General features: G+C 47.2%; 2 protein-coding genes and 1 long non-coding RNA gene across 8 annotated transcripts; all 3 read right to left on the minus strand.

The window, feature by feature from the left end:
• Positions 1-24,416: 24,416 nt before the first annotated feature.
• LOC119456455 (uncharacterized protein ZK1073.1-like) lies at positions 24,417-211,695 on the minus strand. 6 transcript variants are annotated; one of them, XM_037718253.2, is made up of 16 exons: positions 211,537-211,694; positions 159,657-159,692; positions 135,567-135,608; positions 133,867-133,896; positions 125,974-126,024; positions 116,222-116,285; positions 91,625-91,742; positions 85,311-85,373; positions 77,041-77,101; positions 74,096-74,182; positions 72,937-73,014; positions 60,665-60,774; positions 56,177-56,215; positions 39,493-39,628; positions 33,588-33,639; positions 24,417-25,411 (listed from the first exon to the last, which is right to left on the minus strand). In XM_037718253.2, exons 1-16 carry the CDS (start codon positions 211,585-211,587, stop codon positions 25,254-25,256), a joined length of 1,176 nt encoding a protein of 391 aa, XP_037574181.1. In that variant the 5' UTR covers positions 211,588-211,694; the 3' UTR covers positions 24,417-25,253. The 6 variants fall into 6 exon arrangements, with proteins under 6 accessions (XP_037574181.1, XP_037574189.1, XP_037574198.1 ...); XM_037718261.2 differs by lacking the exon at positions 159,657-159,692 and having other exon boundaries at positions 60,665-60,776; positions 72,936-73,014; positions 211,537-211,695; XM_037718270.2 differs by lacking the exon at positions 135,567-135,608 and having other exon boundaries at positions 60,665-60,776; positions 72,936-73,014; positions 211,537-211,695.
• Positions 211,696-229,100: 17,405 nt separating this feature from the next.
• LOC125944352 (uncharacterized) lies at positions 229,101-236,550 on the minus strand. The gene is made up of 2 exons (XR_007466201.1): positions 232,715-236,550; positions 229,101-232,658 (listed from the first exon to the last, which is right to left on the minus strand). It is a non-coding gene; the product is annotated as an uncharacterized LOC125944352 (long non-coding RNA).
• Positions 236,551-239,275: 2,725 nt separating this feature from the next.
• LOC125942680 (centrosomal protein of 83 kDa-like) lies at positions 239,276-280,790 on the minus strand. The gene is made up of 6 exons (XM_049660940.1): positions 280,634-280,790; positions 279,133-279,290; positions 276,104-276,343; positions 274,325-274,434; positions 255,330-255,417; positions 239,276-240,603 (listed from the first exon to the last, which is right to left on the minus strand). Exons 1-6 carry the CDS (start codon positions 280,788-280,790, stop codon positions 240,466-240,468), a joined length of 891 nt encoding a protein of 296 aa, XP_049516897.1. The 3' UTR covers positions 239,276-240,465.
• Positions 280,791-285,366: the final 4,576 nt, after the last annotated feature.

Consider the following 285,366-nt stretch of genomic DNA (forward strand, 5'->3'; position numbering starts at 1 on the left):
TCGTTTGAGTGTCCGTTTAGTGGCACAGACCGTAAACATTCCAAAAAGTATCGTTCACAAGATTTTGACGAATAATTCTCAGATGCGAAAAGTGTGCGCGAAGATCTCGCGCAAAATGTTAATAGACGACCAACAATCGAACCGAGTTGAGACGTGCCAGGAGGTTTGGAATTTGTGCGAAAGTGACCCCCACGTATTGCACAATGTCATCACAGGTGACAAGACTTGGGTGTTTGAATACGACCCCGAAACCAAAAGGCTAAGTGCCAAGTGGCACAGCTCGGCGTCCCCTCACCCCAAGAAGGCCAGAATTAGCAAGTCAAAGGTCAAAAGTGCTCAAACGAGTCAAACGAAGGATTCATCGCACCCGGCCTGATATCGGGGTCGATTGGAAACTTCACCATGACAATGCACCATGCAGCGGCCGTATTCTGAAACGTTCGCCTAGGCGAAATTTCTTTTTTCGCTTTCAGTCGTGCGCGCTGATTGGCTGGTTGAGCGAAATTGAATGACGTCGGGCTCAACCACCCAATCAGCTCACAATTTTGCTAAAACAGCCAATCAGCGCTGAAAGCGAAAAAAGAAATTTCGCCTAGGCGAACGTTTCAGAATACGGCCCCAGCCTGCACCGCCTTCCTCGTGACCCGATTCCTGGCCGATTGAAAGATGCCAATGGTTCCCCAGCCGCCCTACAGTCCTGACGTGGCTCTCCCATGCTTCTTCTTTCTGCGCTTGAAAATTCCCATGAAAGGACAACATTTCACGACAGTTGGCAAAGTCGAAGAGGCTTGCACCAAGGCTATAAAGGACATTCCTAAGGAGGCCTACCGTCAGTGACGCCTTCGATGGTTGGAAATCTCGCTAGAAGCAATGTAACGACGCAGGAGGAGCCTATTTTGAAACATTTTATTGTGTTGTACCGATCTGATCAATAGTTTTTTTTTAATTGACATTACTGACATTACTTTTCGGACAAACCCTGTATAAATAATAACAACTAACAGCTAAACTAAGAACTACGCATGGGAAACTTTTTTTTAACGGTAGCACTCATTGTGATCACAGTTACACGTTGACAATATCCAGTACGAGCGCAGTACGCTACAAGTTTTTCATTGTAACTTCGCAGTTTTATTGTCGTACATTAAGCATAGGAGACTCAAAGCAGTCGGATCCGTTTATCTGAGTGGGCGTTCTTGCGGAGCGGGGCGAAGCCTCGAGCAGCGGCTGCGAAGTGGGGGAGCGTGACGGCCAACGCCAGCGCGCGGGCCTAGGATGGCGTCGCGTGGTTAGAGAAACGGGAGCAGATGCGCGCCTTGTGTAAAAGGATGTCGTCGCGTGGGAAACAAAACATGAAGACGCTGGCTTGCGCTCTCGGCTACTACGCCGCATCTTTCTTCTTGTAGGTGGCGTCGTGAGTCTTCATACGCGGTGATTCGCCTATCGTAAACAACCAGCGTAGTGGTTGCCGCGTTGGAGCTCCAAAGCAAACGAAGGTGTCTCAGCCGAAAACATAGAATCTCCTTAACGAAAACAAGGTGTCCCAACAGAACTACAAAGACGGACCCGTGCTTACGCATTTATAACGAACCTGCAACAGATCATCCCAAATTTTATTTTAAGAAACATTACAGGCTAGATATACCAGGTGTTCAAAATTAAGCTTTATGGTTTTCTTAAAATTAGGCACTGGGAGGCACGTGAAGACCACCTGCGCAAATAAGTCATGTGGCCAGGGGGGCACAAAGTGAGATCATAATTATCGCTGTCAGCAGCCGAACTGACTAAAATTGAATAATTAGCTTTTTATTGACTGCAGTAATAAACACGACTGCCTCTAAGTTTTCAATACAAACATAGCCACTTACTGCAGTCGACAAAAAATAATTGTTCAATTTTAGTTAATTGGGCTGCTCACAGCGATAATTATCATCTCACTTTGTGCCCCCCTGGCCACATAACTTATTTGCACAGGTGGTCTTCGTGTGCCTCCCAGTGCCTAATTTTAAGAAAAGCATAAAGCTTAGTTTTGAACACCCGGTATTATCAGGCGCAGCCGCCAAGCACATGGTTGTATTGGGTAACGTCCTTTTCCTATAAGCTCGGAGAAACCGATACCTGGCTTCGCTACAGGTCTTCTTCCTCTTTCTGGGGTTTTACGTGCCAAAACCAGGTCTGATTATGAGGCACGCCGTAGTGGAGGGCTCCGGATTAATTTTGACCACCTGGGGTTCTTTAACGTGCACTACAACGCAAGCACACGGGTGTTTTTGCATATCGCCTCCATCGAAATGCGGCCGCCGCGAATACCGCGATCTCGTGCTCAGCAGCGCAACGCTGTCTGAGCCACCACAGTGGGCTACAGGTGTTGCTCTAGCCGTATAAAACGCGGGTTTATCGTGAGCAGAAACGGTGAATTTCAGTAAATAAGAAAGGATACTATCATCATCATCATCATTGACAGAAGCTGACCCCCCCCCTCAGAAAAAACCTGGATCCGCCCCTGCACGGGCTCGGGCACTGCGTGTGCTTTTTGACGCGGGTCCGGGCCGGGCTCGGGCTTTCTGGTGGTGTGCATGTAACGTGCAGCGAGTTATTCTCGGGCGTCTCAACTCTGAAAAACATTATTTTTCGGTCTCGGGCCGGGTTCGGGCCGGTTTCGAGTCGGGCTCAGGCCGGGCTCAGGCCTAAGGTAAAGGGGTGGCGGGCCGGGCCGGGCGGGTAACGTAGATTATTTCCGGGTCCGGGCCGGGCCCGGGTCTCGCCATAAAAGTTTTGATCGGGCTCGGGCGGGCCGCCCAACGTAAAAACGGGCCCGGGCCGGGCCCGGGCTGAAAAAAATCGGCCCGTGCAGTGCTCTACTAGTGATGCAGGAATGAACTCCGGTCTTGTTCAGTGCATAGTGCACATAATCAATTTCTCAGGACGCGTGAACTTCGACGAGAACTGTCAGCGCCTGCAACAAGAGTGTACTTACGCTGTACTGCGCACAGCAGTAATCCATGCTTGTCGGCTGCCTGTTTCGTTCATTCTGTTGCGAGTCGGTGGAATTTCACTGCTGGCATCAACCCCTTCGTGTGTACATTGCTGGTTTGGGATTCCACAACACAACAGCAACTACCAGCCTTGCGCAATTGCTGGTTTGGGATTCAACAACACAACAGTAACAACCAGCCTTCCGTAGGGGCGCAATCGCATACAAGAGACGTTTCGCGCGCAGACTGGCTACGTTCACACTTGGGAAGCGGCAAGCGGGCGGAAAGGCCAAAGCGGCCGGAAAATCTTTTCCGCGCATGTCCAAGTTGTTCACATTTGTTTTGCTACTGCCGCTTTCGTCCACATCCATCTAGTCTGCGTACGTTTGTCGGCGTGGTGGCGCTCATTATCGCATTATTTCGAGCGGTATGTTCATTCATTGACCCACCCGTCATCAAAAGTGATCATTTTGTGCAACTTCGCGTGTCATTTGCGACCTTAGGTAAATTCCTCGTTGGCGTTCCGTGATTCTCCTCACACGGGCGCGGTAGCGCTGAGTCACAGGTTGGTGCCTAGGCGTGATTATATTTCTTTAATAGCTTTTATTTACAAGTTGTAATAACATTTCATAATTTCGTATTATTGTCGGCGCCTCCAGGACACCAAAGCGGCAACGGGAACACCAAAGCTAAAACCCGGGCTGGCCCTTGTGTTGGGGCTCGCCAAAGCCTGCGCGTCCTACGTGAGACCTACGCTCCCAATCTATCGTCGCGACGAGAAAAGCACCCCGCGACTTCTGCAACATATACCGTGCACGTGCACGAATTATGGAGCGCCAACGAGGAATCTGCCCAACTATTGTCTGCCATGGAAGTGGAAGAAGAAATGGCTTTTATACTTCTACCTACTTGTTTTCTAGAAATGGACAATGAATAAACGGAAGACGCGGACACCTTGGAAACGGTGGTGGTGGGTTCGCCTGGCTTTGCAAAAGCGTGAGAAGTTGGGTCACGCCAAGGCTTCGTTGCCGCACCTCCGGTCGCGCGACATACTATCGCGAGTATTGCTGACAGTACGTTTTAGTACCACTCTTGTCGTAGAGCAAGGGGTGGTTCTTGACCGCGTCGATCAGCATTGCAGCCTACACTTTTGGTGCCATGTTCAATTTTACGACCGGTTGTTTACATGCTAGTGTAGCTTCCGGTCGAGCAGGACTTTCCGCCGCGTTTGGCTCACCGCTTGTTTTTCTGCCTGTTTTGCCGCCTATAGCGGGTGGATTTTTGCAAGATTTTGCCGCTTCCGACAGCTCCGAGACCAAGTGTGAACGTAGCCTAAGATCCTGCGCGAGCGCGGCCTAACCGGCACCTGAAGGGAAGCGGCGGGAATGTATACAGAAATTTCGACCACCTGGGGTCTTTAACGTGCACCTAAATTTAAGTAAACGGGCCTCGAGCATTTTCGCCTTCATCTAAAATGTGGCTGCCGCATTTGTTGCTTCAGAATGCGGCCGCCACATTCTCGCCCAAATCCTCAGAGAGCATCAAAGCATTGACAAACACCGCAACAGTTTTTTTTCCATATGCAGAAATGATTCGCTGTAAATTACCAATCCAAACGGAAGCGCCCAGGAATGAAATTGTGATATAGTAGCACCGGTTCCTTGAATTATGTCAGCGCGAAGCGACGTGAACAAAGGGTGGGTAAGTGGGGCGGGGGGGGGGGGGGGGTTGAACCCCCCCCCCCTGGCTACGCCCCTGTCGACTACCGTTTTCTGAATGCGAAAACTGTGAAACGGGCTTACCCAATGCCAAGAATCGACACACTACTCCGCAAAGTGTCAGGATCGCGACTTTTCTCGAAACTTGACGTGAAGAAAGCATATCTCAATGTCCCAATACGCGAAAGCGACATCGAGAAAGCAGCATTTGTGACCGAAGACGGACACTATGAGCCGACACGCATGATTTTCGGCTTGTGCACAGCGCCGTCAACCATGCAGAGCATCATGAACGAAGGCCTGCAACCGCTCATCGACAGTGGACACATTGTGTATATGGACGATATATGCATCTTTACCAACGACACTGAGCAACACATCTGAACTGTGAGCGATGTTCTGAAGACTCTGACAGACCTTAACCTACGAGTGGACTTTAGGAAGTGCACTTTCGCTGCTGACTCTATCAGCTGCCTTGGGTACATTATTTCAAGAGATGGAGTTGCCACAGACCCACGACGTACGAGTGCCATAAAGAACTACGAACAACCACGTCGAAAGAAACCGCCGCGATGCCTGGAAGACTACGTCACAGAGTATTGCGAGGACGCAATAAATTGAAGACCCGGCCGTGTTAGTTCAGGCTGAACGTCGCCCCCGAGAGTATACTAGACAATGGTCGAGTGGGCTGAGGCGCCCGGTGTGGAAAAATAGTGCGAGGGCGCTGCGAGCGAATTGGATTGGGGCGGAGACGCGCTCCGCGGCATATTCAACGTACGTTCGCTGCGGGCGCCGAGGCCGATTGCGCATAGTACTCTCTTAAAATAGTGCTTTATTTCAACTGAAAACTTATGTTTGCACCATTTTGCCAAACATATATATTTGAGGCATGAATTATACAACGCGACGTCTTCAATTTTGCTGTCGTTGTCAAGCGCGTCGTCTGCTAGCGAGCGCGGGGACGCCCAGTTTTTCTCGCAGAACCTCTGTGCAGTACATTTTCTTTAATGTTTAGTTGCTTCGGTGTGCCCATGACTCTTGACGGCCGGTATCAAATGTAGCTTTAGCCAGGTGAACTGCTGTTTTTTACCACTGTCCTTTAAAAGTAACTGGTATCTCCGTACCATGAATTAAGGCTACGTTGAAAATTTTATTACTGATACCGTGTCATTTTACGCGGGTTTCTTGTTGCTGGATATTGATCAGGGACAATGATCCAAGAAAACAATATTACAGTGAAATAAACCAGGTTTATTAACTGCGTGGCGCGAAGAATGACCAATGTGTTTCTAGGTAATTAAATGAAAGGTTATATAGACAGATATATTCACGATAGATATGTAAGGGAAAAAATAACAAATCTTCTAAATGCAATAATTGAAAAAGTGAGGACTCCCGACCGGGAATAAGCGCACGTGTTTGCAGTAACAAAAAAACACACTTACTAGTGAATACTGCAAATAAAACTCGCATTCGCAGAAATAATATTTATAGCAGGCAAAACCATCTTATATATATATATATATATATATATATATATATATGTGTGTGTGTGTGTGTGTGTGTGTGTGTGTGTCTGTGTGTGTGTGTCTGTGTGTGTGTGTGTGCGACAATAGGGAGGCGCCGTCGGCAGAGTTGCACACTGCCGCCGCTCATTTCGCTGAGGGCGCCACCGACGTAGAGTGAATAAGTTCAATTTTTGTTTATTTTTGTTTGGTTGATAGAAGTGTTAGGGTACCCGAGCTATCTATATATATTGTTTTTCATGCTTTTTTAGTTTCTTGGTTAGTTTGGTAGGACGTTAGTAGGTAACGAATAGTTCTTTTTTTTTTTTTTTTTTTGGAAGCGGGTTGTGGCGCACATGTTGCATGGTGAAAGCAGTGTAAAGCGGCAGTTTTAAACCGCATTAGGGAAGCTAGCGGAGGTAGCCGGATAGCGAGTTTGCCGTACGGCTTACCGTGGGGCTTTGTTCAGGTATTTTGGTGGGCTTTCTCGTTAGGTGGACGGGTGGACAATGGTGCGGCAGGCTAGGAAGGACAGGGGTGATGACGAGCTGGTGCAGTGCGAGGAGTGCAAACGTGGGTGTTATTTGGACGAGACGCACTTCGCCAGTTTAGCCGACGCCGAGGAGGCTAGCTTCGCGTGCAGGTCGTGTGAAGGATTTAAGGGGGCTGTGCGGTGGATGGAAGGAGAATGGGCATCCAGTGTGGAAGAGCTCAAAGGGGAGCTGAAGGTGGAGCGAGAGCGGCGAATTGAGCTCGAAACTCGGATTGGCGAGTTGCTTCACAGGGAGGGGGCCGAGGCCGTCCTGGTAAAGCGCTGGCGAGCTACAAGAAGAACGGGAAAAGCGGGCCGTGCTGGAAGAGCGGGTGGAGGCGCTAATGGCACAGGCCGACGGCGGGGACAGCGCGGAGTCTCAGGCAGAGGCATGCTATGAGAGCAGCGAGGGACACCTAGGGGCCGTAGAACAGCGGGCGAGAGCCGGCGCCAACACGGGGCCTTCACAACGCCACAGCGATGTAGCGCGGCGGCTTCGGGTGGGACGGGACGAGCAGCAGGGAGCCCGTCGCCGCGTGTCAGTGGTGCACGGCGGGTAGAGAAGCAGCTACCGCGAACTGGAGGACAGCAATCGCAGGCGGGAAGCGAACGTGTAGAGCGAAGGTGGTGGGGGACTCCAACGTAGCGAGGGTTGAGCACGGCGTCCTTACAACAGTGAAGGCAGACGGGCGGGTGAGGGTGGAGGCCCAGTCAGGGAAGTGCATGGTTGACGCAATGGCAAAAGCTCAGAAGGTGGTATGGGACAACATGGAGCACGAAAATCTGGTCGTTATCCATGCTGGTCTCAACGATGTGCTGAAGGGAAGGAGCCAGAACCTAAACAGACAGTTAGAGGTTGGGTTGCGTAAACTCAGAGAAACCTCTGCGAAGGTGCATGTGACCATATGCACAATCCCACAGGTCCGGGGCCAGACTAGCGGGATGGAACGGAGTGTGCTTGAGGCTAACCGGGTCATTAGGGGTCTGAGCCAACCACTTGGGTACGGCATAATGGGGGTAAACCGGGAAGTGTACGAGTCTGGCTCCCACCCTTTTGCACAGGATGGCATTCACTACAGTGGTGCCGCGGGCGGGAGGGTAGTTAGTAGGATAGGGCGCCAAGCTACGGCTTTTTTGGGGGGGGACCCAGAGCCCTAAGACCACCAGTGTAGACGAAGACGGACCCAGAGAGGCCCCAAGATTCAAGAAACGTAGAATCGGTAGGAGAAGAAGTAGACGTAAGCACCAGGGGCAAGGTCATTCTGACATAGGGTACATTAACATGCAAGGTGGCAGGAATAGGCTGAAGTGGGAGGAGATAGACGAGCAACTAAGGCAGGAAAAGCTGATGGTATACGGGTTTGTGGCGACACATCTTAGGGACATGGAGCAACCTCCCTGTAATCCTGACTATGCATGGGAATATTGCAATAGAACAGAGGGCAGCAGAAAAGGGGGTGGAATTGATGCATTCATTCATAAAATTATGAATTGGCAAAGGGTCAAACAGGAATGCAAGGAGCATTTATGTCTAAAAGGGAAAGTTGCAGGAGAGCAGACACTCCTTGGCTTTGTATACCTGTGGACAGGAGCAAATGCCAAAGCGAAAAAAAAATGCTGGAATGCATATCAAGTGACATTAATGAGCTAGGAGAAGGGTGCGAGATTATTATACTAGGAGATATGAACGCACACATAGAAGACATGGACGGGTACACAGACTCAACAGGCAACATGATGCTGGATATGTGTGAGATGCATGACTTAGTTGTATGCAACAGTACTGAGAAGTGTGAAGGGCACATAACATGGGAGGTAGGGAGCCTGCAGTCGACGATAGATTATGCACTAATGTCACATAGGATGCACGATAGGCTAAATGTAATGAGCATAGATGAATATGGCTCCAGAAGTCTAGGTAGTGATCACAAACGTATTAAGGTGAGTTTTAGAAGGGAAATGAAAGTAGGATAGGAGGCAAGATGAACAACCAGGTGGGTGGGATATTTTACTCGGAAAAGCAGCTTGAAATAGCAACCCAGCAAATTGAGGAAGTAATTTCAGAGGATACAAAAACAGAATGGACATATGCAAATTTAACAGGGCTATTTGAGCTAGAGCTTACTAAGGTACGAGTCAGGACAAAAGGGAACAGAAGACGTAAACCCAAGAGCTGGTGGGATGAGGAGGTTAAGAACGCCATAGAGAAACGTCAGGAAGCATCCAGGGAACACAGATACTCAAAGCAGAGGGGTGAACCAGAAGCTGATGTAGGCAGAAAATGGAATAACTTTTTAAACTGTAGAAGGGAAGCATCCCATTTGATCAATGAGAAGATCAGAAGAAAGGGGAGCCAAACAAAAAGGATAGAAAAGCAGCGAAGAAATTTTGGAAACATCTCAACTCCTCGAGTAATAAGACTAGCCTAGAGCAGAGGTTTATAGTTACAGCTCAAGGTGTTTGACTAGAGGGAGATGAGGCAATGGAGCATATAAGAACAATGATGACAGAAAAATTTAAAGAGCGAAACATAGCATGTGCTCAATCAGGTGAGGATGGACTAGTCAGTGCAGTGGCTCCACTGGCACAAAGCGAGTGGGAAAGGGCAGAGAAGAGGGTTCCTAGTAGCACGTCGACAGGTCCTGATATCATCCCAATTATGTTGATAAAGACATTGGGCCCAAAATCTAAGAAAGCATTAAGAGAGGCAGTGAGCAAAATGATAATGGACGGTAAAGCCCCCGACGGGTGGAGACTGAGCAGGATGAGCATGATATATAAGGGAAAGGGGGACAAAGCCGACATAAACAACTACCGTCCTATAACAGTGACGTCAGTGGTTTACAGGGTGGTGATGCAGATTATAAAGGACAGACTACAGGCATGGGTGGAGAGCGAGGAGGTGCTGGGGGAACTACAAGATGGGTTGCGGAAACAAAGAAGGTTAGAAGATAATCTGTTCTCATTGACACAGTGTATTGAAATAGCAGAAAAGGAACACAGGCCCCTATGGCTTGCATTTCTGGATATCAAGGGAGCCTATGACAGTGTAATCCAAAAGGATTTGTGGGACATACTGGGCACTCTAGATGTGGAAGATGGAGTAATAAATCTTTTAAAAGATATCTATAAAAGTAACAAGGTGCTTATAAAATGGGAAAACAAGGTATCTGGGCCTATAGAGATACAGCAGGGGCTTAGGCAGGGGTGCCCTCTGTCACCTCTGTTGTTCATGCTGTATTTACAAGGATTAGAGAAAAAATTAGAGAGGAGCGGACTTGGCTTCAACCTTTCCTATTTCAAGCAAGGAGAATGGATTAAAGAAATTAAATTATGGGGTTTTACGTGCCAAAACCAGTTCTGATTATGAGGCACGCCGTAGTGGGGGACTCCGGAAATTTGGACCACCTGGGGTTCTTTAACGTGCACCTAAATCTAAGTACACGGGTGTTTTCGCATTTTCGCCCCCATCGAAATGCGGCCGCCGTGGCCGGGATTCGATCCCGCGACCTCGTGCTCAGCAGCCCAACACCATAGCCACTGAGCAACCGCGGCGGATGGAGAATGGATTAAACAGTCATTACCAGGACTGATGTATGCGGATGACATTGTACTTATGGCTGACAGCAAGGAAGACTTGCAGAGATTAATGGGCATTTGTGGTAAAGAGGGAGATAGCTTAGGTTTGAAGTTTAGTAAAGAAAAATCGGCAGTCATGACTTTTAATGATAATCAGGGCAACGAGCATAGGATACAGGAGGTTACGCTGGAGGTGGTGGATAAGTACAAATATCTTGGAGTGTGGATAAACAATGGGGCTGAGTACCTAACGGAACATGAAAAATATGTGACGGCTAAAGGTAGCAGAAATGCAGCTGTGATGAAAAATAGGGCACTGTGGAATTACAATAGGTACGAAGTGGTGAGAGGGATTTGGAAAGAAGTTATGGTCCCTAGTTTGACTTTCGGCAATGCGGTCCTGTGCATGAGATCAGAGGTTCGAGCAAGGTTGGAAGTTAAGCAGCGAGGGGTAGGTAGACTGGCTCTGGGAGCACACGGAAATACACCAAATCAGGGGGTACAGGGTGACATGGGATGGACGTCATTCGAGGGCAGGGAAGCCAGCAGCAAGATAGAATTTGAGGAGCGATTGAGAGAAATGGCAGAAAAGCGGTGGGCAAGGAGAGTTTTCAGTTATTTGTACATGAGGAATGTTGATACAAAATGGAGGAAGCTGACCAGAAAACTGTCAATCAAATATTTGGACTGCAGGAGGGGTGCAAACCAGGAAACAGCGGTTAAGAAAAAGGTTAAGGAAACAGAGAGGGGTCTGTGGAAAACAGGGATGCAGACGAAATCAGCACTGGGAACATACCGAACTTTCAAGCAAGAAATTGCCAAAGAAAATATCTACGCTAATTCTAGGGGAAGCTCTTTGTTGTTTGAAGCCAGGACGGGAGTATTGCGGACTAAGATGTACCGAGTCAAGTACCAAGGTATAGACACGTTGTGCTGTGCGTGTGGAGAAGAAGAGGAAACGGCTGAACACCTCATACTTTTCTGTAAAGGGCTTAACCCTACAGTGCAAAGCAACGGGGCTGATTTTTTCAAAGCATTGGGGTTTATCGACAGTGAAGGCAAAATAGACTTTAAGCGGGTAGAAATAACCAAACAGAGGTTATCTGATTGGTGGATAAAATCAAGGCAGGGGTGAAATTTCACCCACCACAAAGTACAAAATATGTTAATAGTCATGGCTAGATGGTGTATGCCACCGCCCGATTTAAAGGGTTCAGCCTCATCCATCCATCCTCCATCCATCGAGGAGACCGTGCCGGCTGGAGCCCGCGTTGCCAGCGTAACTGCAACCGCTTTACCGCGTCGTTCTTGGCGCTACGAGCCAGCGTGCTTTTCGTGTTTTGTTAGTGAAGCTACTGAAAATGCCGAGCGTCACCATTTCTCTGTTCGATGCACCCTGTTGTCGCTTTTTGAATAACGTAAGAGAAGCAGAAAAAAAAAAAGCGATAGGCATTGCTATGCGCCCGGATGTAAGAGCGGGTATGCAGGTTTTCGATAAGTAAATGGCCGCACGTTGTCTCTTTTTGGAGTGCCTAAAGACAATGACCGGCGGAAACAATGGAAGAGGAATCTTCACTGCAAAGATAAGCCACTCTCCGAGACTTCAACTGTGCGGGAGAGGCACCTTGAAGCGCATTTTATTTTGCTCGACTATGTTCACTTCATCAATGGTGAGGAAGTAAGGATTCCTCGAGGTAAACCGGCGCTGACCGACGACGCGGTGCCCACGCTCCTGCCCGATTTGCCATCCTACCTCTCACAGGAAATGTGTCAGAGAAGAACAGAGAGAAAGCGCGTTGCAGTGTGCCCAGCTGCACGCACGAAGAAGGTGCGTTTGTCTCGTGGCGACGTTCATGATTCATCATCCCAAGATGATGGCGTGCACGGTAACGACAGCCTGGATGTGACAGTGCCCCAGCATAATCTTCAAACGACCGTAAACAGTGTGTATATTAGAAAATAAATTCTTGGTGCGTTTTTTGTTGCAGGACGATCCGAGACATCATTGAAATAATGACATCCAGAGCCAAGCTCTGCGGTCAGAATATGCTTGTGTGCTTGTTTCGTTTTTGACATGCCTGACCGAATGGGAGCTGCATGCGGGTGGTGGCTTCCTGTCCGCATCTACTGCTGTTGGCCTGACAGTGCAGCGTTCTGTCGTTGCTGACCTACCTCACAAAGAATGTTAGCTACAAGTACTTGATGACCTCAAAGCTGCGTCAGGACCCAGTTGAAAATCACTTCCGTATAGCCCGGCCGTCAAGCGGTTGCAATATCCATCCAATACTCCAACAGTTTCTCATTACTGTGTGTTGCCTAAGTATTTGTGGGCTTTCCAGATCTGTTGCTAATGGAAATGCTGAGCCTGGTGTTCTTACGGCCCTCCCTGAGCCAGACATGACGGAAGGCCCAAAGCCTGATAAAACTGACATAATCCAAAGCCTTCTTGATGATGATGACATGACCACTGCAGGGTATCAAAAGCAGGACCCTGTACGAGACCATGTCTCATTTGTTGAAGCAAAAGTGATGACCGGCTCATTTTTTTATATTTGTGATTACGTTGCTGGGAAGTTTTTGTTGAAATTGGAGTGTGATGAATACCACAAATTGCTTCTCCCAGAGAAGGAGGATGTTGATAGTCTTGCTGCCGCTCAGTACACTAGGCTGCGAGACAATGGTGGCCTACTGTATGCAACCGGATGGCTTTTCTGGTTTATTCGAAGATTAGAAAACCTTTTCACAGCGACATTCAGTACACAGGAGCTGTATCATGAGAGTGTTAAGGATGTTATTACTCTTGTTAAGGGAAACCGACAAGACCGGAAAGGGTCTTGTCGGTTTCTACCATGCAGCATCTTTGATGGTGAAGGTTGTAGCTTTTTATGTTACCACACACAGCTGCCCTTTTTTCGTGAAGTCTTTAAACTGTTCCAAAGAGTCGGGAGACCTCAAGATATCTAAAGTTGAGCCACTGTACAGTCTGTTTCACACTTAGGGGAAAACTCGGAGCGCCTTGCAAGGCGCTCCGAGTTTTCCGCTAATTGTGAAACAGACTGTACATAAGTATGTGAAATGGTATTGTGTACTCTCTACCGTGCAACTCTTCTGTCGCAGTATGTTTCTTGAAAATGCCTCCCCGCTACCTACTGATACTGTGACTGAAATAAACTATCTGCAGGAGGCTCATGCTTCTGAAATGCACATGTTCATCGCTTGCTTAAATCACGATAGAAGAATGCAGCAGCATGCATGCATTCAGTACAAATCTGAAGCTAAACATTTCAACAGAATGACCTCTCTGGTTGGGAAAATTGATTAGGACTTAGTGACTCCAACCAAGTAAGGATATTTATTAGCCCGATGTAATATAAACCGCGTGAAGGGTATCCTACCCTCTGTGTATGTTCATGGCCTTGGAGACACGGCGAAAAGAAGAAAAGACCCCCGCTCTAGGTCACCAACACCAAAAAATCTCGCTCCCCCCCCCCCCCCCCCCCCCCCTTCAACGGCTTTCCCGCGGGTAAAGCGTCCCCCATCATCGGGTCGTCCCAGTCGACCAGCAACGCCGCAGCCACCCCACCCTTTCGCCATTTCCGTGTGTCAACAGGTGCCCTGTCAAGTGTCTCCCCACTTTACGCTCTCTCCCGCTTCCTCTCCTTTCTTACGATGGACCTTTTAAAAGCGGCACACCGCCACCTCCGAAGAATACCCCCTGAAGAAGGAGCCGAATTGGCTCCGAAACGTCGGAGCCAATTGGTTGGAGTCACTGTCCAAGTCCTATTCAGTACAAATGTATTTTCTGTTTCGAACGGGACTTGTGACTGGCGCAACTGGGTAAAAAAAAAAAAAAAAAAAGTGAAATTTTCGACGCTAAAAGTGCACTCTGCCGCTGCAGCACGAATTGCGTGCATCGCGATAAGAGACATTGCAGGTACATACCGCGCCCTGCCATCCCATGCTACAGATCTTAGGGTTGCTTATATAAAATCATATTGACATATTTTGCATGAGGAAAAATGAACACAGCATTCTGAAGCTCTGTGCCGCCGCACTCGCCTGCTGCGTTCTGCCTCGGACTCCCTCAACCGGTACTCGGGAAGTGAGCGCGCGCGCCGAAGCCGCCGCTTCTTCCACTACCCAATATTTTCTAGTGCACTGTAGAGAGGAGGAAAGGCTCGTCTCGCTCCTTTTCCTCCTCGCCCGATGTTAAAGGTCTCAAAGCGCCGGCTCCGGCGAGGGCCTTTTTCTGGGAACTGCCGCGCCGCGCCGCTGCTGCTCCTAACCCGTGTGCTTTTCGCGCTTGCGAAGCGCGCGGAAAGCGAGGGTCGTCTGCTACACGCTGTAGTTTCTTGCGTTCAGTTTCCACGCAAAGCACTTAAAGTCTATTTAACTTCAACAATGTGGTGCTGCATGGAGCTTACCTATCATTGAGTGTTGTCTTTGTGCTTGGGCAGCAAGATAATGCAAAAACTAACGTGTCAAAACTCACCAGCGTGGCCTAGCTCCGGTGCTAGAGTTCGGGAACGGTAATGCGGTAACTGTGCTTGCGTAGAAACGTGCTAAATGAGCCCGCGCAGGGAAAGAACGTAAAAAACGGTATTCGCATGGGTACTCGGCCAATAGCACCATGCTTGCAAGAATAAGAGTAACGACAAAAGTAAATTACTCGCACTTACGTACGTGCGATGACCGCTTCGCTCACCACTACGCGCCTTTCACTCCCGGTCAGTAGTGGCTTACAGCCATATGCATATGTATTTATTCGACAATTTTTTAGCCTCGACAATACTTTATTATGAACAGAGCGCAGTGAGAAGGTGTAAGGGAAACAATAGAAGGAGCAGAGACGGCCCTAACGCCGCAATTTTGTTGGCCTATAGACCTTTTCATCGGGCGAGGAGGAAAGGGCGCGCGACGAGCCTTTCCTCCTCTCTGGCTTGTGCGAGCCGGCGCGGCGCGGCTTGAATATGTTGCCGGTGGCGCGCTGCGGAAAGATTCGGAGGTTGTTTTAGCATAGTTCCGAGTGCAATTTACGGGATCTCAGTTCCTACGAGGTCGTCGAACAACCACCGTGTAGCCTTTAGGTGCAGCAGTAGCTACAGTATCTGGAAATTTCTCTTGGATGTGCAAAAATGCAACGCGCATCATCAGCCGCGGTGTGTGTATGTGTTGTGAACTATGTTGGATGTATCGGTTTTCACTCGACGAAGAGTTGTTATAAAACATTTGCATCAACCACCGGCATCGCTTTAACGCATTTTAAGTCTAGTAAACTTCAAATCACTATGTCTACGTTAGCCTCCTGCAAGAGGCCGAAGGCTTTGCTCAACCAATGCCGTTGGCTCAACACAGCGAGCACTGCGTTTGGCAAACCAACATGATACAGACAATTGCTTCGTGCTTAGATCGGCGTTGCCTTTTTGCCCTGTAAGGCACAATGTACAAAATGGATCGCATAAATAGAATCCAACAGAATCCAACAGGACCCAATTTCCGTAAGATGGGTGAGTGCGTCGTAAATGACTGAACTTAGGAGACTGAAAAAAAAAAAAAAAGGTCATGCGTCCTCCTTTTGCGGCAAAATAAATCAGAACACGGGATAACCACTCCATAAGACTCCGCATGGTCGTGCTGCATGCTTGGACCACTTGGACCAAACGCTATATAGAACAAACAGCTGGTCGTTCGACCACTCGAAAAGTGTGCTTCACACTGTATGGTATGCGGTTATTATTAACCAAACTATTTTATTTTTGGGCGGACACCTTGCCTATCAAACAAGGCAGTCGCCCAATGTATCTACACATAACAACTTGAACGCTTGTCAAAGTAAACAGCACGACTTATTCTCCCGCAGAACGGTACCCTCGCTGTTAGGATCGTCAAATGGTTCGCAACTACTCGTTGCAGCTAAAGTAGAGCTTAGCATAACAGTGCTGAGAATGCTGCAGTAAGGTAATATTCGTGAAACGAATTTTCAGAAATACCTAACGGATATCTGAGGCTGCTCAAACAAACGCGCCCACCTTGCGCTGGGTGCTTCGTCCGCCCCTAACACAGCAGTTACTCCAGCCGCTTAATTTTCAGGCTTAAATTCCTTCACTATGCCTCACAGAGCCATTATACCCACGTAGAATACGCCATTTCATGCTGAATAGACCGAGCGAGTGCGAAAAAATCCACCAGAAACTGCCGCCGAACGTATACCACAGCAAACAACACGGGCGTTCGCCCAAGCCAGCATGCCAACTGCCCATAGATGGCGCCACTGCCTACGAAATGGCGGCGCCCATGAAAAAACGGTTAGCAATCTGGAACACTCAGAGCGATTTTCTGAGGAAGTGATGGACCGTGTGACCCAGGTAATACCCGGGTAGTTAAAATCACCGCCTAAAATTATGGTGCATTTTGGATATGTTTTAAGTATATCGTCAAGTGACTGCTGTAAATGATCAATAAAATCGGAAGAGCTTCTCGGAGGGCGGTACAATGCGCCCAAGAAGTAGGTGAGGGAAGCAAGAGAAAGACCAAAGACGGCCCTAACGCCGCAATATTGTTGGCTTATTTCGCTTCAAAGATAGCGTACACGAACAATTCTTGCTGTACGCTATCTCTTCAATACAAACTTCGCGCGCGATGTGCCTTAAGGTTCACCGTGAAATTCAGACATTCCAAAGAAAAACCATTCCACCCAATAGGTAAACAAACATAAAAAAGGTGAACAAATATATATTTTTCTACATAGAAATGAATAGATAGCTACTACTGGCCTAGCCATTTACTCATTTGTTATGCGATAGTTATTGCTGCAATATCCTTGTTTTAATAATCCGTGAATCATCGCTGAAATTACCAACATGTAACTTCTCATGATGTCATAGTTATTGCTTAACGTGTGATTTTTTACGTAAATTAACAAGCATTCAAGGCGCGTGACGATGTTTGTGCTTGCATTATTTGAGTGGAAAATGGAAAGTGAGTGGAAAATGGAGAGTGAGTGGAAGGGAGGCGGCCCGTAACATTATTCCCCCCTTTTGTTGCCGCTCTTCGCAATAACTGTACACAAAGAAGTACGCTGATATTCAGCGGCGCCGTCGGCTGCGATGCAAGCACAGCCGAGCCGGTCGTCTGACGCCGGTAGCCGTGCACTCCAGCTGAGCTCGACAAGTATCGGAGCTCGCGTTCGTGTTTAACGTTTGACAGTGGATATCGTTTTTCATAAGATGTACAATTTACGCATCACTTTATCTAACGGAAATTATTTTGCTTGGAGCAGAAGCAGCAGCCGATGTTTTCATCGCCGGTGGCGGAGGCGCGCAGCTTCGCGGTCGTCGATTGGTCCGTCGATCGTGCTGCGGGCGGTGCGCCGGCCGAACTGCCCTCTGCTTTGGAGACCTCTCGCGCGGCAGACGTTCTACGGCACTGGAGGCCGGTTCGCCATCCGTGTATTTGCCGCTAGCCTGGACGTGCCTTAACCGGAAGTGAACAGTGTTTTGAGAAGCGCGTTGGCGATGACGTATGTCACGTGACATTTGGAGGAGCAATCGGCGAGGACGAGAGACCAGCGGACGAACGGACCGTAGCGAAGGAAAGAGCGAAACGAGCGTCGTGTTTCGATCATCAAACGCGTGTAACCCCGCTGCGTGTTTCTATTTGCGCCCAAGCCCAGCGCTCGACCGCTGGCGCCGCCATGCACCGCTCGTGCGTACTATGTTTCTAGGTACTTTCTTTCGCCGAGGGCGCTCGAACGCAATCATATGGTTCGCATGAATGCATGCTCTGGAAGTGTGGCTGTATGGCCTAATGTAAGTTAAAGAAAAAAGTTTTGATCCCTGGAGGAATGATCACTTACATTCGGCAACCCTTCCTGTCAAAACCAGGTTAGAAAAAAGGGGCTGTTTCGTGCCGTGGTCTACAAACTGCCGTTTGTGTCCACATGCTGAAACGATTGATCACTGTTTTGTCAATTGTAGGGATGTCGTGTTCTTCTGGGACATTCTGCAAAGAACACTTAAAAAAGATTTAGACATCACACCATACACAATTCGTTTTTTACATTTTAAAGATCCCTGTGATCCACAATATGACATGTTGATAGTACTTGGTCTACATAGTCTTTGGCGCAGTAGAATGTGTGACAGGCACACTGAACCACCGCCAAGCACTCGGTCGTTTTTTCGGGAATCTACTGCCTACGTTCGTAGTGTGTACGCTGCTCAAGAAACAGCGCCGGACTGGATGCCTTTATTGGACGCTTGCACATGCTTGCCTGACTTTTGAATATGTACCTGTAGCGCCTTGTTTTTTGTGTTGCTGAAGATTCTGCTCCCATGTAATAAAGAAACCCTCGCTTTGAGACTGGGGGGTTAGAATCCCGCCTTGGCTAGAAACTTTTTTTCTTGGTATCACCCTTTTCTTTTTTCCTCTCTGTTTGGCGACGCGGTCGGTTGAGCCCCGGTGCCGCGGCGGAAGCCGCGGTGCCGGTCGCCGAAGCGAAGCGGCGGTCGTTGGAGTGTTGCGAAGCGCAGCAGTGTAGCAATACCCCAGATAAAAAATACTGCTCTAGTCAGGTAGACTGCTGCCTCCCTGATAGTGAGGTTATATTTGGATCATCAAAACAGTGATGCGTTTATTTAGGAATACCATCGATCCCTTAACAGCAGCCACAGTTGTGCCTAGTCACCACCAGCCAAGCGTGTTCTCCGTTCCAACGGCGGCGGCTAGAAACATGGTACGCGCGAGCGGCGCATGGCGGTGCCAGCAGTCGAGCAGTGGGCTTGGGCGCAAATAGAAACACGCAACCCCGCTATTACGGCACCATTTCAAAAAATTCTCGCGGCTACGTGCTCGTTGCAGACTCGTGCATAACTGCAACACCACAAGTAAATTTCTACCTCTGGTGGTTTAGGGGCCCTTTAAGGCACGTTCACACCGAAAGGGGAGTGTCTAAGCGGCCAAGCGGATTTTCAACGCAGCGAGGCGGCGAGCGCGTGGGCCTGTACAGACCGGACGGCTTGCCTGGTTGCCCGCGCGGCTTGGAGGCGGTGAATCTAGCGCTTTCGGGGCGCACATAGAATAAAGAACCGGCGCACGTGTCGCAAACTCGTCGCACCGGTCGTCTCCCCTCACCGCCTGCGCGCAGATCTCGCGCCGAGATACACCAGCGCCACAGTCCTCTGGCGTTCTGATTGGCTGCGGCAAAGCGGAGAGCTCCGGCGGGCGGAAAAAAATCGGTCCGATAGCGATCGGGCTCGCCGACTCGTTTTCCGCCAGAAGCGAGGAGGTTTTTTCCCCGCTTTCCGCTTGACCGCTCGATCGCTTTGCCCGCTCCGCCTTCGGTGTGAACGTGCCTTAAAGGGACACTAATGGGAAAAATGGTTTCTTCTGTATCAGTAGATTACCCTTCAACAATAACGAAGACACCACTCTTACCGTGAGAAGCCGCTTGGTAAGCCAGAAAGAAACGAAAAACACAGAGGAGAGTGGCTTTGAGCTTCATTTTCTCTTATACTTATACTTATAAGTACTTATACTGACTTATACTTTACCAGTATAAGTTGATTTATTGTTGTGCTTTAGTGTCCCTTTAAAACACACTTCACCCCCCCCCCCCTCCCTCCGGAGCGTTGCGCATGACTGGAAGACTTAGCGCTTCCTTACCGCTTCGCTCTCTTGCGTGCGCGAGATAGAGCCGCGATCGCCGGCTACCCTCGCACGCTTTCACTCGCACATGCAGTATACGGCGCGCGGCGATTTTCTCGCCCTTGGACTTTATACTGAATCTCACGGCGACGGCGACAACAGAAATGCGCTTGGAGTATCCATATAATTGCTCTCGTAATAAAGATACTGTGTACCTATTTTAGCCGGCTGATGCCTTAATTCACGACGTAAATGGTTGTTGGCATGTGCGCATATACTCTGTATTGCACTTGCAGAACTAAAATTTGCGCAATGCCAATAGTGCTCACATATATACCTGAAATGGGACAAGAGCTCAACTGGTAAAGTAAGTTTCACTATGTGCAGTAAATGCTCTGGAAATACTGAAGATAACTGCTGCCAAATAGGAAAATTTTATTTCTTTTTGAAATACAAATAATGTATAGACCACAGGAGCAGCAGTATACAGAATAGTGCGTGGGAGCGTCAATATCGGTTACCACGGCCAATCTATTCTTCTTCTTTCTGGGGTTTTACGTGCCAAAACCAGTTCTGATTATGAGGCACGTCGTAGTGGAGGACTCCGGAGTAATCTATTAATGGAAGCTTTGGAAGAAATGGAACTGGCCACATTCAACCCGGCACCTAAAGTTTTTTATCGCTTCCTGCATAACTAATTTTGTATTTTGAAGAAGCAAGACATCCCACGCTTCCTGGTCTGCCTGAACGCCCAAAATGCGCACATATAGTTCACCGTTGAACACGAGAGGGACAACGTGTCCACCCGCCGCGGTGGGTCAGTCAGCTAAGGCGCTGCTGAGCACGATATCACGCGATCGAATCCCGGCCGCGGCGGCCGCATTTCGATGGAGGCGAAATGCGGAGCACGTTAAAGAACCCCAGGTGGTCAAAATAATCCGGAGACCTCCACTACGGCGTGCCTCATAATCAGAACTGCTTTTGGCACGTAAAACCACAGAAAGAAGAAGCGACAACTTGTTGCCTTTGTTGGATGTACTGGCTCGTCGGGATGAGGGCGCTCTCGCCTTCTCAGTATTGACCCTTTTCGCGGCGATCCCGTGGGCGCTGCCATGTTTGATCACGTGGTGACGCGTCCATTGCTTGCCTCAACTGCCTCCGTTGCCTCCTTGTTTACAATGGAAGTGTATGACGCCGGCGCGGCTTAGAAAACCTCTGTTTTGGGAGATATCGTAAACGGTGACTGGGTGAACGACACGAAGCTTTGATCACAGCTTCAGAGGACATGCAAAAGCGCTTTCGGAACTGATTAACCTATGTTCAAACGGCGCAAGCAGCGTATATTGTGCTTGTTCTAAAAGCGGGGCTAAATATGTATTTCAAGCTATCCAAACATTCCGCTCATGAATTGAATCAGGATTAGTGTGTCTTGCTCTTTGTACTTTATTTGGCAAATATTTTGAAGCAGCGGCTTGTCAGTTTCTGACACAGTGAAGTGTCACTCGCTCGCGGGTATGCTCCAGTTCCGATAGATTTGCTCTTGCTGCGCACAAGGCTTGAAACGTAGCTGTTCTGCACATTGCAATGCCTTTTAGCAAATGCGTATTATCGCGAGTAACTCGCTTACTCTTGTGGACCTTCACCAAACATTCAGCTTCGGCTATTCGTGCGCTATCGATGTAGTATCGTCACTTATTGCGCGTATATAGTGCGCATATATTCAAGTGTGCGCCAATTCACTAATTCTTGACATGTTGGCGAAAGAGTGGACGTAAGTTTCCGTGCTGGCTGGGGTATATGTGCGTAAATACTGTGCGCGAAACCTACTATGACAGGAGGCGGCGCTACTCCCGTTATCATTGTTTGAAGAGCAGTACTCACTCTTGCCGACGGAACGGGGCTGAAGCCCTTTCTTTGAAGGTTAGCAATACAACGCAGGCGGATGAGCAAATTTCTGTATCCTCGAGGAAAGTGGTGCATCTTGAAGTGCCGGAAAAACGTACGGACAATTGCAGCAGTGGTCCGCGAACTTGGCCCCACATATTCATTACATTCCTTAATATGCCAGTCACTATTTTTGCAGCCAAGTACTGCATACGTCTTCAATCCACAGGATTCAAACCAGAGTGAATAGAGCACAGTGCGTTAGCGAAAACTCAGTAGCATTTCCGACAGCTGATCGCACAGAAGCAAGGTAGAAGCGGTGATGGTTTCGTATTCGTGCGCGGTCGCTGAGGAGAGGTATGGCGCGCCGCCGTAAGCGCCATCTCGTTTCTCTCAAACAAACTGCTCCGCGAAAAGGGTCAATACAGGAAGCCTACGCACACAGGTCGTTGTCTCAGGTTTAATTCTTGCCATCCTGTCGGCCACAAGACGTCCGTAGTGTCGTCCTGATAACACGCGCCGTACGCGTGTGTTCAGGTGACGATGCACTGAAAAAAAAAAGAAATGTCGCAGTTTCGCCCGAAAGGCGAAGCGTCGATTGCGATAGCAAATTAGTAGAGGGCAATTCGGAGTAGGGATAGTAGTTTTATCGGCTGCATAAACTTATACACATTGGCTTACAAACTGAATTAACAATTGTGGTGTCAGCGCGCACAAGCAAACATGAATAGATCACACTGAATGACCGCAGCCAACGACTGTCATAACGCTGGCAGCAAGCGCAGGTTCGCGCGGTCTATCGCTTCAACGGAAACTGAGCGGCGAATGCACAGAGCATACAGAGGTCAGAGCCGTGTGGAGATAAGAGACGGTGCGGGCGACCGGCACCGCCGGGCAAAGGAGAAGATGTTGGCAGAGGAGAAGAAACACGGGATAGAACAGCCTCTGACTGAGCCTAGAGCCTGTACAGTGACATATAAAGAGAAAGATGTGGTGTTCTAGTAGAAAAATTTTCATGGAAATTAAAAAAGAAACAGTGACCACTATTTAGATTAATACTAATCTCCTGGTGTGTGCATATTTGTATTTAAGAAAGCTAATTTCCCAGTTGGTAGCCTTCCTGTCCATTCGTTTCCGATCAACCGGGTGTTCTTTTTAGTCTACATACTTTTTAATAAAACAGCTCTGAGCGCAGCGAACGTGGCATTTCTGTAAAAGAGTTTTCTAGGTGATGCAGATATAATTTGCCGCTAATAGCGCGAGTTTCAGAAGAAGCGTTAAGAAATTCGTTCTAATTAACTATTTTATTAGTGCCTTGAGGGTAGTTTATATGCCTAACTTTGAGCCAGCCAAATTTGAATGCACCCCCATTGATGAAAAACAAGAATATCACGAATCAGAAACAGTTTTCAAGATTAAAAAAAAAAGGAAGCGCATTAACATTTGGCTGTTCCCGAGTTTGCTATATAAACGACCTCCCAGGCACTAATAAAATAATTATTAACGAATTTCTGTTAATTGTTTTGGAATTCATGTTATTAGCGGCAAAGTATGTCCGCCTCGCCTAGAACTCCGTTACAAATGCCCGCGGAAGATCCGCTGCTTTGATGTCCTAAGGATGTCCAAGGACCACAGAAAGTCCCGTCCCTAGCTGGCAAGCCCTGGATATTCAAATATCCCGCAGACGTCGGCTGTACGTAGGCTGGACATATGAATGCGTGTGTCCGAACATCGGTTTTTGACGTCCGTCGGACCAGCGCAGGGCGTACAATTTCTTTGCGCCTTGTGGTCCTGGACGTCCATTAGTACGTCCCGTGAATTTGTTCCTACGGCCTGTGGACGTTCTTAATATCCGGCAACGTGATCCAGAGGAGGGCTTAGGGTTGTCTTGTCCATTGGGACAAGAGCGCCGTGTGCGTATGTTCAGCGTCACTCTTGTACCCTGTGGCGGGTACGCTATGCCTAAGGCCTTTAATCTGACTCTAGCTTGTTGGTAAAACTTCATGGCGGAAAAACAATGAGGAAATCAGGACAAGAAAAAAGAGGACGGCGCCTATAGTGCTGTCCTCTCTCTCTCTCTTTTTTTTTTTTGTCCCGTTTATATTGCGCTCCATTTTCCGCCACGAGGCAGAGTGTCTGATAGACATGTTGAAAACCTGAAATCTACTAGATCGTTTTTCCGGGAGTCTGCAGCATATGTACGGAGTGTGTATGCTGCTCAGGAGGGCAGGCGCCAGAGTTTATGAGGATGCAGAATGCATGCTACCTGAATTTTAGGCATCTTCTGTTCAATATACAATGTTTATGTAATTCTGTTTGTACTGTGTAGTACTTTGATGTTTCATGTGTATTAAAGAAAAAGAAAAAAAAGTGATTGTGACGTAATGTTTAGAGAATCGGGCTGGGCGATTCCGTCCGACACTGGAATCCTTTTTTTTTAGAGGCCCCCCGAAACTATGCTAGACTTGTGTAGATGCATTAATAAGTAAAAACCAGGAGTGGTGGACGGTGATAAAAGGAAGAAGCAGAAGAGCGACAAGGCTGTCGCGCCCCTGCGTGAAGAAAACACCGAGTCCAATTTATTCCAACTTGTATACTTTTTATTGTTTGACTGCAGCTTGCACTAATAATACAGATAATACCTTGTACTGCAGCAATAACTACAGGGTCTGTTCATAAAAGTGCTCGAGGAGATGTTGCCAGTCGTAGTAGGCTTAACTATATAACTAAAAGAAAATTGTAGCCACTTGTTTCTACCACGTCTTATCTCTGAAGCATGAATGCAGCCAAACACTGATTACAAAGGACAGAGCGCGCACAGAAAGAATGCCGGCAATGCATAGTGCGCATGCGCGGGAGAAGCTACCTTGCGACAGCCGCCGTACGGGCGGAAGTCAGTTCCTAGACTGGTGTTATATCATACAGCATGCGTCTCATAGATTACGGCTACAGAGTGGGGAAGGGATATCGGTAAGCGTCTACACACAGATAGGAGCCATTCTTTCTTCCCCTCTCGTGTAAGACGACAGCTTGCCTCCACGAAGTGGCCGCTTTGGCTGAGCTCGAGACAGCCTTGGCACTGAGTGCTGCACACACGAAGAAAGGACAGCGGGCGGGGAACACCGATGGACACACACGATGCATGCAGGCCTACAAAGGGTGTCGTCCCGTCCATTTACCGCAGGGCTGCTCAACTGTCTCCGATTGCCCACCGCTACCTGACGGGACAGGACTCGTAAACTGTTGTAGGGCTTTCCACGTTGTTTGATGGCGTACTTTGGCACGCTTGCTTAGCACGTCTGCCGCCCACAGAGAATGGAGTTAAGCACTGCCGAGGGAAGCATCCGAAAGAAAGGTCAAATGAATGTCCTTCGCGCTCTCGGTACAGCGGGAAAGCAGTGCTTCGGCGGCGGCCTTATTTCTGTACAGCAGTGAGCGAGGTCCTTCTCGTCCGAGGTATGTCGTAGTCCTCCATCGAGAGGGTGTGTCGCCGGCCCACGGCGCCCAGCATTTTGTGGTCGCCTCCGGAAAAGGTTCTCTGTCTTTCCACACCAGGCAAGGTGATAGAGGTCACTGCAAAGTCAGTAAGGCGCACTAAAACACGTGTTCTTTATTCTCTCTCTATATAGTAGGTCTGACGTAAGCACTTTTTCAAGAGCATTTCACAAACAGAATTATATGTGTCGGTGCCCACCGGTCACCCTGCACTGACCAAGCTTGGGCTCGTCGGTGTTCGTTGCAGGCAGGTCGGTCAGCACGTGGCTCATGCTGCGCGCCATGTACGGTAAGCGGGGAGGCGCATGCGTCTACCATAGTATGCCTGATTAAATCAAGCAGGCTAGGTTGATGCCATTAAATCATCATCGTCTGTTGCATCATGCACCGCTTCCGGTGCGCTACGGCACTTTGCATCCATCGCGCTTAAGAATCTGCATTTTAATCGCTAACATATCAATGCTAACACGCCGCTGCTTCGACCCCAGGATCCGTTAGAGAGATTCTGGGAAATGCACAGAGAACTGTGCATAATAATTAGCAAGTTCTGCCAACTTAAACCGTCGAGTCAGCGTAAAAAAACAACATGCACATCCCACAAACTCAGAGTCTTATGCTAAGCATTCTGCAGGGCTGTCTAGCACCGTTTGGGGTTTGCAATGTGTTACCAAATGGCGCAACATGTGCGAGTAGAGCGGGCAATTGTGTGCATGACGCGAACGTGTGTGTGACGACAGCGGCATGGCGACGGATTTTTCGCAATCCAGCAATGAAGCGATACAAACTGGGTCGTTACGACCTGGGCAGAACGCGGTGGCAGTGCAATTGGGCTCATCCACACGGCGATATGTCGCGTAGCGTATCAAAGCGCTGGCTGCAACGAAGCAAGGCCGCAGGGTGCGCTGTCGCACGAGAGTGCTCACTTGAACGTAGAAGGAGTGTGGTAAGGTTGCGATTGCCATGCGTGCGTCTAACTGCTAGAGCACTGAGCTGTTGTAGAGCATAGAGCAAGATGATAGTGCCCATGTCAAGCGCCCAGGAGCCGTGTGCTGCGGCTTTGTATTGGCATCCCCTTTGGGACAGGCTGGCGACAAATGGCCACAAGGTCTCCTTGAGCTAATCAGCTATTGCAGCCAAGCATTTTACCTATCTTTCATCTTTTCTCTCTTCATTACTATCTGTATATTCCGACCTACGCCTGTAACAATCCCGACTCAATCGATCTCTTCCCTGCTTTTGTTCCACCAATACTCTAAAAGTGCCTCGCTTATCTCGACCAAGAAGGTTCAAAGAAATTCTAGAGTGGAGATGATGTTCTAAAAGTGAAGCCAGCCACCGCCATCTTACCGAGGAATCGATTTTAACGTTAGCATGTGGCGGAGAACTGCAAATGTTTTCTTCTCACTTCTATTGGCTTTCAAATGGCCAATTTTGCCATATACATGCTTCTGGATGCGTCTGTGTGTGTCACTGGTTTTAGGATGAAATTTGAATGTCTTGTCAACTTGTACGAGAGATCATGATATCACTACTCAGATATAGCTATTTATATAGATATAGAGATATTTCAGCCGAAACTACAAGCTTTTATTTCTCAATTAGTCTACAGTTTATACTACCAGAGCAAGAACAGTTGAACCGCGACTCGTCTCCATCTAATTTAGCTTGATTTCAAAGGTAAAGTAGGCTCAGGCGCTGGATTTACCTCTGCTGGTAAGAAGCAGCGGGGGCTGCAACTCCAGAATTTTTTATGCTTTAGCATTAGGAGTGTCAAATAGCGGGAAGCCGCTCACATGGTCACACACACACACATATAGATGGAGGCGAAATGCAAAAACACCCGTGTGCTTGCGTTGTAGTACACGTTAAAGAACCCCAGGTGGTCAAAATTAATCCGGAGCCCTCCACTACGGCGTGCCTCATAATCACAACTGGTTTTGGCACATAAAACCCCAGAAAGAACACACACACACACACACACACACACACACACACACACACACACACACACACACACACACACACACACACACACACACACACACACACACACACACACACACACACACACACGCATATATATATATATATATATATATATATATATATATATATATATATATATATATATATATATATGTGTGTGTGTGTGTGTGATGTAATGTTAAGATATTTTTCTCGCATTTACCACTAAATCGCCACAGAATTTTTTAAGGATCTCCTTGATTCCGACCGCAGGCCAGTTAATGATTCCATCCGCTTTTTGAATACAAACACTTCTGGAAGGTGGACGTCCTCTACGGTTCTTGCTGGGTGAATATCTTGGCAATCCATAGTGCTTGACTATGGGTATAACTTCTGTTCAATTGATACCACGCCGTTACTCGTGTCTACAGTATAGATCATAATTCCCTCTTTCTCTGTGCTAAAATAAAAGTCCAGATATGTCGCTTCCTTGCCACACATATTCGAAATTCTGTAAATCCCATGTGATGTCTGCTAGTAGCACTATGTCGTCCGCATACATCAGCCTTGAAACCGTCTTCCTGCTACGGATGTGATAAATCAAAGCCTAATTCACTGTTTTGAAGTCGTTTGCCAATATCATAAGGTGTGAACAACAATGGAGACAGAGGGAAACCTTGCTTTAGTCCTCGATAAATTTCCACTAGTTAGTGGAATTTCGGGCCTCCCCACACAATTTGAACTCGGTTGTTCCTATATATCTCCCTGCGCAGCTTGACGGAATGCTGATTGAGAATACCTCAGCAATTGCCTGAATACTGTCTCGTAAGCTTCCTTAATATTTAGATATAGTTTCCATATAGGTCTATTCTGACCTATTGAAATCTCTATACACTGAGTTAGTATTTAGATATTATCCTCTAAGCGTCTGAACCCATTCTGCCGTTTCCCCAATACGTCCTTTTTTCTCCACCAACTTGGTCAGCTGTAATTTATGACTTGTATTGCCGTTTTATATGGGTGTTTCTTGTAGACTACCCTTAATTAAAAAAAAGTTGCAGTGGCTTAGCTCGGCTATGCCAGGATATACGTAGCGTTAGCAAAGGTTCAGCTGATTATTCTTAGCTTTCCTGGTTGTCTCCTACGCTCAACCGCTAATTGCCAGGCAACTACTTCGGGATCCGATGAGTCAAGCTTCTCCGTTCTTCTGCGCTGTTGAGCAGCATTTGCGCTCTCCTTCTCCATGGCTATACCACACTGGCAAACGCCAGTCAGAAGCGCAGCGGCTCCAGCGCAGTGTCAGACGGCGACTGCACAGCGAGCGCGCGCCGGCGCCAGTGCGTCTACCACGCCTACGACGTCACTCCTCTGGAATGCGCAGACCAGCGGCGGTGAGTCGCGCGCGGCGGCGGCGGAGTGCGCGAGAGATGCCGGCTCCGGTGCGCAAGCCGTGTGACATCACTGATCTTTGCGCATGCGCAGCACGGCTCTTGATGTGCCGCGCGAAACGGGCTTGGCTAGGCCAGTGTAGCTAACGCTACAAAAAAATCACCTATGGCAGATAGCACAATTATAATCCATGAACTGGATTACTTATAGAGGCGGAAATTACTTCCACAAGAAATCAAAATGCGTGATCAAGTAATTAACAAAATCTCACTATTTAAGCGTTTTACAAATGACATACTGCAATTTACGAATTGTAGCCGGCGAGCTTGCAATCCTGGTTTCGAGATAGGCGCCGTCAAACTTGCGGCAAAAATGCGCTGTTGTCTCGCCACGTTTTTCCCAGAACGCAATTTTATGCATTGAAAGAGAAAATTTAATGGAACGCCCATGTATTTCGTCACGCACTTTAAAAATTACCATCTGGAAATTGGTGTCAAGCTGAGAATTGGTTCCAAATGGATACGCCTTGCGAACTCAGCGGCTACGATTCGTAAATTGCAATATGTGCCGTAAAGTAATTCGTTAAAAACCGAATTAGTGTAATTTTGTTAATTAATCGATAACGCATCTACAATTCGTAAATTGCACTATGTGCCGTAAAGTAATTCGTTAAAAAAGTTGTCGCAGTTTCACCTGAAAGGCGAAGCATCAATTGCGATAGCAAATTTGAAGAGAGCTATACGGAGTAATGATAGCAGCTTTATCAGCTGTATAAACTTGGACATGCAGCAGCACCGGCAACACGCAGAACTGTTGTCGACACCGTCGGCGTTTTGCCCGCGTTCGCTCAAAATGCGTGCGGCGTTGGTGACTGTTGCCGGAGCCTCTGATATAAATAGGCACTTGGTGCCGCTAAAGGGACTTTAGGTGCCGCAGCTAAACGTCGCCTCCCTTCCCTCCCCCCCCCTCCCCCACGGCCTGTCGCGCGTCGGAAGAAGACACGTTTGCTCTACATATATGGTGATTGTAGAGGAGGAAAGAGACGCCTAGTTCTGCAGCCCTTAAGGGAGCACAGCGCAGAACGCGCGTTTGTTCTCCGCCGTGCGTTCACTCCCCGTGAAAGCGCGCGTCCCTCGCGCCCTTTCACTTGCACATACAGCGTTTGGCGCGCGGCGACGATTTCATCTCCATTGACGTCATACGGAACCTCACGGCGACGGCGACGGCGACGGCAGAAATCTGCTTTTGAGTGTCCATATAATTGCTATCGCAATAAAACCGAATTAGTGCAAGTAATGTCCCGCTCTTCGAGTGATCCAGTTCAAAGAGTAGAATAGTGTTACCTACCACTGGCGGTTTTTAAAAATCCTGTATAGTCTAAACAAACGAACAAACACCCGGTATATTACCTAACGTTACTATACTGACGTGCACCAGCGCATCTGGTCTTTATCACCTTTGCCTTTATAGATAAAGCTCATGCTGCTTTCACGCCAGCAAATCGGAAATTTTCTTCTAAATCACTTGCTTAGTGGCACTACTCTGCTGTACCTTGCTTTTTGGACCCAGCAGTTTGATCAGATATATTGGTATTTTATCAGGCATTGCTGCCGTGCTATTAGTGATTGTCTTGTGCATTTTTCAAGCCAAGCTTGTACTGGAATCGAACCACCCACCTGCGACACCACCACACTAACCGATTCAGCCACTGCCATACACAACCTTTAAAGCGGGTTATTATATGCATAAAAAAGTTGCAGTGGCTTAGCTCGGCTATGCCAGGATATACGTAGCGTTAGCAAAGGTTCAGCTGATTATTCTTAGCTTTCCTGGTTGTCTCCTACGCTCAACCGCTAATTGCCAGGCAACTACTTCGGGATCCGATGAGTCAAGCTTCTCCGTTCTTCTGCGCTGTTGAGCAGCATTTGCGCTCTCCTTCTCCATGGCTATACCACACTGGCAAACGCCAGTCAGAAGCGCAGCGGCTCCAGCGCAGTGTCAGACGGCGACTGCGCAGCGAGCGCGCGCCGGCGCCAGTGCGTCTACCACGCCTACGACGTCACTCCTCTGGAATGCGCAGACCGGCGGCGGTGAGTCGCGCGCGGCGGCGGCGGAGTGCGCGAGAGGTGCCGGCTCCGGTGGCTCCGGTGCGCAAGCCGTGTGACATCACTGATCCTTGCGCATGCGCAGCACGGCTCTTGATGTGCCGCGCGAAACGGGCTTGGCTAGGCCAGTGTAGCTAACGCTACAAAAGTAGACGCGGCGCCCGCAGATGGCGCGCGCGATCACGCCCAGTCGCGCCCCCTCCCTCGGAAAGGGTTCGCTCGCCTAGCGTCTGCCGGCAGATGGGGAGGCCGCGTTTGGTTCATATGCCGAAGAGCAGGCTGCGTTGAAGGAACGGCAGCGGGCCCGTGAAACTAACCAACCCCTTCCCTAGGGTTGGACCCCTGTTCCCGGTAGGGGAAGGGTTTAAATTTTTTTCAGCTAAAGCTTGAAATGTTAAACTTTTTTGCCCTGAGGCTTGTTTGTTGCTGGATATGGTAGAGTGCGGACTACGCTTTCTTTCTTGCAAAAGCTATCACTAATCACGTATCTTATGTACCACAGCGCGTCGTCTCCTTCGAAGATGTTACCGTCTTCATCTCTTATAAGCGTTTGCGAATTCTTATTTGGTGCTCCTAGTGCAGTTACATGGTTCCAGAGTAATTTTTTTGCGCCTTTCTCTTTTTTGAGAATGTCATGCACCCAACGTTCACTCGTACATTAAATTTTTTCTTGCACTAGTTGACTCGCAGCCTTCCCCCCCCCCCCCCCCCCCCCCCCCCCGATAGCTTCTCCATCTAAGCAGTACCTCTTCTTCGTGTAATCCCAACTTTTCGGCTTCTCTGTGATCCATAGACGCCTGCTGACGTTCTTCTATAGATTGCGTTATTTCCTTGTTCCACCACTTGCGTGGTTTCCTCTTTACACTCCAACAATTTTTTTTAGCCGTGTTTGTCTGATCTCCTTCTGCACGACGTCTACCAGTTCCTTATATTCCCACAATGCTGTAGGATGCGCCTCCATTTTCTTTCCATGCTTTTTGTTATCTCTGCTATTTGTTTTGCATTCATTTTTAAGCATTTTGCAGCTTTAGCTTCCTGTCTTTAGTCTTCTCACAAAAAACAGCATCCTCGCATCGCTTAAACCTGATTTTTCTAAAAACGTGTTCCCATTAAAAAAATTTGGTGGTATAAAACACCACGTGCTTGTGTGAAGACCACATCAGATCAAAAATGCGGACTCAAAAATATGATAACTTTTACAGACAAAGCTTCATATAGTTAGCAGCAGAAATTAGATTTCTAATAAAAATTAACTAATTAGTTTGTAATCAATGACTTCTGGGGGCATGTTATATTTGTAAACTTGAATTAAGGCAATACACAAAGCACAACCACAGCCGAAAGTACTGCGCCTTGCAAAACGTATTGTTGGGCTAGCTGGTACATTATGACAGCAAACGGCCGCCAGAGGGCGTGAGGGACAAGAACTTACAAGAATGGCAAGAAAGAAATTAGAAAGGGAAATCTATACAATAACACAAAGCCTTGCTATTTGAGGCTCGAGCTGATTGACTAAGGACAAAAACACACCGGAGCAAATATTCGCAACTAGATGAGGCATGTGTATGCTGCAGCGAAAATCCGGAGACAGCTCGGCACATCCTAATGAATTGCGAAGTGATTCACCCAGCGAGACCCGTAGCTAATGTACACCTTCCAGAAGCGCTTGGGTTTAAGGTGGACGGAAGCATCAACCGGTCAGCAGTCGAGATAAGCAAGAGACTTGGCGAAAAAAAAAAAAAAAAAGCAGGAATCGATGAAAAAGATGCGACTGGATCCGTTACAGGCATAGGTAACAAGGTACAAGGTACATAAGTTTTGAGGAATAGAAAAAAAAGATTAAGAAGAGAAAGAAGATTAATGAGATGTATACAAGATGCTAGAATGAAAGGCATGTATAGCATAGCTGATTAACTCAAGCAGGCTCGGTGACTATTAGTCACACTTCAAAGGGGATGCCAATAAATCATCATCTTTAGACGATTTGCAAGGTCTTGCAAAGAAAGTACATCTGCAGCGAAATGCATTGCTGTTCCAGATGCTTCTGCTCTGGGGAAAAAGGATTGCGGAAAACTGTTAACTAGAACACCAACGCATTTCACGGCACACTAGCTTCTCGAAGCTGGTGCTGGGCGCGAAGTGAACGGTAGCGGTTTACTTCAATTGTGCAGTTAAACGATAGCTTCTAAACTCATTATTTAGAAGTTATAAAATTTTGTTAATTAATTATCGTACTGACATTATCGCGCAAATGCTTATATCCGCCATTGCTGTGCAGCTTGGTGAGCAGAAGTTTCTGTCACATTATCAGCGATAAACGTGGTACGGAGACAGTGAGTTGGGTTTCATATAAAGGCCAAGAGAAGTGATAAAGACGATGCCCGTGTATGGCATTTGATCTGCGGCTGTTGCTGCGTATTGTGTCTTACGTGTAACCCGGCAGCCCATATGGCGGCGGATGTGGAATCCTTAGCGGCCGCACCTGAAGGGGCCACCCCCGCTTTGGCGCCACGTTCCTTGGGGCCGACTTCTGCGCCACCATAATTCCGTGGCGGAGTTGAGCGTCTGGCACCTCAGAAAGACCGAACGTTACATACCGGTTTCATCGGGGTTTGAACGGTGTGACTGACTATAATCCTTGACTGTAATCGCGTAAAAAAGTTGGCTGCTCGAACCTCAAATTTGATCATTGCCGTAACCACGTGTATAGCGAGGTGGCCATGCGTCAACAACTCTGTGGCGGAGTGCAAGCCACGTGACATAATTATGAAAGAGCACAAGAAGAAGGCACTTACGGAATCCTAATCCTTTGACAAACAACAAAAGGCTTTGGGCGAGCTTCTCAGGCTGAAATTGAAAGTGTCAACACAATGAGGGGTGGCTGGGTTAAATGCGACATACCATAAACACTACACATGTGTAAACGTCAACTTCTATCCCAAATGAAAATACTGGTTCGTGAATATCGTTACAAAAGTTTGTTACATTTTCTTTGGTTAAATCCGATAATTATTTTAATCCCATTTTCAGCGACGTTGTCTCTAGACTGATGGCATTAAATATGGAAAACGACAGAACAGATGGAATCCAACGAATCGGTGTTGTTGTAACAGCATCGTTTCTTGGGCGACCGATGACTCCGCACTTCTCCTCGCCTCCATGAAAAAGCGCAGCGGATGTTTACGAGTGCTTTCGCTTCACACCTCCTGCACCGCTTTTCACCCTCGCGTGTAATCGAAAGGAACGGGGATTTAAGTGTCGCTGCATATGAACAAAGAAAACAATTCTTGTGAATGTGAAAATTACACCTGTAATCTCTCTTGCGCAATGTTTGAAAATTAGGCAATTTTGATAAAACCTTCGCGGCGCTTGCGTCTCCATTTATTATAAATGGATGACGACGATATAAAGTTCCTAAAGCTAAACACTTTGACGTGCTTACTCATGTTTGTAATAAAGTTACATGGCCGGAAGCAAGGCTCTGGTGCAATGAAATGAACTGCTTGCCATAACGTCGCGCAAAAGCACTTCCCGGCGAATCCGATGGCAGAGCTCGCCGTCTTAATCGCGGGTATCAATCCTCCCGTTGATGTATAGAGCCTCTCGTGTAGCAGTTTGGTATAACGGGCAAAAAACCCGTCAGCTTCTGTCGTCGTGCGTTTTGCTAAACAATACCAAGAGTTTTTAATCGCCAAAAATAGCCCTCATTTCCATGCATCAAGTTAGTTCTGCTGTAGCTTAAGAGGAAGTTTGAGCTCGGGCCCAACTCCGACGCAGCCTATTCAAATACATGTAAAACGCGGAAATGATTTTCTGACATGAACCCAGGGCCAATTTTAATGAAATTTGTTGCATTGCAGAAATAAAGTAAACTTTTAATTAGCGCAGGAAGCGGAATATTGATCTAGGGCCTTAATTTTTTACAAATATTGCCGGAAATCGCTAAGTTTGAAAAAAAAAATAGTATGTTTACCAATCCGTAACTCTGCGCCAAGAACAGATATCGCAGTTTTCCAAGCTGCACCCGTTAGAACATCCAAAGCGGACAAATTTGATATATTAATTTGTATTTTACGTGAACTTGGTATAAGGGTTTTGCAAATGTTGTACTCACGTGATAGCGGTGTACTTAAAAGCCATGTATAATACACGAATTTTGTCTGCGTTAGATGTACTATTAGATGCCAATGACAAAATTGTGATATCTGTTTTCATTGCTGAAATACAGAGTTGCAAACTCAACAGCTGCGTTCTTGGAAAATTTGCAATTTTTAGGCATTTTTATGAAAAAGTTGGCGGCGTAAGTAAAAAATCCACTTTTAACAGTCACTAGACTACCTTTTATTTTAAATGCAACAAACCTCATCAATTTTGATGCAGTCGTCGCCGAGAAGAACGAATTATACTTTTCCATGTGGTCGGTCCCCGAGCTAAAGTTTCCTCTTAACTAATTGCCGTAAGGTACGCATATGCATTTCTCTACATGGCTTTATTTTACTGCTTCCCAAATATTGCTGGCGACCAGTAAATGTACAGGTACACTAAATATACTTGTCACGCTGTACGAGACTGCGCACTTTACTTCGGAAATGCTTCAAGAGCGATATCGACAAAGAAGTAAAACACGAAAAATAATAAGACTCGTAATATGGCTGCGAAAGAAAGCATCAAATATTGCAATACTGTACCAATATATCCCTTGTACTTTACCATATGGGTATGCATGCAAGTATGACTATGAACTAAGCATTTCCAACAGAAGGATAATCCACCTTCAGGTGGCAACACTGCTTTGCATTTGTCATTTATTTCATTTACACGGCACGACAGCGCCATGCGATCATCTTTCGACAACATATTGGGTTATTTAATACACTTTGTATAATTTTGCGAATGAGATAAATGCACAGAAAACTCTCAATTGTCAACCGTGTTCGGCACAATTCTGAACGATATCTTATGGTGGGTTTGAACACCGTGTCGAACCGACAGCGTCTGTTCAACTCAGGATTCAGGTTGGTTGAAAGCAAATAGGAAGGTACACCAAAGCTCGACTACCTCCACATTCTATGGGCTTTTGTGCCTTGCGCGCCGCCATTGTGTTCGCAGTTCCGTATTCGCTGTTATGACGGCCGCCGCCTTTTTGATGAAGTCACGAGCCTCCACTGCTTAGGGGCGCTAAGCCACTGCGTTTTACTGCTTTCACTCAAGTTTCTTTTACTGGATGGTGGCGCGACTTGTGTTGGTCCTTACCAGCAAACACAAATGGACAATGCTCAAGTAAATTTTTATTCGTGATTCATGCGAGAGAAAAATACACCACAATAACTTTTTGTCGACCAACCTTTTGTTTTAGTTGAACACCGAATTTGTTCATTAACATATGCAAGCTGATTCACCTAAAGTATCTTATTTGATTGGAGCGCAAAAGATATTAGTGGAACTTCCTGGCACGGGGGAAAATGTAAAGGTCATCTTTAAAGCTAGGACGTATTCGAAATTATATACCATATTTGACAAGCTATAACTAGACAAGCCCTGTGATCCTCTTGTAGTTAGCGCTGCTGCTTGTCAAATATGAACTTCCACCAACTCGCCCAAGTTTCCCTGCTGTCATCACCATCACCATCATCAGCCTATATTTATGTCTACTGCAGGACGAAGTCATCTCCCTGTGATCTCCAACTACCCCTGTCTTGCGCTAGCTGATTCCAACTTGCGCCTGCAAATTTCTTCAATTCATCGCCCCACCTAGTTTTCTGCCGTCCTCGACTGCGCTTCCCTTCTCTTGGTATCCATTCTGTAACTCTAATGGTCCACCGGTTATCCATCCTACGCATTGCATGGCCTGCCCAGCTCCATTTCCCCCGCTTAATGTCAACTAGAGTATCCGCTATCCCCGTTTGCTCTCTGATTCACACCGCTCTCTTCCTGTCTCTTATGGATGATTATAATGTTGGCGTTCTTCCAGCTTTCTGGTACACGAAGTCGTGAGGCATTGCGTATAAAGGGCCGTAAGCGTTTCAAGTATGATATATCCTCCATCTTTGATTAAATCGACTGTTATTCCATCTTCTCCAGCAGCTTTTCCCCTGGTCATGTCTTTCAAGGCGCTTCTAACTTCATCACCAGTTATAGAAGGAGCCTCTGTATCTTGTTCATCACTACTTCGAGTGAAAGTAGCTTGGCTGCTCTGGGAATTGTAAAGGTCAGTATAGTATTTTCTCCGCTGCTCTTACTATGTTATCGAAATTGCTGGTATTACCCTGCTTATTTTTCAGTGCATACATTTTGCCTTGTTCTATGCCAAGTTTTCTTCTCACTGATTTCATGCTGCGTCCATATCTTACCGCTTCCTCAATCTTTTCCACTTTATAATTTCGCATATCTCTTACTTTCTTCTTGTTGATCAGTTTCGACAGTTCAGTGAATTCTATCCGATCTCTCGAGTTCGACACTTTCATGTTTTGCCGTTTCTTTATTAAGTCCTTTGTTACTTGGGAGAGCTTACCTACTGGTTGCTTTGGTGCCTTACCTCCTACTTCAATTGCTGCTTCTGAGATCAGCCTAGTTACGGTTTCATTCATTACCTCTATGTTGTCTTCATCTTCCTGTTCTAAAGCTGCATATTTGTTTGCGAACACCAGCCTGAATTGGTCTGCTTTTACCCTTACTGCGTATAGGTTGGCCTGTTTCTTCTTGACTAATTTTATTCTTTTTCTCTTCAAATTGAGAGACATCCTAGACCTCACTAACCTATGGTCACTGCACTTTACCCTACCTAACACTTCTACATCCTGCACTATGCTGGTATCGGCAGAGAGTATGAAATCTATTTTATTCCTTGTTTCTCCATTAGGGCTTTTCCAGGTCCACTTCCTGTTGCTGCGCTTCCTGAAGAAGGTATTCATTATCCGGAGCCTATTTCTTTCCGCGAATTCTATCAACATCTCTCCTTTAGTGTTCCTAGAATCGATGCCGTAGTTGCCAATTGCTTGCTCACCAGCCTGCTTTTTCCCCACTTTTGCATTTAAATCGCCCATGACTACAGTATACTGAGTTTGCACTTTTCTCATTGCTAATTCAACATCTTCATAAAACTGATATATTTCTTCATCATCGTGACTGGAGGTTGGGGCGTAGGCTTGTACTACCTACATGTATTCTATACCTCCTATTCAGTTTTATTACGACGACTGCTACCCTCTCATTGATGCTGTAGAATTGATAAATGTTGCCGGCTATGACATTTGGACTAGAAATCCTACTCCGCATTCTTTATTACCTGGAAGCAGAGGACATGGCCGTTAGTCAGCACTGTATAAGCCTCACCAGTTCTTCTAACCTCACTAAGGCCAATAATATCCCAGGCAATGCCTGATAATTCTTCAAATAGCCCTGCTAAGCTAGCCTCACTCGATAGGGTGCGTGTGTTGAACGTTGCCAGGTTCAGTTTCCACTGGCGGCTTGTCCGGACCCAGAGATTGTTAGCACCCTCTGCCGCGTCGCAGGTCTGACCGCCGCCTTGGTCAGGTGCTCCGCAGCCGCTGGGGACTGAGGGCCATGGGTTAATTGTAGGAGTCATGAGGGAGGTAGTGGCCGAATACTGCACCAGGGAAGCCAATTCCTGTTCTGGTGAGCGAGTGACTTTGTTGAAGCTTAGTCAGCCTTCCTAATTTGGTTGCACCTGGACTAGTATAGCCCCACTAGCTCTCGGTGATATTTTTTTGCCGGTGTCAGGTGCCACTCCATGCCTGAAAATGTAGTGGACTGGAGGATGATTCGAACTTACGACCTTAAGATTAGAAGCCGGGTGTTCTACCTCTGCTCCACGTCACCACTCTCTGCTCTACTATACTACTATACTATAGACCATGCTAAAGCGCTGTCTACAACGCAGCGATGCTGTTGGCAGTGCTTACCACTGCTAACAACTTACTGCCGGAGGGAGACGAACCCAAAACCTTTGTCCACTTTTGTCTACGTCCCTTTCCCTTTAGCTTATAATTTTTCAACTTTAAATAAAAATACAAATAACTTCCCCTATGCTTTCCTTGGCTTCATTATCTAATGACTTCATATGGTTGCGCTTGCGAAAAAAACACCAATACTGGCCAACATCATAATTCTGAAGTTGGTACTACCATTAATGTGTTTACTGCATTTGCATCACGAGCAAGTGGAACGGTCAAGTTTAAGCGTCTTCACAAAGTGCATTTAACTTTGTCTGTTGGTTTTCGACGGGTTTGTACAAGAGGGTGCGCGAATGGCACAACCGGTGATAATGGGTTATAGCGGAGAAATATGCACCCAGCAGCTCTCACTCTGCGTCATACCGCACATTGAGTCAATTCGTCCGACGCAGTATAAGCGCCGTGCTGAAATCTGTGACACTCACATTTACTTCTGCTTCTTTTTGAACCCTTTAGATAACGTTGCAGCGGGACGGCGCCGGTCCTGTAGTCGAATAGTTAGTCCACTGACGCCAGGCCCTACTGTGGACACACACACAGTAGTTGAGCAAGGAAGACAAATGCCCCCTCGCCCATTGACGGTTTCACCTAGCCTATTAAGTACACTGCATGCGGTATATGTAGCACGCCCACATCAAATGAATTATGCTAGATATTGAATAATTCTTTTTACTTGAAACGCAAAGTGCGCCGAGATAGCAGGCATGGCCGCAACAGACGAACTTACAGACTCCTGGAGGACATCGCCGACGGCGTCCACCTTGAGCAGTGACGTCTTCTGTTTGTCCATGCGAGCATACATGTTCTGCACGGCTTGTGCGTGGGCAGCCTTGCTGCCCGTCACCAGCAGCACGTCCATGCTCCTGCACAATCGGCGAAGAGGGCAAAACTATACTGACAACCTTCATCGGATGGGGAAAACCCCTTTAGCAACTCCCTTCGAGGTTCACAATAACGCTAAACAAGTAATGGTGATTTTAGATAAAAATGTCGAGTTTCACCCGAAAGGCGAAGCATCAATTAGAACTAGAACTAACCCTGGGAGTGTTAGCCAGCGCCACCACTCACATCCTGTGAGTGGTGGCGCTGGCTAACACTCCCAGGGTTAGTTCTAGTTGTAAAACATAAATACCCCAGAAAGTGGATGGGAAAACGGCTCCGCGGTAGCTCAATGGTGAGAGCATCGCACGCGTAATGCGAAGACGTGGGTTCGTTCCCGACCTGCGGACAGTTGTTTTTTCATCCGTTTTCATTTCCATTAATTTATTATTTCTTTAATTCAATTAGTAAGTACAAGTAATTTCCCCTATGTTGTCCTTGGTGTCATTGTTTGTTGGTTTCTTATGTTTCGACAAATTTGTAGCTCGTCCTTCCAAGAAATCAATCAGCGAACTGAGCAACCGGTAATTTTGTTGCCGAGAGATGGTGGCCGCATCAAAACCCCCTAAAAAGCCTGCGTATTCATCGTATTCACTACTGTCATGTCATACTTTTTGAAGCCGTAGGCTTCAAGGCGCCAAATGTCCAGATGGGCCTTTCGTGCTAGTCAACCAACAAAGGTGGTCACTTGCTACTTGACCGTATAAGTACGGGCGGAACTTAGGGAAGGAACAGCCAGGCATTCCTTTTTTGTGATGGACTCTGCAAGCAACATCGTTCTGCTCGCGTAGGCAGAAAACAACTTGCTCGGCACTGTCTTGCCACTGAACGATAATGACGTTGCTGGTACCTGTGTGGATTATTCTTGGTACATCCTCGTTAACTGCCGCTTCCTGCTCCTCTCTCCATAAAAACGCGACATCTTTCCTTCCAAGGCAGGTGAGTGGAGAGGCGATGCGTGCAAAACCCGCAATAAATCACCGGTAGAGGAAGCGTCTGACTGCCTTGTTATCTGTAGGACTTGCAAATTTTGCGACGGTTGCACTTTTATTGGGATCAGGTCTAACTTCATGGGTCATGTGGTGACTGACCACATGACCCATGAAGTGAAGTTCTTCAAAGCGAAAGTGGTTTGAAGAACAGTGAGTAGATGCCTTAAATTTTCCTAAAATGTGGTAAAAAACAAACAATTACGTCGTGTAGGTACACAAAGCAAGTCTTCCATTATAAGCCGGAGAGAACAGCCCTTGAGACGTGTCAGGGGCTGAGCACGAACCCCCAAGGGGAGAATCTGGAATTCATAAAACCCATTAGGCGTCACGAAAGCAGTCCTCTCTCGATCACGCTCATCGACCTCTACTTTCCATTATCCACTTTTTAGGTCCATCGACGAGAAGTAAGGCACATTCCGTAGCCTGTCGAGAGAATCATCTATGCGTGGCAACGGATAAACTTCTTTATTTGTAACACGCTTGTGCATGCTTGCGATAATCATTACCGAACCGCAAGCTACCAACCTTTTACAGCGTAAGCTGTTATGGGCTCATTCCAATAGCCGTTTCTGGTCGCGATGATGCCGCCGCCGCCACCCCGTAGCCGCTATCACGGGAAATGCGAAAAAAAAGTGCCCGCTCTCCGCCGCGATTGAACCCAGGCCTGCTACGTGGGAGTCGGATACTTCACCACTGAGCCACGCAAGCGCTTGCTATCAAGCAGAAGAAATATTCCTTTTATACGCACCCTGCGCCTGCGCGCCTAGGCAGGCGCGCAGGCGCAGACGACCCGAGCCTCCGACAGTGTGGTGGCGCCATCTAGTTAACGTGCCTGCAACCGCCGAGTGCGACGAGATGCGATTCAGACGCGATGCGATTCAGACGAGGCGTGCAATCAACGCTATCCCGATGTTAGATGTGCGCCACGTATTCTGGGTACCTCTTCGGTACACGTTATGGCGTCTGCTCGTATGGTACGAACCGCTGCTCAAGAAGCGAATCGTACAGCTACGTGCGCGGCTACAACCAGGCATCATCGGGCTCAGCAGACTGCTGTGCAGAGAGCATTACAACCGCAGCTCGCCGTCGCAGGGCGGACAGTTCAGATCGCTCTCGTCAAAATCGAGGCGAAAACACTTTGCCGCGAAGACCTTGTTGTGCGTGGTGCCGAAATTGGAGCTACTCTTGCGCCGCTCAACCAGCTTACGCTGTGACTGTGCTGCGTGTGCCGCGCAGGCCTGTAACTTTTTTTTGTTACGAGCACAAAAGGAGATGCCCAAGGGCTTTTAATACGTTAGCATTAGGAGTGTCAAATTGAACCACCGTCAGTTGCACTTCGCTTCTTGAAGAGGCAGTGTCGAGTGAGCTCCGGAACAACACTTTGCAATGTGGTGAACGCGGTTTAAATCATGGATCCCTGAAGAGGTGCGACGAAATGCTCACGCATTTCTTTCGTTTTCGTATTTAGCGTTCAATCACCACTGAATTTTTTGAGCCAGCCGTAACGTGTGCTACCTGCCACTGCGTTGCCTAGCAACCATCCCGCGGAGCGTCGCGCTTTGCTCGGGAGAGAGAAAGAGAAAATGAGAGAGAGAGAGAGAGAGAGTGCGCGCGTCGCGCGCTATGCTCGGAAGAGAGAAAGAGAAAAGGAGAGCGAGAAAGAGGGCGCGCGTCGCGCGCTACGCTTAAAGCCCCTCAATAAAACAAAGGTAGCGCCATGTTTTGAAGATCGCCGCTTTCCTCCTCTCCTGCCCGTTCTCTCGGCGCTCGGCCCTCCAATTGGCCGAATACCGACACACGAAACAGACGGCAGGCGACTCTTCCGGATTCCATGTGCGAAGCGAGACGCGGCGCAGAGGAAGGTCTGGCTTTAAAGAATCAGCCGGGCTGATTTCAACCCAACACAATGGTCCCAGCTATGTGAGGTAAACGAGCGATTCTTCAATGACCCCTAATCTCACATGCTGCCACTTGCTGTGTGAGGCTTCGTTAGTTTTTCTCCCTTCTAAGTGCCGCATTGTTCGCGCTGCATGTTCGCGCTGCATTTGCAAGTTTCGTGGCCGGATTTCATCATGTCTTCAAACGCACGTGGTTTTTGTTGACTCGGTTATAGAATCCATGGCGTTGTGTTTGTGTGGCCTGAATGTATGCGAACGGCACGGCACGTTTTGAGTGTATCGCAGTATGTTACGAAGCGGTGACGGTACGTAGGGAAAAATGGGCGCTTACCTGCGGAAAGACGAACCTTTTAGGGCTATTTAGTTCGGGCGACTTTGCGCCTTCAGCAAAAACTCAACTCGGTGGTCGGCTATCTTGCCGCTATCAGCTCTCTGCGATGTCGCATTAGCCGGTGCGAGGAGATTAAACGCGACGTCATGACATGTCAACAAAGGAACCCATTGGCCTCCTTTGAGGGGCATTGCTGCGTTTTTGAGTTGTATGCGACAGTAAATGTGGAAACAGCGTAAAGTGTGCATGACGCAAAGGCACCTGAATGCTGTCATGTCCTCTACCAAACGCTCATACGCATGGATAAAAAAATATTCGCTCCACATTTGATATAACCGGGGATCATTATTGTGACAGCTTGCTCCTTCGCTTTATATGACAGATTCCGTGTTGCGGGTGCATTAATTCAGTTATTGAATATTGGAAAACGAACAATCCCCCGGAAGAACTGCTAGCAACGCTATCCACATTGCAACGCCCTTGATTATAGAGTTAACTCATTCCTGCGTGGCGTTGTCAGTGGCCAGGACAAACCTGGATGTTAACTCATCGTTTCTGCTCTACATTTGATAAGATGGTAGATACAATACGCAGGGCAGAATTTCTCGAACACGCGCGCAGCAGATGCAAGCGGCAATATGATCTGCAAAAGCAGCCTTGCATACACCTGTAAGATGACCGCTGCCGCGCTACTCAAATCCGCAAAAAAAGAAAGAAAAAATGTGTGGAGTAGTGTAAGGCTTCCTACAAGCGAGCGAAGCTACTAACCTCATAATCGACGGACCGCTTCCGCCGAATGATCGGTCAGTGAAACCTGTAAGACAACTGCATATATACAGCTGGTGGAACATTCAATCCCGCAGCGTAGTCATTGTTAGAGGCCCGCTGTGCACGTTAGCCGCTGTCCAACGAGGGACTGGAGCTACTGAAACGCGGAGATGAATCAACGCCGAGGTCGCGCGTGGCATGGCTCAGTTAAAGCCCGACTTAGAGGCTTTAGGCTCACTGTATCACCGCTAATAGTACAGCCATCTAAGCGCAACGGTATTTATGCGTCCTCTCGTTGTTGCGGCAGCCAGTCATAATATAACGCGAAAAATTCCGAACAAAATACGAGTTCAAGAGCGCGAGCGACACGTAGCCACAGCGTTTCATTCGGAGAGTGTCTGCTAGTTCAGCCCCGCGTAGGGGGAGCCACGGTCGACAGAAGAGAGAGTGAACGCCGGCGCAGCAGGAGGAGGGAGGAGATGGCGCTACTTTTGTTTTATTGAGGGGTTTTAGCTAAGCTCGGGAGAAAGAGAAAATGAGACTGAGAGTGAGAGAAACAAATTGTAGTAGCCCCAACGAAGCAACGCGTAGAGGTGCTGCTGACGCCATCCGCGCTTCTCCGTTTCCCCTAATTAGCGCCGAACACTCGCGGTGTCCGTGACTGCAGCACGCGCCTCTGGCGGCGGCTCGGCCGAGCTCCCACCAGCTGCGCGCTACTGCGCATGCGCCGTAACGTCATCCCGGCGTGTCGTCTGCTGCGCGTCGCCCGTACACTGTGCATAGCTTTCGCCCTACTTCCTCTACGTGTGCTCAGACTGCAAGTGCTTCGCGAGGCGTTTCCCGATGCCACGGACCACGAGGAAATACTCATACACTTCGTATACCTTAGCATCACTCAGCATTACTTCGTATAACTTAGCATGACTTTGTATAGCCAGGAACCGATTAGCTCCGCTGTGTCTTTAGCCTTGCACCACTAGTGCAAGCTGCCCCGATTTTTTGACAGCTAGATTACATTATCCTTTAGCATTGTTGGGACTCGGAGTAGCGTTTGGGCCGGTGAGCCTTCCAGCCACAGGGATGAGTACGTCCGGGAGTAGGAGCGAGACAAAGAGGGTTTATTCCACATATTGTGGGCGTTTATTACGCACGTCTTATTCATCTGTATATTATCATCATCATCCTACGTTGCTCGATCCTCATCTTCAGTTCTGTGTGATCATCATCATCGGGTGTGTGCTTTTGCTGGTTCACTGCCGAGTACTCGGGCCGAATAAACGTTGTGCCAAGAGAGACGTCATAAGTGGTGGACATAGCTCTTCAATCCTCAGTCCTCTGCCCGCTCAGTCTATACCCCCTGGAACTACGTTCAGGCCGCCGCTTGCGCCCACTGTCCGCTAGCATGTCTCAGGACGAACCACTCTTCACTTCTACCGCTACCGTTCTGACACCACCAGCCACCCCTTACATCCTAAGCAGCCACCAGCGTGACCGCCATCTCTTCGCTGGTCTTCGTGGGGAAGATGTGAAGGACTGGCTGGACGACTATGAGCGAGTAAGTTCCGCTAATCGTTGGGACGACCCCCATAAGCTCCACCACGTCTCCTTCTACCTGATGGGTGTGGCGAAGACATGGTTCTTCAACCACGAGATAGAGTTTACTGACTGGGCTGCCTTCAAGCAGCAGCTCCGCCATGTATTTGGTGCACTGGCGGTTCGTTCTACCATAGCAAAGAAAACCCTCGATACCCGCCAACAGCAGCCAGACGTGTCTTACACATCGTATATCGAGGATGTTCTTGCACTTTGCCGCCGTGTTAGTTCATCTATGCCAGAGTCCGACAAAGTGCGCCACATTTTGAAAGGCATTAGATCAGTCGCCTTCAATGCTCTCCATCAAGAACCGCGCTAAAATCGCTGACATCGTCACCACGTGTCAGCGCCTGGACGAACTTGAGTTTGTTCGCCTTCAGCCGGACGTAGGCAACTATTCTTCTACGGCGGACCCACATCGCGTGTCATGATACGAGCTATGATATGCGAAGAATTACAATCTATGGGCTTGTCGTCACCGTCGGTGTGCCCCAGTGCGCCTTCTAGCGCGCCCTTGCGTGACATCATTAGGGATGAACTGGCGTCCTTGACCTGCTCTGCGCGCGTGCAACCCTCTGTCTCTCGTCCTCTACCAACGTACGCGGAAGTTGCTGCCACGCGTCCAGGCAACGGCAACTCCATGGTGCCGCTATCAACGTACGCTTCGGTTGCTGCCGCGCCTCCAGTAGACATCTCGTCAATGCCGCCCGAGCTTTCATCGGCTCATTTGGCTGCACTGACTCCCGGAGCACCTAGCACCCTGTACTACCCGCCATGGCGTCCGTCACGTCCCACGTGCTATTACTGCGGCTATCGCGGCCATATTTCACGTTCCTGCCGCAAGCGCCAGTAAGACGAGCGTCGGGGCTCGTCTTACTGGCGAACGCAACTTTTCCAGTGGAGCCTCTTCCCAAAGCCGGTGTTTCTCTTCACTTCCGCTCCGCTCTACATCTCCACCCACATCGACTGAAGACCGAAGCACTTACCGTTCAGCCAGACGCCGCTCCCCTTCGCCGTTCCGCCGCTCTACGTCACCACTACGGCCCGTCTCACTCAACTGAAACGTTCGTCCGGAAAACTAAGCGATGCAGTTTTTGGAGGACAAACTGCATACGACAACAGGACTGAAATTCCTCCAGCGCGCCCGTCCAATATGCTTTCGGTGTTTGTCAAAGGAGTGCCCGTCGATGCTTTGGCGGACACAGGTACGACAATTTCCGTTATTCACGCTGATTTATGTTACCGTCTCAGGAAAGTCACGACGCCATACGATGGACCGACGGTAGTTGCAGCCCAAGGGGACACTGTTCGACCTTCCGCTCTTTGTATTGCCCGTGTCGTGATCGATGATATCCTGCACCATATACAATTAGCTGTGCTGTCCCCGTGCGCTCATTAATTTATTTTAGGGGGGGATTTTCTCTTTTTTTTCCGCGGCTATTTGTTGTGGTCAACGCTTCGTGCATCTTACGGACACCGACCACTTACTTGGGGAAGACACACGCCGTTGCGCATGATCGCTGCGGAAGATACCGAACTGCCTCCCGACCGACAGCGAATTATTACCATTATGTCGAACGATATCGACCATGGTGACGTCTTGGTCTTGCCCTCTTCCCGTTCCTTCATAATGGCATCGCTTTTGCACCAGGTGCGGTTCGATTTTGCAATGGCTCTGCACTTGTCAGCGCCACGAACGCGACATCGGAGAAAATTCTCCCTCTGCAAAGCACCACAGTGGCTTGCACGGCTGACCCAGGGCCTGTATGCGTCGTGCCCCTTACAACTATGTCTTCCAAAGACCCTTCTACTTCTGACACTGCTTCTCCCTCCGCCCTTACTGCAGCCATCAGCAGCGACTTGCACATTCACAGATGCAGCAGCTGCTTGCTTTGTTGAACAAACACGCAAATTCTTTTGATGTCCATTCGTCCACTCTGGGCCAAAACACAGCTGCAGCACATCGCATTCAGACAGACGAAGCGTCTATAGTGCGCCGATGCCCGTACCACGTGTCCCTAGCCCAGCGGAAAATCATAGAAGAAAATGTCGCGGACATACAACAGAAGGTCATCCGGCCCTCAGGTAGCCCTTGGTCATCTGCGGTTGTTTTGGTCCGAAAAAAAGACGGTTCCGTGCGCTTTTACGTCGATTACCGGGCCCTCTATAAAATCACTCGAAAGGACGTATACCCTATGCCTCGCATTGACGACGCCCTTGGTTCACTACAAGGTGCAGAATACCTTTCAAGCCTCGATCTGCGTTCCGGCTATTGGTAAACTCCCATGCACGAAGACGATAAAGAAAAAAAAACAGCGTTTGCCACCCCTGATGGATTTTACGAATTCAACGTCATGCCTTTCGGGCTATGCAATGCACCTGCGACTTTTGAACGCATGATCGACACCGTGCTGCGTAGCCTGAAATGGAAAACTTGCCTCTGCTACCTGGATGACATTGTCGTATTTTCATCTACATTTCCTCAGCACCTGCAACGCTTGGATGAAGTTCTGACGTACCTTGCCGACGTTGGTCTTCAGCACAACACGAAGGAATGCGGTTTCGCCAGCAGATCTATTAAGGTCCTGGGGCATGTCGTGAGCAAGGAGGGCATACGTCCTGACCCTGGCAAGATTGCTGCGGTCCTTCGCTTCCCTCGCCCAGAAAGGTCTAGAGACTTGCGAAGCTTTCTTGGCTTCGCTTATTTCCGTCGCTTTATACGGAACTTTGCTTCCATCGCTGCGACACTACACAAGCTACTTGCTTCCAGTGTACCCTTTATCTGGTCTCAAGAATGTGAAGCAGCCTTTGAGATGTTGAAGGGCGCCCTCACGTCTGAACTTGTGCTTTGGCATTTTGACGAGACTGCACCGACTCTCTTGCACACAGACGCTAGCGGCCGCAGCATCAGTGCCAATCTTCTGCAACGCGACAACTCTTCGCGCGAGAGAGTCGTTGCATACGGCAGCCGCGTACTCACCGATGCCGAGAAGAACTATACGATAACTGAGCAGGAGTGCCTGGCTGTAGTTTGGTGCGTACAGAAGTTTCGTTCCTATTTGCACAGGCGTCATTTTACAATTGTTACGGACCACCACGAATTATGCTGGCTCTCCACTCTTAAGAACTTGCCTGGACGCCTGAGTCCCTGGATTCTCCGCCTGCAAGAATATGACTTTGACATTATTCATAAGTCAGGCAAAAAACACCAAGACGCAGACGCTCTTTCTCGTTGCCTGCTTCCTACGCATCCACTCGACACCTCGGCAATTGCGTCGCAAAGCAGCTCTTGGGATGTTACTTCTACGCCGGTTTCCTCTCTAGCCTCAATAGACCGCCTTTCTCCGGACGATGATCAAACATTCGCATCTCGCCAACGGGCTGACCCATATTGTCGACGTATGCTAAACCTGCTCTCTGGCGCTTCTCACCCACCTAACGCGCGGCTTCGACGCCAACTCGCACAATTGAATCTGGACAATCGCGTGCTGTATCGGCGCATTTACCACCCTGACGGTCAACGCTGGGTGCCCGTTCTACCGCGCTCTCTTCGAGCCCATGTCCTCGAAGCATTACACGATGACATGACTGCTAGCCATCTTGGTTTCCACAAAACCTACGATCACATTCGAAGCCGTTACTATTGGCCTGGCTTTTCTACTAGTGTGGCGAGATGCGTTGGTTCCTGTTCTCCGTGTCCGCGTCACAAACTCCCAACCTATGCTCCTTCCGGCGAATTACTGCATATTCCGTGTCCCACCGCACCATTTGATGTTGTTGGTATCGACCTTTATGGGCCCCTTCCTGTTACTGCAGCTGGCAATTTGTGGATAGTGACCCCTGACGCGCTACGCTGAGACAAAATCAGTGATCAGACAACAGTGGCTCCAAATATGGAAGCCCACTCCATGTAGAAGGACTTTGACTGTCTGACTCACTACATGTCTCAGCGCACATCAGATCCCGTCAGGACCCCCCCACTGAACCAAATGTGCCCGCTTATAAAGCAGTCGTCTTCCCTAGTTCCCTACACAAGGGAATTCGATGGCCTTAATGCGGCCAATCAGAGGGGTCGTATTGTCCACAGAACTCCGCCTCTGATATCCGACCTTCGAAGCAAGGACGAGGAAATCTGGAAACAGGGGGCTCACACTCCTCCTACGAAAGTCGTCGACTTGGTTTCTTGCTCTCCGTGACGGTCATCTTGCCAGGGTCGGGAGAGTGACTTTCGCGCTGGACCGTGCTTCCGCGAAGGGCGGCGGTTGTGGTCCCTTCTAAGTGAGCTTCTTTGTCATCACATCACAGCCGCTGTCGGGCCGCGTCGCCAGGTAGGCGGCCGCTGATGAAGGGGGTGGCATCGGGGAAACACCCAAAGGATGCGAACTGCCGATTTGGGGTGCTTATTTGCCCGTCACCATCAGTGTCGGTCACTGTCGCCGCCTGGGCGACGCTGATGAAAGGGGCTGCCTCGATGGAAATAACCAAAGAAAGCACCCTGCCGATTCCGGACGCAACAGCATCAACATGACTTGCTGTTGCAGTTCATCTCGTTCACTTCGTGCTCATCAATTGTTACAGTGAGGGCGGCACCCAAAATTTTGTCGGCGTTCTGAGGTTGTGGGTCGATGTAATCTTTTCTCAGCAATGATGGGGGTCTTTCGGCAATTCGAGGACGTGCAACTCCAGAGGTCGCTGCTTTCAGTTTTATCGCCATGGGCTGTGAAACCCTCCTCGGACGATGTCACCGAAACTTTTTCGGCGAGGAAAAACGTGTAGGAGACGGCGAGCGCGACTGGAGAGTAGATGAGCTCACTTGCCCAACAGCAAGGCTGCCGTCAAAGGGCTGCATCAAACTGACGGCACGTAGCGGCAGATGTAGCCAACCAGCCTTGCAGGTAGCCAGTCTGAAGGGCTGGCTACCTGCTGGCTTTTGCTGGCTGGCTTTTGTCTGGCTGGCTGGCTGGCTGGCTGGCTGGTTTTTGTCTTTACATTTCTGGGTGAAGTCTAGGTGGGTCTTGAAGGTGGAGATTCCGTTCAAGGCTTTGATATATCTCTTTGCAAGTTGCACTGCCCCTTGTCCGAAGTCTGCACCAATAGACTTGAAGCTAAACATTTCGACAGAATTACGTGTCTGGTTGGGAAAATTGATTAAGACTTAGAGAGCGACTCCAACAAATAAGGAAATTTATTAGCCCGGTGTTTCGGAGCTAATTCGGCTCCTTCTTCCGGGGCTATTCTTCGGAGGTGGTGGTGTGCAGCTTTTAAAAGGTCCATCGTAAGAAAGGAGGAGGGGGGAGACACCAGAAGGTGGTAATATCCTGATGAAAGACAGCCTTGATGAACGGCGATAACTTCTGCAAATGCAGTTTGACGCCTTTGTGCGGGCGAGAAAGCCAGGCAGCAATGCGGCAAAGATGACGAATGCGTGCAATGAGACAACGATGTATGTTGAGATATGTTAGGACAGCGAGGTAAGTTGGAATGATTTTTTGCAAGCACGATTGTTGCACAAGTTGAAGCACTTCGAGAAAGTCCCAGACATGTGCGCAATGCCTGGAAATCTCCACAGCGCGAAGACTGGAATTGCGCGTATTGGACATCACTGGCAGGCTGTAGCGTAAAAATCCCGAAATAACGCTCTCTCTGTGACTGCAGCACGGAGTATGCCCCACCCTGATTTCCCACACATGAATCTCTGCGCAAGCCCAATAGTCTCTTTTTCAGGTATACGCAATGGGCGAGAATACGAGTATTCCTCTTTTCACAGGTTAATGGAGACTGGGTGTGGCGTCATGCGTTTGTGTGTGAAGGCAATTAACGCGCACTTCAAGCTGATGTTAGGGTTGCTGGTATACATTGATCAATGGGCGAGATTACGAGTACTCCTGTCGATTATTGTACCCAAGAATTGATGTCTTTTCACAGGTTAATGGAGACTGGGTGTGACATCATGCGTTTTGTGTGTGAAGGCAAATAACGCGCACTTCAAGTTGACGTTAAAGTTGCTGGTATACGCAATGAGCGAGAATACGAGTACGCTTATCGATTACTGTACCCAAGAATTGATGTCTTTTCCCAGGTTAATGGAGACTGGGTGTGGCGTCATGCGTTTGTTTGTAAAGGCAATTAACGCGCACTTCAAGCTGATGTTAGGGTTGCTGGTATACTCAATGGGCGAGAATAGGAGTACTTCTATCGATTATTGTACCCAAGAATTGATGTCTTTTCACAAGTTAATGGAGACTGGGTGTGGCGTCATGCGTTTTTGTAAAGGCAATTAACGCGCACTTCAAGCTGATGTTAGGGTTGCTGATATACTCAATGGGCGAGAATAGGAGTACTTCTATCGATTATTGTACCCAAGAATTGATGTCTTTTCACAGGTTAATGGAGACTGGGTGCGGCGTCATGAGTTTGTAAAGGCAATTAACGCGCATTTCAAGCTGATGTTAGGGTTGCTGGTATACTCAATGGGCGAGAATACGAGTACTCCTATCGATTATTGTACCCAAGAATTGATGTCTTTTCACTGGTTAATGGAGACTGGGTGCGGCGTCATGCGTTTGTTTGTAAAGGCAATTAACGCGCACTTCAAGCTGATGTTAGGGTTGCTGGTATACTCAATGGGCGAGAATACGAGTACTCCTATCGATTATTGTACCCAAGAATTGATGTCTTTTCCCAGGTTAATGGAGACTGGGTGTGGCGTCATGCGTTTGTTGTAAAGGCAATTAACGCGCACTTCAAGCTGATGTTAGGGTTGCTGGTATACTCAATGGGCGAGAATACGAGTACGCTTATCGATTATTGTACCCAAGAATTGATCTCTTTTCACAAGTTAATGGTGACTGGGTGTGGCGTCATGCGTTTGTTTGTAAAGGCAATTAACGCGCACTTCAAGCTGATGTTAGGGTTGCTGGTATACTCAATGGGCGAGAATAGGAGTACTTCTATCGATTATTGTACCCAAGAACTGATGTCTTTTCACAAGTTAATGGAGACTGGGTGTGGCGTCATGCGTTTGTGTGTGAAGGCAATTAACGCGCACTTCAAGCTGATGTTAGGGTTGCTGGTATACTCAATGGGCGAGAATAGTACTTCTATCGATTATTGTACCCAAGAATTGATGTCTTTTCACAAGTTAATGGAGACTGGGTGTGGCGTCATGCGTTTGTTTGTAAAGGCAATTAACGCGCACTTCAAGCTGATGTTAGGGTTGCTGGTATACTCAATGGGCGATAATAGGAGTACTTCTATCGATTATTGTACCCAAGAATTGATGTCTTTTCACAGGTTAATGGAGACTGGGTGCGGCGTCATGCGTTTGTTTGTAAAGGCAATTAACGCGCACTTTAAGCTGATGTTAGGGTTGCTGGTATACTCAATGGGCGAGAATACGAGTACTCCTATCGATTATTGTACCCAAGAATTGATGTCTTTTCCCAGGTTAATGGAGACTGGGTGTGGCGTCATGCGTTTGTGTGTGAAGGCAATTAACGCGCACTTCAATCTGATGTTAGGGTTGCTGGTATACGCAATCGGCGAGAATACGAGTACTCCTATCGATTATTGTACCCAAGAATTGATGTCCTTTCACAGGTTAATGGAGACTGGGTGTGGTGTCTTGCGTCTGTGTGTGAAGGCAATTAACGCGCACTTCAAGCTGATGTTAGGGTTGCTGCCGATTGCAGCCCTGCACGCACCTGAAGGCGAGCGACTGCAACAGCCCTAAGGCAAGTGCCATCTGCATATATCGAAAGCCTTTGGTAAGAATTCAGTGGCACTTTGCGACAATTAAGTTCACACTGAATAAAGTGGTGATTAATACTCATCTTTGGAGCAGCCGCATTAAGTGTAATGTTCAGCTGTTGAGCACTCATCGGGTTGTACAAAAAAGTCCGCATTCCAATGGGGGCGCAGTACAAACATGCTCATGTCCGTGCTCATGGGATGCACATTAAAAAACAACCAGGTGGTCAAAATTATCCGGTATTTGATCTTGCCGTTGAGTGCGGGAGTTGGCCGACGTTGAGGACTTAGAGTAATTAAGGTTTATTTACATTATGTACAGGAGTTGAACAAAGCAAAATGACAGTAAATGAGTCATCGTTACGGCCGGCCGCAACTTGAACCCTGCGGTGGGCGGCAAGAATGTCTCTCTGTTATCGATTTTTCTCTGGCTTATAACCCCTTCAGTCTGTCGGTGTTACGTCATTTTCAGCTAATCCGTCCGTCCAGGTGTCGTCATTTTCCTCCAATCGTCGGGCCCATGCAAGTGGCGTCATGTTCGGCCAATGGGGACAATCCAAGGGCGCGATTCTCCGATGGCTGCCTTCATGCGGCGTTTCCTCCTCGCCTGGTAGGCGCTCAGCTGGAGGAGGTTCTCGAAACACATTCCAGAGTAGCAAGGCAGCTTTTCCTGTGACGGAGGTCAACGACTTAGAACCGCGCCGGCTTCCAGAGGTATTTCGGGAAGCGTCACGCAGAGAGAGAGAGAGAAATAACTTTATTGCGCGGCACACGAGGGTGCCAACTTGTTTGACGGGTCCAATAGCAAGGTCGACGCGCACCCGCGTACCATAATTGAAATCCGACGTTGAGTGGTTGCGGTCGAAGAACTTGACCGATGCTATTTAACGGTCCGTATAGAACACCGGTTCAGTTCAGTTTTGTTTCCTTAAAGACCCCTTTGCTAGGGGTATTACATAAGGGGTCGGTACAGTTGATAATGCAACAGTAACACAGGTATTCAGAAAACTACAAGAAAGCTACATTTCGCAAGTGCATAAAAACAGAAATAAGGGGGAAAAATGACGCGTGAAATCGGAGCCCTCACTACGCAGTGCCTCCTAATCAGATCGTGGATTTGGCACTTGAAATTCCTACAATTTAATTTTAACTGTTTAACAAATTTACTGCTGCGATGCAACATTGTAATCGCACCTCTGGATCGGGGTGGCATTTCCAAAAGCTTACTCATTGCACATTGGAATTTGTGATGCACCTATGTGCTCCTCTTGCAGAATACGTCCTGTGCTTTTTTCCCCGTCGTGACATCTAGTGCCGCCCTCTCCCGACAGCATTGGACTAAAGATAGCTCACAGAAGCTAATATCCTTGGCCCATGGCATCGCTGGCGCAGAAAGCAACGAAGGCGTTGCCAGAGTGCTTCAAGTCGCTTTGACCATTTATAGACTTTGTCTCTCTCTTGCCTTCTTTCTCTCCCCAGAGCCGGGTAGCAAACCGAAAGTGCTTGTGGATAATATTGTGACAGGAATAAGCATAGGCAAAACAAAAGGGTATTGATGGAATATATACACAGAGCGAAGCCGAGATGGCGGAACAACAACCACACGAGCGCTTCTTCTAACGTCGTCTTCCTCCAATATGGCCTCTAACAACATTCCTCGTTTCTCGCTCTCTTCGTTGTTTCCTTGTTGCCCGTCAATTTATCCTCAAGCAGATCGCGCTCACACTCTGGACGCTTGTCGCACAGCAATTCTTCGGGCCTCCTGAAAATGTTTTGTGACATTCACTGAGCTCTAAGCGTTGCTTCCTGGTGATGCATGGTTCGGGCCTGATTATTTTCATCCCTGGCCTTGCTTCTGCACTTACTCGAAGGAACAGAGTCCGACTCCTCCGTTCCTCGCGAGCAAGTGGTGTGAGAGGAATGCATTGAACGCGGCGAAAAGGAGCGGGCACCAGCCAGCACATTTTATGCCTGCATCGTTATATCAGTCAATTGCACCACTTTCGCTCAATCAATATGATAGTATATGCATTCAGTACTAAGGTCCTGCGTGACTATGAATTAAATTCTGGGGTTGAAGGGAACACTAATGAGAAACACTAAAGCAGCATAGATTGATAAAGAATTCTTCAGGAGCTTTACTTCCGTTGATTTCGCTTTAATTGGTTGATTATTGGAAGAGAAAACGGCGGTCAAAGTTTCACTTTTGAATTTCACGCCAGAAATCCAGGACTGGTACGTCAGTGTGACGACACGGACTGCAAAATATTTCTTAGCATTTCGGCTTTTGCGGCTCAGTGAAAGTCGTTGAAACTTGCCAAGTTCGGCCTCTGTGAGAACACAATGTAGTCCCATTTTTTACTGACAAAAATTAACCAAATCCAAGCAGACGGCCACAAAATCCATCACGTCACGATGAATTTCGAGGAGGCGTCGCCATCTGCATTTCGTTATTGCATCTTTTCTGGCATGCCTTTCGCGGTGACTTTTTACCTAACCTAACACAATTGTTTCTATTTAGTCCCTTGAAGCCACATTGTGCGAAGCTCCGATGAGCGGAGTCGCGCTGCCCTTGCGAGAGGTTTGTTCTTACGGCGTCTGCTCCCAGCAGCGAGCGCTGGCAAGCCACACCTTGCTGCTGCCATCCGTCAGACGCTGGTACAATTTTCATGCCACGCAAGAGCGGTTTCTGCTAGCGCTGCGGCCGGAATCGCAGAATATGTGAAACGCGGGCTTCAGCAGCGCGAAAAAAGACCCATATGGCGGTGCGGGCCAAGCTTTTTGAGGCCACAGTCCATCTGGGCACTCGCTAAATGACAACAGATGCGCAAGATTTAAAATGATTTCCAGTACGAATCTTTTGAATAAACGCAAAAATGAAGCACCAGCAGAACGCTACCATTGAAGCCCCAACAGAAAGGCCACCGAGGCACATTTGATCGCTCGGAGCACCTTCTTAGGCCATGGTTACGTGATTTAGGCCCGATATTATTCAGCACAAGTCCGCAGGGGCTTAAGCTGAAGCAGGAAATAAATGCACACATGAAATAAGTGAATCATCCTGTCTCTCCTCTTTCTTTAAATCATACGTCTGCGGAAAGGCCTTCAAGGGAAACGTTTTCTGGGTGATAATGGACGAAAGCAGCATCTTTTCAGCTTCCGATATTCGCATTAACTTATGAGGACGTAACCGAAACTTACTTGAGGTTTGCTTCAATCAGACCGCTGATGTCTTTGCGACTGGAAGAGAAAAGAGAAGAACTCGTTTACGTTCTGCAGGTGTGCCTCGTTTGCCACATTTATGGCTGCTCGCTAAGCTCTACTCCTTTTACTTTCGGTCATCCGATTCGGCATCCTCGTTGCCTTCTCGTGTGTAATTGACGAGGCAGGGGCTGATTTTATTTTTGCGCTCTAGCACTGGGCTATCAGATACGCAGTGTGATACAGTGCTAGCATGAACTACCGCCAATCAGTGGTTTTCTTTTTCTAGTTTCAACAAACTGCCTCCATCCCGGCTGAGAATCGGCTCCGCAAACGCCGAGAGGCTGCAAACTTTCAATTACGCAGTTCCCCATAGAAGCTCATTCGCCAAACTGTGTACGCAGTACTACCAAGAGTGACAGCCAGCAACAAAATGAGGAATGGCATGCAATCCTCTTTATTGTCACCTTTTTAGCTAAGAAACTGTACTTCTCTTCAAGGATAGAAATGTTTGTTGCCTCTAGCATGCACCAGGTGTACAAGACAGCCGCCAGCAAGAGGCACTTAATACGCGAACAGAGGGGTGCGTTCAGAGAACAACACTCAGAAGGAGGGCCCGACTTATTTTTGATTTCAATCTTTTTTCATGTGATACAGCACAACCATTCCACACATCGAAACCGAGCTGGCTTTTTCATCGCAGGCCTCTATTTCAGCACGAAAAAAATCTTACAGGGGCCCTGAACCACCCCTCGGGCTTGGTGAAAAAAAAACACAGTCCGCGGATAGCATACGCTGCTGTGAACATCTCAGCCAAATTTCGCAGTCGTGCGCCGCGCGTGGAGCTCGCAAGCGGAGCGCGAAATCACCTTTCTCTTAAACGCTCTCTGTTCAATAGAAGCCTGCTCCTCACTCTTTTCTGGACGGTTTATTTCGTAATATAGCTGATTCCCATAGGCAGCTGCTATTGGCCAATAGCTGACAACAATCAAGAAAGATGTTTGATCAGTGCGCTTCTTCCTACTGTTACTGTGCATATTTATTGACGCAGTTTAATAAACAGGCTCAAGTAAGCGAAAATATGCTTTCGACAATTAGGTACTTCCGGAAGAAGCCGACTATCGTCTGCTTACGCTCGGCCGCATTAAACTGTGGCCACCCTGTTGTCGCAGGCATCGGGTATCGCTAATTTCGACTACTTTTGAACGCTCAACTATAGCCTCGAACCACGCGAAGGTCAGACCACACGCACGCTTGGCAGCGCACGCTCACTCCTGATTGGAAGGCCTTCGCTAATGAGCTATTGATAGCGCTTCAAAATGCGCAAGTTTGATGTGCTGGTGCAGGACAAAGCCGGTCCGCGTAGCACAGCCAGATAGCAGCACACGAGCGCGAGCGTGCACTCTAGTGTCGTGCACACGCTGCAGTTGCATGTAGCTGCGGTCTGCTACACGTAGCATAGATGCCGCGACGAGTCTGAGCGCCCTGTGGCTCACTGAAGACAGCCGCGTTTGGTTTACGTTTGGCGCGTCGTAAGGTATGTTCAGACTGCGGTCGTAACGTTAGCAAAGCGCGCATCTGTCATAAAGACCGTATCGCGCGTTAAGGTATGTTCAGACTGCGGTCGTAACGTTAGCAAAGCGCGCATCTGCCATAAAGACCGTATCGCGCGTTACAAGCGTTAAGATAGTTAACAACACCGATCAGTCACAACGTGGGCTGGCCAGTCACGTCTCATGGATTTCAACACGGCACCTGTAAACAGACTACGCACACAACTACGCACACTACTCGAACTACGCACACAAGCTACTACGCACACACGCAGCCATGTCCGTTGGGCCGTTGCTCTAACTGGGGATCCCGATAGTCGCGTCACCGGAAATTTAAAACCGAAACTGCGGCGCTTATTGGCCACGCCGTAATTGTCGTATCTGTATGAAACGTAAAAGTAGCGGGCCTTCCAACAATTACGCTCGCGTGCGTGACGACTGTTGCGCTCTTAACGCTTCATACGATTGTAGTCTGAACAATTTAGTTACGCTTTTTGCGTTTGCGCTTCCGTTTCTTGCGAAATATCTGCACATTACGTACGTAGTCTGAACGTACCTGTAGGCGCCAAAATCGGAAATAGTGGCGTCTACGTGGACACCCGAAATCAAATTTCACCTGCGCGCAACGGTGACGTTCAGTAGGCGGAGCGTTGTGGTCGTAGTGCAAGGCAGTGTAGAAGGAGCGGAAGCACCGCGAACGGTATGTTTGATTGCTAATAACTTTGCTTTCGCTGAACGCATTGAAGAACTCGTATGCGTGAAATAGTCTAATTTAACTTCAAATGCACTTTTCGACTTCGATAAAAAGTGGTTGAGGGTTCAGGGCCCCTTTAACTGAGAGAAGATGGGAAATGCGCTTTAACCAATTGATCGATGTCCCGACTTGGGAACTTCCGAAATCGGAAGGTTTCCTTCTATGATGTCCTTTGATGTTTACTGTAACCAAGCTAGCGCGTGCTGAGTCGTGACACACACATCCATAAGAGCCTAGCTCACGTCGGTTTTCTATATCGTCAAAGTGAGCTTATAGTGTCTGCCCTTTGGTGTTGAAACTAGAGAGGAACACGACAGAAATGAAAAAGCAAATATACTTTGATACATTTTTTTCATCTGGTATCAGCTCGGGTCGTGTGATGACAAACACAGGTTCCATGTGTCTCAAGTCAGCGGGTGTTCTTAAATGTTTGATGTGAAGTTTTGCGACAATTAGCCAAATCCATATCGTCAAAGAAGTTTAAATTTATTTCCTCTTTTTATGCGCCACTGCAAGCTGCTTCTTAGCGAATCCATTGAGCAGCAGCAGCCGCATCAAAACACGGGCACAACGTTCGTCGGGGAACGCCAGCTACTCTCTTTTCATGCTTCATTTGATTTGTATCATGCTAAGGCATACGCGATGCATGTATATAGTACACGATTTCACAAGAAGAATGGATTGAGTAGCTTAACATTGATGCTCGACTCCTTGGCTAAGGTAACGTTTACATCGCCTCAAAGCAACAGCAGGGCTTGGAGAAACGCTGCAGCTACGGATTATATATCATACCACCTGTTCTAAATACGTTTACCTAAATACAAGTAATGGGGTGTCTCCGTTCGAATGCAGCCATCGGGGCAGGGAGTTGAAGCTGCGACGTCGTGTTCAACAGGCGAATGACATATATAGATCCACCGAACTTCGAGCCAGTCACCGCTTTGTATTTTTTATTTAAAAAACCCTGCGTTCTCTCTGCAGAACTTGAGGTTCCTTAGTGCTTCGCGACACAGACGGAAGCCACTAATAAACCTGACGCTTGCGCGGCGCGACATTCTAGAAGACAGGCCACGGGGCGACGAACACCGCAGCTTATACACCTTCTCTACTGAGAACAAAACAATGCAACATGGTTTTTTTCGCATATAACAGATAACCGATGACAGGAGATAATCCTGAGGACAGTTCAACGAAATCGGAGATGATCGTTTTAATGTTAGTAGCCATGTTTGGACACTTTCCGCTGTCTATGCCGGTATCTAGTCGCTTTCCTTTGACGCCAACAGCCGCTTATCAATGAAGCTCTTTGACTTCGGTCGCTGGGCCATTGGCTACGTGCCGCACTTCATTGACAAGAAAAAGTCTTTAAAATTTAGCCGGTGCTGGTGCGAATCGAACTCTTGTCTGAATTCACACACGTGCGGACTTCGCTGGATGGCGCAGCGTGTCCCGAGGAGTAACCCGGCTTCAGTACATGTTTCATACAGGACGTGTTTCTGCTGTTGCAATGCGGTCCGTTGCTGCATTGCTTCAATGCTAATCGCATCCACTTCGACAGTCATTCTGAGACAGTTTCGGCCCATTTTTCTTTTATTTCGCGCGCGGGAACTGTCTAATGTCTCAAGTTTGGCAATTTTAAATATTTTCCTGCCAATATTAAAAATAACGGCACGTAAGACATTTTAAATATACCCTGCAGCGCATTTAGCACGTAGCACAGTATGCCAAAAAAATCTTGAAGCTCGCGGTAACAAGATACAAAACAATATCGCCAGAAAAGGGTAATTTTTGAGGCGTTTGGAGTCAAGTTTGCTACTTCTTGTGTCGTAGGCTTGTGCAGATATTTAATTTCTTTCATTTCCATTAATAACGTTTTGAAAGGTAGGTATAAAAAGCACAAAAGCATAGAAAATGATATTAATATTTTTAGACCGTCACAAAGTCGGAACATACAGCGATTGCGTAAGTCGCATTTTCCACCTTTTCTCAGTTAACATATTTTTTTTGTGCTGAAACGAAGGCGTGTGCTGAAAAAATAACATATGTTCCGATGCGTGCTGAAATTTCGCTATGCTATATAAAAATTTTGTTGAAATCAAAGGTCGTCGGGACCTCCCTCGTTTTCTAAGCACAACCAGTCTAGCGGTTTGCAACAACACACACGTAAAACGTATTGCGTACTTCATGTAAGACTCGACGTAGCGTTTCAGGTTCCTTGGGTTGATCTGCTTCTTCAATTTCTCGGTGTAGTCAGAGATGAGGCGCTCCTTGTTGTCGACCATCTCCAGTTGCTGCGTGCGCAAGGGAGCACATGCTTTAAATTTGGCCCAGATTTTGCAAGTCGAGACATGAGGGCGCTCATCATAAGTGTCGTGGGAATATGAAAAAATCGTTGAGCAGACACACACAACAAGCGCCCGTGTATATCGTTTTTACGTTGCCCAATACTAAAAAGAAAGAAAAATACCAGCTCTGCACCAGATTTTTATTTCATCTGCCCACTTATATCAACTACACAGCTAACTTTTTCTACTTGGCTCCATGACCTTGACGCAAGTGAAATACTCACAGTGCTGAGAAACACCAAAGTGAAACGTTTCTCGCACGCTGGGTTTTTACTTGGTTGCCTTTCTTTGGCGAAAAACATAAATGGGCCTACGTAGCTACCATGAGATGAACTTTTTTTCCACGCGCGCCGCAAAAACCACTTGGTGGTTTATGAACGCTCGCTGCAAGACTAGTTCAGTTAATGCATGTTAATCAGAAAGAAAGAAAATTGCAAAGCAGCACAAACGGAAGAACAAAATAGCACAAAAATTCCCAGGTTTTTCACAATTAGGAAGGGCAGAAACATCCCAGTGAAAACACCTCGTCCATAAGACATCCGAATCATGTCCCATTGTACATGTACCATGTCGGATACAAATAGGACATCTGTTGGACGTCCAGTTTCGGGTATCCTACCCCAGACGGCCCAAAAATATCGCACGTGGACCTGTTTTGACATACACGTGAATATTTGCCTTCCAAATGTGGCTTTCTCTTTGAGTTTCATTGTAATAGAATTATCTTTTCTGGCATGCTCGAATTACAATCCGAAACAATCATGTGTGCGGCTCGTGTGTACGCCGTACTTAACAAATTTTCTGACGGAATTCACTCTGAGAACTTCAATTAGTTCAATGAGGCACTTGCGCTTGGCGGAAGGCGTTGAAGATTGAGGAGTGCACACTTGCGTGTGCGCGTAACGTGAATACAATAGAGTTTTAGGTTAGGGAGCGCAAGCCGCACCCAAACGTTAGGAGATGCAAACTCCATTGTGGGCCTTTTGCGCTTTTTTGTGCTCGCTTTGGGTTCTTTTGTACGCCCAGCGGTTTGCATCCCCCAATGCTCGGGTACGCCTAGCGTCCCCTAATCTAAAGCTCTCGAATGTATCTGTTCTTGATGCGTGGGCGCTGTGCCCGTGGCATGTCACACAGCGTGTACTGGGACCGTAATGAACACTACGGCAAACACTGTGCAAAAAGGCCTGGGATATATCTGTAAGCGGTACGCAGCATCTCCCTATAATGTACCTCGTGGACATGCAAGGGATGCCAAAGAAAGTGTCCTGGACATCCATGTCCTGGCAGTGGATGTCCATAGCATATCCATAGGACATCAGTGTTGTCACTGGGACATCAGCCGTTGTTCTTCATTCTCGAGAGAATACAAACATACCAAATGTCCCAGATCCCTGAGTAAATTTAGAGAAGCTCCCGAAATAGCGATGCACCACTTTCCGACATTCGTGTTTATTTTCAAAAAACTAACTAACTTTCAGAGTGCATCTGGGCTCATGTCGGCAATAACCGATGCCTGAAATCATACGTAGCTCAGGACATATTTTAAGCAAGTGAAATTAAAAAGATTAACGGAGCCGAGACCATGATCAGACAGGGATTCAGTTTGAAAAGTTCTATATCGCCCTATTGTTCACTTAAAATTTTGCAAACTTGGGCTACCGATGTAACCAAACTCAAAATTTAAGAGTTTTTCGTAAGCTTCTGAGACTGAAAATTTCAATTATGCGTCCACTAGGGCCGGAGATCCACGGCATAGAAAAAGAAAATGTGCAGAGACCGTCGAGAGAGATTGCCTGGAAAGCTATTCGCTTTATTAAAGGAATGATGCGCTCGACGCCGCGCATATTGTTTCAGTGAGGATACTTAGGTAGCGTTTGCTTTTCAATTGCGCAATTCGGTAGAGAACGGAGCCGCTTTGAGCACATCTGTAGCCGTATAGTATAGGTGGCTATACATAAATGTTGAGACATTATGCTTAAAAATCTTGAAGCCCTCTTTACGCAATGCCTCACGGCGTTAAGTTTCCCAGAGAACTGGAAGAATGCCAAGATTATGCTAATCCATAAGAATGGCGACGTTAAAGAATTGAACAATTATAAGCCCATTAGCTTGCTTTCAGTATTGTACAAAATATTCCCCAAGATCATCTACAATAGAATTAGGGCAACACTTGAATCAATCAAGAGAACAGGCTGGCTTCAGGATATTCTACAATAGATCACGTCCACGTCATCGATTAGTTAATTGGGAAACCTGCGGAATACAATCAACCTCTCTATATGGCTTTCATAAATCATGAAAAGACATTTGATTCAGTAGAGATACCAGCAGTCATGGAGGCATTGTGTAATCAAGGAATAAAGAAGGCATACGTGAATAGCTTGGGTAATATCTACAAGAATTCCACACCTGCCTTACTTCTCCACAAGTAGAAAATTTCCTATCAAGAGAGGGGTCAGGAAAAGAGACACAATCTCTCAAATGCTATTCACTGCATGTTTAAAAGAAGTATTCAAACTATAAGACTGGAAAGGCGAAGAAGTAAGGATAAACGGCAAATATCTCAACAACCTTCGGTTTGCAGATGACATTGCCCTGTTCATCAGCACTGGGGATGAATTGCAACAAATGATTGAGGACCTTAACCGAGAAAGTGTAAGAGTGGGGTTGAAGATTAATATGTGGAAGACAAAGTTAATGTTCAATAGCCTGGCAAGGGAACTCAGGATCGCCAGTCAGCCTCTAGAGTGTGTGCAGGGGTACGCTTGTCTAAGTTAATTACTCACAGGGGTCCCTGGTCATAAGAAAGAATTTTAGAGAAGAATAAAATTGATTTGGAGTGCATACGGCAGGCATTGCCAAATCCTGACTGGGAGCTTACCACTGTCGTTGAAAAGAAAAGCGTACAATCCCTGCATTCTACTGGTGCTAAAATACGGGACAGAAACTTGGAGGTTAGCAAAGAAGCTAGGGAACAAGTTAAGGACCGCACAAAGAGCGATGGAACGAAAAATCTTAGGACTAACGTTAAGAGACAGGAAGAGAGCGGTGTGGATCAGAGAACAAACGGGGAAAGCCGATATTCTAGTTGACATTAGGAGAAAACAAAATGGAGCTGGGCAGGCCATGTATTGCTAGGGTAGATAACCTGTGGAGCATTAGAGCTACAGAATGGGTGCCAAGAGAAGGGAAGCGCAGTCGAGGACGACCGAAAATTAGGTGGGGTGATGAAATGAGAAAATTTGCAGGGGCAAGTTGAAATCAGCTAGCGCAAGACGGGAAATTTGAGATTGCTGGGAGAGGCTTCGTCCTGCAGTGGATATAACAGACAGGCTGACGATTCGTCATACGTGTGTTCTCTTCAACGGCAGGCGACTGCCACCACCTTCCTCCCTCGCGACAGCGCACGCCTTTCAAAGAGCTATATTAGTTGGCGTTCGGCGACGAACGCGCCTAGGGAGCCTTCGTACAAACACTTTCAAGCACTCAACAAGGCTTTCGTATCGAGGATTTCGAAACGCGCCCGGAAACTTGGCTGTGCGAAAGCACGTGCCTTTGCCCCGGCGCTTTTGTATCGAAGGCCCAACCACCGACCACGAAAACGGACGAAATAGCAAAATAAGACTGTTTGCTTTAAAACACTCAACACAGAACGTTTAATTCAAAGCATTAGGTGTTTGTGATTGAGACGGCGTGATTTATGCCCTGCTGAGAGTACAAACACGCTAGAGAGTTGACCGACTGGAGGGCCGGTGCTGCGGCCATGTCGCATGGACGCTTTTTTTGGTGACATCGCTTACAAGTATAGATTTCACAGCATTATGTCACTGGTTTACAGTTGCTAAGCTAAAAAAGTGAGAGCGACCGTTGGTATTGAGACTTCCGGTGAAATCACTATGCAACTTCAGTACGTCGAAGGGTAAGTGCAAAATTTTAAGCGTGGCTTATGTATTCATGCTAATTCTCCGGAATTTTTTGTAAATTTATTGCAGCGAGTTGATATCGCATGCAAACATTACACAGGCAAAAAGCAATACATGTCACCTTTGAAATAACAAAAAAGCAAGATTTGTATGAGCAGTATACATGCCAATTATTGCTAATTTTTCGTAAACTTTACAAATTGGGGCCCGTTCTACGATTTTACGAATGCTACGCCATGTTTCACACACAAAAAAGGATTCTGTACGCGAAAGCGCCCTAAAGGTGGTGAAAGATGAATGGGTGGCGCCAGATTGGGGAAAAAATGCATGCATGCATGCATGCAAAAAAAAAAATTACTTCTGATGGTACTTTAGCCCCCTTCTTTCGCAGCGTGATACATCATGTACCAGCAGGCTACTTGGTTCAAGAAAGCGTTTGCTGTATATTTTATAAAGAACGCAAAATTTGTTTCTTATTTTGTTGGTAATTTGGCGGTCATCAGAAACAGCGACAGAAAAGTCGCTGAAAAGGTCACTGTGATCTACAAACAACGTGTTACTTGTTTTCTGCTGTGCCAGGTTTGCTGCTGCTTGTATGCTGCGTCTAAATCGTCGTTAATAAAGTGTGTATGTATGGCACATAAGGTGTGTGCCCAGGGCAAATATTTTAACAATGCATGCCAACACCGTCTCCCTTCCCATCGACCACGGTGTTATAACGAATTTTAAAGTTCACAGGTTGGCAGGAATGGCTTATGTGACTAGCAGTGGACGCCTCCACGGGGACAAATGGCTGTGCAGCGAGCGGCGTTCGCACGACGTCGGTAAAGGATTCACGCGGGTAAATGACACTGTAGTTGGCATTAAGAAGCGTTTAAGTTTGCCAGGTCATGTATTGTGCAGAACAGATGGCGGTTGGCCTGTTTTGAATGACAAGAGAAATGAAACGACGGTGGCCGAAGATTTGCTTAGATTAAGAGACAAGGTCTCCTAATGGCAATAGAAATTGGCCTATGATGGTTTCAGAAACCCCAAACATGTCCAGCCAAGCCTTGACGAAGCATGCCTGGCATCGGAGACCCTCGTATAACGTCACCAGAGATGGGGTGCCAGAAATGAAAGACCCGTTTAGTTTAACTAAATTCATGCCCCGAAGTGCTGACCTGGAATCCACAACACTTCTCGATTTTCAGACTGCCCCGTGCACTGAGTGACCACTGCTGCGGCGACAATAGTTAGACATCGTCGTAAGCACTGCGACTTTTTCGTCTTATCGAAACGGAAAGGCCCGGCTGCTGCGTGTCAAATGCGCCGACAGTTACATCAGCTGACGGCCATGTGGAGCGCCCGCAATCACTCTTGCCTGCGGACTGATTCCAAGAGTGCCAGCATGATGAAATGTGCAAGATGCTGTCACAGAGACACAAGCAACACATGTAACACAACAGCACACGACGCCACAGGAGAATCAAGATGCAACGAAACAACATCTTCATGCGACAAGGGTCCGCTGGTTAAGAAAAGTATGTCAATTTTGACCGGCTTGCAGCAATTCGGACAATGCAAGCACACAGAGTGCGTCACGAGAAACGCATCGTAAAGATGAAGCATGGCATGACATAAAGTTGTTTGAGTCACTTTTGGCGAAAAAAAAAAAAGACACGTTTTACCCCCCGTCAGACGAGCAAATTTAGTAAAACTTCGAGCGAGTGCGCTTCTCTGCGCTGAGAGTCACTTCGGCGGCGTGGTGCTAGATGGCAAAACGAAGAGCCATTCGGGATTGATGACAATGACGATCTATGAAGCCATAAGAGTTGATGTGATTGTCAGCATTTTGAGCATTAGAAACGGTTGCTGTTTTATTTTAAAAATGCTTATGTACAAGAACCTCCGCCGTCAAAAATACAAGTACGCTCATCTAATTAACACATATACTTGTTTTGAGCGACTACAAGCACGGAAGATACCCAGAAACCACAGGGGCTACGTTTACACAAACCCGACGCTAGCGGGTCAAGTCAGAAATACGGCTAACCGAGCCCGACGTGAGCGCGTTCACGTGAATAAGCTTCTGTCTGAACAACGACGGCACACAGCGTCGAGTCGGGACATCGACTCGACGAGATAGGCGTTTGAACTGGGCTTCCGGTTCCCGCTGCCTTCTGCAACAGCTCTATTGATAAGTTTTATCGCTACGATGAGGTTGCGCTGCCCAGCACTTGTCTTTGCTTTGTCCTAATACTGTTTGCGCTGCCGCGGCGTACAAATCGCGACGTCACATACATATTTCAGCCCGACAAGCCGACGTGACCCGCTTCTGTCGGGTTCATGTAAACGCCCTGAGGGTCAAAATGGCGAAATCCGCCGAAAATGAACGTTTCAAGCGTTTTGTTGGCTTCACTGATGTCACAAAGACGCTCATAATATTCGAAGGGACGAGAAAGTGGTCTTATAATTAGTGCCGACTCAGCTGTGAGCATTTATTTATTTATTCTTACATCATTGCTATCTAGCACTCGAACGCAGCGACCTCTAACACACGCGCTGGCAAGTGCCACAGCAGGCGTCCTTTCCGTCTGAGACTAACGGCGAAGTGCACTCGCTCCAAGTGTCACTGACTGGGGTATCAGCTGAATGAAGGCAATACACACGGCGCGAAGCCTCAGCGCAAACACAGGCCCGAGCCAAATACATGCACTTGATAGCGCCTCATTCTCGTGCCACTCTTACAGGCCCAATGGCGGAATGCCGGGCCGCCTGCTCAGTGCCTCGCCAGCATGAAGCCGAGTTTAGGGTGGTTAGCGTCCCTAACCAGCCGCCCTGTCGTTGAAGCAGCAACGTTTGTGCTCTTGGTATGAATCAGACTGCATACGTCAACTATGCAGTTGAAAGCAAAAAGCGCATGAATATGTACTGCTTTCTACTTGTTGATACGTAAAAGTGCGGTAACGCCATACAAGGCGACTTCGTGGCAAGAAAAGTGTGCAAGAGTTGCAGCCATATAACATATCAAACAAAGACCTAACTGCTTTGAGTTCATAAAGAAAGATAGTGCGTCGAAAAGTGCAACTCTGATCAATATTACAGTCCAAGACACTTTCGCAAAGAACTCTGGCAGAATTTTGAGCCTGGCGACTGAGCAACTGTTTTGTGTCTTACGAGCCCGTGTCACGAGCCCTCCGCGCCTGGGGCTGAGCAATGCGGCGCTTTAATTCTACTCTCCGGTACTCCGGTAGCCAGGCGGTGTGCGAACCAATGACGAAACACTGTGAATGGACTCAATATGCAAGCAGCACTCGAACAGACACGCCACCGAGTTTTCTTGCGCACGGTCTGATTGCACGCTTATTCTGCACCTAATCAATAGCGGGCGGCGAGTGTAATTGACAATCATTGTTTTCTAGTGGCTTTTTATTTCTGAAGATGAGATAACCAGCAGTAGTTAGATTTCTCATAAAAATTTGCTGACAAATGTTTTTGTGAGAATAAGGGTGGTATAAGTGAATTTGAAATTCCGGGTGAGACGCACCGTTTCAAGAAAGTGCAGCTATCTAAGGTTACTCGCGACCTCGAGTGCGAAATTGTGATATCGTGCCTGGTCTATATACGTGGTGACCTTACTGCATTCTGGTTAAATCTGGCAGTCCCAGAAAACGTTTTTTTTTAGTAACTGAGGAACGCCAAAGGCAAGTTATTTCTATGTAATGGATGGGCGTTTGATGCACCAATTCGCAGTGTCCGGCGTGTGCGCAGTGTCCGTCCGGCGCGAATTGCCATCACAAGGCAACTGCCATGGGCACTTGCGAGCACGGTTCGAAACCTATTATAAGGTCGCAATACGGCTTGAGATTGGGCTCTTGTTCAAGCCGCTGATCGAGATTAAGACAGTAAGTTTCAATGGCTGTTTAAAGATTCTTCCTCACAACAATGCGCCTCACCACGTGGTTGATGAGGGGATACTTTGACGTAGGGCTTTTGGACGCTGGGCTGTTTGACACGGATAGGCCACTCGCGACCAACACACTAAATCTGTGCAAACATTACGTCGCCAGGTTTGACCGACGACGGCACTGAGCGGCTACATTCGCAGCGGGTGGTAAAGAGCAGGGTGAACAAGATTTACCTCCTGCAGATCCAGTTGCACAGGGCCACAAGATGAGCAAGGTTAAAAAAAGAGGAGCACAAAAAGCGAAAAGGGAGAAAACAAAAAGCAGACAACAGTTAGACACTCGGCAGCAGAGAACTCAGGGTGACGAGAAAGTAGAGACAACAGCACGCTAGCGACACACACAATACCACACATCTTTTTTTTTGCTCAGTGAGTGCCTCAGTGCGTTCGCAGCGCGCACCAATAAACGGACTTTTTTCTTTCTGGCAGGCAATAAAGGCCAACATGTGCAGAACGAGCACAAAGTGCGAACACAGGTGTCAGCTCAACACATCTTCAGTTTGCTTCTTATCCCATCTCTGAAGACAAATACCACACTTAGCCCAGGAAATATAAAACAACCGTACTTATTGCTTTTGAGGCCGAGGTCCAGCAGCACATCTTGCGCCTTCGCCATGGCACTTGAGGCGCTGCAGGCAGTGTCCGCAGCGGGCGTGACGGGTGCTACTGACACATGACAGCTTCGCAGTCGCATTTGATCGCTATGTGCAACTGGGGTTCAGTTGGGTGGCGTTTTTTATGCGCTGTAGTTGCAAAAGCGTGCTTTGAAAACCCTTATTTGCGCTCACGAAGCATTAGGAAGGTTAGCACTGGCGGCTTTATTTCTGTCGCGAAGTAAATCTACTTTAATGATCGCAAGCTGCGGTGCTTTTGTAACATTTATTTAGGAAAATGTTGAGATTCTAAGTTGCGAGAGTGAGCTTCAGGTTGCTTTGAACCCTGTCTCGGCACACGACAAAAGCGCAGAGGCGTTTTTGCAAAGCTCACGTCACAGAGTGGCGGGCATGCGGGCTCTCCCAGGGAGAGCCGCTAGGGCCTTAGGCGCCGCTTCTCCATATTCACGCAAGGTGACGTTACTCCCGCTGCGCCGAGAGAAAAGCTTTATTCGCGATTGTTGCTAAAGCTGACATGGTGAAAAGGGCCTCGCTCCGGGTAGCGGCCGGGCGCTCTAAGGACGTTGTTGCGTTGGTTTAGAAGAACAGCAGCGCTTAATTCGCGAATAAGTACCTGGAAAAGCAATAAATTATGGGGTCACGTTACAGCACCGCGGCTATGAGAGACACCGTGATGAGAGAGCGCTCAGGACTAGATTCGAGCCCCTGGGATTCCTTGACGTGCAACTATATCAAGTGCGGCCTGGACTCCAACCCGCGGCAACAGAACGCCACAGCCGGTCTGGAGAAGTGAAATACCGACAGCACGAATCGCTGTATAAAGCAGCGTCTGTCGCAGCCACAGTGTTGCATTTCGTCATCCGAGCCACCGATGATTTGGACAAAACAGGTGTCATGCCGTTGATTTGGTCGACTTGCAGAGGTTAAAAATAAGGGACTCAATCCCCACAGAATTAGTTACATTAAGCGATACCCTACTGAAACATATTTTAGACATTGTAGGAACTCTGCCATATGGGGCGTACGAGCACGACACTCTGCGACTAACGAGTTAAGAAGCCGCTATATTTTAATTAGGTATCAGAGACGGTCGATAATTGCCAGACATGCTGATATCCCCAACACGATGTTATGACATCACAGTTTGATGAGAACGTTATCACCTCACCCGCAATGACAACAGTTTCATTGGAATCGAGCCCGCGAACTCAGCAGCAGCCACTGAGTCACCGCAGCGGGCTTGCGTCATCAAAGGCTGTCTTGTCTGGAATCATTGTGGCCACGCTCGCTACAGCAGCTCATCCACTGTTAGTGTGCTTCCATAAGATGCCAGGAGCAATTTTGATTCTGTAATCATTCGTTCGGTCGTGTGACTGGGTTGAAGGGGTGCAGGCCATCGGAGCTGCTTAGCCCATTCATTGGCTGCGAAATCGGTGTGATTTTTCTATTGAGCTGTATATAAATAAAGGGTTAAAATTGAAATACTTGATCATTTCCAGATAATACTGACGCGTGTACATTTTTTTCCAGCAAGAAAAGTGTTGTCATTGCTTCAGCGTCACTACTTTGCTGGCAGCCCAAGTGATAGGCGGCCATCTGGACAGAGCACGCGTCATGCTTCACCGGTGGGAACGTTGTCTTCGGTGCCATACGTGAATAAAAAACAGTTCACATATGCATTCTTCAGATGTTTGTTTCTAGAAATCGAGTTCGCCCATTGCAGAGTACCACAATAAGTCTGTAACAAGATAACCTTGATTTGCAGGCGACTTTGTTCAAGCCACGTCGTGCACTAGCGAATCATGCAAATGTTTCTGTGGAGATGATATGTGCTGCACTTAGCAGGTCTCTCATGAGAATAGCATCTATCAATTGCCACATTTTGCGCGTAGCTCCTGCCCTACAAATGGCACAAGTGACGAAAAAGGTAAACGGAAAAGCTTTGTCAGCAGGCAATTGCAGTTATCCTAGGGACTTGTAAGCGTCGCTGTCACATTCGTATAAATTAGACGTCCGCTCCAAAAGTTGCGGGAGCTGTCGACTGCATTCCACAATTGGCGTGGCACTTGTACGTATTGCATAGACAAGGCAGCATTTGACAGCCATGCTATACCTGTTCGTGATACGCATACATGGACGAGTACATTAGATTTAGTTTTGCAGCTGATATTGAAGATAAAGTTGAAAATGACAAAAAAACATCAATTAGAACAGAAGAGCATGCCGTGGCTCACTGAGCCATACCACATCTTGGGTAGCGGTAAACAGCCAGACAAGACTTCCAGCCAGGGGAACAAAGCACTTTTCTCGAGCACACATAGTGCACAGAGAATAACGCGAAAAATACTGCCTCAATTTTCAGACAAACAGCATGGGTGCACTGGCAGACGATAAATAATGATGCATTCTATCTGGCGCGGCAGACACAGGAGACACAAGCAAGTTCATCGCTCTAGCTTCAAACCACGTCATTCGAAGACCTCTCTGTGCTACAGGTGCCAATGTAGCGATCTTTCTGTCGGAAATAAATTGGGAAGTAAACAAATAAATATATCACTCATAGACGTTTATTTCTGTCCCAATAAATCAGCTCTAGAGCACAAGCCTATGGATAGTTTTATTTGCGAACAGCGCTTCGGCTTGGAAAGCAGCTCGCAGCAGTGACGCGTGGCCGACAGAGGTTAAAGCGGAGGCCTTGAAAGCATGTCGGAGATGCCCCTAAGCCTCTGACGCGCAGGTTCATCGCGTGCACCAGCGATTGCTGTGTTTGCACTTTGTGGCTTGTCGGACCCCAGAAGCCTGATGCTGGTTACCGGACGTGACGACGTCACTGGGACAATCACTGGCAATGAAGCTGACCGACGACGAACAGTGGATTGTTGCAGCAGTGCAGACATTTAAGAAAACATTTTATGCGCATCATGGTTAAACTGTCCCGAAACAAATATGGCTCACAGCGTACAGCCAGTAGAGCTCGTGAAATCTGGTATAACCGATTAAGATGCACGACACGCATAACTAGCCATGGCTGGCTCAAGGCTCGACACAAGATCACAAACATTGCAGAGATGACAGCGCCGAACTTGAGGCATTGATTTTTTGTTATATACAGGTCGGAAAAACCTAGTCAGGGACACAAGGGACGGGTGGAAAGAAACGGCTGCGAGCAGGATAACACCGGCTGCTTTATACCAGTTGGGCGAAGACACTTTGCGTGGGCACTTTTTTAGCCTGGCATGACAGGCTGTGAGACCACTTGTTTTCATGTCTCTGTGTTTCATATTCTCCCGACACAATTAAGCTTAATTTTTGTGGTCATCAACCCAAAACAAGCACTTGCCAGGCTTAGCCCCCACCCCGGGAAGTGGCTGCATTTGTGCCAATATCTGCGGGACTAATTCCGTTACAATTGAAACGTGGCAAAAAAGAGAGAGAGAGAGAAAAAAAACTGCGACCACATTTCACAATTCAATGGCAGGCCGTCAGTAGGCCATAATACATTTCTCGTTAAAATTTCCCATTCACTTTTTCATCTATCTGACGCAGCTTATTATTTGGATTGAGACTTAAGCAGCGGAAGGGGTGAAAGAACGGCGGCTCAGGTGCGGGCTGGGGTCCTTACCGCTCCGAACTTGTGAAGAACGAGGTACTGCTCAGCAGAGGGGTTCATGCCAACATTCTGGAGTTTCCAGTTCATAATCTGAAATGTACCAACAGAACTATGATTCAGGCTTTCTGAACCAGGACTGTCAATGCGCGAGGCACTTTCGTTCATTGAAATACCTTCACAAAGTCGTAACGCCGTTACGCTACACTGCCGCCAACAACTAAACTTGTTGACTTTGAGAAGGCGTTTTGTTGGGTGAGAAAACGTTTTCTCTTCCAGTGGGCTTAACACGGACACTGAAAAACAGTAACAACGAGAGCTAGCGCACTCGGAATTCTGCTGCTTCATACAGTATCAATACCAGTAAAAATTCGCATGCAGATGCTATGTGAATACGTGTGCTTGTTGCGGAGGTCTTATGGTTCTCTGATCACCAAAGCTAGGTTAAGAGATGTAAGCGGCAGTGAAAGTAAATTGACAGCTTTGCAGAGCCTTCGTATTGCGCACATATAGTTATAGTTATCCCGAAGTATATAGTTATTCTGAAAGAAAGTTGCCCACCAACCTGAACATGTAGGTTGAGGTAAGGCATGTAGGAAGAGGTACGCGACAGCTCGATGCACGCCTGCTGTAAAGGCGCCGACATAAGTGCGACGTAACGTGGTGACGCTACCCTCTGCTGTCACGGCGCAGCCACTCGGCCGGCGTGCTAGCTTGGACATTGCAAATACAGTGCCGGAGCAGTGCCCAAATGGTGAATTCTGGCTCCAACAACGTCATCCAACAACGTCTTCCCGAAGCTACACAGTGAGGTATCGTCATCGTCCTAGGGGGGGGGGGGGGGGGGATGCTCCGTATTATTTTGACCACCCGGGGTTCGTTGACGTCCACCCAAATCATGGTGCACGACGAGTGTTCTTGCATTCCGTCTCCATCAGAATGCGTCGGGGATCGACCCCGCGACCTCAACCTAGCTGCTGAGCCACCGAGCATCATCATGTGCGCACGACGCATGATCAAGTGGCGTCACTTGAAGGTGTCATTCATCTGCGACTGCCATCACTTGTTTAAATTGCCAGTTTCAGCGGCGTGTGTTGCAAACTTGAACGCGTCGTGAGCGGACAGTATCTGGTGTACTGCTGTCGTATGTGAGTAGCACGGTGATGATGCGTACCTTATCCTTGAAATACTCCATCATGCCGACTCCAGTTGATACCAGATGCATCAGAATCAGTCCAAGCACTCTGGACGGGTGGGCTAGCTGAGGACAAAAAAAAAAAAAAAAAAAAAATGAGCCATCATATTCTGCTCATCATGGTGAAACAGGGCAGTGCACCATGACGTACACGGCGCTGGAGCGGAGCGTGGCAAATAATTCCTTCGTGACTATGCCTGTACCGCGACACACTTTCTGACCACGGGTTCAAGATAGCGCGGGCGCAATGGTGGTATGTTGGTATATCTGCAAAAAAGGTTTATTTTTCCAGTTCTTCAAATTAGCCTCTGTTCTATTCATATTATAAAACAACGGTTAGGCTACAGGTCTTCCTTTTGTTTTAGCGAGCGAGCCACCTGCTACTGCGGCCCCGAGTGGTATTATGTACTACAGATGAGGAAAATGAAATGCACACGCAGCGCTCACTGTATGAACAGCAAATACTATTTGTTCCCATACTGGCGATGTGCGCGTTTACTAATGTAGTATTTGTGCAGCTGTTTGATTCTTCTTATTATTATTATCGTTGTTGTTGTTGTGGAGCGAATATTAGTCAATAGGTATTTTCTGCCGCCTTCGGCCGCTGAACTGACGCCACACGGTATGTGTCCTTTAGGGCATAATCGATCGTATCACGGGTTCTTTCATGTTAGAGAAAGTTTGAGCGGAGAGCACGACAAGAATGTTCCTCAAGGACCTCCATTTTTTATTTGTCCATACAGCCATCTCATTGGGAGACATAGCATGGGCCAGTAAACATGAAGTGGCTACTGCATAGTTATTCCTCACCCAATGAGTAAGGAAACGTTACTACAGAGACAATAAATGATAACCCAACGAATAACAAACTAAATGCAAAAAAATACATTCTATGAGCGCACGACTAACAAGGACAGCGCAGAAGCGCACGCCGTTGGGCTGCATTATTAATGACTTGAAACAGCACTACGGACACAGCGGCCTGTCCCTTCCTTACGTCCGGTCCATTGTAGTTACTCAAATGAAAGAACTATGAGATGTCATTTTCAAAATTCTCCAGGTTGTAATACCTGAAGAATTTGAATAACCTTGAATTTGAATATTGAAGAATAACCTAATAGATTATAGATCTAATACCTGATGGTTTTACTCTGAAATAATCATGATGGCAAACATCATGATTATTTCAGAGTAAAACCATCGATGAAAAAAAATTAAACCTATTTGATTTCTGAACCAAAGTTACCGCAAAGTACTCTCGTATAAAGACAGTGAAAGTAGTCACACATGGGTTAGCAAGTGTACGGCATTTAAGTGGTGTGTTAGCACGTTGTCGCCGATCTGCGTAGTTTGAAGCCCGGTCCAAGCGTTTCTTGCTCGCTTAGACGATCCTACTGGATGGTCAACCATACGCTTTCTCTGGCGGTACAACTTAGAGCGCTCCGTTGAATAGTTTGCTGTCGATGCAGCCATCGGTCTTGACGGAGGCATGCAGGGTTGTCACACACGTAACTGAAGCACGAACTTTAGCCGCGAGAAGCCCACGGATGTTAAGGATTTCCAAAATATGTACAAAACCGATCTGACGCGTCCGAGCATTGATACACGAGCGAGAGGAACATATATGCTGCCGTATGCTGCATAAAGCAATTCAAGAAAATGTGTCGGCTTAAAAGATCTTTCTGCAACGAAAGGGTCGACCCAACTGTCACTGCGCGTCATGTTTTACCGTATCTCTTTTTTTTTTTTTGCCGTAGCGGTTATAGATGACGCCATCATTCCGTTGCAGCAAAATCACGAGCTGCTTGTGTGCGCCATAACCGAGGTGAGATAAAGCGTAGCGGAAGCCTACAACACCATTCACTTCCCGCGAAAGGGGCGAACGGGCAAGAAACGACTATCCGTTTGGTCTGAAGGGGGCTAAATGTGGCCATGTCAGGTGATGGCGAATTTCCGTTGTACCCAGACGTCTGCGGAAACCGCGTCACTGTTAAAGAAATTAAAAAAAGAAGGAAAACCGAGAAGAGTCTGAGTGTGATTTAGAATGGGCGATCAGGCAGCGGGCGATCAACTACGCACGTGCAGGTATAAACCATGGGCAGTGTACTGAAGAAAAACACTATCGGCCATACTTCTAACAGCTTTATTTGGCGACGATTCAAACTTGTTGGCGTCACAGTAAGTGTGGGGAGGCAAGACAATGCAGACGTATATCGGCTTGCTTCTCTCGCAGAAAGGTTTAAGTGCGTTATACGTAAAGAGGCGACTTTGCGAAATACTTTTCAATAAATGCAATCTCGGCCACTTTAAATTAGATGAAATTGTTACCCAAGGTATTCTACTCAAATTGAAGTTGTCCTGTGGTAATTGTAACTGATTGATTGCTAGATGCTATGAATTGCTCGATGCCCAAAACTTTCAAAAGAAAAAAAAAAAACAAGATTCTTTGGAAACTGTTGTTTGAATTGTTTGTTTGAAAACTGTTCGTCGTGTACAATTCATATATATACGATAGAGCAGAACACACCATAATCCTACTTTTACTCGTATGCTTTAAGTGGCCTTTGCAACGTCGTTAATGTAGATTCAAAATGCAGTGAACCAAAGGCACACACGAAACAACATACAGGAAGCACACAGAAAGCGCCTGTCCTGTTGCGCTGCTAGTAACAAGAATGACCTTGCCACTTGGAAAAACTTGGCCACTTCATAAAACAAACGCACTGACATGAGATCAGCGCAAGCACTGAGTGATCTAAATGATTAGATTCTTGTTTTTAACTTCACGAAGCTTGATAATAAGTGACAGAGGAGGAGGGGTGTCGTTAGCTACGGGTCTTCAAAAGTTGCGTGCTCTAACTACTCCGCCCTTTTCCGTAGTCGATATCCTCTGCATGCACATGCAGAACAAAGATGGCACCTACCGCAAACCGGACCAGAATGTTGGCTCCTGCTCCCTCTCCGAATCCGACTACCAGGTTGATCCTGAAAGGAAAATGCTCGGTCTGAAAATTAGGCCTCTGTCTGTCCTAAACATGTTCATTCATATAAAGAGAGTTTTTGAATTGTTTGATCTTTTTTTTTTTTACTTTCTTTAACGCACATGTTTTCATGCACTCAACTTGTTCCGTTTGAAAGTACTAACCAGTGTAGAAGACTGCACCTTAACATTTCTCAGTATAATAGTTACATCTCCGCACGTGCTGTGAACGATTAACAGCTTCTGCGGAAGAGAAGCGTGGTCAGTGTTTTGCAAACTCTTTCGCATTTCCATTTAGAGGCAGAAATCCTCTCCATTCTGAAGCAGGATTCAGGTGCCGAATGTCTTGCTTACGGAAGACACGTTCTTTGAGCAAGGTACGGCAGAAAATCGGAATGCCTGATCTGCCATAACTACAAAACATCTCGCGTAATCGAAAAGACTGGCGCAGTATGCCAACGCAAAAGTAGTTCGTTTATCGGCTCCGTGCATGGCGGTAACAATTTGAAATATCAGCAGTGCGCTACCTGACAGAAGTTGAGAGAAACGACACAGTACATGAATTGCACGAAATATATTTATCACGGGGTGTGTCGATGCGCCTTTTCCAGTGCGAGATAGCATCACGTCGTGCTTTGCCCATGCAGGGAGGGGGTTTACTTTTATACCCTTGAAGGGTCGCTGCGAATGTCACGTGGGATAGCGTAGCTGGCACTGAAGTTGTCCCGCAATTTGTATCTACGAATAATTTTCATTTCTGTGGATGCCTATGCTCGAGGCTATTCAAAATCGCGCAACCCGTTTAATCATGTCTCGTTGCCATCGCGCATGCAGCGTAACGAGAACGAAGGCATCACTACTGTCACTTTTATTGCGATAGCAATTATATGGACACTCCAAAGCAGATTTCTGCCGTCGGCGTCGCCGTCGCCGTTGCCGTTGCCGTCGCCGTCGCCGTGAGGTTCCGTATGACGTCAATGGAGATGAAATCGTCGCCGCGCGCCGCCGAACGCTGTATGTGCGAGTGAAAGGGCGCGAGGGACGCGCGCTTTCACGGGGAGTGAACGCACGGCGGCGAACAAACGCGCGTTCTGTGCCGTGCTCCCTTAAGGGCTGCAGAAGTAGGCGTCTCTTTCCTCCTTTACAATCACCATATATGTAGAGCAAACGCGCCTGCTTCTGACGCACGAAAGACCGTGGGGGTGGGGGGGGGGGGGGGCAGGGAAGGGAGGCGACGTTTAGCTGCGGCACCAAGTGCCTATTTATATCAGAGGCTCCGGCAACAGTCACCAACGCCGCACGCATTTTGTGCGAACGCGGGCAAAACGCCGACGGCGTCGATAACAGTGCTGTGTGTTGCCGGTGCTGCTGCATGTCCAAGTTTGTACAACGGATAAAACTACTATCCTTACTCCGTATAGCTCTCTACTAAGTTGCTATCGCAATTGATGCTTCGCCTTTCGGGTGAAACTGCGACAATTTTTTTGGTCACAGAAAACTCATCAGGATTTTTTCGTGTTGTCGCAGTCACCGTGATCATTTCCAGAAAGTCCCTGTAACCCCCAAAGTAATACAGTCACACCGCACTTTCCACAAGACTGGCTAAGATCGGATCTTCCTGCCAGATTCAATTAGAAGCAGGAGGGACGATCTGCGTTTGGAGAATGCGGAAACGTTACACCAAGTTACACCGTCATGCAATTTTTCTTACAACTTGCAATTGTAGTCTTGCATTATTTCATTTTCTGGATGTTTTTATTGACAGGGGCGGTTGTGATTTGTGACATCTTGACGATTTGGTGGTCGGTACTTGGATGACGACGGTATGGCTATCTCTCGGGTATGCGCGCACTTGCTTGTATTTATTCCTCTAATAATATTTCCCCTAAGTTTGCCTTTATCTGTGTTTAGGGGCAACCTAACAGAAATAGTATATTTGAGCAATAATCTAAAATATACGAACCGAAAAGCTCACTAGTCAAAGGCATCATCCTACAGCGGGCTCCCCAGCGTACTTAATAACAGCGTCTTGAAGACAGCGCCATCCCGTTGGACAAGGAAATAACCTTGTAAAACCTTGCGACCAACTGAACTGCGTCTCCCCGCATAAGCGCAATACTTTGGACTACTGCGTGACTGACATTTTCAGTACGGTTTGAAAAAATACTGCGTGAGTGACATCATCAGTACGGACAACCCGACATCACCAGTGCCTTGTCTGTCCAGTGTTTTGAGCTGATTTAATTTTTTAAGCATAATATACCAACGTGTTCAGCAACGTCCTGACATGATGGTGGCTACGTGGAGCATTAAAGTTTGACTTTTTGCACCGCGGAACCAATTCACCCCGCACACCTCTTGTAGAGTGAATGATGGTTATCAACAATTTTCTGCGCAACAACCCAACTAACACACCCTATTAAGAACTTTGCTTCTTCTGTGAGATACAACCAGCTGGGCAGCTTGCATTAAATGGTTCATTCACACCGTGAGCAAGATGGGGCGGCATTCACTGAAGCTGGCCGCTAAATTCCACGCCCTGATTTGTGATTTTGGTGCTGATCCATTCATTTTGGTATTGCAGTTTGAACGAAAAGGGGTGAATTATAATGAGTTACAGACGAATGCATGAAAGTAATACGCTTCGTTCTGAGTGGCGGCGAGAAGAAACATAAAAGGAGCGCCTTTCTTTGTTTCTCCCGACCAAATTACAGTGCCTGTATGCACCACCACAGGATAGTGTCTGTGATGCCTTTTTCATCTGTCTTTTGTTTTAATACGATTAGCATTCTTTGCTTACTTCAGGAGTGTCTGTCTGTCTGTCTGTCTGTCTGTCTGTCTGTCTGTCTGTCTGTCTGTCTGTCTGTCTGTCTGTCTGTCTGTCTGTGTCTGTCTGTCTGTCTGTCGATCTATCTATCTATCTATCTATCTATCTATCTATCTATCTATCTATCTATCTATCTATCTATCTATCTATCTATCTATCTATCTATCTATCTATCTATCTATCTATCTATCTATCTATCTATCTATCTATCTATCTATCTATCTATCTATCTATCTATCTATCTATCTATCTATCTATCTATCTATCTATCTATCCTACGGCGGCCCACTGGTCCAAGTTGTCTACCAGCTTGGGCCACTAATTATGTGCTCGTGATCGGCATGCCACTATTGTCGTTGCATTGTCGCCATTCCAGCTTTGTCATCCAACACTCGTCGTGCCGTCGTCATCATACGTTCATTATCATACATTCGTCGTGATGCCATCATGGCAGATTCATCGTCGTCATCCCAGCTTACTGATGCGACTTTCGTCATACAGCCAGGTTCACTCCATCATCGTCAAGTCATTGTTCCCCTGTAATATTCCTGATACCATCACCATCAAGCAATTGTCGTTGTACCTTCGTCAGCATTCTATTGTCCTCATGACGTTGTCATGCCGTCGTCGCCATACAGTGGCCTTCCAGCATTTGTCAACATACAATTGTGGTGATGTGGTCTTTGTCGTTTATTCGTCGTCATTCTAAGTTCTACTTGAAGCAGCGCGAAGAAAACGAGGACAGGAACCGAAAACAAACACGACAGGACGAAAGGATCTACATCTACAACAGGAATAGCGCTGTCCAAATCTGTAGTAGCGACAAATTGATTAGGGCGAGTTGGTCTATCTTGAGTACAACTTGAAGCGGCGCGAAGAAGAGGCCAGGAACCGAAAACAAACACAACAGGACGAGCGCTGCGCAAATCTGTAGTAGCGACAACTTGATTCGGGTGAGTTGGTTTATCTTGAGTACAACTTGAAGCAGCGCGAAGAAAACGAGGACAGGAACCGAAAACAAACACACTAGGACGAAAGGATCTACATCTACATCTACAACAGGACAAGCGCTGTCCAAATCTGTAGTAGCGATAACTTCATTTGGGTGAGTTGGTCTACCTTGAGTACAACTTGAAGCAGCGCGAAGAAGACGAGGACAGGAACCGAAAACAAACACAACAGGACGAAAGGATCTACATCTACAACAGGACTAGCACTGACGAAATTTGTAGTAGCGACAACTTGATTTAGGTGAGTTGGTCTAATTTTAGTACAACTGGAAGCTGCGCGAAGAAGACGAGGACACGAACCGAAAACAAACACAACAGGACGAAAGGATCTACATATAGAACAGGACTAGCGCTGTCCAAATCTGTAGTAGCGACAACTTGATTCGGGTGAGTTGGTTTATCTTGAGTACAACTTGAAGCAGCGCGAAGAAAACGAGGACAGGAACCGAAAACAAACACACCAGGACGAAAGGATCTACATCTACATCTACAACAGGACAAGCGCTGTCCAAATCTGTAGTAGCGATAACTTCATTTGGGTGAGTTGGTCTACCTTGAGTACAACTTGAAGCAGCGCGAAGAAGACGAGGACAGGAACCGAAAACAAACACAACAGGACGAAAGGATCTGCATCTACAACAGGACTAGCGCTGACGAAATGTGTAGTAGCGACAACTTGATTTAGGTGAGTTGGTCTAATTTTAGTACAACTTGAAGCTGCGCGAAGAAGACGAGGACACGAACCGAAAACAAACACAACAGGACGAAAGGATCTACATCTAGAACAGGCCTAGCGCTGTCCAAATCTGTAGTAGCGACAACTTGATTTGAGCGAGGTGGTTTATCTTGAGTACAACTTGAAGCAGCGCGAAGAAGAAGAGGCCAGGAACCAAAAACAAACACAACAGGACGAAAGGATCTACATCTACATCTACAACAGGACTAGCGCTGTGCAAATATGCAGTAGCAACAACTTGATGTGGGCGAGTTGGTTCATTCTTAAGCACACCTTGAAGCAGCGCGAAGACGAGGACAGCATCGGAAAACAAACACAACAGTAGTAGTAGTAGTGAAGACGAGTACAGGAACCGAAAACGAACACAACAGGACGAAAGTATCTACATCTACAACAGGACTAGCGCTGTCCAAATCTGTAGTAGCGACAACTTGATTTGGGCGAGTTGGTCTATCTTGAGTGCAACTTGAAGCAGCGCGAAGAAGACGAGGAGATGAACCGAAAACAAACACAACAGGACGAAAGGATCTACATCTACAACAGGACTAGCGCTGTCGAAATGTGTAGTAGCGACAATTTGATTTGGGCGAGTTGGTCTATCTTGAGTACAACTTGAAGCATCGCGAGGAAGACGAGGACAGGAACCGAAAACAAACACACCAGGAGGAGCGCTGTGCAAATATGCAGTAGCAACAACTTGATTGGGCGAGTTGGTTCATTCTTAAGCACAACTTGAAGCAGCGCGAAGACGAGGACAGCATCTGAAAACAAACACAACAGGACGAAAGGATCTATATCTACATCTACAACAGGACTAGCGCTGTCCAAATCTGTAGTAGTGACAACTTGATTTGGGCGAGTTGGTCTATGAGTACAACTTGAAGCAGCGCGAAAAAGACGAGGACGGGAACCAAAAACAAACATAACAGGACGAAAGGGTCTACATCTACATCTACAACAGGACTAGCGCGGTCCAAATTTGTAGTAGCGACAACTTGATTTGGGCGAGTTGGTCTATCTTGAGTAAAACTCGAAACAGCACGAAGAAGACGAGGACAGGAACCGAAAACAAACACAACAGGACGAGCGCTGTCGAAATCTGTAGTAGGGGCAACTTGATTTGGGCGAGTTGGTCTATCTTGAGTGCAACTTGAAGCAGCGCGAAGAAGACGAGTACAGGAACGGAAAACAAACACACCAGGAAGAGCGCTGTGCAAATATGCAGTAGCAACAACTTGATTTGCGCGAGTTGGTTGATTCTTGAGCACAACTTGAAGCAGCGCGAAGAAGACGAGGACAGCATCCGAAAACAAACACAACAGGACGAGCGCTGTGCAAATCTGTAGTAGCGACAACTTGATTTGTGAGAGTTGATTTATCTTGAGTACAACTTGGAGCAGCGCGAAGAAGACGAGGAAAGTAACCGAAAACAAACACAACAGGAGGAAAAGATCTACATCCACATCTACAGCAGGACTAGCGCGGTCCAAATTTGTAGTAGCGACAACTTGATTTGGGCCAGTTGGTCTATCTTGAGTACAACTTGAAGCAGCGCGAGGAAGACGAGGACAGGAACCGAAAACAAACACACCAGGAGGAGTGCTGTGCAAATATGCAGTAGCAACAACTTGATGTGGGCAAGTTGGTTCATTCTTAAGCACAACTTAAAGCAGCGCGAAGACGAGGACAGCATCGGAAAACAAACACAACAGGACGAGCGCTGTGAAAATCTGTAGGAGCGACAATTTGATTTGGGAGAGTTGAGTTGGAGTTGGTCTATCTTTAGTACAACTCGAAGCAGCACGGAGAAGAGGAGGACAGGAACCGAAAACAAACACAACAGGACGAGCGCTGTCGAAATCTGTAGTACGGTCAACTTGATTTGGGCGAGTTGGTCTATCTTGAGTACAACTTGGAGCAGCGCGAAGAAGACGAGGACAGAAACCGAAAACAAGGACAACAGGACGAGCGCTGTGCAAATATGCAGTAGCTACAACTTGATTTAGGCGAGTTGGTTCATTCTTGAGCACAACTTGAAGCAGCGCGAAGACAAGGACAGCATCCGAAAACAGGACACACAACAGGACGAGCGCTGTGCAAATCTATAGTAGGGACAACATGATTTGGGTAAGTTGGTTTATCTTGAGTAGAACTCAAAGCAGCGCGAAGAAGACGAGGACAGGAACCAAAAACAAACACAACAAGAGCGCGAAACTGCCAACTGATTTTTTTGGGTCCCTGTCGTCGTCTTCTTCGCGCTGCTTCAAGTTATACTCAAGACGGACCAACTCACCCAAATCAAGTTGTTGCTACTACAGCTTCATTGCCATCATACATTTGTTGTCATCTTATTGTCCCAATGCCGTTGTCGTCATACCATCGTCATCATTCTCGAACCGTCATCTCATTGCCGTCATGCTGTCGTCGTCCTTTCTCATTCCGTGGACATCATTGCTGCTTTGTTATTCCATCGTCCTTTCTGCATCGCACTAATGACGTCGTTTGCATAGCCGGCCTTGTCAAGCGAGGTCATCACAAAATGGGCCGATAACATGAGACAGTGGATGTCGTATGCAGCCGAGGCAACGGAAGTGTCAGAATGGCCACTACAGATTTTAAATAAACGTGAATTGAGCAACACGGTGTGTGATTGCTATTCGCGTTACTGTCAACAGTCATCGCGAGATGAGTTCTGCGTAATTTTTTTCTTATTTCTTCTTTTTTACACAAGAGCGAACCTGTTTAAAAGCTTTATTGAGAACTCAGAAAAGTCGTTCTAACGGTTCGGACACTACAGGCCCCACACCAAAAATTGTAGTCACTGCAAAGACATCGTTGTAAGCTTGAAAAAGAGAACATATGTAATCAAGTAAGCCAAAATGAAGATGCTATATGACTGGAAAACTCAACAAAAGCCGCGTAAGTACGACTTATTGTCATGTTTTTCTGATTTTTACAGCTTTGAAGGCTGACAAAAACGATTTCATAAAACAACCACAGAAAAAAATGTCGCAGTTTCGGCCAAAAGGCGTACATGTATTTAGTTTTATTGGCGATACAGAATTACAGCAAGCATTCGCTTGCTAATTAAATTAGTACACTCGCTCAGCCAAACATGAACCGACCTCACTCGGTGACCGCGAACACTCGCTGGCACAACGCTGGCATGATGAAGAGCACCGGCCTCGGACAGCGAACGCTGCCCTATCGCTTCAACATGCGTCAGACACTGAGATTCCAACACTGGCGCGCGGGAAAACAGCACAGGTGAAACGACCAGCCATCACGGCTCTTTTGCAGCCGCGCTGACAGCCGTGCGCAGCAGCGGCCGGGGTAGAAGAATAGACAAGCATTAACCGCCCCAGCCCGCGTCAAGCGACCGCCAACATTGGGCAAGCGGGATGACAGCGCGCATCATCCTTGTCGGCTCCCCAGCCTCGCACGCTTTCTCTCGCATCCACAGCAAATGTTATCCCACTTAGAATTTATACTGAACCTCACTGCGATGAGGTAGTTTCACCTGGAATGTCCGTACAATTGCTAACGCAATAGAAGTATTAGTTGGCGAGGAGCAACAATTAAACGTTGATGCGTAGACCAGAATTTAGGAAGCCAAATTGCAAACTCAATGAAGTACTTACTTCAAGTGATCCAGCACCGATATCAGGTCCTCACCCATCATTTGGATAGTGGGAAAGTTGAACCTGAAAATAAAGAAAAAATGGGGGCGTTAACTAGGCTCGCCAGCCTATTTAAATCCATGCTCTTGCGGCTTTTAATGCCGTGATTACATTCACTTTTCTAGGATTAATAAGCAAACGGGTCACCATGTTTCATAATGAATTGAATTAGTTTTCGTTACTTCTCAAGCAGAATGACTTTTATACAATTTCAACGTAGTGCGAAACACTATATTGGACGTCAAGTAGTATAGTAATTGAAGTGACGCGAAAGTTGTTTAAGAACGTCGCGGTTTCGCACGGAAGGCAAACTATTGATAGCGAATATGTAAGTATATTAGACGATCCCTCGATGCAAGGTTCAAAGTTTCCTCAGCGGTATAAATTGCATGGAACATTGGCTTACTAATTAAATCAAGAAGCAGGGTGTCGTGCTCGCGCAGGCAAATATAAACAGATCTCACTCGATGAACCCGAACACTCGCTGTCACAACACTGGAGTGATAAAGAGCGCCGGCCTAAGCGAGCGAACGTTTTGGGCTGCCTCTCGCTTCAACGCTTGACCGACACTTCGGATTACGTGATTACGTAATTCCGTGACAATTCGCGTGCCGGAAGACAGCGCAGGTGAAGCGACCAGCCACATCGGCTCGCCTGACGTTTGCACCCGCGGCAGAATATTACATCCAAGATACAGCACGTGGCGCACGTAAGCGCTCAGCCATGCGCAGCCCCGGCCGTGGTGAAGAAAACTCGACCTAATCTTCCCCTTCCCCAGCACGCGTTTTAGCTCCAACAATGGGCACGTGGGTGGACGATGGGCATCAAACCTAAAGCTAACCTCACGCGCTTTCCTTCGCACCAACAACAAATGGCTCGCAGGACGCAATCTTATCGCACCTGGACTATACAAAATCTCACGGCGACGATGGCAATAGGAGTTGCTAGTTGTACGAATACGTTGTTCATGCTTTAGCTGGCTGTTGCCGACACGAGACTCGACGAGACCTGGACTATACAAAATCTCACGGCGACGATGGCAATAGGGGTTGCTAGTTGTACGAATACGTTGTTCATGCTTTAGCTGGCTGTTGCCGACACGAGACTCGACGAGACCTGGACTATACAAAATCTCACGGCGACGATGGCAATAGGGGTTGCTAGTTGTACGAATACGTTCATGCTTTAGCTGGCTGTTGCCGACACGAGACTCGACGAGACCTGGACTATACAAAATCTCACGGCGACGATGGCAATAGGGGTTGCTAGTTGTACGAATACGTGGTTCATGCTTTAGCTGGCTGTTGCCGACACGAGACTCGACGAGACCTGGACTATACAAAATCTCACGGCGACGATGGCAATAGGGGTTGCTAGTTGTACGAATACGTGGTTCATGCTTTAGCTGGCTGTTGCCGACACGAGACTCGACGAGACCTGGACTATACAAAATCTCACGGCGACGATGGCAATAGGGGTTGCTAGTTGTACGAATACGTTGTTCATGCTTTAGCTGGCTGTTGCCGACACGAGACTCGACGAGACCTGGACTATACAAAATCTCACGGCGACGATGGCAATAGGGGTTGCTAGTTGTACGAATACGTTGTTCATGCTTTAGCTGGCTGTTGCCGACACGAGACTCGACGAGACATGGACTATACAAAATCTCACGGTGACGATGGCAATAGGAGTTGCTAGTTGTACGAATACGTTGTTCATGCTTTAGCTGGCTGTTGCCGACACGAAACTCGACGAGACCTGGACTATACAAAATCTCACGGCGACGATGGCAATAGGGGTTGCTAGTTGTACGAATACGTTGTTCATGCTTTAGCTGGCTGTTGTCGACACGAGACTCGAAGAGACATGGACTATACAAAATCTCACGGTGACGATGGCAATAGGGGTTGCTAGTTGTACGAATACGTTGTTCATGCTTTAGCTGGCTGTTGTCGACACGAGACTCGACGAGACATGGACTATACAAAATCTCACGGTGACGATGGCAATAGGAGTTGCTAGTTGTACGAATACGTTGTTCATGCTTTAGCTGGCTGTTGCCGACACGAGACTCGACGAGACCTGGACTATACAAAATCTCACGGCGACGATGGCAATAGGGGTTGCTAGTTGTACGAATACGTTGTTCATGCTTTAGCTGGCTGTTGCCGACACGAGACTCGACGAGGAAAAGTTTGCATGATTTTATTTCAGAACTGATTTATTTAAGAAAAGTCACGCATTTACAGATACTCGTAGTCAAAATACAAAAACAAACGGAGTTAAAGACACATGCATCAGAACAATATGCACACTCGAAAGCATTACGAGCGTACGCATGTTCTTAATTGCACTCCAACGTTACAGGAAACTACTGCTGTCAAACACGTTAAATGACAGGACAGAACAAGTTATCTTTTGGGGTTTCAAAATGGCTTCTGCACGTGAAAGCGAATGCCTAGGTTCACTTTCCATTCTAATGTCACCAAATGATATTGTCAGCAGTGCGGGGAACGCCCAGGTGACACAAGTACCGTCAGCCATAGAGTTTCCTGCAATAATTACTAGAGAGAACGCTGGCGATGCAATCGTTCATGGGAGTGATAGGTAGTCGATGGATTTGCCTCGTGTAATGGGGCTTCAGACCTTCTTATGGCTTCGGTTATTGCGCTTTATCTGGGTATAAACTGGCCTCAATTTTAAAGCAATTTAGACTTCTTTTTTTTCATGCAGAAGGTAATGAAATTCGGCAAGCATGCGTAATCGCTGCTAATTGCAGTGGTTCTGCTTGTCCATGCGTTCGTGGCGTAATGGTTTCAATATCGGGCGTCCTTGCTGGAGGTCCTGTGTTCAAATTCTGCCATCGTACAATTTTAACAATGTTTATTTAATTATATATAACGCATCACTTTCTTAAATATAATCACTTTGCAAAGTCACAAAGCCATTTAGAGCCATAAGGACGAAGTTTAGGCAAACCCATTTACCGTGTTTACTCGAAAATAGGTCGAGTACGAATATAGATGAAATCCTATATATTGTGCTCCCTGAGAAATAATAAAATATTCGAATATAGGTCGAACCATATCTTTGGAGAAACAGAAAAATTGGAACATAACACACCTTTATTTACATTAAGCTCGGCTCGGCCACTCACTAGGCCTTGCCGAAAGCCACATCCTCGTCAGAACTGCCAGGAAAGTTGTCCTCGCCGGAAGGGAGAGTCCATTGCGACGCATGAACCCAGCCCCGACTCGATTTAAACGTTGACCGTCCGATCCCATCTCGTTGCGCCAACTGGCGGCCTGAATGTACACCTGAAGTTGCACGCTCCTCTTCCACACGAAGCCTCCCGGTTGCTCTGGCGACGTGACATCGTCGCACAGCCGCGCAACATTGAATGCCAACCGTCACGTAGAAATGATCGCAAAATGGCAGCGCAGAGGAAAACAATCAATAAACAAGCGTTTCTTTAACTAGAGACACACTTGTGTGTTTCCGCAGGAACACACCGCTTCGGCCCTGCCTGCACGCGGCGGCTTATGCCCCAAAGTTGCGTCGAACACGGCGAGCGCGTGCCGCCCCGGCTGACGTGGTTTTGGACTTGGTCCGAGTGAGCGCTTCGCGTACTCGGAAATACGGAGCCGGCGGCTCCGGCGGCGTCCCTGTTCCACACTGGAACTCCATTAGCTCGGCGCTTTTCCTAGCTTTCGTCACGGTTATAGGTCGATAGCTAATTATGGGTAACATCACAATGCGTTGGCGGGCTAGTTGGTGCCAATCCATAATTACTTGTTTAGTGCAAAAACAACGGACACGTGAAAGACGACAAGACTATAGGCGCTACTCTCAACTGACATCATTTTATTGCATCCCTCCTTTATATAGAGCAGAAACAAGAAGAACATGCGCAGTGAGCACCATGCGCGGCAACCACCACAACATCTGATCGCCAGAGCGCACTCGTGACACATAATCCAAAAAACCATATTCAGCGCTGTACAAGCTTAAGGAAGGCACACTAATGCACTGCGTAGTGTGCCTTCCTTAAGCTTGTAGAGCGCTGAATATGTTTTTTTTTTTAATTATGTGTCATGAGTGCACTCTGGCGATCAGATGTTGTGGTGGTTGCCGCGCATGGTGCTCACTGCGCATGTTCTTCTTTTTTCTGCTCTATATAAAGGAGGGATGCAATAAAATGATGTCAGTTGAGAGTAGCGCCTATAGTCTTGTCGTCTTTCACGTGTCCGTTGTTTTTGCACTAAACAAGCAATTATGGGTAACATTTCCGGGAAAAAAAAAAGGTTGACCTATATTCGAATAAGCAGGGTACCATCCGTCATGCTGGCTGAACTGCCTGCCATGCTTGACAGCTCCCGCAGACACTAGCGCTACGGTTCCCTCGAGTAAATATTGCGGGAAACTTTACCGCTATCAGCCATGCGGGGAACGTCTGGAAATAAAAGAGGTAATACGGGTGTGACATTTTCATGGCTGAGCGTGCGTATTGAACTCCCTTTGCGTGATTATCAGTCTTCTAATTATTTCTGATCACGTGTACTGGCAAATGTACCATTGTTCGTTCTTGTGCATATTCCTCGTGCCTCAAAGCAGCGCGTCCAGAAAAATGCTTCATGAGAAGTTTACACATTTCAAGAGCGCCGTCTCAGGCAAACACTTCTTTCGGTATGTGGCGGGGGCCGTGTATGAAATGTCGATAAAGGAAGAGCTCGCAGAGCAACTTGCGTGCCCCGAGTTTGTTTTGAAAGGTAATTATCGGGAGTTATAGAACTAAACGACACCTTACGTGTACCTCACTCGAATAGACAAGTTCCATGCGTGTTTATCTTATAGCTGGTAGTTAGTACTTTCGTTCGTATGCCGCGTGTTACCGGCACCAAATTGGAGGACAGCTAGGACGGAGCAAAATTGACAAACGTTTTGCGTGTGCCGCATCTCGGCCTTTTAAACGAGATCAAATTTAGTGCGGGTGGCATATCAAGTACCTCAACGTTTATGTAGCTTCTCGTCAGCGTCTCATATCAGCGGCGCCCCAGATATACAGCCTGCTGCTAGTCTAGGCCGCCTCCGCCAATAATCGACGGCCCTCCCGGGTTGGTGTCGCGACGTCTACATCGGACGCCCCCGGAAGAGGACGGTTTTACATTCAACGTGTCCAATGACACCACGTCTTTTGATCATAGACAACATAGAAGATAAAATTGACGACGAAAAGGATTGTTTTTCATCGGTTTAAAAGGAAAACACACACCTCTATAAAAGCTCAGATATACTTAAGCATATGAAAAGGGTCGGGTATAGCAAATTAATTGTACCGGGTACAGTGTAGGCGTTTTACTTTTTCAACAGCGGCAAAACAAACGCCTTCCAAAGGAAGTCTTTTATAAAACTTTGCTGCCCTTGACGTACGATTTGCTCAGACTAAGTCTCGAATGAGCCCCGCTGAGTATAATTTTGGTGAGCCTGATGTGCGCTGCTGAGTATAATTCTGGTGAGTCTGTGTGCGAATGAGTTCGGCTGAGCAGTATTTTGTTGAGTCTGAGTGCGAGTGAGGACGCTGCTGAGTGTCATTTAGGTGAGTGTGTCCGAGTGAACCCAGCTAAGCATAATTTTCGAGTCTGAGTGCGAGTGAGCGCGGCTGAGCAGGATTTGGTTGAGTGTATTTTGTTCAGGGGTAAAGAAATACGAGACACAAATTTAGTGCCAATCGAAAAAAGTTATTCTGCGCGATTGGCAGCAATGAAGAAGTCTGGCGTTGGCCAAGATGTGACAAGTAGGCAACTTACACGGCAAGTGTTTGACAGCGAGACAGCGCACAACCTATACCAAGGCACCCCTGTCGTCGTAAACGTGCGCACCTGTGTCTATATCATATTCTTTGCCACCAGGGAATGCATTCATCAGACCAGCGCATTGGACATCTCGCCACTGCCATCCAAACACCGAATATCCCGAGCGTGCCCGTACAAAGAGCGTCCAGACCACTTTTTTTCTACACACGGCACAAGCCGGAACGACCTTCCCGGCCACATCTAACAGACGACATAGAGAGTCATTACGAGTACTTAACTGAAAAGCGCTCCCTTCACTGCGCACTCCTCATGCCTCTCTGGGACGGCTCAGGTCAGACAGCATCCGCTGCGCCCGGTCTGGCGAGCTTAGTCACGTCTGGCGACATTAATGGTAATTCTGACCACTATTGTATGGGCTTTGCTACTCTGATTGTGATGAAGCACAAACGTGTCACCCACTCGCTGGGGAGTTCGGTGGCGTTGTCCTCCTGGCCCGGTACGTCTACGTGAATGAAGACGGACCGCTGCTTGATCTCCGCCATGCACGGGTGATCCACGAAGTCCTGGAAGGACGAGTCTGCAAAGGATAGCGTGGGATGAGATGCATAATTTGGTTCGAAGGTGCCGTTGATAGACACTAACATCTGTTTCTTGTGTTTTCAGTAGTACGCAACAATAACGCTCGTCGAAATCTTGAGTGGACGTCAGCCGTGTTTGTACTCACGTGACGACCGACTTTTAATTTTATTTTTGCTTAGATAAAATACTACTACAAAGTGTTGGGTTACGGTGTTGGAAATATTTAACAGTAACACTCTTCATTCAACAGATTGTGGGAAAGAGGGCCTATATTCACAAAAAGCCTTGACGCTAAAATTGTAAGAGCAAATTGCAGGCAATGATGATGCTGAACATGTAGCGAGGCGGCCGGCCAATGGGAAAGGGCACTTATATATATATATATATATATATATATATATACAGATTAAAGCTTTGTAAAGTCCCTATAGCTCCGTACGCTTGAAATTAGTTTTGAGTGATTGATGCTGGATGACAATGAATTATGATTTAAGCCGACTGTTATGATACTGTAAGGAAAGAAAGCTGGACGTAGCTGCCGCTCCAGTCACTGCGATGTATTGGTCAGCGATGACATCGTCCTGTAGTCCTATTAAATGAAACGCGAGTATTCCCTTTCTCTCTCTCTCTCTCTCTCTCTATATATATATATATATATATATATATATATATATATGAGAGAGAGAGAAAGGGAATACTCGCGTTTCATCTGGCTAACACTCCCAGGTTTAGTTCTAGTTGTAAGACATAAATACACCAGAAAGTGGATGGAAAAACGGCGCCGTGGTAGCTCAATGGTGAGAGCATCGCACGCGTAATGCGAAGACGTGGGTTCGTTCCCCACCTGCGGCCAGTTGTTTTTTCATCCATTTTCAATTTCATTAATTTATCATTTCTTTAATTCAATTAGTAAGTACAAGTAATTTCTCCTATGCTGTCCTAGGTGTCATTGTTTGTTGGCTTCTTATGATATCATTTTATATATATATATATATATATATATATATATATATATATATATATATATGTTGTGGGAAAACGCCTCGGTCCCGCTGTCCACGGCCAAAGCTCCAGTCCCGGCCGGCCGCGCCCCAGGGCGCCTAGCCGCAGCTCGCGCGTTCCTCGCACCACTGCTCGCGAGTCCGTCCTCCTCTTTGTCCACGGTTGGCTCCTATCCACTATTCACGTCAGCGTTCCCACACTGCCCCTCCCTCTGCGAGGGAGTTGACGGCACTGGCTGGGAACACGGCGTTCGAACCCAGCGGCACGGACGACGAGAGATGCCGATTCGCCATGGGCGACGACGCTACGCGCTCGCTGAGCACGGCCACGATCAAAACAAAAGAAACACAACAACGAAAGACACACACCGCTACTCCGCGTTGCAAAATCACTCGCTCACTCCGCCACGTCCTCACAGCAAGCATCCCGGTGCAAGGCGCAAAACGAGGAGAAGCGACCAGTCGCCGTCACAACGGGTACAAGCATTCGCTAGCGCCATTCTTTCCTCCATGCCCAGCTGCGCTGCGAAGGCGTTGACGGCACTGGCCCACGGTGGCGGGCAGCGACGGCATGACACCGGCGGGCGAACCTTGGAGACTGCACCGAATGAGGATCGGCGGAGCAGGCACGTCCGAGCTACCAAGGTCTTCCGGGAACCCGCAGGCCCCAAACCTGGCTGGCTTCCAGGACGGACTCTTCGCGAAGATTGGGCAGACCAGGTGGTGCAGCCCCGGAGTTGAGGTCTTGCAGGAACCGAAAGGCGCTAAACCGTCCCTTGGCGCACACCTGGTCTGGTTTTACTCTCCGGCCTCGTTCTGACGAGTGCACGCAGCAGGTCGCCGGAAGGAGCCGATGCATGCTCAATGCCTTGCCACCACAGAGACTGCACCGCACCGCAGCACGCAGGTCACAGGAAGGGAAGATCGCAGATGATCCCGATCATCACTCTAACGGTGCCGCCGCCGCCACCGTGGGAGGGGCCGTGTGGGAACGCCGACATCAGTAGCGGTACTATGGACGAAGAAGACGAGGGAGGTTCCAGCAGTGGCGCGAGGGACGCGCGAGCTGCGGCTGAGCGCCCTTGGGCGCGGCCGTCCGAGACTGGATCCTGCTGGCATTGGACTGCGGGATCGAACCGTTTCCCACAATATATATACAGGGTCCACGCGTCCACAGAAGAAGCAGATAGGCCTATCATCAGAAGTGCGCCATTCCTCCGGGTTTCGATAACGAGGACGAGCGTACGAACTTCGTGGTAGATCGGGTACGCCGGCTGAGCGGTAGTCGGGTCTGTGGGCTGGGCTCAGTGAATGGAGTCCGGCATTGGCCAACTCTTACCGTACAACGGTCTGGATGAGGGATATTGTTGCGTGAGAATCGTCTGGGGCGCCAACCTGGGGCGCTATAACGTGAAATGATTCCAAACTGTTTTGATTCCAATTTCTGCAATCAGCCTCCACGATTTGTCAAAACATTTTCGGGCCACTCCCAACTTCGCCTGTCTGTCACGCGACGTCACGAAAACCGCGATAGCTCCCCATCTGATATAACGTGTACACACTGATTAGGCATGATTAAACCGCACAAAAGAAAAATAATCATTTCTGATTCGACGCCTTTCCACCATTAGCCCTCTGCTATTGGTCCAATGTTTTCTGGCTACGCCCACTTCGCCTGTCTGTCACGCGACCTCACAAAACCACGAAAACTCACCACGTCAAAGTGACGTGTACACGAAAAAATGCATTAATATGCCGAACAAAAGTGAAAAATTTTCTTAATCGCCACAGACTGCCCCGTTCCGAAAGGAATAGAAGATGGCTGCCCGCCGATCGCTCAGGCCCTTGCTACTCGCACCTGCCGGTGAGCATGTATTTATTTGCGCATCATAAACCTTTTTGCGTGGCAGTAAAACGTTATCGAGCCATTTCGGCATGCATACGACATCGCTTTGCCAACTCTTTCTTGCTTAGGATCCGTTTTAGCGGCATTCTTCGCCTTCCGTCGCACGCCGCTGCGATTTTCGACCAGCCACCGCAAGCTAATTGTAAGGCGAAGCGGACCAATCGGACAAGCCGGCACCACCCTCTTCATGCGGTTATCTATTTCCACTGTGCTGGCTCGGCCCCATCGAAACCCTCTCCACTAGAGCGTGCGCCTAGCCTCTTGTCATCCAATTAGATAAGAAAAACAGCTTGAGTGTAGACAATGTTATTGGTTTTGAAAGCGAACCAAGGTGACCTCCTATAAACGAGGAGAATGTTTGATTGGGTTGTTCAGACAACGCTGCGGGTCACCGCCCGATGCTTGCGTCGGTGGTTACGTAAATTTGACGTCAGGAGTTTGGAGAATCAAAACAGTTCGGAATAGCTTTACGTTATAGTGCCACTGGGTAGGAAGAGAAGATGCAGCTTCGATCTCCCGGCGGATGATGGCCACAATACTGTCGGATGCAGGCGGCACAGGTGGGGAACGGAGGTCCCCGCAGGTAAATGTTGCAGCCGTATTAGGAAGGCGAGAAAAGTTGTGAGTAATATGACGGCTTTTGGCTTCTTCGAATCGGCGGCACTCAGTAATGATGTCCTGCACTGTCGATGAGTTCTTGAAAACGAGGAGCGTGAACGCGTCATCCGCGATTCCTTTGAGGACGTGCGCGACCTTTTCCGCTTCCGGCATCTTCTCGTCAATCTTGCGACAAAGAGAAAGCACGTCCTGAATATATGTCACATAGGACTCAGTGCACGTCTGAGCTCGGCACACAAGGTCTTTCTGCGCGGCACGCCGGCGGCCAACAGGCTTGCCAAACAAATCAGTGAGCTTTTGTTTGCACAGGTCCCAGCTGGTGAGTTTCTCTTCGTGGTTCTCGAACCAGACGCTTGACGTTCTTACAAGGTAAAATAGCAGGTTAGCGAGCATGACAATCTGGTCCCAGTGATTGCTCGCGCTCATCCGTTCGTATAGTTGAAGCCAGTCTTCAACGTCGGTGTGGTCTGTTCTGGAAAAGGTGCCAGGGTCGCGCGGTTGTGCCAGGATGACGGTGGGCGCGGTTTGCGACGTGCCCGAAGCATTCTCGCCTTGAGCTGGCATTGTCAATGCGGCTAAGGAGCGCCCGCTGCGTAAATCCCTTGTGCTACTTGGAGAACCCGCACCTTCCACGAAAATATTACCGGGAAAGAGGTTTAAAATATATTTAGAGAGATATTTACAGTGCGGCCACTGGCATGCAAAACATACAAGATGGCAGCACCAATCCGCCCGAAATCAGAGAGCGTCGTCGTCTTCCGTACTGTCCTCAGCTTCGTCTCGAGCAGCGCTTGGTAACAACATCTATAATGAAACCCATGAGTTTTGTACTATACTATCTTTTTTTCTATTTTTTTCTGAATTTCATCCCCGGTCGTCTCGGAAGGTGTACCGGAAGTGCTGCGCAAGAAACAAGAGTGTCACTCGATGCTCGTGCCACTAAAAAACAAACAGCGCAACTTACGCGTAAATGTAGTGCGAGGTAGTACTTACAATACAAAGCAACGAAATAGTGATCATGCAGTTATCTAAAACCAAAAAAAAAACCCGTCCATTTTTTTGTGTGCTCAGAACCAGCAATAACATTCGAAGCTCAAAAAAAGAAAAAAAGGAAAGAAAGAAAGAACAAATGATGGGAAAGTACATATAATAGCAGGGTACAGGACGCCAAAATAAAACCAAAACAAACAATTGCAGTATTCACAGTCTATTCTTACACGTCAGCACCTGTATAATGAAGTGGCCATAACAATATGTCGTCATCTTAAGGCTCTCATACCAGACAGTTATGTATGATTGGAATGAACCTGGAAGGAAAGGCCGAGGGCTAGAGTATTAAATAATGATGCGACGAAGAACTTGCTTTAGTTAATATTTTGTTTTCACGCGAAAGGCACTTGCTGGTAGTTGATTAAGACAGGATCGTATGAAGTAATTATGAGTGCGCTGATCGTATCTGGTAGGGCAGCGAATCACCCGAAAACGATCTTTAAGTCGAAAACAACGCGCAGGCACATATTCGACCTTATACTTGTTTGGCCGAAAATGCCTCAGTTTCTAGAGAAGGGCGTTGAGCACCTTAAGGCTTTGAAAAGGTCAGTGCCGGAAGGTAATCCTAAATCGTGGCTAATTATTTTCAGAATAGCTCGAAGGATAGAATTGATCTATTTTTCCATCGAATCGCGCAGTGACCGAACACCGTAACCCCATAACGAAGTATACTATAACCCAGCGCTTGAATAATCATTTTACGAACGAATAATGACATATTGTCACGTTTGATAGACTGACGACTCCGAGTCGTCAAAGGGGCAGCGCAGCACTGAAAAAGGACCAAGGTGCTAGCTCGTGAACTAGACCATCCTCGTCTTCTGCTGTGAGCAAGTGGTACAAGCGCGTGGCAATATAATATCTAATGTTATATAATGCACCTGACACTGCACGAAGCCTTAGGTAAGCCAGGTGGGAATTATAGGCGAAGTCACTGTCAAGTATAACACACCTAGGTATTTAACAGATGAAACAAATGGAACGGGAGTACAGGTAGAAAGGTAACAAGATGAAGGGTGCGCTAGTAGTAGAAGGTTTAAGCTAACTTTCTTTAAAGGATTGTAGAAACAAACAAGCCGTGTTTTGGGATATTCACTTTAATCACATTTTTATTGAACCGATTCATAACGCTATTCGTTGCATCTTGCAAAAGGGAGATTGCATCGGAAAAACGAGAATGTTGAGACATAAACTGTGTCATCTGCGCACTGAAATGTATAGGTAGGAATAGCAGCGGCGAGGTCATTGACATATAAATTAAAGAGAAGTGGACTTAATATAGATCCCTGAGGTACTATGGCTTTATCAAGGTTATATTACTCCGGTACTGTCCTATGGAGACTAATTGCATTTTATCGTCTAAAAAGTTAGTGAGCAGTTTTAGAAAAGGCCCGCGAAATCCAACCAATGAGAGTTTAGTTAATAAAAGACTATGGCATACAGTGTCGAAAGCTTTGCTAACATCTAGAAAGCAAGCGCATACAACCTGGTTAGCTTCGAAAGGTGCATTTATGATGTCTGAAATATCCTCCAAGAGAGCCTGCGTGCCTTTACCGTAATGCGTACTTGAAATAATGAGAGTAACACGGTAGAACTGAGATTGACCGGCAATTTCCGTACTTATTTCGTGCACCTTCCTTGAAAAGGGGAACTACTATGGCATTTTTCATTTCTGTAGGGATAATACTCCTAGCTATAATGCGATTCAGCAATGTTAATAGCATATACTTAACACAGGGATGAAAGCGGCCCAGCAAGTTTTGGAGGAGCTCTGGGAGCAGCAAATTTGGCACATCGGAGCAGGAATTGTTCGTTTTGAAGCAGAAGACACGGCATTTTGGAGCATGCTAGGTAAGGTTCAACATTTCCTAAATGCATACAAATCAAGAAAATATGTTCTTTATTTGACTTTGCAGAACACTATTAGGCTACGGCGAATCAATTCTGCAGAAGCCAGCAAGGTGGAGGATGGTTCACTAAATGAAAAAAAAAATGTCATAAACCCGACAAAGGAAACCTGTGTGTGTTCCTCGGAAACCACTATTAAGTTACATACCGGACGTGCCAACTAAATGTGGCCAAGAAAAAAAATAGCCAAGGGATTTACACGAACAGCACCCAATGTATGTTGATAGGCTTTTGTTAATGCTAGTCAAGAGTTTGCTTTTTCGTTTTGCAGAAGCAACTAATATTTCAGTTTAATTAGCTAGCATTAATTACCTCACATACTGGATAAGGATATTGGATAACGGAAATCCTATGTTGCTTTAAATCCAGTTATCGCTCATGTTTAAACAACCTCCACAAATTTTCATTGGCATCTCGTCGATTAGGTAAGTTCATAAGGTTAGCTAATTAGACGTATTCATGCACAATGAAAAAAAAAAAAAATACTGACTGTAACAACCATGAACAATACCCATCAACATACCGTGAACGCCAGTCGCGTAATGCCCTCAGTTATTTTTAAAATTCTTGGTGACATTCAGTTGGCATATAGCAGAGTACCACAGAATAAATGTGAAGTTACTTTGTTGGTCATTGGATGTTTGCCAGTATTCCACATAACTTGGCGGAAAGAAATAGAATAAGAAAGAACTCTGACATTTATGAAACGAATAAAGGGGAAAAAGAGTGTTCAGTGGCTTTCCTAACAGTATCGCCGATGAATATATTGCACAAGCTCGGTTATTAGGGCTGACTCGTAAAGTCAATGGAAAACGGCGACCGATATGTTTCATGCCAAACAATGATTTCATAAAATTTTTGGACTCGATCTGCGCAAGTTGTGTTGTGAACATCATTGCCGCGAACGATATTTCTGTCATTCACGTATTCTCCGACCCTTTACGACAGCGATTCGGCCACTACGCTAGACTAAAAGGCAGACATTATATTCTCGGTTTGCGTTTTGCGGCTCCAAAAGTCTGACTTTGTATGGTATGGTTGTGACAGAATATAGAGCACCCGGAATGAAAATTTGAGTGACGATTACGGTTGCCATTGGATATTTGTGACCGAGAAGTTTCATGTAAGCAAGCAGCTTGTTTGTCAGCGTGCTGCACTACCATCCCAGTAACCAGACATGGTGCACGTGCGAAATATATTTTAACGTTACACGCATGGTGTTCGCCATTAATTACCTACAGGGCATACAAGCGAGCCCTAAAATGTATAACGACAGACCATACGACTTATTCATTCAGCTGAGACCACGGCTTTCTTTACCGACTGCCCCATAAAAAGAGTGCCAGTTCGGATCATCTTTAGCTTCTCCGCGTAATGTGGAAACGCTTAAGACTTATATAAAACATTCGTAATGCATTGTGTAGCACAAAGGATTTTCGTTTTCCTGCGGCCAAGTTACAATGCGCCACCAAACATACCCGCCCTTCAAAGACGCCGACGCTGAAACGGATTGCTTGAGCTTGGTTTCTAGGCCTAAATGCTAGCCAAAGCATGGCTATGTAGTTGCCACTGAACACTAACATCCCACAAAGTTTAGCGACTTCACTAGAAATTAGCGTTTCGGCGCAAGTTGGCGCAGCTGTGTGGTTTGGCGCTGCATGGTGCTATTGGTGCAGCACTTCCATCCCTGTTAACAGTGCTACGGGCTCTATTAACGGTTAGCGTTAGCCGTACGCGCAGGCACGTCGGGCCGAGCGCAGAGTAGCCTAGCAGACCTAGCCAAATGCAAGCGCGAGCTACAGCGCCGACACGTTTGTCCTCTTCCTCTTCAGCGGACAAGCGGCAGGAGCGATGCTCGAACTCTTCTTCATTACAACAGCCCCGGGAGAAAAAAAGAGCCATCCTGGCGACTTATGGTGAATACACCATAATGGGATCGTAGTAGGGTTTGAGACGGCTGACGTGTACGGTGCCGCGACCGCGACGGCGCATGTCGTCAGATGGCGTGAGAGGCTCGATCACGTAGTTGACTGGAGATAAAAGGTCGACAATGCGGTAGGGCTCACGATATTGAGCCAGAAGCTTCGACGAAAAACCCGGGGCGTGGGGCGGATCCACAGCCAAACGAGGGAGCCAGTACCTAATGTTGTCGTTGTTAAGCCGTTGTCGTGTCTATTCTGTTGTGCTTGTTCTTCCGTTGTCAAAATGCGAGCAAGTTGCCTGCACTCTTCTGCCTACTTGCGAGTTCCGAAATGGGCCGGCCTTCGGAGGCGTCGGGTTGGTATGGTAGTACAGTGTCCAAGAGGCACGATGGTTCTCTTCCATACAACAGAAAGGATGGCGAGAAGCCAGTAGTCACTTGCCTTGCGGTGTTATAAGCGTACGTTACAAATGGGAGAACCACGTCCCAGTTGGAATGGTCGGACGCGACGTACGTAGTGAGCATTTCGCCAAGAGTGCGGTTGAAGCGCTCAGTTAACCCGTTAGTTTGTGGGAGGTATGCCGTCGTCGTGCGGTGCATTACGTGACACTCGGTCAAGAGGGTTTCGACGACTTCGGACAGAAACACACGCCCTCTGTCACTGAGAAGTTCACGCGGCGCACCGTGTCGAAGCATGAAATTGCGTAGAACGAAGAAACCATCCTCACGTGCTGTAGGGGCAGGAAGGGCTGCTGTCTCAGCACAGCGGGTGAGGTGGTCGACGCCAACGATGATCCATCGGTTCCAAGGGGTGGTGGATGGGAGCGGGTCGTAACGATCGATGCTGACGCGGTCGCTAGGACGCTCTGGGCAAGGTAGAGGTTGGAGTGTGCCGGTCGAACGTTGAGGAGGCGCCTTGCGTCGCTGGCAAGCGGTGCAACCACGAATGTACTTGTGGACAAAGGTGTACATTCCGCGCCAGTAAAAGCCCTGGCGCAACCTCGTATATGTTTTCAACGTGCCGGCATGAGCACTCTGTGGGTCGTCGTAGAAAGCATCAGAGATGTCGGAACGCATGTGACGCAGTACGACCAGGAGCCACTTTCGGCCGTCAGGCACATAGTTACGGCAGCAGAGCAGATTTTCGCGCACAGCAAAATGAGCCCATGACGGCGGAGCGCGCGGGAAGACGAGGCGGCAGATGGCGTGGACAGGATGTTAATGATGCAAACAATCCATGAATCATTGCGCTGCTCCGACGGCATAGAATCGAAGTCGAACGCCGAGACCGACGAAGCATCAAGTGGTAGCGGACACCGAGAAAGGGCATCCGCGTCAGTGTGCTTCCGGCCAGATCTATATACCACTTGTAGGTCGTACTCTTGTAGGCGAAGTGCCCAGCGGCCAAGGCGGCCAGAGGGATCTTTTAGGGACGACAACCAGCACAGAGCGTGATGGTCCGTGATGACGTTGAAAGGACGGCCATAGAGTTAGGGTCGTAACTGTGTGAGAGCCCACATGATGGCCAGACACACTTTTATTGCGATAGCAATTATATGGACACTTCAACCGGATTTCTGCCGTCGGCGTCGCCGTCGCCGTCGCCGTGAGGTTCCGTATAGATTCCAAGGGCGATAAAATCGTCGCCGCGCGCCGTATGCGCGAGCGAAAGCGCGCGGGGGGCGCGCGCTATCACGGAGGGCGAACGCACGGCGGAAAGCAAACGCGACCGTCCCGCGAAAGGCCGTTGGGGTATGGAAGGGAGGGAGGCGGGGCGGCGCTGTGCTCCGGCGCCAAAGGCGTATCTTACCATACAATCTCCCACGCGAAAGCAAGAAACGGGAAGAGGGAGGGAGGGGGGGGGGGGCAGCTTCTCCTCTGCCAACAACTTCTCTGCCCGGCGGTCGCCCGCACCGTCTCTTATCTCCACACGGCTCTGACCTTTGCATGGGCTGTGCATTTGCCGCTCAGTTTCCGTTGAAGCGATAGACCGCCCGAACTTGCGCTTGCTGCCAGCGTTGTGACAGTCGTTGGCTGCGGTCATTCAGTGTGATCTATTCATGTTTGCTTGTGCGCGCTGACACCACGATTGTTAATTCAGTTAGTAAGCCAATGTGTCCAAGTTAATGCAGCCGATAAAACTACTATCCCTACTTTGAATAGCGCTCTACTAATTTGCTATCGCAATCGATGCTTCGCCTTTCGGGAGAAACTGCGACATTTTTTCAGTGACAAAATACTTGGTCTCGGCCTTTGTGAGTGTGCGACTCGCGTAGGCGGCAACATATTCTGCATGGCCGGGTTTGCGTTGCGCAAGTACTGCACCAAGGCTGACAGCACTGGCATATGTACGTACTTCCGTAGGAGCCTGGGCATCGTAGTGACGGAGATGTCAACAGGCGGCGTAGAGTCTGGAAGTCTGCACTGGCATATGTACGTACTTCCGTAGGAGCCTGGGCATCGTAGTGACGGAGATGTCAACAGGCGGCGTAGAGTCTGGAAGGCGACATCACATTCAGGAGACCAACTGGAGATGTCTGTGCCGGCGCTTAGAAGCTCTGCACCAACGCTGACAGCACTGGCATATGTACGTACTTCCGTAGGAGCCTGGACATCGTAGTGACGGAGATGTCAACAGGCGGCGTAGAGTCTGGAAGTCTGCACTGGCATATGTACGTACTTCCGTAGGAGCCTGGGCATCGTAGTGACGGAGATGTCAACAGGCTGCGTAGAGTCTGGAAGGCGACATCACATTCAGGAGACCAACTGGAGATGTCTGTGCCGGCGCTTAGAAGCTTCGTCAAAGGAGCAATGATGGTGGCAAAATTGCACACAAAGCGACGGAAGTAGCAACAGAGCCCGATAAAACTCCAAAGGGTCTTCAGTGATGTCGGTTTCGAGACGTCGGCGACAGCACGGAGTTTCGAGGGACCGGGGAGGACACCGTCTCCGGATACAGCGTGGCCCAAGATAGTCAATTTACGGGCAGAAAAGCGACACTTCTTGATGTTCAACTGGAGGCCAGATGTCTTGAGGCACGTCAGGACCAGGTAGAGACGGGTGAGATGAGTCGAAAAATTAAAAAAAAATAAGGCGATGTCATCCAGATAGCATAGGCCGACGTTCCACATTAAGCCACGAAGGATACTATCCATCATGTGCTCAAAAGTTGCAGGCGCGTTGCAGAGACCAAGCCTCATGGCGGTAAATTCATGTAACCCATCAGGCGTCACGAATGCAGTCTTAGGGCGATCACGTGCGGCCATAGGAGCCTGGCAGTAGCGAGTGCGCAGGTCTAACAACGAAAAGTATTCACAACCTTGTAAGCAATCGAGGGCATCGTCAATAGGTGGTAGGGGAAAGACGTCCTTCCGTGTAATTTTGCTGAGACAACGGTAATCAACACGGAAGCGAAAGGAACCGTCTTTCTTTCGCACGAGCACAAGTGGGGACGACTACGGACTATGGGACGACTGAATGACGCCACGTTCAAGCATGTCCTACACTTGGTCGTTGATAAGCCGCCGTTCTGATGTCGACACGCGATACGGGCGGTGCCGTAGAGGAGGTTGTGATCCAGTGTCGATACTGTGTATGACAGTGTCAGTGCGGCCCAAGATCTGCGTGGTACAATCGAAGGAAGTGCGGAACTGGTCAAGTAGAGAAAAAAGCTGCTCGCGGTGCTCCGTGGAAAGGTCGGCGTCAACGCAAGTATTAGGGTTGGGCAGCAACTGGTGGGCAGTCGGAAGGTGACATAATGGCGGCGAGCGGGACGGCAGACGAGGAACCAGGTACTTCCAGTGACCGAAGAAGGTCAATCACATCGACACAACCCAGGGTCTCGCCACGAAGAAGAATGAGTGGGTAGGCAGACGGATTGTAGACTAGCATCGTTGTGGCACTAGAGGTGACGTCGAGAACGGCAAATGGAAGTGGCAGAAGTGTTCGCTGAATAAAGAGTGATGGCGGGGTGAACAGGACGGGAGCTTTGGGCACAGGTGGACACGACAAAGCGACGAGCACTTTCTGGGGGACGTCTGTATCGGCGGTGACGATCATCTTTTGTGGAGCGGCAACAGTATCCGGCACTATGTTGGAGAGGCAGGCCACACAACGCGACTTCAGCACGGGCGCAGTCAATAACAGCACTATGACGTGACAGGAAGTCCCACTCTAGAATTAGGTTGTGAGAGCAAGAAGGCAGCACAACAAACTCGACGGCATAGAGAAGGTTCTGAATAATGACCCTGCAGTGCACGCAGCAGACGTTTGGACGGGCTGAGTGCTGGCGGTGCGAAGTTCAAATCCAATAAGAGCCGCGGTGACCTTCCCGAGTCGTCGGCAGCGCGTCTCACGTTTAACAGAAACTGCTGCCCCCATATCAACTAGCGCAAATGTACATTGGACATTTTGGTCTGGGTATTTCGACAAGCTTGCAGCTTTTGCCTCTGAAACTGCAGCACTTAGTTTCCCTCATTTGAAGGAGGGCGACGACGCAACGGCGATATCGAGCGGCGACGCGGTGAGGGAGAACGACGGGTGCTGAAGTTCTGACGAGCACGCAAAAAGTTCGGCGGCGGTTTCGTATCGGCATCGCGGTGGGCTGCAGTCACGTGCGGTTCAGTGATGACATCTGAACGCGCTAGACGGCGGCGACAAGAGCGTGCCACATGTCCCGCGAGACCGCAGGCGAAGCATATCGGCCTGTTATCGCGCCTGCGCCAGGCATTTTGCGGCCGGAAGTCATGAGGGGGCATTTGAGGCGCGGTGAGCTGTGACGTTGAATGGGGCAGCTGTGGCGTCGAATAGGACAGCTGTGTGGCGTATGGGAGCGTCGGCAGTCTAGGAAGCGATGCGACTTCCGCGTATGTCAGCGGTGCAGTAACGTCGGATTGCTGGTGGACTGGCGGGATAACCTCCGCAACCTGCTCACGGATGGTCTGCTACAGGGCCGAGGACAAACGTTGACCTAGGATTCTAGGTGAGAGGGAGCAGGGAGAGCCGGCGCGCCACCTCTTCACGAATGAAAGCTTTGATGTGGAGCAACAGAGAGCCATCATCAGTATGTCCGGCAGCATCCGCCAAGCTCAAAAGGGATGCCACTTGAGGAACAGTTTGGCGGGCGAGCACTCGTTGCCCCCGTAATTCATCAAAGATCTGGCAGTAGGTGACTACAGCTGCGACGGACGTGGTATTCTTGGCCAGGAGCATCTGGAAAGCGTGATCGTCAATGCCCTTGAGGATCTGCTTCATCTTATCGTTCTCAGTCATAATACTGATTACATGGCTGCAAAGATCGACGACGTCTTCAATATAGCTCATGAAATTTCACAAGTTGCGCGCGTTGGCGGAGGCGTTGTTCGGCGCGAAGCTTTCTGTCTGCAGGTCGGCCAAATAACTCGACAAAGGCAGTCTTAAATTCAGGCCATGTCGCGAAGGTTGCCTCGTGGTTACTGAACAATAGGTTAGCGGCATCCGCTAGGTAAAAAATAACATAAGTGAGCTTGGTCGCATCGTCCCATTTGTTGTGATTGCTCACCCGTTCGTACGATGAAAGCCAGTCAGTGTCGGCAGTGCCACTGAACACAGCTGGGTCACGTTGACGAACGGCACCGCAGGTGGCTGGACCAGTTGAAGTGGGTCGCTCACCGGCGTCGTCTGGCATGGTGGTTGCGGTAGCGGCGGGAAGAGTGCGGCTCCGGAGTTCCAGGGCGAGACGGTAGGTACGCAGTACCTACTCCAAATGCTACTGGCTTTATTAACGGTTAGCGCTAGCATTACTCGCAGTCACGTCAGGTCGAGTGCCGAGCAGCCGAGCAGACCCAGCCGAACGAAAGCGCGAGCTACAGCGCCGAGACGTTCGTCCTCTTCCTCTTCAGTGGACCAGCGGCAGGAGCGATGCTAGAGTTCTTCTTCATTACAACAACACCAAAAGTTCTACGTAACTCATCTAAAGAAATGCCGTCAACAACAGGTGATTTATTAGATTTGAAGTTAAAAAGGATTGATCTGAGATCACATTCTGAAAGAGGAGGAAGGTGCGCAGATTTGCATACGCTCTTAGAGTGCAGAAATCGGGGTGCGATTTGGAAGTACCCGAGATGCGGGAAAAGATTATCTCAATTAATTTGAAACAGTTACCCCTAATGCAGAAAAATGTGAAACAAGTGATGGCTGATGTTTAGGTACCACGTTTAGATACCCTTCTTAATTCATTTTGCGAGTCCACGTCTTCTTCTTGTCTGAACGAGCCTCAGGGAATTTGCCGTACATTTGATTTCGCTTTCCCAACCGAATCATGGAATTCACTCAATTTATACACATATATTTCAGGAGCAGCTCAGGATGGTTAGGAGCCCGTTTTCCTTGGGCCCACAGAAGGTATCTTTCCTTAATTGCCGCTAATATTTGTGGCGACAGCCATTTGTTCTCTTCTCGACGTAATCTGACTTTTAAAGAGCGGGTACATGTGTTCCTATAATTATGGAATATCTGAATTAGCTGGAGAGCCTGTACATAATAGGGGCTGTCAGTCATGATTTTTGATGCATTCGTCAAAGAGCCTTGGATCTAGAATGGGAATTTTCTTTTTTTGTTGACATTCAAATATTTAGAATATTCTACGAGACGACAGCAGACGATTAATGATCAGCGACCTTGGTTTCAACAACAGCTGCATGTGTCGTAAGATTGGAGCACCGGACATTAATATGGTCAATGCAGGATTTGACCAACTATCCAGATAAAAATTACTCGCGCGTTGCTTGATGTATTGCGCCTTCTAATCCCCATTTCGATAGAAGGTCGAGATAGTCTGGTGACCGGTGGCAGAGTAGGGCAGAGGGTATCAATGTGAATGTCTCCTAGCAAACACACGTTCTCCTGACGAGAAAGGGATGTTAATGCTGTATCAAGTTGTGATAAGAATAAGCGTACGTTGCAACGACATTTCAATGTTGTCGCAGCACCGCCATTGGCGGCGGCGTGCTTTTACAATTACCATCACTCTAAAGCAATAAAGAACTGCATACCCCCCTCAGCAGCATACTTACGCAGGGCCGGGATGGCGAGTCAATTTTTCCTTTCAACTGCAGCTAGCAGTGACCTAGTGGTGAAGCATCCAGCACGCATGCGGGGGGTGCTGGGTTCGAATCCCGGCGCTACCAGAAACGCACCGACTTTTTTTTTTACTGGTTAGAGATATCACCCGACATAAGTACTCGACTAATTGTGGAGGTCCGCATCTCGAAAGATGGACCTATAGATATTGATACGGAACACCTGCCACAGTGTGGCTGCACTGAGGAGAAGGAAGACGACGTGTTCCCGCTTGATATAGCGCCGCCATTTTGGCCTCCGTTAGCTTCCCTGTAAATAAATTGTAAATAGTCTTGGGCATCAGCTACACGTAACATTATTTGGTGGAGGCGGACGTTCCCCGTACGACAACGGCGTATATGGAGCTTCGCAGCGGTCGCTACGGCGCCACTGCAACTTCGGCTGGCGGCACTTCATCTACTCCAGCATCTCCGCCTGCAGCCCCGACCTACGTCACCGGTACCCCCCCCTCGGGATCCTGGTGTTTTCACCGGAGTCGGCAGTCCTGATGTTGACGACTGGCTCCGCTTATACGAACGTGTCAGCCCCAGTCACAAGTGGGATCCGACTATTATGCTTGCCAACGTTCTTTTCTACTTCGATGTCGTACGTTCTTCTTTCTGGGGTTTTACGTGCCAAAACCAGTTCTGATTATGAGGCACGCCGTAGTGGAGGGCTCCGGATTAATTTTGACCACCTGGGGTTCTTTAACGTGCACTACAACGCAAGCACACGGGCGTTTTTGCATTTCGCCTCCATCGAAATGCCGCCGCCGCGGCCGGGATACGATCCCGCGATCTCGTGCTCAGCAGCGCAGCGCCTTAAGCTGACTAAGCCACCGCGGCGGGTCTACATGTCGTACATTCTCGAGGTCATGGCCCTTTGTGCCAAGGCTGACCCGAACATGTCAGAGGACGATAAGGTTAATCACGTCCTCAAAGGCATTGCTGACGACGCCTTCAATTTACTGTTGTTTAAAAACGTCACCAGCATCAATATGATCCTCAAGGAGTGCCGCCGTCTCGAGCATGCTAAAAGCCTCTGGGTATCCCAGCACATCACGCAACTTCCCAACACAGCTGCTTGCGTCATCCTGTGACGACCTCTTCCACCAGCCTTCGCGATGTGACAACTTAACCCGCATCATTAGTCGTGAGGTCGAAGCAGCACAACCGGCGACCCCTTCATTCCCGTCACCAGATCATTCTCCGGCGACGTTCTCCTTGATCGAGACCGTCGTCCGTCAAGAGTTGTCAAACGTCGGCCTGCACTTCGTTCGTTCCGTGCGCTCGGAACCTCTTTCTCTACATACGTTCCAACCCGGCTCTCCTTACTCCTCTTATGGACAGCGCAACCCGTCCGAATGGCGAACTGTGGACGACAAGCCAATCTGTTTAACCCGCTGACGCATTGGACATATCGTTCGCCACCACCGCTGGACTTCTCCGACGCGCTATTCTGCTGATTACCACCCTCGTCCCTCTAGCGCGTCCTTTTCCTTCGCTCCGTCTATGCCCGACCCATAATCTGACCTTGCGACACCTCTTACACGACCCCGCTACTCCCGCTCGCCTTCTCCCTCCCGCCGTCAATCTCGTTCGCCCCCGTCACGCCGTGCTCCTTCTGCGACATATTCGCAGCACCCCCAGCCTGAAAACTACACAGTGCAGCTTCTGGAGGTGAAGCTGCATCGACGACATTGGTACGAAATACTCGCTTCACCTTACCCACGAACAAGAATCTTTTGGATGTTCTCGTCGACAATGTTCCTGTGTGCGCGTTGATTGACACCGGGGCGCATGTGTCCATTATGAGTGCTGCTCTTCGCCGTCGGCTCAAGAAAGTTCTGACGCCTGCCCCGAACCGAGCTGTACGAGTCGCCGACGGAGGGACTGTCGCTATTGTTGGCATGTGCTCTGCCCGACTCACCATTGCCGTGAGACACACCGTCGTTCGCTTGGGTCACGTCGTCGTGCTCTTCACCGTCATCGAGCATTGCCCTCACGAACTCATTCTCGGTCTGGATTTCCTCGCCAGTCATTCTTCCCTCATTGACTGTTCGGCAGGCTCACTTCGCCTTGACTTGCCTCTTCTTGCCGACCCTGCGAACCCGCCTCCAAAACATTTGAGCTGCATGGATTTTATTCGCCTACCGCCTCACTCTGTGACACACGTCGACTTGTATTCCTCACCAGCTGTACCTGACAGCAATTACGTGGTCGCACCAATTCCGGCCGTTATACTTACACATGGTGTTACCGTGCCGCACACTGTGCTGACAATTACTGGCAACCAGACCTGCCTTCCCCTTGTCAATTTCGCGCTCACCGCGCAAGTCCTGCCTCAGGGGATCGCATTGGCTACAGTTAGCGCTCTGCAAGATGATGAGGTCGAGCCATACACAGTCGAAGATTGTTACAGCTCAGCCCATACCGTGACGTCATCCCACGGCAGTGACGTCGACATTGAGAACATGGTTTCCTCTGACCTTACACCTGCTCAAACTGAAGCCCTCTGCCGCGTTCTTGAAGGCTATCGCGACATTTCTGACTTTGACAATCGACCCTAGGTCAAGCGTCCGTCATGACCCATCGCACAAATGCTGGCGATGCGAGCCCTATTCACCGACGTACATATCGTGTATCTGCGTCGGAAAGAGCTGTTATCCAACAGGAAGTGAAAAAAGATGCTTGAAAAGGACATTATCGAGCCTTCCTGTAGTCCCTGGGCTTCTCCCGTCGTACTTGTCAAAAGAAGGATGGAACGTGGCGCTTTTGTGGAAATTATCACCACCTGAACAAAATAACAAAAAAATAATGCTTACCCTTTGCCACGTATTGATGACGCTCTAGACTGCCTCTACGGTGCCACCTATTTTTCTTCTATCGACTTACGGTCCGGCTACTGGCAGATATCCGTCGATGACATGGACCGAGAGAAGACTGCATTTGTTACCCCTGACGGTCTTTATCAGTTCAAGGTGATGCCTTTCGGTCTCTGTAACGCGCCCGCCTCCTTCGAACGGATGATGGACTCTTTGCTTCAGGGGCTCAAGTGGTCCACCTGTTTGTGCTATCTGGACGACGTCCTCATTTATTCGCCCACATTCGACACGCATCTAGACCGTCTCTCAGCTATTCTTGACGTGTTGTGCCGGGGCCGGTCTCCAGTTGAACTCGTCAAAATGACACTTCCCTCGCCTCCAAATCACCGTCCTTGGACACCTCGTGGATGCCAGAGGCATGCGACCTGATCCGGACGAAATTCGTGCCGTTACGAACTTTCCTGTTCCGAAGTCTACCAAGGACGTTCGTAGTTTCGTAGGGCTGTGCTCTTATTTCAGACACTTTCTACAGGATTTTGCGACCATTGCACGTCCCCTTACCAACCTCTTGAAGACAGACGTCCCGTTTTCTTGGGTCCTGACCATGCCGCATGTTTTTCGCAGCTCACTACTCTCCTTACCACGCCTCCAATCCTGGCCCACTTTGAGCGTCTGCCTCAACGGAAGTTCTAACTGATGCCAGTGGTCACGGCATAGGAGCAGTGTTGGTACAACGCCAGCGTTGACACTGTCGCGCTATAGCCTATGCCAGCCGACTTCTATCACCAGCCGAGGGCAATTATTCAATCACAGAGCGCGAGTGCCTCGCGCTTGTGTGGGCTGTTGCGAAGTTTCGTCCATACTTGTACGGACACCCATTCTGTGTCATCACTGATCACCACGCTCTCTGCCGGCTATCCTCGCTCAAAGACCCCACGGGAGGACTCGCTCGCTGGGCTTTACACCTGCAGGAATATACCTTCTCAGTGGTATATAAAACGGGACGCTTGCACAAGGATGCAAATTGTTTGCTTCCGTTTTCTCTGTGTCCCAGTTGCTTCAAATCGGCAACGAGCAACGCCGCGATCCTTCGTTACGAGTCCTCATCGACTGCCTGGAGTCAGCGCCTGGTAACGCCTCTCTCCGGATGTTTCTCATCAAGGAGGGGACATTATACCGCCGCAATTTCGAACCCCACGGCCCTGACCTTCTGCTCGTCATTCCATCACACCTGCGTTCGACTGTCCTCCGCCAACTTCACGACGCTCCCTTGGCTAGGCACTTGGGCATCTCGCGCACATACGACCGTGTACGCCGTCGCTTCTTTTGACTGGGTCTCGCCCGCGCCGTGCGGGCGAGACGGGCGAGACCTTTCCGCTTGTGAGCCCTGTCAACGTCCGAAGAAGCCCTCCACACTTCCAGCTCGATGTCACCAGCCAATCGACATCCCGCCCGAACTCTTTTTCCGTGTTGGTCTAGACCTTCTTGGACCATTTCCTCTCTCAGGCTCTGGAAATAAATGGCTGCCGTCGCTACTGATTACGCTACTCGGTACGCAATCACAAGAGCCCCCCCCCCCCGATAAGTTGTGCTACTGACGCGGCTGACTTTCTTCTCTACGACATCATTTTAGTGCACGGTGCTCCGCGCCAATTACTCACTGACCGTGGCCGTAGCTTCCTCTCGGCAGTCGTAAAGGACATCCTCCGCTCCTGCTCGACAAAGCATAAGTTCAGCACGTCCTACCAGCCACAGACCAACGGCCTCACGGAGCGCCTCAACTGGACCCTCACCGACATGCTATCGAAGTACGTTGCGGCCGACCACCACGATCTTCATTCACCATATGTGACGTTCGCGTATAATTCATCGCGTCACGACACCGCCGGCTATTCACTATTCTATCTCCTATATGGCCGAGAACCCGCGTTGCCCTTGGACACTTTTTTGCCTTCGCCCGCACGTTCAGCCACTGAATAAGCCCGCGACGCGATCGCACACGCCGACAACGCGCGCCAGCTCGCCCGCACCCGTCTCGAGGCCTCACAGGAGCATCAGAGTCGCCTCTATGATTGCCACCATCGCGACTTGCACTTTTCTCCGGGTTCTCTGGTGCTTCTCTGGTCACCCATCCGCCGTGTGGGCCTTTCCGAAAAGCTGCTGTCGCGCTACACTGGCCGATACCGTGTGGTGTGAGAAGTGACCGATGTGACGTATGAAATCATCCCCGCCGACCTCTCAGCGTCATCGTCTGCTGCAAGTGACATCGTTCACGTGGCGAGACTAAAGCCATACCACTCACATTTCACCGCGGACGTGTAGCTTAAGCACCGGGACGATGCTTCTACAGCCGGAGGTGATGATACGGAACGGCCACCACAGTGTAGCTGCACTGCGGAGAAGGAAGACGACGTGTTCCCGCTTGATATAGCGTCGCCATTTTGGCCTCCGTTAGCTTCCCTGTAAATCAATTGTAAATAGCCTTGTGCATCAGCTACACATTATTAATGCGATTAGCATTCTTTGCCTACTTGAGTAGTTTTCAGCCCATCTATCTATCTAGCCTCTTACACCGACCCATTGGCTCAAGTTGTCTAATAGCTTGGGCTACTAGGTATGGGCTCGTGGTCGAGATGCCGTCGTGGCCGTCGCATTGCCGTCATTCCAGCTTTGTCATCCGACACTCGTCACGCCATTGCCGTCATGCATTCGCTGTCCACACCACCATAGTGATGCTGTCGTGGTAGTTCAATCGTCGTCATTCCAGCTTCGTTATCCGACTCTTGCCATGCTGTCGTCGTCGCGCCTTCTAATTCCACCCAGTGGTCCAAGTTGTCTAATAGCATGGGCCACTAGGTATGTGTTCGGGGTCGTGATGCCGCGGTCGTAGTCGTTGCATCGTCGTCATTACAGCTTTGTAATCCGACTCTCTCCATGCCATTGCCATCACGCTGTCGGTTTACTATTGCGATAGCAATTATATGGACACTCCAGGCGCATTTCTACCGTCGGCGTCGCCGTGATGTTCCGTAAAAGTCCACGGGCGATAAAATCGTCACCGCGCGCCGTATGATCTATGTGCGAGTGAAAGCGTGCGAGGGTGAGCCGGCGATCATGACTCCATTTCCCGCACGCAAGCGAACGAAGCGGGAAGGAAACGCGCTCTCTTCCAGTCGCGTGCATCACTCCGGAGAGAGGGTAGGGAGGGGGTGGCATGACGACGTTGTCAAACCATCGTAATCATGCCGTCTTGGTCATTCTCGCGTCTTGATCCGATTGTCGTCTTGCCGTCGTGATCACGCTATCGTCGTCATACAGTGGTCATCTCGTTGTCCTGATGTCGTCGTCGTCACTTGTCGTCGTTATAGCCTTGTCATAATTTAAGAATCGACATTTCACTGTCGTCATGCCGTCGTCGCTATGCGCCGTTGTCGTTCCATCAATATCATTCCTTCTTCGTCATTCGATGGTCACTGCGTCGACGTCATACAGTGGTCGTCGTGCCTCCATGCTCATGGGCCACCTTGGCAAGCATAGCAAAGTCGGACGATATCGGAGTATGTGGCATATAGCCGAAGCTACGAAAGTCTCAGAGTTACCACTACACCGTGCCCCTTGTCCAACCACAGACGGCCTTGATACGGAGCATCCGCCGCGGCTGTTGGAGGCAGATCTAGAGCCTCCACTGGGTACGTATACGGATAAAACAGTTAGAAGCGCGCTCCCAGATTGGTGCCCGGTCTTTAGGAGAGCTCAACGCTGGGAAATGAGTATTTAATAGGTGCTTTGGGATGTCACATGTTAAACGCCATGTCAGGATCAAAATGAATTCAGAGCCCCGGAAATTACCACGTCCCTTGGTTCACTGTGCAATTGGAGAACGCAAAACACGACATTTAAAAAAAAAACATGTAGTAAATATTCTGCACACGTATAGAATTGAGTAGGGCTGCTTCCTGCTTATTGGGCTGACAACTGTGGTATTTCCACATGGATCTTTGCACTAAAGCTGATCAGCTCGCAGTGTTTTGCGTTCACAATGGAAGAAAAGATGTTCCGATCGTGAATACCGTTCTGTGAACTGCTGTTCTCCCAGGTTTTCTTAGTATTTGTTTCTTTGCTCCAGAACCCTAAAATAGAATGTCGAGCCGTCATCTAACTCAAACCAAGGTTTTGCTGAGGTAAAATTATTTTGCCAATATTTTTATCAATAGAAAAGTTCACAGAAGTATATATGTCGGTTAGATAGCACTTAAATGTATACAGTCACTCGCACTTCGAAATAATTCTTTTCTGGTCTCCCCTGACATCCGGCACCATTTACTCAAACTCACTGAGATCGGAGTCCAGTATCAGAGATGAGTGCACTCGTTAGAAAGTATGCCCCCCAACGAATGACTTAACGTAAAAATATTCCATGCTGAACGTTTCATCATGAGCCACAACGCAAACGAGTGACGATCGATACGACGTATTTTCTGCAAGGTACGACATTTAATACATGGAGCGCAGAATAAATAAAGAAGTCTAGCACAATTGACACATCGACGCGTGCTTCAGTAGAAAATAAATAAAAATAAATAACACATGAAAACCTGCTGCTTCCAAGCCATTGACTATAAATAAAGAAAAAAAAAAGATGAGCGGCGCATGATAGTAATGGTGATTTAATACAGCGGCTGAACGTACCAACCAACGCAGCACCATTTCTAGCCCCGCACCGTATAGCAGTGTTCGCACCATTTGGATAAGAACTCGGAAAGATGGACATGCGACATGTCATCTGAAGCTATGGTCAAAGTTTCTTGCTGTTCACGCAGTCATTGTCGGCGACAAACGCCGATACAGCGACTTGCACTGGCGTCGGGCTCTGCCCTTGGAAGCAAAGGAGGCGGAGGCCGGCTGAGGTAAACAATGAGCGCGTCATCGCGTGATCAAACATCGCGGCGCCTACGGGAGCGCCGTGATAAGGATCTATAAAACTGTGGATGCCAGGGGCACTTTTTCCGAGCTGCTTACAACACAGCACCACCGTCGTTGCAACCGCATCCGACAATGCCTTGGGATGACGCGTATTGAGAGTGGGCACATAGAAGAAGTCGCAGTTTCGCCCGAAAGGCGAAGCATCAATTGCGATAACAAATTAGTAGAGAGCTATATGGAGTAAGGATAGCAGTTTTATCGGCTACATAACTTGGACACATTCGCTTACTAACTGAATTAACAAGCATGGTGTCAGCGCGCACAAGCAAACATGAATAGATCCCACTCGATGACCGCAGACAACCACTGTCAAAACGCTGGCGCGAGCAAGCGCGACTGAAACAGCATGCCAAGGTTCGTGCAGGGGTGAGATCGCACAAACAGCTCGCGTTTCCGTTCCTTCGCTTGCCCTCTCTGGATTGATCAGAATTGTGATTGCGTCAGCGGCCGTCAGAGACAGCGGGGCGGTACCGCAGATTTCCCCCTTTGTGACGTGGCAGTCAAACCGAACACGCGGAAAGCGAGCTGTTTGCGCGATCGCAGCCCTGTCTGTCGCTTAAACGGAAACTGAGCGTCGAAAGCACAGCACATACAAAGGTAAGAGCCGTGTGGAGATCGCTTTCAAGATACGTTGCGCGCGACAGATGCAGCAGCGCAAAGTACAAGTACGCAGTTGCTGGCAGAGTAGAAGCCGCACCCCCTCCCTCCCGCACTGCCTTCCCGCTTCCCTCCTTTCCCGTGGGAGATTTAGTCGCCAGTTCCCCTTGCGCCCGGTCGCAAGATATGCATTCGGTGCCGCAGATAAACGTCGCCTCCCCTCAATCCCTCCCATCCCCCCCAAGGCATTTCGCACGACGGAAGACGTCGCGTTTGCTCTCCACCGTGCGTTCGCTTTCCGTGAAAGTACCATCGCGCGCTTTCACCCGCACATGCAGCGTACGGTACGCGGCGACGATTTTATCACCCTTGGACTTTATACGGAACCTCACGGCGACGACAGCGGCGACAGCAGAAATCCGCTTGGAGTGTCCATATAATTTCTATCGCAACAAAACTGCTCAAAATGCGTGCCGCATGCTTTCGTCCGCTCAGTACATGTGCCACCACTTCTTCAGCTACACTAATAAAAAGAATAAAAGGCAGTGGGAATTTAAACGAAGCCGCTTACGGTTATTTCCTATGTCATGGACTGTCAGGAACACTGCTTTCTTCTCGAGGTTGTCCATGTCTCCCTGCAAAGAGAAAGCAGACTGTGACACAAACGTCTGTCGATAATTATTTGAAAAGCTAGGACTTTACAGGAAGGTGCGAGCACGAATGGGCTGATATGGCCCATATGCTTTGGGAATGTCAACGCCATGAGCAAGAAGCACCAAGTGGAAGGGAGAAGACAACAGCAGGACCCTCTGAAGTGGGGCGCCTCGCTCACAGATGGCAAGCCGCCCTCCTCAGCGAGGCACCCGAGGACCAGGAGTGGGCCGTCCAGCGGCCCAGGGTCATTGCCGAGGATCTCGGAAGATTTTTCTCCGGCGATGGACCCCTGGCAGCCTAGCCCCGGGCACCAACAGCCATAACCGTTGGACAAATAAAGTTGATTCCTATCCTATCCTACAGGAAGGCGCAGAGAACGTGCTGCCTACGGTGACCGGCAGCACGGCAGCAGCAACATCGTCACGCGCTTCCCGGAGATGATGATGATTTGTATTGGAAAATGGGGTGGCGTCACCTGGCCTGCTTGATGTAATCAAGTTTTCGTAAATCAATTGCATTGCTATCAGTCCTTGGTATTTTCTTTCTTCCTTAAAACATCTATATTGTAAATTTGCCTGTAACGACTCCCGATCTACCAATGTCTTCCCTGCTTTTTTTTTCTGATCGCCATTATTCTAAACATTTCTTGCTAGCCTCGACCGTTGACCAGTTAATGCTTCCATCCGCTCTGAATCCCAGTGCTTCTGGAAAGTGGACATTTAATACGGGACTCGCTCGGAGAATATCAAGCCTTCCATTACAATATGCTAAGTAACTTTCAAGACTTGCTCCAGCAGATCCATGCCTATAGCTCATCCTCTGGCGACTATTTGATCTGGTATCTTTGTCTTCAGGCAACCAGCTCGGGCCTCAAAAAGCAAAGCACTGTCTTTGGTACCATGCACTCAATTTACTGTGTCTGTTTTTCTCACCTTCTAGTTGATGATTCCTGGTTAACGCTTTCAATTACCCTGTACTCGGTTGACAACTTTCTTGACCTCTTCCTCCATTTTGTGTCCACATATTTCAGGCACAGATATATGCACACTTGAGCCGATAATTTCTTTTCATCCATGCTCCCGAGTCTTTCTTGAACTCAAATTTTACTCAAACGAGCCCCAACCAATGTCACCCTGCACTGTCTCATTAGGGGTTTTGCCGTGGACCTCCAAAGCCAATCGGTCCTCCGACTATTGGTTAACTTCAAACATCGACAAGATCTCTGATTTTAAGCACAGAATTGCATTTCGCAACATTAGCGCTGGTACCATTACACCTTTCGAAATTCCCCCCGCCACATCAAATTTATTTTCCCCCAAGTGCTGTATGTTTCATCATTGCTGCATTCCGCTTTACCTTCATACTGAGATTACGTTGGTCGATATCTGAGTAGCTATTACTTTCGTTTATGCATACACCCAGGTATGGCTATGGGTGCGATTTACTGATACCACGTTGTTTTTGTCTCTTCACCAGCCGCGCTGGCTTAACGGATATATGGTGTTGCGCTGCTTAAGGCGAGGTCGCGGGGTCAAATTCCGACCGCGGTGGCCGCATTTCGACGTGGGAGAAATGCAAAAACACCCCTGTGCTGTGCATTGGGCGCACGTTAAAGGGTTGCTGAAGTGGACAAATACATTTGAAGTGAAAATAGGCAATTTAAGAATCACTTTGCCGCAAAAAATACATCAATGCGTTCAGCAGAAGCGGAGTTATTGGCCATCAAACACGGCCTCCGTTGTGCTCCCCTTCCGCCTTCAATATCTTGCACTGCGAAGGCTACGGCGGAGTGGAGCGGGGCCGCAACGGTCCGCCTCATAAACGTGACCGTAGCGCGCAGTTCAAATTTCATTTTGGACTTCCGATTTTGGTGCCTACGAAGCGCTAAACGTAAGCCACACGCGATTGTCCTCAACGAGGCGCAGTGCGCTTGCCACTGGACTCGTGGCGGCACCTCGCGGCGGCCGCGGTGCAGCCGCCCCAGCGACCAATAGCAGCCGTGTATTGGAGTGTGCTTTATTATGAAATAAAGCACACAGAAAAGAGCGAGGATCATAGGGTCTTTTGAAGCGAGAGCATTTGAGAGAAAGGTGACTTCGCGTTCCGCTTGCGAGCTCCACGGACCGCGTACGACAGCAGAACTTGGCTGAGATGTTCACAACAGCGTATGCTACCCGCGGACTATGTTATTTCACCAAGCCCGAGGGGTGGTTCAGGGCCCCTTTAAAGATCCCCTGGTAGTGAAAATGAATCCGGTGTCCCCCAATACGGCGTGCCTCATAATCAAGTTGTTGTTTTAGCGCGTAAGACCCTACAATTCATTTCAATTCAATTTTTGTGTCTTAATTCACTAAAGATAAGAATTCCTGACTTTGTTGTGCTAAAATTAAGGCCTAGATTGCTTCATTGCCACATGTATTCGCGAGTATCCGCTAACAAATCTATGTCGTCCGCATACAACCGCCCCGGGACCCTCTGTTTCACCCCATTACGGATGTAAGGAAAATTAAAACCGAATTCTCTGCTTTCGAATCGTCTTTCTACGCCCTTAAGATCAAGCGTGAATGAGACACAGGAAATCCTTGCTTCAGTCCTCAGTGAATTTCCACTGTAGTTCTTTGCATTTCTGGCATCTTATACTATTTTATTTGGTTCTTCCTCTATATCAACCGAGCAGCTCCGCGAAGTCGTCGTGTATGCCCTCGTGCTCAAGAATACTGTATGACCAATGTTCATGCGGCGCTCTGTCAGCCCGTGCGGCGCCCAGCGACGAAACCGACGAGAAGGGATGATGATGTGTAAGTGCAGATATGAGGAAGATGAAGTGCACTAGGTGATCACGCTACTGTTCCACGTGGACGCAAGCGGCCAGCCTGGACAGAAGTTAAGCTGTCACCCGCTGTGGTTGCTCAGTGGCTGACTGCTGAGCACGGGGTCGCGGGATCGAATCCCGGCCATGGCGGCCGCATTTCGATGGGGGCGAAATGCGAAAATACCCGTGTACTTAGATTTAGGTGCACGTTAGAGAACCCCAGGTGGTCGAAATTATTCCGGAACCCCCACTACGGCGTGCCTCATAATCAGATCGTGGTTCTGGCACGTAAAACCCCATAATCTAATCCTTTTTTAAGTTAAGCTGTCGCGTGGCGCCGGTGTTAAGGCGGCAAGCGTGACGCCACAGTTCAGTTTGTGTCATTACTGTATACGGGCCAATATGGCGAACCTGTAGGTTGTCTGCTAAGCGAGAAATACCAAATACTAAAATCCCTATATAAGAAAAGTACCGCCATCTACTCTTTCCTCCGCCGCCTCCTCTCCTAAAGCGCTTGCTTTTTTCTTTACTTTTTGCTTGCGAAAGCCAAGTCGACGGTGGCGCACCTAGAAAGTCCACGTTGAAGCTTTCAGGCCGGGCGCGCGTCGCCGCCGCCGCCGGCGACTGCGGCTGTGCAGAGGACTTTCAACATGGCTCTGAGGCGGAAAAAAAGAAAATATAAAGAAGTGAAAAGCGCGCGCTATCATCGTCCAATCGGAGATAAGGGAGAGAGCGAAGTGGCGTTTATCAAAGGATGGCGGTACTTTTCTTATATAGGGACTTTACCAAATACGGGTGCATAGTCACACTGCATCGCCAGGATAGAATGAAACGGTGCGGCGAGTCCCGTCATGGCGGCTCTTGTTGGCTGGCTTTCGGTGTTGGCGCGAGTGAGCGGCAGGATATACGGAACTGTTCGCAAATGGACGACGAGGCCCGAGAATAAAGTACCGTCAAGGGCAGGGGTAGTGTGACGGCCGTAGACGAGAAAAAAAAATGGAAAGTAGCCGGTTGTACGCCGTATACCAATATTATAAGAAAAATTGACGAATGGCAGGATTGCTTCCCAAGTGCTGTGGTAAGGTTGGATGTACATAGAGATCATGTCACAGAGAGTGCGGCGGAAGCGTACGATCAGTAACTACGGTCAGTCAGTTACTCTGGAGAAGTGGTGGATGTATTATGAATAGTTTTAGAGACACGAATGAGCGGTGTGGTGGCTGTCCGCACACCTCGTTGAGCCAGCATTCTCCAATGTCTCCGCCACAGTGTTTTCTGCATTTCCGTTCCAGCATGACGCTTATTTTCAGCAGTTTCTCGCACTCTCAATTCTACCCCCATTAAAGGATTACTTGGAGTGGCATCATGCACAAAAAAAAAAAAGATTAAAATAAAATAATACTTTTCAGCATTTGTCAGCATTTATCCGGAGAACTCTGTTTGAGACAGTAAATTCCATTAAGAATTGTTCCTTCATTATATTGCATGTGCTATCTGTATAAGCGTGAATAAGATGGTCCCAAAAAGCAGGATAAACAGTTGTCTCAAGATAACCAAAACAACAAGACAAGTGAATGATAAGCGAAGACACTCCGCAGCAGGCAGTGAAGGCGTGCAATGAATCGGAACCCGAGGACCGCATCATAAACTGAGTCACTCAGAAATGCTTGTAACGAAAGACAAAAAGGTGCGGAATGACATTTTTGTTTCTTTTTTCCAATGTAGAAAGACTCCGAGAAACGGAGCCTTTCTAATAAACTAACACTCGCCGTTACAGTCATGCGTAGACAAATTATACCAGCTGTTCACAGTCAGACAACAAAAATGTTACACTAAGAATGGTACCTATATGCTCTGGATGCTAGAAAACAGTAAAAAAAGGCGAGCTTTGAAGGATTATTCACAAAAAATGGCTTCGAACTCTGGAAAAAGCGCAAGCTTGCCACCGAAGAAACGCACAATGCAGCCGAGAGCGTCGCGTAGGGACGAACTACAGACACAAAATAATAAAGGACACAATCGAGGAGGCGAGGAAATAAGCTGTCGCAGTTTCACCCGAAAGGCGGCGCATCGATTGCGATGACAAATTATTAGACAGCCAATTGTAAAGATAGTATAGTGTTATCGGCGGCCGTATAAACTTGTAAACATTCGCTTACTAACTAAATTAACAAGCACGGTGTCAAGCGCGAACAGGCAAACGTGAAAACATCTCACCCGATGACACTCGCTGTGAAAACGTTGGCGCGAGCGCCCGCAGCAGCGAGCGAATTGCCTCTCGCTTCAACGCCAGGCTGAGCGGCGAAAACAGGGCGCACACGAAGCCATAATACCTAAAGCAGATCGCTTGCACGCGTGGCCGCGCCATACGCCGCAGCCGCCTTCCCGCACCCCTGCTGCCTTGGAAGATGGCGCTCTTCCTCTTCGCCTTGCGCGCGAGATCGAGCCACCATCCTTCTCGCCTTGCCTGCTTTCACTCGCGCCCACTGAATTCCGCACGAGGCCGCAATTTTATCAAATTTGGACTTCATACCAAACATCATGACGATGGCGACGGCGGAAATGCACCTGGAGTGTCCATATAATAGCTATCGCAGTAAAGTGCCGGAGTGGAACTGAGGCACTAAGCTCGATGTCCCAAATTCATGTGTATGGAAGAAGGCCGGAATGTTGGCCACAGGTATGGCAATTAGTTACGGGGTTGATGGATCTGCTGGGTAGCCCAAGATGACTAAAAACAGCACTGCATAACCCATATGCGTGTACTCATATTGCATTAGTATACTTTATATATATATATATACAGCGTGTCCCAGCTAAAAGTAGCCAATGTTTTAAAAACGACAGAGTTTGCTAGGAGGCTCAAACCAACTCAGTGGTGTTGAGGATCGCGTGTCCTAGTCTGCGATATTTTTTTCGTTCTGCAGAGTTAATTAATTAGTATAAACTAATTGCCTAACGTTTTAAATATTGACTTCACCAAGAAAGTGCCAGTACGAAAATTGTAGATTACATTTAAAAATGGCCGACTGAAGTGTTTGCAACTAAGTACCATTCATGGAGCTTCTTGTAATTGCCTTTATAGAAAGCCCGCGAAATACAAAAACAACCGCGCCACTATTTCAGCGCCCCCAGACAACCATCAGTAAAGGACATAGTTTGCATGCTTTTTTCGAAACTCACTCGCATGCCCTGTCGCGATCGGGCGCGCAGTGCGAGCGGCGGTGATAAAGGTGTGTCGCGCTTCGACGTGACATATATCACTCCACTTGTGGAATGAAGCCCGAATGCACAAGGCCAGAAAAAAAAAAAGAAGAATGGAAGCTCGGGCTTGAGTAAATGTTGACCGCCGAATTGTTTAATCGGGAAGGAAAATGCAATTGTCATGTTCTTCTATACGTTCGCGATCATATCTTACTAGCGAGAGTTGTTGGCGTGTTCTTTGCATCCACCGGTAACGCAAAGCCCGTCTCGGAACCGCTATTGACCCTTTTCGGGGAGCAGTTTGTTTTAGAGAAACGAGATGGCGCTCACGGCGGCGCGCCATACCTCTCCTCAGCGACCGCGCACGAATACGAAACCATTACCGCTTCTACCTTGCTTCTGTGCGATCAGCTGTCGGTAATACGACTGAGTTATCGCTAACGCTCTGTTCTCCATTCACTCTGGTTTGAATCATGTGGATTGAAGACGTGTGAAATAGTTGGCTGCAAAAATAGTGACTGACATGTTAAGGAATAGAATGAATCTGTGTGGCCAAGTTCGCAGACCGCTGCTGCAACTGTCCGAACGTGTTACCGGCACTTAGTGATGTATGGCTTTCCTCGAGGATACAGAAATTTGCTCATCCGCCAGCCTTGTATCGCTAACCTTCAAAGAAAGGGCTTCATCCCCAGAACGTCGGCAAGAGTGAGTACCACTCGTTAAACAATGACAAAGGGAGTAGCGCTGCTTCCTGTCATAGTAAGTTTCGCGCACGTTATCTATACACATCTGTCCCAAATGGCAAGAAAACTTACGCCCACTCTATCGCCGACGTATCAAGAATAAGTGAATGGGCGCACACTTGAATTTATGCGCACTGTATACGCACAATAAATGACGGACTACACCTATGGCGCACGAATGGTCGAAGCTGAATGTTTCGTGACGGTTCACAAGAGTAAGCGAGTTACTAGCTGTAATATATATTTGCTACAAGGTATTACGATGTACAAAACAGCTACGTTTCAAGCCTTGTGCGTAGCAAGAACAAATCTATCGGAACTGAGCACACCCGCGAGCAATTAGGCAGAAAATAATCAGATAGTGGCCGCACCGAGGAACTTCACTGAGTCAGAAACTGACAAGCCACTGCTTCAAAATATTTGCCGAATAAAGAACAAAGAGCAAAACACACTAATCCTGACTGAATTCATAATCGGAAAGCTTGGATAGCTTGGAATACATATTTAACCCCGCTTTTAGAACAAGCACCATATACGCTGCTTGCGCCGTTTGGACATAGCTTAATCAGCTCTGAAATCGCTTTTACATGTTCTCTGAAGCTGTGATCAAAGCTTCGTGTCGTCCACCTAGTCACCTCACCGTCTACGATATCTCCGAAAACAGAGGTTTTGTAAGCCGCACCGGCGTCATTCACTTCCATTGTAAACAAGGAGGCAACGGAGGCAGTTGAGGCAAGCAATGGACGCGTCACCACGTGATCAAACATGGCAGCGCCCACGGGATCGCCGCGAAAAGGGTCAATACAGATATGCGAATTTCGTTCCTTGATCGCTCGATGGGGAGCGCTGAAATAGTGGCGCTATCACGCGCTTGTTTTTTTTTTTTTTTTTTTCGCGGGCTTTCTATAAAGGCAATTACAAGAAGCTCCATCAATGGTACTTAGTTGCAAACACTTCAATCGGCCGTTTTTAAATGTGATCTACAACTTTCGTATTGGCACTTTCTTGGTGAAGCCAACATTTAAAAAGTTAGGAACAACTGACTTTGCAAAACTAAAAAAATGCCGCAGACTAGGACACGCGATCCTCAACACCACTGAGTTGGTTTGAGCCTCCTAGCACACTCCGTCATTTTTATAACATTGGCTACTTTTAGCTGAGACACCCTGTATGTCTATATATATAATGAACGAGAAGAAAGGGAACGAACCGAGGGGCCCAATTTTTCTTAATCATAAGAAGCCAGCTAGCACTGACACCAAAGACAACATAGGGGAAATTACTTCTACTTACTAATTGAATTAAAGAAATGATAAATTAATGGCAATGAAAGTGGATGAAAAAATAACTTGGCGCTGGTGGGGAACGACCCCATGCCTTCGCATGTTGTCCTTGGTGTCATTGTTTGTTGCCTTCTTATAACATGATTAATAAAAATCGGGCTCCTCGGTTCCTTTTTCTCGTTCATTAGATAACGAGGGCTCGAATCCGGCAACATTGATGCCTTCAGGGAGCTTATGTGGGTCTACTGACCAGTCACCTTCACTCTAAAGAGATCACGTACTCGTGACGTCTGCGGCAGAAAGAATGTTCCACATCCGCCGTCTAGGTATGTGAGTGCTGGCGCTGGCTAACACTCCCAGGGTTAGTTCTAGTCGTAAAACATAAAAACCCCGGAAAGTGGATGGGAAAACGGCGCCGCCGTGGCTCAATGGTGAGAGCATCGCACGCGGAATGCGAAGACGTAGGATCGTTCCCCACCTGCGGCAAGTTTATTTTTCACTGACCTTCATTTCCACTAATTTATCATTTCCTTAATTCAGTTAGTAAGAACAAGTAATTTACCCTAGGTTGTCCTTGGTGTCATTGTTTGATGGATTCATATATGTATATCTCTCTCCATATATATATATATATATATATATTATATATGCACGCGTGTGCGTGTACATAACTATATAACCAGCTATACAAAATTTAAATACCTGTATCAGGTTATCACAACGGTACATTAAGCTGCTATGGTGGCTTTGCGTGTGCGAGTGGGACATCGCATACTTCAATATTGGCAGGTGGGTGATTTATAATCAGATGTCAGCGGCTGATGGTCTAACACGGTACAGGGGGAGTGCTACGTCTCTAAAAACAATATTACGAAAAAGAAAAAGAAAGTCACTTAAAAAAGTAATGCTTACAATTTAAAGGCGTGCGAAGGAACACCTTTTCATAGCATCCGGAGTTACCACGGTCTTGGTGGCTACTGCTGTCCATGCACACGACCAAGTCAATGCGTACTTGATGGACCGTGAATTTAACTTGAAACGTTACGCGAATGCGATTTCTACAGATAATTTTGGCTGCTTGGCAAAAAAAAAAATAGACTAAAATTCATTAGCTGTACTTACGGTGCAAACATTGTAATGTCGAAAACAATCGCACGCAACGACAACCTGATTTCGTTTCATTTTTATACAAGGCTTGTCACTAAGCACTGCTCATTCTTAGGTGCAAACTTGGCGCAAAGATCCAGGGCGCCAGCCCAAAAGCAAGACGGAGAAGTTACGCCTGGCGAAAAGGTGAAGCCTCAGAGGTGGTCACACTTTTTTCTTTAAGGAATATGGTGGAATGCTTAAAAAAACTCCAACAAAACACCTTAGGCTACGAGTGGTTTGGCCTTTACAATATAAATGTAAAGCCTAGGCGGAAAAGGCGAACTTTTATATTTCATAGTACTTTTACTGGCGCATAATTTTTTATGCGCAATGCGTCCGCCAAGAACAACGAATCTATGCATACCACATTTGCGTAGTTAGCCTAGCGTTTTAATAAAATCAGTGATAGTTAAGCTTCGAAGGCGCGGTATGGTGGCCCAGAGCACACATTGTTCGATGATAAAAAAGTAGCACTCACCTGGACGTGAACTGTCAGCTTGCCACAGTTCTTCGTCATGACTTCTATTTTCTGAAAAGACAAGAAAAAGTGATGAGAGAAGTAGCGCTAACTTGCGCAGTGGAAACTTTATAAAGCCACACTACTTTCACGCGCGAAACATTTCCGAAAGTTCAGTTGCCTCAAAGGAGTCGGAGCATGAGAAACCCACATGCGACGATTCCACTTTACATGCTGCATCTCCACAGCTATGAAAACCGCAGGCGCATTATTTATGGTATGACGGTTTAAGACGGGCTTGCTAGAGATAACTTCGTGTAGAGAAAACATACGTGTAAATACGGGTTGCCCCAGCTGTGATGCATCGCGTTAAAGAAAAAAAAAAAAATACTGGCCATTCTACGCGAAGATAACCAAGTGCATATTGTTCACAGTCGAGTAGAGCAACCGCCAGTGATTTGTTTGATAATGCCATTCAATTTATTAATTGCAATTAGCTCTAATATTTTAATTACTCCTTTGAATGACGTGCTGTCAATGAAAAATTTCTAGAAATTTGAAAGACACTTAAAACTTGCATCTTTTGAGGCAGGTACTTATTGCCCTGTTTATTTTTTCCGACTGATACAGATAGACCGAGAAAAATGTGGTTGATCCCTCTTATATAGGAATCGGTATAGAACACGAAAGTGAAACGTGTCTTCACAGAAGTAGTGTAATGTTTATTGCACATTGATATATAATGTCTATTGGTGTTTTGTGGCTAAAGCGCCCTTAGGCGTTGATGCACCCACGCTGACGCCTGGTGGCACGTCTCCTCCATCACGACTACCAACGTCGATGACCATGAGCAACCGTCGTGCATATGGAAGCTGCACTACGCTGCACACGCTAGCACAACGCGAAAGACGAAGCACGTAACTGACACACTAATACAACGCGCAAGACAAAGCACGTAACTGAATCGTCACCGAGTCAAATCAGCGCGTACAGCGCGTCGTAATTGCAGCCTCCGCGATCAACTTCAGAAACATTTTCAGAGCTAATTGCGGAGGCCACGCTCCGCTGTGCTGAGTACGGTGAACGCCACCTAGGTGGCGTTGGTAGTGCTTCTTGATGCCAGCGTCCCTTCGAATGCTGGCATCGAGGCGTCGTAGTGCTGAGACCACCGAAAAAATGAAAGATATCACGTGACTAACCGTCCGACCGCATCAAAAAAATTGCGGCAGCAGCCATCTCACGATGACTATGGACAGTAATGCGCCAGCATTGACTCAATAAGGCCATACACGGTATCGCCACCGTCAAAATATGGAAGCCTGTACTGACACGGGACTCTCGCGCCTCCGTAAGAACACTCGGCGCCACCTGGCGCGGCCACCACAGAGACGCATGACCCCCGAGACGCTGTTGTGCCACACGCTGGGTGGCACATACTAAGTGACCCAAGTTGGCGAGACTTTCATTCAAGACATATCCAGTGAAAGCATTGGCGTGAAAGGCGTTCATTGAAAAGGAGCACACACCCAGTGCATATGTGCTGCTAATGTGCTTGAGGAACACTTGTGACGGCGGTTCCGCTCAGCATCCGATAAATTTTAGTGATATTTTCGTCATTGTACCTAGTTGTCCAAGTTGGCATCAAAAACGTTCATTGAAGAGCGGCACGCACCTATATGCTGGCACATATCCAGTGACCCAAGTTTGCATCAAATAGGTGCACCGAAGACCAGCACAGATCGAGTCGCTCAGTGCTCCAAGTGGGCGTCAAAACATTTGGAGGACGCTTAAGCTTCGCTTTTAAGAGTGGAACGCATTCAAAGATCCATGAATGTTGTCAGGCTTCCCGGGTACTGCAGCTTTTTTTCTCCACATTCGCCACTGCGCGGCGTTGCCGTTTAACGCTGCCGAGGAGGCGAGCGCCATCTCGATAGTGTCTTGTGCAAGTAACCTACTCGGGCGCGCCGCTGTTGGTATGGTAGAAATGCTGGAAAAATGGGTTTGAGTTTCCTCGCAACATAATTGTTTTCTCGTACATTGAAATTAGAATCCGACGCTATCGTGTCTGCAGGCTGTGGTTAAATCGTATTTTACGACATTTCTGACGGATTTTGCTTTGAGAATTTTGTTCAATAATGCCTTTGCGCCACGCGGAGGGTCGTGGCGGTTCGGGATGATTTTCTCCGTCATGGACGCCGGCGCGCCACGCCGACGCCGGATGTTTTGCGACACGGGGCCTTTAATGCTGTCGTGTGAAAACGTTTCTTCGAACAGTGGTACCTACCCAGTCCCGCGTACACAGTGCGCATTGAAAAATAGGTTCGCTGAAGAGCGGCATGTATGTACACATTGCCACATACTCAGTGACCCATGGTTGGCTGGTTTCTAACCCCGTTACCTCAGCACAGCAGCCCTATGCGCTAACCATTCGACCACTGACTACCCAATGACCCAGGAATGAAAAACGATTGGATACAAACATACAAGAATACATAGATAGCCCCCGGAAAGTGCGTGCGAGCGCCAAAAGAATGCTAATGCATTAAAAAGTGATTATTGGCGTATGCTTCCGGTAACTTTTGCGGTTATCATCATGACTGTCTGTCTGAACCTGGTGAATGAGAAATATCCTGGTGTTAACGGGCGGTTTTAACTTTCCTGATACCACGCGGTCTGATCCTCGCTCTTTTCCGTCGTCATCTGAATCGAGTTCTGTTCGGATTTCGGACTGTCACAGCTTGTCATTGTTCCAGCACGGGTCACCGTATCATCTGTTCTTGACCCCGTGCTTGCTTCGTCACATGATGATTCTGTCAAACATATTTCTTAAAAGCGATCACGACTTGGCGCTTTCACTGCCGCTACCTCGCATTAACAATCGCGTTAAATACATAAGGGACTACAACCTGGGCAACTTCAGCGCCATCAATGCTGGGGCTTATCACAAGCGAAACTTTCTGAACTAACAAATGTATTCTTGTTAGTCGAGTTTACTGCAACCCTAATGCACCTAGGCATAACAGATATTTAAACCACCTTTACATTCAGAAAGGAAAGTTTTTTGGAACCTCTCGCACATCTTCTATTCGCAGGTCTGCTTATCAAAATCCGTACCTGGAAGCTTTAAAATCCACACGTTTTACATGTTTTATTAAGACTCTGGCATCTGTGATAAGAAAACTAAACAATTTTTGAACACTTCTAACGGCAACGAAAGTAAGAATTTCTCGCTAAGTACATCGGAAGGTTATCGTGTTGAAGATCATGATTGCGCGTCAGTTCTGAATACCTTCATTCAAGCATTCACCAAAGTAATACGAGCAATCAACGCCGCCTTACGTTTAATCTTTAACTTCCTACCCACGGACACTATTCTGTCGATACGTCAGGTGAAAAAAATAATGCATGCGACTTCTAACAATAAATTGTGCGTTTTTACGTGCCAAAACCATGATCTCATTTCGAGGCACGCCATCGGGGGATGCAAGGAGCACGAGCGTTTCGGCATTTCGCCGCCATCGAAATTCGGCCACCGCGGCCGGGACTGCATCAGCAGCGCAACGCCAGTGCCACTGGGCTACCGCGGTGGGTCCAACGCTACCTCACTGAAATTGGTATGATGCAACGTTACACGCTATATTTTCTCAGCGTGTAAATTATTCTGAGAATATAACTTCTCGACGTCGGCGCTTTCGGAAATCATTCTTCTGTGATACACTACTTCCATTCACTAACGAATTACAGTTGCCTCTCGATTCTGTGTGGCGACTCGCCTCTGTGACAAACAAATCGTGCCATGTCATCAAATCGCGGACGTTTAGACGCCGAGAAATCTGCGACGGTTGGAAACTGTTTTCTGTGTGCGTTCGTGACTCCTCTCCGCGACGGTTGGAAACCGTCCATATGCCGGCCGCGAGCGTGGCGAGAGTCCGCTGCCGCGCTCTCCGGGCGGCGACTTTCCAATTGGTAGTAGATACAGTGTATCTGTGTAGATACAGTGTAGATAGAGATACAGTGTAGATACAGTGTAGTAGATCTACTACAATTGGTAGTAGATCACGTGGCACTGCGGGTCACGTGACTTCCGCTCAACACGTGTTGTCATGGCAATCGTGGAGCTCCTAGGCGCTTAGGGACATAGTCGCTTAGGGACTTTTGAGGCACTGGTCTGGCGCGGCGGCTGCTAGTTACTGAGCGTGGCTCTCTTTATCTCCGGGACCGCGCGCAGCGACCTTGCCGAGCGCAGCTCCTACGTGCGTAGGGAGCGAATCGTTTAGGGCGCGTTGAATGTCGCGGAAATCCTTGCAGTAGTGGTGGTGTGGCATGACGGCTGTTGATCTCGGTGAACTGTGGTGGTGTAAACAAGCGGATTTACAGGGTGCGAGAGAGCAAGGATGATATTCCTAAATAAACGCATCACTGTTTTGATGATCCAAATGTAATCTCACTATCAGGGAGGGAGCAATCTACCTGACTGGAGCGGTATTTCTTTATTTGGGGTGTTGCTACGCTGCGCTCCGCAACACCCCAACGACCGCCGCTTCGCGTCGGCGCCCGGCACTGCGGCTTCCGCCGCAGCACCGGGGTACAAACGCTAGCAGTATCCGCTTGTTTACACCACCACAGTTCACCGAGATCAAAAGCCGTCATGCCACACCACCACAACTGCAAGGATTTCCGCCCCTAGAACAAACGCTACAATAATAAAGCGCGGCCGGCGTGGGCCAGACATCGCCAGACATTCAACGCGCCCTAAACGATTCGCTCGCACGTAGTAGCTGCGCTCGGCAAGGTCGCTGCGCCCGGTCCCGGAGATAAGAGAGCCACGCTCAGCGGAGACCAGTGCCTCAAAAGTCCCTAAGCGATTATGTCCCTAGGCACCTAGGAGCTCCACGATTGCCATGACAACACCTGTTAAGCGGACGTCTCCGCTGTACTTACTAGCAATTGTAAAGTCGCCCCCGGGGAAGGATGTCAACAGCGCTCTTCGCCGACAGCCTCCAGCACGAGCGTTGCTTCGCCCTTTGTCGAGCTGCTTGTCGAATTGACCGATCTTGTTTCTGCCTGTCTCCGTTGCTGGTCAAGCTCCAGACGCTGGGCCTACGCTACCCCTATTGGTAGCGTAGGCCCAGCGTGAAATCCGGAGAATTTCCTTGTCAAAGTGTAAACTACGTGCAAATGCGTACAGTTGGCACACTGCTCCCAACAGCGCTACTGGTAGGCGCTGATCTTGCTGGCGAGCCGAGCGGGCCGTTTAGCAAGCCCTTTCGCTTCCGGCAATAGCGCAGTGGCTTGGAAGCCACTGATAAAAATAATGTCATGGCCGTTCTCGAAAGGTGCGTATGTTTGATTTCATATACCATCTTTCCATACACCCGTTTTCGCATGTTATGGCAAACACAGCAGTGTAACTTGCGGCTCTCCAAGGCGCCGTCGCTTATGTGATTCAACAACCACCTAATCAATGGACAATATTTTGTGATTTCAAGTCTAAATAAAACCTATAGACAGTCTATGGACTTTTGTCTATAGACTCTCTAGCGTTTATTGTCTCAATAAACAGTGCAAGATCTTATGTCCTTAAAGGTATTAAGTCCTTAAAGGAATACTGACATGACATTTCCGACTCTTCATTTTTTGCGGTAAATGATGGCCAAGGATCTTGAGACTCTTATAAAATACTGGGAAGCATCAGAGCGATCTGAATAAGTTCTTCTATATCCAGCTCCAGCGTCGCTTTCCAACAGGTGACTATGTCATCACGTATCATGATGCAGAAGGTGGTCACGTGAGAACAGGACATGTTTTGGAACTCGCTCGGTGGACTGCTATCGGCTACTCGCTGCGAGGCCTGGTGCAGCAGCATAGCAGGCGACTGAACAAGCCAGAACCAGTGTCCAACTGTCACGATGTCCTTCTCCCACGTGACCACCTGCATCATTACGTCACGACATAGTATCCTCCTGAAAACGACACTGGCTGTACAAAAGCTGCTATATTAAATTATGCAGGGCGCTCTGAGGTCTGCAAGTATTTTTTCCTGGGTTCAAAAGTCTAGGACGTTAATTTAACATACAAAATTGCAGAGTCATAAATATGACGTTAGTAATCCTTGACACTGTCTATGGACTAATCTATAGAATTTTTCTATATGAAGTCTGCAGGTCTTATACAGGGGTGTCCCAGCTATCACGCAGCACGATTAAAAAAAAAAAAAAGAGGAACGGCGTTACGCGAAGCAAACCTAGTGTGTAAAGTTTGTAGTACAGTGGAGTAGCCACCAGTATTTTTTTCGTTACTGAGATTTAACTAATTAATTGTAATTAATTATCTAACTCGAGTAGTACTGTCCTAATTATCAAAGTGTGAATGAGAAAGTTGTAGAGCAACATGAAAAACTCCTGATACAGCTTTCCGTTGCTCCATACGTGCTACATAAATGTGTTTTTCCGAGCGTGAAAGAAGCCCGCGAATACACGCAGAATTGCCGCACGACTGGCCGCTCGAGGCACTTTGCGTGTATTCGCGGGCTTCTTTCATGTTTCACTCATTCAAGGTTATGCTGCTTGCAATTGCGCTATGTTGGCCAGAAACCATGATGTAGACATATGTTACTTCAGAATTATGTCTTATTGGAATAAAAACAGTGCTGGGGGGTTTACTTCCTCTTTAAATTGAACTGTTTAGTATACGTGAATGACGCCATCAAGTTTAGAAAGTATTTTACGTCCTAACAGGGTCATGGCTCAAAGTTAAGGTCATTAAAGTCACCGTGTGCGCGAGGTATTTGAATAGCGACGATTTCACATATAGCAACGACATTTCAGACAACAATAGAAATACCCGTTCCACATTTTTTTACACTGTTCTTTACCGCTCTTTTCTAACACTGTTAAATAAAACCAGTTTCAGCCTCATTTATTGGTTTAATTTGGCTGCTATAGTGGCTGTACCCTCAGATCAGATAGTGCGCGTTCACGTTGGCCAGTGGTTTCGCAATAGCTAGCATTAAGCATTGTGTGGTGGTATGTTAGTCTCCCTCTCAGTGACGCTCCCTATAAATAGCGATGCAGCAGGCTTATATTGAGAATAATAAAGTGAGGATAATAAAGTGAGGGTGACGTGGCCGGAAACATTCACAGCCAACCACTCTGATCGCGCAGGCTTTGTGGCATCAAGCAAATTAATTACTTATGAGTGGCGCTTAATGACATCGGGCACAGACAGCTTGGCTGTGCCCTTTGAAGCTGCTACGCAATGGCTCATCGTGCCCTCCACCTGCTGTAGAAATTCAATTTCCTGAATGGCGTCTGAACACTGGCAGTGCTTGTTTCCCTTTTGCTCCGATGATGATTGGCTATAAACTGTTGTATCACCCCGAAATGAAAGGATTTGGCGACATTAAAGAAGGTGATCTCCTAGTCCACGTAGTCGCCCTGTAAGGCGACTAGAAAAGCGTCCAGCTTCATCTCCTGTATGAGACTGGAAGCTCATACTCTGAAATAAATGGGCTAGATAGGTGACAGTGGGGTTGGTGAAAAACAAGTTAGGCGCCTTGAAAGATATAGTGAGAATGGTGATCTCTATGGCTATTTGAAGCCCTCTTCTTAAATACCTCGCGGAGCTGGCATAAACATGGCTTTCAATTCCAGCAGATTTTGGGTTTCACGCAGTGATTTTTCCAGCGTCTGACGATTCCAGTGGAACACTGTATGGATCAGTCACCACAGTTGTGCGCTTTCATGGAACGCCTCCATGTGAATCCGCCTCAATACAGCGGTTAGCTAAGTGTGACCTTACATCAAGTTTACGTCGACGGTACTTGACAAGCACAGATCGGCATCCAACATAGTGGAGCGCCGAAGGGGGCGAGGCTGGGGTAGGTCACTACAGATGCTTTGTGGCAGTACATACCATCATGGAATCCTCGTGTTCCTGGATGTCCTGAAAACAAGCAAACGGGATCCGTCAATCACAGCGTGGGGTGGCCACTCAGGCACATCCGCCAGAGTGAAAACCGCGCAACTAGAGGCTCTGCAAATGCAGACATGCTGATCTACATGGCGTGGCGAATTACACGCAGCAGTAAGTCACCCGGCAAAAGGGCCTTGAGAAACCGTAGAGGGGGTTCTCTCTAAAGAAGTGACAGCTACAAAGTCAGCACCCTTACGTGTGAGATCCAAGTTTCTCGTTAAGACAGTGACCGCCTGGTCATCTGGTCAACTGAAAACTGGTATGAGTACGGAATCAGCTTTGCGACTGCATAATGTCCTGCTGCCAAGCGGAGAGCCCATCTCCAGGCCAGGCAACGCATTATTTTTGCGCAAAACAAAGTGTGCAGTGTGACACAACGTGGCGCGATGATGAACATCGTGCATGTTTCCTACACACAGCATTTTGTCGGCGTTTATTCGTTTACTTGGCTAAAATCTTCCCTATCTCAATATATTGGGGGAATGTGTTACGGGATGTTTTTTTTTTCTTTTTTTTGTTTTGGCGTTTGAACAAATGATGGGTGAAATTAGCGGCCTGCATTGCGCACGCGGTGTAAATGCGGTAAACACATCTGGAAGATGATGCTTTGCATACCCTCTGGGGCAATCAAAAGTCCCGCCCTTGAATTCCCTCCGCTAAAATTTTTCTCGCCGTTTTTGAAAGCTCACGATGAAGAAACAGGTCCAATTATACAGAAAGCTTGGTGCATTATGGTGTAAGTATACATATAGTCCTATTTAGTTTTTACAAGCAAATTGTATGCTTATTTACTTGCCCCTATTCGAAAAAGTAATATTTCTTTTGCGAAAATGGCTGCGTAAGAAGAAATGAAGAAAAATTAATTTTCTGTATTTTTGTTAGAATATTGAAAATCTGACCCGCTTGAAATTACTTATTTTTTCTAAAGGGTGTCGCGGAAAATTTACGGAATTAGATGAGGCCCGAAACTTTTGATTCATTTATTTATGAGTCCAACGGAACATTGGAACTACACGAGGGACGCCGTATTAGAGCCCAACGTGTGCTGCCTCAAATCGAGCCCTTAGGGCATTGCTCTCTGCTTCAGCGCTACAGCTTTTGCGGACATGCATCAAAGGTTTTGCAAAGACAAGCAAACTTACCGTTGCTAACAGATACTTCCATTTTATCAATTAATTTAATAGCAACGGGAAAATAGTAGGGAAAAAGTCGTATTGGACAATTTCCTGACGGATCATCTTCTATCCTGACAGGTGACGACAAGGCCTGCGTAGCTCATTACATGCGCCCTCATTCTGAGCGTGTAGATGGATGGATGACATCGCCGCAGTTAGTCAGTCACTGCAGACGAACACGCATGCTTTCTTGTGCAATCATTATCGAGCAAAACAGACACGGCATTATGGAATGACCCCAGTGGCGCTGCGTGCATGGAAGGAAGGAGGTGGAGTGCAGCGCATGTCTTTTGTGCGAAGGATACGAGCGCACTCTAGAGATTTCCAAAAGGAGAGCACTGCACACTGTTTCAGGGCATATCAACTTGGGAATGTGGTACAGGGAGGCACAAGAGCAACACGTCAGTGTGGACAAAAGAGTTAGTGTCACGGCATAGGCAAGCATGACCACACACACGTAGTTACCCTTAGGCACTTTCTACTGGATGCTGGGGGCCCCTTTGGAGCCTAAAAAGAGACAAAAGAAGAAGAAAGAAGAAATTCGTTCTGACCTGTGCATGTTATTATCTTCCAATACAACAGGCCCGGGTCGGATACTTTCGTGAGCATTGTAAAAACGTACATTTGTATATGCCTCAAGTCAATTATGGACGATTACCGCCCATCGCAATTGTCTTGAAAAGCACTTTAGGTTACTTCTGCGGGCATGCATGGGTGCCTGCCGCAACTTGGCCGTCTACTTGAATGTTTAGGCGCAGCGCGAAAGGCCTTGTCCGTCGACTGTCCTCGCTTTTTTCCACTGTGTAACTTGTAATATTTCGAATGGAGCCGCTGTAATAAATATTAGTGAAACTTAACCCATGGGCCATAAAAGACGCCATTTCGGAAGGCCCTGGATTAAATTATACCACCTCGGGTTGACTAACTAAATAAATAAACAACTGATCCGCTTATGTCGTTGCGTATATTGGGCGCGATGACACCACTTGAAGGTGGCCATATTCAATTCAGCTTTATTCAACATCTCTAAGATGTTTGGAGCACAGACAAAAAGGCTTGACTGGGTCCGTGCATATGTATGTCACTGCAAAGTACACCTTGTGCCGTGACATTTCTGCGCCACCAAACCAGCATTTAATGTGGTCGCCACCATGTCAGCGCCCTCTCGCGGATAGCGCAACTCTTCTACGAGTTGCGCTATCCGTTCACATCATCGATAGGTGCCACAAGGTATGTAGGCGTATCTGGCACTGCGCTGGCACCTGCTATTCACCCACAAGCACGCACACATGCTGCTGGCACTTCTCATGTTAAGCTAACGTCCCCTAACGCCAACCACTAAGCTCATTTTTCAAACCAATTTAAGGAATTGGTTCAGCAAAGAGAGAACAAGCCTTAAAGTTAAGCTGAAATTGGCAATGGCCGGCAGAGTCCCTCCGTCAAGGGTCTCTCTGCTGTCGCGTAGCAAGGCCTCACAGCGATGTGCAAGGCCGCCAACAAGTTCAAGAAGCTATCTTTTGGCAGCGACGCTTAATGGTGAGTTGCTTAACAGCACACAATCTTAATATTCATAGGAAGTTCCTCACTAGCTTTGGGCATTCCGAACAAGACTGCTGCGTAGATCAATCAGCAACAATTGTGACTGGACGTATTACACCTATGCCCACTACAAAAATTGATTAAAATTTGTACAAAAGCCCGCATGCCCTTATTTTTCAGACTAGGCAAATACAACGTCACGTGTCTCGCCTACCGCGTCACAAGTGACCCTTGCAGCGCACCGAAATTAACGAGAACAACTTGGGGATTCCCATGAAATTAAGCCACGGGGAATGCGCCACGCAGCATGCGAGAGCTGGTGACGCAAGTAGGCAGGCTAGTTCAAAAGCGAGCACAGGGCACAAGTTAAAAAAAGAAAAAGCAACAACACTGTCAGCCCTTCCACTGGGGTGGAGTTGGAAGACCAGCGAAGCTGTACTATGGTTGGAATTATGCCTTTCCAATTATGGCTATTAGGATGTGATGGTGTAATTGGTTATTTGAACTATTAAAGAATGAGAAATATATATGATCCGGTGGTTTTCATTTATTTAGTGACCACAGGGACTATGGCCTTATGGTCGCTACGGTACACCGCCATAGGGTGTACGGCAAAGGTTGGCACGTTCTTCATGAAAACGTTACCAACTCCGCGCGCGTTCGGTGCGAACGTGGGCAAAACGCCGCCGCCGTCGACAACAGTTGCGAAGCATCAATTGCGACAGCAAATTAGTAGCGAGCTATACGGAGTAAGGATAGTAGTTTTATCGGCTGTATAAACTTAGACACATTCGCTTATTAACTGAGTTAACAAGGATGGTGTCAGTGCGCACACGCAAACATGAATAGATCAGACTCGATGACCGCACACAACCGCTGTCAAAACGCTGGCGTGAGCAAGCGAGCAAGCAGCAGCGAGCGAAGGTTCGTGCGGTCTATCGCTTCAGCGGAAACTGAGCGGCAAAAGCACAGCGCATACAAAGGTAGGAGCCGTGTTGCAGAGAGCTTTCAAGATACAGTGCGCGCGAAGTACAAGTACGCAGTTAATTGCTCGCAGAGCAAAAGCCGCGCTCCCTCCCTCCCGCGCTGCCTTCCCGTTTTCCTCCTTTCACGTGGGTGATTGAGCCGCCAGTTCCCCTTGCGCCCGGTCGAAAGATACGCATTTGGTGCCGCAGCTAAACGGCGCCTCCCCTCCCTCCCTCCCGTCCCCCCACGGCCTTTCGCGCGACGGAAGACGACGTTTGCTCTCCGCCGTGCGTTCGCTCCCCGTGAAAGCGCGCGTCCCTCGCGCGCCTTCACTCACTCATACAGCATACGGCCAATGAGAGTTTTTTTTCTACACGCGGACACGACCATCGAAGACTGAGCCCTCAACAGCTTCGCTGTAAAAAAGAACAGTTGACGAGGGCCGCCATTGCGCCAGAGAGAGACAACTTTATTGTCGCTCAAGCGATGTTGTGGGTCCCGCAAACAGGGCCGTCTCCATAATGAACAGAAAGCGCCAGTTCGGAGCTCGGTGACGCTGGTCACCAAGACTGGCGTGGCGGCAAGGAAAGCACTGCTGCGGGTTGCCGCGCTTGCAATGCCGGGAGCGCCGATCTGTCATGGCCGGTGACATGCGCAAACCGGTGAGAGAATTACTGCGGCGCTGCCCTGGCAGAGGTAATGCAACTAACGCCACCGCTCAACACTCCTCTGTCTCGCAATTCGATCTCCCTCTCCCCCCCCCCGTTGTCTAGCGGGAACCTTCGTCGCGCGGGCTTCGTTTGATGGCCTCAGGCATTTATCTTGTGCTCGCCTTAGGGAGCACCGTGACTCATGTCTTGGTTAATCTTTGTCGCATCAAATTGAAATTAACTTCTGAGGTTTTACGTGCCAAAACCACGATATGATTATGAAGCACGCCGTATAGTGAGGGACTCCGGATTAATTTCTGATCACCTGGGGTTCTTTAACGTGCACCCCATGCGTGGTACACGGGCGTTTTTTCCATTCACCGCCATCGAAATGCGGCCGCCGCGATTCGATCTCGCGCCCTCGGGCTTACAGCGCCACGCCACAGCCACTACGCCGCCACGGTCGCATCAATGGCGTTGATGCGACGGCAGTTCGGCTCGCTTTTGGGCGCGCTTTTCCGAGGCTCTCAACGCACGCGAACGGAATACAAGGTGGCCTGGCAATGCTGTGAGACATGTGTTATTGGTCTCGCAGCTCCTGCATCGTTACAATATGTGAGCGGAAAAGAGCTCGTCGCAGCTAAAGCCCCTCCATCCACGCGCCACTGCCGGTTTTGTAAAGTGGCACCAACATTTTATGTGTGCCGCTGTTCTCTGATTCGTCGCTCACGTCAGTTCCGCCTCCGCGATTTCCACTTCCGGGGTTTCCGTTTCCACTTGTACCACTTCCGGTATTTCCGCTTCCTGAATTTTCGCGTGTTGCACGCACGGAGGTTAAAAGAAAAAAGAAAAAAAAAAAACTCCTTGGTTGCACGCTCACCACTCTTTGCAGCTGTCAAGTTGCTTCCGCTTGAAACCAGAAGCTGTCATGCACTACTTAAGTTCCGCTTGACGCCGGAAGCTGAGGTGGTAAGCTAGGGGGGAGAGCGTAGGAGCAGGGTAGGTTGGTGGTACGTCGGTACTTAACCTGGTAGGCAAAAATTGGAGGACGCTCATGCTTCCCCTTAAAGAGTGTTACGCGATAACGTTAGCGGGCTCCGTTCGCATCACATTTTTCTTTATGAGTAGGCTTCACTGCAACACACAACGTGGGAAAGCCAGCTGACAAAGACCAAGCTTACACTGATCCCCTTAAAGTCGGCTTCACTTTTAAACACAAATGCATTGCTGGGAAGACACTTTTACAGGAGCAATTTAAGCCGTATTATATCAAAATGTGAAGGCCCTAGGACCTTTATTATTATTTTATTATGTGTTTGCTGCTGCCCCGAGGCGCGCGCGTGTCCAAAATTTAGAAAGGTTTGGTTTTCAACATTCTCCTCAATGTTGCCTAGACCCAAAGTACAGCGAAACACCATCAGAATTCGAGGACGTTTAAGCTTCGCCTTTAAGAGTGGAACGCGATAGCATTCAAATATCCCTGGCTGCTTATCAGGCTTTTTTCTCGTATATTCAAATTACAATCCGACGCTATCACGCCTGTAAGTCGTAATTTACGATTTTTTGTCTGATTTTGAGAAATTCAATTTTTGTTCACTAACGCCTTGCGCCACGTAGAGGGCCTGTGCTGTCGGGGTGCTTCGGGATGATGTGGTTCGGCATGATTATTTCCGCCAGACGCCGATGCTTAACGCCGACGCCGACGCCGGATTTTCTGCGACACGGGGCCCTTAACGCTATCGCGTTAAACCGTGTATAGGCCGTTTCACATGGCGCGATTTTCACACAGCGACACAGCGAATTCCGTCGCTCAGCGACCGCTGCGACGTCGCGGGCTCTCCGCGACGGGATTCCAACATGTTCCGAGTCGCAGCGATCGGCGCGATGTGGGCGGAGCAACGTGACGTAACAGCAAGCGCCGTCGAAATAGGCGCTTTCCTGTTTTACCGCGTGTTGGAAGCTCAGCGGAGCAATGTCGCGCACCAGTTTCAATGTTTTAACAGAGCATACCCACCAGCGCCTGTGGCTCAGGAGCTTCGTCAACAATTTTTGTTTTCTCCAGCTCGCACAAATCATTTAAAAGGAGAAGCTGCATGCTATCCAGTCGGGAGCTGACGCCGCCTTCAACATACGGCACGTACCCTCACGATCGTCGCCGTCGTCAACGTCTTCTTTACTACAAATCGTGCCAGGCACTTGCACACTTAATAGTAGCTTCTTTTAGAGAAGCAAATACTCCTCCAGGAGAAGAGTTGTGGCTTCCATCGTACCGCAACAACACAACTAGAGTGTACAAAACAAAACCACCCTACCACGCCGCATACTTACGCGGTTTGTGCAGCATTTTCACTCGCCGCAGCTGCGGACTAAGCGATCGCAAAGTCTCAACGCGTTTAAGGGCTGAAAAATTGTGTACTATTCTATTTTCAAAAAATAATATGAAATTGTAATATTTGACTAGTTTTCATGTTGTTTTTATTTAACGATGCAGGCATGGATACTTTGTGAGCAGGGAGCAACCTTGGGCGTAGCTGCGACGGAAATCGCGCGGTCAAAGACGCATGTGAAAGCTGCCAGCGAAAATCGCTCTGCGACGTGCGCGACAGAATGATTTTTTTCGCTCCAATCGCGCCATGTGAAACGGTCTTATGGAGGGGTTTTAGAGGCGACCACCGAAGTAGCCTATACAACTGTGCCACAATCGACGATGTCAGCGCGGTCTTCTTAACTTGTGACGATTGTGCTTGCGGCAGGTAAGCCGTTATCGTTGCTTCGAAGACATTAAGCATGGCTAATATTTCTTTGGAGATAAAATACTATTACGAGTAACTGACAAGGTTGAGTGAATGTGCAAGTAATTTCCGGTACAGATCTTATAGTGAGGCGCAACTGTCCAGTTCCTTCGAGGAACATTTATACACAATTGTAAAGTTTCACATACCGAACCTAGTATATGAAACTAGCATACTGTATGCATTCACATAATGCTGGGGCGCTAAAGCTATTCCGAACTGTTTTTATTCCAATCTCCTGACGTCAAATTTACGTAACCACCGACGCAAACATCGGGCGGTGACCCGCAGCGTTGCCTGAACAACCCAATCAAGTAGTCTCCTCGTTTATAGGAGGTCACCTTTGTTCGCTTTCAAAACCAATAACATTGTCTGCACCCAGCGGGTTTTCTTATCTAATTGGCTGACAAGAGGCGAGGAGCACGCTCTAGTGGAGATGGTTTCGATGGGGCCGAGCCAGCACAGCAAAAATAGATAACCGCATGAAGAGGGTGGCGCCGGCTTCTCCGATTGGTACACTTCACCTTCCTTAGCTTGCGGTGGCTGGTCGAAAATCGCGGCGGCGTGCAACGCAAGGATAAGAATGCCGCTAAAACAGATCCTCAGCAAGGAAGAGTTAGCAGAGCGATGTAGTATACGTGCCGAAAGGGCTCGATAACGTTTTGCTGCCACGCAAAAAGGTTTATCATGCGTAAATAAATACACGCTCAACGGCAGGTGCGAGTAGCGAGGGCCTGAGCGTTCGGCGAGCAGCCATCTATTCCTTTCGGAACGGGGCAGTCTCTGGCTATTCAGAAAAATTTCAGTTTTGTTCGGCATATTAATGCATCTTTTCGCGTACACGTCACTTTGACGCGGTGAGTTTATGTGGTGTGGTGAGGTCGCGTGACAGACAGGCGAAGTTGGCAGTGGCCCAAAAATGTTTTGACAAATAGTGGCGGCCTGATTGCACAATTGGAATAGAAAAGTTTGGAATAGCTTTACGTTATAGCACCCCTGCTCTAATTCTCCGTGCCGTATGCTTAAGTTAAGGCCTGTTTCAAGCAGTATGGCTTAATTAAGAATCTGGTTTGTTTTCGTAAAAGATATGATTGTGGTTTATGCAATACAAAGTTTCTACGTGTGCTTGCACTTTTTAAAAAGTTTAAAGTGAAACTTTCGTGTTCTGTTCTTTCGTGTACTTGGATGCATGTACTCTTCCGTCGTATCACGCGGCCTAAAACACTCCAGCTGAGCAGCATTGTGTTATCCCCTAGCTCACAGCATTTCGGGACACGGACTTGGATCTTTCACTCCATCGTGGCACTCTGTCTTATCACCCTCCTTTTTATTGCGATAGCAATTATATGGACACTCCAAGGGCATTCTTGCCGTCGCCGTCGTCGTCGCCGTGAGGTTCTGCATGAAGTCCAACGTCGATAAAATCGTCGCCGCGTGCACTACGATGCGCGTCTGAGTGAAAGAGTGCGAAGGTGAGCCGGGAACCAGGGGCGTAGCCAGGGAGGGGGCTGATGGGGCTTCAGCCCCTCCCCCCCCTGAAATTTTTTCGTGCTGTCGTGCTGGCCAAAAAAACCACCGGCGCACCGGGAATCATTCTGGATTTCGTCTACAATGTCTTTTTTACGCCCGAAAAGACATTTCGGCGCGAACATTGCTAACTCGAATTGGATTATGTGGCAACGCCCATGCACCTGGAGTCACATAACGCAAGGAGCCCCATCTGAGCACGAAGTTTCAAGGGCTTTTCGATGGCGAGAGGGTGCGTCGTGTCATCTCGTGGCGGCCGCAGAATCTACGGAGCGCATGGATTTCAATTCCGAAACATTGTGGGTATAAAGTTATAAACTTTTGACGCGAAAGGCGCACTGAAATTTCCAAAGGCGTGCTTTAGATTTTCAATTCCGGAACTTTATGGGTTTCATGTTCTTATAAACATGTGCGCACTGGAGCCCTCGTGTCCAAGCCGTTTCAGAAATGGATGCACACGCTCGTAATCTCCCATACACACGAAAATACTAAATATCACCGTGACTCACAGCTGGCAGCTGATAATTTTCTCCAAACATTTTCAGGAAGCGCACCCAATGTGATCCATCAGCTGGACCAGGGCAGGCAAAGTAATGTAAGAGAAAACAGAAGAAAGTTAACGGCCTATTATTGAAACAGATCTTTTTCTCGGGCGTCAAGGTCCGGCTCCCCGTGGCCATAGGGACCGTGGTCCTATGGACTTAAGCAAAGCCCCCGCTGAAAATACTGTTATTTTCAGAGCGCTTCTTCGCATGCGAGCTGATTGTGGAGATGCAGATCTGAAGAACCATTTGAAAAGTTGTCCCTTAATGCCTCGTATTTAAGCCCAGATGTACGAAACCAAATTATAAAAATTTGTGGTGAAATTATCAAAGAAAGCCTAGTTGCAAAAGTAAACGCTGCAGGCTGGTTCTCCATACTTGCTGACAAAGCGACGGATATTGCTGGAATCGAACAGCTTACTGTGTGTGCAAGGTAGCTAAACAAGGATGCCAACGGCATCGAAGAAGTGTTTTTAGATTTTGTGATAATTCAGGACCAAAGTGGCAGGGCTCTTGCCGACGCCATTATAAAATTTCTGCTAGACCTTGGAATTAACATGCATGATCTTGGTGGCCGAGGTTATGATGGTGCCAGCTCGATGGCTGGTAAAACGAATGGTGTGCAAGCTGCCGTTCGGGAGAAATATCCAGTCGCGTTATACACACATTGCGCCAGCCACTCCCTCAACCTAGTTGTCTGTGCGGCGTGCTCCATCACAGATATCCTAAACTGTTTTGGAACGCTGAAGACCACACCGCACATTTTCGGCAAATCTCCTAACCGTTCACACGTTTTACGAGAAATGATAAGTTTGATGTGTCCTGAGTCCGCAAGGCAGCGACTTTTGGGATTATGTGAAAAGCGCTGGGTGGAAAAACATGATGCAGTTCCTTCATTTGTCAATCTGTTTGTACCGGTGATCGCGGCTCCAGAGGAGATAAAATTAAATGGAAGTGGCGAAAGTCCAGTTCAGACAAATAGTCTAGCGTTGGCACTTTTGTCACCGCTATTCCTTGTGAGCCTGCATGTGGCGGAGCATGTGTTAGCGGTGACTCTGCCTCTGTCAAAGAACCTGCAGACCAGAAACATCAACATGAGCGCCGCCATTGACAACATAACTGTGGTACAGCAGGCGATGGAAAATGCCCGCAAGAATGCGACTGCTTCCATTCTAAAAAATCTTTGCACAAGTACAGGAACTGGCAAAAACCCTGGATGTGGAAATCGCCAGCCGACGAACCGGTGTCTGAAAGCAGGATCGTGGGAGCGTTGCACCAAAAAATGCTGAGGAATATTTCCGTAAATCTGGGTTCATTCCATTCATGGACGACGGATTAGCACAGTTACACCAACGGTTCGAAAACCACAGACAATCTCAAAGGACATTTCTGTAATTGTACCATCCGCAATACCACCAAGCTGTATCTTCGCATTTGTATATTCCATTACATTTTCGCATTTTTAATGTATATTTTGCCGAACTCCTGCTTTTTATACGTACTCTCTGTTGCGACTATGATTTCGGTGCAATTACTCACAATACGTGACGGGTAACAGCTGCTCCTGCGCAATACATCGGAACGAAGGACAGCGTGATTGAGGTTTTCTCAATAGAGACTTTCTCTGGCCGCTGCATATGTACCTATTGTAAACGAGGTTCTTGAATGGCAAAGACTTTAGCAAAATATTTGTCCTCAGCTTGTTCATTTCATGGCCTTTACATTTTTCATATTAGCTGCATGCACTGCTTTGCTGGTTTCGAAGTGATATAGTTCTGAACTTCGCGTGATATTTTCTTTACTTATTGAATAGACAAAAACATGGAAGCATTGATATCAGTTATTTCTGCCACAATTTTTGGGACATACGAATATATTCTGTTAGGAAAAAATACACATTTTACTTGTCTTGACAGTGCGTAGCGTTCAAGAATTCGTTTGTAGCATCTAATATACAATGGCATTGGCAATGAAGTTATTATTAATGCATTTGATCACTCGACAATTCTGTAAGGAGGAGGCCGCGCTGCAATGTGAGCCCCCCCCCCCCCCGAACAAAATTTCTGGCTACGCCATTGCCGGCAACCGCAGCTTAATCTCGCCCACGCGAGAGAGGAAGGCGGCCGGAAGCGCGCAGTCTTCGTTCGCGCGCGAGGCACAGGAAGGAGGCGACAGAGACGATGGAGGGGGGGGGGGGGGGGCTGCTGCTTAGGAGCTGCCGTGCCTCTTGAAAGCGATCTGCGATGTGGCCGAAGTGTGCGCCAGCCGCGGCTGGCGCACACTTCGGCCACATCGCAGATCGCTCCAAGCCGGATAATTGACATCAATCACGGCAGTGCGCCTACGTAGCTCGCCGTGCTGTGACGTACATCATAGCACGGTGACGTCCCAGCACGTGAGGTTATAGCACAGTGACATCACAGGACGTGCCACTGTGAGTGACATCACTCCCAGTGGCACGTGACTGAGAATAAGACAGGGCAACAGCAGTTATTTGTTTGATCTGTTGCTTCAATAGACGAATTAAAGTTTAGAGAAGTAATAAAACCTACAAACCGAATGTCTGCGTGTCCTTGTTTTACTTCGTACCATAGCAAGAGAGATGTATACTTCCGTTTCGTCTGCTTGTTCCCACGTCATGCAGTCGCGCGCGCAGAGCGAAACTATGTCATTTTCCACTGTGCTCCAGCGCGCGATCATTTTATGTGATCCGCATGCGTCTGCGTCAATGTTCGTGTAGTACTGACTTACACCACTAGTCAGGTGTTCTCGAGCACAGCGCGCAAAATCATGCACTGCGCGAAACGAGACAGACGCAACAGCTCGCGCTAGAGACCGTCAGCGGAAGTGCGCCGCACAGCAATAAAGCGACAGAAAATTTGGCAGCCGACCCACGAAGTGAATGCTGATGATGGAGCGAAGCTCCTTGGACGATTACGGCTGCTGCTCGAGCTTTCGCTTCGGTGTTTTGCTGCCGTTGCCGGCGTGCTGCTGCTTCTCGTGCTCGTGGCTCGGGGTTAGCTTCGCGGCGTTGCCGTTGGGCTGCCGCGGCTCGTTTAGGGATGGTCGATTAATTTTTTTATTCGATTAAAGAATAATTGTTCATCAATTTAGCCTTTAATTGATTAATCGCTTTCGATGCAGAGTTTTTAATCGATTAATCGACATTTTTGCCGGCCACCTTAAAAAGGTTGAAACACAGTTATCTACTTTTCTAGAACTCTATTTTCATGTTTGAAAGGTGGAACCAAGTTAGAAATACAAGTGTATAAAGTTTAATCTTTAATTTGTTGAAGACTAAATAGAGTTGGCACTAGTGGTTTTTGAAACATTATATGTTATTAAATGACACTTAGAGCAGCACTAAACACGATAAATAACACTAGTGAATTCCTGTACAATACAGTTAAACAAAAAAATCTGAAAAATGGCAGAAGTGAAAGGTGAAGTCCAACTATAATATGCACGGAATTGCAATATGCACAGGGGAATGAAAATTACTGGAGTGAGGCAGAAGTGAACAAGTCTGACGCTGGATATCAGAGGCCATCCACTTGGTCGTGCAACTAATGTTCGTTCCCTGGGCGTCACCATAGACAGCAAGCTACTGTGGCGACGCGTGGTTGAAAGTGTTGTGGCTGCATCCGTGCAAATAGACAACGCACTTCGTCGCTTGGCAGGTGTACGTTGGGAAAACAATCCAATGTCCATGCTTACACTGAACGCAGCACTGACAACAAGCCGCATTCTCTATGAGTTGCCGCTCATATATAACCATCACCCAGTCAATTCGAGCGCTTGGAGGCTTTATATAGAAAGGGACTTCGCTTGGCGATGGGAGTTCCTCGGGGAGCTTCAAACAAGTTACTCATGAAGCAGTCTCTAGCACTCCGCCTTTTGGTATCGCACGCCTTGTTCACGCAGCTATTAAGGCTCGGCGACTCCCCCGCAGGCACGGCGCTTCTCCGGCGGCTAAGAGCAATAACTCGCTCCCATTTCCATGCGGCGCTGAACATCTTCCAATTTTCAGGATTTAAATGGACTAAACGGAGTCGTCTCGACCCGCCATGATCTTTTTCGGACGTTACCTGCAGCCTCGATGTACCCCGGCTACCGGCAAAACGCACCATTCCAACTGCCGAAGCTAAGTTCCTTGTACAGGACCACTTGAGCAGTGTATCAAAGCCACCTACAAGCGTACACAGACGGGTCGGTGCGTGTGCACAAACAGATAGCCGCGCAGCGGCATTCTGCATACCCTCCCTTGATGTATCATGGTCCGGCCGCCGGGATCGCGTAGTTTCGTCTATACAACAGCACAAAGCGCCGCAATTACCGCGGCCTTGCGGAAACTACGGGCCTATTCTACCACGAATATCGTCAGCACCATGAGATATCGTGGTGCTGACGGACTCAAGTCAGCATTACAACGATTAGATCTTAGCCTACCTCGACAGAAGTTTACAAGGCAATCTCTAGTACCGATCAAGGATCTAATGAGCAAGGAATTTAACATAAAATTCCAATGGGTCCTATCCCACGTAGGAGTTGAAGGAAACGAAAAATCTGACGCCTATCGCTGACGTGTGTCCCAAAAGTTAGAGCGCCAAGCATTTTTCAGAACTCTAAGGATGGAATCAGTAATCACATTAGGGCGATCCACAAGACTCCGCACCAGACCTGTGTGATCCATGGACTTACTCCCGAGGAAACGACGCTGTTTTACCACATCATAACCGACTCCACGTACACCCCGGCTTGGGCATTCAATTAAGACTGGACGTTGCGCTTCCCCGCTCTATGTCTTCTGTGGCGATATCGCCGACATTGGACATGTCATTTGGCTATGCCCACAGTTCGACACAGAAAGAAACACGATGGTGGACAGCCTGCAAAAGAGTGGTCTTTCGCACAGGACCTTTGAAGACGTGGTTTTCCCCGGAGGGCCCGCGGCAACTAGGAAAGACTGCAACGAGTGCTGATTACCTCCCTGTGAGACACGGGGTTCATCGACACCGGGTGACACATCTCAACTCATAGGAGGCTCGGGCGGTACAATTGCCGGCTATGTATGCCAGGCTAACCCCGCCTCCTGCAAAACCACCACCACCACTACGCCAAAAACAATAGTTTAAGATTTTAAGCCCCGTGCGCTTTTCTACAGAGCGAAGGAATGTCAATTGGCTGGGATGTTCGGGTGAAACCAACAGCTTCTTTGAATGGCCACGCAACCAGCATGCAAGAACACACGCTCGGAAGCTACAGATTTGCTGCAATCGACATGAACTTCATCGTTATGCCAAATACGTGCTCCATACCGGTGCACATGCTGTGTCACGTCTTTAGTGGACTGGGAGTGGCACGACGATCAACGATTGGGTTGCTATAGTATGCCTTGAATTGCGAGGGCATTTCAGCCTCCGTCTTCGGGTGGCGTGTGCGGTGGAGGTAAAGAAACGGGAAACACTGGGCTGGGCATCACTGGGGACTCGTATAAACAGTCGACAGTCGCTCTACCACAGCCTCACAGTCACTGCTTGTGCTCCGCCACGCTAGTACGATTTCAATATTTTCGCGCAACTCCTTTCAAACTCTCGAAAACGATTAATCGAACATGTCTAATCGATTAAGTCGATTAAATGGAAGGTGGACATCGATTAAGATTAATCGTTTTGCGGGATACTTTTAATCGATTAATCGTTCATCGATATTACCAACCCTAGTCTCGTTCTCGAAGTATAGGATCAGAGTCACGACGTTTGCGCTTACGTTCGCGCTCCTCCATACTGCAGTGCTAAAGGCCAACCTCCATGGAGCGAAAAAGCCACGAACTTTCGGCGGCGGCCGCTCAGCGGCGGCCGCCCGCCTCCCGACGTAAAAAAAAATGACTGTTCGCCGCCGATCCACTCTCTCCAGATATTCGCCGCCCAGCGAACCGCCGCCGCCGGAAGTCGTCGCGCGCGGCGACTTCCGGCGTGAACCAATCGGACAACAGCGCAACCAATCGGACAAAAGCGTGAACCAATCGGACAACAGCGCAGAGGTTGACTTCCGTCGGTCGCCCGTCGACGGGAGTTTTGGTTGTTGACGCTTGGCTACTGTTCGGCTATTTCCTACCTTCGTGTCAAACACTCGTTTCCCAGCGCTGTTTCACCTCCTTGTTGGTTGTTCTGTCTGAATGTTCTAGTGAATAATATGTGGTCACTGCTTGTTTTGTGTACTCTATGTATAGTTAGAGGCTTCGTTTCCCGATGATGCTCTGCTCATGCATAACCGCAACATGATGCCTTGCGTACCGCCGTGTTTTAGAAAGACGTTTGATTGAAGTTTGCAGGGTGTAGTTCACTGGCACATCCGAAAAAAACGCGAGCTGAAGCATCGCGTATGTGAGGCATGGTGGGCCGCTCGCAAGCCACGTACGTAAAACATGGCGGCGGTCCCCACTGCCGGCTTCGAATTGAATTTGGCGTGGCTTTTGTAGAATTCGCTTCGATCGTAGCAAATGACTGCGTGAACGGCTTTCGCTTAGTCTCAGGTCACTTCGACTACATTGTATTATGCATAACCTTGTGAAGTTTTTGAAATCGCTTCTCGTTTCAAACGACACGAAGCCTAACGAGGGAAATCTTCGAGATATGTCAGCGTCACCTATCAATGAAGTCGAGAGATAAGCGCGACGATGGCATATGGCCTCTGAGATCGGAATGTCACGCAGGCCAACTAAAACTGTAATAAACGTGCGCTGCTTAGCGTACGCTGTACTATAGCGCATAGCTTGCGCTATTAGTTGCGTACGCTATGCTAAAACTGTCTAATAGCTTTCCGTGTTTCCTCGATGGCAGGGCAGGCTCGAAGGCGGAAGCTGACGGAAGAAAAACTCAGCTGCGCGCGAGCGGAGAGAGCCGTAAACAAACACAGGGTGACAGAGGAGGGATAAGTATCGGCGAAATACCGACGTGCCGCGTATTCACAAAAAAAAAAAAGGAAGTGACAGTCTAAATAGATTCCGGCTAACAGCAAACACTTATTGCACTCACTTTTTCAGATCAGGTGCCTTACTTTACGTGTAAAAACATTGATTTAGGTGCTGTTTTGCCTTCTGCTTTCATTCGCCAACGTCGCTTTCGTAGCCTATCTCGTCTGGCCACAATGACTCCTCGCGGGCTGCGTCGACCGCATGATCGGCGGCGTTCGCCGGCTCTTGGTTGCATGGAGCGTGGTGCGACGAATTCGCGACGGCGCTTCGCGCTGGATTTTTCGTCACGTGAAATTCGTCGCGAAAGTTCGCTGCATGGAGGTTGGCCTTAAGTGTAGCGACAGAGGCGCGGCGCCGGCGCCACACCTGCGCGCGGTCGGTATGCGCGCTCCGTGCGCTCAGGGAACGGTTCTGCGCATGACGTCATGCGCTTGCTCAGAGAGGGGTTTCGGACCGGCGCAGGCGCAGCGCAACACCTTTGCGCGGTCTATATGCGCGCTGCGTGCGCGACGGGGAGCTACGACGACGACGGTGACAATGAACATCGTGAGAGCCTAAGGAGCTTCGCTCTTAAAAAAAAAAAGGCGGGACCCGTGAGGTATGCGTCACGCAATCCTCCATCTCCGGTATGGGAGAACGCAAGGAAGGAATTTTGCTTGCGTAGGCTAGACGGGGCAAGTGGAGCGAGTGCCTATGTTGGCGGTGACGCTCGCCTCCTGAAATCATGGGTTTGCGGCGCTGAAATATTTCCATATCGGCTATTAATGAACCAATGTGAAAAACCATTGGGTTAGAACACTCCCTAGAGGGTACTTAACAACTTCCAGCGTATAACAAAATTTGCTATGTGGCCTGGTGAGGGGCCCTTTAAATTACACTTTGTAGATTTGTTTCTTACATAGTTACTCGTACAGTGTACCAGCAAAAATAAAATCGTACGCCAATTTTTGATGTGGCTCCATATTATTAAGTAAGGCATCCCTATCAGAAGAGCATATTTTTTAGGTTATGTTATCATTACGCTCCCAGGATTTCTCAGATCTCGTTAGTTTTCGTTCACTGCACAGATCAATGTCTCTCTCTCCCATGTGGGTGCCAAAATTGTCCCTTATGGTGAGCTAAAATTCAGTCATAAGTTGTGGCGTGGGACTCACATTTGTTGAAAAGATTAAATAACAGATATAAATGTTTTACACGTTATATAACACTTCGATATGCCTAGAAAAATGTGCGATATAAAATAGACTACTACCTTAAGCATGATATCTTCATAGCCTTGCAAGCAGATCTGTTACATTTCAGTAAACCACGGACATTCACAAACCAATCACCGGGATAAGAATACCTTTCGCTAGCCATTTTCCCAGGTTTCCATTATTTTTCTTAGAGGGGACGTATAGCAACCTAATCTTGGACAGAAACGGTTATTAAATGGACAATATCGTGCTACTGAAAGCAAACTTATAACATTTGAAGGCAAAAGTAGTTGGGGTACATTTCGAAATAAACGCAAGTACTGCAATTTTTGACGGCGTAGCCAGACATGCTCGAATCCGCATCCAATTTATGTCGTTCAGCGCCCGTAAGATGACAGGCGCTGTGGAAACATCTGATTGGCTCTACGAGGCGCGTTTGCTGCGATTGAATTCAGGTCTCGGCTTCCAAGGTGTACTTTCAATCGAGAAGTATTGTATTTGCTGCAATGACCATGAAAGAAACGAGGTGAACAAACACCGTTTTAAGCAGCTACGCTGAGCGCGAGCATAGGCTCAAAAGGTGCGTGCTGTTTAACTGAGAATGTACTCTAATTGTCGGTACATCTTACGCTTGGAACTTAATTGTATTGCGAAAACATTTAGAACAACATTCCAGGCGAATTTTCCCTGTCGGATAAAAGTAGGCGAGCAGGTAAGTCGAAACGGTGCATTGCGTAAAGATATGCGCAGTGGATTTCGGCGACGCAGGGACGCCACAAAGCAAGCTTCACACTTAACATGGGTCCCTCTTCGGCCTCATTAACACAACCGTTTTCTGTCCAACGCCAAGTGATGCTAGCCAGGCGAAGAAGCAAACGCCGCCCAGCTCCGCCGCCACGTTACGAAACGGTTCCGTGCACGTTGAGTTTAGAAGACAGGCTCTTAGCCGACTTGAAACCAATTTGGCGTATCTGGGATCTGGGTATCTTGTGACCACTTCTAGAACGAAAGAGTCGGTTAGGTGACTTGTAAGTGTCGCATGAGCATGACAATAGTATTAGATGATACTTCGTCATACGTAGCGATATTCCGCAACTAAGATGTAATACAAAACGACTTTAATTAGCCGGGGTGGGACATGAGTCTGTGTCGCTGTGGTCCGCTGCCTTGGAGACGCGAAGTGCCATCAAACTTTACTTTCACGCCCTCCGCCAGTTGACGTGGAGTGCCCGAGTTTGACTACAGGCACAGGGAGCGGTACAAAAAGGTAGAGAAGTTTTGAGGAAGAGAAAAAAGATTAAGGAAATGTATACAAACCCCTCCACCTGCCCACCCTCCCCCCAGAGACTTCCGGCCTGGCGGGAGCGCGCAGCCGCAGTAAAGCGCGGCCCCTACACCTCCCTAGCCTCCCTGCGGAGCGTTGTGCGTGACTGGAAGACTTATGAGCTTCCTTCCCGCTTCCCGCCCTTGTGCGCGCGAGCCGCGATTACCGACTCACCGTCGCATGCTTTCACTCGCACATACAGCGTACGGCGCGCGGCAACGATTTTATCGCACCGTGGACTTTAAACGGAACCTCTCGGCGCCGACGACGCCGACGGCAGAAATTCGCCTAAAGTGTCCATATAATTTCTATCGCAATAAAATGCTAGAATGAAAGGCATGCATAGCATACCTGATTAACTGAAGCAGGCTAGGTGGCTATTTGTCAGCGTCCCGCTTCAAAGGGTATGCCAATAAATAATCATAATCATCATCAATAGAGTGTCTCACGGCCCGCGCGCCGCCGCGCAAGGCGCACTGGGAGTGCGCGCGAATCAAATCACCCTAGGTAGGGTACCCAAGTGTTTGGGAGGGTTGGGTCGGAGAAGCGCGGCTGGAGTAGTGGTGGCGGTAAAAGCATTTTTTCGGTCTCTTATTGAGAGTACATAGGAGGCATTTCACCACTTAAGGGGTCAGACCCTACAAATACTAGGTGGGGATGCCCATTGGCGTCGGCCATTGCCTGGGCTTGTCCGACCTTTTGGGCCTGAAGGTCAGAGCAGCCAAGCAGGGCCGCCTTCCAATGCGCGTGCGCGCTGTCATTTTAGAGTACGCGCGGAGTGAAAGCAGCTGTACTCAGTGGTCCCTACTGAGCGGCTGGCCTAGTGCGCCGCGGTATTTCAGAGTATGTCAAGAGTAATGATATTAGTGGGAACACGCGCCACGTGCGGCGCAGTTCCGCTACGACAGCGAAAAGAGGGCGCTCAAGCGTCTGGCGTAGTCAGCGTGACCAGCGGCGTTCGGCGCGCTTTGGAGCGGAAACAGAACCTGACCCACCATCGAGTGGCTTTGGCGTTGCGCTGATAAGGGCGCGAAATCTTATCCCGGCCGTCGTACTTCTATAGACTATAATTCAGAGTGGTTCTCTGGAGCCGCCATTTTCTCGCGACGGTGGCGCCGCGGTGCGAGCATTGGCTGTGGACCGCGAATCGTTTCACTGGCGGAAGCAGGAGCGGTGGCAATGAATTGTTCTTCAAGCGGACCGTTGAAATACCTTAAATATACCGTTGAATTACCTTAAAATAGGTAAGTGCATGCTCATTTCACTTCTGCATTATGTAGGCATGACGGACGTAGTAGGACATGCGTCGGATCGAGGGCCCGCTAGAGTTTTCTAAAGTTTCGCGGTATCTCGGTCGCAATGAGGGCGACGCATTTTAGTTTGCGGAAGACGTATGCATTGGTTTCCGCGCGTCGTAAAGCGAGATATTTTGTTAGATTGAGTGTTCTAAAAACGCCAGTGTGCTTGAGTTGTAATGCACGTTAAAGAACCCCAGGTGGTCAAACATAATCCAGAGCCCTCCACTAATGCATGCCTCATAATCAGAAATGGTTTTGGCACGTAAAACCCCAGAAAGAAGAAGATTAAGTGTTCGGGCAAGTGCCAGCGATGGTGCAAGATAATTAGTGCCAATAAGCATGCTACAGCTGCATGTAACGTCGCTGTGCGCTGTCACAGAGCCTTTGCAGTGACATGACACTGTGTTGTGGGGAAGCTTTATTTGTTCACAAAAGTAAAACCCACAAGGTGTAAAACTAAATTTCATTCGTACCTCGACACACTTATCCAAAAGGGTAGCGGTTTTCGAAATGCGTTTCACACCTCGCGTAAAGTTACTGAGTGAAGGAGGCCATGAAGGTAACAATATTGCCGCGAAGCACTGTCTGTTTTCTTTTGAAAGCGGCAGTCGCATTTCAATGGAGGCGAAATGCTAGAAGCCCGTGTACTTGCGATGTGAGTGCACGTTAAGGAACCACGGGTGGTCGAAATTTCCGGAACCATACACTACGGCGTCATAATCACACGCAAAACCCCAGTAGCTATTAAGATGAAACGTTTATGTGTCTCATGCGGAGGTGTCCTTTAAAGAGTTGGCAATGGCCTTGTCGAAAACCCGGCGTCGCCGCGGATGGCAAAAAAAAAAAAAATGTCACGTGGCCCAAGGAAATGCACATACCCGATCAGGTGTGGCCCATAGCTCGCTGTATACCCAAGTCCGTGAAATGCGGGTATGCGCCACACGGAGATTTACGTGTAGCGAAAGCTTATCATTTGGTAATGTATAACCTAATGTATAACTCAATGCATGACTAAATTTGCATCAGGCTTTCGCCTTCGAGGGTTGCAAAGAGTGTAAAACGCCGAGCAAAATATTTAGGAATTGGCGCTCGCCACATTCCTATCAAGAATGCTGACGATGGCACAATGCCGCCCTGACGAGTAGCTTTTGTACATCGATGCTACTCACTCAAACCGTGAGTAGCAACGACACAAACAAGCGCCACGCACAAATAAACACACGCTAGTCCGCCAATTCCCGCAGTCCACGCCGAGAGGTGGCGTCCGGTGTCGAGAGTATAGGAGCGCGCCCACAGCCTGCGTGCGAGGCTAAACTAATCGGGCGAGGTGCAAGAAACGCCCGTGTACCGTGCATGTTAAAGAATCCCAGCTGCTCAAAATACTACGACATGTCTCTTAATAATGTCGGGGTTTTGGCACGTAAAACCTCGGAATTTATCTTTTTAACGGAACCTTGCCCACGCCGCTGGACCAGAGTGAATCACGACTAGCGCCGCTATTTGGTTCATAGCTGCCAGGGTGCTGTTGCACAACAGAAGTTGCGTCGCGCCACGATGTTGAAGCCGCGTATACTTTGAACACCGTCCGTTCAGTCCACCTTGCTGTCAGCTTTTTTTTAAATTATTATTATAAGCAAAGAATAGCAATGCAAAAGATGGTGAAAGGAGAGCGGCAGCTCGTTTTATTGCAAAGCTTTATGGTTAGGCGCAGCATGAGAGTGTAACTGGAGCTTTTCGGAATTGTCTCATGAAATTGAGATGGTTCTTGTGTTGCATTTTAGTCCATTTTAGGCCATCTCGTTCCTGGTATAGATTCGACGGATTACATTACGTGTATACAGCAATTCGCCTGTTATTCAGTTAGCACTGCCATGCTTATACGTTGTTAATATTAATGTTCTGGCATATCGCAATGACGCGCGCATGTTGTATACTCTGTAGAAGTGGTTTACTTGAACATGAGCGCGTTGGATTGGTCAAATTGTCCTGCCAAATCGTATAATTTCATTCACTGTGCATGGGAAGGTTGTGATGGTCCGCTTTACGTACTTAAGATATAACAAACGTGCAGCTCCGCATGTACACACTTAGAGCATGGTCGAGCATGCATCGTCAATCGCCTCATCACTCACCAGCGCACGACATCATCCGCTTTACAAGTCACCGCTCGAACATCTCGCTAGTGGCCGCTTTGTCACGCAATCCCCGCACAGACTTTTCCAGTAGATGAAAACGGCCTCGAAATTGCACATTGGAAGCAGTAAACACGTCCTCCAGCAAAAAGCGTTCTCACCGGCGGCTCCAAACAGCCAGAGCGATTGGCAGGCAGCCATATGTTTTGTTCACTAATTCGGGACGAGGCAGTCTCTGGCTGTTCCCGACAAAAAATATTCTGCTTTGTTGGGCATGATATTGCATGATTAGTACGTCGCTTTGACGTTGCGAATTTTCGCTGTTTTGTGACTGCATGACAGACATGCCTAGAGGGTGTGGCCCGACATTTCTTTACCACTAGCGAAGCGCTAATAACGACAAAGACATACAATAAAAGAAAAAGAAAAAAGACCGTTCTGTTCGGCATTATCATCATCAGCCTATATTTATGTCCACTGCAGGACGAAGGCCTCTCCCTGCGATCTCCAATTACCCCTGTCTTGCGCTAGCTGTTTCCAACTTGCGCCTGCAAATTTCCTAACTTCATCACCCCACCTATAGTTTTTTGCCTTCCTCGAATGCGCTTCCCTTCTCTTGGTATCCATTCTGATATCCCCGTTTGCTCTCTGTTCGGCATACTCATCCATAAGTATTGCGTACATGTCATTTTAAAATGGCAACTTTTCCCGGTTTCATGATGCCTCGTGAGAGACAGGCCAAGCTGGCGCGCGTCCTTGACCAATCGCGAAGCGCTAATGGCGAAAATGGAAAAGGAATCGAATCAAACTGCAATAATTTTAAGTTATAGCGCCCAATTTAGCGCAATTATGAATTTTGTTGGCCCCGTGTACTCCTTGCCTTGTGAACATTGCCAATAAAGGAACAGGCAGAAGGCCTCTCTCTGCCTGTTATTATAGTGCATTACGAAGAGGCAAAAGGAGGCGCGTCTAGGCCCGCCAGGTTGAGCATTTCTAAATCGGGAGGAACAAGTAAATAATTTTGACTGGAATTCCGTGACCCGTGTGCGTCTGTCGTCCGACTCCATGCCCGATCCCCATAGACAACCATTTTACATGCTCACCATGCCCAATCTCAGCTAGCCACGCTTGCCGTCTTCTACCATTTTTCGTTCGTAGTATGTTCGTTAGATTCCTTCCGAGTTTGCTATGCTCCCAGTTGCGGCCACACAGTGCCCAGATGGGCCGTTGAAGGAAAAATTGGCCGCCCTAAACCGGAGGCCCTTTCCGTTTTTGAAATCTTGCTGGAGAGGCCAGTTTATATTGATGCATCTCTGTTTCTCCCATACGAATGATCTGAAATTGTCTCTTTGAAACGAAAATCCCATTCCTCGCCAAAATGAATCAAGACTCATGTGGTGAGTGTTGCAGAGATCCTTGCTTTCACATGCCGGGCCCGGCTAAGGTTTTTGTCGAGGAGAAAACTTCAAAAGCCGCATTCGTTATTGTTTTTGTGTATCGAGTGCTGCATCACTGCTAGAGCAATGCGCTCAACACAAGCGCAGCTACTGAACACAGGGACTCTTGAAAATCATGCTCAGGTGAAGAATGGGTCTTTCTGTCTTAGCTGATGATTGTAAATATTTTCTACGTCTTTGCTGTTTTTATGCGAAATGTGAATTTGCTCTTCAGATGAAGCTCGAGAAGTTCTACTGAAATGCTCCAACTCCCGACGACTATTCTGCTAACTGCTACACGTGAGTGCAATAATCGCAAGGTTCGTTTCCAACGCATGTACAGACCAGTTGGCTGCGTTTATGAGAGTGACCTTACTGTGCGATTCAGCCAGCGACTGCGCTCGGTTTACACAGAATGCTTAGCCAATATTGACGGAACATTCTAAACAGCACTTGAATTTTGTGCTAGTGTTAGCTTCCGAGTATTCGAAATATTCGGCGAGGTCGTCTTGACGGAAACTCTTTTTTTCGATATTTCGAGCGACTAGCCCCTCCTTGCAATGAAAAGCTGCATCGAAACAATTTTGCGCGTAGATATGTAGAGACCAATAAAAACCTTGCCCGAGAGGCTCCTATAAAGATGGAATCACTGCAGCAAATAAACTTAGGGGTGGAATCACGGTGAGGGGAACGATTGTTGTTCACTGTTATAGTTTGTGAGCAGCGACCTATGCAGTAGTGGCTGCGGTAAGGCTAGCAGCAAATCAATGCCAAACCCCGCAGTAAACAGCACAAGTACTGAACGCGCACTGGCTATAGAGCCTTCGTGTCCGTTCGGTGGTCATTTGAATACCTTGTTTGGCTCAACCAAACCAAGAAGTGCTCAACCCCACATAGACACAACATCGAAAGCTGCATGCAAAGCATTCGTAAAACAATGAACCCGCATTCGGAGAGCCGTGCAGACATAACTATGCTGGGCAGATCAGGTTAAGTTGCCTGCTTCGCAGACATGACCTCCATCGACATGCGCTTTAAGCGGGTGATAGATTATTCTGGTTGCCAAAAAGGTGATGCGTGACGAACTAAGCAGTGCCTTAAATTGGGGACTACTTTGACAAGCAAGCGGGTCTTGTATACGCAATTTATAACCCTTTGAATTCAAAACGCTTGATTTGACATCGAGAAAAGGTAGTCGTGCAGAAGTGGACAACGTCACATGAACCTACTAGCTCAACTGTCAGTGGTGTTTGAAATAAATGCTGTGCTCTCAATTGCGCAGGAGTTGAGCGTCGCTTCTAAAGGCTGATTCGCACTTGGCCGACACGACGCCGATTTTGGTCTGCCGACTGTTGGCGACAGCGTTTTCCTTCCTTCAAATCCTTCAAACCGTTGGCCACAGCGTTTTCCGTACTGTGAACGGCTGTTGCCAACAGTCAGCAGACCACAATCGGTGTCATGTCGGCCTAGCGTGAATGAGCCTTAAGCAGACCAGCCTTGAACATTCAAATATTAATTCAACTAGAGCGTACAGCGGTTATAAAGAGGGTCGTTGCTGTGTTCCAACAATCGTGCTCTCTGCCTGAGGCATGATCCAACCCAAAGGTTACAATAAAGGACTTCCGAACGTCTTCCTTGTTGACTACTCAGGTCCAGTGATACAAAGTGGAAAACCACTATGCTTGCAGTGCGAGCATCTTAGCCTTCCACACTTTGTACACTTCACTTGACGCGTCATCTCGAACTGAACATGTGACTTCGTCGTCGACCTCGTGACGCAAAGATAATTAATCCCGGTGTGACGGCCGTTACACAAAGCTGGCAGTGTTTTTGACTGCTGCTAATCCCTTGCGGTTTATTCGCACGACTGAAAACGCAGGCGGATGCGATACGGGGAGCGCATAAAATGGCTTTCTTGCCGGCAGTGGTTGCATAGGAGGGCAATAGAAGATACGGGGCAGAGAAATGTTCGCTCATATAGCAGCGGCTTAGCGGGAAACGCCAGGCAGGTGTTTATTACCTCGAGCTCACATAAACGGCGGCGCTTATGAACTTAGGCACGCACCGCTGTTCCTTGCTTTGTGCGACGGAGGTCAGGCCTAGCGAGTTTAGCGGGCGCAACAACCAGGCAATCGCATGCAAGGCGCAGGCCGTCAAAAGGTATTGGAAGTGCTCACATTGCAACTAACTTCCTCATACACGGTCCCTAGTGCCTATAGAAAAGAAAAGGGAGAGACGAGGGGTTAAAAGAGCATCCAGACGTCCTTTGCTTCCAATGGCACATACCATAAAGAAGCGTAAGAAATAGTGCAAGCGTTTTTTTTTATATATATTAATCTCTCGTGATGCCACCGTTCAACACGGCGCCGCCACAAGAGACCCTGTCACAGTGAGGCATGCCACAGCTTAAGGAGCTGTGCACTTGTGCTCACAGAAGTGTACGAATGTGTACAGTACGCAGATATTCAACGCTCTTTTTACAGCATACACACAGTGAAATATATCACGCACAATAATTCTTACCAGCACCAAAAGCACCATGACATAAAATAACGTGGACGGCTCTTTGTTCTTTTACCTAAAAGGACACCAAAGCTAATCTGTATTATTTACATATAATAAAATGCAGGAAGTTTGAGTGAAGTAGGTTATGTATAGACGATTTTATATTCGATTCATCGGCGTCGCCATCTTGGGCTGTTACACAAACAATTTCTTAGTATTATGAGAAGTTAAGTCACATAACGTGGTCATGAAACGCTGAACGCATTAATACAACTGTTTTCATGCTTGCGAATCGACTGTAGCACCGTAAACTTCGTTGTTAAAGACAGAAAACAGAAGCGTTATCAGTCCAATATGGCGGCACCTGACCCCTTCGGTAAAATGGTGTATAGCTTCCGAAAGTTTGAATCCAGATTCACTGCAACGGGGAGGGAGGGGGCGTTTAGCACTTCTTACGCCAGATAAAGCGCAGGTTTCTCGTAAAAAGGCTTAAGAAAAAGAAGACGTCGGTACTTCATGCACCAAATGATGACGTGTTATAAGCCAACCGTGAACGTAGTACAGGTGATATTTATTGTACATTTTTGCGCTGCGAGAGTCACCACATGCCTTCGACTTGGCTATGCTTCATTACGCAGCTTAAGCGGGCGTCCTGCGAAATGGAGCGAAACATGCCTGCATAGGAAGCCACGTCTCACTGGCGTCGGCTGCTCTTGTGTCGTGGTTTCGAATTCACTCCCCCCTAACTCGTCGCCTTGTAGTTGATGATGCATCGCCTTTGAAACGGGGTGGTGCCAAATGGTTACCTAGCGTGCTTGAGTGAATCAGGTAGACTATATACGGGTCTATGAGTCTAGCATTTTAACTACTTCCACTTAATCTTTTCTCTTTTCCTCGAAACCCCTGCATCTACCTAGTGCCGCTACCTATGCTTGTAATGGGTACGGTCCTATCAATTTCTTCCTTGCGTTTTTTCCTGCTTCCCTGGTTGACGTCTCTTGCTCAGCTCGACTGCTGACCGGTTAATCACTCCATCCGCTTTAAAACCCAGCGCTGGTGGACGTCACCCACTGGTCTCGCTGGGCGAATCCCTTCGCATTCCACGAGGATGTGCCGAGTGGTCTCCGGATCTTTGCTACAGCATACACCTGCCTCGTCCTATTGTGAATATTTGCTCCGGTATGTTTTTTTCTCCTTAGGCAACCAGCTCGTGCCACAAATGGCAAGGCACTGCCCTTTGTTTTATCATACAGAGTTTACTTTCTGATTTCTTGCCACACTTGTAAATCTCCATGCTCTCTTTCGTTTCCGTTTAAGTTCCCGCAGAGTCAAGGCGCCGTCTAGAGGCTGAATTTGTGGCCCAAGTGCGCAGCCATGGCCTTCGAAATCGCGCGCGCTGGCAGCTTTTGCACCGGCTGTCGTATTCGTTGCGCGCCCCAGCAACAAAACGTAAATCGTTGCGCGCGCCCGGCTGCCACGAGATGGCGCTGTTAGCCGACGGCTCTTAGGGTGCTTGGATGCCAGCGCCGCCTTTCAGGGTGGAGACAACCCCGCTGGCGCCGCCATATTGAATCACACGAGCTCAGACTCAGCTACGCTTGCGTTCATAGTGTTACTCGCGGCGCGCTTCCAAGTGCTTTGCCTTGATGAGGATTTTTTTTATCGGTATCGCATCTGCACATCTTTATAACCAATAGCCGTTAACTCGTCGAAGGTCGAAGACGTAAATGTATGGCGCCGGGAACATGCCCCAAGTTGCCTAATTCAATCACATTTAATATGCCGTGTGTATGTTTGAAATACGCACTATTTTTTTTGCGCTTCGATGCTTGGTATATAAGGTTTGCGACGCCCTGCGTGTGGAAGTTTTTCTTTTTCGCTGTTGTATTTTGGTTTACAAGTCACGTCTCCTTTACCGTAGCCAGCCACTCGCGCACGGCGGTTAGTTTCCCTTGCGTTGCGCGTGCTCTTCGCGTTCGTTGCAATTATTTGACGATATCTACGGGCAATTTTGCTTTTTTCCCCCACAAAACTGTGTCCTGGCAAGGATTAAGCTGGTGTAAAAATAACTGCGATGTGAAAATAAGGTTTAGTTAGTGCAGTAGAGAAAAATGTAACGTAACTTGTCTGTGTCAATCTTGCGTAGTACACACAAGAAACCAAACGATGCACAAAATATATTTACTTAGTAATGTCTAATACAGTCAATCATGAAAGAGATATGTACATGAAAAATTATATGTACTGTGTGGCGCCTGAAGGTTATGTTGAAAGACGATAAAAAATATTCGCAAGGTAGGCTCGACACACAATTCGGGATAGGGAGAGTTTTTTTAATTTATTCATTACATGGGGGGGGGGGGTTCAAGTGAGTACATCAACCTTATTACACACAATATAAATCGAAAACAAGATTGGAAACAAGAAAACGCAACCGCGGGTAATATTACTCCATATATCCAGCCAGAATACATCAGCTACCATCGAATACGTCGCATCAGCCAAACACATCGATGGCGAGTACAGAACATTTTATAAATAACCATTAGAACACTAATAACTACATTGAAAAAATAAACAACACTGCATACATATCGCGTACAAAAACCGTAAATGAAACTAAGACAGTCAAATACAGATTAGCAATGTTTTCCACTTCGAAAATATAGTCCATGATGATGTAGGGCTGTTGACTTTAACAGACGGCGCCCATCCTGTCGATTTCCCTCGTACTGGTCCTCTTCAAAGTGTTTCTAAGTACAAGTAAAACAACAAAAGTGATTATTGATATGAAAAGTTGCCTTGTAAATACAGAGAACCCATTACAGTGCTTAAAAATAAATTTTCGCAGAAGTAATGCTGTATTACCTCGCTTCACACGTTTCGAAGAAATGCACAGGCTACAACAGACACCATGCCAGAATGCCGAAACATTTTGGTCCCATGATGCCCCTTAACTCTACTACACCTGGGCATACCGTGCACAGGCATTTAAAGACCGTCACAGTACCCACTACGATCGGGAATGAGCACGAATGACCATCGGCTTACGATCACCACGATACAAATATATTCGTCTAAAAAATCAGCTATATAACGTAACAACCTGAGATCCGCAAGATATCTGCTGAGAATAGAGCAAATCACAATGCTTCGCTTGCCACGTACACAACAGCCGCTCTCCCCAGAAGAAGCACTGCATTCTTTAGCACCAAATAACCAGTAGCGAAAAAAGAAACTGAGAAAAAAAAAAGAAACAAGAGACACACGATGTGTGCTTCCCGTGAAAAAGTAAAATAGGTGGTTTACATGACGATTTGTAGCTAATGTTAGGCTATTTCGCGGCGAAGCATTTTCGTCAGTCCTTAAAATAAGGGTACTACTCGCATAGACTGCGCCGATCAAAACGGCAAAAGCCTATGCGACGCGCGCTCGCAAACCATAGGCTACTCAGACAGCATCGGTGCAGTGCTTAGTTCGTGAGCGAACGTAGGTACGTGAGCGAGGATCAGAGAATACTTCCTTATTTAAATGAAAAACACGATGCGATAGTCTAAACTTTCTTGACACTTACCTCGCAAATGTAGGAGCTATCCGTTGCCTTCCAGTGATACCGCTTTACTTGGGCTTCCCATCTCTTCCTTCGCTCTGGGTCCCGGGGGAAGCGTAAACAACGAAGCCCTTTACGCGTCGATCCGGTGCACTTGGGAACACAACAGCCCGTCATGTCGACTCGATGCACTTGACAAGCTTGTAATTCATGCGGCTGAACACTGTCCAGCAAGTAAAAGCGTCCGCGAAGCATCCGCGCGCACTGTGTCTCGAATTAAGCACCGGCACCAAGCAATCGCAACCGCTCGCTGTGATTCAAGATGGCGTCACAGCGAGAAAGCGGCGGCGCGGGGGCGGTCAAAGGATGGCACCACCCTGATCGAACGGCGGCGCTGGCATCGAGGCACTCTAACGGCTCTTGTTGGCAAAAGTTGGTAACCAAGTAGAGTTGGCAACCAAGTACAGGGTAATTGAAAGTGTAAATAGACAACCATGAGTCATCAGAATGCAAGTGACAGAAACGGAGACAGCGATTTGGATGCAAACATGGAAACAAAAATGACCATGGAGGTTTACAATGAGAAGAAAGAAATCAGAAGGGATAATCTGTAGGATAACACTAAGAGAAGTGTCTTGTTATTTGAGGCTCCAGTTGGTTGCCTAAGGACAAAAACATACCGGAGCAAATATTCGCAACTAAATGAGTCATGTATATGCTGCAGCGAAAATCTGCAGACAACTCAGCCCTAATGGAGTGCGAAGGTATTCAGCAAGTGAGACTTGTAGGTAACGTACACCTTCCAGAAGCGCTTGGTTTTAAAGTGAACGAATGCGTCAACCAGTCAGCAGTCGAAATAAGCAAAAGACGTTTAGAGTATTGGTGAAAAAAAAAAGCAGGGAAAAGATTGGTACGACCGGATCCGTTACAGGCATGCGTAGTGGTACAAGGTAGATACATTTTTGAGGAGAAGAAAAAATATTAAGGAGATGCATACAAAAATGCTACAATGAAAAGCATGTATAGCATACCTGAGTAACTCAAGCATGTTCGTCACCGGCCCGTTTCAATGGCAATGCCAATAAATCCTCATCTGACGACCGCGGCGGAGGCCATAGAAGACAGACGAGATCTCAACGTCTTTTCACATTTATCGGAATAAATTCACTGCATCCCAGGCAATGTTTCAGCTCAGCCTCGAAAATTTCGCCATCTGAACCGTCTATAGGCTTTTTGTGCTTTATTTTATCTTTTATACATTTTTATATCGTTAACCATTGATTTTGAAGTATGTATGTATACATATATACAGGGTGTTTCAGCGAACACTTTCAAAATTTAGTTAAGGTTGCCTGTGGCAGATAGCCCAATTATAGTTAGTGAGCTGGTCTACTCGAAGAGGCGGACATTACCTGCACAAAAAGTTGAAATGCATAATCCACTAATTAACAAAAATTCACTAATTAAGTTTTTAACTAATTACCCGATGGCCCATATTGCAATTTACAAATTGTAGCCGTGGAGTTGGGAAGGCGGATCCACTTAGAATTAATTCGGAGGATGACACCAGTTTCGAGATATTAATTCCCGAAGTTTGCGGAGAAATGCATTGGCGTTCCAGTTAATTTTGTGCTTCAATGCATAAAGCGACGTTTTGTTAAGAAACTAACTGGAACGCCAATGCATTTCTTCGCAAAGTTCGGGAATTAATATCTCGAAAGCGGTGTCATCCCGGGGATTCGTTCCAAGTGGATCTGCCTTGCGAACTCCACGGCTACAATTTGTAGATTACAATATGCGCCATCAGGTAATTAGTTAAAAACTTAATTAGTGAATTTTTAATAATTAGGCGATTATGCATTTTAATTTTTTGCGCAAGTAATGTCCGCCGCTTCGAGTAGACCGGCTCATTAACTAGAATTGGGATATCTCCCACAGTAAACCTTAAAAAATTTTTGAAAGTGTACGCTGAAACACCCTGTATAGTACGTGCTTATGGTATTTTATTATTCTATTTTTTCCAAACAAATCATGTATGGGCTCACACCATTCATTGTCTATGAACTTATAGATTATCGTAGATGGCAGAGCTTAATTGCCGCCTGCCTCTATTTTTTATTACTATTATTATTTTCTGAATTTGCGTTGCGGTGATTCACCAATCCATATAGCTATTTTCGCGTTTGCACACCAACTATGTAGTTGAATCATATTCGTCTACTAATTACTGGTATTTTCCCCAGCGTACTTCTTTGTTTTTAGCTTTCATTTTAGCTGCACTTTTTTTGTTGACTGTATCGATGTTGCGTGCTATTACGGTGTGCGACTAATCTTTTTGTTACATAGTTGCCTTTTTCTACCTTGTTGAATAACGCTTGTTTTACGTTGATGTTTCCCCCTCAGCCAGCGCTTTCCAGAATGCATCTAAGGTACTCATAAATCAATATATAAAAATAAATAAATAAAATAAACGTGCCGCAAGCATACAAGCGGAAAAGCGACTAGTATTTTCTGTTCGGTGCAATTAACGTTTTGGTCATTGCTGCTTATAGTTATGTTAATGCCTGCTTGGGTGGTATCTGCATTTACTACTAAACGAGTAAATAGTTGTATAATTTCTCGTTTCACAATTCCTGCACAATTTCTCGTTCTTACGAGCATTGAGACTGCCGTAGGACAAACGCATTTCCTTGAAAACACATTGGTTGGTTGGTAATAACTTTATTACCACATAAAAAAAAAACTTTCGTAAAGCTTGCCGCGCCTTACCTCAAACAGTTCTTTTGTGCATTTAGATATTTATAATAATAATAATAATAATAATAATAATAATAATAATAATAATAATTGCATCACATACTGAGGACATGACACTGGGGACAAGCAGTAGAAGCTGCCAGAAACGACAGCTTGACAGAGCCACATGCCCCCGTACATTGACTACACTGCATTAGGAACAAAATCCATCTTTGTGTTATAAATAAGGGAAATGTACAGTGGGGAAAAAACGAGTAAGATGCACCTAGCAGCACAAAGCAACCCGCAACAGCGAGCACAGATGAGATACGGGAAGGTGTGCTGCATCATTTTCATATACAATCACAGAAACTAAGCGGAATGTGAAGAAGACAGTTAAGACAACGTACTGCAACTGGGAATAATATTACGATAAAGGGAAAAAATATCCTGAAACACTTATATCACATCGCGAACAAGGTACCAAGTTTTCTGTATGTCATGTTTTCTATTTGTATATCTTTATCAACTATTTATTAGCTAGTCTAGGTAGTATATTCTGCAGTTTTTGTAAACCGTAATTTGTTCTACATAAAGTTGAGCAGACTAACCAGTAACATCGTAGAGGGCTACAGCGCGGAACCGATGAAGACAGGACACACACACACACACACACACAAAACAAGATCACACATGCGCACAGAACCTGCTCATAACGCTATCGCACCCTGGCATTTGAATCTAAGAAGGTCAGCTCTTTTTTACACAAGGCTATCGATGGACAACTGATGCCGTTATTTCTCGTACGTGTAATTGCGGCAGCCTCGATAATTTCTCTAGCAAGACTGGATTTGCTTCTAGATAGAATTTTACATTTTTTGAAGACAGGTTTACACCCACAGCCGCGACAGTGCCACTTAACAGAGCCACTTAACGTGGTTGAATTGGAGCGTGCCCTAATTAGAAGCGCAAGATGCAAAATGGCAAGGACACAAAATAGGCAATTGTTGCATTTATTTGGCACTTTTATTTACAGCCACGCAGTGTCATCAAGCGGGATCTTCAGGATGTGAAGCAGTTGGATCTCGTTCTAGCAGTGTTCTCGTCCACTGCAAGAAGCGCCTCTACAACTGCGGCAGAAGGAATTCCGTTCAGAGCACTTTTGCCGGCTGCAAGAGTGCGCCATTTCTTTGTGGCGCAGCGGCAGAGCCAATAGCGCCGGCCTCGCATAACAAGCGCGCAGTGGTTTTTGATTGAGCCGGCGCCACGTCGATGAATGCGGCCCGCGTGGAGGCTGCGTCGCATCCCCTCTCAAGGGCAGCTGGAACGACTTATATTTACACACGTCGCGGCAGGATTCAGAACGCAGTCGCGTCACGCGCGCGCCAGCTCTTTTTCTCGAAGAAACCTTGACAGAAAGAGCCCGCGGCCCGAAAAAGCGGCAGTGCGGGGTTGCTCGCGAGGTCTCTGCCCACCCCCGGGAAAACTTCTGCTCGTGGCTCGTTTTCACCATCGCCCAGCAATTTTATCCTCATCAAGTGCGCAAGCTTCACGCTGACTAACGCGCACGCTCCCATACATTTTCTTTTCCGCGCACTAACCGCTTGGTGCCGCTTCTGATGCGCTTTTGGGCGCTAGACGCATTTAGCAAATTTTCGCCACCGAAACCTAGCGTATGAGATTTCTTCCTTTTCAATTACGTCACACTTTCTTCTGAAGTTTATTTGCCTAGCTTATTTAGCTGCATGTTTTTCCTGCGGCGTAGCTTACCGGCGGTGTTTTTTTTTTTTTTTTTTTAATGTTAGATTGTGCTCATAAATGTCTTCAGACAATTCTTTACTGAACAATTTACTTGTTTTCCTAGTAAGAGCGATTCAGCAGATAATCTGTTTGCTTATTTGTAAGATCTTAGAATCCCCGTTTTTAAGTGCAGAGAAATCATAGATTCGCATATAGACATGTATATTGTGCACTCTCCACCAGAACAAGTTTTTAACCTAAAGGTATGGCTGCAATTATTGCCAAATAGCGGCGACTCAACTGTAATTCTTGTAAACTCTGCACTATTCCTGTACAAAAATTATCTGAGGTCACCAGGCTTTAAGCGAACCACGACATAAACACAGGAGTACCGGAAGAAGTGTGTTGATCATTCATTGCTCGACTTTCAAGCGCGGCTCAAGCGTTCCCCTGCCGTTGAGCGATGCGCTTGCTGATTAATCCATAGGCCGTCTGGTGTTGCGTGGGCACGTTGAACCCTGCATTCACTTGGTTGTCCTGTGCTGCTAGATGGCGAGTAAATTGCCAAGTAGTTGAGCAAAATCGAGGCGGAGACGCAAGCGGGCTTGTTGCTTTCTGCACCACGATAAAGTCAGCACTGAAAATCTCCGAGGTGTAGGCTATGAAGAAAGCGTACCATTGTTCGCAGTTCTATGTGTTTGAATCGACATTTTTTTAAAGAAAGAGAAAGAGCCGCTACCGCTTATACTGCCACAATTTAAGTGTACCACAAAAACAGCGACTGTTTCTTATGGATATTGCTGCTAAAACTTTAATTACGCACAGTCGTCTTTTACATTCTGAGAGCACTTTCGGCAGAGCAAGTTTTGTGTTTCTTACGCTGATACCTGCAGTCAAGTATCAAGCCGCTTGGCTGCAAAGTTAAAACCGGAGTTTGGCTATGGACTGTTTAATGGCTGAAATGTTTCATTTCACCAACCATCGCAGCTCATTCATATAAAATTTAACACTGTGGAGAAGCGGCCGAGATATCGTACTTGTCAACATTTCCAGTCCATTATACATAAATCAAAGCTGGCGGGCTGCACATGGTCTCCAAGCTTTCACTCGCGATTGTACATTATCTGTGTGATATATATATATATATATATATATATATATATATATATATATATATATATAGTGATTTTGATGGAAGGAGAAGAATCACTGTTTTCTGTGCTAGTACTGCCGATCAAAGACATGTCCTCTAGCTGCCACCGCTCATGTAGTGGCGATAGAGTTGGCTCGGCAGCAGGACGACGGCGCTCTATCGCGACCGGCTGGACGGTCGCGATATTCAGTTCTGCAGTTTTCAATGTCCACGGCCAGGCCGGCTTCCTGATTGAATGTGGCCGCTCATCGAATCTTAGCCGCCACAGTCCTTTACCGCACAGTTAATTTCCCTCTTTATACAAAGTCCGTTTAGTGCTGCAATGTATACAGGTACTAAAATGTATATTTTTTTCGAATACTCTTCTCCAAAAACACAGCTCCTGAGTTGTTGCAACCATATTTTTCAAGTGTCCACTTGAATGGCTTTAAAAGCTCGGCTGGTGATCCACCAAGATGAAGTTTTTCGACGAGACTGTGTTTGGTCTTAGTAAAATTCACTGCATGACGATACCAAAACACATGGGAGGAGCAAACCGGAATATACGTAAGCACATAACCCGAGGCATAAGATAAAGCCACATTCGCGCTTAATTTACGCGACACTAACCCAAACTTTTCAGGTAAGAGTGATATGGCCGCTTCGAGGCCCGTTACACTGTCGATAGCTGGATTTATATTTATGCTTGCTCTTCTTGAAAATCTTGCTCACAGAAAAATGCAGCTGGCAGTCAGCCCAGTAAGCTCGAAAATAGGCCAGTTCATAATTTTTATCGAAAGCGTATCGTAATTTTAACAGCGTTCGGTTTCCTTACGTAATAGGCTCCTCCACGTGCCCCATGTGTTAGCAGGATTTGATAAACAACTACTATGAAGCATCGCAGATGCCTCCTTTGGCTCAGAAGAAACGCTGGCCATTCCATGTTATTGAGAGGATGCTTATAACGCAGGTCATTAGTCTTGATCAAGTCCAGTTTACGTCCTTTGAAGGACTGCACCGGTGATGGGCAGCGTCTGAATGATTTCGCATAGAGCGACCAACCGTAGATCCTCAGCACGAGTAAGCTGCAAAAATAATGCAATAATTCAATTTGCATGATTATTTGGACTATTTGTTGCATGCCCAAACAAACAGTGTGGGCTGACGACACGGCCTACTTTAGTGCAGGCAGTCGGGCGTCGCTGCTGAAACCTGTAGAGTTGTGAGCAATGGTTGACTGATTTGTGTTGTGCAATTATTGCCGGTAGATACGGGAACTTGGGTGTCTTGTGTCTCGTATTCTTTACAGCTGTTCACAGTCAGCGCGCAAGAACAAGTACTGCAAACATTGGGTGCTTTGAAAGGAGTTTGATATTCGAACTTCCTCGACTGTTGTGGTGAGAGATGGCAGAGCGAGGAAGCGATAGAGAGTGAATAAGCATTTAATGATATGACTCAATGAGATGAGTACTTCTTTATTCACCCAAGACTGGTGTCCTCCAGGTAGCCATTGGCCTTTGCTACTTCCATGATTTGGTCATCCGGGGCCGCGAGCATGGCCTCCCTACGATCCTTGACGGTTCTCGTCTCTGTCTTTCGTCTTAATTTTCTTGATTGTTGGGTTCTACAGGACATCCCATCACCATGTGGCAAAGGGTGTCCGGTGCCCCGCAGGGTCGCGAAAGGTATGGCAATCGGGTTGGGTGCATTTTATTCATTAGGAGGACGTCTACATAGGAATTTATTTGGAGACACCGCAGAGCGACTGTTCCTTCTCTGGTTAGTTGTTAGTTTGGGGTGCAGTAAAGGGTATACTCTTCTTCCCAGTTTATTAGGGTGCAGGATATCCGTATTTTTCTTGGGAATATCCTCAGATCTGATCGTCTTTCGGAACCCCTCTGGCAGGAACTGCCGGCTTATATGATATCGGGCTGCGATGTGTGCCGCTTCGTCTCCCGCCAGTGACTCGTGGTCAGGGGTCCAAACAACATAGGCCTCGTGGACTTACGTGCGTTTCGATACTTGTTGCAGGATTTGCAGGTCTTTGGTGGATAGCGGCCTCTTACACATCTTGGGTATTAATTACACTCGCTGCGAAAGCAGGTATCCTTTGGATACTTTGCCGCATGCATGTATCTTGTGTTAGGGTCCGCAGAAATTTTATTGTGGAGTGCTCGAGATCTTGCCCGTCTTCTATCCTTGTGAAAGTTGTGGTGCATATTGTGGGGTACTGGTGGTATTGAGATTGAGTCTTGTATGCGCGTTGGTAGTCTCGATTTGACGTTCGATCTTGCAGTTGTCTCCGCATCACAACCGAGCCCGAGTAGCACGCTTCTGCCGGTGGGAGTTTCAATCTGACTTTTTTTGGTGTGCTTCTGCCAGTCCCCCCCCCCTATGTTGTGGAGGCGGAGCTTCAGTAATAGCGCCGCAGATGCTTTTAGGGGAGTTCCCAATGCACGGCCCAAAGTACAAGACACGCTGCTTTCCCAATCATGATGTTTAGTTTTTCAATTTCTGCATACTTCAGGGGCAGATAAGGGGTGCCATACGCGATCCGACTCGTAATGAGCGCCTGTACGATACGCAACGTGTCTTGTTTTTTGAGGCCGTGCCTTTGGTTTGCAACTCGCTTAATGAGGTGCGTCACTTGGGTCAGCGACGTTTCAAGTTTGGGGAGTGTCGCGGCTCCTGACCCGTCTTTATGTACGACAAGGGAGAGGATTCGCAGACTCCACTGGGGGTATTTTGATTCCGTTAAATGTTATGCTCGGGTAGGGTCGCTTGTAGGCTGGTGGTCTGCCTCGACTTCTCGCCTTGAGCACCAGCAGTGTTTGTTTAAGTAACGTTGAATGCGATTTACTGCCTCGTGTAGTGCTTTCTGCTGTTGGTCCGTAGATGGTGCTTTGGTCCATAGTGTTATATCGTCCGCATAGAAGGCGTGACGGAGCCCTTCAATTTAGTTTATTTCTATGGGCAATTGCATTATTGCGACGTAGCAGAGCAAAGGATGATTGCTGACCCTTGGGGAATTTCCTTGTCCAGCACCTCGAACTTTTCGGCTAATAAGTTGCCAACACTAATGTTGGAGAAGAAAATTGATACTGTTTGCCAACCCCACCAAAGTCGTAATTATCCGCTAGCCACATGCGGGTTGTGCATCGCATGTTCGGAATTTCGCATGACTTCAGTATTGTCAAGTATCAACGAAAGAAACAACAACAGTGTCAACACGAAGAAAAGGAAGAGGCATGGCAAAAACAATCATCAAACTCGTGCAGCAGCCCGCCTTGAAGTAGGAATGGCACCTTTCGTATCGCAGTTGTATTTGTGTGACGTAAAAATGCCATGCACCAATCAATGGAAGAACATTCATACTCCTTCTACTACGTGATAACAGCTCATTCAGCGCTATTAAAAGTGCTGGGACAGATTTTTTCTCAATTAATTGTAGTGTTCACTCTGCACGATTAATTAAAAATCTTTCTATCATGTTTAGTGAAGGCGTTAAGTAGACGTTATGTGCACCAACTTGAAATAATGAAACATTTTCATTCAATCGCCTGCTATATTCACATCCTGCATTTCTGGCGTAAAGAAAGACAAACGAAATGCACGAAAGTAAGCGTTCAGATTGCAAATTTTGCCGGTGCCTTGCGCAACAGCCCTTTAGAACGACGCTATGAAAATTGTCACATGGAATGGCGTAAAATACACAAAGCGAGGAGAGCAGAGATGATACACGGACAAGTGCCAACTTGCTAGTGCGCTTCACTTTTTTGTCGGACAGGGTGCTCCTTTAACCTTGTTTTTCTAAAAAATGACCTGAAGTAAGAAAGATAAGCTTATCCGCATGGTATATTAGAACAATGTTTGTAATAAAACTCATACGAATTCCTCCCAAAGAACAAGATAAAAAATCCCTCAATGACATTTTTTTCCAATTCTGTCTAGAATTACCTTGTACGCGTAGTACTATTATTTACCGAGCAGAGTGCAACCACACTGAAAATTTCCGCAAATCTCTTTCGTTCATTGGAGACCACGATTCCGCTATCGTGTTAGAGCGTAATAATTACGCTGACAATCAGACTTCACCATGAACGTACTGATAAACTAACCAATTAATAAACGTAACGAAATAACCGTGTCTATAATTGCTGTTTAGAGCATTCATTAATGTAGCAGAATTCACAGTTCTGATTCACCAAGGCCATTCGATCTTTTAATTTTTTTTTCTGGAGCGATACTGTGTCAAGATATACGCTGCTAAAAATAGCATATACATCGAGAGCCTCCTGATGGCCCTGCTCGATTCGACCGGCAGATGGGCTGATGTTCACTCCAGCCATACCACCAGGCGATACGGTCCAACATGCCGGCGTTGCCATGTCGCGCCCTCTACGCCAAGTATCTGACAAGGCAAGTGAGGACAGAGTCTATGGTGTGAAGCTGGTGCACTGCTAGTCTCGGAGACGTACTACATTTTACATACAACCAGGCTGTAAAAGTTTTACAGCATGAAATAGCCTTGGAGAGTGATAGGCTTCAAGTACATTTTACTTCAACCAGACTTCAATAATGACCTCCTGTAGCGGATATCGCATTCATGTTACTTCAGCTGGGTTACTTGAAGAGGCGGACACTATTTGGAAGACAAATTGCAGAAAGGTATTATTGAGCTAATTAGCAAAATTTTAGTAATCAGTTGTGTAATATTTAATTTAGAGACATTGACTCAACAGCGGAATTCAAGTAGAGGAGTAGCGAGGTAATGTACACTTAGGGGAAATCCTGAGCTTAGTACCAATTTCGAGAAAAACGTCATAAAAATCTGCGGCGAAATGCATTATGTTCCCCTTAAAACTTGCCAGCACTGTGGAAAATAGAGTTGTGATTAGTGTTAACGCGCTGCAATTTGAGGAAGAAGGACTGGAAAGCGGCCAGGTGCGTAGTAACGCTCGGAATGGTTGGCGCGAGCCTCTTGTTCAAGCGCGCGTTCGGAAGCGCTGACAGGCCTCAAAAAGGAGACAGCTGCGTATCAATGGCGGTATGTATGGGCACTGCGGTGTACACGAAATGGCCCCACGAAGATGGCTGACAGACGCAATGCCGAAGACGCCGGAGCATAGACACTTACCAAACGGCTGGACCGAGTCTTAGTAGGTGTACAGCACAGTAAATGAAACATTGCGTCATGGACCAAGTTAACTGAGGTCTTCAATTAGCCATTGGCCGAATTTGTTCTTACAAACAATTTTAGCGGGACAGCTTTTTGTGAATACGGACCCAGGTGTATCTGCGTGTGCAGGGACGTGACCGCGCTTGAGCGTATGAAGCATATATTGACTGGCCGCAACATAGGCAATGATGACCAGGACATAAAATTCAATAAAACCGAAACGAGTTCCATATAAGAACACCGCCTATGCTTTACATCTCACAGTCTGGCAGCAGTGCACTTTGGCTTCATGCATTCAAAGCTACGCCTTTGCCAGTTGAGAAATTTCCCGCTGAATTTTGCAGCTCGTAAACTTTCGCAAGTTGTGCACTGCTGCCAGACGTAGTGTATCTTGTCTTGATGCTTCGCTCAGTGTTGTCGTTCCATCGATATCATTCAGTCCTCGTTATTCCTCCATGCTGATGGGCGACCTTGACAAGCGAATGTCAGCAAAGCGGGACGACATTGGAGTATGTGGAATATAGTCGCAGCAACGAAAGTCTCAGAGTTACCACCCCTACAAGTGGTAAATAAGCGTTACTTCAGGTCTGTCGCTACATCGCTCGATTGCTATTCGCATTACCGTCGACAGTCATCGTGAGACGAGTTCTGCCGTAATTCTTTCCTCTGAAATCTCGCGCAGAATCTGGTTAGATGGTGAAATTAATGTGTAACTCGAGTAAGCAAATACATTGAAATCTATGACTTACAATTGAGGGGTCAAAATAGGTAGGAAGAGCCGAGAAATGTGTAAATTACAATTTTGTGAAACGATGGTTGAAGTGTACTAGTGAGAAATAGCGCGCGATCTACACGTCGCGCCCATTTGTAAAATTAGCCACAAAGTCCATCTTGTGCGTATCTATCATACACCTCATGCATATCATGCACCTAATTCACGGTTTCGAATTCTCAACACCAAAGGCATCAGCGGTTATCATCGGTGTTAATTCAAGCTACGCCACTCGCAAGAAAGCCTTTGATACAGTCGACAAATAAACCGTTGATAGCAGCCTGATACACTAGATTAAGAGAGAAAGCAGTTTGAATCATCGCCGGTGTCCCTGAAAGCACTGATGGGATGCGCCGCCGTGCGAAAACGCGGAAACAGCTTGTTAAGGACGGCGCTCCTATGCGAGGCCTGGCCATGCGCCTAATGACCACGCCAAATACTCGACCCCCACGGCGCCTGTCCCTACACGGCGAAGCGGGCGACACGACCAGCCACCGCAAGTGGCACGGGAGACGCCGACGTCGTCGCGCGATGGTTTCAGAATGTGAGCCCGTTCAGGATACCAGTGCAGGCGAAGCTTCGTTATTGTGCAGGGGCAGACCACGCCACGCGGGACATCTCGCACGCAAGCTCCAAAGTGCGACTACAGAGTTCTGATGCAGCTGTGTGTATAAGCAACTGCGTAGTGTCTTTCAAGTAGCCTGCGCCTAAATTACGATGGTCACATGAACGCGCCCCTTCTAAGGCTATGTATCGAGGAAAATATGCATAAATGTCTTCCAGGAAATATAAAGCTAAATATGTCAAATTGTGTACGTCCTCATACCACTAATACATCTATAGGCATACCCATAGAAAGGCACTTGCTGCAATTTTCGCAAAGGCAAATGCATAAAAAATTCGGGATGTGGAACCTAAAAAAAATTGTGACGTTTCACGTCGTGAACGCGGGTTACGCGCAAGTGTATGGGTGCCATTCCTATATAATTGCGATAGCAATGATACGTACACTCCAGGCGCGTTTCTGCCGTCATGGTTGCCATGGTGTTCCGTATAAATCAAGGTACGCATGGTAGCGAAGGTGCCATATAAGCTCATACGTCCTACAATGGCGGCTTGTGGAGGCACGGCACCGCCATCTACATTTCGCAGGGTCAACGTCTAGAAGGAAAAGAAGTCAGCATTTGCCGTTCGAGGATTGTTCCGCCAACTCTACTACGCCAGCTCACATCACATCGCTATGACATCGCATATACTGAGCACACAACATTACAAATGAAGAGTAGTAAGTGAGAACACTCGCCACAACATCGCGTCACAATCTAACCTGAGTACACCCATCTATATTATAGACCTCATTCTATAACGGCACACATTATACTGGTGAGCCTTCAGAGTTTTGCATGAATTCAGAGCAATGGGTTCACCCAGGTTTTGAACGAAGCAGTATATCCGTGTGTCCTTAGTACCAACACACATCTGTTATTTCGGTGTTAAGATAAAAACAACATTACATTGAAATGATTCACAAAAACCATACTTTAATCTTCCCTAACACAGCACGCGTGCCACGTGTAGTTTTTCTCTCGTACTGAAGTCATAGCTAAAACATAATATTTAGTGAAACGGCAGTTCAAAAATAAATTTACTGATAAAATCTTATAAGGTTAACACTATATATATATATATATATATATATGTGTGTAGCCATTACTTTTTATGGCTACGCGACAGAGAGTTTTGACGACATTACAATGTTAAATACGTTAATACAATCTCGGCATATCTCAGCACGCATCGCCACGAGCAAACTTCAGAAAGCCTGCAGAGTTTTGTATTCATAATTATTCGTGGATGGAACCAAACAGCCTGTGATTTCACATTTTTCCTATGCTAATTAACTGTTTAGTGTTTTGCCCCGCGCGATGTAGCCGCCCTTCAATCGCACGACCATAACTGATGTCGCCACTCATTGGCTTGGAACCGTATTTCAGTCTCGCCTTCGCGACCATGCGGATTGACCTTGTATAAAGTCCAAGGGCGATAACATCTTCCCCGCGCGCCGTATGCTGTATGCGCGAGTGAAAGCGTGCGACGGCGAGCCGAATCGTGCACAAGGGAGGAAAGCGGGAAGGCAGAGCGGTATGGAGGTAGCGCTAAAGCCCCTATATAGAAAAAGTAGCGTCACGCTTTGAAGAATGCCGCCGCCTCCTCGCACACCCTGTCCGAGGCCGACGCCGCGTCGGTATTGGCCTAATGGCATCACGTGGACCGTCGCGCCGCCGGGCGCTGGCTGCGTTTGTTTACGATCACGCTCCATCGCCATTTTCGCCCGAGAAGTGTCTACCGACTGGCGAGGAGCACAATGATAGCCGCGAACGCAGTCGGCGATCGTCGAATCTGATCAGCGGTGAAAGATAAACAAGTGCACGTGTTTCAAGCGGTGTAGGCGGCGCAACGGTCGAAAAATGAGCCCGAAAGAGAGGAGAAACAAGGAGGAGGGAAGGCGGAGGAGGAGAGTGTCGCTACTTTTTATATAGAGGGGCTTTAGGCAGGGCGGCCAGCTCAAAGCGTACGATTATTCCGTCGAAAGCGTCTCTCGCTTCCATCGTCTGGTTCGTCGGCCAGGATGCGTCTCTCCCAGAAACGGAATGAGTGGTCGTACATTGGCGCCAACGCGCTCGTTTTCTACCTTGAGACAGCGCACACGACCAGCCAGTGGTGATGAGCGCACGTTCCAGGCCGCGCTATCGCTATCTGACGAAACGCGAGTGACTCAGCCCGACTCGGTTTGCTGAGAAGCGGTCGAATATCACCGATACCGTTGCGCGCGCCACATGTAGGCGCTGCCATTTCTCGCTCGCGTCGCCGCTTAATCGCACCGCGTGAGGAAAACTAAGGGCACAGCCCTAGGTTTGTAGTATGTAACATTCAACCAATATTATTCTAAACAAACTCCTCTTTAAAAAAATGATGTCCCAAAACACAAATGCCCCGCACGAGAGCGATGCAAATCTATGAGCACGCGCTATGAACAAAAGTATTTCATGGCCCCAAACAACGGGTAAAGTGCGGCAATACATACGCCTCGCGGCCTCCATTGCCATATGGCCGCTCATTAGCATAATTGGCGCTGCTTGACACACCAAAAATTATGGCGGAAAACCTCTGCAACGGCGGCCCAACGCAAAGTCACGCACGAAATTGCGTGACACTCCTTACTGGATATTTCTTGAGCCAAGCAACAAGCTGACATGGCGGCTATCTTGGACCACCATGTCAGCTTAATTTCTAAGGCATTAACATCGCAATGCAGCTGCCAAGGAGCAGAAAAACGTGTTATTTGAAAAAGTCTGCAACACAACGTTACGTTTCGTCGTCTTGATGAAAACGAAAAATTGCGTTTTGCCAAACTACAAAAACATTCTGGGGTGCGAAAACCACGGTATGATTATGACGCACGGCGTACTAGGAGACTCCGGCTTAATTTCGACCCCCTGGGGTTCTGTAACGTGCACCCAATAGACGGTATACGGGTGTTCTTGCATTTCGCCCCCGTCGAATGCGCCCGCGGCGGCCGGGATTCGATCCTGCAACCTCAGGCTTAGCAGCACAACACCAAGGCCACTACACCAACGCGGCGGGTGTTTTGCAAAGCTCATGTTTCGCGGCGCTAAATGCAAAACACGTGACCCCTCGACAGCCAATCAGAGTTAACATGACGGATAATGGAAGCCATGCATGCGTATCGAGAATAGAGCCTTTGGTCGCGTCCTCCTAAAGCGCTTCAGCAAATGTTGAAAACGTTAGCTGGGAGCGCGAGAAGGCCGACAATGCACAAAGCGAAATCCACCAAGGGCTGATGTCGCCATTGTTGTTCCTGTTTCATGTTAAAAAAAAGTTGTCGCAGTTTCACCTGAAAGGCGAAGCATCAATTGCGATAGCAAATTTGAAGAGAGCTATACGGAGTAATGATAGCAGCTTTATCAGCTGTATAAACTTGGACATGCAGCAGCACCGGCAACACGCAGAACTGTTGTCGACGCCGCCGGCGTTTTGCCGCGTTCGCTCAAAATGCGTGCGGCGTTGGTGACTGTTGCCGGAGCCTCTGATATAAATAGGCACTTGGCGCCGCAGCTAAACGTCGCCTCCCTTCCCTGCCCCTCCCCCTCTCCCCCACAGCCTTTCGCGCGTCGGAAGAAGGTACGTTTACTCTACATATATGGTGATTGTAGAGGAGGAAAGAGACGCCTACTTCTGCAGCCCTTAAGGGAGCACAGCGCAGAACGCGCGTTTGTTCTCCGCCGTGCGTTCACTCCCCGTGAAAGCGCGCGTCCCTCGCGCTCTTTCACTCGCACATACAGCGTTCGGTGGCGCGCGGCTACGATTTCATCTCCATTGACGTCATACGGAACCTCACGGCGACGGCGACGGCAACGGCAACGGCGACGCCGACGGCAGAAATCTGCTTTTGAGTGTCCATATAATTGCTATCGCAATAAAAGACAACTAGTAAATTAAATTTTCATTTATCTGTAATTTGCAGCGAGTGGAACAGAGGGCTTCAGGGCTGATGTGTGGGGACGACTACCAACGAACAATGCAATGATTTACAAAATGGGTTCAGACCAGGCACACGCTTAGAGGAATGTTTGTACTAACTCAGTGCATAGAGATTTCAGTAGCTCAGAATAGACCTTTATCGATAGCATTTTATTTTATTTTATTTTATTTATATGACGTGACAGACGTGTCGTGTTCGTGCTCTGACAGACGTGTCGTGTCCTGAGGAGGGGCAAACCTGCCTGCTCATTGCCGAGTGTGCTGTTCACCTGTTCTAGAAGACACACAGATTATTGGCAGGGGAACCACACGATACGAAGACCTGATTGAAGCGTACCATATCCAAAAACATGGTCACAATCAATGTGCTAGTGTACACTCGTTATCACTGTCAAAGAAAGAGATAGCTTATGTAGAAAAATGTGGTTACTAGATGTCATTCTGTGTTTTTTCTTTGATATGCACGTGGCATATACGACGCATGCGCGCTCTTGCTTGCCTGCGAACTTCTGCGTGGTTGTTTCATTAAACTAGTTGCTAGTCCCAGCGTGTGTCCATCTACTTCTCTCCTAGTGTTTGCGTAATAAAGGCTGGGTTTCATCGTTTCTACTAGCGGACAATGCAAGATATTTCCAGACACTTGCGAATATGTGTGGCAGCACAGGGACAAATCCAGGCCTTAAGTTTAGCACAGGGAAATCGGGAATTATGATCTTTAATGAAGAGACGAGTAATTTCGTGGTGGCAATTCAACAACTAGTCATACCGAGAGTCAAACAATATAAGTACCTCGGCGTATACATAAACGACGGGAAGACTTACTCAAGCATCCACCAAGATAATCTGAAACTAAAGGGGAAGCGGAAAAAATTATGGGGTTTTACGTGCCAAAAGCAGTTCTGATTATGAGGCACGCCGTAGTGGGGGACTCCGGAAATTTGGACCACCTGGGGTTCTTTAACGTGCACCTAAATCTAAGTACACGGGTGTTTTCGCATTTCGCCCCCATCGAAATGCGGCCGCCGTGGCCGGGATTCGACCCCGCGACCTCGTGCTCAGCAGTCCAACACCATAGCCACTGAGCAACCGCGGCGGGTGGGGAAGCGGAATGCAGCAATAATGAAACATAGAAGCACTTTGGGGCCACAATAAATATGAGGTGGTGCGTGGAATCTGGAAAGCCGTAATGGTGCCAGCGCTAACGTTCGCAAATGCCATTCTGTGCTTAAAATCGGATATCTTGTCGGGGTTGGAAGTTAACCATAGATCGGCAGGCCGGCTGGCTTTGGGAGCTCACGGTAAAACCACAAATGAGGCAGTGTAGGGCGACATGGGTCGGACCTCTTTTGAAGTCAGAGAAGCGCCGAGCAAAATTAGTTTTCAAGAAAGACTCACGAACATAGATGAAAATAAATGGACGGCTAAATTGCATAAGTATCTGTACCTGGAAAGCATGGACACAGAATGGAGGAAGAGGTTAAGAAAGTTGGAAACCAAGTACATGGTAATCAAAAGTGTAAGTAGACAAGCAGGAGTCATCGGAAAGAAAGTGAGAGAAATAGAGACAGTGAATTGGATGCAAAGAATGGAAACAATAAACACTGTAATGAAGTAGACGCGCCTAGTGTTTCCGATAGCAGCTCGAAGACGACGACGACGACCCGTGCTGTGATTGCAAGAAAGCTCGGGCTGTTCGCTGCTGTCTATCTGCTGCTTATCCCCTTTAATTAAACATCATTACAAGACCATTGCGATTTACAAGAATGAGAAGAAAGAAATTGGAAGGGGAAATTTATACAATAACGCAAAGGCAAGTGCCTTGCTATTTGAGGCTCTAGCTAGTTGCCGAAGGACGAAAACATACCGGAGCAAATATTCGGAACTACATGAGGCATGAGTATGCTGCAGCCAAAATCCGGAGGCAACTCAGCACATCCTAATAGAAGGCAAAGGGATTCACCCAGTGAGACCCGTAGCTAACGTAGACCCAGATCTATAGGAGAAACTTGGGCGAGTTGGTGGGAATTCATGTTTAGGAAAACAGCACAAGATAGACAAGGAAACAGGCAGGAATTGTGTCCTTGTCTATCTTGCGCTGTTATTTTCCTAAACATGAGTACACCCCGAAGCGCTTGAATTTAAAGTGGACGGAAGCATCAACCGGTCAGCAGTCGAGATAAGCAAGAGACGTTTAGAGAATTGGTGAAAAAAAAGGAGGGAAAAGATTCATGCGACCATATCCGTTACAGGCATAGGCAGCGGTACAAGGAAGGTAGAGAAGTTTCGGGGAAGAAAAAAAAAAAAGGTTAAGGAGATGTATAGAAAAATGCTAGAATGAACAACATGTATAGCATACCTGAGTAAATCAAGCAGGCCAGCTGACTATTTGTCACCATGCCGTTTCAAAGCGGATGTCAATAAATCATCAAACAGGCAGCCAGAATTCATTACAACGAAAGCAAGAGAATCAGAAACGGTAAATTGGATGTAAAGAATGGAAACAGAAATGCCTATTGAGAGTTAAAATTTCGCAATTGAAAAATCGGGCGATAACACTTGTACGATCATTTGAAGGGCAGTGATTTGCTATTATTTGAGGCACGAGCTGGCTGCCTGAGGACCACAGCGCTGCAAATATTGACACCAAGACGAGGCGCGCGGTAGCTTAGTGGCCATGAGGCTGCGCTGCTGAGCTCGAGGTCGATGCCCTCAGCGGATTTTGATGAGAGTGACATGGAAGAACGCTCGTGTGCTAGGATGCTGAACACGCGTCGGTGGTATAGTTGGCGAGGCGCTCTCGCTGTGCTAACAACTGGATTTGATTGTATATATATAGGTACAGAACGTCAGTGCGATGAGCAAGAAAAACCACATCTATCACAGTTCGGCACTCTCAGGCTTGCAAAAGAGCAGTGATGTGTTCAAGTTTTGTTGACCGTCTGACTTGGTTATTTCGTCGCCTGTGAAGATGGCTGTTTTATTCAGGCTTCTCACCTTAGTGATGCGAGGTGCCCCAAACGCCTCCTATCGTCTGTCGCGGACAACATACTGAAGCGTACAAAGAAAGCTAGCAGATTCAAAATGAAGGTTCGGGAAGAAAAAAAAAAATCTAAAAACTGAGTTATCCCGTTCATACATCGCCTCTACCATAATTTGAAGACGAGTAGCAGTGGAAGCAGTGGATGTTTCCACTTTGAAGGGGTTAATAAAGGAGCCAGTAGAGCCCGAGGCTGCAGCACCCACAGATGTTTGTCAGCTGCTGTGAAAATCTAATTACACTGTCCTGTAGAAAAAAAGTACCTAATACAAGCAGGCCCTTTTCTTAACGAGTGGATCAGGGAGCATAAATCCAACTCAGAAGATGCTGTTTCAGGCCACTTAGCCCCCTCCCCCGCTGTGGAGACTGTGGCTACGTGCCAGAGCTTCAACATACAACCATCATGCGTAGAGGCCTAGAGCGCACGAAATTTTAGAAGCTGAATTTTTTTCGGGCTACGAGACACCTATGCCAGTACCACTTCACTTGAGCTTTTGCATAATGAGCTTCGATTCCTGCGCACTTATTAATTACGAAAATCTGACCGCCTGTTGTAATAGATGATGACAGTTCAGAGATGTATAACATATCTTTCATTGTGTTTTCGATGCTGGTTTTCGTGCTGACCACACCGATAATCTCTACCTACACCGTGTGTCCCAGCTATAGTAAGAAAAGCTATTCAACGAAACAAAAATATAAAAAGCACGGTGCATGCAAGATACCATTATAAGACACACGATGTCCGGTCGTCAGAGGTCTAAGTACAGAACACGGTAGGTGTTAAAATCAAATCTTGCACCCTGTTTGTTCAAGATTTAGTTGTTGAACAGCTTTTCTAACGTCAGCTGAGACACCCTATATGCAGGGTGTCTTTTTTTTTAGCTACACTAAATTTCTAAATCTCCTGCGGCAGATATCACAATTCTAACCCTTGAAATAAATTCCACGTTGAGCAAACATTACTTCCATGAGAAATCAAATGCGCAATTGACTAATTAACACAATTTTAAAATTACGTATTTTACTAATTAGTTTACAGCACTTAATTCAATCTACAAATTGTATCTATAGTGACATTGCAAGACATATCGACTTGGAACAAATCCGAGGATGGCGCCGGTTTCGAGATATGCGCCGTCAATCTTGCAGTAAAAATGCTCTGTTGTCCCACTTATTTTTTTATTTTTTTGAAGACGGAGTTGTACGCATTAAAGCACAAAAATAACTGGAACGGCCAATGTATTGGGTCGGACCCTTTCAAAATTGCTATCTCGAATCTGGTGTCATCCTGAAAACTCGTTGCAAGTGGATACGCCTTGCGAACTGACCGGCTACAAATTGCAATATGTGCCATAACATAGTGAAGGAAATTGTTATTAGTGTAATTATGTCATATATTCAATTATGCATTTCGATTCCTTGTTGAAGTTATGTCCGCCTCACCGAGTAAATCAGTCCATCTGTTAGAATTGTGCTACCAGCCACAGGCGATTTTCCAAAAAATTGGTGCAGCTAAATAAAACACTTGGGGGGTGGTATTCTGTTAGTGTCCCGCGTAGTGGGGGCTGTCGATTACGGCTGCCGCTGATTGGCTGGAGCAGTGACAAGGACACAGGCTGAGTGCGCCTGTCTCCTTATCACAGGTACCTCAGGCCAGAAATGGCAAATCCACTAGGCGGAAACTTACTGAACACCTCCCCCCCCCCTCCCTCCCCTCCCCCCCCCCCCCCTCTCACAAATGTTTTTTAGTAGCTGCACGAATTTTTTGTTTAAATAGTCTGTGGCAAGTACCACAATTCTAACAGATGAACTGAATTACTCGGTGAGGCGAGCATTACTTCTACAAGAAACAGATGTATCATTGAATAATTAAGATAATAGCACTAATTAACAATTTAATTCATTATTTTACGGCCTCCAAAAGCGCTGAGATTTAAAGCGGATGGAAGCATTAGATAGAAGCGAGACACGTTTAGAGCATTGGTGGCAAAAAAAAAAGCGATGAGATTGATACGACCGGATCCGTAACAGGCATAGGTAATTGCACAACATAGAGTTAGTGATTTTAGTGAAGAGAGAAAAGATAAAGGAGAGATAGGCCAAATGGTAGACTGTAATAGATGCAGTAATACCCGATTAGCTCAAGCAAGCTAAATTACTATTTGTAGCCTTCCTTCGAAGGGGATGCCCAATAGCAATTAACTTCATCAAGATCAACCAACATTAAATTCTACAGACCGATTACAATGTCATCGGTAGTACACAGGTTAGCGTCAATAAGTTCAAGTTGCACACATGCACAGAATATAACGAGATACTGGGAGAAATGCAGAACGACTTCCAAGATTTTTACATTCGCAAGGCGCATCTACGATAACCTCCTTGTAATCCAAGTGTGTCAAAATAGTCAAGGAAGAGAACAGGGCCTTATCTTTCTTGACGCTAGCGGTGCATACGACAACGTAAGCAGGGAGATATCATGGAGTACTGCGGTTAATCCAACGTGGCTGACTAATGAAGCCACAGTAGATATCCTGATTGTCACCCCTATTCATGATAAGCAAGGAAATGAGGTAAGTATGATTAAGCTTATAATATCTTTCGTATAAAGCAGGTGGCATTGTGGTCGAGCAACGTGTTTCCGACTGAGCTTTATGTATGCGGGTGACATTGGTTTGTTAGCTGATAGTCGGAGATACATATATGGAGGGGACGTCGAAGCTGTGTGATTTAAAGTTAGTCTGAAGAAATTGGGCTACTTGTGTTTAATGGCACGACTGATGAGTTGGTCACAATACAGGAGAATGAGAGACTAAGGGTTGTTGAGTACAAATATCTACGAGCGTGGATCAAAGGCAGAAACAGCAAGACATAAAGCAACCAAACCGAAAGGCGAGACAGCCGTGACATGCGAGACAAATAAAGAGACCCGAGGGGCTCGATTACTCACAAGAATTCCAAGTAAACTAAGCGTAACTTAATTATTATATTTAACTGAAATGTGTTAATTAAAGATCACAAATACTTTACCCTATGCTTTGTGTGGCTTCGTTACCTTCGTATCGCTTTGACTAATGAAGTAGCACGAGCCACATGACAAAGCAAAATGGTTCCCGGGCTTAAGTTTGCCAACTCGGTACTGTGCTTAAAATCTGACGTGACTGTAGATTAATGTCGGGGAAGGCTAGCACCAGGGCAAACCACAAATATGAAGCCGCTAGTACAGAGAGACATGGGCGTCAAAGTGCGGAAGGCTCAGAGCAAACTTTGCCTCGACAGACGACTGCGGAACATGAACGGAATCACTGGGCGCTTAAGTATGTTAGGGGAAGTTACTTAAGTATGTGAACCCGCCATGGTTGCTCAGTGGCTATGGTGTTGGGCTGCTGAGCACGAGGTCGCGGGATCGAATCCCGGCCACGGCGGCTGCATTTCGATGGGGGTGAAATGCGAAAACACCCGTGTACTTAGATTTAGGTGCACGTTAAAGAACCCCAGGTGGTCCAAATTTCCGGAGTCCCCCACTACGGCGTGCCTCATAATCAGAACTGGTTTTGGCACGTAAAACCCCATAATTTAATTAATTTTAACTTAAGTATGTGAAAATGTGGAAGCACAGTCGGTGCTTCGATCAATTCGAGCTGCGATTCTTAGATGGTAAGGCGTTGATTGGGGTTCCATCCTCGGACCAGGACAAATTGGAAGCTTTCCGTCCGAGGAACCCGCGTGGGTTTCCTTTGCAGCTTTGTGCTAACAACACGTATGAATGACAATTTTCGCTTTCAAGACGCCTTGTCTGCAGCCGACCAACCATTCTTGGCGTACCTTTTGCACACGTCTTACACGCAGTTAAGGCGCGTACACAGTAGCGACAAAACACGCGCGGCGCACCGCGCAAGCAGCCGCAAAGCAGGTTTTTCTTGCCGCGGGAGGGATCGCTCCTGGACCGATTTTTCGCTGTTTGCCGCGTGCCGCGAATAAAGTAGACCAATGATAGCAACCGCTTCCGTGACGTGTCCGCGGGAAATTGGTTTCATGCGGACCCGCCCGACCACTCGTTTCGTACTCGCGTCCGGTGTCAGCCGGAAACTCGTTCCGCACTATCGTCTGCACGCGACAGCTCCCGGACGCAGCTGACCGATAGTTCGAGGAGGGGGGAGTTTCTCACTATAACACCTAGAGGGTAATCTGGCGCCACCGTCTATACGAGTTTCTTAAAGGGCGCTGTGCCGTCAAGGGAATGACAGGATATGTGTCTGCGAGGCTTGTGTTGGCTGGTGTTGTACGAGGCTTCGTCTAAAACGTGGATATGGCCACACAAATAATGCTTTCTTAAAATAAAATTTACATAAAAGGCTTTCATTCACCCATATTACATCTCTGAATAAAGTTTACTCACCTTCAATGCAGAATCAACCTAAGAAAAGCAAGAACAGACGACAAGTTGTTGCAAACGAGCGAGAATCTTGTCTGTCCTCCAACTTTAGCGGCCAGCTGATACTTTTTACGTTTCATATAATTGTACATCCAATAATAAGTCCTCAAAATTAAATAAAACATGTTTTTATGTAAGAATAAAGACAAAACAGCTTTTTACGTGCTGTTTCAGCAGGAAATTAATCATTGTGACAGATGGAACGGTGCTAGCCATGCGCGTCTTCAAGGCGTCTCTAGCTCTCCGATAACGATGCCAATCCGAAGTCACAATATACCGGCATTCCCAAGCATACCACAACACAGCAGCGCCAGATTTCCCTCTAGGTAATATAGTGAGAAGCTCTATGGGGGGAGGATTCTATGCTGCCACGTGACTGCCGCAGCGGCACGCCACCGGTTGTTGTGGCCGCCCTGCTGCGTTTTGCCACCGGCGGCGAACCACGCGCGTTTTTCCGCTATTGTGTACGCGCCTTTAGGGCTTTAGTGTTTAACGACACCGCTCTCAATGGAACGCGCCCAGGAAAGTTTGTTAGGTAGGCACAATGCGGCATGCATCGGGAATGTCGCAGAGGGCGACTGTGACGATTCGATAAGTTGCACAATTTGTTCTCTTTCCGCGTCAAGAGTAGTGCGCAAGAACGGCCCAATGAGGCTTTGCAGTAATGTCCATTACAACCCATATCAAACAACGCCATATATGCTTCACTGCACGTAACACAAAAGGCCGCCGGTTTACTTCGCTCGCTACCTTCGTCGGAGAGTTTCGCAGCTCACCGTGCGATGGCTCAAGCGACCAAGTCGCCTTCTGCTGCAACCGTGACCAGGCGCTCTAGCAGCAGCGGTAACGCGCTGTCATTGTACCCTTGTCTGATGTGAAACCGGGAGAGAAGCCGGCGACCAGGCTTTCTTTACTGTCCTTGTGCTTTAGTTCCGGAAAAAAACAAGCGTTGTATGGAGCGCTTGAAGAATCATGCATGCCGTATGCAGAGTGTCACCCCGATGCACTCGGATTGTCGGTGCATACAAACGCCAGCCGCTGCTCAGAGCGCTTATTGCGAAGGAGCGGTGAAACATGCAGAGCGGCATGGTTGGCCTGGGGGCACTCACACGCAACTAAGCCTTATCAGAGCTGATACAAGAGCGACCCGATAGGAGGAGTTATCTTCCCAGCCTGAAAATGAGCGGTTTATGAGCTCGTTGTCCCATCCCACTGTGCGTGGCGCTTGCGAAAATGGAACTGAAGCTGGCTGGGCGCGTCAGATAGACTGAGCGAGCAAGCTTTATGGTCATGCTTAAAATCACAAAGTATTGCCATTCCATCTTACCTCCGTAATAGCACTTCTGTAATTAATGAAGAATGTAATAATACTGATACAATTGCCTTCAACTCCTATTTTCAATCTTGTTTTACGGGATATAACTTCCTTCATTCAACTATGGCGTCACTCATTCTGTGTCGCATTGTTGGGCAGTCTCACTGATGAGTCGACTCACTCATACCGACCCGTGAGTCTGTGTCCGAGTGAGCCCTGAGCCCTGAGTGAGTTCCGTTTATTTCGCCGACCCATGGCGTCTTCATTCTTCCTCTTTACGGCGTCGGTACGGCGGCAGAAAGTCGACGACGAGGGACCAGAAGGTGAGTGCGTGTACGGACAACAGAGCTACTCAGTAGTTTTCTAAGCTTTGCGCTTCACCTACGCGATGCCAACCACAACAGGTAAGACGACTTAAAAACTAGCCGTACAGAGGAAAAGGTAACCCGTAAAAACACAAACGGCGGGCCGACAGAATGGTACGCTCGAGGAGGGAAACAACAAAAGCACCGAGTTCAGCAGCGAGTAACATTGGCGGCCTTGAATGAATGCTGTAAACATCTCAGTGCGCGCTCGGTAACCGCCGCCGTAAACGGCACGTGAGATCTGCTTTGGCTAGGTGTCATGCTTCAACGCATCTTTGGCGCCTCCAAACATAGTACAACACTACAACAAATCATCAGGTCACGTGGGTGCTTTGGTCTTTCTCGTCCGCCCTTAACCAGCGCAAGATTCCACGCCACGTGCAGCTGCAAAGATCGACGCGGGATTTGACACAAACCACTCTTGTTGTTCGTTCAGGAGCATCAATGCCCTTACCTGCTTCTATGGGGCGGACATTCTCGTTTATAAGGTCTGCCTTTAGGGTATACTCAAGGTTTCCCCGTATCTCTGCAATCACTTTCCAAACAGCACATTATAGTGAAAACGTCTGCGCTTATATTTATGGGAGTGCTTTGGTTTCATTGCAATGTATCTTACTATATATATAAAGAGCGAGAAAGCGCAAGCTACGTCGCTAACTAAAAGGTATAAAAGCTGTACCAAGAGAATACACTTGCATAAATAATATAGCCGAACACTACAAAACAAAGCTGACTCACCCTCTTAGCAGTCTGCGCTTTGCCGAGAATTTCCACGAAGCCCTAAACGTGCTGCAGAAGCAATTCAACGAAGGCAAACGAAAAACTGCGCCACCAGTGCGCGCTACAGTGGCTGCCTTGAGCGCAATCCGCCACAACATTGGTCACGCTTATGCATTCTGTGCGCACAGTTTAGTTGACAGAACACACGTGAAAATGTACACTCGACCACAAAATATTGCGGGGCACGCGAGCGCGTGGAGAAACGGTCCTCCTCGCCTACAGGCGCCGCACCCCTGGTGTCGAGACCGACGCTTGCGCGCATGCGCCTCCCTCCGTTACTGCGAGGGTAAAATCCCGCCTGCTCCGCGGGCCAAACAGTCACGTGATCACTTGAATCCGGCGCAGCCGAGCATTCCCACAGCCGGAGCGCCGTTTGCGGAATCCGCGTGCTTACTCTCGACTCCAACGCTTATTAGCAGCTGCGCGTTTGCATACTCGGCGTGCCCTATATGCCATAGTGCTATGAATCCCTCAACAAGAACCAAAAGAGTGACGGTTGCCTCGTCACTTAGCGTTTTCTTGTGCACTTCACTCATGTTGAAGTCACGCAGGCTGCGCGGTCTGAGTAAATAGAAATGCGCGCGCAACCACGACTCGCCTTTCCCGCTGCATCACAACAAAATACACGCGGTCACTGCTGCACAACGAAATCACACGTGGCTCCAAGCCGATAACATGCCATCGTAGCCACGCCAATGCGTCCGATGTTGACAGATTTGATGATGACTACGCTAAATTGAGGTCAGACGACCGCCAAACGGACGGATGGAAATACCGGCGAGCATTTTCAATCCGGACCGCGAGCGGAGGAGCCCGGACTAGGCGAGGGCGGCACGTTTTGATGACGCGCGCGTCACGTGATACGCCATCCGCTGCGAAAATTCCCCCTCCGTCCGGTCGTGTGAATCTACCTTAAGCGTGCATGTTTCTGCGCGTCTTCCTTGCGCGCCGACGATATCCGAGTGAAGCCGCGTTGAATGCATAACGCAGCGTTTTCCTCAAAAAGGTAACTGGATCGCCCATGCATTTCGTCGGACACATTGAAAATTAATATCTCGAAACTGGTTCAGTCCTGAGAGAGCAAGAAGAGGCAGGGAGGTCAACCAGAAGAGCATCCGGTTTGCTACCCTGGCCTAGGGTTCAGTCCTGAGATTCGTTCCAAGTGGATACGCCTTGCAAACTCAGCGGCTATAATTCTTAGATCGAAAGATGTGCCGCGAAATAATTAATTAAAAAGTTAATTAGCGTAATTATGCAGATCATTCAATTAGGCGTTTCGATTTCTAGTGGAAGTATGGCCGCCTCATGGAGTAGTTTAAATCAAGGATTATAATTGTGCTATCTGCCACAGGCAATTTTTATAAATTTTGTGCAGCTAAAATGAGACACCCTGTATATCCATAAACGATCGTTGCGAGAGCTGCTCGTGCAAAGTATGCGCCTCAAGCTGCTGCCACGATGTCGTCTGCTCGACGAAGGCCGCCGCGCACCTGGCGTCGAATACTGTCAAGGAAATATTCGCAACGCAGGCGCTAAATAGAAAGAAAGAAAAACCCGCATTCATAAGTGAGAAGCATAAGCTAGGCAAGTGGTCAAAAGAGTACCAGAAATGAACACCTTTTCTTCCACGGAAGCAAGCAATGGGCACGTAAAGTCACCATCGCTCAAGACGATGCGAGCTCGTCGCTCGCAAGGTCATGTATAACGAGAACAGACGGAGCCACAGCATCTGATATGTCTATGGGTCTGGCTAAGACAACAAAACAAAGCAACACAGAGAACGATCCAAACAACGAGAGCCTGAAATGGGAATCAGGGGACGTATTCTCGGACAATCACTTTAGCGATATTAACGCTATCGCGTGACGTAGTGCTCAGCCAGCCAATTAGCTCATCCTGTTTTGCTTAACCAGCCAATAAGCACGCACTGAACGTGAAATCGTCGAATGCGACCGCCCGAGAATACGTCCCCAGTATAAAGCGACTAACGCGACAGCGAAAACGCTGTCGGCCAGGGGTAGCGGGATTGTAAGGGTGACGTGGCGTCAGTCAAGGAGCGATGCGAAAAATTAAATTGTGGGGTTTCACGTGCCAAAACCACGATATGATTATGAGACACGCCGTAGTGGGGGAATCCGTAAATTTAGACCACCTGGGATTCTTTAACGTCCACCTAAATCTATGTATACGGGTGTTCTCGCATTTCGCCCCCACCGAAATGCGGCCGCCGTGGCCGGGATTCGATCCCGCGACCTCATGCTCAGCAGCCCAACACCATAGCCACTGAGCAACCACGGCGGGTGAGGAGCGATGCGAATTATTCAACTCTCATGGCAAGGTGCGCACCTTATACCATGAGACAGGGCCCAATTCACAAAGCTTTAAGCTCGTAAGAGCCTTCGCTAATGATAACTTGAGCGTCAATATTGACTGAAAATTTCTCTTAAGATCAATTGTGACGTAAGAGCTTTTTGTGAATATGGTCCTAAAATGGTGACGTAAGTTCTACCGCGGAGTGTGTGAAAAGCATCCTAAGAGGCATTTTTCTCATTTACCTATCGCCGTACTAACTCGGTGTTGATTCACTTTGTTGGTCATGTGCTTCGCCACTAATTCTATTAGTTCACAACGGTATGACGATGGCGATTGGAAGACATTTGTTTCTACCCGAGCAGCTTTATAGCTCTTTACGGTCGTGTCGTTGAGCACTGCGGCCATTCACAGCCGGCTTTAAAAAGGGGCGACCTCGGCGAGCAAACCCTGGCCACCACGTTCAGGCCGCACCGCTTCGTGGGCCAGCCGAAGGCGCCAGCAGCAGCGAGGAACGCCATTCCGCTGCGCCGCGATCGATGCCCCTGCGGCCTCCTGCGCAGCCGCGGCGGCCGCGCCTCGAACATGGCGAACAACACGAAGCGGTTGCTTGCTTCGTCCCGTGTGTGTCTTTTGCGGTATACATTCCCAAATCAGTTTAAGGACACGAGCTCGTCTGTTCGCATTGCCCTTCTATTTGTGCATACACCGAGAAATGCCAAAAACATCGTGCAACGTGCCAGGGTCATGAGAGAACATTCTTTTGGTTCCGCTCAATTGTTTTTCTACCCGGTACCTTCGCCTGTCGTCCTTATATTGTTTGTCATCATGACGTTTCCTCGGCAAAAATAGTCCGGCGGTCGCTAAAACCCATTCGACCCGTGACGCTTGAGCCGTTGTTTTAGGTGGCACTCAATGCTACCAGCACAATCCACAAGGCTTGGCTCAGTCCGTCTAGTGCAGCCTTTTTTTTTTTTTTTTTTTTTATTCCTCAAGTTATCACTAAAGAAACGAAATGACCCCACATTGGCGTTCACACAGCCTGATTCATTATGGCATAGCCCTAATGAACATACATCTGTCAAGGCAACCGAAGCTTGTGCAGCCCATTTCACACAATAATGAAAAAGCAAATCATGTTAAAGACTAGTTGGCGCACGACGACCGAGGGGACATAGCGCTGTGTCTTCCTCTCGTCCTGCGGGCCGCCGTGGAGTCGTCTCGCTCAACGAGTGATTGCGATTTCTTGTGCCTTGAAACACCTTGAAATCATTTGAGTAAAGCAAAATTTATTATGGACGACAGGAATATCAACTATTTTCCTGTGTAGACGAGAAAAGAGCAGCCTGTTCGTCAGCGATTCGTGCACTATAGCCTTCCGATCCGGTGTGCAGTTTGCTACCTTGAGCCGTAACGACCTCAATTCTTGATTTTCTCTTTTGGATCCGAGCCAGGAGCTGCCGTTGGTTAGCGGTGGATGAAAATAAATAAATCGGATCCAACTAAACAAGAATCCTTGCATCATGGACGCCAGTTTCAGTGGATGTTCGAAAAGTGTGCCACTGTCGCAGATCGTCACTCGCTTTGCTGTGCATGACTGAAGAAGTCGACAACACTGTTCGTCGCTTAAAAAGCCGCAGACATCCACTTTTCGCGCCATGGAAGGATTCAAAGACAATTTCTTTTTCCTTTTTCCAAGCCATTTTTCTAGCAGGCGTTTGGTGGCCACATGTCAAGGTCTAATTCTCGCTCTCTGACGGTGCGTGAACCAATGGCTCAATAAAATTGATTCCTACAAGGCGTTTGAAGCGCAGTATCCGAGCTTGTGTGAAAGAAGGCGACGCTAGCTCACCGTGAACATGAGTGCAGGTTAATGAACGTGCAAACTAGTTTGGAAACTAGTTTAGTTTCTTTGGTGTTCTTAAACCATCAATATCACAAAACTAACTTATGGCGCTTGCTATCGTTCACCAAGCTATGCTAGCGGATTTTCTGAGGCGCTACATGATTCTTTGAATGAAATTACTGAGCGGTTTCCCGAAGTGGCTATTTTCTTGTCGGCGATTTACGCACATACGTCGGTTAGAACTATCTCCAGACCCATCATCCGCAGAAAATATAAGCTTCCTTAACGTTTGTTTGGATCTGTGTCAACTTATTGATCAGCCGACACGTGTAACACCCACCACAGCGTCACCACTTGATTTGGTGCTAAGATCAGCTCTACATATCACCTCCTCTGTAACACACACTTGAGCGATCATGGAATTCATTTTACAATTTCCCTTCCCACACCTAGTACATGTGAGCGTGTGAAACGGATAAGGGACTACAACAAAGCCGATTCTGAAGCTATCAACGTCAGTCATTGCTCCTTCCTCAACGGATTCCTTTGAAATTATTTACATAAACCCGTTGAAGCACTCTGGCAGCTGTTCAAAGCAAACGTCCCTTCAAGAAAGCGACTCTAACGCACCGTGGCACCTGAAGAGATTGTCCAACAATAAGGCAAGGCAATCGCGAAGTGCTGGTCTGCCTATCAAATAGCTGCTACATCGTATGCTAACGCTCTCAACACTGTTAAATTAATTTTTGTTTTCACAGTACACTTCCAAATTTATTACGAGCTAATCCAAAGTAGTTTTCGAGCGCAATAGCTATGTGCCTCGTTGATTAGTCTGGTGATCCAGTTACAAAAATCGCTGTGCCTCATTACTTAACAAAACGTTTGCTCACTCTTTCTCACACGATTATCCACACGATTTTAGCTATTTTCTTAGGAATCCCACTACTTTTGAAACCACTGGTATGGCGGCTCTCATTTATTAATTGAAACGGTCGTCTTTGTGTGGTATTGTCACAATTAACTCAAAGTTCCTTCAGAATACCAAAGAATATATTTCTATCATATTAGGTTGCATTTTTTACTTAATCGCTTCAGGGTAGCTTTCTGCCAAAAGACTGCTAAACAACAAAGGTCTTCACAAGTATGGCGACAGGCATAAGCACCGTAACTATCGCCCTATTTTCCTTGCGTCCGCTCATTGAAAACTAATAGATCATATTATTTACACCCATTTTGCTAATTTACTGGACTCAAATAACTTCTTGCACAGCTGCCAACATGGCTTTCGTAAGTTCTCATATTTACTAATGATTTGAACGTGGCCCTTGACATGCGCTCATGCGAACCAATTATGCCTGTCCTCGAAGCATCAGGCTCGAAAAGCCTCAACGATGGATCTTAGAGAGACGGCCGTAGATAATCATCGCCATTTGGCTTGAATTTGACTCAGAAGTTCCCTCCGCCTCTCAATACACATATTCAGAATGTCGGCTCTCTTGCCAAATATTCAGGCTCCGCTTTCTCTTGCAATAACAATGCACTTTTTTTTCCAAGTTTCGCCCTGCGTAGTCCTTCCACCATAAAACATTTTTCGCACGCAATGCCCGAGTTCAAAACACTGCCTCTGCAACTCCACGAGCATTTTCGACAGAGAAGTGGGACGCAATGCTTAAGTTGTACAAAAGCAAATATATTCTAAAGCATTCCGTCATTGGAGAATTAAGGCCCCCAGTGCCCGGGCCGCTCAAAACACGGTGAATGCATTTTCGGTGGTCGAAAGAGCACTTCCTTTAATTAAGTCATTGTGTGATGCGTGCCTTCTTGCTTGATAAAACGTTGCGTAAGAGGCATGATTAATTTTTAGACGCTATTTATAATGTTCACGTGGTTCTTTACAACCTATAGTTGTTTCTGATATGCGCTTTGCATTATATAGCCCCCTGAATGTGCACGAGGAAAGCAAGTGAGTAAATACTAGCTTCTCCAAGGCAAAAAGTAACTTTGTCTGTTTTACTATGTTATCTCAACTCAATAATTGCTGTGGGTATCGATAACCCTGGTGACGTGGCTGGGGCGGGCGTGGGTTCTGTTGTGCTTTGGTTCTTGCATTGTCCCGATTGCATTCCATGGTGTCACTTTCGAGGACGCCAGGATAGCTGTTTGTTACAGACACGAGCGCGGACCTGTTCTTTGTCCGTAGTTCTTGCGATTCGGAACGCCCTGGATTCTCATAATCGAAAGCACGTTGAGCAGCGGGCACAGGTGGCAGTGTTTCCACATCACTGTCGCCAGTATACATATTCATGCACCCGACATCATATTCGGCCATGGTCTCGGCAGTGTGGGGCTGGCGAAAGCAGCTATAGGAAGGCACCTTTTTTACCCATGAAGCGGCCTCGTTGCACTTGAAAAGTGTCCTAGTAGTCAACGGTTTGACGGGGAGTGCATATCCGTGTCATCGTGGCACGTAACCCCAGCTTTCGCCACGGGTGCGGTATATGTGTACGATGATGGGTCCATCCGTTGTGGTTGGCTCGGTTGCCTTCGTCAGGCACAGCAAGCGGGCTTCGTCGTACATGTTTATGGCAAATGGTGTTTGTGGCGTGTTGGATGCGGCCAACGAGGTTGGCCGAGTAGCGCCAATTATACGTCGTAAGTTGTTCGGGAATAGCCCACGGGAGGCGGTCCTCGAATGCGTAACGCGGCTGTGAACTTGGAGCGGCGGTAATTGCGTGGAGCGGCCAATGCTGCACACTGGTTCAGGGCAGGGGCGTTTAGCCGCACCAAGTTCTGGGTCAGTGGCCGACGAGGAAGCGTGAAAGCTGGGTTCGGTGCCAACGGGCCGCGCCGGTGACGGGTGGTGCAACTGCGCTGTTTCCTTACTGCGGGAGGCGGATCCCGAGCAGCCCAGCCGGTGGACTGCCAGGTTCCTCGCTGACGTGGCGGCCCCTCTGGCCTCGTGGCAGGATGTCAAGTAAACTGCGTCGTATGAGTGCTAAATCGATGGAGTCGTTGCTGGCCTTCCCTCTGTCGTGCTCGACAGTGTCGGTCGCGATAGGAAGAACGAAGCAGGCATGAGAAGACCGACGCTCGGCTGTCTCCGTCATTATAAGCAATCTGTGAAAGTGGGATCATGCGACCATCGCCTCACGGACGCCTGCTGTCAACCAAGCCAACCATTCAAGCTCGCGGATGGGTTCTATGAGCACACCTTTAAAATGGCGTGCCAAGCTTTTATTTCTGCACAATGCGTTGGCGGGATAGTTGGTACGATTCCATAATTACTTTGTTTAGCGCAAAACAACGGACAAAACAAAGACGAGAGGACAAGGCGCTACTTTCAACTGACATCATTTTATTGCGTCACTCCTTCATAGAGAGCAGAATCCAGAGGAACACGCGCAGTGAGCACAATGCGGAGAAAACCACCACAATATCCGATCACCAGAGCGCACTTATGTGACAGAATAAAAAAAAAAACATTCAGCGCTGTACAAGGTTAAAGCAAGAACACTAAGGCACTGCGAACGCAGTGACTGTATGAAAAAAGCTTCCGGTAATCTCGGGCGGTGGTAGCACGGCTCTTTTTCAAAATCGCAGTATCTTGAAACATAGCTTTGCACTTGCATATTTTACAATGTTGAGCTAAATGGGAACCTGTACCCGTCGTTATGGATCGCTCATGTTCTCTAAGGCGCTCGTTAACACAGCGGCCAGTCATGACTGCCCTACATACACTTTGCCACATGACAGCGGAATCTTATATACCACACCGACGCTATAATCTACAACCTTCACGTGATTCTTTTGAGAATCTGGTTTTTTACTTGTTTTAGAAATACAGCTGCACAACATTGCCAGTTTCTGAGGAGCAGAAAACACTACGGGGATTTTGTATCTACCGGCGACATTCTTTAGATTGTGAGCCACTCTATGGCAATACGTCACAACATCAGGCCTCTTCTATTGTGTAACACAGTTACTTTTGTGACGCTTTCCGTTCAGTTTCTGAAGCAACCTCAGAGATTCACGTCACCACCACACTTGGGTAACCCGAAGCCTGCAGCCTATTTAACTGTGCAATGAAACTCTGCTTCGCAGTGTGATGACACGATTGCATTAACGGAGATTCTATACACATCAAAGCAATGGCACGTTTCACAATCCTTGAGTGCGCAGACGCATAAGGTAAAAGCTGCTTACGTGCACGTGGCGAGTACACCCAACAGGCGTGACCTGTTTGTAAAGATAGCTGCAAATCTAGAAGCTGAAGCGGGAACAACACTGGAGACAAAGAACATCCTTCCTTCAGTCATTTGTGAATTCCCACCACTTCATTACCTTTTCGACCTTCCCATACAACTTGTGCTCGGTTGTCTCTATATACCTCCCTCAGCAGCTCCGTGAAATCGTCATCTAAGCCTTCGTGCTTAAGAATATCCCATAACAATTCCCTGTCTACGTTGTCATGGGCTCTTTTAATAGCTAGAAATGCTATCAATAAAGGTCGATTCTGAGCTACTGAAATCTCTATGCACTGAGTTAGTACAAACATATTATCGTCTAAGCATCTGCCTGGCCTGAACCCATTCTGTAGTTCCCCCAGTACATCTTTTTTCTCCACCCACTTCTACAGTTCTGATTTTATGACTTGCATTGTCATTCTATATATCACCGATGTTACTGTAACTGTCCTGTACGAGCTCGTCTTATCCTTATCAACTTTGCCTTTGTAGATGAGGTTCATCTTGCTTTCACGCTACCCAACTGGAATTTTCTTCGCTCTAATGACTTGCTCTATGGAATTAGTCAGCTGTGCGTTGCTCTTTGGACCGATGTTTTTGATTAGCTGTATTTGGATTTCATCGGGTCCTGCTGCCGTGTTATTAGGGACATTTTTTTCTGCTTTCTTCCAGTAAAAGCTTTCTATGCTAAATTTTGATACCTCAGGCTTCTTTGTTTTTACTGGATCTGTTTGAATCTGAAGTACACTTTATTTCGTGCTGAAGTTATACCTAATAACGTCTGTGATGTACCACAGCGCATCGTCTCCTTCGTAGATGCTACCGCCTTCATCCCTTTTAGCCGTTTGCGAATTATTGGTTGGAGCTCCGAGTGCTCATATGGTTCCATAATCTTTTTGGAGTGCCTTTGTCTCTATTCCGAATGTGATGCACCCAATTTACATTCACTTGAGCATTTAACTTTGCCTTGCACCAGCTCACTCGCCATCCTTTCATTTTCTGGGTATTTGTTCCATCTAAGGAGCACCTCTCCTTCGTCTAACCCCTACTTTTTGGCTTCTCGATGATCCCTAGACGCCTGCTTACGCTCTTCTATTGCTTTCTTTATTTCCTTGTTCCACCACTTACGTGGTTTCCTCTTTCCAATCCAACAAAATTTTATTTGCCGTGTCTGTCTTATTTTCTTCTGCATAACGTCTACCAGTTCCTTATATTCCCAGACTGCTGTAGGAAAATCCTGCATTTTCTTCTCTATGTTTTTTTTTTTGCAATCTCAGTTATTTGCTCTTCAATCATGTTTAGAAATTCTGCTGCTATTGGTTCGTGTTTTGCGTTAGTATTCCTCCCAAACTTTAATGTTAAACATCTGTGATCCCTACCCAGGCTATTTTTTCCATGTTGGTCTATTATGTTTTGGTCTAATTGTTCGTAGCCCATTTCTGAGACTAAGGCGTAGTCGATACATGACTGCCTGTTTTCGCATTGCCACGTTACCTGCCCATGATATTTATTCTCCCTGTTAACTGCTATAAGGTTCTGTTCATCACACAGATCCAGCACTAGAGAACCATTCGAATCAGCATATCTGTTTTAGTCCTCCATGAGCGCATTCACATTTCCTCGATATGAAGGCTTCTTCACTTGAAGCACATTGCTTAGAGCTCCCCCAACCGGCACGTCGGAAACCTTACTGCGCCCATTCTCTTTGAGGAATCGCTGAGTGACGATTTGCACAGCTAGCTGGCCTATTAGGAGTGGTAAAGGCAAATGTGATAAATGCGGTGCCGTCTCATCTCTCGGAGCTGCTGCAAAGTATGTCTTGTACGTGTGCAATGACTGTGATTTTTCGGCAAATGTGTCGCGGCGCTACAACCAGTCGGCATGCTGCCGGCGGGTGGTGGCAGGAAGCAGAGAAATCGTGCTTTGTCAAGCGCTGCGCGTGTGTTTGAATAAAAACTTGTAGTTCGCCACTTATCGAAAGGAACTGCCAGTCAATGTCCGTCTAGTGATCTCGCCTGTATAGCTACACAAAGTGCTGTTAAGCCGTCTAGACTAAAGTAAACGTATTTACAGGTGTAGAGTCCTTACAAACGCATTAGCAGGTGTTCAGCTAGAATATAATTACGAGCTTAGCCCACTGCGCACGTGCCATCAAGTTTTAACAATAGGAGTGAGAACATGGTGCTATTACTTTCAGTCCCTTATTGTTATCAATGTTTATACAGTGCACATCCCCGTGCGTCACACAAAGTGCCCACGAATTTGGTATCCGGGAGCGCAGCGTTTATAACGCGCGAGCTACAATAACTATAGTAAAAGCCATAACGACCGATCGATGGCTCTTAAGCGAACACTGTGCGGCTGTTGGAACGCACTTCTGAATCCCCGCCAGCATGGCCTCTTTTGTCTGCACCAGCGCTCAACAATCGATCGGATCGCACGTACGAGCGTAAGGCAGGTCCTCTGGAGGGAAGCTACAGACCGCAGCCACTGTATGCCGCGGTGCCACCGCCGCCAGTATTCGAAGCAAACCGGTGGTGATCCAGAAAGCCGATACCGCTGCAAGTACGTGTTGCCCGAATGTTCAATGAATGAACACGACGATTATTGTTACGGGCATTTCACACACTCTGCACACCATGGGAAGCAGGCTGTTACGACTGCCCTTTTGATCAGGGCCAATTAAGTGTGGCGCGTGACTTATGCATATCTGGGGGAGGTATGACACCAGCCTGCCGGCTTCAACTGCGAGTTCTGCAAGGTGTGTTTCTATTGTGCTTCGAGTGGCACTAGCGAGAACAGGCTTCCGGTCGCCGACGAGAAACTAGCATCCACAGTGACTGCGTGTGTAGCGTGGTGCGTGGTTGAACGCTGACATCAACTGTCGCATCCTTGTGGGAAATATCTATTCAGAAAGGCCGACAAGGTTATCTTTGAGTGATAATTGTTATACGGCGCTGGAGAACGTCCCTTTCGGCCATCAAAGAATGGACAGAGTTTGCACCTTGTGGAAGACTGATGCTTCACGACCAAAGAATGCGGCGCTGACGTCAACTGCTGTTTGGGCGCTTTGAAAATCCGCCTGTCATCACCGCGGCGAAAAAAGGGCTCTACGCTCCTGGAGAAAGGGAATGACATCCTCGGAGGAAAAGGAGGGGCCTTTACCTACATGACGCCCCCGTTACCGATGAGAAGAAAGCCGGTGCATGATTTTTGCCAAAACCCTCACTCGCCAGTGGTCCGATGACCACTTCTACTGTCACATCGGAGCTATTTAGGTGGCTCCGTCATGTGCACAACGCTCGCTCTCTCTCTCTCTCTCTCTCAAATATTCACTATGCTGTAAATAATTAAGTCTTTACAAAAAGCAACGTGGTAGCGCCTTCGAGGCCGCCGGGTCTCCTGATGCCAATGGCAGGTCAACCTCGGTCACCTACCATCGAGTAACGCCAGTCGGCAAGCTACAAGGAACGACAATCCGGCGTCCAAACAAGGCTTTCTTCACAGATATCTGATCACAGCCGAGTCACAGGGCCTTGTCACACTTGGAAAAGCATTCCTACGCTACAGTTTCTACTTTCCCGCTGAATTTATCTCCATAAATATGCACTGTCCCTTTGGTCCTGCATGTCATATTGAATGACTGCAGCGCGCTACTGTGAACTCAGACCAGTCCTTTCTTTGCGTCTTATTTCACAGTGGCGCGCTCCAATTACTCAAAATGATGAAATCGATGGCTCGACGATAATTCGTTTGGTCGGGAGGAGGCATAATGAAAGGAAAAGAGAGAAACGCCGACCAAAAATGAAAAAGGTTTAACAAACTTCCATGACGTTTCAGCTTCCGTACGGAAGATTTGTTCACAATCACTCAATATATACAACTAGCCCCAACCTCAGATCTTCCTGCCTGTCGATCGTTAATTGAAAAACATAAGCACGCCACTGTTGCATGCGCAAGGTACAAAACTCAGAAGGCCCCGAGAGAAATTTCACTGATGTTAGTGGTATGTTTATCTTTCAGGGCGATGAAGGCTGCAGCTGTTTTTGTTGCTATCGCCAATAATATTACAACCACCAGAAGCATTATTAAGACTGCAACAGTCTGGAATTTAACATCAAGCCGAACTTCTAGTGCCGCTCGAATGGTGTGCCAGTCCTTCCTGTTATGCCATCCACGTCGCACGACAGCTGGAAAACACTGTGCATCAGCAGCGACGCGTAACGCATGAGGTAACCACTGAGCTATACCGCGAACTTTTCTCTCTCCTTTATTGCAACTAAAAATGGCAGTAAAATGACTGTATACAAGTGCTAAGGTACTATGTACACACGCGGCTAATACTCAGGCATGCAGACACATGCACCTAGCAAAGCCATTCATTCAGGCTGCAGCTCTTGAGTAGTGCGTACACAACGCACATATGCCAGAGTTTATCAAAAAAATGAAAGAAACGATTTCGTCGACCACGTACTTGTGTGTCGCCCATTCTAGTTTGTAAAGAACTAATTTGCCATAATGGCGCTGATGGTAAACGTAAGATTTTGATTTGCTTTCGTAACGTGGTGCAATCTTGACGCTTTGCCGAAAACCCTGAAATTGAAACAGTGAACCTGACGGAGTTGATACAAAAACAGTTTTCTTGCTCACTAACAATAAAGCCGCCACATCAAAATGTGAGATTGTTTCATCAATAACGTCCCTCGCCTCAGTCGTCTGCTACAAGGCTGTATGCACGTGTCGGAGAAACAGAATGAGTCGTCGTAGATTGGTGCCAATGCGCTTGTTTTCTGTCTTGAGACAGCATAAGCGACCGACCGGTGGTAAAGAGCACGCGTTCCAGGCCGCTCTATCGCTATCACGTGAAACGCAACAGACTCAACCAGACTCAGCTGGCCCAGAGGCGATGAAATATGACCGAACGCGACGCGTGCGCCACAGGCGGCCGCTTGCACGACGCGTTCACTTCGCTGCTTAGTCTCACCGCATGATGAAATTTCAAGGCGCCGCCTTGTGCACGCTTTTTTTTTTTTGCGAAAAGTTTAGTCATGATTACAGAATGCAGCAGTGAAAACTGAGAAGTCGCTGAATTGAAGACTGAGTACTGCTGAATTGATATATACATTGAAAACTTCTCTTAAAGAAATGATGGTTTAGAACACAAATGCCAACACCTCCCGACAGCTATCCAAACACTATGAGCATGAATAAAAGAATTACATGACCGCGAACGACGACCACTTTTTATTGAACGACGTGCATCGACGGGATGTGGTTTAATCTGCCTTCCACAAACTACGGCGGCCTCATCGCGCTGGATGTTGCGCTTCCCCTATTGTTCACTCACTAGACCTTGCCAAGACCAAGAAGGGGGAAACTGCAAGCTGTGTCCGCATGCTCTGTTGGCCCCCTTTAATGGACAACAAAAGCCACGCGTGAAATGTGACGTTTGACTGCAGCACCCCCAGTTGACAGATCCATGGACAAGAATCTCCCGACGTCCAAGCGACGAGGCCTGGCAGTGTTTGCTTTAAACCGACGACAGAAATCAGAAGCGACGGCAGTTTGCCTGCAAAGCGTTTCCGACCCAGCAAAAGACTGCGTGTCTTGGCTTCGCGTGCGTGTGCGAGCTATATTCAGCGATCGCCACGGGCTGACGAGAAGGCGTATCCAGATTTAACAGTCTTTGTCTAGGTACTGGTGAGAGCTTCAAAGACCGGTAAGATATGTAAGAATTAAGTTATAACTATCAAGTTTACGATTAATTTTGGTAGAGCAGCCGAGCGCCGCGTTGAGCCCTTCACACAGTGTCTCTTTATCCCGGTATTCATTGCAAACTTGCATGATTTCTGTGAAGAATTCGTAATCAGCTTAAGACTACATTTGGAAAGATTAGCCGGTCTTTAGGGGTTCTCTCTCAGCTCTTTTTATGTATGTATGTATGTATGTATGTATGTATGTATGTATGTATGTATGTATGTATGTATGTATGTATGTATGTATGTATGTATGTATGTATGTATGTATGTATGCATGTATGTATGTATGTATGTATGTATGTATGTATGTATGTATGTATGTATGTATGTATGTATGTATGTATGTATGTATGTATGTATGTATGTATGTATGTATGTATGTATGTATGTATGTATGTATGTATGTATGTACGTACGTACGTACGTATGTAAAAATGACTTTATACATTTTTGCTGAAATTAGGTCTCTTCGTCAGACCGTTGATTCTCGAGTCAGTTCACTTGAATCGAGGATGGCTGCTCTTGAATCGTTGTCTTCCAGAAGCGCTGCATATCATTTGTCCACGTGTGTCATCGCTGACTGAGACGGTTCGTAGCATTGTACCTAGGGTGGCTTGTCTCGAGGATGGTCACTTTGAATCTTTGCCGTCTTCCGCACCTAAGGCCATTAACGCTTTTAACTTTTGTAATTAAGTAACATGGTCAGCAAGCTCACTGATAAAAATGATCTTGAGAACCAACTGCGGATAAATACCCTTAGTTTGCTTTAATTTTCGGAAGACCCTAACGAAAGCAGTGATGTACTCTTGCGAAATGTTTCTAATGTGTTTGTAAACAAACTTCAGATGATTTGTCTTAAATTTGAAACACGCCATTGACTAGGAACGCTGAAAATTGAAGTATTAAAAACTGACCATAAACTCCAGGGTATAAACATAAGCATAAGCGGGATATTTCTGTTCGTGTACCAAATGTCGACAGTTAACTATGGAACACAACTGCCGCTTTCCAGAATAATGCAAGCACTGTACGGTTAACATCTGACCACGTATTTGTTGAGAATGTCCACTATATCGCCTTAGTTACGGCGTACTTCAACTGCTTCCTCCACAGCTTCTCCTCATTGTTCACTGGCGCCGAAATGAGTCAAGCGAGAATATTTGCATCATGAACGCAAGAAGTTTCCTTAATAGGCATGGTTTCCTTAGCATCACCATATTGGCCTCATGTCATCGGAGTAACCTAAACTTGATCGCATTCAGACATATACAATGCTCAAGTTGCCCCACCTGGCGTTATCATTGTCGGTTGCGACAGGAAACATGGAAGGTGTTGTAACTAACGTTTCTTTGCTCCACGGCCCTGATGATAGAAGGTCTCTATGGTTCCAAGTTTTCTTTTCTAAATGCAATGTAATTATTTCTGTAATGCGCTGCCCCCAGGGACCACTGTTGAACTTTTGTATTCGTTAAAGGCGTTTCTGCATGACCAGTGTCTAGTTTCTTCAATTTCAATTATTCATGGCTTTCCTCTCCGGTGTCTGGTTTCTAAAGGACTGCTGCTCAATAGTTCCTTCTTGTGTAGCCAGGCGCAAGTTGTTGTGTGGGGGGACTCAAAAATTCTCGACCTGATATTTCTTAGCAGACGTCTCGCTGAAAATGGTTGTCGTGCGATGCCATTGGTGGAATATCCGACCATAACGATGTTCTGGTTTCTGTTATTATTTATGTTCCTAAAACAAAATTTTCGTATTGTGCCTTTCCTGATTTCTCTAGAGAAGAAGATCAGTCTATTGCAAATTTTCTTGCAGATCCTGTTAAAGTATTTGAGCACCTCAATGTTTCAAAAGATGTAAACACTCTATCCACTGTTTTTTAAGTACTGTCGAATCATGAACCAACCGCTTTGCACCACTGAAAACAATAAAGAGAAACGTAGATCTTCCATGCATAACCAGAGATCACCTTTCCCGTCCCCCTGAGAGATTACGGTGTCGAAGGCGCATCGGTAATTCTCACGCAACTGCTCAGTTCCAGACAACAAAGAAGGAAATTGAACTGAAAACTACAGCAGCAAAGGAGATTTTCTACGCTATTACTTTGTCAAAGATAATATAATAACATCAAATCCTGAGAAATTTTGCGGCCTGATTCGGACTGCCAAAACTAAATTTATTACGTTTACGATAGATTATACATGCCCTAATTAATCTAACATAATTGCAACAACAGCAGCTTGATTTTGATCCTGTCTCCTTGTTTCCTTCCAAAAATTGCTGCGCTGTACCTACTTTAGTTAGCATATTTGCTACCGGCTTTTAACAATCACTTTCATGCCGCATTTACGGCAGACAACTTCGACATTTCTCCTTTCTATGGTATGTTGAAATACGCCATTATTGAAATAAATATATCACTACAAGATGTCTTAAATTCGGTTCTTAGCTTAGAATGTAAAAAGTGCTGTGATTCTGATGAACTTCCCAATTCGTTTCTCGTTTGGTATGCACTTTGGTGTAGCAGATTCCGCGCAATGATTTTTCAGAAATCCTTAGTAACTTCATCTGCTCCTTGAGCCTGTAAAGTAGCAAACGTGCTCCCATTCCATAAGTGTGGAAGTTGAAACGACCTTTCTAACTACAGACAAGTTTCTTTAGCCTCTGAATGCAGCAAGCCTCTACAGCATGTAATCTATAAATATATTATTGAGTTCATTGTAGCTAACAACATTTTATCTGCCTGCCTTCATATAGGACTAAGTACGATCACTCAATTCCATATGCCTGCGAATCTCTCGATTAAAGTTTTCAAATTGTCGCCGTATTTATGCATTTTTGAAAGGTTTTTCATACCGCTCAAAACCTTCGCATAAACAGAATGGTATATTAAATAACCCGACAATTGTGAATTGGACATCCTGCTTTCTACTCACAGGTCACAATATTTCTGTTTCAGTGCTGCTAAATCGTCTATCGCCGATGCTACGTCTGGAGGTTCGCAGGGTTCAGTATTGGGTTCACTTCTTTTCTTGCTGTACATCAATAATTTACTCGACCATGTTTCAGCAAAAATACTCCTTTGCGTTGACGACTGCTTCGTTTATCAGGTAATTTCCTGCAATGAGGATCACCTTCCTCTTAGTAGCTCCGGTGAAAGGGCTTGGTGCGATGCTTGGGCAATTATTTCGGCAAAATAGTCTGTATGCCCTTTTCAACACCTACCTCACATTCATCTTGCACTTACTCATATAATAGTTCTTGCCAGAAAAAGTGTCTGAATACCTGGGTGTTCTATTTACGAACGATTAGTACGGCTTAAAAATACCGATTTCACCTGTACTAAGCACTGTCTCGTCCCGCTTATTTACAACGTATGCTTCGTTCAGCTCCCAAGGCCACCAATTATAAGACCCCAGTGCATCCTATCCCACAATATGGCTCGGTAATTTGGAATCCCCATTTGAAATATTCAAGTGAGAATCGGCTCAAAAGAAAGCCACTCGCTTTATTTGCCAGCGTGGCGATCGTGGCTTCTCTTCGAACCCGTCTTCCTTGAATCGCCCTGCTATTCATGCACCTGTGCAGGTTGAATGTCTTAAATTTGTTCGCACTTTAGTAAATACTCAACGCTGCTCGTATTTACATTACAACAAGTTTTCCAAACCTTCTTCGACTAGAAATCGTCACCCTGTGAATATTGCACCGATTTATGCTAGAACCGATACATTTAACCATAGCCTCTTTCCTCATGCTATCGAATGTTGGAACAGGCTGCCCGGTGATGTTAAGTCTTTCTCACCGAAGGAGTTTGTAGCTGCTATTTACCCGCTGCTGGCATTTTCGGTAGGTTTTCGAACATGTATTTCGCAATGTTTGTTTTTACCGCAAACCTGCGATAACCATTCTTAGGGCTGCAGTATGTACAAATAAAAAATAAATAAATGTATTATAAGACGACGACGAAGCAAGAGGGGAAGCGGTGGCCAAGTCATTAAATTTAGGTGCACGTTAAAGAACCCCAGGTGGTCCAAATTTCCGGAGTCCCCCACTACGGCGTGCCTCATAATCGGATCGTGGTTTTGGCACGTAAAACGCCATAATTTAATTTAAATTTTTAGGTGATACAGTGGTTATACCATCGTAATCATTTCAGAATTGCCATTGCGCCATCTTTGTACAGGGTCAACACGCATTCGTTGTCATACCATCGTTATTACACCATTGTCATTACTTGCGAGGTCGGGACACCTCTGAGTTGACAGATCTCTCGAGATCGGGAGCGATAGTGCCCAGCCCGCACCGCATCTAACGCTTGAACATTCCCGTTACACACACGTAACCGCCCTGTGAGTTTATTTTTTTTAAAGGACTATGGGGGGTGCATCGACAGCACAGAAGACCGTATCGATAATGGTGGTGTGCATGCGTCGCAGGCTGTGTTTACAGTGACAAGTCGGACTGACCGGGTGAGCACTGATCTTTCTTCACTCATTCACGGATATTGGTAAGCCAGGCCGGGCTCAAGTCGGCATAAGCGACGAGCATGATGCGATTGCCGATAGCTATCGCAGCGAGTTTTGTGATGCCATCACAGGAAAGGCGCTTCTCACAAACAAGTAGACAGACACTTTCGATCCTGATCGAGTCTGATCGGGATCAAACTTGATCAGACTCGCACGATTAGGCCATTTGCGCTTGCTCGCAGAAAGGAGACAATTCCGAAAAAAAAATATCCCATCAGGCTTGAACGCGATGAAAATTACCTGTCTCACGCTGGTATTACATGCCGCGTATATGGTCACTTTGAATGATAATGTCAAAATCATTTTCAAAAGGCGGTTAGATCAGGTGACACCACCGAATCTAAAATTAATGTAAAAAGTCAGGTGTCGCAAGCTGCGTAATCATTCATAGACGCGTGATAATGAAAAAAAAATTAAGAAAGACAGGAGAGCGTGGAAGATTGTAACCTCAGAACTTTAACGTCTTGAGCTCCAGAATAGGTCACCGAAGTACTCGCCGTGTACAGTGAATGCCACTTAAGTGAGACTTGGCTCAAGAGCAGCATCTCGAAGCAGCCGAGTATTGTGGCGATTCTTGGACGCCGCCCCGATGTTTGGTGCCAGAACCACTGATGGACGTGAATGGGCGTCTCCGCTGCACGCGGTCTATCACCATGGCGCCTGCTTTATGGACCACTTCACAGCTGACGCTGCCAAGAAGGCTATTAACAACGCTCACCACTGTTCATAAAATAACGCGGTTCATAAGACTAAAATATGGATTCAAACAGTGTGCAGAAGTGTGGCCTCGAGACATAGGCGGGCTACAATTTTAATACAACCGCAAGACGCCACATGCTGAAATTCGTTGAAGTGAAATGTACTTTATTCGGTTGCGCTGCTGTAGCAGTTCCTTGAACTGACCGTTGATTAGAGCACAATTCGCTCAAGTGGCGTTTTTGTTATGCCTTCTTGCTTTGCGTTACGTTACAAAGCCAGTGGAAGTACTTGGTTAACTCTAAGGACCAGTTAAAACAATTCAGTCATATTAAACAGGTAGCCTGCAAATATCACTTTTATACCAGAAGCAGAATGAGGTGATCGCAATTATAGAAAGTGAGCACAAAGCACCCTTGAAGCAGCGTCCTTCTGGGCTCCTAGTAGGAAAAGAAACCGACCACAAGTGGTGGCTTCTCGTAGTTGCTCGATCTGTCACCCATTTGGGCACAACTGCGGACAAAACGCTTTACTTTTCGGTATTGCGAAACAACTTTTTACGGGATAGTGGTTCGGGTGAGTAGGTTTTCTATGACCTTTTCTTGAATTACCGCAAGTGAGAATGGAGTGAACGAAAGAAGACAAACAGCAAAGCCGTACTCGAATTTGAATAACAAATGAAGCAACCAGTGAGCCCACTACACTGGCTGCTGTGCACAACAGGTCGGCGAGGCCCACGGTTCGAGCCCCATAAGCTGTGCGGCTCGCGTGTGGCTGTCTCCGTTATTGTTGTTTTCTACCGCGAATTTCGTGGCAGAGGCGACAGCAGAAACTTAGGACCGACTTCGCTGCAGCGCACGTGGTCGTCCCAAGTGCCATTTTCACAAGTCCAAAAGTGCACTTCTCTTTTTTGCATTGAAACACATTCGCCAAAAGTATTCCATTATGTGCAAATGACTTTTTTAATTTAGCCCCTTAACAAGACTACTCTTTACTCATAAGTAGTGTTACGGTCGAAACATTGCTTAGACTTGGTAACATGCTAAAGAACTGCTGTTTAATCAACGCGCTGGAATGTATTAAGGGAAGAACTACAGTATGTGCCCGTGTCGGACAGGTCAAGCCGTTCAAGGTGGAGCACAAGGTACAGAACCAAAATTAATTTCTCACAGCTGAGCTTTAAAAAAAGAAGCTTTAGTTGAGGACCGACTGCAACTTCCCGAGTCATATACACGTAAACCGTGGAAATAATTTACTTGGGCGCAACCACTGAATTGACAGAAATTCAATTTCAGCATTAAATTTAAGGTTTATACTAATGTTGGAAGACGAATGTTTACTTATGGATACAAATAAAAAAATGGTGAATAAAATAATGAAGCTCACTGCTACGGCTTTTTAACCTCGTGCTGCAAGCATCGCTTAAAGTGCACAAAGTTGTGCGAGATGCAGTTGTGTGCACTTTCAGTTGTGTTCGGGTTCCTATGCGCGGTACTTTGTTGATGAGCTTGTTATTCGGGATTATAAGCTAAGTACAGAAAGCATATGGCTGAGTGCGCTTCCTGGCGTCAATATTTGAGCATTCTTTACTCCTGAATAAATTTCACTACAATTCAAAAGAAGCAAATAGGGCCTACAAAGTATAAGGCCTACAAAGGCGCAAGGATTGCTAGTTCTCATCAAAAGCAACACTGAAGGTTGGAACGAACAGTCATAGAATAACATCTGGCAATCTCTACATGAACAAATTTCCGGGAAACGTATACGATCTGTTGTTAGAAGACGAGCGAAAATGTAACTATACAGGGGGGGGGGGGGGGGGGTGAAAGACAAGCGAGAGCAGGCAGGTAAATAACACCGCGGGAGCAGAGGCGTTTCCCGATGAGCTCTCTTCAGGCTGTTTCAAGTGGGCTTCTTGGTTTATATGAGCCACTTGAGGGGGTTCTCAACAAGGAAAGAAAAATGCAGTTCATGTTGCACATTACACGATCACTTATGGATGCCCGCATATCGTTGCATCATCGAATCGTGTTTACCAACGCTCTTGACAAGACAAACAGAAAAGACGTTGTATGGAAAAATAGAACGCATCGTGAGACTGTAACCGTCTGTGTGCGGCAAGTGCGGATCAAGCTCACTCAGACGACGCCTTAATTCTGGCGTCCTCAGATGCGCTGAAACGGGACTGGTCAGAGGAACAACGAAAAAAAAAAAAAAAAAAAAATGGCCGCGCCAAGCCGAATGGAGCCGGCGGGAAGGGCGTCGGGAACAGCGCGTCCGTTCGCCATTCCCGCCTGCCGCGTTTCGGTGCCCAATACTGGTGCATGGTACCAGTTGGTCAAAGCTAGAGATACGCAAAGCTTGCCCCGAATCCTCGCAATACTGAGCAATGAAGTGCAGCGTGCATCAATAGCAAGCACGCATGTTTCTCTTATGTTGCATAGAGGGACGGTTGTAGAGGATACAAGCGCTTGGACAGAAATTGCACCCGAACCAGTGGCCGCGCGCAAACAGACAAGGAGGCGCCAGGGGCTCCTGGTCTGTTCTCGAAGTAAAGAAGGGTTCGCACCTGCGTCGTCTCTTCGGGCGCCGGGCTGGCGGCGTTTGCGGACTCGGACATACTTTCTCGTAGCTGCAGGCCGCTCGACCGAACTCCGCGTCGGGATTCCGCGTCGCGGGAGGGGGTTCGCCACGAGCTCCAGGCACGCTGCTCGCCAGAGCTGCTCTGCCGCCGCCAGCGCCGCCGCCCTTTCGGCGGGCGCAGACCGCGGCTCCGGCTGGCGGACGCGCGGCGCATCCCCGCTTGCTCCCCCCCCCCCCCCCCCCCCTTCCGTTCTCTCTCTTCGTGCCAGCCGGCTAGCCTCCCTGTATAGTACGTCTGTTGGCTCGAGGCAATGTTTGCCCCGCACTTTTGCGCCTTGTGAACGAGAACGCTAGATATGTCTTTCGAAAAGGCTTTTAAAGAAGATTGCGCAGTCCGAACACCTTCGAATCTCCCATACTGCATTGCAGTTGCTGTTGTGACCATTACCACCTCTTGTAACACTTAAGTATAAACCGCATGCACGCGATCTTGCGCGCGACAGCGACAAGCGACGCGATGGAGATGGCTGTCGCGGTCGCTCGTCGCCTACAAGTCTTACCGTATGCGAGCGACGAGACGAGCGACGACTTTGAGCGACGTCTCACCGGTGTTGCTGGTATGAGGGCAGCAAATACTCGCCGAAACTGGCGTGACGCTTGGTTAATTAATTTTAAGTTGATGTGTTTTAGTGTAAAGAACAGCATAAATATTTCTAAAGGTTTGCACTACGTTATTATCCTTGCACGTATCAAAATCTAGTGGTTTGCTCGTTCCGTGGGACAATCGGTAGTACTTGACTGATGTATATCTAGTTCCGGCTTCGCGCTATTGGCTAGTCGCTCATAGCACTTCCGGGCGACCAGCGACGAATTCTAGATTTTTAGAACCGAGCGATTGAGCGAAAAGACCGAGCGATCTGTTCGCGCGACGGCCCGTTTCGTCGCTCGAAGCCGTCGCTCGTCGCTGTCGCGCACAAAATCGCGCTCATGCGGTTTGGGCTTTAACGTAATGAATATAGTCAAAACAACTTTCTTGTACGGAATGATATTCGCGGATTTCAATACACGCACCCTGGTATGTGTAACGAGTGCCGGTTCTTCGTATCGCAGAAATGTTCTGCGGTTACTGCGCCGTTTATGGCTGGTGCACCGTTTGGGGTCACCGCAGGCCGAGAACTTAGCAAACTGGATCGCGCCACAACAAGGACGCTCGCTTTATGCTAGCCAGGCAATGTGTCACAAAAGGTTACGTGTCTGATGGGCGTCTGCTAAGGGCGTGAAAAATTGAGTTTTGGGGTTTCACGTGCCAAAATCGCATGTTTATGACGCATGTGGTAGTGGGGGGACTCCTGAATTTTGACCACGGGGGTTTCTTTATCATGTACCCAATGTCTGGTACGCTGACATTTTTGCATTTCGACCCCATCAAAATGCGGTCGCCGCCACCGGGATTTGATTCCGTGCCCTCAGGCTTAGCAGCGCAACACCATAGCCACTACGGCACCACAGCGGAGTGACACTTGCGCTCTTCGGCAGTTCAGAGACCGAACTCCCGAAACTTATTGTTCGTAAGTCATCTTTGACATTGGCCGGCCGCCACCGTCAATTACATGTCCAGCACCAGAATTTGCTGCAATTTGCGATCATCATCGTCGTCTTCATAATCATCATCATCAGCCTATTGTTTATGTCCACTTTGCAGGACGAAGGACTTTCCCAATGACTTTTAAATAACCCTGTCTTACGCTAGTTGATTCCAATTTACACCTGCAAATTTCCTAACTTCATCACCCCACCTAGTTTTCTGCCGTCCTCGACTGCGCTTCCCTTCTCTTGGTATCCATTCTGTAACTCTAATGGTCCACCGGTTATCCATCCTACGCATTACATGGCCTGCCCACCTCCATTTCTTTCGCTTAATGCCAACTAGAATATCGGCTATCCCTATTTGCTCTCTGATCCACACCGCTCTCTTCCAGTCTCTTAACGTTACCGCTAACATTCTTCGCTCCATCGCTCTTTGCGCGATCCTCTACTTGTTCTCGAGCTTGTTGTTAACCTCCAAGTTTCATTTTTTTTAATACCTTAAAGACCCCTTGACAGGGGTATTACATAAGGGGTGGGAATGCATTAGTACATAATTTGTATAATACAGAAATGAACACGCAAACAATAAAAGAACAAAAGAAAACAACATGAGTTGAAGTGTTACATACGTCAGCGCAAACACATAGACCTAAATAATACAAACTAAATCGCACGAGCATATAAGTATGTTAGCACAAGTCACTTTCATTGTGAAAAGTGCGCAGTGACACTCTCCATAAAAGTACGAGGGCAAGTGATGGCGGCGATTTGGTGGGGCAGGTTGTTCCAATCTGTAGCGGCAAGGCAAAAGAATGAGGCGGAAAAGGTGACAGTGCGCATGCGAGGGCGGCCCACTTGAAAAGTGTGTCGTGTACGATGAGATGTTCGGGCTGCGGGTAGGATATAGGGTGGTTGATTAAGCGAGGTGTGATAGAAAAAGTGAAAGGGTTCCAGTGCGCCGGCGCGTACAAAGGGGAAGTAAATTCAATTCTTTCTTTAAGTAAGATATGCTCACGTCATATGAATAATTAGAATGGATGAACCTTGCGGCGCGGTTTTGGACGGCTTCGAGTGCGTTGATGAGGTATGTTTGGCGTGGATTCCATATGGCAGATGCATATTCCAGTTTTGGTCGGACTATTGACTGGTAGGCCAGTAGTTTAACAGGTTTGGGGCACGTTTTAGATGACGCTTGAGAAAACCCAGTGATTTGTTAGCACATGAAATGATATTACTGACGTGTGTGCGCCAGGATAAGTCGTTAGATATAGTAACACCTAGGTACTTGTAAGACTGCGCAGAACACACGGGAATATTATTAATTGTGTATTGGTAAGGAAATGGATCGCGCCGACGAGAAAATACCATCAAGTTGCATTTCTTAGGATTAAGTTCCATTAACCAACGGTCGCACCATTGCTGTAAGCAGTTAATGTCCTCCTGAAGTCTTGATTAGATGTGCTAGTAATTGTTCGATAAATGACACAGTCGTCTGCGAACAAACGAAGACACGTGCAGGGGTAGATCATTGATGTATATTAAGAAGAGTAGAGGTCCAAGAACAGATCCTTGCGGTACACCGGAAGTCACTGGTAGGGGTTAGATGCGCAGTTGTTAACTGTAACGAACTGAGATCGGTTTGTCAAGAACGCTTCAATCCATCGCAAAATGTCGGGGTTAAGGTTCGCAAGAGAAAGTTTTAGTAGTAGACGTTGGTGTAGTACCTTGTCGAACGCTTTTGCAAAATCTAGAAATATCGCGTCTGTTTGGAGGTTAGAATCTAAGTTGGTGTGAATATCATGCAGGAAAATGGCCAGTTGTGTTTCACAGGAAAAGCCTTTGCGGAACCCATGCTGTGATGAATGAAAGTATTTGTTCGAGTCAAGAAACTTGATGATTTCTGTGTACATGACGTGCTCCATGAGCTTACAGGGCACACTCGTTAATGAAATGGGGCGATAATTAAGCGGACAATTCCTGTCGCCTGCTTTGTGGATGGGAACAACCCTCCCCACCTTCCAGTCATATGGTATTTCTCCAGTTGAAAGTGACTGCGAGAATAGCAAACACAGGAACACCGCGGCGACATGTTTAGTATTCTTTAACAGTTTCGAATTAATGTTATCCACGCCGGCCGACGATGTGAGTTTAAGATTGTCAATTAACGATGAAATACCTTCCTGTGAAAATGTAATGGTGGGCATGACACTTGATGCATTAGTACGCGAAGAAAACGGGGACGTGGTAGGCTCTTCTGTAAATACAGATACAAAAGCTGCATTAAAAAGGTTCGCGCACTCTACATCGTCGACCGTTTCACCTTCGTCATTGGTAAGTGTTACACTGCGCCTTTCTTGAGGGTTTATCACCTGCCAGAATTTTTTTGTGTTATTGATTAAAAGTTTCCGAAGGTCATCACCAAAGAATGCATCTTTCGCCTTGCGAATCGCTGATAGGTATGCGCGTTCAGCAGCGTAGTATTTTTCCCATGCACACGTGTTCGTCCTGCATTTTGTGGCGCGATACATGCGTTTCTTCTTGTTTTCTAGCCTTTTTAACGAATTGTTAAACCATGGTTTTTGTTCATGCGTTCGAAAGGTAATTTTTGGTATGAACCGGTTCGTTAAGTTGTTTATTTTTTCTTTGAATATCAGCCAAGTTTCATGAATGCTGCGGTTATGAAACGCATCTTGGAAGGAAGGTAGAAAATCCTGTAAATGTTCACATATTGCATCATAATTACCTTTGTCGTATAAGTGTATAGTTTTCTCGCGCTTCTGCCGCAGAGCTGGAGCAAAGCGAAAAGAAGCATGGATGACCTTGTGATCACTGATTTCTCTAAGAAAGGTGATGGACGACAAACCATCTGGACGGTTGACTAGTACTAAATCTAAAATGTTTGCAGTGTCTTGGGTGACGCGCGTTGGCTCTGATACGAGTTGTGTTAGATTAAAGTTGAGGCAAACGTCCAGAAAATCTCTCGCTTCGGTTTGGTTTACTAGGGAGGGTACTGTGTTGCGGCCAATTAATGTCTGGTAAGTTAAAGTCTCCAAAAAGAAGAAGGTCGGCATTAGGATAGCGAGAGCAAACCACGTTTAGTGCATTGTTTAGATTACGAGCGAAGTCGGCGCTATTGCGAGGAGGCCTGTAACATACACCTAAAATTACAGACTGGGGGGCGGCATGGCATATACGCTGCCCCATACGCTAGCCCCCGTTCGCAACAGATTGATTGCAAACTTCTTTTTTCAACGACAGTGGTAAGCTCCCAGTCAAAATTGGTGATGCTTGCCGTATGCAGTCCAACACATTTTTATTCTTCTGTAAGTGTCCTTCTGATGAATAGGGTCCCCTGTGAGTAATTGACCTAGATAATGGTACTCCTGCGCACACTGTATAAGCTAACTGCGATCATGAATTCTTGTTCGCTTGCCACGCTATCGCACCTTACTTTTTTCTGCTGAATATTAATCTTCAACGCTACTCTTACACGTTCTCGCCTAAGGTTCTGAATCATTTGTTGCAATTGCCCCCGTTGCAGAACAGGACAATGTTATCTGCAAACCGTAGGCTGCTGAGACTTTCTTCGTTCACCCTCCCTCCTAATACTTCCCAGTCTAAGAGCTTGAATACTTCTAAGCATTCAGTCAATAACATTCGAGAAATTGCCTGTTCTCGCTGCAATTTATACTTACCAACAATTCATGCGGAAGAGCCTTTTCTAGTTGCTGGCGCACTTTTTCTTTAATGCGTGAAATTGGATGGAATACATTGCACTGCAGAAAATAACAGCGCGATATCTTTGCGTATCTCCAACCGGTTATGAATTTACCAGACGACGGGCTTCAAGTCTTGCATTAGGATCAATCGTCTCACTGTCGGAAAGCTAATGAGGTTAATTTCATAATTACTGCCACGAAGCTATGAGGATCGTCGTTATATGAGTTTTTCAACTTGAGAGAGTGTCCATGCAGGTCGAAATAACTGGTGCAACATTATCTGATAAATTCTTCTGATTACGCGCGTTAAACCCCGAAGAGCGGTTCACGGTGCAACCCCCTTGTGACGTGTGGTGGGGCGGAGTAAAATGAAGCTTTGCTAAACGCTCTGTCTAGCCGCTGCTGGGGCGTTCAATCGGGAGCTGCGCAATGTTCCAATCGGAATCCGGTCGTGGATAGAAGGAAGCGCAGCTTCATTTTACGCCACATAACAAAGGAGTTGGACGGCGAACCGCAAGGCGAGCCGCGCTTCGCAGTGCGTAATAAGGAAAATGGAACGATTGATTTGACGCCACCTATCTTGGTCTACATTTTGAAATGTAAACACGCAGAACTAGACTTTTTCAATGATTACCTTCAACTCTCAAATATAAACATGTTCCGTAATCTTTGTAACTCATAACTTAATTAATGTATGTGAATTAGTGAATATTAGTAAATGGATTGCTGTTGTTTTTCTTGAAAATGATGTCTGCCTGGGCAGATAATTTATCTCTACTTGGGATAAATTTCGTAGGCTTTAAAAAATTTCCAAGTAAAAAAGTAACTGTATATTCATACAAAGACAATGAACTACAAAGCACACAAAACAAACTAGCATATGCGTTCGCGAGAATGCTCAGAGAGCACTATGACTAGTAACTTTTACCGGGTCATGGATGAGACACTGTAGGACATTCGCAGATGGCGGGTTAGGTTTAGAGCAGGCCCGATGCAGAGAACAAGCGGTCGCAGGAGCACTGGGTTTACAGTTAACAGTTATGTTTTAAGGTTTAAAGGTTACAGTTCTACAGGCTTAGAGTTACAGTGGACAAGACACAGGAGTGTCCCTTGGGGCACTCTCACAACATTCGCGAACCCTAGGATATGGAAAAGTGCTTGATGAAGTGTGTGTGCCCAGGCTGGGCAACAATCGGCCAGGAACCCGGCTGGCCGCTATTCCCCTGCATGCGCGCCATCTTCTCCGTCCCGTCGCATGCTAGCCATGTCCATCCGAATTTCCCCACACGGGCGATGCGCTGTCACCACTCTCTTTCCCCGTATTCGTCGTCCCTTTGTTCATTTTGCGCAATACTACCTATCTCCACTTACCTCGACTCTGCGCACATCATTCCAATTACTTGTCTGATTACTACCTTGAGCTATTTTGGAAATCAATGCCTCGCAAAAACATTCACGAGGTAATCGCTTAATTGTCCCATCTTTCCAATTTTATAGAATTTTGAGCGCATTTTCTGAAACACCCTTTATATTACCTTGAAAAAAAAAACTGCGCTAACGAGGACGGCAAAAATGATCGGAACGCTGGGAATGGTGGCAGCAAGTTAGATTTTTCGAGTACTGTTTGTAGGTTGCATCCTCGGCAAAGAACGTACGGGCAGCAGAGCATCCTTCAAGGGGGCCCGATTGACAACGCTGTGGACCACCAAGCTCTTTGGGAACATGGTACGGCCAACGTTACCGACTAGGAAGAAGAGAAGCCTCATACAATGTGAAGTTTGCGTCCTTGGTGGCTGTTTCGCTTCTGCGCTTGGTACCAAAGTACGCTTTTGAATCTAATGTGGCACCTGCTGAAAACATACCTTGAAAAAAAAAAGAGATTTTTCAAGGTCTGTTTCTCGGTTTATTGTACTATGTGCGTATGAATGCACTAATGTTTGTGCTTAGTCCTCCTTAACTAGGAATAAGCCTTCGCCAGTGAACTTTGTTGTGGGCTACCTGACGGCGAAGCACACACCCTAAAGGGTGTGTGCTTAAGTGAGGAATGTTCATGGTAATGTCGGAAGAGATTAAAAAAAAAGCCCGGCAGCTGTAGCGCTGGAAAGTTTCAACCAGGCTGACGTAAAGGTATCAAAAGTAAAGCAGCAACAGTTCTTGTCAATGCTACAAATTAAGAATCTCTAGTTCATCGAATGTCTCGAGCTAAGAAGGCGACAGGTTTACAGTTACGCGCACATTTTTTCAGTTAAAACCTACAAACCAGTGTTCGCATTTAAGACCATAATTTCGGAATGGGGAATACAGGGCAATGCGCAATTTCTGGTTTCCTACAGACTCAACTTGAGGCCCTTATTGTGGTTGACCCTTTTATTATTTTATTTTATTTTTTATTTTATTTGTAAAATACCTTACAAGGTATTTACCTTACAACATCAATGTCGAAAAAAAAAACTGCAGCCAGGTGCACAGCTTAAAAATCAGAAAAAAAAATTTAACAACATGCACCTGTGTATTGGAACAATAAGAACAGCTTGATAAGTTTGTAAACAAATGTACAACAGTGAACGAAAAAAAGTCACAGGCCTGCGCAGCACACGCAGCACAGTCACAGCGTAAGCTGGAGGAGCGGCCCAAGAGTAGCTCCAATTTAGGCACCACGCACAACAGGGTCTTCGCAGCGAAGTCTCTTCGCCTCGTCTTCACGAGAACGATCTGAACTGTCCGCCCGGCGTTGACGGCGAGCTGCGGCTTGTACTGCTCTGTGGACAGCGGTATGCTGAGCCCGATGTTGCCTGGTTGCAGCCGCGCACGTAGCTCTACGATTCGTTTCTTCAGCAGCGGTTCGTACCTTAAAAATTAAATTATGGGGTATTACGTGCCAAAACCACGATCTGATTATGAGACATGCGGTAGTGGAGGACTCCGGAAATTTGGACCACCTGGGGTTCTTTAAGGTGCACCTAAGTCTAAGTACACGGGTGTTTTCGCATTTCGCCCCCATCGAAATGCGGCCGCCGTGGCCGGGATTCGATTCCGCAACATTGTGCTCAGCAGCCCAACATCATAGCCACTGAGCAACCACGGCGGGTGGTTCGTACCATGAGAGGAGGTGCCATAACGTGTACCGAAAAGGTATGCAGAATACGTGGCGCACATCTCACATCTCTTGACCTGTGGCACGGTACGTTTTTGTTGCTGTTGATGATGATGATGGTTTATTGGCATCTTCAAAACTGGGTGGTGACAAATAGTCACCTAGCCTGCTTGAGTTAACCAGGTCCAGCTACATGCAGCATGCAGGTATTATACGCAACTGCTACGTGTTGGGACACGTGGTGGAATATTACCGAACTGCAAAGCAAATTTTGTACGTATCCAAGCTACGCGGCACGCATGTCAGATGGCACGTCAAATGGGACGATACGATGATAATGATGATGATTAGGAAATAATCACATTCCCTTTCATTTGAAACGGGACGGTGACGAATAGTCACCTAGCCCGCCTGAATTAAACAGGTATGCCATACATGTTTTTCATTACATCCATATTTATACATCCCCATAATCTTCTTTTTCTTCCTCAATACTTCTCCATCTACCTTGTAACGCCACCTATGCAACTGCTACATGGCGTGCCACCTGGTGCAATAATTTACTAGGATAGGATAGGAATAAACTTTATTTGTGCAGCGGTTAAGGCTGTTGGTGCCCGGGGCTAGGCTGCCAGGGGTCCATCGCCGGAGAAAAATCTTACGAGGTCCTCGGCATTGGCCTGGCCCGCTGGACGGCCCACTCCTGGTCCTCGGGTGCTTCGCTGAGGAGGGCGGCTTGCCATCTCTCAGCGAGGCGCCCCGCTTCAGAGAGTCCTGCTGTTATCTTCCTCCTTCCTCTTGGTCCTTCTTCTTCTTCAGGGCGTAGACATTCCCAAAGTATACGGGCCATATCAGCCCGTTCGTGCTCGCACCACGGGAAGCCGGGCGACGGGTGCAGCGCGGGCCACAGGCGGTGCAGGTGGTAGGGGTTGGTGAAAGTGCCCGTCTGCAACCGCCTCAGGTCGACTGCCTGGGACCTGTCCAGCCGCCCGTGGGGTTGTGGATATGTCATACGTTCTTTCCTGTAGTGTGCAAGAACCTCTCGGTACGCGGCCGGAAACTCCTCGATATCACGGTCGGCGTCCCCGTGGCCCCCAGCTCCGTCCGCCGCGATTTGGGTTGTGTCGGTAATTCCTCCGCTGGGGTCCCGGACAACAACGGCGGCTGCCCTCTGGGTGATCGCGTCGCGGCGGGTAAGTTGCCTCGCGACGAGATGGGCACGCTCGTTGTGGTTGGGCGGGGGATGCCGGTGTGTTTTCGGCAGTTAGTACTGTTGTTGTTGCGGCTGTTGTCTTCTTTAGTACCAAGCTCCCCGACGTGCGCGGGGAACCATTTGAGGGACTTGTTCGGAATTGTGCCGGACACGAAGTCCCCGGCTCTGGCGTTGAGCATGCGCGCCACATCCGCGGACACCCAACCTTTGGTGTAGTTCCGGATCACTGATTTGGAGTCGCTTATGATCAGGCTATCCTCCGCACCTCCGTGGAGTACCGCGAGGGCTATGGCCATCTCCTCCGCTGCTTCGGCCGACGGCAGCCTAGCTGATGCCGTGACTCGGATCCTTCCCTTCGTATCTACGACCGCCATAGAAAAGGCGGGCTTCGCCGTCGTCGGCCGGCCGTGTCGTTGATGTTGCTGCCGTTGCTGCTGCCGTTTTTGTCGTAGTAGTAGTAGTGATGGTGGTGTTGGCATCCCCGGTTCGTCTCGCACATTTCGTTGTAGTGGCGATGGTGGTCGTCGTCCCTCGTCGCCATCAACGTTACCGGCGGGCCGCGGGTACCTGGCTGCATCGACGAAGAGGACGCCTTCTCGTCTTCCGTGCTCCTCGAGGATTGCTACCGCCATTCGTTTACGTCTTTGCACGTCATGCGCCGGGTGCATGTTCTTCGGCATGTTTTCCGTCTGTATGGCGTACCTGACTTCCGGTAGCAGTGTTTCCTTCAGTCCCCGCGCCTCATGATATTGAATCCCGAGGAGGTCGAGGATTCGTCTTCCCATTTTGGTGACCGACAGCCTCTCCAGCTGCGCTATTCTCTGCGCCTCGGCGACCTGCTCGAGCGTGTTGTGTACGCCCAGCTCGAGCAGCCTGTGAGTTGGCGTGTACTGGGGTACCCCCAGGGCGGTCTTGAACGCCCTGCGGATCGCCACGTTCAGCTTGTCGGTTTCGCTCCTGTTCCAGTCGGCATACGCGGCGACGTACGATATATGGCTCAGCGCGTACGCCTGTATCAGCCTCTTCACGCTGTGTTCCTTCATTCCTTTCCTCTTGTTCACGACCCACCTCACGAGGTGCGTGGCGGCGGCTACTTTCTTCTGCAGTAGGGAAACCAGCTCGCGGTTGGCACCGTTCTCTTCCAGCCACAGGCCGAGCACTCGCAACTTGGACACCGTCGGTATTCGGGTCCCCTCCCTCGTCGTGACGTGGACGCCCAAACGACGGGCATCGAACACGCCCTATGGGAGGGGTCCTTTCTTGCGCGGTCTGTGGAGTAGGATCTCTGACTTGTCGGGTGAGCAGACGAGTCCCGTGTCTTCAAGGTGCCGCTCCACCTCCCGGACGGCCCGCTGCTGTCGGTCTTGCATTTCGCCAACGCTCGTGTTCACTACTATTTACTAATTTTTACAATAATTACAATAATTTACTACTGCAATGCAAATGGTGCGCGTATAGACGCTACGGGGCGCGCATCTCACATCGCCAGACAAGTGGCAGGATACGATGCTAATGATGATGATGATTTATAGGCAACTACCTAGCTTGATTTAATCAGGTGCACAATATATTTTTTTCTAGCATTCATGTACACAACTCCTTAAAAATCTTTTTCTTCCTCAAACCTTCTGCCTTGTACCGTTACCTGTGCATCTGCTGCATGTCGTTCCACCAGGTGTAATAATATGCAACTGCAATGCAAAATGTGCACGCATCGGCTCTACGCAGCGCGCATGTCACATCGCGTGTATTGGTGGAAAAAAAATGCAGAGAAGAGATTGATACGACCGGATCTCTTACACTCATAGGTAGCGGCACAAGACAAATTTTGAAGGAAAAAAAAAGATTAAGGAGATGTATACAGAAATGCTAGATAAAAACGTTTATAGCATACCTGATTAAATCAAGCAGGCTAGGTGACTATTTGTAACAGCCCCGTTTCACAGGGGATGCAATAAAATAATTATCATCATCATCGTGTCTCCTCGCGTGCTAGGGCGCGTTTATAGGGAGATAGCAAGCGCTTTCGTGGCTGAGTTGTGGCTGGTGTATTTAGAATATGTACTTGTGTATCTGATAATTTTGTTTGTGTTTGTGAAATGGCAATAAAGAGAAAAACTTTCGTGGCTCAGTGGTAGAGTGTCTGACTCCCGCGCAGCGCAGGCCTGGGTTCGATCCCTTTTTCAGATTTAAACGTTTTTTTTAGATTTACGGAAGGCTTTTGACTCGATTGATCATAAAATATTAATACTGATATAGGGTTTATTGGCGTTTGATCCCGTTAGGTCCAGCGCAAAGAGCACCCGAGCCGTTCCAGCCATACGCCAGCGCGAGGCAAAACCAGCGACACCGATCCTTTCGTCTTTCTCTTCCTCACTTCAGGAGCCATGCGACCACAGCGACGCTTGTGCTAACTTCGTCATTACAATGGCCCCACGAAAGAAGACTAGCCATCCTGGCGACTCACGGTGACGACACGATAGAGGAATCGTAATACGGTTTAAGCCGGCTGACGTGCACAGTCTCGCGACCACGACGCCGCAGATCGTCAGACAGCGTGAGAGGTTCGACCACATAGTTTACAGGAGATGTACAGGCGACGATCCGGTAGGGTCCGTGGTATTGAGCCAGCAGCTTAGACGAAAGACCGAGAACGTGAGGCGGAATCCACAACCAGACGAGGGAGCCGACACGGAAAGTGGTAGGGCTCAGGTCGGTGTCATGTCGATTCCGCTGGTGGGCTTGACCCTCCGTCGTGAAGGTACGGGCAAGTTGGCGGCATTCTTCAGCGTACCTGGCTACTTCTGATATGGGTCGATATTCAGAGGCGTCAGGTTGGTATGGCAATACTGTATCGAGCGTGCACGAGGGTTCTCGTTCATACAATAAAAAGAATGGTGAAAAGCCTGAGGTCGCTTGAGTCGCGGTATTGTAAGCGTAGGTGACAAAGGGGAGAACCATGTCCCAGTTGGAGTGGTCCGACGCGACGTATGCAGTGAGCATGTCGCCAAGAGTGCGATTGAAGCGCTCAGTTAATCCATTGGTTTGCGGATGGTACGCGGTTGATGTACGGTGGACGACGTGGCACTCGGCAAGCAGAGCTTCGACCACTTGGGAAAGAAAGACACGTCCTCTGTCACTGAGGAGTTATCGAGGAGCGCCATGTCGAAGCACGAAATTGCGCAGGATGAAGAAAGCAACCTCACGTGCTGTAGCGACAGGAAGGGCGGCAGTCTCAGCATATCGGGTGAGATGGTCAACACTAACGATTATCCACCGGCTTCCAGACGTAGTGCATGGGAGTGGGCCGTAAAGGTCGATGCCGACCCGATCGAAGGCCGCGCGGGGCAAGGTAAAGGCTGAAGAGCGCCGGTCGAGCGTTGCGGAGAAATCTTGCGTTGTTGGCATGCTTCGCAAGCACGGATATACTTTAGGACAAAGCTGTACATACGGCGCCAGTAGAAGCGTTGGCGCAACCTTGCGTAAGTTTTCAGCACGCCTGCGTGAGCACTCTGTGGGTCGGCATGAAAAGCAGCGTAGATGTCGGAGCGCATGTGACGAGGTATTACGAGAAGCCACTTGCGACCACCCGGTATATAGTTGCGGCGGTAGAGCAGGTTGTCTCGCACGGTAAAATGAGAGGCTTGACGGCGGAGCGCGCGGGAGGGCGGATTGGCGGTGGAATCCGCCAGAAGGTCGAGAAGGGCAACAATCCACGGATCCTTCCGTTGCTCCGAATGCATGGACTCGACGTGGAGCGCTGAGATAACCGTGTACTGTGCCGAGAGAGACGCTGTATCGGGGGGTAGAGGAGAGCGAGAAAGGGCGTCCGCATCAGAATGCTTGCGGCCAGACCTGTATACCACTTGGATATCATACTCTTGAAGCCGGAGGGCCCACCGACCGAGGCGGCCCGAGGGATCTTTCAATGTCGACAACCAGCAAAGAGCGTGGTGGTCCGTGACGACATAAAATGGGCAGCCATAAAGGTAGGGTCGGAACTTGGCAAGAGCCCAGACTATAGCCAGGCACTCTTTCTCAGTGGTTGAATAGTTGGTCTCGGCCTTTGTGAGGGTTCGGCTCGCGTAGGCGACAACATACTCGTGATAGCCAGGCTTCCGTTGCGCGAGCACCGCACCAAGGCCAACGCCGCTTGCATCAGTGTGCACCTCCGTAGGCGCCCGGGGATCGTAGTGCCGGAGAATCGGAGGAGCTGTGAGCAGCTGGCGTAGCGTCTGGAATGCGTCATCACATTCACGAGACCAGTGAGGCATGTCGGTGCCAACGGTGAGAAGTCGCGTCAAATGTGCGATAACGGTCGCGAAATTGCGCACAAAGCGACGAAAATAAGAACAAAGGCCGATGAAGCTCCGGAGGGTCTTCAGTGACGTCGGCTTAGGGAAGTCGGCGACAGCTCGAAGTTTCGCAGGATCAGGGAGGACGCCGTCTTTGGACACAACGTGGCCCAAGATAGTCAAGGTGCGAGCTGCAAAGCGACACTTTTTGATATTCAGCTGAAGACCAGCGTTCTTAAGACATGTCAAAACTTGGTGGAGACGTGAGAGGTGCGTCGAGAAGTATGAAGAAAACACGACGATGTCATTCAGGTAGCATAGGCAAATGTTCCATTTGAGACCGCGAAGTATGTTATCCATCATGCGCTCGAAAGTTGCGGGCGCATTACAGAGCCCGAATGGCATGACGGTAAATTCATATAGCCCATCAGGGATGACAAACGCTGTCTTCGGTCGATCGCATTCGGCCATGGGAAACTGCCAGTAGCCAGATCGTAGGTTCAATGACGAGAAGTACTCAGCGCCTTGTAAGCAATCGAGTGCATCGTCAATTCGGGGTAAAGGGTAGACGTCCTTCCGTGTGACTTTGTTTAGGCGGTGGTAATCGACACAGAAACGAATAGAACCATCTTTTTTTCGCACTAGCACAACTGGAGAAGACCACGGACTCTGGGATGGTTGAACGACGCCACGCTCGAGCATGTTATTCACTTGGTCGTTGATTATACGACGCTCCGCCGCTGAAACGCGATAGGGGCGTTGTCTGAGGGGAAAGTGGGACTCGGTGTCGATGTGGTGGGAAACACTTCGTACGACCCAAGGCGTGTTCCGTACAGTCGAACGAAGAACGGAAAGTATCTAGGAGAGACAGGAGTTGCTCGCGGTGCTCGAGGGAAAGGTTGGCGTCAACGCATGAATCAAAGACTTCCGTAGCCAATCGGGAGCTTTTCGGAAATGGTGTCATGGCGTCGAGCGAAAGGCCAGAAGAGGAGCCAGGCACGTCCAAACACTCAGACATGTCAATAGGTTCGACACAGCCGAGACACTCGTCGCGAAGCAGAGTCAGCGGGTATTGGAACGGATTGTCCACTAGCATAATTGTTGTACCAGCGGCTACGTCAAGAACGGCGAATGGAAGTGGTAGAGATTTGCGGTGAAGAAAAACAGATGAAGGCGTGAACAGTACCGAGGCGTCGGGCGCCGATGGACACAACAAAGCGACTGGTGTTGAAGTGCTTGGTGGCAGATCAGCATCGGTGGCGACAATAATCTTTAAGGGGGCGGGAGAGGCGGCAGGCAGAGTGGTGTTAACGACAGACAGAGCAACTTCGGCACGGGCACAGTCAATGACGGCACGGTGGCGCGACAGAAAGTCCCATCCCAGGATGACATCATGGGAGCAGGAAGGCAGAACAAGGAACTCAATTGTGTAAACTACGTCCCGAATAACGATCCTAGCGGTGCATGCGGCTGAAGGTTCGATGGGCTCCGTGGTGTCAGTATGAAGTACAAGGCCAGAAAGTGATGTGGTGACCTTCCTAATCTTACGGCAAAGAGTCTCACGTATGACGGAAACCGCAGCGCCCGTGTCGATGAGTGCGAATGTAGCGGCTCCTTCAACCTGTATTTCTATAATGTTTTGCGGCGATAGCGGAGGTCTTGGGCATTTCGACAAGCGTGCAGCTCTTTCCTCCGAAGCTGCAACATTTAGTTTCCCTCGTTGGAAGGCGGGCGACGACGCATCGGCGATATCGAACGGCGACGCGGTGATGGTGAACGACGGGGGCTGAAGTTCTGACGACCGGTCCAGAAGTTCGGCGATGGGTTCGAATCAGCATGCTGGTGGGATGCACCTACCTGTGGCTCAACGACGACCTCCTGACGCGGCAGGCGACGGCGACAAAAGCGCGCCGCATGTCCCGCGATACCGCACGAGAAGCATATCGGCCGATTGTCCCTCGTGCGCCATGGATCTTGCGGCCGGAAGTACTGAGGGGGCATTTGAGGGACACTGAGAAGCGCTGGGCGCGGTGGCGGCGCCGAGTAGGGGAGTGTCGTTGGTCGAGGACGCGACACGACTTCAGCGTACGTCAAAGGTGCAGCAATCTGAGCTGGTGCAGCAATCTGTTGGACTGGTGGAAGGGCCTCTGCAACCTGCTCGCGGATGGCCTGCTGCACGGCCGAGGACAAAGGTTGGACAGGCTCCTGGGTGAGAGGGAGCAGCGAGAGCTGGCGGGCCACCTCTTCACGAATGAAGGCTTTGATCTGAGGCAGCAGAGACCCGTCATCAGCCTGTCCGTGAGCAGTCACCAAACTGGAAAGGGAGGCGACTTGAGGAACAGTTTGGCGGGCGAGCGCTCGTTGCCGGCGTAATTCATCGAAGCTTTGGCAATATGTGACTACGGCTGCATCGGTGGTAGGATTCTTGGCCATGAGCATCTGAAAAGCGTCGTCATCAATGCCCTTGAGGATTTCTTTAATCTTATCTTCCTCAGTCATCGTTCGGCTCACGCGGTTGCAGAGATCTATGACGTCCTCGATGTAACTAGTGAAAGTCTCGCCCGGCTGTTGCGCTCGGTGGCGAAGGCGCTGTTCAGCGCGAAGCTTTCGCACCGCAGGACGGCCAAATACCTCCGCGAATGCAGTCTTAAAGTCATTCCATGTCGCAATGGTTGCTTCATGGTTGCGGAACCAGAGGTGGGTGACACCCGCAAGATAAAAAATAACCTTGGTGAGCTTTGTCCGATCGTCCCATTTGTTGTGGTTGCTCACCCGTTCGTACGACGAAAGCTAGTCGTCGACGTCGGTATCAGCGGTGCCACTGAACACAGCCGGGTCTCGTTCACGAACGGCACTGCAGGTGACTTGCACAGTTGACGAAGTGGGTCGCTCACCGGCGTCGTCTGGCATGGTCGTGGGGGTAGCGGAGGGCAGAGTGCGGCTGCGGAGTTCCAGGGCGAGTTGTTAGGATCGTTAGGATACCCAGCACCTCCACCATATGATATGGGGTTTATTGGCGTTTGATCCCGTTAGGTCCAGCGCAAAGAGCACCCGAGCCGTTCCAGCCAAACGCCAGCGCGAGGCAAAACCAGCGACACCGATCCTTTCGTCTCTCTCTTCCTCACTTCAGGAGCCATGCGACCACAGCGACGCTTGTGCTAACTTCGTCATTACAATACATAACTTAGAAATCTACGGGATACGTGGCGTCGCTAATGATTTATTAAGAAGTTATTTAACGAATCGAAACCAATTTGTTCAGCGTTGTAGTGCACGTTAAAGAACCCCACGTGGAAAAAATTAATCCGGAGCCCTCCGCTACGGCGTGCCTGATAATCAGAACTGTTTTTGGCACGTAAAACTCCAGAAAGAAGAAGAACCAATTTGTTCAGATAAATTTTGTTGCTTCTGACATTTTACCTATAAAGCAGGGTGTACCTCAGGGCTCGAAACTGGGCCCACTATTGTTCTTAATTTATGTAAACAATATTGTACGGATACCTGACTCACCCGACTTGACAATGTATGCCGGTGATACCAACATATTTTTAGATCCAATGACACTTCCGAACTTACTAATATTGTTAATGCGTATCTAAATCGCTTGTCAATTTGGTTGAGAGAGAATAGTCTAGAATTAAATACTGCAAAGACAACATACATTTTATTCAGAGCTCGTAACAAGAACATACCCAATGACATTGACATTTATTTCAATGAAATGACAATTAACCATGTCCAAGAACAAAAATTCTTAGGCGTATGGTTTGATGAACATTTATCCTGGGGTTCACATATAAGGATGCTTTGCAATGACCTTTCTAAATAGGTCGTTATTATTAATAGAATAAACCATCTAATTCCGCTTTGGCTCAAACAACAGTTATACAATGCTCTCTTTTACTCTAAACTCTGCTACGGGGTCTTGGTAAGGGGTACAACTTCAAAAACAATCTACAAGAAATTAATTCTTTTACAGAAACGAATTCTTCGTATGTACTGCAATTACCATGGCCGTTTTGTACACCTTGAAACAGCTCCATTATTCCAGCGTTACCCCCTTCTTCGAGCAGACAGAATATATTATAAGAAGCTTCTGGTCACCATACATAAACAAAAACTATTCACCAAAACGGACAATGATGAAATATCTCGTTACCCACTACGCCAGAAAACCAGGCACATATTCCAAAAACAAGAACAAATTATGGAAAACAAACATTCCTATATCAATCGACAGAAATATTGAACAAGGTAGGAGAACTGATAAATTTTAGCGCTTGTGAAAGCTCGTTCAAAAGAGGGCTTAGCGCATTATTACTCGCCGATGACATTGCTTTCACTAATTATTGATATTTTGTTTCTTTCACATCTGTACGTATGCATGTATGACATAAAAATTCATATAGATACCATTTGTGCTAATGTTTTTTTTTGGTTTACTCAATCCAATGAACAAATGTTGTAATTGTTACTGAAATTCTGTTCTCTCATGCGTTATTGTTACTGAAATTCTGTTCTCTCGTGCGAGATGTATGTACGTTGTATATGTATTCATTTGCATTGGTTATCACCGCTGTTGTAATTGTGAGGCTGGGACCTCTGCCAGGCCTTTGTGCCTTTAGACACAGTCTCCCCTCGTTTGTACGAGAAATAAAGTTCATTCAATTCAATTCAATTCAAACCCGGCGGGAACTGGGTACTTTTTTTCTCATTTCCGGCGATAGCGGTTACGGACCCCGGACACCGCAGGCGGCGGCGGCAGACACCATCGCCAACCGAAACTGCGATTGGAATGAGTCCATAACAGCTCACGCTGTAAGACTAGAAAAAAAAAATACCAGACAGTGAGTATGAATAACAAGGGATAAGCAATTGGAGTCAGTGCCTGAATTTATCGCGGTCAGTTTCCGCAACTATGCTATCGGGGAGGCTGTTCCAGAGACGAATCGCGCGTGGAATTGCAGACGTGTTGAATGCTTCAGTTTTACCGCGGATGCGCGTGAAGCTAAGATGATTGTGTAATCTGTGTGACCGGTGTGCGATAAAGTTTCTAGGCGTAGGGAGCGTTTGTTAGTGTGGTGGGCGTACTTGTGAAACAATGACAAAAGGGCTATGTCGCGTCGATTACTTAGCAGCTAAAGTGAAAGATGAAGCTTTATTGGAGTTACGCTAGAATGGTAGTCATAATGTCGGGAAATAAACCATGCGGCTCTATTCTGGATTGATTTCAGCATGTTAATTAAGTAATTTTGGTGTGGAGACCAGACCGGAGCGGCGAACTCAAGCTGTGGGCGAACGAAAGTTTGAAATGCCAGGTTGATAAATGTAGGTGAGTTTTGAAGGTTCCCGCGCAGGTAACCCAGTGATCGAGAAGCACTGGCGCAGACGGTGGCAATGTGGGAAGCTCAGAAGAAGTTTGATGAAAGATTTACGCCTAGATATTTTAATGATGAGACCTGAGATAATGACATTTTTGATCTAGTAAGAATAGTATGAGTTCGAGCGTTTGCGGCTGAAGGACATCACTTTACATTTAGATTAATTTAGAGTCATTAGCCAGGTGTCACACCAATTAGCGATTTGGTTAAGATCCTTTTGGAGGATCTGGTGGTCATTAGAGCTGTTAATGGGACGATAGATAATGCAGTCATCACCGAATATGCGCATGCATGATGATAAGCCATTAGGTAGGTCTTAATGTAGATAATAAAGAGTAAGGGATGAAGAACGCTTCCTTGTGGTACACCCGAAGAAACATCGGAAAGGGGCGAAGAAAAGCTGTTAGCGAAGGTAAACTGCTGCCCTGTTTGAAAGAAAATTTCGAAGTCAGGGTAAAGCTAGTGAATCAAGTTTTAAGGATGATAGTTTCAAAAATAGGCGACAATGGACTACGCGGTCAAAAGCTTTAGAAAAATCTAGAAAGACGCAGTCAGTGTGAATGTTTGAGTCCATGTTAAAATGTAGATCTGTCGTAAATAAAAGCAATTGCGTTTCGCACGACAAACCTCTCCTGAGACCATGCTGAGCATGAAAAAAAGGAGTTCTTTGATTCTAGGTGATGATAAACTTGAAATCTAATGTGTTCCATGATTTTATAACATATGCAAGTCAGCGATATCGGTCGGTAGTTTTCAGCCAGGTTTTTGTTATCATCTTCCAAAATGGGTATGACTGTCGATTTTCCAATCTTCATGAATCTGACCGGTCATTAAAGATTGATCAAAAATATGGAATAAAAACCTGCTAGGGGGGATACTGAGACGGTGTTTTTTAGTAATTTACAATTAATATTGTCAATACCTGCTGAAGACGAAACTTTCAAGTTATTTATCAGCTGAGTTATACCATCAATAGTAATGTCAATAGATTTCATGTATCGGTAACCTCGGTCTACAACAATGTGCAAATTAGTGATAGTTTCTTTCGTGAATACGGATGAAAAGAAGTTATTGAAAACTTGTACGCACTCACTGTTAGGAATAGGGGTGTTGCTTTCATTGTTTAACGGAATGTCATTAGTATGGCGTTCAGGAGATTGAATTTGACAGAACTTTCTAGGATTAGATTTGAGTAGTCAGAGTTGTATTATAACAACGCTGTCCGAGCGTCCGAATTGTGTGGTTAGCTTTCATAAGACACGGGGGCAAAATTCACAGAGCTTTTTGTTAATACGGGACTTTGCCAACACGAGCCCATAGCTCCCGTTCTTATTCGGTTTTTATTATAGAAATTGAAGACTTGTTTTATTCACTTCCAGATGATGAAATATTGCAGAGCGTTGTCATGTTTGGTTGAGGAGAATGATGGAGGTAATTCACTGTTAACTCTGCAACTACTTTGGAAATATTTCTGGAAAAACTGCTGCTCCATTTACGTTCTACATGTTCTACATGTGTTGTGTGGAATGAGAAGACGTTTATGCAAAACTCTGTGGTCTGTATCGGCTCAAAGGTGCACCCCAGTTTTAAGTTTGTGAGGAATTCCCGGGTCCGAACCGTGGTGGCCATCTGTTTCGGTCCACGCTTGCTCCGGTCTTTTCTTCCTTTATGCTGTCGCTGTCACTTGCCTAAGGAGGGATCCCTCACGTATGGATTAGCAACAGTTACCAGAAGTTCTAATTTTCTTAGTCGCGTTGACAGATGTATCGCCAAGAATTTTGGTGGCATGGCTGAAGAGTGTATTTCGGTACATCGATGACTTAGGACTGGTACCCCTCCTTTTGGGCGAAATAAAGAATTCACCACCACCACCACTTGTCTAGTCACCACAGACAAATGTGACCTATACCATAACGTTGTTGATATCTTAAAGATTTCAGGAAATGCAGCTTTTCGTCTGAGAGAGACAGAGAGAAAGTGATGAGAAGGAAAGGCAGAGAGATTAACCAAGGACGCGCCCTACACATGGGAAAGGGGAAAGGGTTGGAAATTTTGAACTTTACCTCTGGCGTTACCTCCTAACAGACAACTTCAATTTCTGGATAACAGACTCAGGATACGAGATGAAGATTTGCAGTGGCAATATATGCACCGCTCCGTAAAGGCAATCACAAATTTCTTTTCCAGGCACTCCAAGGTTGTGAAAAATGATATGAACTGATTTCTGTGCTCCAGAAAATATGTACACATGGGCTAATGGAAGGTTAACTTTCTCGAGTCAGACTCAAAGTTTGAAGTTGGCGGACAGCTCTAATATCGAGAGGGCCGGGAAAAGATTTATCAAGTTTGTCATAGGTTGTAATCAAACCTCAAAAGGGTATCTGCGCAATAACAAGAGACCGGAGTTATACTATATGTACGTAACGGTGCACGGAATGACGGTGTCTGGAAAGGAGACGTAGAGGAAAAATGAAGGCAGTGTTCGGGCGATAATGTTTGTGTACGCCCGTAACCTCGTGCTCGTGTCACACAAGTACACAGGATATGTGTACTTGTGTACACATATGTGTACCTGGCAGCAACTTCATAGGCCTCACATCACCAAGGAATCTTCAACACCTAGCCGTGAAACCCCAACGCAGACTCCCACCACCTATACAATCCAGCACCATGACTGCATCGTCGGAAGCCTTGGACGTCCCCAAGTACGTCGGATCAACGAACGATGGGCCCGTAGAGGGCTGTTTCCACCATTGCGAGCTCTATGCAACAGCTGAATGCTGGTCGGAACGGGAGATGGTCACAAACTTCAACGAATACGCCACCGGTGAGGCCTTCTGTTTTTACGTGGTGCTCATATTTGTAAACGGCGAATCGTGGAACGAAATCAATGACGAAATGGTCAGCCGATTTAAAGTATGCAACCCCTCCATTATCCACCAGCTGGATACATTTCAACTGGGTCACGGCAGTGACACTCAGTGTTCACGTAGCATTCATCATCAGTAGCAAACAAAGCCCCGTGTTAGTAGATCGCTGACAAGTTCGACATGTAGTGATTCTCCCGAAAAACTAAATAGAATGACATGCCTAGTATGGTTTCACCTCGCACAATGGACAAAGCCTTCGTTCACTGAGAAATATCCACGTCGCTTTTCTTCAAGACCCAACCTTTCACCAGGCTACAATTCCGTGCAGAAATTGCCAATATATGCGCCTTTATCATGCTATCGGACTCCTGTCATCGTTGAAGCATCTGATGCGTTTACTTCATCTCGTACGCCCAGCCTACCACCTGCAGGTTAGTCCATGCCACACAGGATCGCTTAATACCCGCATGAGAACCCGATGTTTCGAGACAGACTTATTACTGGAAGCACATGATGAAACCACATCCGCTGCGGCATTGTTCAGTGATCGAGCATCCAGGATTGCAGGCTGCATGGACTCAGACAACGGTACCTTCCACACCAACCAAGAAAATATCCCAGCTATTACTTCCAGCGGTGACATGAATCAGACTGCTTTCCTGCCAAGACAACACAAGGAAACCAGCAAGAGCTCATGTTCATTACACAAGGAAAACCATTCGCTCTTATCAGCAACTTATGAACAGCAACTTATGAACAGCAACTTATGAACAGCTCACCTGTTGACTTGAAACTGCTTCGCCACATCTGAGCAGTCTTCCGAGCACTAGCCCCCAACAACCATCTGCCATTGAAGCATCACCAGCAGTAACAAATGTCTCATAGTGCCACCTATAATAGAGACGTCCATCACTAGTGGCATTACAGCAGGAAGGTTTTCTGAGGAGCCTAACATATGGGCCTCACCGTCAGACAAGCCACAGCACCAAGCTTGCTGCCACCAACACCAAGAACAAGTTCGGCTAATGCAAGGACGAATCCGACACAGATGACGACGACGTGGAAAACTAGTGCCGTTGAAAGAGCAGAAGCCATACCAAGAAGACATCTGCGCAAAGTCAACTGAACCGAAGACGCAAGTAGTATGTGAGTTTCCTAGGAATGAACGTCGTCAAAGGTTTCTTCAACACCACAAATGCGACAACAGTGCAAGCAACGACCACAAGGACAGGTGAAAGTTTCTGGCATACCAAAGCTACAGAAACACCGCCTCAAAAACAAGGAGCTACGAGTACTCTTTTCAGAAAACGCACATGTCCAGCCACCAGAAACAAACTGACTTCATACAAACAGTGCGTCTCCTGTGAGCGCAATCCACCAACCACAACTCGCAACACGCATTTTTCACTCCGCATGCACTAGCTTCAAGTGCAAGCACATTTCCCTCTACTTCAAGGAGCTACAATCTTACTCAATTGCGCCAAGAACTCGACATGCACTGCGATCAGTGTCCACGAGCTACAGCGCATGTAGACGTCGTTCGGAGCGCAACAGTCAGGCTCGCCCACCAGAGATATGTTGGACGTCACCGGCTTGCTATAATTTATTACAAACATGTAATCAGCATACAGAGCTCACGCGGGACATTGAACGAACTGCACCTTCGTATATTTTTGTCATTTATCAGTCTCTTATTGTCAGACAAGCGTCGGCTTTGGATTGCCAGCATAAGCAGAAATGACGCCATCAGCTTCGTCGCGTGCGTGTTCATTCGCACAGCCGGCATTATCCACTTTTTTTCCTGTCTGATTGGCTATCGAGAGGGCATATGTTTTGAAATTCGTGCTTCGAAGCGGAAGTTTTGCAAAATGAAATTTTGCGTTTTCATCAAGATGACGAAACGTGACGTGGAGCTGCAAATTCGCGCTATATATTGCGACGTTAGCGCTTCAAAAGAAAGTGAGTGGTAGCTTGCAGAAGCCCGTGCAATGCATCTGCAATATTGCGAATATGTGGTCGTGGTCCAAGATAGCCGCCATGTCAGCTTGATGATTGGTTGAAGGAATATCCCATAAGCAGCGTCAAAGGAAGGGCTTTTTCGTAAGCGTCAATTTGAAGTTGGGTGACGCTGCGCTGGGCGGCTAGTGCAGTGATTTTCCGACATTGCAGTGATTTTTCGACATCGACAACAGCTTTATTTATAGTGGGTAGCCGACAATGCGGAAGGGGGCATCATGTAATGATCCGTTGCACTGATTACCCTAGCGTCATTAAAACCCAATTATCAATCACTCAACCGTTGCACTGGTTACACTGCTTTGCGCTGTTTGCCGCTCACACAATCTGCGACGGGGTTGAGGGATGTGAATGCTGGCAGACTGTTTCAGCGGCCTATGCTCTCAATTCCAAGCTACACGTGGACATGCTGTGGTGATTGACATGAAAAACTTTGACATTCAGCACGTGTCCGTGCCACAAAATGTCGCAGTTTTTCCCGATACGTGATTGGAATCGACTACCTGCCGCTATAGTTGCCATATCCTGCCCGATGAAATTATACTCATCATTGCAGGCGGCAGAAACGAGTGGATGCTAAAAGGAAAATATTAAGGAAGGGAAAAACAGCGGAAAAACATAAAACACTTCAGCAGCCACGCTATATTCCCAGAACTAGTCCAATTCTTATTTTTAGTTCGTCGAAACCTTCCTTGTTAATGGCGTTAAGTTTGTCTTTGTGTGCGTGCATTTTGCTGTACCAATATTTTTGTAGCGTGAATCGATATTCTATTTACGCGATATGTACACTTATCTTTATAACCTTTCGGGTCGTTGGCTTATCGAGTGGATTTTGTTCATGCACTGCTATGTCACTGTTCCGTTTCATATATATATATATATATATATATATATATATATATATATATATATATATATATATATATATTATGAAAGCAATGCTCACAGGTTTAACAACAACAAACTGTCAGCGCTTCCACTGGGGTGGAGATGGAAGACCAGCGAAGCTGTACTATGGTGGGAATTATGTATTTCCAATTATGATTATTATGATGTAATGGTGTAATTGGTTATTTGAACTATTAAAGAATGAGAAATATATATGAACCGATGGTTTTATTTATTTAGTGACCACAGAGAACATGGCCTTAGTTGTCGGCTACAGGTACACCACCCTAGGGTGTACGGCTAAGGTTGGCACGTTCTTCATAAACACGTCATCGACGCCGCGCGCGTTCGGTGCGAACGCGAGCAAAACGCCGCCGCCGTCGACAACAGTTCTGCGCGTTGCTGGTGCTGCTACACATCCAAGTTTATACAGCTCCTCAGAATTTTGAGAATGACAGCCCATAAACAAATGTCCAATAGAATCAGGGCAACACTTGACTTCAGCCAACCAAGAGAACAGGCTGGCTTCAGGAAGGGATATTCTACGTTGGATCATATTCATGTCATCAATCAGGTAATCGAGAAATCTGCGGAGTACAATCAACCTCTCTATATGGCTTTCATATATTATGAAAAGGCATTTGATTCAGTAGAGATACCAGCAGTCATAGAGGCATTGTATAATCAAGGAGTACAGGAGGCATACGTAAATATCTTAGCAAGTATCTACAAGGATTCCACAGCTACCTTGATTCTCCACAAGAAAAGTAGAAAGTTACCTATCAAGAAAGGGGTCAGGCAAGGAGACACATTCTCTCCAATGCTATTCACTGCATGCTTAGAAGAAGTATTCAAGCTCTTAGACTGGGAGGGCTTAGGAGTGAGGATCAACGGCGAATATCTCAGCAACCTTCGGTTTGCAGATGACATTGTCCTATTCAGCAACAATGCAGACGAATTACAGCAAATGATTGAGGACCTTAATCGAGAAAGTGTAAGAATTGGATGGAAGATGAATATGCAGAAGACAAAGATAATGTTCCATAGCCTGGCAAGACAACAAGAATTCAGGATCGCCAGTCAACCTCTAGAGTCTGTAAAGGAGTACGTTTACCTAGGTCAATTACTCACAGGGGACCCTGATCACGAGAAAGAAATTTACAGAAGAATAAAATTGGGTTGGAGTGCATACGGCAGGCATTGCCAAATCCTGACTGGGAGCTTACCACTGTCGCTGAAAAAAAAAGTATACAATCATTGCATTCTACCGGTGCTAACATATGGGGCAGAAACTCGGAGGTTATCAAAGAAGCTCGAGAACAAGTTAAGGACCGTACAAAGAGCGATGGAACGAAATATGTTGGGCCTAACGTTAAGAGACAGGAAGAGAGCGGTGTGGATCGGAGAGCAAACGGGGATAGCCGATATTCTAGTTGACATTAAGAGGAAGAAATGGAGCTGCGCAGGCCATGTAATGCGTAGGATGGATAACCGGTGGACCATTGGGGTTACAGAATGGATACCAAGAGAAGGGAAGCGCAGTCGAGGTCGGCAGAAAACCAGATGGGATGATGAAGTTAGGAAATTTGCAGGCGCAAGTTGGAATAGGCTAGCGCAAGACAGGGGTAATTGGAGATCGCAGGGAGAGGCCTTCGTCCTGCAGTGGACATAAAATATAGGCTGATGATGAAACAAATGTCATGAAACGAAACACCGGCAGCGCATGCCTTTTATGTTAAATCTTCTCAGACTGAAATATTAAAACTGCGAAACAGAAAAAGACGCAGTTTCGCCTGAAAGGCGAAGCATCAATTGTGATAGCAAATTAGTAGCGAGCTATACGGAGTATGGATAGTAGTTTTATCGGCTGTATAAACTTGGACACATTCGCTTACTAACTGAATTAACAAGAATGGCGTCAGCCCGCACACGCAAACATGAATAGATCATACTCGATGACCGCACACAACCGCTGTCAAAACGCTGGCGTGAGCAAGCGCGCCACCAGCAACGAGTGAAGATTCATGTGGTATATCGCTTCAACGGAAACTGAGCGGGGAAAGCATAGCGCATACAAAAGTAGGCAAAGCTGCGTACTTGTACGCAAAGTACAAGTACGCAGCTAATTGCTCGCAGAGCAAAAGCCGCACTCGCTCCCTCCCGCGCTGCCTTCCCGCTTTCTTCCTTTCGTGTGGGTGATTGAGTCGCCAGTTCCCCTTGCGCCCGGTCGCGAGATACGCATTTCGTGCCGCAGCTAAACGTCGCCTCCCCTCCCCCCCCCCCTTCCGACCCCCCACGGCCTTTCGCGCGACCGAAGATGTCGCGTTCGCTCCCCGTGAAAGCGCGCGGCCCTCGCGCGCTTTCACTCGTACATACAGCATACGGCCAAGGGGAAAACTACACGCGGACACGACCATCGGAGACTGAGCCCTTAACAGCTTCGCTGTAAAATACTATTATTTTACTGATGTTTTGGCCGGTGTTCCGGCCTTCATCCGATATATATATATATATATATATATATATATATATATATATAAATGATTTGAATATATCTGAATGTATGAATATGAATAAGTGAATTGTTGAATTCACACATGTGAATATGTGTGGCACCTTTCCCCCCTTGTAATGCCGATGGGGTGCTGTGGGTATGAAGTAAATAAATAAATAAATAAATAAATAAATAAATAAATAAATAAATAAATAAATAAATAAATAAGCTGAAGCATTGCTAGCGATAGCAAAGTACAGAGTAAGCTCTGTACTTTGTTACAAAGTACAAAGTACGCAGTAAGCTTCGTATATTTATCAGCTAGATAAGCTCCTGTAACCGATTATTCGCTTACTAACTCACTTAAGCGTAATGTCCACCAGCCTCTGCTAACATGCATTGCACTTTTACTCGGTACTCGTTCTGTGGGTCACTAGCTCTCTGCTTCCCCCCCCCCCCCCCCCTCCTTTTGCATTGGTCATACACATGCTGGCTTGATTTCACAGATGGCGAATGTAAAGAAAAGTTATTAACCCCTTCAGCTCACAACGCTGGCATGGCTCACGAGCACTGTCGTATAAGTACAGTGCGCTAACTGCATTTCTTAATGTCATCTAGACTGTAAGCTCCGTCCTTTTGCACCTTAATCAATATCATCATGTCTGCTACTATTGCACCTCTAATTTACCATTCCACCTCTAGTTGCGCAGTCAGTATCAGATTTTTTGGTGATTGCCCAAGTTTTCTTCCCATGTGTTAGTGCTGGTACAAACCAATACCGAAAAAGATTGAAGATTTTTCGTAATAAGTTTCACACAGATTACTACGCTCACGCCACTCGGCGCGGCTTTTTGGTGGGAGCACAACAATTTGATGCGATGGTGCATGTCGTGCACGTGCCACATGCTGATACAGTGAACAAATATTGACATAGGCAGCAACAGCAGACGGGGATGACCTTTGGTTGTGTACTTTAGTGGACCTGGCATGCTGCGGCAACATTATAGAGGATGCGCCGCCTGCTGAAAGCATCTGGGCCATCCAAAATGTCCTTAGGGAAAAACGCCTTTCGTTTTGACGAGTTCCAAGGGATGTTCGTTGCGGTCAAATTTATAAGATCGATTTGTCATTTGCCTTCTCGTTCACAATGCCCCCTATCACTCTTTCGTCTGGGCCCAGTATTGCATGTTATGTAGGTATAATCACTGCCTGCGCATTATGCAGCTATACCTTTCTACTTCCCCTGGGCCGGGTAGCAAACCAAATTTTGTGCTGTTTCCCTTCACTGCTAGGTGCTTGCGCCAATCTAAAAGTGAGAGACAGTGGGCACCGCTCTCCCACTACTGCAGGAAATCGATTCACTGGCGTCGAGTGTCACTGGGCACGAGGTCAACAGGCGACGCCGAAAACCACACGCTCCGCTTGGTCTGCAGCTCGGCCGTCCGCGCCGACAGAGCCACTGGTGCAGCTGGCCTGCTGCCAACACTCGTGGTGGTCTGATGCACACAGAGAGAGAGAGAGAGAGAGAGAGAGAACACACTTTGTCAATACATTGCGACTCTGAAAGAAAAAAAAATAACAATTTTGGTCACACCTCTCTTGCGATTCCCTGGTCGTTTGGCAAATTACGGAGCGGTATCTTTGATAAATAATTATCATTAAGCTGCTTCGTTTCTGCTACATGTTGCAGCGACGCGTACGTCTCGTGGACCTTAAGATACGTCGCGAGGCTTGGGCAATTCATTTCTCAAAGCCAGAGCGCATTAATTGCAACCGCTTCTCCAAAGGGGGCTCTTAACGGAACAACGCATCTGCATTGAAAATTGTACTGGTTGGGGCGTAAATTTGTGGTTCGTGCAGCGGTCACCAGAAACGAGGACGAAGTGAGGAAATGCGTAAGACATGCGCTGACTCGCAACTATCATTTTGGTTATAAAACATTTCATATATTCATAATATTTCATTTCATATATATTTCACAAAACATTTCATATGAATTGAATTCTGGGGTACTACGTGCAAAACCACGATTTGAGTACGGGGCACGTCCTAGTAGGGGACTCTGAATTAATTCTGCCCACCCGAACACACACACATATATATATATATATATATATATATATATATATATATATATATATATAGTAACTGTATTTTTCAATGGGCCAAGCGTATTTAGAAAAAATGAGAAGCACAACTTAGCGGCTATCTTAGGTTTATTTACCGACCGAAACTGTTGGGTAAATAAACCTAAGATAACCGCTAAGTTGTGCTTCTCATTTCTCTCTCTCTATATATATATATATATATATATATATATATGCGTACAATAGGATTACAACACTTTATTACATGTTTGAAGGACATGCGTATCACGACTATCACTTTGTGCATGTGCTATCAAGATATACGAAAAGTCTGTGAAACTCAGGACAATGGATGAATGGGTTTCAATATATTCGCGAGAGCCTCGGCAGTAATCATGTCTCAAACACCACCAAAAATTGTCAACATGTTCAAACACGTGCTTTATCATAGCTGAAGGCTTTCAGTTATATCTCTGTCGACAAAACTGAAAGAATTATGCATGGCTCTGTATCGCAAATAAAGTTCGCTGTCTGTCTGTATGGCTCTGCTATCGCAAACACCAGAGACCAGAGGAGCTGGGGGGAAGCCTAGTAAAGTAGTGGCAAACCACACACTTAGTCTAACTTTTGCTGGGCTTCCCCCATCTCCGCTGGTCTCTGGAGTTTGCGATAGCAGAGCCACGATAATTTTTTTGACATGGCAGTGCAGATTGAGAATGCTAAGATTTATTCGCCTACGCGAACTCTCGGCTTCCGTCAATCTAAACTCGGGATCTAGGGCGCGGTCTTGTACGCGTTCCAAAATGGAACGGAGGCGGTCCGTTCCATCGAGCCGCACACGATTGGTCAATTTGAACCGTGACGATCAAATTGACCAATCGTGTGCGGCTCGATGGAACGGACCGCCTCCGTTCCATTTTGGAACGCGTACAAGATCGCACCCCTAATTCTCTTCTGCGACGCTTGGTTTCAGCTTCCCTAGCTCTCGCTTCAGGATCGAATCTCTGTCGACGCTTCCGTTCACGATCAGCTTCGCAACGGTGCTCCAGTCGAGCGGCTTCTTCCTCGGGAGTCCTGACGGTAGTCTTCGCCATTGCTAAGCAAACGCCACGTCATTACTTCTTTTTCCACTGCGAGAAAGAGGACCGCCCAAGCGAGCGCGCGGGTTTTATCTGAGAGTAATGACGTCACACAACCTGTGCCTGCCGCACTGCTCCTTCTCCCCCGCTAGGCTCCACCCACCGTTCGGCGCGCCGCTCCCTCTCTCCCGCTAAGCCCCGTCCCACCAACACCTGCCTCACTCCTCCTCTCCACCTCAAATCCGCTACGCTGCGCGAGCTTCGCGCGAGCTGCCGCAGCTCGGCGAAGCTGCGGACGACGGGATGATCATTATACCACAAGGTTCTAACAGCTCCGCTGTAAAAAAGTTCGCCAAGTACTGGCGCCACTTTAAAGCAGATACTAACACCTTGTTTCGTACTCCTCACGTATATATAAATAAATAGCGCATACTACATAAGCATAAGCCCCACCCACATCATTGCCACGCATAACACATACCGCACCATGCCGACCGCCATTTCGTGCTACGCATATCTTCGACAGTTCCCGTTCAGGGAGCTTCCCCGTAATTTGTTGAAACACTCAAACAAGAAAACCTACGTGAAAAATAATCTTCACGAATGCTTCATCAGAATACTGCCAAATAAATTTCGTCCCAGATAACATTGGCCTACTAAATCTGCAAATGATCATTTTCTTTCTATTTCAGAAGGTATTTCAGTACTTGGTCGTTCTCGGCGACTTCTACCGAGCAGTGCTTATGGGGAAAGAGATAGCCGGCCTGTGCAAGCCTCAGTACAGCTATTATGTCAAGCCGAATGGCGTTGCTCACTGGAGCGCGGCGGTTTCGTCTCAGTTTTTTTTAATTATTATTAAGGTGAAAGCCTTACATGACTCGGGGAAAAATTGACCGCCCGGCGTTGTGGCATCAAAATTCAAGCACATGCGACAGTATTTCTTTATAAAAGCAGCTTCCCATGAAATTGCCTCTTTTGACCTCCCCTTAGCGTCAACTTTAGAAACTGTCTCTGCATGCGTTTGTGTCAACCACCACTATATGATTTTTTGTGGTTGCTATCGTGGAGGATGGGAGGGGGCATCAAACACGGCACATAATTTTTGTTCCAATTTGCATGATGCGTTGTTCGGTTCCCTCGTCACGCGCTTTTCTCCAACTTTGATTGGTCCTTGTCCAGCTCTGACGCAGTTTTCAAGCGAAAGCGCCGACATTAAAAAGACATTCTCCCGTTTCAAGGTGCCTCAGTTGTTGCTCCAATGGGAACTACTTCGTCTAGCCGTGAACGTATTCCCCTTCATTCTCCCAACACCTCATGACATTGTACATTTACTTATTTTATAACCAGGGCTGAGCGATCATTGTTATATTAACCTCTCAATTAAAATGGGTGTTAAATGCCCCACCACTCAAGCAATTCAAGCAGGCTAGGTGATTGTTTGACAGCATCCCGTTTCAAAGGGAATGCCATTAAATCATCATCATCATGATCACTAGCATCGTATTGTGCCATTTCACACGTCATGTGACATGCGCGCCGCGTAGCGGTGATACTTGCAAACTTTGCTTTGCAGTTCCGTTATATTCCACCAGGTGTCCCGACATGTAGCAATTGCATATAGCAGTTGCATGCTGCATGTAGCTGGACCTGGTTAACTAATGCAGACTAGGTGGCAATTTGTGACCACCCCGTTTCCAAGGGGATGCCAATAAACCACCACTATCATCGACAGCTCCTATGTTTCAGCTGTTTTTGTTTTTTGTTTTATTGGCCTCCCAGTTTAGAAAAGGGCGCCTCTCCAAAGCTTCATTTACCTAATAAAGATGTTTATTCTCTCTCTCTGTCTCGAGAGGGATGTCAATAAACCATCATCATCATCATTAACAACAACGTACCATGCCACGGGTCAAGGGATGTGAAATGTGCGCCACGTAGCCTGGATACATGTGTTTACCCTTCGGTACAAGTTATGGAGCCTCCTCGCAAGGTACGTATACTGCTGAAGAAGCGAATCGCAGAGCTACGTGCGCGGCTGCAGTCAGGCAACATCGGGATCAGCAGACCGCTGCGCAGAGAGCAGCAGAAGCCGCAGCTATTCGAAGTCTCTTCGCGAAAACAACGCGAAGAGACTTCGCAAGAGCCTGTATATAGCGCATGGTGCCGAAAATGAAGCTCGTATGGAGGCGCTGCTCCACCTTACGCTGTGACTGCTGCGTGTGCCGTGCAGGCCTGTGAATCGTATTTTTTAGACTACAAGAAGGCCCACTTTTTAACTATTAAGCCCGACCCACATGGAGCGATTTTCTTGCGAAAAACTGGCGAACGGACGCGCGCGGCGTCCACCCGGCGGCTGTTCGCCGTCGATCAAGGCGGGCTAGATATGTTCGCAGGCGGTCAACCACTCGCCGGAAGCGGCGAAAGAAGGCTGTCAGCGCGGGCCAATCAGGGCGCGGTCGCGTCCGACTTCCTGCCGCCACATTTGAATCGGTTAGCCAGCCAAATAAAGGGGCTTTACAGCCAAAGAGCCTAGAGCGAACATGGCGACAAAAGCTGCGCGCATCGCGTACAATGATCAACTGATCACAGCCGTCCAGGTGCGACCAGTATGGTTCAGTTGCAGATACAAAACTATTTTGTCACTGCATTTTACTGGGAATGCGATCACGCTGTTTCTAGCAACACTGAAATCGCGGCCACCTGTTTTTCGGCGCATGTGGGTGCAGCACGGCGGCGGAACGCTGGCGTTCCGCCGCGCTGGTGCAGGCCGCGCGAAGTTCGCCGTGAAAGTTCGCTCCATGTGGGCCGGGCTTTAAAGGGGTCCTGAACCACCTCTCGGGCTTACTGAAAAAAAAAAAAACGCAGTTCGCGGATAGCATACGCTGCTGTAAACATCTCAGCCATATTTTGCAGTCGTGGGCGGCGCGTGGAGCTCGCAAGCGGAGCGTGCAGTCACCTTTTCCTCAAACACTCTCTTTTCAACAGAAGGCTTTTTCTCACTATTTTCGGGCGCTATATTTCATCATATAGCGTATTCTCACTGGCAAATTCACTACACATTAATTGCTCTAAAACCAAGGCTGTACTATTCCGTGCGAAATCCAAATTTTACGAAACGTCTCTCAAGCTAACCCTTAATAATAACGAAATTGAATTTTCCCAAACAGTTAAAACTCTTGGTGTTCTCTTTCACGAGCATATGGCATGGAATTACCATACTGAACACCTAAGTCATAAACTTTGCAGAGTTTTTGGTGTGTTGCGTCGGTGTCAAAATACATTACGTGTAAAACAAAAAACTATTATTAAATAACGCTCTTTTTTCTTCACATTTATATTATTGTCATCTGTTTGGGCCACAGGCTCTAAAGCATCATTAAATAATCTGGTAGTGTTACAAAAAAAAAGGCCCTACGGTGCACTGAAGGTGCATCACATAACGCACACACCGCCTCTTAATGCCAAAGTATAGAATTTTAAGAGTAAACAGTTATTACGAATACCAGCTTTTGTCAACATTTAAATCAGAAATACGCAGAGGAAGTACCCTCTTACGTACTGTGGCCGATTTGCAACCAAATTCTGCCAGTCGCGTCACTCGACATACAGAGAATTGTTATGTACCATGTCCTCGCACTAATTACGGATTCCAAACATTACATTTCTGTCTTCCGAGTGTACTGAACAAGTGGAAGGTAACAATTCAAAGTTTCCGTATCTTGTCTAAAACTGATATATGACGTAGGATGTTCTGATTGTGCTATTCATGAATATTAGGTCATTTTTTGTGATGGCTAATTAGTGTCATTCATTTATCTATTGCTTTGTTTTTGAATGTTTTTTATGTATTTCAAAGTTTTATTTTACGCTTTGCTGTGACAGGCCACATGCGTGTTCCTTTTGTGTTGTCACTCTCCGCTGCCTGTAATTTTGTAATTTTGTTATTTTGTTTTGTTTACCGGGTGATGGAGCCAGTCAAGCTGTGAATTGCAGCTTTTTTCCCATCACACCCAACCACGTCTATGTGTACTTTTATGTACCTGTCACGTGGTTAAATAAATTCAAACAAACTCAAGCTCATACGCGGCTGCTATTGGTCAATTATAGCTGACATCAATCGAGAAGGGTTTTTGGATCAGTCCGCTTCTTCCGACTGTTACTGTGTATATTTATTGACGGAGTTTAATAAACAGGCTGAAGTAAGCAAAACTCTGCTTTCGAATTTTGATAACAATTGCGCACTTCTGGAAGAAGAAATGTGATCCGACGCTTTTTTGTTTAACTGACTGTAATTTGTAACTGCCTAATGGCTACGATTCGTCTCTTTGTCCTGTCAGTTCAGGTGTGCGGCCAGGTGCAGTCCTTTCGCCCCTTTTTTTTCTGCCTATACATAAACAATTTACCACAATCTAATAATTCTTCAATTAGAGTATTTTCAGTTGACTGTGTAGGATACCGCGTGATTTCTTCTAGTACTGACCCCTACTGTAGTCTAACCTTCTATTACTGGCTGGCGCAACACATGGAAATGAGACTAAATGCGAGGAAGTGCGAAGTAATGAGAATTTCTCGTAAACCTTCCGTGAATGCTTGCAAGTATAACATTGATGGTTCCGTTCTGGAGAGAGTGACTACATACAAATGCTTACAAGTACACGTTAAAATGAAATATATCTTGCCAGAGGCACATTAATTGTGCTGCTAATAATGCTAACCACAGGCTGGGGTACCAACGCCGTAGGTTTTGAATGGCCCCTTATTCTTTTAAAGGGGTACTGACATATTTTTGACTACTCATTTTTTGCATTAAATGAAGGTCCTAGACCTCTATACCCTAGAAAATATAGTGAGAAGCCTCAGAGTGCCGTAAACTATCTTATATAATAGCTTTTCTGCAGCAAGTTTTTGTTTCGTTTCCCAGAAGGATACTATGTGGTGACGTCATGGCACAGTGTGCGGCTACGTGGAAGCAGGACATTGCGACGTTTTGACACTCACTACGGCTCGCTCGGTCATCTCGTATGCTGCTACTCGATGCGAGGGATGATGTGGCAGTATAGCGGACGACCGAGCAAGCGAGTGTCAAAAGGTCACCTGGTACTAAAGAAGACGGCCGCCTGGCGACCCTGCGGAAATTATCGTGCCCACAACGCCCGCACCAATCCCGACAGGTACTCGGTCCACCACATACAGGACTTGGCCCACCGCTTACACGGCTGCCATGTCTTCCCCGTGTTTGGTCTCGTCAAGGCTTGCACACAAATTGTTGTCAACCCGGACGAAATCCCGAAGACTGCTATCATCACACTTTTTGGTTTGTACAAGTTTCCCTTCATGAGCTTCGGTCTTAAAAACGCGGGACAAACCTTCCAATACTTGATCAATAAAGTCGTCCACGGCCTCGACTTGTGCTTTGTCACTGAAGGCCACCACCAGCATTTTTGCCTACTTTTCAAGCGCCTCACTGACCACGACCAATATACAGAAGACCACCCTCGGCTAACCCATGGTCACCTTTCTGGGCTACCAATTTTCGGCAGAAGAAATTTTAGGATGCGCCAAAGTCTGCGTCAAAACGGCGCCAAAGATCTGCGCCGTTTACTCGGCATGATTAAGTTCTAGAGACGCTTTTTGCCTAAAGCAGCCGCCTATCAGGCTCCTCTCCACGACGTCTTGGCCTGTCTACGAACTAACCAAGTCGTCACCTAGGTACCAGCTTTGACAGAAGCCTTCAAGAACTCCAAAGCTGCTCTCTGCAACGCGAGTCTGTTTCATCATCCAGTACCAGACGCTCCCTTGTGACACGGATGCCTCTAGCATCAACATCAGAGCAGCCCTCATGAAAGGCCTGCATAATACCTTGAGCTTTTTGACGTTCTTCACTAAGAAACTAGCCACACATCGCCAGTTCCACTGAGACAACTATGCACCAGCGCATCCGAACTGGTCTGCTTACTGCAGGGGCTCCTTGCCATCTACGAGGCAGTTCATCATTCTCGCAACATCCTCGTGGCGTATCTCTATACCTGGGACAAACATATCACATGTGCCTTCTCTCAATGCGGCGATAAAGTTCCGCCGGTCCAGCAAAACCAGCTGTCGTTTATAGGCCAGTTACCACCGACATCCGGTTCGCCAGCTTGAAGGATAATGTAGTCGCTGAGACACGCTCCCGTGTATTCGCCATCAATTCTTCGCCTGCGGCTAATGACGTCCTCGCAGAGGCCCACACATCCGACGCCCAACTGTAGCAACTCCTCAAAGGCGGCAAGTTATAGCTATAGCAAGTTCCCGTCTCTGGGTCAGAAACCATTGTCTACTGCGGCAAAATCACCGGAAGGCCCAGACCTTACGTGCCCTTCTCGCATCGCCATGACCTCTATAATCAGCAGAGTGTTGGCATAATTTTTTGAAGCATGTGGCTAAAGTGAGACCAAAAACTCACTAAATTTCCGCTAAATTTACTTGCAAGGTCGCTAAAATTGTCGCTGAAGCTTATGAGTAAAGTTAACGCAGGCATTTTGGAACACTGTAATATAGTAAGCTAACGTAGCGTGAATCATTTGCCGAAACGTCTCACATTTCTGTAGGGTCAGTGTTGGTTAGGAATAAACAGTGAATTTACCAAGAGTGAAATGGGCTTTTACTTGGCTACTATACTTGCATAACAATTGGAGATGACAGCTAAAGTTTGCCGATTACCTTCATATTGTGCGGTTACAAATGCAGCACGACCCAAAAGACCCCGAGTAATTTGATATTCCTGGCACGCTAAGTCACATGGTCCACATTATCCCTGCATATATTCTACGTCTCAGCTATCTTCAGAGGAGAGCTACATTCCGCGACATGCACTTTGTAGCATGTTAACACGGCGATGAAAATTAGGTGACAATTATGCAGGTAAAATGCCATGCTTGCACCCCTTGATCTACCTGACAACTCCACGCAGTCTTGATCTGTCCACAGGTGTGTGATTCGCGCGAACCAGCCCAGCTGCTCCACTAGCTACGTTTTTCTACAGTCGCTCAGTCTTACTATTCACCTGCTGCATTCTAAATCTCACCATAATATTTAGTGCAATAGGTTCTGGTAAATTTATTTACTGCAACTCTTGAAATTGTCCACTCTATACTCTTAAAAACAAAGTTACTAAATAGCTAGTAAATGCATGCGTTTACTTGATTAATATTGTTATGAAGAGGAAGCCCGATGCAGAAACGTATATACAACCAATTACATGGGGGAAAATTAGTGGCAAACACGCAGGCTGGTACAAAAGTCACAGCTCCAGCAGACAGTCTAGCACTTCCTCTTCGTATCTCTCTTGCGCGCACGGTCTTGTCCAGATTCACCGTAAGATAACCCCCGGGGGCTGGAGTGCCGTCCTGGCGCTTGTTAGAATGACAGCGAACGAGATGAACAGCATGGTTTTTATGGTTTTAAACGGGACACGTGGACGACGTCAGTTCGTAGGTGCGGTGACGATGGCGTGTCTTCTACAGGGGTGATTTCGTAATTTAAGTCACTTCATTGTCGCAATATCCGGTAGGGCCCGGTATAGCGTGACAGCAGTTTTTCCGACAGGCCGACGTGGCGACTATAGAAGAATGAGATCTCCGGGAGAGAACTGAAGGCTCCGGTGACGGCGGTCGTAGCGAGTCTTTTGTGACACCCGAGCCGCTGTAAGTCGATCATAGACAATCTGGAGAGGCATACGAGCCCGATCAACGGCGTCGTGGGCGTATTTCGTGGTGTGTCGCGACACCGAAGATCGCAGGGTGTCAAAAGCCAGAGTGGGATGGTGACCAAACAAGAGGTAGGAAGGAGAGAAACAGGTGGTATCACGACAGTATGAATTTTACGCAAATTTCACGTAGGGCAAAGTGCTGTCTTAATCGCGATCGTCTGCTGGAACGCACATAGGGAACATCTCTGTGAGCGTGCGATTTAGTCGTTCAGTCAGTCCGTTCGTTTGTGGGTGATATGCGGTTGCGAGCTTGTGTTCGTTGGAGCAGGAACGAAGTATGTCTTCGACAACTTGGGACAGGAAGTAGCGGCCACGATCTGTCAGCAGCTGCGTTGGCGCGCCATGGTGAAGAATCACGTCGTGAAGTAAAAAGTCTGCTACATCTGTAGCACATCTGGTGGGAAGGGCACGTGTAATAAGATAGCGCGTCGCGTAGTCTGTTGCAACGACTATCCATTTGTTCCCTTTTATGGATTTGGGGAAGGGGCCAAGAAGGTCCATGCCAACACGGAAGAAAGGCTCCATGGGAACATCGATTGGATGAAGATGGCCAGCAGGTTGCGCACATGGCGCCACTTTCGCCACTGGTAGAGGTCACAAGCCGCAACCTAGCGTCACAGAGAGCAGTACATGCAGGTCTGGCCAGAAGAATCGACGTCGCACTCTGTCGTAACTTGTAAGTGCAGGAGGTGCCAAGGTGTCCAGCAGTGGTTGCGTCGTGGAGCTCAGCAAGAACAGTAGAACGGAGGTGACGAGGGACGACTATGTAAATCTGGTTCATCAGAGCCGATGTTGCGTCGATAAAGAATGTCGTCATGGAGCACAAACACTCTAATTGGCCAGAAGTCAAGCGCTCGATGATCGACCGTGGAGAGTCGTCTTTTCGCGGCTCATTAATGATGTCGCGAAAGTCAGAAATGAATTTAACGGAAGTGTCAGCATCCTGTTAGTCGTTGTCAGGAGGGTCGACTGGGTGACGAGACAAGCAGTCGGCGTCCAGATGTAAGCGGCCGGACTTGTACATCACAGCGAAAGAATACTCGTGGAGTCTGAGTGCCCAGTGACCAAGGCGGACAGTCGGGTCTTTCAGTGATGATAGCCAGCACAGGGCATGGTGGTCCATAACAGAAAATGGGCGGCCAAACAAGTAAGGGCGAAATTTAGCCACTGCCCACATCAGAGCGAGGCACTCACGCTCGGTGATAGGAAAATTGCGCTCTGAAGGGAACAAAACACGACTGGCGTAGGCAATGACACGCTCATCTCCGTTTTCCTGTTGGTTGAGGAGAGCACCAATGCCATGGCCACTGGCATCTGTGCGAACTTGAGTTGGTGCAGATGGATCAAAGTGGCCTAATATCGGAGGCGTTGTCAACAAGCGCATGAGGGTGTAGAAGGCGTCGCCTTGTTCACGGACCCAAAGAAACGTAGTGTCCTTCTTGAGAAGGTCGGTCAGTGGCGGGCGATATCCGCAAAAATTTTAACGAACTGACGAAAATACGAGCACAAGTCCACGAAGCTGCGCACATCTTTTGCTGACCAGGGTAAAGGAAAGTTCTTGACTGCGTGAGTCTTATCAGGATCAGGATGTAAACAGGCAGGACTGATAAGGTGGCCAAGAACTTTGACTTCGCGGTGTCCGAAATGGCACTTAGAAGAGTTAGATTAAAGGACTGCCTCCCTAAAGACTTCAAAAATAGCAGGCCAAGCGCTTGAGGTGACTGTCAAACGTAGGGCAAAATACGATGACATCGTCCAGATAACATAGGCAGGTTGACCACTTATAGCCCCGAAAGACGAGAGTCCACCATTGGACGATCTGTCCGTACCAGCGGTGGCAACCAGTATCCGGCGACGTGACCAACACGGCGACAACTGAAACAAATAGCTCGGTCATCCGGTGTTCGCCGCTCTGCCATGTTGCGAGAACCTCGAGGCATCCGTTGATTTTCGGTATGTACGAACGAAGGACGTTTGGTTGGCCGGGAACTGGCCGCGGTGAAAACTGGCTGAAAGCCGACATTGGCGAGTTCTTGGAGCACAATAGCCTGAACAAGGGGAGCCCTAGGAGCGCATGTGTCATTCACTGGTGGGTACAGAGCCGCGGAACACATGGCTTCCAGCTCACGGCGCACAATCTTCGTCAGCTGCTTTGAAGGATGCTGCGGCCGCGAAGGAGAGTCCTGTCGGTCTTCACAGGACGATGTTGCAGCCGTATTGGGAAGCCGTGCAAATAATTAGTAGACACGACGGCTTTTCACCTTCTCGAAACGCTTGCACTCCGTGATAATGTCATTAACCGAAGTATAGTTCTTACAAATCAGTAGATTGAAGGCGTCATCAAGGATACCTTTTAAGGCATGCCCGATTTTGTCAGACTCTGGCATTTCTGCGTCGGCCAAGCAGCAGAGCGCGAGCACGTCTTGTATATCGGCGACGTAGCCTTCGGTAGAACGTTTGAACTCGTGATGCCAACTCTTTCTTGGCGACGTCCTTCCGACCGAATGGTTTTCCGAAGAGATCTCGCAGCTTCTGCTTTCAGGTCTGCCAGTCCCGGAGTTCTTCGTGGTTTTGAAACCACACTTGCGCTGTTCCCACCAAGTAAAAAGTTATGTTCGTGAGCATCACCGAGGGATCCCATTTGTTGTGGTTGCTAACCCGCTCACACATCTCCAGCCAGTCGTTGACGTCGGTGCCATCGGTGCCGCAGAAAATTCCTGGATCACTCGGATGCGTGAGTACGACAGTCGACACAGACGTTGCCGAACCAGGCACCGTCTCCTGCGATATCGGTGAAGAACCGAAGCGGCGGCCACTGCGAAGTTCCGTTCTGAGTCGTTACCCCGTAACTCCATCAAATGTTATGAAAAGGAAGCCCGATGCATAAACGTATATTCAACTATTTGCATGGGGAAAAGTTAGCGCTTGTCACGGAGCGGCATTGTCTCGAGTCATCGATACGCCAATTAACGGGCGCCAAGAACGTCGTGGTTTTTGAGTGTTACCAGAATGCCAGAGATCGCCTGTGGCATGCAGCGAATACTACTCCTTGAGCTAGATTACACTAAGGTGATAGATTTATCAAAACCCGCACGACAAAAGGCTGGTCCACCAGCCGCAACGTTAGAAATATACTGTGCACCAACGTACATCGTGTAGTCATTCCTCTGCAATTATTCACATAGGGTGTTTCTAAGTGTTAAAAAATTCTAGAGATCGCCTGTGGCATGGAGCGCAATACTACTCCTTGAGCTGATTACACTAAGGTGGTAGATTTATCAAAGTGCGCACGACAAAGGCTGGTCCAGCAGCCGCAACAGTTATAAATACACTGTGCACCAACGTACATCGTGTAGTCTTTCCTCTGCAATTATTCACATAGGGTGTTTCTAAGTGTTAAAAAAATTCTAGAGATCGCCTGTGGCATGGAGCGCAATACTACTCCTTGAGCTGATTACACTAAGGTGGTAGATTTATCAAAGTGCGCACGACAAAGGCTGGTCCAGCAGCCGCAACGTTATAAATACACTGTGCACCAACGTACATCGTGTAGTCTTTCCTCTGCAATTATTCACATAGGGTGTTTTTAAGTGTTAACAGAATTCCAGAGACCGCCTGTGCATGTAGCGCAATACTACTCCTTGAGCTGATTACACTAAGGTGGTAGATTTATCAAAGTGCGCACGACAAAGGCTGGTCCACCAGCCGCAACGTTAGAAATATAATGTGCACCAACGTACATCGTATAGTCTTTCCTCTGCAATTATTCACATAGGGTATTTTTAAGTGTTAACAGAATTCCAGAGACCGCCTGTGCATGGCATGTAGCGCAATACTACTCCTTGAGCTAGATTACACTAAGGTGGTAGATTTATCAAAACCCGCACGACAAAGGCTGGTCCACCAGCCGCAACGTTAGAAATATAATGTGCGCCAACGTACATCGTGTAGTCTTTCCTCTGCAATTATTCACATAGGGTGTTTCTAAGTGTTAAACAAAATTCTAGAGATCGCCTGTGGCATGGAGCGCAATACTACTCCTTGAGCTGATTACACTAAGGTGGTAGATTTATCAAAATCCGCACGACAAAGGCTGGTCCAGCAGCCGCAACGTTATAAATATACTGTGCACCAACGTACAGCCTCCCGGATTTTTAACTATATCGCGCGGGCGTCCATGACACGCCATGTTGGCGCCTTTAAGCGACGATAATCAGCGATACCGGCAGAAGTACTCTCAAGTGCACTAAACATTCTCCTGTGCAAGAGCCATCTGATGCGATGTTCCCTTCTGGACGACGTACGACCATATTGTAGTGTTTTGGATGCGATATAGTTAAAAATGTGGGAGGCTGTACATCGTGTTAGTCAATTATACATACAAGGTGTTTTTTAGGGTTGACTGAATTTCATATATCGGCTGTGCAATGTAGCGAAATTCTGCTTCTTGAGCTCGATCACTCTTTAAAGGCGAGTATAGGTTTTACAGGAAATCAAAATGTATAATAAAATAATTACCAATATTGCGCTCATTAGCTTTCTAACAAATTGCCTTACGGCAGCTGTTGAAATTTACGGATTGTAACTGGTGGGTTCTGCAGACATAACCACTTCGAACGAATTCTGTGTTTGACAGCAGATTCTAGATGTGCGTACTCTGAAATTACGCCAAATGCATGAGCATTTGCGTACTTTCTTTGTTGCAATTACGCATTAAAAATTTTTTGAAGTGGAACAAAAGTAACGGCGCTTATCTCAAAACTGTCGCTTGTGGATGTGATGCGAGAAACCACTAGCTTAATTCGTAAATTGCATTATGTACCCTAAAGTAATAGGCTACCTAATTGATTTGAGAAATTGTGTTCATTCTTCAATTATTTGCAGTTTAATTTTTGTGCAAGTAAGGTCCGCTTCTTTCAACTCTAGGATTTTTGCTGTATGCGTGATTATTTACAATTCCGCTAAGTCTAAAAAATTGCATAAAAGCATAAATGCCCTTGGCAGGAATGCATAGCCTCAAAATTATAAATTAGCGGTAAAAGGTACCTGTAAAACGCACGAGCTTCAAAAAACAAGAAGCCGATTGCAGAGCAAGGGTGCTCATTCGCATTGGGCTGTTAACGCAGAGATGAAAAGACCACATCAGAGGATGGCTTGAGGCAAGGCAAAAATTAAAGCCAATCGCAACGATCATCGAGCAAATTTCCTTTGTTTCCTATTTTCACTTCATATCAGGCACTCTGGCGCGTGGGGAGAGATTCCAGTTTATGAAGCAATTTCTGTGTAAACGACGCCGAACTTGAACCCACCCGGTTGTTCTGGGCTTGGGCGACGAGCTTCCACTCCAAACAAGGAGGCACGTGGTCCGGCAGCTGAGGACCCCATGCACTGGAGCTTCTGCAACAACAATGCCATCAGTGTCAAGCGTAGACTACGGGAACATTTCCAGTATACCAGGGTAAATCTGGAATCTCATGTACTTCGTTGCGAAATGTGTTTGTTTTGGCCAGAAATGCCCAAACAAACCGCAATTTTCCAAAAGAAAAGAATAACGCATGGTTACGATTTTATGAGCGAAAATCGTCGCCTATCATATATGATACATGGTGCCGTAACGGGTACATTTTATGGCCATGCAGAAACACGGCGAGAAATTGGAAAGTATATCACAGCCATTAAAGAAACTGGAAACATTGCTGTAATAACCCAATGGGCAATGAAACTCCGGTGACATCCACTGGTGAGTCAGTTTTAGACATATGGATGTCCGTCAGAGATCCACAGAAATCCACCGGATTTACTACAGTCACCCACAGGACGCTTATGCGCAAGAAAATTGGCAGTCCGTCGAACGTCCTATGGCTGCCACAACCGTACATTCGGACGTTTCAGGGACAGGCAAAACCATACACTTAGGCCTTTTCAGTGCATGCCCACAGGAACCTATTATTTAAACTTGGGGATGTTCATCGGGCATGCTTTGGTTTAATTGCTTTACCCAATGGGCATTCGAACTCCTCTAGACGTCCACTGGACTACCGCTTCTGGATATTTTAGTCACACGGCCGTAGGACGTCCACAGATCGCCGAAGGATGTACGGCAGACATCCGTAGGATTACTAGGCGCATAAAAATTGGCAGTCCTAAGGATGTCCCGCAGATGTCTGCAACGGATATACGAATGTTCCATGGATGCAGGAAGTACTCTAGGAAAAAAGTATAATAGAAATATTTTATTGGTTTCATCTCATTGGATAATGAAACGACAGACCTGACACACTAAAAAAGCTGATAGCCTGTATTGGTGTCGACAGTAGCACTGTGTACCAAAGTGGTTTCCTCTACAAAGGTGCATGAATTGTTTATTCTAAAGCGAATCTTTCTACGTGAACCCTCCCAAACTTCGAGCGTTTAGGCAAGGCAACAATAGCAGCCACGATCGGCACACACAAGACAGCACTTATACAACGAATCCGAATCGTGGCCTATATATAGCCCCAACTGTTGTACCCCTACAGGTGTGCTGGCGGCAAGCTATGATCTCTACGAAATTACGCAGTGAAACAACAAACGGTACCTAAATATCCTCAGTAGAACAAATAAAGAGCTTGAAACGCATAAACCCTTTATTAAAGCGACGCCTTTTCTGCCTTCATTCTAGATGCGATGCTTGGCGCGTTTGCTTGGTCGATTTCTTGCCAAGCAATGCTACCAATACAAGTTTATATCATGAATCACTACTTCTATTGCATCTATTGGCACTTATAAAACATTTTCTTTGTCCAATACAAGTTTATATCAGTACTTCTATTGCTTCAATTGGGACCCATAGGACATTTTATTTGTCTTATGGAACACTGTGTTGCCCTGATACGGGACCGGCAAAAATACGTATGGGACCTGTGCACTTTGCTATGGAACCTGTAGGTTTTCTTATTGGACCTATATATTTCGTATAAGACCAACACAGATGTCTATTGGAATTTTTCCTAGGGTATAGTTTATGTTTTCATTGCTTAATATCCGTCAGACATCCGTACGACAAACCGTGGACCATTAAGGGATGCCTGCCGGATGTTCGTTTTTATTCATAATTGGCTGAGTTGCACAGTTGGTGTAAACATTCGCCCTCTGTAGAATCTGTGCTGCAAAGATGACGCAGTATTGATTTGTATCAATGAAAACACAACTTGCGCACCCATGAAACATAGATTCCAAAAGCAAGCTATGTTTACGCAAAAAAGGACACACAAACACTTTCACACATATTTTTATTAATTTATTCAGCTTTTGCAGCAGTAGCCAAAAATTTCCAGCCCCCAAGTGCTACAAGTGAAATGAGATCAGAGAATATACGAGTACCTACTTATATTCTCTGATCACTGAGCACTGTAAGCACGGCAAAGTTTCTGTGGCGCAGCAAGCAAAAATAATGAGACAGTCACAAAAGCTTGAGAAGCTTACGATCACGCTGTGCATTAGAATATGTCCATAAACCTGCCTCCATTGGTACATGAATGCTCTCCAAAAGAATTTAAAAATGGCAGGTAGATTTCGAATTTGTTTTAGTTTATGCTGCATGTTAACATTTGAAGACTGGTTGATATTTGGCTGAGAAACGTTGATGTCTATTAAACAAAGCTAGATGTGGTTCACATAGCTTGAATGAACTCGACTCCGGTTCTTCGTTGGCATTTCCAAATGCAGAAATGCTCAACAGGGGCACCTGGGTGACTAAAAATCCGAACAAAGTCAGGCTCGGGTCCGTTGGCAAAATATCCAGCACGAATGACCTAAGGACGTTCGCAGGAGGAGAAGAAGTGGATGTTAAAATTAGTCCGATAATGATATCCACGGCATGTTCCCGGGATGACTGTTCTTAAACTTGGACGTCGGGATCTTATCCAGACGTGCGAGAGATTTTCAATGCCCATTGGGAATTAGCAGAGATGTCTATACATGTATATAGTTTGCGCCACACCATATTGGACCTCTTGGTACTTGTCAGGATTAATACTGTTGCAGCATTCAGTTGCCTGGATTCTTTTACAATGTACATATGCTGCAACTAAGATATCACAGACTCAAAAGGAAGTGTCACAGTGTATGAGGCAGTGATCTACATTCTTTTACTCAAAAAAATGCTAGGCCACTTTTTATAATATGAACAAACACTTTCTTGACACGAAATTACATACACAATGACGATCAGAGCTACCTCAAAAATAACTTCAGCTAACTTAGCTATCACAGTAAACTGATGTCACAGCTTTTTCATTTTCAATCTGGGAACTTCCATCAAACTGGTACATGTTTTGTAACATGAACATAAACTTTGATAACATAATATCAGTGAAAAATCTGTCAAATGATTTCAGTTGGGTTAGCTTTATTTCGCTTCCAATTAATTCACTTACAAAATGAAAACTCGCGTCAAGCTGGCATAGTTTAGCACAGTTTAGCAAAAAGTCTGTGAATTCACGATCGAGACTTTATGCGATGTCCACCATATGCAGTGCAGAAGCTGTTGAGAAATAATCAAATAGATGATGTCCCATGGATGTCCGTCTGTCGTCTGAAGCATGACGTCCGCATAAAATCCAGTGCAGATGTCCTTAGGACGTTCGTGATTAAAAATAAAACGGCCCAGACAACACAAAACATCCTTAGGATGTCCTCAAATGGTCAAAACGTCCTCATCCCGCAGTGGACGTTCTGAGGACGTCCCTAGCACGTCCTGGTATTTGTTCCAGAAAATCTACCTTATAGGACGTCCTCTGGAAGTCCCGAAATGAGCCTAAATTTTTATCCAGGAAATGCACATGATAGGACATCCTCTGGAAGTCCTGAAAAGAGCCTGCAGTTTAATCCAGAAAATGCACATGATAGGACGTCCTGTGGAAGTCCTGAAAAGAGCCTAGATTTTTTTCCAACAAATTATAAATTCATTAGCGTAATAAATTGCCAATTCCCGATAGTGACAAAACTGCCGACGCCTGCCGCAACGAACGATATGCGAACCACCATACCTATGCCATGAAACGTGCAGTGCGCTTAAGTGAGCGGCATGAATTCCTCTTGGAAATAGTAAGTAAATATACAATTATATATATATATATATATATATATATATATATATATATATATATATATATATATATATAGTTGTGCTTCTGATTTTCCTAAATACGCTTGGACCATTGAAAAATCCAGTTACTACTATATATATATATATATATATAGCTCCGTAAGAAAGCGTACATCTTGAGATCGATGGTGCATGTAGCTTCTAGATGTGCGCGAGACAGGCGCAGGTGGACCGTCGCCCCGCCACTGCCGCTTAGCCGTGCTGTGTGGAAAAATGGCACGCGCTCCTCTCCTTTAATGCGTAGGCAGTCTTTGGCTAAGCTTGCCTCCGAAATCTGCCTGTCTGCACGTCTGTAACATATATGTGACCGATGCGCTCCTTAGGAATGCATGGGGTACCGTATAATGCTATGTGGGCCGATCCCGGCGGTTGTTCAACACCGGGCCGACCCACGCGGCGAAGGTGGGTGGGCCAATCCCGGTGACCCTTCCACACCCGCGGCTTAGCTGAAGCAAGCTTAAACCTACGCAAATTTTCTAGGCAAGAATGCTGAAACTTCTACCAAAAGGGAGGTAGCAAGCAATATGGGAAGCCCCAGAAAAAGATCGATCGTTGAGAATAGAGCGCGCATGAGCGGACACCGCAACGAGAAAGCTAAGAAAGCACCGATCAATGTTTCATACGGGCAGCTCTGCGTAAGGTAGATTTGCATCTACAATGCTTAGAATTCCTCAGAGGAGTTTCCTTTATGTTTTTTTCTCTTCCAACCGGCCTTTTCCTGATGTTTTTCTAGGCTGTGCTTTAGCGGGCTGCATGCAGAAAGAGCCGGAAACACTTGGCGCAGGCTCTCAACCACCGTGCTCACAACAAAGCGCAATCTCGGAGGCTTGCGGCTTCTGGCACTTAATGTTGAGCACAAACGTAAAGCCTTTGAGATCAGGTGATGTTGTCAACGTTGCGCATGCAACGAAGTCAAGTCACGTCCAGACGAAAGCCAGTCAAGCGCCAGCGCTAGAGAGACCAGCGCTTCGGGCGCGTTTTCTGTGTTCCCATGGCCGCGAGTCTGCTGTCCCTCCGTTGCCGTATTTGTTCTCAGTCATGCATTCCAGATCCGAAAAAGGAGGTGAGTGCATTTTTATTTGTTAGTGAAGTAAAAACATTAAGTGAAGGAGTCTGTTGCGGTATTCTAGCGACGGCTGCTTTTTTACGCATAGTTAGCGGTTAGTGTGCACTGTCATGTCGGCGAACGATGTCCGATGGTTTCGCCGCCTGAGAAACCGAAGAGTGGATTATTTTTTATGACCTTAAATCTATCGCAAACTGGAACTGATAGCGAGCTCAACAATGTGTACCGATCTGGCTCTGAAGAGAGCACTCAGCGCAATCAACTTGACGCTGCTAGTGGGAACCCATTGTTCAGTGATGTTGCATCAGAAACCTACCAACGTGAGCGGCCTAGCGTCGAGCACGACTCCGTGTTCTGCAGCAGCAGTTTGGATTCTGATTACCTACAAGAGCGAGTGGAGCACAGTAATGTGAAAGCTAGAAGAGCAAGCTGAGATAGACGATGTCGCGCCGTTCGGGCCATTCAGTATGGCTGTTTCCACAGCTCAGTTACTGTCCTTTTGAGAATCTTGCATGGCCATGAGTGTCTTTCTTATCTTCCGTGATCGGCAAGAACACTGCTAGAAACGCCAAGCAAGTCATTAAGCATAGTCAACATAGCTGGAGGGCAGTACTGCCACTTTGGTAGTGTGCAACCTCTTCGTGAGCTGCCAGAAATAGTAAAAAAATGTACCATTGGAGCTTGCTTTCAGTTTTCATGTTGATGGGCTCCCCCTGGCAAAGAGCTCGAGGAACCACTTTTAGACGATACTTTGTCATGTGAAAGAAATCGAAGCTCATGACCCATTTGTTGTGGGTGTCTTCTCTGGCTAGAGAAAACCAGATGATGCAAATCAGTTTCTTCGTCAGTTTGTTATAATGCAGTTAAGGAAATCGTTAGCTCTGGCATCTGTTCTGGTGCACAGGTTATATCTGTCAGAATAAATGCCATCATCTGTGATGCACCTGCAAGAGCATTTATCCTCAACGTAAGAAACCACACTGGGTACTACAGCTGTACGAAATGCACTGTGAAAGGCCTCTACAGTGAAGGGAGAGTGTGCTTTCCGGCAAAAAGTGGGAGTCTGTGCAGCAACATCACATTTCGAGGCCAGTTTCAAGAGCAACGCCATATTGGCCATACAGTTATCGAGGACTTGCCAGTTGGCTTGGTGAAAGATGTGCCACTGGATTATATGCATCTTGAGTGCCTAGGAGTCACGCGAAAACTGCTTCTGCTGTGGTTTCGAGATCCAAAGCAGATTAGACAAGGGGCCTCTGCACAAAATCAGATTTCAGCCAAGCAAACTGAGCTTTCTCTATTTGTCCCATCTGACTTCAATAGACGTCCAAGAGGCCTACCTGACATAGATCTCTGGAAAGCAACATAATTCAGGTTTTTGTGCTTTATAGTGGTCCACTGGTCTTAAAGGTTTGTTAAAGGTGTTAAAGGTTTGTTACAGTGCCATTGTAGGAATTCTTTAGTGCACAAATGAAATAAAACAACTGCTTTGTTTGTCATTTATAATTGCATTGAATTTTCTTTTTTTGTGAAATACTAAGTGCTGACGTCTCAGGTTCAAAACGCCTGTGCAGAGCATAGTACCATGTTAGAAACTTGTTGCATGCTGTTTGGTACAAAATGTAAATTACGCTTTACTGAACCTTGCACTGCAGCCTGAAACTCGCTTTCAGTCAGTGGGTTGCTTCAAAATTGACCTGCTATAAAACAATTGCTTAGTGTTATCTGAACTGTAGTCTGTTGGCATTCCTGTTATTGGTATAAAACCTCGTAAATTGCAGATGCGGGAACTCGCTGCCTAAGGAGGGATAAATGTTAGTTTGTCTACCCGCCGCTATCTTGAAGCCCTCATGACCCAGGAAGTCGCTGTTCACTATAGTTGGCTCGGATAAAAAGGAAAAAAGAGTTTCTCGTCACTGACTATGTGTGACCTGATATATAGTAAGTACGCTTGCTTGATTACGTAATTCAAGTTTCAGTTGTCTTTCAAGCTTAACCTGGCACACACTGTATCATGTCTATCCACCACTGCAGTTATGTCAGTTACCACAAACTTTTATCAGTATCCTGTTTCTGCTTTTGGTAAGTTCCGTACCCTTCATCCTGCAGGGAAATGAACTTAGAGCATTAAAGTACACACATAGTATGTAGCTTTCAGCAGGCTGCTGTGGTGCATCTGAAGATAGGATAGTTTTTAAACCCTTGCACCTTTAAGGAGTAATTTTGCTATTGACTAATAATCATTCCTTAATTTCGTCTCGACAAGAACTCTGTGTGGACATTGCCCAACTGCCAAAGAATATAAGCTCACGTTGAAGAGAGTGCATGTACGATTATAAACTACCTTTAGGTGAAGCATCACAAAGGTGCATCATGTGTCATATAAATTAAACAAGTGGTACCTGTTGGCTGATACAATAATCAGGAAGGCTACATTGACTGCGCAAAACACCTCCAAAGGCCATGTGTGGTTTCTAGCCGCATGTCTGAAACATACAAGTTGTGAAGTTTGAATCTTTCTCCACTCTGAAGTCGATACTATTTGCTATTAAAATAGTTCATCACTGGCTTGCCCATAAACCTCTGCCTCCTATCGTGGCCAAGTAAGTAAGATAACTGAATTAAATGTATATGCTGGAATGTTTTTTATTTGACAGTTAATAATTAAAGAGCATTAGGCTAATTGTATAAAGTACGCTGCAACCCATTCTTTTTTGTTATACTTTCTGTAATGACCCTGCCCTCGGTTATGTCATGACTGAATGTCAAGATAACTACAGATCTTGTTCCTATTTTAGCAGAAAGTGTGAAGTGCACATTTGAAACTGTAAAAAGAAGCGAAGTTGAGGATGTTCTCAAAACGTGGCTCAGACACGCTGTGGAGGAGCTTAGAAAAAATAACAAACAGTCTGAGAAAGTCATTGGTGAGTATTTCTTCTGATAGGTGCTCATAATTTTTAAATTTAGGCTTCCACCTAATAATATTTAATTATTAAATATACTTCAAAGGTTTTCCTGCAGCTGATCTGATAGGTGCTTGAAAATTCAATGAGAAATAGGATTATATTTGGGCAGTTTAACATTGTTTGGTAGAATACCCATACAGACTGCAAGTTTTATATGCTGGTACTCTTCAGTTTGCATGAAGTGGCCACTTTGCATATTTATTTGAATAAAAGGCGAGGTATTTTGACGAAATCCTTAGCCTTGAAGTCACCACCACACACCATATATATATGCGAGGCTGATAGATTGAGTTCTTTTTTTCAGTATGGCGACGACGGCGCTACATCTCTGGGGACCCTGAGTTGTAGCAACCAATAAACTTTGGCAGGTAAGGCAATACAGTATTCTGTGTGTATATTCCATACTAAGTATTCAAAAATAAAATTTAACAATAAAGAGAAGGTGACGGTTATACGTGAATTTTGCCTCGAAATGTGGCTTCGTGGCAGTGGGCGCCGCCCTGCTGCAAAACCACTCCATGAGGTGAAATTCGCAAATAATCCGAACCAGTCATTTTGTTTATTCTAGGGGCTTCCACCGCCGACACCTCAGGAGTAATATTAGGCGCTGTACGATTCAATATTTCAAGCGACTCCCGCCGGGTCTCAATAATTCGTCAGCTATTCTGTATCACCTTATATTAGTGTTCATGCTAATTCCTTTTTTTGGGTCCCCCCACTACACCTTCGCCTTATAATCGAATAAATATGGTATATGCTTAGAACTACAGAAAGTTGAGCTAGTTGGTGGGGATTCATCGTGAAAGAAGGTTATTTATGTTGCCTGGTTCGCTTGTGTCCGTGCTTGCACGACTGACCTTCTTTTATGATAGTATATGCCTTCACTTGTTACTCATTGAGTTCATTTCCGAAATCTCCCTTTTAATTGACGAGTAGACTTTCAATTGCTAAGTGACTGGCATGTCTTTTCACATGTGTTTTCCTCGTTTCGCTTGTAAAAGTAAGTCGGAGACCCTGAATCTGTGATGCATTGTGCATCTTTTCTAGAACTGGAGTGACAAGGCAGGCCTCACCGAAGTTCAGCATGTGCCAAGCACAGTGCAGAGGACTTTTTTGCCGCCACAACTTTTCGTTTTAAGGATAATTTTCTGATTTTAATACTCATTTTTGCTTTTCAGTTTTTAATGTTCGAGGATTGTATTTTAATTGCTCATTTTCTAGACATTTTTAGTCATTTGCACTTTATTACCCATGGCTGTAGCAGGCAGTCAATTTTTTGTGCAACAAGAGTGATGCCCTACGTATTCATGTTTTAATAATAAATTTTATATTTAAGCTATTGTGAGCCTTTTTTGTGATAAGAAGCATGTTACACATTGCATTGTGATGTGTACATGAGATATTTGATGAGTACATCAGCAGTGAGATTTAGACAAATGTTACATGTTACAACACCACCATATTATCACGTTCATGGCTTATTTAGATGTGGGCGTGAGCACATCCTCGAGACGTACCTTGGTGGTCTAGAGATGGTCCTGGCAGAACGTAAAGAAATGTTTGCAGTATATGATTTGGAGAAAAATGGATTTGGGTGCAGTGACATTTGCACAAGTAATTCCATTGTACAGCACCAGTATGTAATCACATTCACAGCTTATTTAAGTGGCCAAGAGTACATCCTGGAAAGGTACACAATTGGTCCAGAGATGGTCCTGGCACCATGTCCGAAGAACGTTCACAGTATGTTCTTTGGACGGACAAATGGATCCGAGTAGGATCGGTTGAGGACATTTTAGGATGACCTGAGGATGTTGAAATATCCGCGATTCCAAATGCTGCGGACAACCTCAGGATGTCTTTGCGTTGTCTGGGGGACGTTCAAAATAACCGGAACACAACGTCCCTGGGCAATCTTGGGGATAAGCGGCTCTGGACGTGGACGTACAGATATAATTCGGATGTCCACCGGATTTTCATGGCCCATTGGGAAATACTGTTTTCCTTGCATCGTGAGCTTGTATACAAGTTTCTAAATAATATAATGGCGCCATCCTTGTTTGATGAAATAATAGATTGAATATCTTAGCCGGAACGCTCATATGAATTATTGCTTTGGATATGGACCTAATAAGGAAAGCAGATCTAGAATGCGTTGTCTCTCCGAGAATTGCTTCTCATGTCCTTATTTATAGCAAAGCAGCCGACCCCACCCGATGTGTTAATAAGCAGGCCCGGTATTCTCAAGTTCTTACGCTGTTTGTAAGAGCAGATTCCAGTCAATAGTGATTCAGGAAGGCGAATGGCAAATAGCATACGTACACAAAACCCTTGCGGTGCCTGTAACATCGTGATATTTTGCCGCCAAATTTATTTTCCTGCGATGAAAGAAATATCTGCACAGGTCCCCAAATAGCCCATAACTGCACGCTGTATATACATGGTGCCCCAGCTATCATGCATCGTGTTTTTAAAAAAAGACGGGCCATTCTACGCGGTGATAACCAAGCGCATATCGTTCACAGTCGAGTAGAGTAGCCGCGACTAACTTTTTTGTTGATACCATTCAATTTAATATGAACTTACAATTAGTTAAGGTTTAAATTACTGCTCTTAATGGCGTGCTGTCAACGAAAAATTCGCCCAAAATTGCAAGAATCCTAAAACTGCCATGTTTTTAGCCATGTACTTTTTGCCCGTTTATTTTTTCCGGTTGATCAGAAAAGCCCGCGAAAAAAGAGAATGAAAAAAAAAAATACTAGGGGACTAACCATCCAGCCGCGTCTAAAGTCGGGCTTTCATTATCAGCCACGGGAAAAAAGACGAAAAAAAAAAATCGCGCTTTTGCGCACTGTGGTACGAGCTGCCGGCGTAGATTTTTCCAGAAAAAAATATTACTTGAAACATGTTTTGCAGAGTTACCGCCGCAATCAATTTCATTGCTAGAGATGACAAGCATTCTGAGTCAATTGCAAAATTTTCTTTTCTTTACACTTTATGAAGTTTGAAGCTAGTCTATATGTTACATATATGGCCGCGCTGCAGGTAAATCAGGACGTCTGCAGCCGCTTGTGGAGAAACCGGCATCGCAAGCAGCATAGTGCAGGCGATGTGGTTCTTAGTCGACGCTACAGGGGCCCTCATTAATGCTTCACCGCGGTTGGCAACAGTCACCGCTGGGTCTTCCGTGAGCGGCCATACCTAAGTTGAATGAATTAACATTAAATTGATTAGGGCTAATCAGGATTAATTCAGGGTAATGAAGGTGAATTAAGCCTAATTAAGAATAACTACGACGCCATTAATCAAGCCTAACTATTAATACTTAAGACTAAGAAAGGGTAAGGAAGCCTAATGGAGAATAATTACGAAAGAATTACTTAAGCGCAATAACGAATAATTTAGGCTAAATAATAATAGTGCGGGTAGTTACAATTAATTTAGGTTGGCTTAATTAGCCTAGTCAAGAGTAATTGAGGTTGAAGTAATTATACTTATTCAATATAATTATGAGAGAACTTAGGGTTATAATAAGCGTAATTTTGATTAACTATAAATTGAATAATGCTAATCGGGAAGAATTGAGGGTAATGGAGATGACCTAAATCTAATTAAGGTTAATTACGATTATAATACTTAAGCCAAATCAAATTTCATACGGGTAATGAAGATTATTTCATGTTACATGAACTAATTCTAATTTAGATTAATTACAAGTTACATTAATTTTGCCCAATAAGAATTAGTCAAACTAATTAGGTTCACCGATTAGGTCATTGCAACAGGCCATTGCAATACTTGCCGCACACCTCGACACAGTCAGCCGCTGTGCGCGTAATTCGGCCACTCAATCAATCATTCGTTGCATGAGTGCAAGATGCGCGACTGGAAATAAAGCTTGCGCATTATCAATCCCACAAGGGAGTTTCTGCAGTAATTTTGATCACGGTGCCTTTTCTAACTTGCTTACCTACACGTTATGTGCAGGTTTATCGCTTCTGCCTAAATTTTCCCATTGAGCAGCATCGCAAATGAGCTGTCAGGTGTTCAGTCAAGTAGTAAACAACGGTATCCTCTTAAGATGATTGATTCCGAATTTCTTAAACTCTCCACTGTCGAGTTATCTGAAGATGTGAGACCAAACCAGTCCGTTCAATCGCTTTTTAAAATTAAGCATCTATGCTTTCAAATACGTCAGCTAAAATGGGTGCTATAAATGTTCATGTGCGCTTTGACGGGGATCAGCATTATGCATTTCATCCAGACGGGGTCGTTTTACCGAGCTTTTCGTAGACTATTCATATTGCGAAAGAAATAATTTGCAACAACAGCACAACGAACTGAAATGTGCACCACATTATATAGTAAGTATTTGCAGAAATTTTATTTGTGCAAAGTTTATTTGCAGCGTATTGCAACTTTGGTTTCATTTAACTTTGTGTCAATAGTTATAATAATTTTCACAAGTAGACGCAACTTGCAACAAATTCGCAACTTGCACTTGCTCGTAACTTACAAATTCGGCTAGCTCTTCCACTGGCGCGCCATTCATGCATTTTGTGCGACCACGTAGGCGATCAGGCAGTCTCGCGTAGCCGAAATAATAAGCTGGGTAGCCCCGAACATTCCCGCCTCGAATCCCCTTCGTTCTCGCGCCATGATTCGTTTGCGGCAGCAGCGTATATGTCGCGTGTGCCGTTCTTCTCACTTTCGTTTGGTGACTGCGGCAGTCTAGCTCATTCACGCTTCGAATTGAACGGACTGCTGGGCTCGGCAAATTTTGCCATTTCATGGTTGCATTTGCTCGAGCACGCCGCTTTGCGCATAATTTTCTTTCGCCCGTTCGACCCACTTATTGTGGGTGCCTGTCAGGAAGCCAAATCTCACGGGCTGAAAATAACCAAATTTTTAGGATCTCGTATTTTATTGTTCGTTCGTACGCGGTCGGTTGCAGGTCTTCGTTTCTGTACAGCGGCTTCTTTCGCCGCTTTAAAGATTGCTAATGCTCAGCTAGCACGCTGCGCTTGAAATATACTTGTAACATTGCCTTGCATGCCGGCATGGCAGTTCTCGTACCCCATACACGGCGTTTTTTTTTTTTTTTTTTTTCGTCAACGGCATTTTTACAAATCACTCGTGCCATGTAGCCCAATTCTACTTCTTGAGCTGGATCACACTAAGAGGCGTACATTAAATGCGCGAGAAAAATACAATACTTGACAAGATCATATTATTTTAATAAGTACCTTTTAAAACTAACTACATAATTGCACATATTGCAATTTAAGAACTGAAGGCGCTAACCTTGAGTGCCATATGCACTTGGAATGAGTTCTGAGGATGATACCAATTTCGAGTTAAACGTTCCCAATGTTTGCGACGAAATACATTGGTGGTCCAGTAGTTTTTCAACTTGAGTATATAAGAAATGCGTTTCATTGAAAACGAGCGGAAAAACAGGGCATTTTTTTTTGCCGCAAGTTTGGCTGCACCTATCTCAAAACTGGTGGTAGTTTCAAAATATATTCCTGGTGTATGTGTCCTGTCAAATCACTCGCTTCAGTCCGCGTATTGCAATATGTGCGCTAGAATGAATAGTTTAAAAATTTATTACGAATTTTGTTACATTTCATTAATTATGCATTTTCATTTTCCGTCTAAGTATAACTTAAGCGAACCATCTGCTAGCCGCCTGGTTAGCTCAGATGGTACAGCGGCTGCCCCGCAAAGGCGGTGGTCCCGGGTTCGAGTCCCAGACTAGGACGAATTTTTCTTGAACTGTGAGCCTTTTCTTTCGAGGAAACCGTATGGGTTTCCTTTGTAGCAATTGCTACGATTGGGTGGATGTCTCATTTTCCATTTAAGTCTCCATCCTTGGGTAATCCAGCGGAATGAGTGGAATAGTGCTATATGACATGCGCCAGTTTTAAATATACTGTTAACGTTACCATAAAACATCCGCTAGTTTTATCTGCATGCTTGCCACGCAGCAGAACCAGCTTTTATTTCAACGACACCGCGTGAGGGGCATGCGTAACGCACCCCATCGTGGCTGCATTGAGCTGGTTGGATGCATTTCTCATTTAAGATACAGGATTTCTTTAGATGAGGCTTTTTGGGCATATAGTTATTGGGCCATTCTACTTCTGCTGACAAAAATATCCGTCATGCAAGGAGATTCAATACATGCACTTATTTAGATTGCAATAGACCGTGCGTCGTGAGCGGAATGCTTGTAGTCAACATTGTCACAGATATCAAGACTTCAAGAATTGTGAACAAGGCAGAATGACTTTTGACAATAAGAGTCTCTGTGTGCTTCGAACGTAGGCTCGACACCAATTTTCAGAATTTGCGTGCGGGTCTAATTTAAACCTTGAGATTTTTATGAATAATGCCAGAAGCTGCGCTTATTCCAATGAACAAAGCGTTATTTACGAATCATTTGTAGCAGGGTCCCTGATTCACATAATTCATGATATCGAATCGTATTGTGCTTTAAAGGAATGATTAACCAACCAATTTTTTTTCTGCCCCAATCTTGTAACATCACACGAACTTGCACTATGACGCCAGAATATGAAACGCTAAGAGCGGGACGTGTGGCTTTCGGTAGGAGCTGCATCGTCTAACCGTCGCCGCTATAACCTGCGAGACATGCCCAGACATCTTATGAAGGAACATTTTCTTAATTTTGCAGAAGTGCACACATACGCACGTACGGCGCGCCGTGGTTGCTTAGTGGCTAGGCTGCTGCGCTAGTAAGCGGGATCGAATTCCGGCCGTGGGGGCCGCATTTTGATGGGGGCGAAATGCAGCAACACCTGAGCATTGGGTGCACGTTAACGAACCACATGGTGTTCGAAATTAATCCGGAGTCCCCTACTACGGCGTGCGTCCTAATCAGATACTGGTTTTGGCACGTAAAACCCCACAACTTAATTTTTTTTAGCACTCGCTTTTGTAAGGCCCTTCCTTCTGTCCGTGTTGGTTTCGGTGGCAATATCGCCAGGCCAGCTACACCTGGCTTTTGCTTCATCGGCTACTGTTTACTTTATCAGCGCTTCGTGGGTTTGCCGTCGGAGTGGTACTATTGCAATTTCCTATAACCTTCTTTACTGGATGGGAACGGAAAATGCAATTTTAAGGTTGTTACAGACATTTAGCATAGCGCTATACTATATACCGCTGCCGTGACGGCGCCATTCTGGTTGGCGCATGCTCTCCAGTTGCACGCATGGCATGGCATATGGCTTATACTTCCTCTCACAGGCTGGTTGCAGCACTGTGAAAGCTACACGAATTCTTAGCCAGTAGGACAGCCGAATGCGCGAAAAATGTTTTGACACTGTGCCATGTCTGTGTAGCACGCCGCGTGGGGAGGTGGTGCAGAGCATGCATGGCATGCAGGGGCGTGGTAGAGAGGAAAGGCGACGCGAAAAGCTGGTTTGGACCTTTCCTTCGCGTTGCTACAATGCCCTCTGGCACTCCATGGGCGTCAACACAATACCCCCTTGACTGCTGTAATTATCCATGACTCCCCTCAAAAGCATTTCAGAAACTCCAACACTTCCCCTTCTACTAACGTGCAACAACCCTGAGGGAAGGTACATAGAATGGTCGAGAGGAAGTAGGGAGAGAAGGCAGAGAATCATGGAGGAAGGACCAAACTATGATGGAGCGTCACGTGACCATCTTGAAGCCTAGTCATAAAAAATTTAGAGGAATGGGATGATGGGAAATAGGCCCTCACGTGGTAGGCAAGCGGAAGATTCAGTCGGCTCGGTTTGGTTGCGCCTGCTGTGGGGGTTTCGAAATATGCGCACATAGTAGGCGTGGCAAAAGTACGTCGAGGTTTAGTGAAGGAATTCAAGTGTGTGAAGCAGTCGAGTCTGTGTTATGTCAGTCAGGTAACGCACAAAATCACCACGCGGCTCGCAGTTTAAGCAGTAGACAGGCGCCAAGGCTGTAGCGAACGAAGGCGTCAGGTAATTAACCGGCATTGTGCCCAACAACCCGGGCGGACCACCTCAAGGATGACTGGTCGCGTTTCGGGGCGATTTCATGGAAGAGGAAACATTTCGCCCTGCAAACGTGTTAATGCAACCAAGCCGCCCTTCCGACGACGATTCATCGCATTTGGGGGCAACTTCTGGGAAACAATGATGTCTTCCGTCCCCGCAAACATGTGCAGGCGATCAAGCGATCCAGGGTCCGTAGCGACTGCTTTCCCGTGTGAAAAAAAAAAAAAAAAAAATTCGTCCCATTTTGTGCCCAACGGTCGACTGGCGAGCCGGGGACCCCGACCATACTTAAGGCCGTGTCGGCCCATTGTTATGGCAGATGGTTGCGCCGTCGACACTGTCGTTCTGCTCAATGCCTCCTGCGTCTCAACAGACCGGCGAGAACTCAATAGGCGCGTCTCAACAGCGTAACGACGTCGCACCACATAATCTTACAAAATAGTGCCCGTAAATCTCAAGGAAAGGCGACGACTTCGGTGTGTAGAGTGCAGTTAGGCTAAGGCAAGGTATTTATTTCACAACGAAAGACGCCCAGTTTTACTAAGCATAATAATCATCATCATCAGCCTATATTTATGTCCACTGCTGGACGAAGGCCTCTCCCTGCGATCTCCAATTACCCCTGTCTTGCGCTAGCGTGTTTACTAAGCAAACACGCGACAAATAACTATCCCGCGAAACATCTCGTCTCATCTTATATAGGTGCAAGACAGAGGAACACGAATTAGCAAGAAAATACGCACCGCAGTTTAAGGTACACAAGAGCTAGCTGATTTGACGAAACAATAGACTACGCTCGGGTATTCTCTGGAAGGGTTTCGAGGTGAGAGCACTGACTAACTGCGGTGGTAAGCGCAAGTGATGCTTTGAAAATTATGTCATCATAGGTCCGGCTCCCCAGTCTTTCACCACGTTTCAAGGCAACGCATTTGAAGCGAAGAACGACGCCCGCGGTAACAGAAACCCACGCATTATACTTCCTATATATGTGCCTCCATGCCTTTTACGGCAGGCGCTACTAATCGTTACCACGTGCCAAACAATCACGAATGGTCAGGTAACCATGTGGGCCTATTCCTACCCAAAGGCACCACTCACAAGGCCCCGGAGAGCGGGAGGCGTGGCTTCAGAGGAAGTTGGCTTGCCGAGGCTAGCAGAATCACGTGACGCTCTCTCCTAGTTGTTTTTCCTTCCTCCATGCAGAGAATGGGTAGAACCGACATTTTGGCACTCTTCTCTCGCGGCCCACGTACACGAGGGGAGGGCGGGAGAGGGAAAAGGCCACGTAAGAAGGCAAGGAAACGCTAGACACGACAGCGGTTGCGGACAATTAAACTCGATAAACTTAATTTCAAGGCACGGTACGTTTCTGTTATTTCTGAAAAATACTTAAGCACCGCGCAAACTTGTAAAGCAGACAACTCACGCAAGGTGTGCAGAAGCAAAGCCGCATTGAAGCACCGTAGTATCTAGGCGGCATTACGCAAGCGGCCGCACGTCCAATCAACGCTTCTGTGCCCGCGGCGGTAGCTTTGTGGCTATGGCGTTGCTCGAGGTCGCGATCCCAACCGCGGCAGCGCCATTCCGAAGGGGGCGAAATGAAAAAAAAAAACGCTCGTGTGCTTATGTGCCCGTTAAAGACCCCCGGAAGTCAAAATTAATCCGGACTCCGCCACTACGGCGTGCCTCATAATTCGATTGTGGCTGTCGCACGTACAGCCCCACAATCCAATTAATGTTTAACACTTGTGCCACGATGCGATGTTCCTTGTGAGGCAATGACAATGCTTACCTTCTCGGAGGTTATGAACAATTGCGCACAACAAGGCCTCAAGCAAACACGTCTCGCTGTGTGTTCCCTTTACTACGCAGACAAACCGAAGTAGAGCACTCAAGGTAATGTTCAACATCAACTTACTACTTTCGTATTCTACTAAGCGCTGAAGAAATTAAACATTCACCGTCAACGTTCCAACTAATTAAAGTCAATCAAAGCAAACAGCCCAGAAAGCTTCGCTTTCTGGGCTGGGATCTGCGTGGGATCTGCATACTTGCGTGGGATCTGCATACTTTTTGCACATTTCTTTGAGGCTTTGCGGGGCTCAAAAAGTGAGGATCGTTGAGGCAATGCCCGGTCTGCCCCACGTGAAAGGATATGGCGTGAATATGATGTGAAAAGAAACATCGCCAGATTAATCACGGGGCTCGTTTATGACATCCAACTGAACTGCAGCCGATGCCACGAGGCGCGGGCATTGCCTCAACGATCGCCTCCGGGAGCATGCCAATAATGTTCAATAGAAGCATGGCCGTAATCTGGTTTTGCACTTCCGGTCATGTTGGTGCAGGCTGAACTTTGAGGAAGTCGCCGTCATCAAGAGGATCAGCGAACACACGAGGTCACCAAGGTTTTCGCGATTGTCAAGCGCGGACCTTCATGCGTCATCCATTCAATTACTTGACCAGAAAATCGCGTATATATATATATATATATATATATATATATATATATACTGTTACGGGGACATGTCAAAATGGGTTTATCACAATATTTACAAGTAATAGAGAGTGGCGCCACAACACCGGCCGAGATACAGCTCGCCCCCTTTCTCGTCTGCTATGCCACTTCTATTTCGTCCGTAGGACAGGTGCATGGCTCATAACAATATAATTGAACCTCCCCCCGCGGACTCAGAATCCTGTAGTCACTGATGTTACGATCATTTTTTGGTCTGTGTCTTGTTTCTTCCTTTTTTTTTTTTCTGTCTAAATCGTTTGCAATAATATTAGTTGGAAGTAAGCGGTCGTGTCGTCCGTTTCCTTATTATTCTGCCCTGTTTACCGTATTATATATATATATATATATATATATATATATATATATATATATATATATATATGTCGTCGAGCCAACAACCATCTTTGGGCGGCATTATTGGCGAATTTAGACACTCGGATTCCTAGCCCTACATTACCAAGATGTCGCAGCCCTAACAGTGTAAACAACTTCATGTATAGCGCTCAACAATGCGTGCACTTATTTTAGAAAAAAAAACATATTGATGAAGCACTGTGCGTTTTCCTTCGCGAGCCAGCTTACTTGATCTTGGATTCCCACGCCGCATTCATTTCTACGAGCGCTCGTTCCAGCAGCCTTCTTGAATCACTTAGCGCGGCTTCTTTCTCTTGCAGAGCTTCCGTGAGTTCCCACTGCAACAAAGACAGCCGTGAAGGGGTTCCGCTAGTATGGCGCACAAGCGCACACAAACCTAATTGATATTTATTTCAAACACAAATAATACAAATTTGTCCATTTACAGAAGGAGCTCAGTCATACGTTAAGAGCAGAACGGCTGCCCACAGGTGACCGAAGATGGCACGGTAACCCAGGAATTGGGTGACTACCTGAGGAAGTGAGGTCGGCAAAATGCAGGAACATTTTCAAAAATATAGGTCACGTAGATGAAGAATCTCTGCAGATATTTCCCAACTCATTGTATGTTTGCTTCATCATACTCCACGACTGCGCAATGCCTCCATGTTTTCTGGTAACTGTACTGAAGGGAACGCCTTTTGTATTTGATAAGAATCGTATATAAAAGTTGGATATATTCCATACTCTTCACTGATAACATGTATATGAATCACTGTTGAATATGTCTTTCTAAATCCAGGCTGAGGTATCTGGTTGCTTGAATTGTGTGACAGGACGACACGGCATGAATGGGAGAAGTTTTGTGACCATGCGTTCTGTCTTGAGCGCTGAAAAAGTGGCGCCACAGCAGAGCCAGGCTGTTCTCTGGGTTGACTGAAGTTAAACCGTGTTGGTCTGATTTTATCGCCTCAGTGAATATTTTGTAGGATGCTGAAAGCAGGCCGATGGGCCTAAAATTCTCGAAGGCTTCCTAGCTATTGGCTAATAATATTGTGGCATTCGTCCATGTTTTTGCTACATTTGAAGACATGAGACATTGCGTAACAACCTTGTGAAAGCAACCATGTGAAAGGTGAAAGCAGCCTCGTGCTTTGGCAGACGAAATATGTCCGTGAATTTTGAAGAACTGGCCATAAATAAATGCGTTTATATGGAAAGCGAAACTGTAAAGCAACGTGTGACAATGACGTTGATTACTTGGATTTGGTCTCTCATTGCATAGTAGTGTGCTTAAATTAAGTTTATACTTTTATCACCTCTTGCGACATTTGTAATTAACACACGTTTGGTGCCTATTGAGCAATGCATTAAACTCGCGCATCATGAAGAGCACGAGTATTGCCACAATGAGTAGATTGTTCAATTGCGAGCACAAGTTTAGAGGCTATGCGAAGCTCAACTTTTTTCTAGAAGAGAGCCGCAACGTGGAATAAATTCACTGCATTGAAAACACGCACTTGGCCTTTTGTATTCAGCCTTGCATGCGAAGAAAATTTTCGCGGTCTCCTAATATTTGCTCACCAGTGTACATGGTGTGTCCACGTCATGTTTATTGTGGGCCTAGTTCAGCTGGCAAGGCTCAGTTCAGCTTCAATGAACCAGAACAGGAGCCGCAGTCAGACGAGCTTCTATTCCTGCTCTTCTTTTTAACGCGATAGCGTTAAGGGCCCCGTGTCGCAGAAAATCCGGCGTCGGCGTTAAGCATCGGCGACTGGCGGAAATAATCATGCCGAACCACATCATCCCGAACCATCCCGACCGGGCACAATTGCACAATTGCAGCAACGCTGGATACACAAGATGGCTGCTCAAACCAGCCGCGCGCTCTCCTAGCTAAATCGTCTTCGTTGTTCATGGACACACCATGCCCCACTGCTCCGTAACAATATGATGTGAAGAGGACAAACAGTATATTTGAGAACACCACCATAGGTATTGTCTTACCTTCACTTTCTTCATGCCTTCTCGGAGAGAGCTTAATTCTTGCTCCTTCTTGCTCAAAGCTTGCACCTTCTGGTCCACCTCGTTGTTGAGAAGGCATATTCTATCTTTCGCTTCTGATAAGGACTCTTTGAGCTGTGCCTGTATCAGCTTGAGACACTTGGACTCATCCTTGAAAGTTTTCAGTCTCCTCTCCAGTTGTTCCACTTTTTGCTGCTTGGCTAATAACTCTCTCTGTGTGTCCTGCGGCTCGAAAAAGGAAAAACAAAATTGCCTCAATGTATCGTAACTTCCCTTCTTCAAGTCACTGGCGGCGCCAAGTATTAAACTTTGAAGCCAAATGTGAAAATTATGTTTGACCACCTGGAGTTATTTAAAGCGATATACGAACGTTTTTGCCTTTCCAACTCCATCATAATATGGCCGCACGCTCAGCAAGCCACAACCGTGAATCCCCTGGTGGTCGAAATGAAGCCCTGTGCCTCAGTACTGCACACCAACGTTTCGGCACGTGAAACATCACAATTAAAATTTTAACGTTAACGAACGCCAGGTGGTTGAAATTGATCCGGAGCAATATTGACAATGCGGTGTGCCTCATAACATATCGTCGCTTCGGCTGGTAAAGCCCCCAATTTCAATTTATAGTAAAATACTTTGTGGTATGGCCTGAAAGCGGCCCTAAGGGTGCCAGCTATGTGCCAACTATGAAGGTGGTCGAGTGAAATTGCTTGAGGTCGGCGCTTCGTGCTTTGATCCTCTCTGGGCGCTTTCTGGCTCACTCACCGTTGTCGCTTGCTTATCGCTCCCTGTGTTAGCTCTGCTCTATCGCATGATTTGCCAGCAAGAGCGTTGTGCCCGCGCATATCAGCGCGCAGTGTTGCCAGTTTAGTGGCTTGCGCTTTTCTGCAATGCCTAGCGGGAAAAGTTCTTTTCTGGCAGGCGGCGTTTTTTTTTTCTTTATTTTTTTGCAGTTTTCATGTGACGTTGACTTTTTTTTTTTTTTTGCGGTACGAAAACTGATTTTTTTTTCTACAATAATTCCTGCTTCACGTACGCGGCACAAAGATGTAGCTTATCCGTGGTCTTTTGTAAGTAAGAGGGGCGTGTTTTGGGCCAGCTGGGAATTTGATTAAATCAAATTTTAGAAACACAATTTCCATTGTGATAACAACGCTTAGACTCCCAGGGCTGGTCTTCGAAAAAACGACAAATACTGCTTCAGTTACACGAGCACGCTGTTCGCAAGGCCTATGGGGTCAGCGATGACACCGACCCTACACCCAGGCATCCCAGCGTGGGTATACCAAACGATTTGGGCGAGTTGGAACAGTTCAGTCATGGTGGCGGTCAACACGCACAGCGCCAAACCTATAGGGACAAAACAACAACAACAAGATCGCAACGAGGACACAGCGCCGTCTTCCAAGAAAATTTTGTTGGACAACCGTAGGCTTTATTTACGATGAAAATGGGTCCAAAGAAGAAAAAAAAGGAAGAAAGAAAAAAAAAAAAAGCTGACACAGCTTTGAAACAGTGACACACGGGCACACGTGCGGGAAGGAATCCAAACGGTGACTGACGTCTCCCACTCCCAGACACACCGTGGACGTTTATTGTCGTTCCTTGTTTTGCGCAGTGGGCTGACCGCTATATGACTGAGTATACCAAGGTGAGAGAGCATTTTTCTGTAGTTTCAATCACTACACGGTAGTTTAACTTGTTTGCCAGCCAATGATTGCAGTTCACTGAGGCATCGGTTTTTCTCTTTGTTTTTTCTTCTTCTTTTTTTTGTTCTATTTTTTCAGTTGGGTTTCCGAAGACGTTTCCGCACTTAAGACTTAAGAAATCCCTTTGCTTTCACTCATTCCTTTCGTTCTTTTAATTATGTATTTACTACCCCCCCCCCCCCCCCGTTTTTCTTTCGTTTCTTTTTCTTTTTTTTTTTTTCACGGAGCACCATTTTTCTCCCGCTACTTTTATTCGCTCTGTCAGACACGATAGTTCACTGACCCCCAGCGGAGCCAATACCACCCCCTCCCCCCCGCATTCCCCGTCGTGCAGGCCCCTTCCACGAAAAGAGGAACCTACAATGACCCGTCAACCTGCTAACACACGCCGCTGCCTCAAACTCCTCCACCGAAGTGCATTATCTTTCTTTTCAATTCTACACCCTCGCCGCTAACACACTCTCGCTCGGTGCCTCACCCATCCGCCGTACCTTCTCTCCCCTTTAGAAGAACCCTACCTATATATACTGTGCCGAGGAGAGCATGTGTCGCCTTGAAGAAGACAAGTCCACTTGTCGAAACGCTGGCTCCTGCTCTCACCTTGTTCTTGTGTTGCTCATCGTCTTGAATTTCCATCTCCCGCATTCCCCGTGTTCTCCTTGTATTGGTCCAGTATTGCTCGTTCTGGTTTGCCAAATACATGCACAGACGCCATCGCTCTAAGAGTCTGTGTCGAACACGAAACCTTGCAGTAATTTCTCAGCGCTGTTTTCGCTCGATAGCGCTGGGCCCAACTCCGCAACGCCCATCGCTGCACGGACGTGGGCTCGAATCCCAGTGGCTGGGGACAAAGCTCGATTTTTGTTCGCCTTGTGGTGGAGCTGGGTGGCCTGACGACAATAAAAACGGGCTGATGACGACAGCGGTCACCGTAACGGAATGGACGGACGAACACGAAGGCAAATTGAGTTTCTAGCATTGAACTGCTGTCACAGTAAGTAAAAATCCAGAACTGCGGTGTTATCAGAGAGTATATATTGCCTCCGCATTAGGAAAGATATATATTTGCAGCCGTAAGCTAGACAGATATTTTTCAATCTGTTTTTGAGGTGGAACATAGCGTTCCCCTTGAGCGCACAGTTCAACGAAGCTGACTTGGTAAAAGCGAAAGGATAATGTTGGGAGGCTATTAGACAACCAGAGTGCGCTGAATTGAGTCTGTTGCTTAGAGGCAGTGAAAAACACAGCCAGTTGACACGGACTGTCCGTATACGTGTCACCTGCATGGCACTTGAAACGCACTGCCTGCTGCTTGGCGAGCGCAGCCTCGGAGTGGGCCAGTCTCTCGCGCTGAGCGTCGCACTGGACACGCAGCGGCCCCAGCTTGAGTGCCTCCGCCTCCAGCTGCTCGATGCGGCACTGCTGTTCAGTGGCCGTGGCCTCCAGCGAGGCGATCCGGTCTGCAAGAAACGTTTCGCTTGGATGCGCGCCACTGGTGCAATGGTTCTCTAATTTTGATTCTTATGCCACACATCCTGCGTAACTTCCATGCTCAATATGACCGGCTCGTACAGAGACGTTGCCGGAAAGCGTTTCATACCTAGTCACCTAAAAAGAAAAATTAATATCGCAGATCACGGAGGACAAGGTGATATAATACAGCACAAAAACTGACGGGTTAGGGCGCCGGCTGTTCCGTCTTCTTGCACGTCTATTGTCTTTTCATTACGAGAATACGTCTCAACTAAAATGAACTAGCTTTGCAGTCCATTTTAACCCTGTCATGACGGCACATGAAAAGACAGTTAAATTTTTTTTATATCTGAATGTGCAAAACACATCGAGAGTAAGCATAATGAACAAAAAGAGAAAGTATTTTGTGGAAAATCCCCCCCCCCCCCCTTAGTAATAGGGGGGAAACACCAGGCAGAAACCTTGAAGTGAGCTTTACTCCAAGCCACCAATGGCTTCGTTTGGAATTTTTACAGACCGCTCTCGTCATACGAGAACCTGCGGTTCTCATATTAATGGTTGTGCCAATAGGCAACCTGCATAAGCAGCATGTAGGCTGATGATGATGATGACGATGATAAGCAGCAATGCAATGGACTTGCTGTTTGCTCAATAAACATGTCATCGAATGTATTAGTTCATAATGATTAATTGTATAAATAAAATGACGCATAATAAACATACTCGTTAAATTATTTGTCAACATACAATTCTGAACTAAAATTATAAGGCGCCATTTACTGACATATAAGGCAAAAAAAAAAGTCTCTTTGCTTGAGCTCCTTAAACTTGACTGTATTATGCTTTGTGGTTTCTTTTAATGAACCACGCCGTGTAAGAAAAGACGCGACGGCTGGTTAGCCTTGCGTGGCAGCACGTAGGTTTCACAGCGGTGCTCAAAAATAATTTGCGGTGTCCAGGTGCAAGGATGCACTAACTAGATTGCTTCTCAAAACGGCAACAAAATAACTTTCGACGTTTAATTAAGCCCAATTAAATCACTTGCACTTTGAGGTATCTGGGAAACCACATTACGCGGTTATGGTGGCCGCTGGCGGAGTCTCCGATGTCGGCGGCCAATGCCGTCACCTGGGTCACGTATGTGACCCGGCAACAGTGTGCGGGTGGTTGGTACATACTTCGCCTAGGTCCGTCTTCCATTAAAATCACTTAGCGGTTATGTGTCCGACCGATTTTGTGACCTCCTCTTTCGCTGTAGTAAACATATGTTGCCACAGCAAGGCCGTTCAGCAACGAAGGAAATGGTCTGCGCGTTGTAGAGAGTACATGCCTGATTTGGCCATAGCGTCCTGCTTATGGAGTGCGCAGGACGCCTTGAGCTGGTTCGACGCCGCTTCACTCTGCTTCAGTCGACCTGTGAGCCGCAGCAGCTCCTGTTGGCTACCAGACGCCTGCGAAGAGCGAACCTTCTCTTGCAACGGCGCCATTACATTTTGCCCGAGGTGCGCAAGTACGGATTTTGTTAAGTTTGTTGCGCATGTAAAATAACAGCAGTAAAGCATATCAATGTTTTGGCGTGGTATTGCACTGACATAATGACTCATTTTCATCAATTCCAATTTATTTAAATAATTTGAGTACACATGCTGCAACGTCCGAAGCAGAAGGCGGGCAGTGATCAAGGAATTCATGCTTAGGCGGCCGCATTTCGATGGGGGCGAAAATGCAAAAACACCCGTGTACTTATATTTAGGGGCACGTTAAAGAACACCAGGTGGTCTAAATTATTCCAGAGTCACCCACTACAGCGTGCCTCATAATAAGATCATGGTTTTGGCACGTAAAACCCCATAATTTAATTAGTTTAGGACGGAATCCTAGGACTATACTTATTTAATACCAGTAGCACCTCATCGGCATCACAGTGGGAGGGGGGGGGGGGGGGTTGTACTTCTATATAGACAACTTGAGGTACAATATCAAAAGAGAACACACCAATGAATCCGCAAAAAAAAAAAACGCGCAACGTTATCTAAAAAAGAACGGTGTGGCTAACAACAACAAAACAATTAGACGCCGCCGTAGGGAAACTAAACCGGCTGCGCGAGCGCAGCATTTTTCTTTTTTTTTTTATTGATGCGTGGGTAGTACTTGTACCGGAAGTGAAAAAGGTAAGAGCTTCCGCTCCCCCCCCCCCCCCCCCCCCCCCGTATTGTCCAGACGGTCCCTTCCGCCTGTCATAAGTAGAGTTTAATCAGGAGATGGAAACTGTAGTGGCGGATAGGCAGTTCTACTCACTTATTGTTTTCCGGAGAAAACATGTTCCCGAAAGCAGCTGCGTTAAGTTTATACTGGCGTTTGCTTTTTCTATGATTGACTCGTACTTATATGTAGTAGCTCAGGAAAGAAATATGTTTTCTGATGAGAGATTCCAGCTTATCAGTAGCCATGAAGTTTGAGACGGAACATTTTTCTGCGGCTCTCGAGTGATTGCCAACAGCAGATGTTTAGTGGTATAGTCAGGAGGATCCCATACTAGCGCATGTGTATATCAACAGCTTACTGAACGCAGCTGGAAGGAACAGCTTGTTGTTTGCCATATTGTACAACCACGTGTCAAACAAGTAGGAAGCGTTGAAACGCGTGACGCTTTACTGCTTGCATTATTAGAGAACCTGATTGAATGAATACACTGGCACAATCTCGGATACGTATTTTCGACAGCAGGTGCGACTGAGTTGGATGAAAGTGTGATTTTGTGAGTTTCGTGAGAAAAGCTGACAGGTTCATATGGCCTGTCAAATCCCCCCTCCCCCCCTGGAAACAGTCTTTCTCCCGTCTGCACCTCACTTGATGATGTGTCAGTGCGGCTGTTGCCTTTCCTATCTGGTATCACACTAACCAGATGGCGAAAGCGGCCTATCAAAGTGCTCATCCCACGGCAATGTTAGAAGAAAGGGCTTGATTGTTGTCTGGCGCAGGTAGGTGGTGTTGTGCCTGACGGTCCCTCGGGACAAAGAATGCTTCACCGGCAGACATGCAGCTGTGGAGTGCTGTTCACGCTTCGCCGTTTTCTCGAGGTCAAGGAGCTGGCAACTAATTCAGCGTTACCTGGGGCGAATGAACGAGCAATTATGTCTCGTACCTTTCACCGTTCGACTGCCCGGAGCTGATGGGCGAGACGAGTTCTGAGACCCCAGGCTGCAATGAGTCACCGGCCTCGTGCGGCGCTAAGACGACAACGTCGCTTTTGGGGTGTTTCCGGGAAGCACCAGCGCCCGCCCGGACTAACTACGGCGGGGCTCGGCGCCGACTGTGACGCGCAAGCCAGGAGCCCCCTTCCGAGACGACAGCAGTCGCCGCCTTTCCTGGAAACGGTGGCTTCCGCGAAGGCCAGTATCCGGACCCTGTCAAACTGACCGTCACGTGGAGGCTACTAATACTTGCACGGGGCCAACGTCGAGCATTCCCGTGGGAACCACGGCGACGTTTGATTCCCAAGTTACCCCCTGTTGCCTGGTGTGCGGGGGCGATCAGGCGACATTGGAGGCGGAGCCCGGCGGGGAGCGGTGCCACATCATGGGCGGGATATTACCAACTATTCGAATATTGTGATTGGCCGAAAATAACTACTGTGAACTCCCTCAAAGAGTGAAAGGGGGAAATTAACTGCATTAAAAACGCAGCTTGAGTGTTGTGGAGGACGCTCGACCATGTAGACGCTCAGACATGTAGACGCTCGGACATGCAACGACTTAGCATGAAGTAAGCTCCGATAATGATGGAGCCCTTGTTTGAAAATACGTACATTTGTATATAAAGCTCTTTTCTCAACTCTCTGAATGTCTCCTTCTCCCGGCACTTGGCACGACACCACCCATGGAACCTTCGTGGCCTCGGACCCTCGGACTTCACAACAGTGTCCAACCAGAGCTCAGTGAAACACCGAGCGCTGCATGTGACCAAGATATGGGGTGTATTGTATTATTGTACCTTATTATCAAACAAGAATTGATAAGACTTTTAACGGTTCCAAAGGTGCGCTTAGAATAAGCAAGGCGTAATGTCATTACTTATTCAGAAACGGAGGAATCACAGTGCGCCTAGCTGCCACAGGACATTTCTATGGTCGAAAGGCTGAAACTCGTACACGTGCTGCCCCTTTGTTTTGTTTTACTGCGAAACATTCTTTGCCGCAATCCAAACACTTTGCGGTAGGTCGGCAGATAGGGAGGTATTTCCTATCTCGCCACACTTCGGACTTCTGCAAGAAAAAAGTCACAGGCCCGCGCGGCACACGCAGCACAGTCACAGCGTAAGCTGGTGGAGCGGCTCAACAGTAGCTCCAATTTCGGCACCACGAACAACAGGGTCTTCGCGGCAAAATCTCTTCGCCTCGTTTTGACGAGAACGATCTGAACTGTCCGCCCGGCGTCAACGGCGACCTGCGGCTTCTAATGCTCTCTGCACAGCTGTCTGCTGAGCCCGATCAAGCCTGGTCGTAGCCGTGCACGTAGCTCTACGATTCGCTTCTTCAGCAGCAATTCGTACCTTGCGAGGAGACGCCATAACGTGTACCGAAGAGGTAGCCAGAATACGTGCTGCACATCTCACATCCCTTGACCCGTGGCACCGTGCGTTCTTGTTGTTGTTGATGATGATGATCATGATTGTTTACTGTAATCTTCAAAACGGGCTGGTGACAAATAGTCACCTAGCCTGCTTGAGTGAACCAGGTCCAGTTACATGTAGCATGCAATTGCTATATGCAACTTACGTATCGGGCCCGCTGCGTTTGCAGGCAGCTTAACTAGATAGCGCCACCATACTGGCGGAAGCTCGCGCAGCTCGGCATCGTGTTGATTGCGCGCCTCGCCTGAATCGCATCTCGTCGTCTGCGCCTGCGCACGCTGCGTTTGCAGGCGCCTTACCTAGATGGCGCCACCATACTGGCGGAGGCTCGGGTCGTCTGTGCCTGCGCGCTGCCTAGGGCGCGTTTCTTTCTTTCTTTATTGATTTATTTAGGACAACATAAGAATGGTCCTAGGGGGCACAGCTAATTTTCTTAATAACCGGCATTTTTCCGCTGCCGTTTAGTGAACGCTTGCGTGGCTCAGTGGTAAAGTATCCGACTCCCGCGCAGCGGGCCTGGGTTAGAACCCGGCGGGGACCGGGTGCTCTTTGCCGCATTTCCGGCGATAGCGGTTACGGTCACCAGCGGCGGCGGCGGGCACCATCCCGAACCGAAGCGGCTATTGGAACGAGCCCATAACAGTTTACGCTGTAAAAATTGCATGACCAACAGTGGAATCGAACCTCTGCCTTCGTGCATTATTACTTAAACCAGTAGGCCACAATCGCGCTCCCCTTGTTCCATAGGTTTCTTTTTATTGCGTTAGTTTGCCTTGCGGCATGAAAAGGAAGTGTACATAATCTTGAAGCTTTGCCTCTTGCACAGAGTCCAAAAAGGAGCGGTGATGCGGGCCAAAGACCTGCTTGTGTAAGTCTGGCGGCTGATTAAGGTGGAGACACACACGGCTGAGATGACGTCGACGAGCCGATTGCAGACCAGGGAATGTCCATAGCAAGTGCTGTAGGTCTGCCTCCCGTAGTGGCGCCGGACAGTGAATGTCCACTGTTTCAAAGTGCGGAAGTATGAGCAGAGGCAACGGGTGCATGACTGTCAAGGGATGGCATGCGGCGTCTGCCGCAGTATGAGCGGGAACACTTGATCGACGAATCCAGCAGACTCGAACCGAGCACGGATAAGTCGTCGCACAGCGGTGACAGTCCATCGCTACACTCATGGCCACAGTCATGACCCAGCGCGAAAGACTAAACGCAACACCCCAGGGGCGCTCCGTGCTAACACGACTACGATACCCTCTAACGCCACAGTTCTGCGGAGACGAGACCATACTTATGCCACCTGATCTACGAACAAGAATTCATGTGAACCCCATTCCACGTCACATGAACCCTCACTTCCACGTGAAACGGCGACAAGCCCGAGCAGCCATCCTGCGCAAAAGGCAGGAGGATGCAAACACATATTTTACTGAC

This window comes from Dermacentor silvarum, chromosome 1 (assembly GCF_013339745.2).
Source record: "Dermacentor silvarum isolate Dsil-2018 chromosome 1, BIME_Dsil_1.4, whole genome shotgun sequence".
NCBI classification, from domain to species: domain Eukaryota; kingdom Metazoa; phylum Arthropoda; class Arachnida; order Ixodida; family Ixodidae; genus Dermacentor; species Dermacentor silvarum.

Coding starts and splice junctions, on each gene's coding strand:
- LOC125942680 (XM_049660940.1), bottom strand. CDS start 280,790: ATGGCGCCGTTGCAAGAGAAGGTTCGCTCTTCGCAGGCGTCTGGTAGC. Junction 276,344..279,132: donor CGCTCGCCAAGCAGCAGGCA/GTGCGTTTCAAG, acceptor TTCGAGCCGCAG/GACACACAGAGAGAGTTATT. Junction 240,604..255,329: donor CCCAAGCCCAGAACAACCGG/GTGGGTTCAAGT, acceptor TGTGTGCATCAG/ACCACCACGAGTGTTGGCAG.
- LOC119456455 (XM_037718253.2), bottom strand. CDS start 211,587: ATGTCCGAGTCCGCAAACGCCGCCAGCCCGGCGCCCGAAGAGACGACG. Junction 74,183..77,040: donor ACATTCTGGTCCGGTTTGCG/GTAGGTGCCATC, acceptor TTTTGTCCTCAG/CTAGCCCACCCGTCCAGAGT. Junction 56,216..60,664: donor TACGTCGAGTCTTACATGAA/GTACGCAATACG, acceptor TTTCTCTTCCAG/TCGCAAAGACATCAGCGGTC.